This window comes from Cupressus sempervirens, chromosome 4 (genome assembly GCF_028749045.1).
Source record: "Cupressus sempervirens isolate cs-2001-9-10 chromosome 4, ASM2874904v1, whole genome shotgun sequence".
Lineage (NCBI taxonomy): Eukaryota > Viridiplantae > Streptophyta > Pinopsida > Cupressales > Cupressaceae > Cupressus > Cupressus sempervirens.
In genome coordinates, this window is record NC_143121.1 from 678,094,128 (window position 1) to 678,382,485 (window position 288,358).

Here is a 288,358-nt window from a genome sequence, read left to right on the forward strand (position 1 = left end):
TGTCTTGAAAGAATTCTCAATTTTAGGTACACTATTATCAAACTTACTTAACTCAAATGCAATAAATCTACTGACTAGGGTATCAAGAGTAAGAAAATCACCAGGCATAGTTCTAAGTTTCTAAATAGTAGATACTCTAGTAGCATAAATAGGAAATAAGGTGATCAATACTTTACTTGCAACTTTTTCATCAATAATTACTACTTCAACATGTTTGATGAAACTAAAAATTTCCTTGATTCGATTATTGTATTGAACAACCTTTAGCATCATCATCTTGTCCCACATCTCTTCAGCAGTATCATAGTCTTTGAAATCATCAAATTCAATATCATTTAGTGAAGAATCATTCTCTATCATCAAGTTGTTATGATCTTTCTTCTATTTTATCTCCTAAACTGTCATAGGAGGGTTTAGAGGTGTGTACTAGTTGTCTAGATAGTATAATGCAAACTCTCCAATTCCTAATAGTTGCAACCTCATTCTTCTTTTCCATGAAGAAAATTTCTACTTGTTTAGCTTAGGTACCTCTCTCTTACACATCTTCAGATCTTTAGCTTAAGTTCCTTCAAACTTTCTCCTTCAAGAACTCCAATTGTTAGATAACTAAGAGAAGGGTGAACCAATTATAACTAGTTATCATACATGACTTTAAACATTTTACACAAACTTAAAAACTTTAAACTTTCATATCACTATCTTGGTAACCATATCAAATGTTCAACTCATTCTTCCAATAAACTATTAACTTCATATATCGAGTAACAGAGTAAACTTTCAAGTTATACCAAGTTGTAATAATATATAGTAAATATAAAATAACATGCAACACAATAACCATCCACACAATTTGACACAAGTATTTAATGTGGAAACCCTGTTAAGGGAAAAACCAGTTGGGACCTCCAACTCAAAAATTTCACTCTTATGAAGTGAGCTCTATTAGGATCCAACCCTGTTAAAGGTTACAAACACATTGTTAATGTGATGTTAAGAGATTTTTCGCTACAATTATTAGAGAGTAAAAATGAAATGATATATTAACTTTAGCAATACCTTTTCTTGTTTTGATCTCTATGTAACTTTATCTATTTCCTTTGTTCATCTTATTTCTTACTTCTTCTCTCTTTTGGCTGATCCACTCACTTACACATCAACTTAGCACTTCTCTTGCTTGATCTTCACAATGCATTTATACTCAATTATCCTTTGGCTATCAATTTTCTTCTTCAATTTGATCAATAATGATGAAAATCGTGTCCATCCCCAAATTTTTAATTTTTTTTTTTTCCGCTTCACTATATTCTTCCATGTTTTGTCACTTAATCACAATCATCTTATCTTCATCCATCTTAGATTTATTGAATCTAGACACTTGGGTAACTCACCTTCACCTTGAACTTTGTGCTTCAATTCAAATTATCAAATATCCTTTATCAAATCTTCTTTGAATTTCTCCAACCATTGATCTCATAACCAACTCCATTCTTATCTTTGAAACTTCTCAAAAAATATTTATTTTTATCAAATTTCAGCTTTGGATTAAATATTTTCCAAATTGTTCTTCATTTCCATTCTTAGGTTAACATTACATCTTTCTTGGTCAATACTAGGCTCAGTTAACACTATAATTGTTCAGTTAATACTATACATCCTTCACTTCTTTACTAGGTGTTCGGTGACAAATGTAGTATCTCACTTAATACTAGGACTCTTCTTTCACTGACTAAACTATCTTTCTTATACAATGTCTCAATGCTTAATCAAATCATGTAAAACAATCCAAACACCATTATACTGTCAAATTCTAACTCATTCAAGTGCCTATTGAATACCACACGTTTATCAACACTTACATCATCATTATACATTCTTCAAATCCTCTTCATCAATCAAATGATGTGGTACTCTACTGAATTAGCATAATGTCTCACCAATTAAGGCTTGATATCAATGACAACATACAATTTATATGATTCTTTCACATACATTAACAATATTATCAGTTGGGGCTAAAAAAATTAGTTGGAATATTCTTATTTTTTGATATAGTATGAACTTCTTTTCAAAGGTGTACACATGTGTACCCCTAAATGTTCCACTAGTAGAAATATTATAAAGGAAAAGCATAGTGGATCTATGGGGGGACATTTTGGTCTAGAAAAAATACTTGAATTAGTGAAAAGACACTAATTTTGGCCCAAACTCCAAATAGATGTTAGAAAGTTTGTAGACTTTTGTATGGTTTGTGAAAACTATAAAGGAACCACAACCAATGTCACACTTTTCTAACTCCTGCCTATTCCATCAAGGCCTTGGGAAAGTGTGATCTTAGATTTTGTGATTTATTTATAGATAGGTTCACTAAGATGACATACTTCTTTCCATACATGTAGAATAAAGACTATGGTAATTAGAGAGAAGAGAAGAAGTTCGAAGAAGAAAAGAACTCCTTCACCTCAGATCCTTGAGACTACTCTAGAGGTTGAATAGGAAGGGGAACAAAATGATGAGATTGAAAATATCTCTTTTAATAAAAGGGCATGTTCAACCACAACCACCAAAGATGAAAGGAGGAGAATCTTAACATAGACACCCCCACTTACATAAGAACAACCTATCTAGATTGAGGAATCCATAGATTAGGAGAAGGAAGGATGGACTATATCCATAATAGAGGAAGGGTCATTCAATGTGTTTGATTTCACTGATGTTGACTTCATGCCTATGGGAACTCATATGGAGGATGGAGTAATAAGGGATATGTCATGCCAGGAGCCATTAGAAAATGATTGGAATACACTTCCCCCACTCCCACATGGTCCAATAGGGATACCTTCTCCACCTCTAGGAAGGCCAAAAATACCACCTCTACCTTTGGCAAAACAAGATACCATACCAATGCTTCCTCCAATTGTAGAGGAATGAAGTCAAGCTACAACCAAGGAATAGGCATACGTAGTGCATATAGAAGAAGTTCTAAAAGAAGGATAGGTTGCTACAATAGAAGAACAAGATTCTCCTTTAGTGCAATCACTTTCCTCCCCTCTAATTACAATAATGGCCACCCCTGTGGTGGAACAATCAAGAGTGTAATATACCTCTAAGAGGATAAATAAAGGAAAGGGACTACCATCAATTATGACTTCCTCACCTAGTCAGTATGTCTCTGATGGGTACTACTCCAACATGGATAAAACAAGCAATAGAGATCTGACATAGGAGGTATATAAAGACTCATGAGGAAGGATTGGTGATTTTGATAGAGATTGTGAAGCCAAAGGTACTCGCTCTAGAGAATCCATATCAAATGGGTTTTATCATGAAGAATAAGCATAAGGATTTGGTTGCACATACAACCATTCCTTCACCCCATGTAGATCTAGAGACCATAACCTCTCAGGACTACCAGGAGCAAGTGATTATGTTGGGGAAGGCTTCCAAGGATACATCCAAAGTTTTGATGACCATGGATCTTCAACATGTGTTTCAACAGTTAGATTAGGGTGAAGAGAAAATCAACATTTTGAGGAAATATAATGAAATTCTGTGGGAGTTTTTAAAGAGGTAGCAGGTCCCATTGACCCAAATCACCTTGAGATTGCTTTGATGATTTCCCTCAAGAAGTGAGCTTTGGCCCCTACACTAGGTGACTCATTTTTGAACACTTTTAAGAGATGACATCTTAGCTTTGAAGAAAAGGGAGAAGAGATTATAGAGGAAAATATGCATTTGTTACATAACACATAGATGAATGCAAATAAGTTAGCAACTATGATTAGTCAAGACTTTGAGTTAGTGGAAAAAGTGTCTAGATGGACGAAGTGTCCGATGGACTAATGAACTAGATGCATTACGAACAATAAAGGGGTAGACATACAAAATACTACTAGATGTTTACACACAAGAAGAACTAGAGAAGATCAATGATTGGATTGAGAAGATATAGGCTGGTATCAAGGTCATGTTATCTATGTATGAAGATAACTAGGATACATAGGGAAGAACATAGATCTAGTTATTAGAAGAAGATAAATACTATAGAGCAGATAGTCTAGATATTTTTCATGATGAATCCAAAGAACAATTATGCTCGATGCAAATAGTTGTATAACATTTCTGAGAATATTTTGAAGTAGTTTTTGTCGAGGATGATGTTTGACGTGCATATTCAAGGCTGAAGAGACATTGAAGGAGTTGAATTCCAAAATAGATGATTTTGTCGAAGTACAACAACAGGTTCATGATTTTAATAGGGAAGTAAGGGCCAAGTACAAAGATTTATATTTTCTAGACCCACAAGAAATCACTTAGGCTATATAAATGTTCAAGGTAGCTCATCCATACATCATTTTAGTTGAAAATCAACTAGGCCCAGGTGCTGGAAATTGATATTTTGGACTGATCCTTAGATCTCTAAAGGTGTGTAGGTGCACAACTATGTAGGTACATAATTTTGCATTGTGAAGATTTGGTGAAGGAAAATTTTTTGTCTCTAAAGGTATGCATATGCGCAATTTGACAATTCCACAGTTGTGATAATTTCAGAAGACCTACAACTACGCTAATAGTAAATTTCCACTTTCTATTTTTGAGCATTTTCATGCACCAAAAGCACATTTTTTGAAGTGTTGCAGTTGTTAACTAGTACTTAAGCATGAAGGAAGATGAGTTTCTATTTTTGGAAGTTCCCTAAGCTCTATCTTCCACTCGAAGATGTCTATCTTCTATCTTCTTCTTCTTGTATTGTTTTAAGTGATGTAAAGGCTCATGCACCCATTAATTAATAAAAACAAGTGTGCAAGCCCACTTAGCACCATATTAGGAGTCAGTTTCCATATATATTTTCTTTATTTTATTAGTTTTAGCATGCTCTTTACATGAGAAAAACCCTAGCTCCTAAATTCATATGAAGGTGATGGATCACTATAAATACATGGTTTTAATATGTATTCAAGGCCAATGTTTTATGCAATCAATTACACTATGTTTGTTCTCATTCTATGTATAGTGATTCTTGCTGAAATGTATGTTATCTTTGTGAATTAATAGTTAATAAATAACAAATGAGAGTACAAGCTTATTATATGTGAATGATCATGTGATTTTAGTATTTTAGAAGTTTTTCACAAATGGTCGTATAATACCTCTGATGTGAGTAATTGGAGAAGATGATTTCTTATGTGTGTTCATAGAAAATTGTCTCATGTGTGTACACTTTTTGTAGCTGCACGATATGATGAGTTGTGGAAAATTATATTATCTTTCAAAGTTCCATTGACAATTGCATTAGGGAGATTCTGGTTGCACTTCTTTGAATTTTGTTGGTTTTCTACCATCTCCTTCGAAGATTTAATTTGCAAACACATTGTCACTATGGCTTTTGTTTGTTTAGATTTCCCTTTTCAACAGGTTTTTTATCTTTCCTTTTACCTTATCTTCATAATTTTATTTTTCATAAAATGGTTAAGTTAGGAATTCATGTTAAATTAGACTTGCATGCATCATCATAAATTTTAGAAAATAACAAAAATATTATTTTTCGCTAAATATTTTCTAAGTGTAAAAAATTTATAGATCAAAATTCATCAAACTAGCAAAGGCCACCTTGTCAAATAGAAACATTTATCTTCAATTGAGATACTCATTCTGTTGGGAAAAAGTCTCTAGAAAACTTGGAGTTGATATTTTATTGACTTTTCAAGAGATAGATTCTCACAAATTTATGTTGTTGTCATCGTGCAAACATGATGCTCTACAATAACCCACTTTTCCTTCATAGATATCTTTAGTTCAAATTAACCTTGGATGTGGTTGCATGATATTTTCTATTTGAATATTAAGAAAAAGAGTCTACAAGTCATTAACAATGGGTTAGGGAATTATTTGTATGTTTTAGATAAAACAATCTATTAATTGTGTTTAGCTAGTGGTTGCATTTGTGTGGATATAGATCTATCCAATGGTTTCTTTATGAAGATCATTTTCAAGGTGGGAAAGAGAAAGTAGTGGGATCCATTTGACTATGAATGGTCCACCTTCGAACATAGGTCTTTTCTATATAGATCATTTCACCTAGCTTTGCCCAAAGACAAAAACTATGTAAAAAGGAGAAATGCCTAATAATCCAACTTGGTGAATTGGTGCTAAATTATTCACTATATTGTTCACCCATAGTCTCATACAAAATTGATTTATTCAACAACTCTAATAAAAAATCTTAGTTCTTGCCAGTCTCCTTAGAACAAGGTTTTTGATCCCATTTAAGAGGATCCACAAAGATATTTTGAAAGGACTACATAGATTGATTAGAAATATCCAAGATCCAAGCCTAGAGATATTTTTGCTACACCTTCGATGTTGGTGGGTGACACTTAGATATTTGGGCCTGATAAAAAAGATGAAAATTCAATTGAAATCTTTGAGCTAAACATGCATATTGCATCGTAGTTAGAATAAATAAAATTCAAGAGAAAAAATTCTCTTTCGACAAGACCCATGCGCCAAAAGTTTCTTCGATCTTTAAAGAAATAAGACTAGCACTTGCACCTGAAGGAGCAAGGGTATGCTGATAGTGGTAAAGGGTGGAAGTCTATATAATATGATTGCCCATGTATATTTCAAAATTACAATATTTGGAAATCACCCATTGATTCAATTGTCAGAATAAAAAAAACCTTTAGTTGTTTTAGTAGAATTTTTTAGTATTACTTGGTCAAATTTCGCATGTTCACGATTTTGTTTTAAATAATTGAAAAACTAAAATAAATTATAATACAATTATTTTCCTTTCTTTAATAATTAATGATTCAGATGAATGGTGGTTGGTGCATAGATATTGCACAAAGTTTACATATTTCAGTATTAAGGTTCTTTCTAATCTTTTAACTAGGCACACATAGTGGGTACATTTCTCTAACTCATATTTTAAGGGTAGCATGTATGGTTGATGCATTTATGTTGAATGTCGCAATTTGTGCAGGAGCAACATGATGGAGTGGGTTATTTTTTTTAGATGATAAAATCAAAAGTGCAAGTCTGTTAGTAGTAAGAACTACATACTACCCAAGGTTGTTTAAAAGGGAAAACTTGCAAGATGTTGATGCATGGCCTTATGCGGTATACCCCTAGCTAGTGAGGAAATATGCAAAAAAGGATGTTAGAAGAGCCAACAACAAATATTACAAAATTAAGTGCCTACTATATCCAATTCAAGAAATTCACCTATTTAAGGGTAGTGAGTACAATTGTAAATCCAAAGAAGCTCCCTAGGTATCTGTGTGATAGACTCATATTGCTAGAGATTGCATGACAACTCTCTTTTGCATATGACAGATTAAGGAAGAAGTATAAGAAGACCTAGGTATGGCCCATCACTAAAGGTTCATTTGGTGTCAAGTAGAAGTAGGATATCACAAATTTTGAGTCAAAATGGGATCAATATCCCTTGGAGGATTATGATTCCCCTTGTCTATGTTTTGATAACATTGGCAAAGTTCAATACTTGGTAGGAAAATAGTTCAAACACAAAGATGCCATAAAGGATCATTGGATGAATGTAGTAGATGAGTACAAGATCCAAATAAGAGATTATTGTAGAATGACTCTTTATTTGGTAGGCAGTGCCTTGAAAATGAAGGTCTCATTAAAAATTGTGCATCAAGACACTGAAGAGGTCTTAGATCCATTATATAATTGAGATAAGATATATGATCAACCTATCATGAATTCAAAGATTGATAGAGAAGAAAAAGTAGATATCAATCATAGGGCAAGGCATGTCATCTAGTTAACCAAGGAAATGGATTAAGAGACCATTCAAGTTGGATTTGATTCCACAAACAATAGTTTACCAAGCTACAACCCACCCATTGGAAGGTAGAGGAGCAAAAGTGATAGTGCCAACATTCATAGCCTAATCTCCAATAAGGCCAAAAATAGTGCATCAACTTGATAGAGAAGTTGGATACTTTAGGGCACAGAAGGGTAAGAATAGAAGGAAAAGAGCTTCCCCTCAACAAGCTAGTCCTGAAGAGGAGGCAATTCAAGCACCTAAGAACCAAGGGGTAGAAAACGTAGAAGTCATTTAGATTCAAGATAATTTTCTATTGCCACCACCAGAACAATGGAAAGAAGACGAAGAAGAAGCACATGAAGTGTCTTCCACTACCCAAGAAGAAGAAGCCTCTTCATTAGCTCCAAAGAAGAAAAAGATGAAAACTCCAGTTAAAAGGACAAGGAGACAAAAGGTGATAAGAAAGGTTATTACTTTTCCATCAGTTCCAAAAGTTATTTTAGAAGAAGACGAAAAGGATGACAAAGAAGAAGAGGATAACCTTCCCTTGAGTCAAAGGACTCATCCTACTAGGGAAAGGTAGAACGGAGAAGGAGCTCCACTATAATGCCACCATCCATTCCTGCATAAACTATTCATGTTACAACTTCAAAGGATAAGTTACAACAATAGATTAACGAGCAAGAGGATTATGGGACTAATGTCTTTAAGATGCCAGATTTTGATTTCATGCTTGTAGGCACTAAACTTGTAGGTGATCAAATAAGGGATACATTGACAAATCAACCTCCATAAGAGGATTGGAGTCAATTTCTGCCCCATCCACAAGGACCTATAATTGATCCACCATCACCAAGCCAATATTTATCTTGCTTGGATAAAGGTTCAATTAATCCTCTCCCTCTGGATAATAAAAAATAGGTACAAGTTGAACAGGTACAAGAGCCACAACAAAGATCCACCAATGAAGTATCAAAGGAGGAGAAAATAGATGATGAACCTCAAAAAACTTCCCAAGATACATAGGTAAGGATTGTGGACTCAATAGACATAGAGATGCCTGATGTAGATCTCTCACAAAAGGAGAAGACTTCAAAGAGGAGTGATAAGGGAAAGGGCCTAGTAGTAAAAGCCCCCTCTTTGTCTAAGAATAAGTCTTCGATGGAAGATACTCCAAGATGGTTGAGAAAAGAGGTGATGGTTAGGTAGAAAAGACAAATGTATTATACCAAGGAAGAAGGAATGAGATACTTAATTGAAGCTCTCAAGAAACCTGAGCCACCTATGGGTGATGCACAAACATTGGCCTTCATCATGAGCAACCAAAATCAAGACTTGTTAGCTCATGTTGCTATCGTTCCTCCACATGCAAATATTGAGGAGTTGGCCCCAAAAGATTATCAGCTTAAAGAGGTCTTGCTTGGAAAACCAATTGTGGATATTACCAAACTAATGGTCACTACGAGAATCAAAGAAGTGTTTAAGAACTTAAAACAGGATGAGTCTAAAGTGTTAAAGCTTCAAAAGTACAATGAACTCATAAGAGGTTATTTAAACGAAGTAGTTGGTTCGTTGGATCCTGAAAAATCTTGAGGAGACTCTAGATGTGGCACTCGATAAGAGGGATAAGGAGAATGTACAATTAGATCCATTTTTGAAGGCTTGTCAATAATGGAAGGAAAGTTTTGAATCTTAAGTTATTGCACCATATGCAAGATAGTGCAGACAAGTTGGTTTCTATATTGAACCAGGATTTTGGGTTGATGGATGAGATAACTACCTGGGATAAAAACTTGCAAGCGTTACAATCAATAAAGGTTTAGAGATACCAAATGTTGATGGATGTATATACAAAAGATGAGTTAGATAAGATAGATGATTGGATTGAGAAGATTGTGAATGGTAATAAAGTAATGGAAACATTACATGCAAATATTCATAAGCTCAAGCATCAAGCCCAAGAGTAGATTTTGGAATCAGAGAGACATTACAAAAATGCTTTCCTTGACATTTTTGAGGATGATTCAAGGGATAGACTCATGACTATGCAAGCAGTTGTTGAAAAATTTTAGAAGACTTTTGCAAAAGCTTCCACTAATGAGGATATTAGACAAGCATTTAAGACCAAAGAGGCATTGCTAAAATTGGATGTGAAATTGGGAGATTTTGTAGAGACTCGCATAGAGGTGGGCAACTATCAACAAAAAATGAAGGATAAATATGATGCTTTAGATTTTCCAGATGCAACCCAAGTGATGAAGATTATAGAGAAATTCAAGAACAAATACCCAGAAATAGCTCTGGTATGAAACAGAACAAAAACCAAAAGTTATAATTTTAGTTTTGACACTTCATAAAATTTTGCATTTTTTGAACCCTATCTTCTAAGATGCACTTCTCCCAGGGTGTGCAAGGTGCACTTCTCTAAAGGTGCACCAGAAGTTTTTGAAGAAGTTAGAGGTACACTGACAGTTAACTACCAATTCCAAATTTAGAGTTTTTCATGCATTGAAAATGCATTGTGACGACAGTTTGACTCCTACAATCATCCAGAGAAGGTTGAACTTCTATTTTTAAGAATCTCCAGAGACTTCTACATCACCTAATCATTTTCATCATCTTATTTTCTCATGCTTTCATTGTTTTTAGAAATGTAAAGGTTCATGCACCTACTAAATGATATAAACAATGGTGGAGTCCTACTTAGCACCAGTTAGAGAGTTGATTTGTACATAAATAAACTTGTTTTATTAGTTTTAAGCATATATTTGCATGAAGGAATCTCTCACTCTCAACGCAAATTGATGAGAAGATTTCCTATAAATTGGGGAATTAAATATGTATTCCAGGTTGTTGTTTTGATGCAATAATATATGCTATTGGTGCTCTCATTCAGAGTGTAGTTATTCTTTCCTGATGTGTTATATTTTGTGAATGTATATTCATGGAGTGTAATGGAGCCAATAGTTTTATTGTGTTATTTTTATTGAGTGATCTTTTAATTCTAGTGTTTTCCACGTGTTCACAAATTTTGCTAATGTACTTAGTTGGAGAAGAGATCACCCTATTTTTCTTGCATAGCTTTTTGTCTCGTATGAGCGCACTTTTCATGGCCTTGCAATATGATGAAAAGTGAAACATCTTACATTTACTAAATTCCCATCAAAAATTGCATCAATGGAATTAAGGAAGCACTGCTCCTATTTTCATTGGTTACCTACCGATCTTTTTGAAGACTTAACTCGCAGACATGTTGTTTCTGTGCCTTATGTCCATTAGTGATTTACTTTTCAAGTCATTTTCTTAAACTTCTTGTTACCTTATCTTCATTATTTTCTTTTACAAACACTTGGTTAATTTAGGAATTCATATAGTTGCATAGTTAAAATTGCATTCATTATAAAATAGGAAAATAGAAAAATATATTTCTTTTTGTGTGGTTACTTGTTTTGAGATAGCAAGAAAATTCAACATTTTATCCAAAGTTGGTTAGAACTAGCAAAGACCTCCTCATGGACACTCACATTTAGCTTCTCCTAAGTGGATTCCAGTAGGTCACAAGATTGCTTGGAACCTTAGAGTTGATCCTAGATCAACTTTTCAAGAGAGGATTTTGAAAGGATTCCTATCATTAAGCATCATGCAAAATGATAGCTCAACAAGTATTAGAGCCATACAAGTATTCATTTGTGGACCATTGGAGAGATTTATTGTCTCATATTTTGGAGGACTACAATTCAGACATGAGATTAGAATTTTTGTGGGAGTATTTTGAGAAAAAATGGACCTCTCCATTGTGTTTCGGTGGTTGTTCCAACAAATTTTGACTATAAATTTGTCTCCCTTGGGAATAAGTCAAATATGAAGCAATTTTTTTGTTGCATATCAACATTGACATATGAGTATCCCTAAAAAAAAATTAATAACTAAACTAGCATCTGATTAAGCAACAAGAGTACTTTGCATCAAACATCTCATCCAATCTAACATATGATCAACTAGAAAAGGTGTCCATTTTTTGGGAAATGCATTGGGCATTCAAGCTCTTCGAGAACTAAGCTACTTAGCTGAGAAGACTTCCCACATTGTAGGCCCTATTTGAGCAATCCCCTTGTACCTTCTACATACATTAAACAAACATTGCAAAAGTGACAATCCGAAAAAGATGCAATCTTGAGCAAACTGGTGATGATATTGTTGCATTCATTAGCAATCTATGTTTGCACATGAGACTCCCATCATTGATAAGCTTCCTAGATTTGAAATTAGGTACCCTTGAGTAGATCTTGTCCCGATTGCATACAAGTGGACAATTTAAACATCACACACTAAGGCTTGATCCCTAGCCTAAAAGTGTTAAATAGTCAAAGTTGACTTATTTTTCCAAGCTTAATTTCTTCCTTAGTGTGTGATGTTTAAGGGTGGTTGCATCAAAGCATATTCAAATCCAATTAAGATTTTTCCAATTGAACTCATGAGTCCAATTTATCCACAATTTGTCTTTATCACTTGGCCTTTTCTTGGAAAAATTGGGACAATATAGAGACGCCATATTACTGATGTCACTAGTGACAACATCTTCTAGTCAATAGTCCAATCATTCATTGACTGACCTTTTTTTTGCCACAAGTTCCAACTTGCTACCATAAAATTAACACCCATCAAGATGTCAAACAAGGGTATGAGGAAGTTTGGTATGACGAGCATTTGACCATCCAATTTGGTCTCACTAATTGTTGACATAATCACTAGTTTGACTTTTCTAGACCTCACCATTTGCATTTTTAATTTGGTAGTCTACCTTTTTAGGGCCATAACTCAGTCATTTAGACTCTGACTTCAGTGCAATGTTTTTTTATTTTAGCCTAAATTTCTTAAAATTTTTAGTGGTGCAACTATTTTATGATTTTGGTGGATAAATTTTGGTGACTGTACTTGTCTAATCCTTGATTTTATGACTTTAGAGGCTTCATTTGGTCTCATAGGGAAACATTTTAAGGTGCCATTATTTTTTAAAGTGCAAGTTTTTAAAAAAGAAATCCATATTTGCTATCATAGAATAGGCTTCTTTGAATGAATTTTTTTACTTTTAACATTTGGTCTATTTTGGCATATTGGGTATTTGTACTTTGTTGATCCTTTAGAGATCGTTTGTCCTAATTGTATTGAGTTTGTTATTGTTTCATATTATTTGTTGTAATTATCAAAATTAGAAGTCCACTTTGGCCAATTGAGCTTGTGGAAATTGTACTTGCGCTATTTATAAAGTGCCAAAATCATCTCTTTAGGGGGGGGGGGGTTTTCTTTAATTCATTTCTTTTTTAGGGTACTTTATTGATGTAATCATGGAACCACATCTTGTTGTCATAAAATTAACTAGAAAAAACTATTCATTATGGTAAAAAGAGATCATCACACATTGTAGATGGCTTAATATCTTTCCCAATCTTTATGGACTCATTCTTGAGCCAAAGAAATATGCGAAGCAATCAACTTGGTTGAGTAAAAATGAACATTTTTCTTTATAATTCATAGGAGTCTCTCTTCTTGGAGATATCATATAGTCTATCATATGACCTAGGATAATGATTTCCGTCTCCTAGTTTGGAATCTTAAATGGAAATATTTTAGAGATCCAAAAATTTCTCTAGTACCAATTGATCCTATTGTAGATTGTCTCATTCTACTTGATGATGCAGATAATGTTCCCTATGATGGTGAAACATTAGAGTTTACCACAAAAATTTCATACAAAGAGAGTATTGATAATCGAAAGCCATATGTTGCATCACCTACACCTCCAGTTGAGATCACATCTACTTTTGATGCTGATGATACTTGCATGGATTTAGGAAATTCGATGCAACAAAGCATTCATTTTCTTCTAGTTATAGCTCCTTGAAATGACTTCTTGTAGACATTGCATCTTATATTGAGGATTTAGGAGACTACATTGATGAAAATCGTCTTCTCTTTATTGAGGATGATCCTTCTTTAGTTATTGCAAGGGGACACTTTGAACCTCATAATTATTCACTTGACCATTCCTTTGAGTTTGACATGATTATAAGTCCTTTGATACAATAGTTACAAGAGTTCTATTTCACTTTAGAGAAGATAATTGAGCCTTTAGAAATTGGTGTTCATGAGTCTCAAACTTCATGTGAGATGTCACATTGCATAGTTATTCATACTCATGTGTTGGATATTCCTATTTAGTTTCTTGAGACATCATACATTTTAAGGCTTATGCCTATTGAATTGGGAGGATTCTTGGACACACATATGGTGTCATTCATTCCTAAAAGGAAGAACATCAATCAATTTTCTCGGTGCATCTTCTATATTTATCAAGGAGCGTCTTTCATGGGTATAGATTCTACTTTGAGGGGGGGCTTCTTTTATTCTCTTCCTTCTTAATATTTTGAGGAGACATCCTTTTCTTTAGAGTTTGAACCATATTCTTACATGGATAAGTAAGCATTGGTTCCTTTCTTGTCACCCTCTGTTGGGTTTGATGTTGATTGGTTTGTTATCTTTATTAATCAAGGACATGGCAACACATCATCAGACTTTAGAGGCATCATACTTCATACGGATTTCCCTTCCTTCTTCCTATCTGGAATGAGAAACATTTGTGTACTTGTATTTGGTGTATCTTCTTCCTAAGGGGAGAAATGTTGTTTGTAGACATTGGACATCTTTTGTCTTTAAGCACTCACCATATTTGCAAGACATTATCCACTATGGGGGGATATCATGTCTCCTTATTTTCTCCCTATGGGAGGATACTCTATTGTATATGCATGATGTATGTCATAATAGGTGGTTCTTGATTAGTCCGTACTACATGCATGCATCTTTCTTTTATTTTCTGTCTCTCTTTTTTGGGGAGGGTTTTTCCCATGAGGTTTTCCCTCTTTCTCTGCTCTATGAGAAATTGTATTGCATATCTTTTTCATTTGCATATTGTACATAGGTATCTAACATGGACTAGTATCCAATACCCATCATGCATTTTTATCTATCTTTTGTAAGTTTAAGTGTATTCCCCTAAGTTGCATGTAAGGGGGGTGTTGGTGTAGTTAAATATTAAAACTTACACTTTACTTAAATTTACTTAGGAAAATGTATTTTTATATTAATTTTCATGTAGACACATAGGAGTTTTCACTCTATTTGAGCACATGTTGTCTACTACCTCTCTTGTGAGATACACCTTTATATCCTTATCCTCTCATTATTGCACATACTTTCATGCACAGTGGAGGATAATCCACTCTTGGTGGACATGTCCTTAATGTTATTCTTATCTCTTGTATGACTCCAAATCATCTTGATTGCCTTTATCTTCATGCACTTCTATGATGTATTCATTCATTGTCATTTGATCATTATTAAGATTCCTATTTGATCATCTCTTGAGCTTCTAGATCTTGGCATTATATTCATTGTCTTATGAAAATTATTGCATGGTATCAGAGCTTGAGGAAAATTATCACATGGTAGTAGAGATTGAGTTAGATTCTTATAGGGACCATGTATTCTCCCCCTTAATATAGGAAAATGAGTACTTATTTTGACATCCTAAGGAAGTGATGAAGAAGCATAAAGAAATTTCAGCATCAAGATAGTATCTACAATTAACACCCAGTTCAAACCAAAGAGGTCACTATTCTTATGAGGTCATAGAAGGGTGGAATGTGATGAGACACCATGCAAGAAGTGAAAAAATAAATCCTTGGAAAGGAGAAGATGCTATTATGATTCTCCAAGATAAGTGACCTATCTAACATGAAAAGCCACTTGAAAATAATACAAGATTGGATATGACATGATAAACAAATAATACACAATGTAAGAAAATAGTGGATTCTTGAGAGAATGAGAAAGATAGACAAGGTTCCCTTTCTCCCCAAGTGAGAAACAAAGGGAAAATAGGACCTGTTATGCTACTTCCAAAGTGGACCATGTAGGACAATGAGTTCATAAGAGATCGGATAACAATTTTACTTGGTGTGGAACAACATATAGGAAGCTAGATGTTGTTTAGAAAATTGGGATTAAAATAGAGCTCATCATTAGGAGTAATATGAATAACCTCATACTAATGACTTGTTGAATCTTTTAATGTAAAGCTTGACAATCATCAGTAGAGTGATAATGATAATGTGATACATGCAAAATAAAATATTTAGAAGTTTTCTACTATGTTTCTTTCTATTTTTAGGTCTAGTAATCATCTTAGAATAAAGAAGCGTAGGAAAAATAAGTTCTTGATTAGTAGAAGATGATAAAGAAGAGCATGTGGATAAAGAATCAATTTATTGCACACATCCTAATATATGAGACAAAATGGTGTTTAAAGAATGCTAATGCCACTCATTTCCTAAGCTCATACAATTTTCAACACTAGGTTTGATAGATTCATCATCACTATAAGTAGCAACAAAGTTAGTAGAGGAAATTTTTTGTTGAGGTTTCATGAATGAAAATTCATTATTTCTACACTCAAATAAAAATTTGGATTAAAATCTAAATTACCTCAATCATCTTTGGATAAAGAAGAAGGAGAAGGTTCTTATTTAGCTTTAGGTTCACACACTTCTTGTGGAGGAGGAGAAACCTGAGCATATTTTGCATTTAAACAAGGATTAAGCACATCATCAACATGAAGAGTATACATATTATTGTATAAATAAAATTAACCTTGTAGTTAAGAGTAGAAGGAACAACATACATATAATGTAACCAAGCTCTTCCTAAGAGAATGTTATAATTAAGGGGTCCAATCAAAACATGTATAGGAGTATCTAATATCACTAGACCAACTTTCATAGGTAGCATTATAATTCCTAAATTTTTCTCAGCAATATTATCAAATCCTTGAATACAAATGTAATAAGGTTGAATAGATGAGATATCAAAATCCATAGCCTCTAACATATCCATACTATAGACATTCAAACCAGATCCACTATCAATATAAGTATGTTGTAAGGTAAATTTATTAATAGACAATTTTTTTTATAAGAGGGTCATAATGATCTTGAATCTCTCTAGGAGGCAAATCATCACGAGTAAAAACAATTGGAGGTGGGAAAGGGGTAGCATGAATGAATTGTATAAAGCCATTGATGTTATCTTTATTAAAAGGTACAATTTGAAGAGTAGATAAATCTCTTTTCAAGGCTTTATGGTATGTAGGAGATGTTTGAAGAAGTTCCCAAAGATAAATCTTGGTGGGGGTATTACGTAATCTAATACCAAATCATAATATAACCCAAGAGTTTGAGAAATATGGGGTGGAGGAGGAAGAATAGGTTGGGAAGGTGGGAGAGAAGTAGTAGGTTGAGGATTATTCCTTGTATGATAGGTTTGAGACACTGTAGGATCACTAGATTTTCCCTTAATAGCTATTTGAGGACAACTTTTAATGGTGAGAAGAGGGTGATTTGAAGAAGGGTAACCCTTAATAGTAAGGATAAGTTGAGAAACATTAACTTGATTAAGATCTTGTGTCTCCATAGACCCATCACTAGAATGGGGAATATTAAGGAGATTACCATTATCATATTTTCCTAAGGAATCCTTAGAATAGGGATTGTGGGTGTCCATTAATGATTCCACTCTAATAGGAGCATAAAATGAAGGCAAGTTTATATTAATGAAGGTATGCATGATGTCTTCTTCTTTCTCTAAAATATCAATAATAGGAGAAAAAGAATCATCAAGATCATGATGTTGAAAAGAAAAGGTATGAATCATCATGTTAGCTTTTTCACAAGGAAGAGTATAGTCAAGATACTTGTCTAGAGGTTCATTACAAATAGTTACATTGTCAATGAAAGGAACATCTCTATCAATAAAGAACATAAAAGAAGAGGAATAATCATGAGTTAAAGGAAGTTCCATAAAGGTGGGAGGATCGCAAGAATATATAAGGTCACCTTTAACTAATGTATTCTCATGGGAAATACCTAAATTAGGAGAATAGACAATATAAATTTTCCACGCATCTCCATAAAGAGGAGAATCACATGGTAAGACTAATTTGATAGGAGGATGGTGTTTTATGTAAAAGGTAAGGGAATGATGTTGAAGAATGTTTTAAATAACTTGTGCATTATAAGAAAAATAAAATAGTAGATACAAGTAATTATTATTTTATTGAAATATATGTAAGATCCAATAAACACGTGAATAATAAAGCATGAAAAAGAGATCTAGATAAGAAGATTAAATGCTAATAATTCAAACAAGAGTAGATCTAGATGCAGACAAAAGACAAGAAACAAATCTAATTTCACAAGATAGAAAAATGTAACTTGAAAATGCAAGAAAGAGTTGTGGAAAGAGGGTTCACCAAAATTTACAAGGTGAACACATAGTAGCATGCAAGGAGGAATCTAACACCAAAAAAGAAAGAGTTGTCGCAATTGGGTTCACGAAAATATATAAGGTGAAATGTGAAGCAATTGGAATAGGTCTCAACTACTTCACATTGTGGGGGTTTGACAACCATGTACCTCAAAGGAAAGTTAAGGATATTGATTCTTTTAATTCCAACTCAAAGGTAACTAGATGCATGAAGATTAGTGCCAACAAAATGATGAAGGAACACTAATGCATAGAGTGATCTAATGGTTATAAGATTGGAGAAAGAATGCAAAAGTCCTTAAAAGCCTAGTGTAGCAAGAGGTATAAAGAGAAATTATGTAGAAGTGCAATGTAAGAGTTAAATGTAAGGAAATGGAAATGTGTATTAACATAGGGAAGGAAAGGAAACTCACCTTAAAAATTTAAAACTTGTAAACGGTCTGTCAAATGATTCCTGAAACTATTGATTCCTGTGTAATAGATCACAATTTGCAAGATCTACAAAACCCAAAAATTATTTGGCTATCTAACATAGTTAACTTTCTAAACAAGGTCAATTTTTCCCTAAGCAGGGTCAACTTTTCTGGCTAGAGGTGACTTTTATGAGCATTGTTGACTTGGTAGAGACATTGTGTTAGATTGTGGTCATTAAACAGGAAAGTATTGTATATACTACATACTCCATACTACACATTCAATTGCAGTACCATTTCATTCAGTCAGTTTTGGATGATGGATAGTTAAATCTAGACAAGATACACACCGGGGAAAATCCAACGAATATGTTCACAAAGGTAGTGACAAGGGAGAAGCTCAACTCCTCTTTAGCTTTGATTGGTCTTCTAGACTGAACTGAATTTAAAAAAAATTGAGTCTAAGGTGGTTTGATCTAGTGGGAGCCTCATGGAGTAGTGGCATAGCTACATGATCAGTCTCCAAGTGGGAGATTGTTGTTTAGTGTGGAGCTTGATCAGTCCCCAAGTGGGAGATTGTTAGATTGTGGTGACTAATGAGGGAAGTACTATACATACTCCATAATTAAAAAATAATTTGGGGTTGTTTTATTGGCATTTTACAGCTGACATGTTGTAATTAATTTTAACCATAAAGTGAAAAAATACTTGTATAAAAGGGCTTAGGGTTAGGGATTATTTTATAATGTGTGATGTAAAAATTTCTTCTTGCGACGATATTGTGCTGTAAGGGATTATGGGTTGTAATCACTGGATCATAATAATATTGGACTCATTATTTGGTGGATGTAGCCTAGGGTGGCTTGTGTTCTCTTATGTGTGATTCAATATTTTATGATATTGTTTATATTTGCATATAATTGTTATTTATGTCTATAGTTTTATCCTAACACATTGTGCATCCTACTCAATAGTGTTTGAATATGAAATAGTTTTTAGATCTCTAAAATTTTGCAAAAAGGGTATCCAAATATGCAACCTATTCTATATTTTGAGATTAGTAATCTACAAAAAAAATGGTTTTCTTTTATTGATGGGGGGGGGTGGGTTCCTTGGTCAAATCCCAATTCAAGAATTAACCTTTAAATTGAAGTAATTGAAATGCTAAAATGTAAAGTAAATGCACAAATTCACCTTAAAATAGTAGGATTTTTCAAATTGTATGTAATATGCCCACTTCACCAATTGAATGGATCAAGAGGACATGAATGTAGAGATCTCCTCTCTAATGGATTGCAAAAGGATCTCCTTCAATGCACTTGAAGATGGCTTGAATGCTTGAAGACTTGAATTCTTGAGCATGAATGTTTGGTAAGACTTGTGGATCATTTGAGCTTGTGTGTGATGGATGCAAAATGGAGTGTATGGATGGGTTTATAAAGGGCTCATAATAACTCTCCTATAGGCTGATTGTAGTATGAATTTTCACCTTGGATAATCTCAAACTCAGGAATTAAAAAGAGAACCCAAAATAGGTTCCAAGGAGTGACACATTGCCTCCCTAAGTGATCAAGAAAGGACTCATTGTATTCCTAATTAAATGAGGATGCACTGATTCCCTGATGTTGAAGTTATAGCTTCTGTCAGATTGATGTTTTCAGTATATATATATACATACATACATACATATATACATACATACATACATACATACATACATATATATATATATATATGTATGTATGTATGTATGTATGTATGTATCTACATACATACATACATATATATATATATATATATATATATATATATATATACATATATATATATATATATATACATACATACATATATATACATATACATATACATATACATATATATATATACATATATATGTACATACATACATACATACATACATACATACATACATACATATATATATATATATATATATATATATATATATATATATATATATATATATATATATATGTATACATATATATGTATATATATATGTATATATATACATATATATATGTATATGTATATGTATATATATATACATATATATATGTATATGTATATGTATATGTGTATGTGTAACATACACACACATTTTTTATTATGCCTTATTAATACATGTGATTCATAAAAGAGAAATGTTAACTTTTTGTATTTCACTTAGAAGATTGCATACCATATTGTGCATGACATTGCACTCAATCCTACCATGTTTAATCGAGGCTCATTATATACCATTGTGTATCGCGTAACTTGCGATCTTGAAATACTTCAAATATCATGACTAATAATAAGTCACTAAACAAATGAATGGTTAAGTCATGGCCTTTCGTGGGTCATATCACGTAAGGGTCATGTCCTTACGTACACATGACTATTCAACACAATATATATTTGATGAGTATTGATGGAGAAAGGAATCAATAACAATAAAAATTCCGCAATGCAAGTTTTATTTGTTTTTGGGAAAAAATAATATACATCATAGTCAAGGTTATTATATATATATATAAACTTAGTCAAGTATATATATACTTTTGAGAAATAAAATGTTGCATTCATCAGTCTTATTACATATACTTCTAGAAGAGTTGTACAAATCAAAAGAAATATATAATTGCTTTCTATCTTAGATCTCATATTCTTTAACATGGTATCAAAGCATAGTTGGTAGATAGAGGTTAAAAAAAATTGTGAAAATATTTTAAAAAGTTCTTGAATTATTTAATCTATTCAAAAGAGCAATTATGATGAACAGAGTCAAGTTAGAAGACAAACTTGATGGAGCATCAAACTTCATATCTTGGAGAATACGAATCATGATCATTCTTAGATAACTCAAATTACATCAATACATGGAAGAGAACAACACTATGCCCGAAAATGAGCCTTATTAAACTGTATAGAAAATACATAATAATAAGGCTAAAAAAACTATAAATGATTTTGTAAAAGATCACATTCTTCCAATTATAGAAAAATATTCTACCGCATATGAGATGCTTATGAATATTCAAAACTCATATGAAATCAATAATACAAGCAAATTGCTTACCCTCAAAAAATAACTCCTTCATATTAAGATGAATAAAGGAGAAACTACCACATCATATTTCATGAGAATATTTGAATTAAGAGATCAACTTTTTATGCTTAGAAATATTGTTGATGATCAAGAATGATCATTGATAACTCTTAAAGGATTTCCAACTTCATGGGAATCCTTCATTCAAGGGGTTAGTGCTCGTCCCATTCTAACAAAATCTGATCAACTCAAGAATGATTGTACTCAAGAAGAATCACGATTGATTACAAGAGGAATTTCAAGAGGAAGTTCAAGCCTTTCATGTGAACTCACACAATAAAAGGAAGAGACACTTTAAGAAAAGAGGAAAGAAAAATCAAAACTTTAAGAAAAAGGGAGATGTCAAAAGTTCAATGCTACAAATTTGACATTTCAGACATACATGTATTGTCCAGAAAGAAAGAAAGCCCTTACGAACATATCTAAAGTCAAAGAGCTTGAAAACTCACTATTCTTCCTTGCCTTGTCAAATGATCTGAACTCTAACAATAATGCCCAGATAATTGATAGTGAATCATCTAGACATATAACTGGATTTAGAGACCAATTTGAAACCTTTGATGGACACTCAACCAAAGAAGTCACAATAGGAGATAACTCCACTTATCCTGTGAAAAGAATTGGGACCTATTTAGTTCAACTAAAAATTGGAGTTACTTTACAACTAAAAGATGTTCTATTTATATTAGGTATCAAGAGAAATCTAGTCACTATCTTAGGCCTAGTAGATCAAGGGTAACATCACCTTCTAAGAAGATAAGGTCCCATCTTGGCCTAAAAATTCAAATATTAAGAATACAATATCTATTGGATTTAGAGATGGAAGTCTATATAAATTGTGTAACATTAAAAATCTAACCTTAAATCATGAAGTTATATATAACAATGAGATCCGGCACATAATACTAGCTCATCTACATTTTTTTGCTCTACCCTCCATAAAGAAGATTGTGAAAGGCATACAAACATAAAATCTGAACATGAAGGAACATGTAAAAGTTGTGCATTAGGAAAGAACTCCAAGACATCTTTCCCTCATAGTGAACATAAATTTAAGATTGTACTTGAACTCATTCATACTAACTTATGTGGAACAATGTCAGTTTCTTCCCTAGGAGGATACTTGTATTATATCATCTTTGTCAATGAATATTCTAGGAAAACCTAGATCTACTTCCTGAAACTAAAATAGTCAATCAAAGTTCTATCTAAATTCAAAGAGTTTAAATCCTTAGTTGAAAATCAAATAGAGAAGAAAATTAGGATTCTAAGATCTGATAATGGAGGAGAATACATTTATGAAATCTTCAAAGAATTATGTATATTTGTTGGGATTAAGAGGGATTTTACACTACCATATAATCATCAACATAATGGAGTAACTGAAAAAAAGAACATAACCATTTTTGGAGTAGCTAAGGACAAGATGCATGATCAAAATCTTCACATAACATTTAGGGCCAAAGCTTCCAATACAATAGTATACATTCAAAACAAATGTCCTCATGCATTTCTAGAAAATGTAACCCTTGAAGAAGTCTTTTCACAGATCAAACTTGATCTAAGTCACCTAAGAATCTTTGGGTGCCCCATATACATTCATATACCTAAAGAGAAAAAGACTAAACTAGATCCCTCATGAAAGAAAGGCATATTTTTTGGGTATAGTGAATCTTCCAAAGCTTATAGAGTATATATACTAGGGTCAAGGACAATTTAAATCAATAAAGAGGTTAAGTTTGAAGAAGATGTTGCATGTAAACATTCTAAAAATATAAAAGACTCAAATGATGCCCCCATCCTAGAGTTAGATGAAAGTTCTATGGTTGAGAAGAGAGTTGTACAAAAGATAATGGAACCAAAACCCTAATCCTAAGCATGACTCAAATCCAGTCAACAAGAAAAGACATTTATGGGCAAAGAAAATGATTGAATAATGTGACTCTTGTTCAAAAATTTAGAGAAAAGCAGAAGACAAGAAGTCACTCATAGAAATGAGCTCACTCAATTAGAACCCTCTAACAATGAAGAAGCCTTGAAATCACAAGCCTAGAAAAATACCATGCTTGATGAATATCAATCCATATAAAAGAATGATGTTTCAGATATTGTAAGAAGACCTAAAGACAAAAACATTGTTTCCTCAAAATGGCTATCTAAAATAAAATAGCCACTTGATGGGAGTATTGAAAACGATAAAGCCAGATTTGTGGCCAAATGGTTCTCCAAGAACTCTGGAATTAATTATGGAGAAACATTTTCCCCTGTTGCTCAATATACATTTTTCAAGACCAACATTGCAATTGTTGCATCCAAAGGGTGGAAGATATATTAGATGGATGTAAAGACAACATTCCTAAATAGTGTAATTGATGAAGAAGTATACCTAGAACAACCAGGAGGGTTTGTTAGCCATGATAGGAACACACATGTATGTAAACTAAAGAAAGATCTTTATGATCTTAAAGAAGTCCCCAGGGCATGGTATGAAAGAATTTCTAGTTACCTTATCAAATTGCAATACTCACGAAATGAAGTCAATCTTAATATATACTTCAAAGAATCATAAGATTATATGCCAATACTTGTTCTCTATGTTGATGATCTTCTAATAACAAGGGAATATCACCTTATTAAAGCGTAAACAAGATCTTACATCTAAATTTGAAATGAAATATTTAGGACTCTTACACTATTTTTTTGGGATTAGAAGTATGGATGAAGGAATACTGTATCTTCCTGAACCAAGGCAAGTATATTATTGACATATAAAAAAAATGGCATGATGAATTGCAAACCATTGTCCACACCAATGGAGACAAATCTTCTTAAGCTCAAACACAAAGCATCTAAATTTGAAAACACAAATCCTACACATTATAGATAGATAATTGGGTCTCTAATGTACTTGGTGAATACTCAACCTAATATTTGTTATGCTACAAATACATTAAGTCAATTTATGTGTGAACCTAAAAAAGATCCATCTCATGGAAGCCAAGCACATTTTGAGATACATACGAGGCACTATTGGACTTGGTCTAAAATATGATCATGTTGAGTTACAACTTCGAGGATTTTTAGATTCTGACTAGGTCGACAATTCTACTAATCGAAAGAGCACTATAGGATGTTGTTTTGGTCTTGGATTCGCTATGGTATCCTTGATTAGTAGAAAATAATCTAGAGTTGCTTAGATTTCTATCGAAGCTAAATACATAGCAACACCTATGGGATCTCGAGAAGCAATCTGGTTACAAAATTTATTGGTGGGTGTATATCAACACTAAAAAGAAGACTGTCGACATATTTACCAAACCTCTTGCAAACTTAAAAGTGGAATATTTCAAAGGTAAACTTGGTATGACTAAGATGTAAATGCAACTCCTCAAATTATATTTATATATATATATATATATATATATATATATATATATATATATATATATATATATATATATATATATATATATATATATATATATATGTCTATGGGATCTTGAGAAGTAGTGTGGTTACAAAATTTATTGGTGGGGTGTATATCAACACTGAAAAGAAGACTGCCGACATATTTACCAAACCTTTTGCAAAATTAAAAGTGGAATATTTCAAAGGTAAACTTGGTACATGACTAAGATGTAAATGCAACTCCTCAAATCATATATGTGTGTGTGTGTGTGTGTGTGTGATTCATAAAAGATAAATGTTAACTTCTTGTATTTTCCAAAATAGATTGCATACCATATTGTGTATGATATTGCACTTAATAGTGTCATGTTTGATCAGGGCTCGCTATATATCATTGTGTATCATGTAACTCACAAGCTTGAAATACTTCAAATATTGTGACTAATAGTAAGTCACTAAACATATGATTAGTTAAGTCATGACCATGTAAGGTCATGACCCTTCATGGGGCACACCACCTAAGGGTCATGTCCTTATGTAGACATGACTATTCAACACAATATATATTTGATGAGTATCGATGGAGAATGGAATCAATAACGATGACAATTCCTCTTCTGTATTTGATACTTGATCAATCCAAGTATTATTTATTTCTCGCAAAAAGAATTTACATCACAATCAAGGTTTGTGCGTGCGTGTGTGCGTGCGTGCGTGTGAAAATATCTATAAGGTTAGTCAAGTGTATATCTAGCTCTAAGCAATCAGAATGTGCATTCATTGATCTTATTATATATACTTCTTCTAGAAGATTTGTTCAAATAAGAAGAAATATATAGTTGTCCTCTATCTTAGATCCCATATTCCTTAACACTCAAGTTCCCTCGAGGTCCCAAAATAGGTCTCGATTGTTAGATATTAGGTTATTTTTTTAAAAGTTGATTTTAGTGTAGAAAGTAGATTCTCAATGATTGGATGAAGGAAAGGGACGACCTAAGTGATTAGATCCTACCTTGAGCTTTATGCCATGAAAATAGGAGCATTAAAGAGGATCTATTTGGTCCTACCCTAATCGTACTTAGGAGAAATGAGAAGAAAGGGGAAGAAAGGAGGAGAGATGCAAATAAATGATAAGGAAGCTAGAAAGTTAAGCTTTCTTGATTGTAGGAAAATTACTACATAGATATGTCCTCAATGATGGGTAAAAACACTCCTAAATATGTTATGCCAGAACAAGTGAGAGGTACAAAATACAAAAAATAATTACAGAGCATACTTGTTTCCAATAGGTGGAGTGATATGCTCATAAGATCTTTTAGTTTTTACACCCTTTATCATTGATGTCAAATCGAGAGAGAAAAACATACAATGGAGAGAAAATGCATATGCTTTGTCATTGGTATTGTTAATGAAAAAGGAGATATAACATTATGTGTTTAGTATTGTCATTTATATCAACATGTTGTGGGCATTAATGTCAACATGAAACACGTAAGTACAAAAGAAGTATGAGAAGTCAACCTGGCCCAAAGGAGTGCAAAAGAACTATGAGAATATTTGAAGTTCAATATGCAAGAAAGAACATTTGAAGTTTGATTAGAAGGAAAGGGTATTTGAAGTATTGTATTCTAATCTCACACAATTAATCTAATTATTGGTGGTGAAAACAATATTGTATGAGGTGTATCCCAAATATGGAGTATGGGATGTAATATGCAAGAAATAAAATGTGAAGTCCTTATGGGAGAATTCTTTATATTCCTCCACATAAGAAGTTGACGACTTGTAGTATTGGTACTTTAATGCACGGTCAATGAATATTGCTCTATCATTTTTTCAAATCCACAATATTTCAAAATAAGATGTGTTTTTTTTGTTTACAGACACATAGGTGGCTATGGGTTAGGACATGTTTAGATGCTACTTAGCATTAACATATTTAGTTGCACGATTTGGTGTACATGTCTCTAACATTTGTGTAGTGTTTTAGTTAAGATGTTTTATGTTGGTTTTCTTTGCAAGTAAAGATATGTTGTTTAAAGTATGATATTGTTTTCTATGTCTAATTTTGATGATCTGATTAAAACTTATTGGTCTAGATGTCCATTGGAGGAATGTTTAAGAGATTGAAATAGGTCTTGTCACGATGTTTTGATATTTGCATGACATCATATCCATTCGATAGTGTTTTAGGGCCAAACTGCAAATGTACTTTAATGCTTCTCTACATAGTTTATTTGGGTTTGATCTTAAAGGTCGTTATGGTGATTACCTTTTAGTGAATTCATTTATGGACAACTTTTTATGATATAATTGGGTCCACTTCATCTACTTGGGTGAACCACAATAAATATTTGTGCCCATGGTGGCCAACCTTGTACAAACATTGCTTATTTTTTTGTGACCAACCATGTTGAAGTTTTTATGTTCAATCTTGAATATATGTATGTGAAATGATGAATTGAACATGAAATTGGTGAGAATAAAATATGGATCAAATGTGAAGAAATTATAATGCAAATGAAGAGTAGAGAGTGAAGTGTAGTAACAAACTTTGAAATTTTCTTTTCATCATTTTCCTATATCTGCTGGAAGATTATGTTCTCTTTTGGTAGCTTGTGCAAATTTGTATTTTGTAATAAATTAGTGTGCTTTGCCTTGCAAGTTATACATGAGGAACAATGTGATTCCATAGAAATGCGCCTAAAATAAATATTGTAAACAATTAGACACACACACCCACACACACACACACACATCCACACACACACACATACACATGCGCCCACACACACAATATATTTCTAGAAGATTCACACTTTGCTTTTTCTTTTCTCTTTTGGTTTTACGTGTAAATTTTGTGTAAATTGCAATACCTTTCATTGATGGTGGGTTTAAAGCTAATTACCAAGGGTGCATGACCACACATGTTAAGTTTCTTTGTGTATGCCAATTCACTTTCCCTCAAAACATAATGCGCGAGCATCCAGTGGTGTAAGGGCAATCTTGTATCACCCAAAAATATGCTTAGTATTAGTTTCTATTTTAAGTATTTTCATTTCTAGATACTCATTTGGGTCAAATAAAGATTCCAACTCTAATAGTTCCACTATTGGTTTTCTCAGTTAGAGTTTTTGAGCACCTTGGGATACGTGCCAATGCAGAAAATAGATTATTTTGTAATTGAGCCATAATTATAATGAGTTAGAGGGTGTAAGTTGGAGGGATGATGATACTTGTAATTTAAATAAGTCTAGAAAAAGAATTAGGTCAAAAGCCTTTATAGTTTGAAAATTATTGCAATTTTAAGTTGCTTGGAGACCTCTTAAGAGCACTTTAAAGTCAGATTTGAGGCACTAAACGGCCTCGTAAGGGCCCGATAAATGGGGGACAAGCATAGCTGGTCCATAGAGCTATAGAGCGCTTGGAGAGCTTTTTGAAAATGTAAATGGTTCGTCAATCAAAGTCCCAGATCAAAAGTTATGCCTCCCGAAAGTTGGACTACCATTTTCCGATTCTTCTAATTTTACACAGTCTTCTAACGTGTTTTCTAGAACCTTTTGTTTTGGCAGTGGATGCCAAATGACATACTCTAAAATGTATTCTTAACCCTAAAACTAATTTGGTTTTAGTTAAGGACATTTCTAGCATTGTAAAGGCAGTTTTTGGTGGGGTTTGGGAGATGGTACTGTGAGAAGGGTTTTTTCCACAATTTGATAACATTGTGAGCCCATAGGGTATGTCGTGGAGTCTATTTTCATTGTACTAAATGTAGTAATGGATCACTTCTGATAATAATATTCCCCTTTTCTTGTTGCGTTCATCTTTGTCTTGGGTTGTGTCCCCATCACAACATCTAAAAGTATTCAATACTTTCATCAAAGGAAAATAATTGTTCTAATGATCAAGCTTCTTCCATTTAAAATAGATCAAAGGGGATATCTCAGAATCAAGACCCTAATTCCACACACCAAAATTTAAATTGATAGAAATTTGGGAAGGGGGAATAATTTCACCATCAATGTAGACTCAATTTAGAATAGATAAGTTTTCTATATATAGTTATGTAAGTTTGTTTGCGAACAAATTTGTATTTTTTAAATAATCAACAACTTGACTTAGTTTAGCCTAGGTATAAAGACAAATTGCTATTAATAGTTGGGGGAATCACTATTGAGTTAGTGTTTGTCCTCTAAATTTTAAAATCCTTGTTACCTCGTATGATATAACCTAACTTTTTGGGAAGGTATGCCTTTAAGTTTTTAAATGGAAAGCAAAAAATGAAACTAAGATATGCTCATTACATGACATGAATTTTTTTGTGACTTAAGAATCAAAGGAAAAGAAAGATAAATGACACATATAATCCACTTAGAACCAAAACAATAATTCGGAGAAAATTAGGTGGTCTTTTTTCAATAATATGATAAATTATGACTCACACATAACTTGATGAATATATCCATGATATGATATAAGAGGGAAAACATCAAATAACAATTACAAAGAAACAAATGACAATGACAATGACAATTAAAGGGGACATAGATCAACACGAATTCATAAGTATTTTGTCATGCCCAAAACACACACACACACACACACACAAAACACAACAACAAATTTTTTTCCTAACAAGTTCAAAATTAGGTTAAGTGTTCACATAACTAGATTGAGTTATCATTGCACCGATAATCAAGTTGAATGCTTAAGAGAATTGTGTTAAGGTTTTGGTTTTCTATTGTCGGAGTTCACTACTTATAAGTTCCAATTTCCAGTTGTTTGAAATCATGTTTGTGTTTTAATTCATTAAAAAGTCACTTCAAGAATTTGTTGTTCGTCAAAGTTCCCAAAAAAATCTCATATATTATGTTTCAAAGTTATTCTGCTTGGCCACATAAGCCATTAGAAATTATATATAAATATATTATAATAATATTAATATCTTAAATCATATATGTATAAGTAATTAAATAGAAAAGATACAAAAGATTGTAATTAAAAAGGGAATTACATGATTAATCCTCCTTTAGAACAAAATTTAAATGTCTTTTTTTACCAAATATCACTCCTATGTCAAAACATAAGGATGATAGAAAAATTGGGCATTTTATATCTTACAAACTTTACAATAAATGGCCAATGGGATGATTTGCAATTTGAGATCAGGCACCTGTGGGGGAGAATTGTTAATTCTCTTCAGGAAACACTCCTTGCTAAATGTGACATCGATGGGGGTTTGGATCCTATTGATGCTGGTATTTACTCTCGCATCTCCTTTCCTCTTTAGGGTTGCTCTCCCTCGATCCCCCACACCTGCTCTGGGAATAGAGCTAAGCAACACTCTCAATGAGTTAATCGTCAAGGACGTTGGTCTCCTCCTGAAGTGGGCACTCTTAAAATCAACACTGATGGTTCTTCTCGGGAAAATCCTGGTCTGGCAAGTATTGGGGGAGTTGGGTATGATAGTTCTGGTGATATCCAATTTTTGTTTTCTATATACAAGGGTTACCATACTAATAACCTTATGGAAGCCCTGGCTATCTTGGTTGTCGTGGAACAATGTTGTCTACGTGGCTGGAAAAAAATCATCTGTGAGATTGACTCTCAGGTGGTTGTGAACTTATTGCATAATAGGAACCTTGTGCATGTGGATTGGCATTTGGCTTTGATTATTCAACAAATCATTCAGTTATGCAATTCTCTGGATTCTGTGTCCGTTATGCATATCCCTCGTTAGTGGAACAGTGTGGTTGATTGTCTGGCTAAATGGGCCTCTGAGCAGGGGCTGTCTTGGAACATTCTTGATCCTCGAATGCTTCCCCTTGATTTATCTCAGATGTTGGATCAACTTGTGGACCAGGATAAAGCTATGTAGTTATCTTTGTTTCTTGTGTTGTTCAGCTCTCTTTGATATTCAATAAAAATTTTACACCTCTTTTAGTTCAAAGGTAATGAGGCCAAAATAATTGCTTGTATAATCCTTCATCAACCAAAAGTGGAATTGGTGATTTATGTTTTCCAATAATCTCGTTAGTAGTTTCATAAGTTTTGGAAACTTTACATTTCACCAATATAGTACCTTTCTCTTTTCTTTTGAAGCTCGTGTATTTTTCCATTTATCAATGGATTGGCTTCTTCTTTGAACTTATTGATAATTTTGATCAATTTTACAAACCTTCTTTGTTGCCAATGATGTTTTGTTCCAAGCTTCAATTCAACTCTTTGCCAGTAGAATGACATTGCCCAGTAACGTGTTTGGTGGTTATATTAGTTATGCAAACATCCCAATTCATTTGACATGGTACATTTCTTTAACACCTTTGAACATTTTCTCTTTATTGGAGCATTGTCCCTCATTGCAGATTTTTTCACCAAATCCAATAGCTTTGCAAACTTTAGATTTTAGTGATAGAACTTTACTCAGAGTCTTTGAATCATTTATTTGTTGTCAAAATATAGGCCTCTTTTGTTAACTTCATTCGGAGTCAACTTAGTTCTAAGAACACTTTGCCTTACCAATACAGCATATTTCACTTCAATTTTCTTTTACAATTTGAAACTTATTGATACTTTAACAAGTTGAAAAAATTTCTTTGTTTTGATGCTTATATTCCCTCAAAAAAATTGATTCATGAATTTCATCAATATTTTGCAAAGTTTCAAGAAGTCCACTTCCAAAATTATGCTATCTTTTAAAATCATCAACGAAGTGCCCATCAAGATTAGCTATATAGAAGGTTTGCAAAGTTTGTGAAACCACTGACATTAGCAATTTTTAAAAAATATTTTAATTAATGGAAAAAGTCTATTCATCAAAAAAATATTTTAATAATTAGTGAAGGATTTTAGTGATCCAAAGAGTTTTTAAAACCTCCAAAGTTGTTGAAATGATGAAAAAAACACAAAGTAAACTTATAATGAACCTAATCTGTAAACATTTGAAGAATAAATTTGACATTCAGGCTTAAGACATTGATAAAAGGATACAATATGTGACTTTGGTAAAAAAGATAGATAGCAAAACCTCATCAGTTTTCACATGGTCTCAAAAACTTGCAAAAGTGCTGACATGCATGGGGACTTTTTGACAGGTCCAATAATTGAACTATGACATTCAAATGTTTTAAACAATATTTTTGTCAACATGGGATGAAATTATAGGGTCGTGAAAAAATTATGATAATAACTAGCTCTAACTAGGCACAAAGATTGCAAAGGGCAAAACAAACAATCGAGGATCTCACGTATAGCACAGTGCTTAATCCATGGACAACAAAGTCGGAAAATATAACGTAAAGATGAGGCATTGCTTGGCAGAAGGTTGGATGAAAAAAAGGAAAAAGGCAAAGCCGAAATTGGGAGAGATCTAAAAAGAACCCAAAATAAGAGTACACCCAAAAAAAAAAAATTAACGTGTACCAGGCAGGGAGAACCTACCTCAGTAAGTGTTGCAAAGCTACTAAATTTAATCCCTTGGTTGCATGAGATACCCATGAAGCACTTGCACATTTAAAGTTTGCATGGCAACCCGAAGGAGACCTGTTCGCGTAGAAGAAAACCTGATGTAGAAATTCACAACAATACCACTACTTTTTATCATGTATCTCCATGACCTCTTGAATACATTCTTGCATATTACTAGCTATGCTTTCATGCATTTCTTCAAAAAAGGTGGAATCTTGGACAAATCCATCAACCATTTGAATACAGAATTTAGGCTTGAATCAGTTGTCTTGAATGCCAATCTAGGCTTTGAAACGATTCTCATTTAAAAAGAATTAGAAATGTGATCTTCACTCTCAAAATCATTATTAGTGGAAATAAGCACAGGGTCTTTTGCAAAAACTAATTGATTCATAGTATGATCATGCAATATCAAATCAACGCTTTCGTTATTATTGAATCAGAATTTTTCTTGTAGTGAAGGCAAAAACAAATTTTCATATAAAACAGTATCCTTTGTTTGTGAAAATTTCTTGTCCGAATGTTCATTTCATCTTCATTCCCTTGTTCATGGATAACGACACTTCTAAATTTATTTTCAAGAATGAGCTCATCTAGTTCAACATTATCATGGAAGGTAGAAACTACTAGAAAGGAATGAAGTCACACTATTTGGCTCAAAGGAATGAGAGCATTTAAAGAGAGAATTATCTCCAACCTATGAAACATTCACTGGAGCTTATTGGCCAGTATGAACTATTGAACCTGTTTAGTTCGTACACATGCTCTTATCTAGAAATTTTCTTGGTTGTTCCTCATTTCTCACTGATTCATCAATATCTATAAAAGTGGATGTTTCTACTTCTGGTTGTGACAAGAATGCATTTTTATTTCTTTTTTGCTTATTGTGAGCAATATCATCCAATGTCTGCCTCTCATTTTCAAAGTTCCTAGTTGCTCTGTTACTATTCTGGCAGATGTAAAATCTTCTACCAGTTCGCCATTATCTTCGAAGGTGCAAGCTTTCAAATCTATGGTTTTAGAGGAAGTAATTTATCTTCTTTATTTGTTGTATTATCAGATGATTGCCTGATGTTTTCACTTGCCAAAGCAAAAGACATCAATAGATTTCTTTGTGCGTTAGAACCATCTTCTCCATCACTCAAATTGTCAGAATCATCTGAATCTTCTTCAGAGTTAAAACGATAAATTGGTCACATGAATCTTGATATCTAGGTTGCTTGCTTCATGATTTTGAAGATGTTTTGGACCTAGAATTGTAAGAAAAAGCCAAAGATCCACAATGTGTTCCCCATTACTATGGTGAATCAAAGGCATAATGTAAAATTGGAATTCTTCTACGAAGGAGCTCTTTTGTGTAAGCTCCAATATATAGAGTTGCCAAACCCCATCCTTGGGTAGGCACTTTCAGATTTCTAAGGAAATAAGGCACCAACACTTCGTTCCTTAGCAAAGTTGCCAGAAATATGTCAGCGGATAAATTTGTCTTTTCAAAATAATCAACATCTTGACTCAGTCTAGCCTAGGTATAACGGAAAATTACAACTAATAGTTGGAGAAATCACTATTGAAATTAGTGATTTTCTTCTGACCTTGTATGATATAATCTAACTTTTTCCCTGGATTATGCTTCTAACTAGAAAGCAGAAAATGAAAACTAACACTTGCTCATTGCCATGAAATAGATGTGATCGTGACTTCAGAATCAAAGGGAAATGAACATAAATTACACAAAGATCATCCACTCAGAACCGAAAATATAATTAAGAAAGAAGATTGATCCTTTTGAATTTTCTAATAATATGATACATAATGGCCCACAGATTACTTGATGAACATATCAATAATCTAATATAAGATGGAAAACATCAACGAGTAATTGCAAAGACACAAGAAAATAACAACAAAAAAGGGACATGGATGAGCACAAAGATTCAAAAATATCTCCTTTGTTACCTTAAAAACAGAGCGCACAATTCCTGTAAGCCAGATACAAAAAATTATGTTTGATGAGGGAAATACCATGTACAATCCTCCTTCGCACTGAAAAAAATGGGAGACTACATCTATTATCCCTCAACCACTTTTACTATTTATTTTGAATTATCTATCATAGTTTCATGCATACATATAATTGAGATTTTTTATTGTAAAACTAGAAGAAACAAATTTTGACACAACTAGATACATTATATATACTGAATCGATCGTAGCAACAAAATTAATAGACCATAAAGTAATCCAAGCACATTAGTCTATACACAGTATTCCAAAGTATTTAAAGATGCATATTTTGATTTCTGTTAGTGATAATAACATTCTTGCAAGCTAGAATCGATATTTGTAAACGATTTATACATGAGATTGCACTGTACATGTGAAAAATATTCGAGAAGATTTCTTTCATATGAAAATCCATGCCTAATCTTCGTTATGCTTGCTTATGAGAAGCTCACTAAATCGTATTCACCTTCACAACTCAAAGAGAATGAATATCACCGGTTAGAAACATTGATTGCAAAGCTAAAAATAAAATGCTTGCATAACACACAGACAAATGAAATATGGGAATATATTAATCAGTTTTCATGTTGGATTGAATCATTTTAGTACTTCAAACCTTGCTGCATTGAATAGAGTGCTCTTCCTGGCTTGGATACTCAATGCCTCACTTGATGATGAAACATTCCTTAAATTAACTTGAAAGATGAGACAGACTACACATAAATAGGCCGTTAGCACATCGAATTCATCAATATCATGGTTATAGATCAGTGAAAATAACTTCAACATTGAACTTTTAAAAAAATTGATTGCATGTATGCATCTATACATACATTTTATAATAATATATTTAAAAATGATTTGATATAAATGTATGTCCAACATACAACACATTACAAGTAAATATAAAAATAGCTATAATATAATATATCTACTGCATGCAACATTGGTCGTGATTCTGGTAAGGATATAGTACATACTAAATAGACAAAAAAAAATATAAACAATAATGCAAAACTTATTGTTAGTGAGATCAATGATAAATAAGTAATCACTGTGATTTATGTACCATGCAATATGTAACAATGTTAATCTTGATGCTCCACATCATGATTTCTATTTAGTTTTAGAAAATAAACAAAGGATATACAAAGAAAGCGTCCATATAGAGGTGTAATGTCCCCCATTTCTAAGGCTGAATTTAATAAATAATACCAATTAAAATATTAATATATAAATAAACAGATATTGTAATTTATTATTAAATATATTTATCAAATTGATATAATATAATATTATATCAATTGAACATATAATTATTAAATAATACCAATTAAAATATTAATATATAAATACACAGATATTGTAATTTATTATTAAATATATTTATCAAATTGATATAATATAATATTATATCAATTGAACATATAATGATACTATGACAATAGTATAATATAATATAACTAATTGTATTGGTAAAATAATATTGAAGAATTCTTAAATAAATATCTTATTCACAATAATAAATATATTATTATTATATTCTGACTATTATAAACATATTAATATGTAATATAATGCATAACATATACATTTAATAATAAATCTTATTAGTCTATCTTAAATATAATATATATTATAATTAAAATATAAATATTTACTAACCAAACATTTTAATATAAACAAAACCAATATCCAATATGCTAAATGTAGACTTATGAATAGTCACGACATTTAGCCCAGACTTAAATATTAGAGAGGAAGATTACACAGAATAGGGAGGATCCTATTATCAAGTACGAAGGAGATATAAGAAGGAATAAAATATCCTTATTTTAGATTCAACGTCAGAGGCTACAGGTTAGCATTTTATCTATCAGAACATAGCTCTCTCTTCTATATCAGGATTGACATTAACATCTGTTATTTCGCATGAAATGAAGAGGTCCTCATCGAATCACACATAACCATGGACTTAGAAAATAATTGTATAACTCAGCAAGTAATTATGGGGGCGCTTGTAGTTGGAATATTAATCGTCACTCTTATAGAAGAAGGAATATTGACTCAAAATTCGTATTGAGGAACTCCACTCTCAAAAAGACAGACTTATAGAGGCCAATCAAGGGAGTGGAAATTGAAATCACAAATACAGTAATGAGATTTTATACACAGTCTGAACACAGAGAAGTAATTATACAACCTTCACAATAAACAACGAGCAACCTGCGACTAAGGGGAAGAGCATGGAGATGTATCTTCATTCGGACAGAGAAACCAGTTCACATAAGTATATAATATCATTATTGGAGAATCATAAAATTAGGAATATAAGAGGTTAGGGATAAAATTTTAAATTCAGAAGACAAAAAAGAAATGAAGGAAAGATGACAGATATATGTTCATAAGTTAATCGATTCAATTCAATAGCAGTAGAAATATGTAACTAGTTATTCAGAAAGAATATCCAATCAATGAGAGGATATTTGTACCAATAATACATTATCGTTATCAGAAATCTTCATTTCAGATATCAATCAGTTTTTGACAAATATACATTTGGAGAGGGTATAAATTAAGCAGTATCAACTCGAGCATGGAAGACCAAACAAAAAGAGGATCTATTGCTAAGAGAATATTAAATATAATGAACATATAAGAAAGGAGTTGCAGCATATATAAGATGATTATAATGGAATATATATAAATATATATGTATGTATGCATGTATGGGGAAAATCACATTGAATATAGGTAGATGGAATTGCATATAGCACACCAATATTGGGCACAATCTCTCAAACCAAATTCAATTCAAAAAGATTAGGAAGATAGAAAAAATTGAAGAATTTTGGAGTATTCTTATCTGGGGACATTACAGTGGTATCTGAGTATGATCCTGCCATTCTGTAAGGTGAAGCTTAAATAACAATCGACCTATAAGAACAAAAAAATTGTTATCAAAAGTAAAGTACTTGAAAAATTGTACCATCCATTGATTGAAAAGTCAAATTCATTTAATCAAGAGACACCGTCAGTCTTGACATAATGGATCAGAATTTTCTCCATTATATACCATCAACAAAAAAATAAAATATTACGTCACTGATAAGTAAGTAATCAGCATGATTTATATATCATGCAATATGCAACAATGTTAACCTTGATGCTCCACATCATGATTTGTATTTAGTTTTAGAAAATAAACAAAGGATATACTAAGAAAGCGCTGATATAGAGGCTTCTCACGAGAAGTTGGAGCTGGCAAGAAAAGTCATGTTTTTCATGCGAGATGCTTAGAAGAGAAGTTTGAAACTACTTGGTGATAAATTCGTGATAAATTAGAACTTCTCATGGGCTTTGCCAGTGAAACTGGGGCGCCCAACAAGAAGCAAAAACATAAATCATTTGCAGTCTTGGGCATTTTGGAGAGTGGAGAAGGATTTGGGAGGAGGAAAAATTGTTTGACAGCACTCTAGAGTGACTACATCAGCAATCCATATGAGGATGCGATTTTGTTACCTATTGCATTTATATATATCTAGATCAACTTGTTTGGTTTGTTTATTCATTTACTGACTTATTACATGTGTCTACTTATTGAATTTTTTTGTAAATGTGATTTTTATTAAATTTAAGTCATCTTTAAAATTCACGATATTTTCCCCAGAAGTTGCCGATTTCTCTTGTATATTTGCCGAGAATTTTTTTTTGCCTTGCCGATAAATGACAGAGAACAAGATTTTGAAGTATGCTTACACCCATCAACCTTATTCCTTACAAACCAAAGGAAAGGTTAGCCCAATTCATCATCTGACAATGCTATGTTGGGTTCAAGCGGTTTATTCTCAACAGCCCTTGAGAAAATTATAGAAAATTATGTTTTTATGGAGCGTGTTAAGAAAGCATTACTGTTGTAAGCATAGTCTTTGTTCTCTATGAAGGATAGTTTTTCACTTTGATACTTCCCTATTGTAGCAATATAACTTTGGTTTGGTCAGTTGTGAGCATTAATATAAATTTTGTTTATTTCTTCATATGACCACAACAAACAATTTCTCAATTTCAGAGCTTTGGTGGAATATAAAATACAAGCTCCTGATTATAGAGCTCCATAATCAGCAACTTACTAGGTTAAAATCATCATCTTAAATTAGGAGACCTTGCCAAAGTTGCACTGCTAAGTTTTACTTTCATCATTAAATTCCTGCCAACGATCTTAGGAATATTATAGAAAGCTTGCAAATTACTCTTAGAAAACACTCCTACAGGTCTTGCATTAAAAAACCTGGAGCATTCGTCCCAATTTCTAGTCAAAGTGAATGTTAAAAGACTTTTATTCTTGGCTTTAAAAGGCACTTTCATTCTATTATTTTCCTGTCATTGTAGGAATAAAGCATGCTTTAAATAGGTAAATGGAGATGCAATAAAAGTGAGACTGTAATTTAAAGCTCAGATCCTTATGGGTCACTACATTATATTTTTCTCCTGTCATTATAAGAATAAAGCATCCTTTGAATAGTTAAATGGAGATACAAGAAAAGTGAGATTGTAATCAAAGCTCAGACAACAAAAACTCAGCAAGTCTAAAGTTTGACTCAGACTTGAAAACCAAACATATTACTAGTATTCATCAAGGTTGCACGGGTACGTGGGTACGGGTACGGGAACGGGTATGGGTACACATATTTTTCAAAATAGGGGACGGGGGTACGTGTGTATGCCTAATTTTTTCCATATAATTAATATTTTATAGAAAATATAAAAATCAAAATATCTCTCATGAGTCATGACATTGAGCATTCAAAACAAGAAATTTTAAAATATGAGCCATAAGTCAAATAGATATATATATATGCTATTGCTGAATGTTTAAACTTAAACTGTAGAAGGTAGATGCTTAACAGAGAAGACAAACTTTAAATATGAACAATAAGATCATAAATCATATAATGACATATTGCAAATGATAAACTTCTAGTTCTAACTTGAACAGTGAAAATCAGTATATAGTTTACTGTTAATCAGTATTGTACCAAAGTTTTAAACTGATTACATGCTGAATTAAACTTGATAAACAGCAAGCTGATATGCAAATGAAAAACAAAAACAAAAATCAGATATCTCAATCTATTGTCTAGTCTTCTATGCCTTGATCATCCATATCAAGGTCCTCAAATATGATGCTGTCCAAATAGTCATCACTCTCGAGCTTAGGTTCCTTTGTTGGTAGAATAATAGTAGGCAAGTCAATAAGGCCATCTACTTCAACCTCTCCATCCACGAGGGCAGCAAGTTCTCCATTAGGTGGGATTTGATCCCATTTTGATGAAGGACCGTTGTTGTATCCAAGATCTAGGCAAGAGAGGAGACGAAGTGAGCTATGAATGTACACCAATTTCTCTGCTTTCTTAGACCCTAAATGGTTCCTCAGTAGTGAATGAATGAACCCGTAAGTGCTCCAATTTCTCTTACAAGATGAAGAGCTAGCTACTTGTGAGAGCAATCTAATTGTAAATGATTAAAATTTAGGAGCCTCACCTCTATGGTTCCACCACCACTCTATAGGGTCTATCTTTAATTTCATATCATATAAAGCTTCCATAGAACCAAATTGGCCTTGCCTACGTGAAAACTTATTCCATTGACTTCTCAAAATTGAAGCATCCTCACCTCGGCCATAAATCTTTTTTATTGCAGCCCAAAATCCTTTCATTACCTCTCTATCCTGATGTGGAGCCCTCTTCTAAGTCACTTGTATATCATGCCATTTAGGATTAAGAGCATATGCAGCACAATGAAGAAGTGTGTTAAGCTTATTCCATCTTCCATGTAACTTCTCCTCTATCAAAGGATATAGAGAAGGATCTTTTGAATCAGTTATTATCTTGACTTTTTCACACATGGAATCCATTGCTTCATAGATTTCTCCCAAACATGCCTTATTTGAATTTGCAAATCTTAATAGCTCACATATGGGCTTAATAAACTCCATGACAAATTTCACATCAGCCCAAAAATGCTCATCAAGAATCACACCTCTCACCTCAACTACAATATCTGATGTAGATTTCTCCAAGTTGTCCATGCATCACTAACAACTGTAGAACACAAAGCTCCTTTGACTTCACAAAGGTGGTCAAGAAGAATGAAGTAAGAAGCAAAACGTGTATCAGCGTGTTTGAGTAGCTCCACCTTGGCAAATTTATGATAGATGGCTTGTGTGTGGTGGTGATTGCATATAAACATTTGTATTTGCCTCCCCTTCTCAATGAGATCTATAATCCATTGAAACTTGCCAATGTCTTTGAGTGCATTATTCAAGGACTGCACACAACAGGGTGTCCAAAATATATGCTTGTACTTTTTTTGCACCAACATACCTGCTGCTTTACAAACAGGGGCAGCATCAATAACAACTTGGACCACATGTGTAGCCCCCACTTCTTCAATGCCCTCACATAGCTGGGTATGTAGAAATTCAGCATTCTTTTCTTGCCCTGAACAATCTATTGCCTTCAAAAAATAAGGCCCTTTGCTGCATGTTACTATGATATTAAGTAGTGGACAATTTCTAGCATCTGTCCACCCATCCTTCACAATACCGCAACCCTCTGTAGCCCACACTCTTTTCATTGGTGTAGTTTGTTCATCTAATCGAGTTTTTTTTTTTATCAAGTAAAGTAGTGCAAAGCTTTTCATATCCAGGTGGTTTATACCCTGCTGGTGCATTATGGATAGCTTGGACCATCTCGGTGTAGAAAGGGGAGCGAGCAACATTAAATGCTATTCCATTTGCATAAAAGAATCGTGCAATTGCTGCATCAACATCATCTCAACCTTGCACATCAAACAATCTTCCAATGGGGTTTGAGCTGCCAATGTGTGGTCTCTTGCAAACATGTTCTATTGTTACATCTGTAGATGAGACATCCACATCTGAATCTCTATGATGACTCTGTATAGGCTCTGTTGATGAAGCGTGAGAGCTCTTTGTAATGTCCCCACTTTAGCAGTTGTTCGATTGTGTGACAGATAACCTTTTATTTTATTTTATTTATCCCACATTGCTTGTGAAAAGTGGTTTACCCTATGAAGTAGGAATAAAAGGAGAGCTTGTGGCTATTGTTAGGCTGGTTGAATATGAGAAGAAATTGGATGTGTGAGTTACAGATCTGTTCTTGGCATTAGAGGACGTATATTCTCTCTTGTGACACTCTAGACGTCATTCCCTTGGGGTTTGGCCTTTGGAATTCATTGCTATTAGCTTCATTAACAAGCAGCTTGGACGCATTTCCGGCTACAGGCGGATTGGGTGTTTGCTCATACCATTGTCATTCCTTGTCCGATACTTAGGCCATTGTGGAGGAATGTTTTTATGAGGGTCTTGGACTGATTGAAGGTAGTTTTTACTGTACCAGCACTGTAGTGCAGCAATATTCATATTACTGTAGCAGCAAGTTGGGAAATCATGACTGGAATAACATGTTATAATGTTGGAGTAATTAGTGAGTTGTAAAGTTTGCTATGTATTTGATTTTATTAGCTTGAAAACTAATATTATTTCAATTGTAGTTCAATCTTTAGTTTTGTAGAAATTCCTTCTTGTTCATGTTATGTGGTATCAAATCTATGTAAAAAAATTAAAATCACTATCAGTAGTTGGTTCAGTTTTTGGGCATTTCTAGGGTTCCCATTACAGTGGTATCAAAGCTATAAGTCTTGCCATCCTATGGAGGTCTTATAGGGAATTTGGGACAGCCGGATAAAGGGAAAAGTGTTTGACAAAATGTCAAAACACTAAAATCAGAAATTAAAAGGGCTAAGCATTTATGTTTGAGCATGCGACAGGGGCTTTATAATTTTTGCAATACCAGAGTAAGTTAAAGTAGGAGTTTAGACTTGCAGAGTGAACACTCTAGTTCATCCGTGCAAAGGGACATACAATCCAGTCATACAGACACAAAGGAGATATTCTTTGAACAAGATAACAGTATGGGTGACCGAGATGACAGGGATACAGGACAAGGTGGAGGCAGGAATACCAGTCCAGATCAGGAGGAGGTAATGTTCAAACAGTTACTAGGTACACTAGAGGAGGGGCAATGTATGCAACAGGAGCAGAATAGGCAAATGGATATGATGTTGCAGCTTATGGCTAGACAGATGGGTGTCAATATTAATCTAAGTGATGCCAACAATGAAAACAATAACAATAGGGGCAATGATAATAATGGAGGCTGAGGCAACAACAGTGGTCCTGAGAATAACATTAATAATAATAATGGACATGGCAACAATGGGAATGAGGCTAATAACTTTCAAGCTCGAGACCTTCTACCCACCTTTCCACCCAGAAATCTGGTTCAACCAGTTAATGAACCGCAAATTACTGAGTTATAGGATCAGTTCAGGAGGGACTGGGAGGCTAGTGGACTGGAGTTTCAAGCGGATATTTCCCTCAGAGATTATATGGACTTGAAGATGAGGCACATGCCCAGATCAGGAGGAAGAAATCAAAACTTTGAGATGAGAAAGAAAGTTGGGATACTTTCTTTACCTTATTATGATGCTTCAGGGAAGATAACTGCACGAGCTTGGGTGCAAAAGGTAGATACATACTTCTAGCTGAATCCTATGCTTGAGGAGGAGGCTATCAAGTATGCGACTATTCATTTGGATGGTCCAGTGCATAAGTGGTGGCACCATGGCATGGTAACCCTAGGACATAATCGGATCATATCTTACGAGGAGTTCATTGAGAGACTCATAGAGAGATTTGACACCAAAGATCTCGAGTTATAGTTCAAGAAATTGGCACAACTCAAGCAATAGGGATCAATTGAGATGTATATCAGTGAATTTCAAAGGTTAGCTGTATTGGTCATAGATATTTCAGAGAGGTTAGTAGTGTTGTTTATGGATGGACTTTCAGATCCCTTGAGGGGTTGGGTTAAGGGGCATGACCTAGCTATATTACAGGAGGCTACTAAGAAGGCTTGTGACTTAGCACCTTCTTCTTTTAGGAGCAGATTTCAGCATAGGGATTCATATATGAAAAAGGACAAGGAGAAGGACAAAAAATCTTTTCACAAGGATGCTCAGCCAAAAAGGGATAATAAGTTGGATAATGATACCCTAAATGAGTTGAGGAAGAAGCTATGTTTTCATTGTAGAGAGCCTTGGGACTTATCTTATAAGTGTTCTCTCAAGGCTAAGGCAAATCAAATGGAGTATTTCTTAGCAGAGGAGTCATAGTCAGAGAGGGAGGATCAGCACTCTGACTTAGATGAGGATAGCACTACAGAGGAGAGCAGCATTCCTGAGGATGAGAAGTCATTGGCATGATTAACGAGGGCTCCAAAGGCAGTCACATTTAAGGTTAGGGGTACTATCTACGGGCAGAAAGTAATCTCACTCATTGATACTGGGGCTACACATAATTTCATAGTTGCACGATTGGTAGCCAAGAGAGGTTTACAGACCGAGGAGCACACCGGGTTTAGAGTCATGGTCGCTAATGGTGACAAATTATTATGCACTCGGAAGATATCTAATCTTCACATCAAGTTTGGAGATGGCTATGAGTTGGAGGATGAGTTCTATGTAGTAGACATGGGAGACTATGATGTCATCCTTGACATGACATGGATGGCCTCACTAGTTGAGTTCACACTCAACCTAGCAAAATTGGAGATGAGGTTTCAGCATGAGGGCATAACTATTATACTTAGAGGATTTTCAGATGGGAGTTGTAGAGTAATCTCCTTGAGGAGAATGCAGAGACTATTTCAGCATGATGATGTAGAGTGGGTGACAGAATGTTTTACTATGCCAGCCTCACAAGAACCACAGGTGAAGAGTCATCCAGTAGATATCCAGGAGATACTTGATAGGCATGCTAAATTTTTTGGTGAGATTCTACATAGGGTTCCTCTTGATAGAGGATGGAGCATGTTATTGAACTAGAGGAGGGAGCCAAACCAGTTATGATTACTCCCTATCGTCATCCTAAGAAACACAAGGATGAGATAGAAAAGGCGATTAAGGATTTGTTGGAGATGGGGCATATCAGGTCAAGTAAGAGTCCCTTTGCTTCAGCAGTAGTATTGGTAAAGAAGAAGGATGGGATGATGCGCATATGCATTGATTACAAGGCATTAAATAAGACTATTAAGAACAAATATCCCATCCCACGGATAGATGAGCTGATTGATGTGCTGCATGGTGCATTTTTTTTGCGAAGATCGATTTACGGTCAGGGTATCATTAGATCAGGATGAGGGTGGAGGACATTGAGAAGACAACTTTTTGGTGTCACTATGGCCACTTCGAGTTTTTGGTTATGCCATTTGGGCTAACCAATGTCCCTGCTATGTTTCAGAGTTGCATGAATCAAGTATTCAGGGGGTAGCTTAGGAGATTTGTATTGATTTTCTTTGATGACATTTTGCTCTTCAGTACAACTCGGGAAGAGCATTTACAACATCTTGAGATGGTGTTGTCTATTTTGGAGAAAGAGTCACTAAATGCCAAGGAATCTAAGTGCAATTTTGGGTTGACTGAGTTACTATACCTTGGGCATATCATCAACGTAGATGGAGTTCAGGTAGATCCCAAAAAAGTAGAGCTATTGTTGATTGGCCTACTCCTACAAACCTTACACAGTTTAAGGGGTTCTTTGGTCTCTGAGAGTTTTATAGGAGATTTATTAAGGAATTTTCATAGACCATTGCACCCTTGACAGACCTTACCAGGAAAGGGGCCTTCGCATGGACGTGGGCAACTCAGAGATGCTTCGATCATTTCAAGAAGGTGATGCCATCATGTCCAATATTAGCTCTATCAAACTTCAGGAAGCCATCTGAGCTTCATTGTGATGCGTCAGGTGATGGGATTGGGGTAGTCTTGATGCAGTAGAAGCATCCCATTGCTTTTGAGAGTAGGAAGCTCCGTGGAGTGGAGAGGAGCTATTCCATCTATGATCGGGAGATGTTGGCTATTATGCATGCATTGGCCAAGTTTCGGTCCTACCTAGTTGGGGGGAAGTTTGTTATCAAGACTGATCACAACAACATCAAATACTTCATGAGTTAGCATGATTTGAATGATAGACAACAGAAGTGGATTACGAAGTTGTAGATTTATGACTTTGACATTGAGTTTGTCAAAGGTAAGAAGAATGTGGTGGCAGATGCTTTATCTAGGAGACCTCATATTTTTGCTCTAGCTGAGATTATAGGAGATTGGAGAAATAAGATTACAACAGAGTATGCGAGGGACACTTGGGCTTCTAGAGTGATTGCAAGCACCATACATGATGATCGTTATGTGGTGATGGACGGATTGATCAAGTTCCAGGGTAGGATATATTTGATTCCTTCGTCATAGTTTAAGGAGGTAATACTGAAGGCATTTCATGATGCACTTACAGATGGACATCCAGGGGTCTTTAAGACCTATAGGCAGATCTGTGAGTGGTTCACATGGAAAGGGCTCAAGGATGATGTTCAAAAGCATGTTGGGGAGTGTATAGTTTGTCAACAGAATAAGGGAGAACAAACATATCTTGTAGGATTGTTACAGCCTTTCCCCATTCCGGATAGGAAATGGGAAAGTATTTCTATAGACTTCGTCACTGGGTTACCACGAGTACAGGGGAGAGATTGCATCTATGTGGTAGTTGACCGGTTGACGAAGTTTGCTCACTTCTTTGCTATTCCATCTACCTACATAGTAGTACAAGTGGCTGATTTTTTCTTCAGAGAGATATTCGGGTTACATGGGCTACCTAGTTTCATTGTCAGTGATCGGGACAGTAAAATTATGAGTGCTTTTTGGCAGGAATTGTTTGGGTTGTGTGGTACAAATCTTACACCTAGCACTAGTTATCATCCGCAGACAGATGGGTAGACAGAGATTGTGAATAAATGGGTGGAAGGATATTTGAGGAACTATGTGACTGCACAACAGAGGGCTTGGGTCAAATGGCTACATATGGGAGAGTACTATTATAACACCACTTATCATATGTCCATCAAGATGACTCCATTCATGACACTACATGGTTATGAAGAACCTAGTTTCATGGATTTGGTTTTGGGGGATAGTAGAGTGCCCAAAGCAAAAAACTTCTTGCAGGATAGTCAGGATATTTTGAGGGTGCTCAAGGAGAATATACAGCAAGCCCAAAATCAGCATAAATTGTATGCTGACCAACATCGGATAGAGCATACCTTTGAGGCTGGGGATATGGTTTACTTGAGGCTACAACCATACAGACAGTCATCACTCAAGAAGAGCAGAGCAGAGAAATTAAGCCTAGGTTTTATGGCCCCTAGAGAGTGATTCGTAGGGTGGGCAAGGTTGCTTACGAGATTGAGCTTCCAGAGGGCAGTCAGGTGCATAACGTGTTTCATGTGTCAAGGCTCAAGAAAGCCATTGGTCAGAGAGTTGTGCCTTTTGAAGATTTGCCATCATTAGATGAGGAGGGGAAGCTCGTATTGATTCCTGAGACTATTCTGGATACTAGGGAGAGGACTCTGCGGAATGGGATGATTAAAGAATATTTAGTCAGATGGAAAGACCTACCAGAGGAAGATGCTACTTGGGAGAGTGTGCAGGTGTTATAGAAAACAAGACGAAGATTGCTTGTGGACAAGCAATTTCAAGGGGGGCGGACTATAATGTCCCCACTTTAGCAGTTGTCTAGTTGTGTGACAGATAGCCTTTTATTTTATTTTATTTTATTTTATTTATCTCACATTGCTTGTGAAAAGTGGTCGACCCTATGAAGTAGGAATAAAAGGAGAGCTTGTGGCTATTGTTAGGCAGGTTGAATACAAGAAGAAATTGGATGTGTGAGTTATGGATCTGTTCTTGGCATTAGAGGACATCTATCCTCTTTTGTGACATTCTAGACATCATTCCCTTGGGGTTTGGCTTTTGGAATTCATTGCTATTAGCTTCATTAACAGGCAGCTTGGGTGCATTTCCAGCTACAAGCGGATTGGGTGTTTGCTCATGCCATTCTCATTCCTTGTCCGATACTTATGCCATTGTGGAGGAATATTTTTATGAGGCTCTTGGACTAATTGAAGGCAGTTTTTACTGTACCAGCACTGTAGCACGGCACTATTCATATTATTGTAGCAGCAAGTTGGGAAATCATGACTGAAATAACATGTTATAATGCTGGAGTAATTAGTGAGTTGGAAAGTTTGCTGTGTATTTGATTTTATTAGCTTGATAAGTAATATTATTTCAATAGTAGTTCAATCTTCAGTTTTGCATAAATTCCTTCTTGTTCATGTTATGTGGTTTCAAATCTATGCAAAGACATTAAAATCACTATCAGCAATTAGTTCAGATTTTGGGCATTTCTAGGGTGCCCATTACACTCTTATTAGCAACTTTCCCCTCAGCCCTTTCTTGTCCTTTGATCATACCATTCCACCTCATTTATACAAGGATCAACACCTACCCCAGCTATGTGAAGGAAGTGAGCCTTCACTCTGTGTAAGAACGCTTCCATTTCAAAGGACAAAGCTTGCATTTGACCTCAGCTGATCCACCTGAACCCTTCGGCCCTACAACACGATCAACATACTTCCACAAAGGATACGACGCTTGCTTTCCTCTGCCTAACATTCTACACAGAAATAAAAAAATTTAAAATATTAGTCTGTTAGTATCAAATTGCTAAACATTTTCATTTTGTCTTAAATTTAAAAATTAAATAAAAATACATTTGTTAGTTTCAGATTCTCTGTCAAATTTTAATTATTAAAAAAAAAAATTGAATTTATTTAACTATCTTTTAATAATTTTAAGTTTTTAATATTTATTAATTTATATTTCAGTTTCTATTGTTTAATGTTTAGTCTAAATTTTACAACTTTACTGTTTTAGTTTCTTTTACTTTATAAATTAATTTAAATATAAACTTTTATTATTAAATAATAAAATATAATAAATTAATAATAGTCATTTATATTTTAAAGTTAAACTAGAAATAGTAAACATACTAAACAATAATTTATAGAGTATACGTTCTATAATTATCTTAATTCAAATTAATTAAAAATTCAAATGTTAACGAGTTCATTTAAATCTTTAAAGTTTTAAACTTTTAATATATAAATAATAAATATTAAAGTTTAATAAATTAAAAGTTTTACAAGCATCGGCAAGTCTATTTTAAAATTTGTTAAAGTTCAAACTCTAAACTATACAACTAGGCTATTAAAATAAATAAAATAATGCTTACCTCTGCTCGTCAATGTAGGATGCCGGATAAATAAAACAAATGTTACTATTGATGTCGTTCGTAATGAGTATCATCTTGCAGAATCAATGCCGTTTGAGTAGATGTCTAAATTGATGCAGTTAGAAATGAGTGTCGTCTAAAACAATTTAGGTCGATGCTGCTTAAAACAGTCTAGAATGATGTCGTCGATAGCTGAATATCAGAGGAAACACGTCGTTTTTGGTTTAGTCATTGATCAAATGAATATGCAGGTATTAGGTCTTGCGCTTTCCCACTTTAAAGCAACCACGTTAGGTTTTTCATTACAGGAATATTGGCTTTTAAAGTTTTAGGTCTTGTGTTTTCCCTTGTAAAGTCACCGCATCCAGTAATAAATTTTTATCTTGTGTCCGGATTCTATTTTTGCTTGTCCACATTTGTTGACTTTTGTAGCTGTTACTGCGTTAGACCTTTTTGTTGCATTTTCTACCAACATGGCAGTCGGTGTTAACTTTTAGCAAAGAAAAATTTGATAGGAGTTTGAGATGGCGTTTCTAGCTGCAAGAAACGTACCTAGACAAGTATCAGGTATAGGAAACATGTACAAGGGGTCTGGGTACGAGTACTCGTGCAACCTTGGTATTCATTGCTCAATATTTAATCAAGAAAAACTTAGGAAATTAAGAACCATTGAAATATATCTAAAAACAAAGAAACTTTTTATTTTTGTGTTCGAGTCAAATAAGGGGGGAAAATGTTGCTTTTCCTCTAGTAAAGCCCAAAGCAAAACTTTTTTTTTCCTTTTTAAGCTATATTTGGGTTTGAGGCTAGCAGTCCCGAGCACGGTCAAAAGGCAACCTTTAAGTATGTTCCTATCGGAATGAGGACATGGTCATGAGATGAAGCCCACACTGCCAAGCCCAAAATAACATGTTTGAGGTTAGAAGTACTTTCAAGTACATGTGCTTCTTCATAATACAAGAGCTTTTAACAAACTACCAATAAATCAATATAATGTTGTCAAAGATTCAAAGTCAAATTAATGTAAATGATAAAACAACAAAACATGAGAGTTTTGTGTGTTCTCTATCTGCTACCTATTTTTATTCTGTTGTCCTACATTTTGTCATCACAAAATGTTCGTAATAGCACGAAACTTTTTCAAGCTTGTTTCGCATTTCTCTAAGCTTGAATTTGATTTTTAATTGTTTAATGTTGATCGATTGATCCATTTCAATGCAAATATCAAATTGTTTTATTGAAGGCCTTTGTCAAGTCTTTTTCATTTTTCTTTCTATCAAGCCTTTGCTTGATTTTTGAAGCCTTCATCATTTGTTCTTTGCTTTTGAGTTTGTGTTTTCTTGTTTTTAGTCCTTTGGTTTTGCTCATGTCATGCCTTTCGTTTTTCCCTTCGATTTGGTCTAACCTAGAGGTCAATCGAAGTTGCCAGTCAAGAGTTATGCCCATTTTAGTGCCTCAAAAATGGACATTTTACGTGCAACAACACGAATTAAAAATATGATGTTATATTTTCAATTTGACATTCACTTTTTGAAAAATATAACATTATATTCATTTTTTGTTATGTTTTTAAGTTACTTTTACTTTAAATTTATAACTTAAAGTGACTATAGTGCACTTTATGTTATAATTTTAAGTTGAGTTACTTTTTAATTTTTCACTTAAAATAACTATATAACTATATAATTTCATTTTAATTTTTGGTTTTAAAAATCAAATGTTTATTTAAATGTTACTTAAAAATGATGTTTATGTATTCTATTTCATAATATGATAAATAAATATTGTTTATGACCCTTTTTGTAATATTTTTATAATTTTAAGTGAATTAAATAACTTAGTCTTCATAAGTGGACATTTATATGCAATAACATGTAAAATCCATCAAAAGTGGACTTTTTACATGCCATTGCATATAAAGTTTACTTCGGTGGACATTTTTGATATCATTACATCAAAATTTTATCATCAGTGGACCTTTTTGATGCAACGACATGAAAAATGAAGTTTTTATGTCTAAACATCTAAAATGTAAGTTGCATTGTAAAATATGCATTGTCCTCCAAAAAGTGTGATTTCACTTGGATGCATATTTTAAAACATGCTATGCACCCAAAAAGGTCCGATTTTGATCAAAAGCATGTTTTAAAAGGTGTTGTGCCCTCTAAAAAGTCTGATTTTGAAAGTATGCATGCATTTGCTCCCCAAGAACCCGATTTTGCTCATTGTTAGAGATTTACTTGGTGGATTTGCATGGAATCTTCTCCATTGAAAGTGTTTTTACTTGGCAATGAGTTTCCTTGCATCAAGAATAGATTTAACATGTTGAAAATTGTTTTTGGGAGCTCAATCCTAGGGCACGTTTTTGAAGAAAACTCCAAATACCTCCATTTTTTATCAACGTTTTTGCATGAGGATGAATCAATTTGGTATTATTTGGTGATTACATTGCATATGGGTTAACATTTTGGTGTTTAAACACTAAATCGATTTACTTATGCTCCTCGGTGAAACACATTTTTCACCAAAAACGTCCCATGAGTTTCCATTTGCAAAAACGTTGGATCTTGGAGCGTTTTTAGGGCACCTTTTGGCATCTCCCAACAACTTCTCCTTGTTTGCTGTCCTCTGCCATTCGAATTTGTTGACTTGGAAAAAGTCTTTGGGAAGAATTTTTCAAACATTGGAGCATCTTTTCCCTTCATTTTTGGCACCTGTAAATAGACTTTCTTTCTTGCTTTTAATTCATGTTTATCTTGCCGATTTTATGCATGAAATTACTTGGTGGTTGCCATTTGTGAAAATCTTTGCCATGGAAAGTGCATTTTTCCTTTATATATGAGGTTTTTATTCATTTTGATGTTTTTGGTTCTTTCCCAAATCCCAATTTCGAATTTGAGTTTTGAAGTGCATTGCATCTTGACATGTTTGATTTATTTTCCGAAGGGTACGTTGTTTCTTTTGTGTTGTGTTTTGTGCTTGCTTGCTAGTTTTCTCCACTTGGAGAAATTACAAGTTCTTTCCCACGAACTTGTTTTTGCTTCATTACATGCGAAAGCATCGTCATATTCCACATTCTGTTTCCATGTCAGAACACTCATCTCTCACTCAACGAAATGCGATTACATGTTTTTCATCTCATTCGCCATCCACATATGCATGTAATCCTATTTTTCACTTCCACTTTCACCCATCTCACTTTTCGCTTCCATTCGCACAACATGATTACATGAAATGTCTTACGTGTAATTGCATCAAAAGGTCCGATTTTGATTAAAAGTCACATTTTGAAAAGTCAAAAAGATGTCATTTTCACCTCCCATGTACTTTGATTTCTCGTTTTTATGTAAAGTGACTATAAAATTCATTATCTTACTTCCATTTTCCATTTCCATCCCTTCATATGCATTTGTGCTTTCGTGAGCAAATACATGTTTCCGCATCTTTCCATGTTTTCCATCTTGATCTTTATTCGTACATACATGTGAAGTGTATTCTTCACCTGCATTCGCATCTCATTTTACCCTCTACCTCCCATTACATGTTGCATTTACATGTACTCGTTTTTAATGCAATAATGCCTTAAAAACGCTAAGTCATTTGCACACATTCCTATGCATTTCACCTTCATGCATTCTCATTTCATTTCATCTTCCATTTTCTCACTTTCATTATGCTTGCCGTTTATTCCATTCTGCTTTCTGTTACATCGCACATACATATGTTTTCTCTTTGAAGTCATTTTGACGGATTTGTGAAGTGTCCAATCCATTTTCGAATCTTTACTGCTGATCCGGAATTCACTTGTATGGAGATCCCTTCTGATGATGTATTTATGTTTTGGGATTTTTGTGTTGCAGCGTAAGCACAAGACATGTCCTCACCATCCAAATCCAAAAGCAAAATGAAATATCAATACCATAAAGAATTGGCTCATGTAACTCCCTTCTTCAATCATATCTATTTTGGATAACGTATTGGACACAAAGATTGGTCATGTGGATGTGGCTGATTTTCTACAAAGAGTTGAAGCTCCAGCTAGTCATGAAATGAAGTGCATTAGGAGAAGCAACATTCATTTGGTATCTATGTTTCCTACGACAGCTATAGAACTTGACTTCGTTTATGGATGTGCACGGCAGTTTACTCCCAAGACGACAACTATCAAAGATGCTGACGACAAGGTTATCATTACTCTAGATTCTGAGGTTATAGAACAAATCTTCAAAGTTTTGCATGAATTAGAATGTGCTGATTTGACTAAAGAATCATCATTGGCCAGTTGGAATGAGCATACGAGTAATTATCAGAAGTATGTCAACCTTTACTGGTTAGACAATAAAAGAAGCAATTTCTCCAGATAGCCAAAGACCGTTCATCAGTCAAATTTCAAACAAGAGTATAAGGATCTCATCATCTTTATCAGTCGGATTTGTGGCCTTAAAGATTCTATTGATTTTGAACCATGGATGTATAAGTTCATGTTTCAAATTATGGAAAATAAAGAACACATCTTTTGGGGAGAACTTATCAATAGTACGTTTTGCATGCAAATATGTAATGTAAGAACATCAATACCTTTCTACATGAATTCTTATCTAGTTTACATCACTGCTGCCATGGGATCTTTCTCTGGTCTTTCTACCAAAGGAGATCATCTTCAAGTTCCTATTTGGGATTACTATGACTGAATCACTTTGGTATATAGTAAATTCCACTACAGAAGAGTCTAGGATGCCTTCTTCGGGCATTTCCAATGCTTGTTTGATAAGCAATTGTCTATCAAAAGAGTATTTGATGCAACATGGGAGAAGGTGAACCAATACGGCTGTATTTTTCTTCAGTTTCCCACTTTCACATACTTGAGAGTTGGATATTTCAAAGGAGAGTCGTATACCTTACCTAGGTATGCTACAAATCGAATCATCCTGATGGAGCTAGCTAGACAATTCATGGACGTGCAAAGTGATCAACATGCTTTACATAGGCCTCATTTTGGCATTACCTCGGCTAAGCCTTTGGCTATTGACAATTATTTAATCATTTCTATGCCTAAAACAAAGAACATGGAGGCGAAATTGCAATTGATTACCTTGAAGAAGTTCAAGGCCAAATTTGATTTTGACTATTGAGAGATGAATTCTCAGATGAAAAGAGCCTACACTCATGTTCATCGCATCAAAGACTTTTAGATAGATATGAGGACAGAACTTGACATCATGAAGATGGATTATTGCAGATTAACCTGCAGCAAGTAATTGATCTTAACATGTTGAAAATCCCTTCAGATTTCCAAGTTGAAGATGATGGCAACATTCTTGATCTGGTGTTTCATCAAGCCGACTTTGATAAAAAATGCCCTTTTCCTATCCAATAGCAACAAAAGGAAGGTACATCTATCATGGACAGATTTCAATCCATCCTAGTAAACAATAACAAATGGTTGAAAAGGAAAGGCCTTAAAAGAGTAAATCCTAAGATGGGGTTGGATTGTGGAAGTTTTGGTCCTCCTAGCAGGAAATCACAACTGGAGATTACAGGGAAAGATGGTGCCTCATCTTTTGATGCCAAGAGTTTCCTCAAATTCAAATTGAAGGGCAGAAAAGGAACAAAATCCTCTCAAGTTCCTGAGCCAATTCAAGAATCAATAGCAAAATCAGAAGAAGAATTGGAAACAGAATCTGATAAGGGAGATTCAAATGAAAAAGGAGAAATCACGATCATATCTCCTCCAAAGCCTATGCAAGCCTGTACGTCTTCTATACATGAAGAACCCTTTTTGCATGAGGTTGATGATGATGTGGATTCATTTTCCACTGTTTTCACTCCTTCCATTCCAATCTCGGAGGTTAATATCATGGCTCTTCCTATTTCTTATGCTGCTCCTCGCATCTCTGCACATGAACAATATGATCACTTAGCAAATGTATTTGAAGATTTTCCGACTCTTACCAATGGTCAAGTTTCTCAACTTCATACATCTTTGACAGGATTTGAACTTTTCATGATGGAGTCTTCTCAACATGTTCCTATACCTTCAGCGGTATAGACTAAATCTTGCTCAGTCACTATGGATGTACAATCTAGATAAATGCCAATAGTCTCCACTATGCCTACTTTTACAAATGAAAGTTTCAGCCTGCTGCATGGTTGAGTAAAATAACAAAGAGAAGGAAAGTTGTTGTTCCTCCTGACAATCTTCTTGTTAAGAAGACTAAATCCAAATCTTTGAAAGATAAGATCGTTTCTAGAATTTTGGTTGGTTCTAATAAAACCAAATTTGTTGAGGTTACTAAGCCCTTGGTAGATAAACTTGTTGAGGAAGTTACTCGTTCTGACTACAAGTTTACTAAGGTTGAAGTTGGAAAGCAATCACGTTTAGGTTGTTTGCAAGATGCTCAAGATGCATTGGCCAATGTATCACAAATCAATCATGAGCTTTGGGAAAAGAAGAATCGGCTGAAACAGGAGATCTCTCGTTTGAATGAAGTTATCCAAAAACAATCTTCTCAAAGTGTTGTTGTTATGTCTCAAATGTCTAAATAGAGAAGGTTGATTGAAGCTGCTAAGTCTTGGATATAGGAAATCAATTCTGAAGGAGTTCGAGCCATCACAGAGATATTTATAGTTCTTAGGTGTGTCAAAGAGATGAATGAAAATGGAGCAAAACTTAATATCTTCTTTGACTCAAGAAGCAGATAACTTAAAAGAAATCCTTGATGATTGGGATGAAATGGTGAAATTTGATTTGGATGCCTTGGTTTCATGTGACATTCTACCGTCATGTGAAATGTTATTCAGATTTCAAGGGCTCATTGGTTACAAGGAGAAGACATTAAGGAAGCTAATCACAAAATTGCAAGTGGCCTTTGGAGATTGTCAAGTAGTCGAAATAAATGTTACTTGTGATTTGGAACAGATGGGATATCATGTTACTAATGAATCCGGTAATCTCAGTGCAGCAGAGATAGTGAATTCAGAATATACCAACAGGATCAATGCTGATGTAGATTCTGAAGATTTTGGTTCCCATACGATGAACAAGTTTGTTTTGTATAAATCCTTGACAAAACAGTTGTTAGATAATACAACAGCAAATTCCAAAGTTGTGCAATCAGCGTATGCAAATGCAGTGCGAGTTGATGCAATATCGAAGACTATGGAAATTGCTGATCTTCCCACAGTGCGGGAGATCATTGTCAAATTCAAGGCACTGAGAAACAATCTATAAGATTGTTGTTTTTTTTTTTAATTTCATGTTAGTAGTTGTAAATAACACATTACATGAAAAAGCATAATTACATGTAATGTGAGTTACATGTATGTAAAAGGATGTAATGCGAGTTGCATGTAACCCTTTATTTTCTTCTGTAGTTAGACTAGGTCAAAGTTGGTTGAGTTGCTCCCACTTTTTCCTCCACCTTTTTCTCAACTCCTGTGCCTATATAAATGAGCGCCCCCTCATTGTAAAATCGTCATTTTCTTTATGCAAGAGAGCTCTGGAGAAATTGTGTCAATAGAACTTTGTTGTGTAAGCACTATTTTGAGAAAAAGTGAATACAAAGGAGCATTTGAGACTTAACTTTGATTAAGTGAGATTGTTATTTGTGTGAATTGTAAGCTTTGTCTATAATTCATGCAAGTTGTCTTTGATTCATGTTATCTTGTGTTATTGGTAATTGTATCTCGTGAATTGAACAGAAAAGAGTTAAGAAGCAATTGAACCCAGAGCTTTGACCAGGAGAAATTGTGAAAGTGTATAGCTTGAAGCTCTGCCTATAGCTTATATTTTCTTCTTAATTCGCAAAATAGCTAAGTATTCTTACTTTTAGGAGTCTTTGTACTCTAATTGTAAAGATTTCCCATATAGAAGTACGACCGGACTTAGAGCCAAACCGGTACATTTTTAGCTGACCTTTGAGTTAGTAAAGGTTTATCGGTATCACTGTTTCCAACTCTTGATAAAAGCGTAGTTAGAGATTCACCCTGCCCATTATTCACTCCACGAGTAAGTGGATTCTTTTTTGAAATTTAAGAAGAAAGGATATTGGTAATACCTATTTTATAAAATTTCTCGACTTTTTGCTTACCTTGAGTTGATCCAAAGAACGGTGAGAAAAAGGAGCCGTCCCTTTAAGGTAGGAGAGACCCTATCTCACACATTGTGGCTCGTCATCCTATTTTGCAACTGGATTCTTACCCAAAACTGTCGGTTGCAAAATATCCACCCAACATATTCCAACCTCCAACAAAGTTTTGATAGGGACTTGTAATTAGTCTTGAATTTTCAGGAAAGTACTTGCCCAAAACTTATTAGCAAGTTTTTTGTGACGTACTACACCTTACTGATTTGAAATTTTCTTAGTAACTTGCTGAGTTTTTCTGCTGTCTGACACAATATCATTCTCTATAAACTAATATCACCCACCCCATGGTCATACTCTTGCACTATGGAGGGAAGCTACTCTTCAAGCTTTGAGAGATTTATATTCTCCCTTTCTCACAAACAAACTGATGAGGTTAATCATTGTGAAGTTTGCATACTATTTGCATAATGCGAAAAAAATAGTATTGGTTAAAATCTATTGTGAGTCAAATTCAACATAGAGAGCTACCTGTTGCGATCAAATTAACTAATTAAGTGGTCCCAAAATTTAAAAATAAAACTGTAGAGGACCTTTAATTAATTAATTTAATAATAAATAAATAGACCTAAATAATAAATTAATTAATTAAATAATGTTGGCATGAGACCTATTCTAATCTCCGAGACGCTTGAAGGCCTTTATAAGGAGATTATTGGGCAATGTATATCATCATGGAATATATTTGACTATGCTTTTCCAGAAGCTGGTGACTAAAGAAGTTTGTGTGCAATTTCAGATGTGAAGGATTCTCCCTAGCCTTCCTTCGAGGTTTCGGTAGCTCACTGCCACTACCACCGTAGTCTGCCATTGGAAATATTGTTCCAATATTTCATGTTGTGCACCAAACCTATTGAACATCTTCATTTGGAGACTATCTTAAATTGCTCAACTCTTGTCCAAAGCTGATGTAAGTTGAAGTGTTATCCTTATTTGAATATGATATTCCATTTGAGTCATTGGCATTTCCACAACTAACAATGTGTTCCCTCTCGTACCTATTTCACTAACACTATTTTTGTGCACTCACTTGTGTGCATCATATCACCTCATTGTATTTCAACAAGAAGCCAATATTATCTACAAAGGTAATAATAACAATCTTCCTATAACGCCATCAAAATGACCATACAATAGACACAGGTCACAAGGAATTAATTTTGTTTGAGTTGCCAGTACTCGACGAGTGATAATTGGTTGTGCTGATGCAGAAGCATCCTGGGTTGCCTTGTTATCCTGCTCATTTTGTTCATTCTGCATGTTGATGCTGAGTTACTATAGCTCTGTATGCCAAGTGACTCTTCATTCGCTGAGTTACCCAATGTATGCCAAGTGACTCTTCATTCGCCGAGTTACCTAGTGTATGCCAAGTGACTCTTCATTCGCCAAGTTACCCAGTGTATGCCAAGTGACTCTTCATTCACTGAGTTACCTAGTGTATGCCAAGTGACTCTTCATGTGCCGATTTACCCAGTGTATGCTGAGTGTCAGCATTTGGACGTGATTTCTGCAAGCCGACTTGTGGGATTTATTTTGATCGCGACATTTATGTTAAGAACTTTTCTTGGGATGCGTCTAGACCATTGTTGGGTCGGCCTTCCTCTGATGTAATGTTCTAGAATAATCTGTAAGCCATTTTGGCAGATATATATAGAGTGTTTAGGCTTAGAGTTAGGTAAGTTTTTGGGAAAGAAGATTGGGGAGTAGAACTGAAAGTGCGAATTTGCAATTGGATCTTTAAATGCGAATGTATTTGTAATTGGCCATAATTTAGAAGGCCTTACAGCTGGGCATGTATGAAGATATTTTGATGAATCAATAAAAGTATTCCACTCTTCTTCCTCCTTTGGTTGTTCTTCTTTGTGTTTGCTTCTGTTGTGTTAACTCTTGCAGGGTAGTTTGGATAGTTGGGTGAGCTTTTGGACCTAGTTATTCATCCTTGGCTTGCGTCAGTTCATATCAGAGCTTGGGGTTCGTCCTTGTGGAGATTGGATCGTGTAGAACACTGATTTGGATTTGGTTGTAGGGTGGAAAATCTGCGGATTTGACCTATAACTTGCAAAGGGTTACGATCTTGCAGGAACCTGATTTGTAAAGATGGTTCGTGGTAGAGGGAATAATGTTGATAATGCTATATTGGATTAGTTGAGACAAATTACAGCCAGATTAGATGCTGTGGAGACAACCCAAAGGAGAGGAGCACATATTGATGATGTAAGTGATGATGAAGCAACAACACCAAACCATAATCCAGAACTTGAAGAAGATCAAGATGAGGAAAGATTGTTGCAAATATTGTCTAGGCAAAATTCAAAGCCTGCTGTATGATGGACACCAAAGTTTTGATTTCCATTTATGATATTGAGAGCTTTAGAAGAGTTATGGTCATAGAGGTCTAGAGCAGTATATGTTGGAGATTATAATTGATATGCATGATCTTGGCTGAAGGAGGATGTTGAAAATGCAAATGTGGTTCACTGTATAAATGGCATGACAAGAACAGAGCTTATGAGATCAAGTTTTCTGATTTTACTCATGTTTTACCCAACTACGGTAGAGTCAATATCAATATAATCTCTGGCATACTCTTGTGTGGAATCTAGGACTGGAAAGCATTACTAGCAAAAGTAGTTGCTGCCAAGGAAAATGCACCTTCTGTTGTCTGCAGTGGAAGTTATCAGTTTTGGCAGCAACCTAGAGATGATCAGATTATCATATTTCCTTCCAGCAGCTTTCAATTAAACTAATCATTCAATCATTATAGCATTTAGAGGATGTCGCAGGCCATCATCAACTATTCATAAGGAGGAATGAATAGAACATACAGGCTAAGCCAGCCTAGAGAATAGCAGATGGGCAGCATTTAGATCACAGTAATTTTTAACTACTGTTGTTCTTTTCAGATTATCTTATCTGTGCCCCATATATTTGTGCACTGGCAGCATGTCAAATACCCACAAGATCTGACAAACATACTAGAGGTGTATTCCTAAGGTCTGACCAACAATGAAACTACTGGTATCAGTGTCCAAACTTATCAGGGACCTCATCATAGGTCATAATCAGTGTGTGTGCTCCTTGCTTGATTCAGCATTCTCTTCAGCAATAAAGTTTGAAACCTCTTGATTAAATGCTCACAATTTGTAAGTGAAAACAATAAGCTCTAGCGAAGAAAGTGATGGACGTATGAGAACAATATATGATGAACAGTTTCAATCACAGATAATCCAGGTCATGAGGATTTTCAGAATGGAATATATTCAATATTATGGTTTGACAATAAAGGATGATAGGAGAAATTTAATATAACGAGAAAAGATTGGAAACATTTTGGGTAATCAGGTGTCTCTATCAGCAAGTGAGGAGTAAATCCAGATCGCATCCTCAGACCCTATTTTGTCACCGTCAAACAAGCAATTGATAAATAAAGAAAGCCACGTGCAGCATACACCCAGGCAGCAGCCAGTAGACTAAATACTGGAGCAATATACATAAAATGTATTCAGTACAGAAGATTAGAAGAAATAGCATGAAAGTTTTGAATAAGAGTGAGTTTCCATGTTTCAGTGGTCTGAGGCTCTCACCGAAATATGTAATATTCGCAATGTAAAGGATGCCGTGGATTGGAGATTTTAGTACCCATTCTTCGCAAGAATCCCTGAACGGTGAAATTATATTGTTTATTATTTCTCGCTGTGTTCAATATCTAATGTTAGTTTATATGTTTTGCAGGCCTGGAGCGTGGAACGTGCGACCACAATTTGGAGGAAAGAGTATTAGAATCCAGCGTTGGGCGTTTTAAGGAGATTTGAAATATACATTAGAAGAAGAAGATAGTCGTGCCCTTACCAAGTTTGGGTGTTATCATCACTCGCATGATACATCGTGAATACAGGGTTTTAGCGCATATAAAATTATTTATGGAGGTCCCTGTGCACGAATATGCAGAAAGAGATGCTCAGGGGAATGATGGTGGTCGGTGAGAGAACAAGAGCAAGCGAAAGTGCAGATAAAACGCCGTCGTGAGTAAGGGAGGGAGCAATATTTTGCCCAGTAAAATTGTTCGCGGGATTCATGAAGACCACTGCTTACAGATATCATCATATATGGTCGCTTGCGCACGGGATGTTGATTAAATTGGTTGGCACGACATGTGATTTTCCCACTGAAGGATATATGCAGAAGTAATGGGGGCATCGAAGAGTTTAATTTCTTCATCAAAATATTAAACAAAGCCACTCATCGATTAACAACTATATTTCAGTTTTTGTTAAATTGTGATTAGGTATGATGAAAAGGTGTGATGTTTAATTTGAGCAACTGACACCTTTTCAAATATTTATAAATATAAGAAAATATCTGATTGCCGGAAATTGCCTGACCCATTCGTCAGTATCTGTGATTCCATTTGCTCACCAGATCGTTTCGCATGTCTCACAATGTCGGATGGGGTCGGCTGCACCATCGCCTTCAAATTTCGGCAGCTTCTCTTTGGGTCCCACCATCACAACACTGGAGGTCTGCACTGTCACACTGGAGGTCTGCACTCCTACACCGGCGATCGGCACTCCCACAGTCGGCGCTCCCACACCGACAGTCTGAACTCCCACACCAGCGGTCGGCACTCCCACACTGGCGGAAATTGCCGGAAATTGCCTGACCCATTCGTGCAAATGAATGGCAAGAAAATATCTGATTGTCATAGTTTTATGAGTCATGCTTTATCTCAATTAAAGATTACTGTGCCTCTAATGGATATGATGAAATTTTCTAATTACAGGCAGGAAACTGTGAAGATATTGTCTAGTGTGCAAGATATTGACAATAAGGATGATGTTAAAAATAATGAAGAAACACCTATTGTATATCTAGGAACAACATCAAATAAGAGGACAAATCAAGTAGACCCGTTCTATTTAACATTGTTGATAAACAATAAATTGGTAAAAAATTGTATGATTGATTCTGGTGCAGCAGTCAATATTATGTCTGCTGATGTAATGAAGGAAATAGGACTTAAAGTTGATACTCCTTATGGAAAGTGTTATGCCATGGATAATAGATCTGTACCTGTAGTTGGAATAATTAAAAATGTTGAATTTTGTTTCCCATCATTTCCGCATATATCATACAGAACTGACATTACAGTAGTTGAAATATCAGCAAGTTATGGTATGTTGTTATCTAGGCAGTGGTCAAATTTGGTTGGAGGTCATGTGCAGTTAGATATGTCTTATGCTACTATTACTGTGGGAGGCAAGGAAATACGAATCGAAAGGGAACCTCAGTCATACTATTTGGTTGAAGATTACATTTCGGATCCCGAGGTTAATTTTTGCCATTCGGACATGAACAACTTCCAAGTAAGCATAACCAAACCTACTTCTAAGATTGTTGATCCAATTTCAATCTATGTAAAAGAAAATTGTAATGATATTTGGCAAATGTTTTTTGATGGCGCATGTAGTAAGGAAGGAAATGGGGCTGGCATTATCTTTGTTTCATCGTCAGGTAAAACTTTTAAATTTTCTTTCTTACTAAATTTTGAATGCACTAATAATATTGCTGAATATGAGGCGTTAATCATTGGTCTTGATATTGCAAAAGCGTATAGAATTAAAATGCTCGCTGTTTTAGGAGATTCAGATTTAATTGTTTCACAAATTAGGCATAAATTTTCAACTAGGAACCCGAGATTAAAACAATATCGAAACTATGTATGGGATTTGATAGAATCTTTGATGCCTTTTCAATCAAATGGGTCGATAGATCAAACAATTACCTAGCTGATATAATGGCTAATCTAGCTATTAGGTAAATAGATATCCCATTTGATGAAGTTATTCAGGTTAAAGTGAAAAACAGACCTTCTATACCAGACAATGTTCAAAACCGGCAAGTTTTTGAGGACGATAATGATATCATTAAATTTTTGACTTGCCAAGAAAATTATGAAAATCAATTCATTGATTGGAATGGGTACATAGAAGAAGAAGACGGTAAGGAAACATCGTTTGGAAAGGAAATAATGCAATTAAAAACTAATAAAATACCAAAATGTCTAGTTGCTTTAGAGAAAATCTTTGACGAAAAGGAAAGTCCAAAAAATAGCAAATCTACCAAGATCCAAAATGAAATTGAAGAAATAAATTTGGGAAGTGAAAGTTCTCCCAAAAGGGTTTACATAGGGAGGAAATTGTCATAAAAAATAAGGGCTGACCTAGTTGCTTTATTAAGAAAATACAGACACGTTTTCGCTTGGAGTTATGATGAGCTTAAAGCATATAGGGAAGATTTGTTTCAGCATGAAATACCTTTGAAACCCGATGCCAAACCATTTAGACAAAGACAATGTCCAATAAATCCAACATTAGCTCCAAAAATGAAAGATGAACTCATCAAATTAAGAGACACCGGAATTATAAAGCCTATAAGGCATTCTACATGGGTTTCGAATTTAGTCCCAGTTAGAAAGAAGAATGGAGATATACGGTTATGTATAGATTTTAGAAATTTGAATATATCTTCCCTTAAGGACAATTATGCATTACCTAACATGGAGATTTTATTACAAAAGGTAATTGGTAATGAATTACTATCTATGATGGATGGATTCTCAGGTTATAATCAAGTCAAAGTAAAAGAATCCGAACAATATAAGACTGCTTTTACCACACCTTGGGGTACCTATGTCTATGCTAGGATGCCTTTTGGGTTAACAAATGCAGGGGCTACCTTTCAAAGGGCAATGGATGTTGCTTTCAATGGATTGATTGACTTGATCATGGTTGTCTACCAAGATGACCTTACTGCTTATTCAAAGAAAGCAGAAGACCATTGTAAGCATTTAGAAAGGATCTTCATAAGGATCCTTGAATTTGGAATCTCTTTGAACCCTAAAAAATGTCAATTCGGGGTAACTAAAGGAAAATTGTTAGGTCATATTGTCTCCAAGGAAGGGGTTAGAATTGATCCTGAACGGGTAGCAGCCATCGATAATATTCAAATACCTAAAACGACTAAGGGAATCCAATCTTTCTTTGGGCAAATAAATTTTGTGAGAAGGTTCGTCTCTAATTTTGTTGAAATTGTTAAACCTATTGCTAAGATGCTTAAGAAGGGTGCTAAAATTGCTTGGGATAGTGAGGCTATAGGGGCATTCTCTAAGATAAAGCAAGCTATAAAAGAAGCCCCGGTTCTAAGATCTCCTGATTTTAAGAAGCCGTTCCAGTTATTTTCTTTTGCCTCTTACCATACCATAGCCGCAGTCATGCTACAAAAGAACGATGAAGGCTATGAACAACCAATTGCATTCTTTAGCAAGAGTTTACAAGCCGCTGAATTGAATTATGATATAAATGAGAAACAGGCTTATGCTTTGGTTAAAGCAATTAAATCTTTTTGACCTTACTTAGTAGGGGCTAAAGTTATCGCCTATGTGCCAAATGCTGCCATTAAAGACATATTTAGACAATCTGAAACCATTGGAAGACGATGTCGTTGGATAAATCAAATCCAAGAGTTCAATATAGATATTCAGATTACTAAATTAGTCAGAGGGCAAGGTCTAGCTAAGCTCATGGCGGAGTCAAATTTAGAGGCTGTGCAAGTCAACCAAATTAGTGATGAACATGCTAAAGTTAGTATTGGGAGATGCCCTTGGTATGCAGATATAGTGTATTATTTGCAGCATACTAAATGTAGAGATAGTTTAAATGAGAATCAGAAAATGACCATAAAGTTACAAGCTGCAAAATATGTTTTAATCCAGGGTGATTTGTATTGGAAAAATCAGGATGGGATTCTATTGTTCTGTTTAGATATTGCGCAATTAGAGGTTATTCTCAACGAAATGCATGAAGGGGTTTGTGGGGGTCATTTCTCGACAAGGACTACAGCACATAAGATATTGCGAGCAGGGTACTATTGGCCTCAGCTCTTCAAGGATTGCCATGCCTATATTCGAAAATGCAAAGCTTGTCAGAAATTCTCCAGTAAATTAAAATATGATGGCGCTCTCCCATTAAGGACAATCCAGGCGGAAGAACCATTCCAAATGTGGGGAATTGATTTTATAGGAGAAATCAGTGAGAAGTCAAGTGGCGGACATAGCTGGATTTTAGTAGCCACCGATTACTTTACCAAATGGGTGGAAGCTATACCTACTCGGCAGTCAACAAATAAAGTGGTTATTAAATTTCTTATGGAGAATATCTTGACTAGATTTGGAGTCCCGCAAAAAATCATAGCAGATAATGGTATGTGCTTTAGGTCTAACGAGTTTGTTGAGTTTTGCAGGAAGTATGGTATTGCAGTTTCATATTCGTCTCCATATCACCCCCAGGGTAATGGACAAGCGGAATCCAGCAACAAAAACATTCAGAAGATAATCAAAAGAATGCTAGATAATAACAAACGCGCCTGGGATTCAAAGCTAAATTTGGCATTATGGGCGGACAGAATCACGGTAAAGAAATCAATAGGTTTCTCTCCTTTTAACTTAGTGTATGGCAAAGAGGCCAAGCTTCCCTTAAATAACTTGTTACCTATTTACAAATTTGTTACCAAAGAGCAATTAGAAGATGTCAATTTTATGGAAAATAGGTTAAATGCTTTGATTGAGCTGGATGAGGTAAGAAGGGTAGCACAGGAGCAAAATATAAATAAGCAACAGCAGGTCAAATTCATCCATGATAAAAAATCTTCTAACCGATCTTTTAAGGTAGGAGATTGGGTTTTAAAATGGAATGCTAGGGATCAGGACAAAGGTAAGCATGGCAAGTTTGAAGCCTTATGGCTCGGGCCATTTATTATATCTGATAAAGCAGGAGAACAATCTTATCTTTTGCAGAATACAGATGGTCATATTCAGGATTTCCCGGTTCATGGACAGTACCTCAAGCCATTCTTCCAATAAGCGCGAAAGGGAAGTTATTATGCCTTTTCTTTAGTTCCTTTTTATTTCATTATTCTGTTTTCCTTTATTTTTATTTGTTTGTTTGTTTAGATCTTTATGTATAAGTATCCATACTGATTTTACATAGTGGCAGGTCTGCTCTTTCAGAGATAGCTGAGATCTCGCTATGCTCACAAGGAGCATACGTCCCCAGAGAGAGCAACTGATGGACACCAAAGTTTTGATTTCCATTTATGATATTGAGAGCTTCAGAAGAGTTATGGTCATAGAGGTCTAGAGCAGTATATGTTGGAGATTATAATTGATATGCATGATCTTGGCTGAAGGAGGATGTTGAAAATGCAAATGTGGTTCACTGCATAAATGGCATGACAAGAACAGAGCTTATGAGATCAAGTTTTCTGATTTTACTCATGTTTTACCCAACTACGGTAGAGTCAATATCAATATAATCTCTAGCATACTCTTGTGTGGAATCTAGGACTGGAAAGCATTACTAGCAAAAGTAGTTGCTGCCAAGGAAAATGCACCTTCTGTTGTCTGCAGTGGAAGTTATCAGTTTTGACAGCAACCTAGAGATGATCAGATTATCCTATTTCCTTCCAGCAGCTTTCAATTAAACTAATCATTCAGTCATTATAGCATTTAGAGGATGTCGCAGGCCATCATCAACTATTCATAAGGAGGAATGAATAGAACATACAGGCTAAGCCAGCGTAGAGAATGGCAGATGGGCAGCATTTAGATCACAGTAATTTTTAACTACTGTTGTTCTTTTCAAATTATCTTATCTGTGCCCCATATATTTGTGCACTGGCAGCATGTCAAATACCCACAAGATCTGACAGACATAGTAGAGGTGTATTCCTAAGGTCTGACCAACAATGAAACTACTGGTAGCAGTGTCCAAACTTATCAGGGACCTCATCATAGGTCATAATCAGTGTGTGTGCTCCTTGCTTGATTTGGCATTCTCTTCAGCAGTAAAGTTTGAAACCTATTGATTAAATGCTCACAGTTTGTAAGTGAAAACAATAAACTCTAGCGAAGAAAGTGATGGACGTACGAGAACAATATATGATGAACAGTTTCAATCATAGATAATCCAAGTTATGAGGATTTTCAGAATGGAATATATTCAATATTATGGTTTGACAATAAAGGATGACAGGAGAAATTTAATATAAAGAGAAAAGATTGGAAACATTTTGTGTAATCAGGTGTCTCTATCAGCGAGTGAGGAGTAAATCCAGATCGCATCCTCAAACCCTATTTTGTCACCATCAAACAAGCAATTGATAAATAAAGAAAGCCACGGGCAGCATACACCTAGGCAGCAGCCAGTAGACTAAATACTGGAGCAATATAGATAAAATGTATTCAGTACAGAAGATTAGAAGAAATAGTATGAAAGTTTTGAATAAGAGTGAGTTTCCATGTTTCAGTGGTCTGAGGCTCTCACCGAAATATGTAATATTCGCAATGTAAAGGATGCCGTGGATTGGAGATTTTAGTACCCATTTCTTCGCAAGAATCCCTGAACGGTGAAATTATATTGTTTATTATTTCTCGATGTGTTCAATATCTAATGTTAGTTTATATGTTCTGCAGGCCTGGAGCGTGGAACGTGCGACCACAATTTGGAGGAAAGAGTATTAGAATCTAGCGTTGGGCGTTTTAAGGAGATTTGAAATATACATTAGAAGAAGAAGACAGTCGTGCCCTTACCAAGTTTGGGTGTTATCATCACTCGCATGATACATCGTGAATACAGGGTTTTAGCGCATATAAAATTATTTATGGAGGTCGCTGTGCATGAATATGCAGAAAGAGATGCTCAGGGGAATGATGGTGGTCGGTGAGAGAACAAGAGCAAGCGAAAGTGCAGATAAAACGCCGTCGTAAGGGAGGGAGTGATATTTTGCCCAGTAAAACTGTTCGCGGGATTCATGAAGACCACTGCTTACAGATATCATCATATATGGTCGCTTGCGCACAGGATGTTGATTAAATTGGTTGGCACGACATGTGATTTTCCCACTGAAGGATATATGCGGAAGTAATGGGGGCATCGAAGAGTTTAATTTCTTCATCAAAATATTAAACAAAGCCACTCATCGATTAACAACTATATTTCAGTTTTTGTTAAATTGTGATTAGGTATGATGAAAAGGTGTGATGTTTAATTTGAGCAACTGACACCTTTTCAAATATTTATAAATATAAGATGTAAAAGAGACAATGAGGTGGAAGATATTATTAAGATTTTCTCTCATACGTTGAGCACACACATTCTTCAAGCTCTTCAATAAGAAAGGGTTGAAATATTGAGCAAAGCGGATAAAGGCTGAGCCCTAATTGAACTTAATTTTTTTAGATTGGCTGTGGTTGGTTTTTATTGGATAGTACTCCGACAAGTTCTGAGAGTCTTCAATACGAATAACTGCTGCATCATATCAGTAAGAAATTTATTTTGCTTTAGAGTTGGAGAGTATATGATTTGTCCTTTATGATTTTGATGACTGTATATTTCTAATTTGATATTTCAATTAGTGCATTGAATTGTTCGACTATTCAGATTTGATCAATACAAATATTGGGGGTTATGTAATCTTTCCTCTATTTGTAGCTGTTTTATCCAATTAAGGTTAAATTATTACAGACTGATCTGAATATGCATGAGTGAATCAATTCATGGCATTGCAATAAACAAGTTATCGACATATATAGTATCATTAATATCATTAAGTTGTATGTAAAGCATGTACGTTTGACTCTATTACCCATTAAGATTTGGCACTGATCATTAATCTGTTCTTGAGTTCTTAGACTTATACGCTGGCAATCTTTTAACTCTTTTCTTTTGAAGAAAATTAAATCATATTCATAATAGTAACTTGTTTTAAATCTTTTTCTTTTCAGTAACATATAACATTTTAAGTAAAGTAATTGCAGTTTGAGGATATATAATTCAAAACATTTCCTTAATACTGGCCAATTGAGGAATTCATTGGATTGCTTTAGTCTACTACAAATCATCTTGGAATTAAGTTTTGCCATCCAGGATTTAGGTAAACAGGCCTTGGTCCAACAGAACCTAAAGTGCAGAGGATTTAATCCTGTCACGTTGGCCAAAATCAGTTAGATACCTAGCATCGAGCAGGCAAGGCTCATAGGTTTCTAACCTGTGATTTTGATAACCAACACTACAGAAGTTGTTCCTTATAATGGAAAATTGGATACCAATGCTATGTTGGATTGGATCTCTGATATGGAGAAGTTCTTTGAGTATGAAAACACTCCTCATAATAGACAGGTGAAGATTGCAGTCACTAAGTTGAAAGGTCATGCATCACTATGGTGGGAGCATTTGCAAACTGATAGACAAAGGAGAGGAAAGGAGAAGATCAAAACTTGGCCAAAGATGGTGAACAAGGTAAAGAACAAATTCCTTCTTGCTGATTAATTAAGTTAGCTTGTTGAGAAAGATGCAAAATTTGAAACAAAAGGACATGACTGTGAAAGAATATACCGAGGAATTCTATAGATTGGACATCTGATTTGGACATGTGGATGATGATGTTGAGAAAATTGCAAGGTACATTAATGGATTGAGATCTGGAATTCAGGATGAAATAAGTTTTGTGAAGTTGGAAAGTGTAGAAGAAGCATATCAATATGCCTTGAAAGCTGAGGATCTGATTCCTGGAGCTAGTTTGCCAAACAAAGCACCATATAAATTGACACCTGCAGATAATGAAGTACTTCATAGACAAGTGCATGAGTTGTTGCAGAAAGGTTTGATCAGAGAAAGCTTGAGTCCATGTGTTGTACCTGCTATATTAGAACCTAAAAAGAATGGAGAATGGAGAATGTGTATTGATTCCAGAGCTATCAACAAAATCACAGTGAAATATAGGTTTCCTATGTCGAGGATGGATGACATAATGGATTGTTTGAGTGGAGCAAAGTATTTTACCAAAATTAATTTGAAGAATGGTTATCATCAAATCAGAATTAGGGAAGGTGATGAATGGAAGACTACTTTCAAGACAAAAGATGGTTCGTATGAATGGTTGGTTATGCCTTTTGGTTTGACTAATGCACCTAGTACTTTCATAGGTTGATGAATGAAGTTTTGAAAAGATTCTTGGGTAAGTTTGTGATTGTTTATTTGGATGATATTTTGATATTCAGCGAGACTAAGAAAGAACATCTTCAGCATATTAGACAAGTATTGCAGAGGTTGAAAGAGGAAAAGTTGCTGATTAATCTGAAAATGTGTTATTTGATGCAAGAGGAGATTGTGTATTTGGGATTTGTGATTTCAGCAGATGGTTTGAAGATAGATACTGAGAAAGTTAAAGCAATTTTGGAATGGCCTACACCCGAGAATGTGAGTGAGGTAAGATCATTTCATGGTTTGACTAGTTTTTACAAAAAGTTTATAAAGAATTTCAGTGCTGTTTGTAATGCTATGACTGCAATGATGAGGGGAGATAAAAAGCAATTCAAGTGGACACATGGAGCTAATAAGAGTTTTGAGACTTTCAAACAAAAAGTTGTTGAATTACCTGTATTGGCTTTACCTGATTTCAACAAAGTATTTCAAATTGAATGTGATGCAATTGGTAATGCAATAGGAGCTGTATTAAGTCAAGAAGGTAAGCCTGTTGCTTTCTTTAGTGAAAAGTTGAATGATGCTAAAAGAAAGTATTTTGTGTATGATCAAGAATTTTATGCCATTGTTCAAGCATTGAAGAAGTGGAGACATTATTTGATTCCTAAGGAGTTTGTGTTGTATACTGATCATAAAGCTTTACAATACTTGGGAAGTCAACATAAATTGAATCAGAGACATATGAAGTGGGTTGAGTACTTGCAGAGTTTTACATTTGTGATCAAGCATAAGAGTGGAGTTACTAACAGAGTTGTTGATGCATTGAGTAGAAGACGTTCTTTGTTGACTAAAATGAAGGTTGAAGTTCTTGGTTTTGATGAAATGAAAGAGTTGTATGATGCTGATCCTGATTTTTTTGAGGCGTGGAGAGAGTGCAGAGCACCCAATCTAACAGACAACATAAGTAAGTATGATGAATATTTCATTCAAGAAGGTATGTTGTTCAAAGGTATTCAATTGTGTGTTCCTACAAATCCTATGAGGTTGAATCTGATTAAGGAAAAGTATAGTGGTGGATTAGTTGGAGATTTTGGAATTGATAAGACATTGAGTTTGCTAAAAGAGAAGTATTATTGGCCACAAATGTATAAGGATGTTCAAAAATTTGTAAAGAGTTGTGGAGTTTGTCAAGTTGCAAAAAGGGTGAGTCAAAATACTGGTTTGTATACAGCTATTACTATTCTTGAGAAACCTTGGACTGACATCAGTATGGATTTTGTTCTTGGATTGCCTAAGACAATGAAGGGGTATGATTTTATATTTTTTGTAGTAGACAGATTTTCTAAGATGGCTCATTTTATACTATGTAAGAAGACATCAAATGTTGAGCATGTTGCTGAATTTTTCTTTAAAGAGAATGTGAGATTGCATGGATTACCAAGAAGTATTATTTCAGACAGAGACAGTAAGTTTGTTAGTTATTTTTGGAAGACTTTGTGGAAAAAGATGGGTACTGAGTTGAAGTTCAGTTCTACATTTTATCAACAAATAGATGGACAGACAGAGGTTGTGAATAGAAGCTTGGGCAATTTGCTAAGATGTTTAGGTGGGAATAAGCCAAGTAATTGGGAGATGATATTGGCACAAGCTGAATTTGCATATAACAATTCTGTGAATAGGAGTACAGGGAAGACACCTTTTGAGATTGTTACTGGAATGCATCCTAGAGGTATATGAGATTCGAGAGATGTTGCTGGTGAAGAAAAAAAAGTGTTGTAGGAGAAAAATTTGCTGATTTTATGGAGTCTTTGCATAAGGAAGTGAAGTTGAGGTTGGAACAAAGTAATCAGAAGTATAAGGAGAATGTTGACCAGTTTAGAAGACACCATGATTTTCAAGTTGGTGTTGAGGTGATGGTTCATTTAAAGAAAGGAAAATTCCTAGTTGGAACATACAGTAAGTTGAAGATGAAGAAATTTGGACTTTGTAAGATCTTGAAGAAGTTTGACAGTAGTAATGCTTATGAAGTTGAGTTATCTAATGACATGGATATATCTCCTATATTCAATATTGCTGATTTGTATAAGTATCATGAGTCAGATGATGAAGTTGTTGTATTAGAAGATTATCCTAAGAAGTAGATTAAAGAAGTTGAACAGATATTGGATCAGAGAGTTGGCAAGAGCACAAGAGGCAAAGATTACTATGAATATTTGGTGAAGTGGAAAAATAGGCCTATTGAAGATGCTTCATGGATTTCTCAATCTGAGTTGGATTCCACTTAGATTGTGACATCTCAATGATTCGAGAGAATCATTTCTTTCAACCCCGGTTGTCTAATGTAGGAGCATCCTAGGTTGCCTTGTTATCTTGCTCATTTTGTTCATTCTGCATGTTGATGCTGAGTTACTATAGCTCTAGTGTATACCGAGTGACTCTTCATTCGCCAAGTTACCCAGTGTATGCCAAGTGACTCTTCATTCGCCGAGTTACCCAGTGTATGCCAAGTGACTCTTCATGTGCCGAGTTACCTAGTGTATGTCGAGTGTTAGCATTTGGAAGTGATTTTTCCGAGCCGACTTGCAAAATTTATTTTGATTGCTACCATTATGTTAAGATCTTTTCTTGGGATGCATCCAAACCGTTGTTGGGTCGACCTTCCTCTTATGTAATGTTCTAGAATAATCTGTAAGCCATTTTGGCAAGTATGTATAGAGTGTTTAGGCTTAGACTTAGGTGATTTTTTGGGAAAGAAGATTAGGGAGAAGAACTGAAAGTGTGAATTTGCAGTTGGATCTTTGAATGTGAATGTATTTGTAATTGGCCGTCACCCAGAAGGCCTTACAACTAGGCATGTATGAAGATCTTTTGATGAATCAATAAAAGTATTTCACTCTTCTTCCTCCTTTGGTTGTTGTTCTTTGTGTTTGCTTCCGTTGTGTTAACTCTTGCAGGGTGGTTTGGATAGCTGGGTGAGCTTTTGGCACTAGTTATTCATCCTTGGCTTATGTCATGTGCTGACTTGTACCAATTCAACATCTGAAATACTCGTCATCACATAACACCTTATGCTCAATAACAAATGACATGATCATAATCTGACCATAAGGATGAAGGATGGCAAGCAGATCTGAGGTGTACAACAAAGAAGTAGGGAATGTACAGTGAGAACATGAGTTGCACATTGAGACATAGAGGTTGTACGGTGACAACTTTGACATCTAGAGCATAGGACCATACAGCTAAACCATCACATGCCCACCCTGTAGAGTTGATTGAGGGTAATTGTCACAATTGGAAGGGAAAAAGCAACCGTACGACTAACTTCCGTACACCTAGCCATGGTCATATGAGAAACAAGGGTGTGGCACGGTCCTCTACCTCACATGCATCATCATTAGCCATGTTTGATGCATCTGTAAAGGGGATATTGCAGCATCTGCCATCCAATTAAAGGGTTAAATTTGTGAAGTATTCTAGGAATAAGGATAATTGTTCTACCCAAACACATCTTTCATACACTATATGGTGCAAATTGCCCAAAAGTCATATGCTAAAGTGAGATATTGCAGAGGTGTTAGAGCTTGTGATCTTGCTAGCCTGTTGGAAACGTAGATCAAATCATGATGCCCACTGACAAACAATGGTGGTTGAATGTACTACAGAAGATTGGCAAGGAGCTCAGTGATGGTGTTCCATTAGATTATTGGAAGCTTGCTTGTGTAAGATGGACCAATTGTCTTCAACATCTATACAGAGGATCTTTGCTCCAATTAAGATTGCCTTAAGTCAACCAAGTTATTAAGGCACCATGATAAGGACATTAGCTAGTAGCTACAACATAGAAGTGAAGTTTTGAGAATCTTGGGTCCTTAAGTACTGTATGATGACAACACCATGATAGAGATGTTGCACTTGATCGTTGACAACTTTCAAAGACTTGATGCCATCAATGGTGATCCATTTGGTAGGAGATTTACGATATCGGAGAATTGTGCAAATATCAAAGTAAGATATCTTATATATAGTATTAGGGCATATTTAGTTTGTATTAGTGTATATATATATATATATTAGTAGCTTCTTTTTTTAATATATTTTTAAAAAATTTCTTGTTTTTTGGAGTTGTATTTTATATTCCTTTCCCTTTTATTTATTTATTTATTTTGTTTTATTCATGTTCTTTCTTATTTATATTTATATATATATTTATTTATATTTTTTCATTTCTTTATATCTTATATTATATTTTAGCATTTTTTTGTATATATCTATATATATACGTATATAGAACATTATTATATATTTATATATTTCACTCAATATATACCTATATGGAGGATTTTTTTTGTGTGTATATATATATACAGAAATACATATCATGTACATACATACATACACACATATAAATATATACATATATATTACTCATTGCATAGATATATTCTTAATATACATCATATTTTATTATATTTTGCTATGTTATTATATTTATATATCATTTATTCCTGTTATATATTTTATTTATAGGTTTTTGTTTTTTCATGCTTTCATCTTGGTCCTTTTGGGTTGCTCTTCTCTTTTTTATTTTGCTTTTTTCGCTATCCTTTTACCTTTCTTGATCTGATTAGCTTGACTATTCTTTCTCTTGTTTTGTGTGCTCCCCTGTCTAAGCCTCTTCTTATATTTCTTGACTGCGCTCTAGTCTGCAACTTATTATTTTTCTCTCTAGCACTCTCCTTCATCCTGATGATCGACAAGTGTGTTTGATCCAAAACGATGATAAAAAAATTTACACAATCAAACTCTAGAAAATCATTTTGCACTTCTAATGGATTGTGGAAATCTGATTACTTTAAGTAACATCCTCTTAGATCTTGAATTGCAAGTTTTGATCCACGATATGTTTCATCACTTCCTAGTTACAATCAAGGAATATCATGATACCAAGGTTTTCGTAGCTATGGAGAGCCTTATGATTTCGTGAATTGAACAAATGGAGGAAATATCCCAACTAACATATCTATGCTATGGGCTATTGAGATTGTATATGGTTTGCATCCTAAGGGAGTTATGGAGTTAAGGGATTCGCATGAGGTAAATAGGAGTGCACAAGGGGAAGATTTTTGCAACAACCATGAAAGACATACATGATCGAGTCAAGGACACAATGTTAAAAAGTGTTGAGGAGTACAAGAATAGGAAAGATGAAAGAAAGAGGGATGTTCAGCTCCAAGTGTGAGACTTGGTAATGGCATAGTTGAAGAAGGAAAGACTTCCTAAGGGGCAGCCTACTAAACCGTTGATGAGGAAGATTAGCCCTTGCAAGATTATCCATAATTTTGGATGGACTATTTGTGAGGTTGATCTACCACCAAGACTAGCTATATCACCAATTTGTAATGTGTGTGATTTGTTTCCCTTTAAAGGTTTTGTCGATCTAGCTGTAGCAGATACTGAAGATGAGAAGTGGATCAAAGGACTTCCACCCAACAAACCATTGAAGTTGGAGACGATCTTGGATACTAAGGGCTTGAAGAAGACTAGGAACAAAACCTACAGAGAGTATCTTGTCAAATTGGGTTCCTTATCTGATGAAGATGCTATGTGGATGATAGAGGAAGACATTGTCAAGCATAACAATACTATTGAAGCACTACTCACTCAAGGGACATGATTTTTTTTCACCAGGGAAGTATGGTGCAGTAGCACCTTGGTTTGGTCCTAATGAAGACAGGATAGTGCCCATATTGTATTCTCGTATTGTAATTAGATCTTTAAGGCCTTTGGTCATTTGTAGAAATGTTCAAACTTGTAATAAGGTTTCCAGTTGCTATTTCACAAGGGTATAGGCTACTTGCGAAATAGCAAAAGTTTTGTTATTTCACAAATCTACTTGTTTGAACCTCATGAAATTGCAGAATTTCGTTGTTCGTATATTGACCAATTTGTACCTTGTGAAACTGCATAATTTCACACTTTCGCAGGTCTATTAGTTTGAAATTTGTAGAACTGCAAAGTTTAGTTTTTCCAACAATCATTTCTTTCAAAAGTTTGTTGTGTGTGTTGGAGTTGGAAGCAAAATAATATCCCACGCCTACATGGGCATTCAAAAGTAATTTCCAATGAGAGAGGAATGATTAGGAATTGAACAATAAAAGGAATTTTTTGTGCCATTGTTAATTCTTCCTATGTATATTCATCATTGTAGAGATTTGTATGAACTTTTATTAATTGGGAAAGTAATAAGTTTCATTCTGATGTGTAGAACAAAGAAATAATCTTCTTATGGTTTTGTTTTGAAGTTCTAATTTAGTGTACAAAGGAAGACCTATATAATTTTGTGATAGTAGATTCTTGAATCCTCACACCTAGGGTTCCGGTGATAAATGGGCAATTCCTCTTAATTCCACCATGGCAAAACCTCATTCTCTATGGAATGGAGGATTGTCTTATGTATTTTATGTTTCTATTGGCTGTCAGCATGACACACAAAGATTCTATGGTGTTTGGAAGGAATTGATGGCTAGGTATCCTCATGTGACTATATGCTAGAAGAGGGAAATGGTGTGAACAGGGAAGATCTTGAAAGCTAAGGGAAAGAGTGTTTGGTTGAACCTAGATTGTGAAGTCTAGAAGAGTGAGTGTCAAGACTCACCTTGTGAAGGTTGTGTTGTCTTGGAAGGGTTCATTGAAAGGGACAATAAACAAGGCCATTCTTGGATTTTATCTAGTGTAAAGGTGTGGTGATTGGAGTTCACGAGGGATCCTATAGGTTGGTTGAAAATCTAGGTTGCGTGTTTGGGTCAAACACCTTACTCTTTGCATCACAAAGTACCAGAAAGAAATTAGTGAGAAACTACTCACCAATGTTGGAATGGAACATTAGAGTAGGCAAAGCGCAAGCCATGCTGGGACAGTTCACAAGAGAGCATGGATAATGTTCTAGACTCACATAAATAGAGTCATGGTCCTCGAACACATGTTCCAAGATGTGGAGAAAGTGTAGACCTTGTACCGTCTTAAAATGGACACACTTCATTATGGGACCTTTTAGCCCTCTTTAGTATGGTTTTGGTTTCTCTTTATCCTCCTCTAATTCATCTCACACTTCTATATCATCTCTTGCCTTTTGATGTGGTCCTCTAAGTGTTGCATTGCCACCTTTTTGGTCATATCTTCCAGCGGGCCCATTATTTTCAAATTTTGTCTACACTTCCTTTTAAACTTCTAGAGGCCCTTCCTCTCCCCTTCTCGGGGAACAGGTTGACTTCTTCCCCATTGATTGTGGGGCACATGGTCTGAAATGTCTTGGGTTTTCAATTATTAATTATATGCTTCTCAGTGGGCTTGTATTGTTTTCCCGTTTGAAAACTAGTATACAAGGAGGCTCGAGGGTTTCATTTTAACATCATACATTTGGAAGACATCAAGCATTCAAGGTGTTCAAGAGATCAAGGTGTTTAAACAAGCAAGCATCTTTACTCATCTATCGAGTCCAAACATTTCACCTTTGCATCAAGCTTCTTCCTTCAAAGTGGTAGTGGAGTTTTCCTTCAAAGGAGATTTATCATTCCAATTTCTTCAAGTTCTTCTATCATTCATCTATGGCATATCACATACATTCGTATTCATAAGGTTTTGGCTTCTTTGATTTCTATTTGGTTTCTTCGAGTCAAGGATATTGCATTTGCATACTTGATCACATATCAAATTAAATTGCATCTACAAAGGTAATTATATCTTTAATTTGGTGTATTCAATCCTACTACATGCTAGAATTTCATTTATCATTACATTTACATTTCAATGACTTTGTAGAAGAGCATTTGGAAGGATTTCCACCAAGTCAACCTATTCTCTAAGCCTCAGCCAGAAAAACAGTTTATGGGTTTTCTATTGTGTTCAAAGATCTACAGTCAAATTTTTAGTTATAGTTTTGGATCCCCACTTTTCAAAGCAAAAACACACTTCCCTTTGCATATTTCAATGAGAGTTTTTTGTCTTTCATTTCAATTCATAATTGTACCATAATTATGTACATCTTAATTGGGCTGATTGTATACATTTGACATCTAGATTTACATTACTTAGTCAATTAGTTCAATTTTGCATGCACATTATCACATACAGGACAGAGTATTTCTAAATTCAAGTTCAGCATTGGCATCTCTTCTTTATCTAGGTCTTGCTAATCTAATTTGGATCAAGGAATCATACTTTTAAATCCTCCTTTTCCCACACACATATTTGAGTGCTTTAGTCCCTGAAAAGTGGAAGCCTGCATCTTACTTAAAGCGCTTCCATTTTTCCACTAAACAGATCTTATTGATGGTCCTTTGTAGGAACAATTGCTACAAATGTTTGATTTTGGTGGTTTCTCTCTAGTTGTGTGTGAAAGCTACCTAATTACAATTTCTTCATGTGAAGGGCTTCCTTGTAGAAACAACAAGATCTACGTGTGTGATGGTGAGTATGATAGCATGAAGGCTTTGGATTTGAGCATCGATATGGACTATGATTGGCTTCAATGGGATCCTGGTGACTCCAAACATGACAATGTAGTGCAACGTAAGTTTGATTACAACATTAATATCAAAGTGGTGCAACGAAAGTTTGGTGAAAATGTGGGGCAAAGGAAGATTGATGGAAATTCACAAAACCCACCTACGCATCTGGTTTGGGATCTTGGAGCTGAATGCATTCGATTTGAAGACAAATTGCTTGAGGGCAAGCAATATTTAGGTGGAAAAGATTTGTGATGTCCCCAAATTTTAAAAACTTAATTAAATTAACTAAGTGGTACCAAAAATTAAAAATAAATTATAAAGGAATTTTAATTAATTAATTAAATTAATAAATATAGGGCCCATATAATAAATTATTGTCGGCCTAATACCTGTTGTGATCTTTGATATGCTTGGAGGCCTTTATAAGGAGATTGTTGGGTATTGTAAATCATCATGGAATATATTTGACTCTTCTTCGTATTTCTAGAAGTTAGAGCTTAAAGGAGTTTGCGTGCAGTTTTGGAGGTTAACGATCCTCCCTAGTCTTCCTTCATAATTTTGGTGGCTCACTGCCACCCTAGTCTGCCATTAGAAGAATTGTTCCAGTATTTCACATTGTGCATGAAACTTGTTTAATGTCTTTATTTGGAGACTAATCTGTAATTGCCCAGCTTTGCCCGAAGCCGTTGTAATCTTAAGTGTTATCGTTATTTGAATCTAATATTCCATTTGCGTCATTGGCATTTTTGTGACCAACAACAATGTGTGTTGCTTCCTATACCTATTTCTCTAAGACTATTTGTTGTGCACTCACGTTTGAGCTTCATATCTCACCTTATTATATTCCGGTGACAATCCAATATAATTTACAAAGGTATTAATAGCAATCTTCCTACGACACCATCAACATAACCATACAAAAAAATAGGCTGCAAGAAATTAAATTTGCTCGAGTTGCCAATACTTGGTGAGTGACAATTGGGTGTGTAGACCTTCACCAATTTTAACATCTCAAATACTCTTCATCGCTTAAAAACTTATGCTTGATACGAAATGACATGATCCATAGTTTGACTGTATAGACGAAGTATGGCAAATAGATCTAGGGTATACTGTAACAAGCTATTTTTCCTAACCTTAATTAATATTTAATGAAACATTGATTTTCGTTACTATCCATGTTCATATGCATGAGAGTTAGTTATAACAGTTACTTTATACATTCATAAGAAAGAGGGTTAACGACTATAACAAAATAACTGAATTTTTTTTAACTAACAAATGAAAGAGTAGTCATGAGTAATCATTACTTGATGGAAAAAGAGATTATTTAATGCTATCTAAATATGAAAAAATACTTGCAATAATTAACTGAACTTGATTTAGTACATGAAAGAATAATACTTGATAAATTTGAAGTGTTAAGAAGTAGATTCTAACTTTGTCTTGTCCAAGTCTTGGAATTTGGTGGAGAGGAAAAGCATTGGTAGAGGCTTAACCTCCCGACCATGGACCCTAAGTATCCCCACACAATCTCAACCTGAGAAAGGCCCTTCCTACGTGGGATTAGGCATGGGACACAACTTTTCCTACTACCTGAGCATCTTGGTGTTAGAGTTCCAGCTATATAGGTGCCTAGGCTATCGAGTCCTTCCCATCAGCCCATCTATCCATCTATAAGCTATTTTGATCTCCAATGATCATAGAAGCAAGTATTGCCACTTACCTACCTTGGCCAAGGATTTGTGTGGGCAATTTGTACTCGATCACCCACCGTTGGACTTGACAAACAAGACTTATACTTATTAACCACCATTAGCTAACTCATTTTAATATGTTTTGCTTATGTTCATTTACTGTTTAGTTTGTTACTAAAATCCATCTCTTTTCTTGCAAGTATTACCCACAATTCAATTGTCATCAGCCCACACCCTTCATCTCGACCTTGCTGGTCAACCTTGATGAATCACAGTGTGGCTGTCTATAAACTTTGGATGATCTCTATTACCACAGTCAAACTCTTTGCCCGACCTAGGCCTTAAAAAATATTATAAACTAGTTCATGGCATCTCCTAAACAATATCATTAACTCTTTGATGGTGCCTTTTCTTATCTTAGAGGCATATGGATGATACCCTTGTATAAGTATTGCACAAAGCTAGTATTCTTCCTCGATTATTTTATGTTCTAAAAGAAAGGTCATGAAAGTATACAACAAATAAATCAAACCAATTGCATATAGTTAAGCAATCAAACCTATGTAAACAAATCATTCAATTTCGGGCCCTAGTTTGTCTAGCTCTATTTATATTATTAAATTTTATTCATACCACGAGTTTGAATCTCAAAGCCTTCAATCAAATAAACGAGAAAAGAGAATTGCAAAAGAGACACAGGACCTAGTTTATAAATCAGAGGTAATGCCACCATCAACTGCTTGGTAGAAACTTGCTAATGCTTGGCACGACTCCCTAACTGTATAAATCAGAATTTCCAGCTGGGCTATGAGCGCTGGTATAAAGAAAAAGAGACTTGGAATGACCTGCAATTGATAGTAATATATATCACAGGTGTAGAAGAGAAAAATAATAGAGCTGTGGGGCCTGCTCTTGCTCAAAAGGACATAAATCACATGTAAAGAGCGAATCACAAGTAATACAAGCAATCACAGATATGAAAACAAAACACAAAAATTGAAGCAATTCGTAGATATCAAACGGCTAACTAATCTTCTGTGCCTTGTGTGATGCCCAATTCACAAATTAGACTCTCAAAATGGAGTTACAAGCAAGATCGAAAGGTGGCAAACATAAGTTATGTTCTTGATTTGAATAATCAAAAGCCACAAATGAAGGCCGATGGAATAATGATAATAACTTTACTCTTCATGTTTTAATATAATGGTGCCTATTATAGTTACATATATTCATGTGTATGTACACATATACATATATAGACATAATATTCTAAATATGCATATTTTGTGTATACATTATATTTTAAGATTACATGTACATACATGTGCGTTATATTTGAATATACGCATATATATATATATATATACACACACACACACAATGGGTAGCATTATACTAGAACATGTCTGATATGCAAAAAGGATTGACTTGTTCGTTAATGGTAACAATTGTTCTTAGTTTGTTCATTTTATTATTTTAATAAGTGTGTTGACCCAGTTAGCTCATGGTGGTCACTTGGTACATCCTTGCTTGCTAGTACTTTTCCTTGGTCACAATGGTTAGGACTCATAGATGTTGGCTGTAATAACCCTATTCATTTATTGTTTGACAAATACCTCCTTTTCATAACTAATCATTTTTAGTATTTTGTCAAACACTTGGCACGTAAGTAACCAACTCTGATGTAACGAACTAAATTCTAACTCTATACTGATTATATTTAATATTTAATGATATCCTTGGAATGATTTAGAATTTTTGGCAAGACATTTAATTTTATCTTTCAAAACTCCAATTCACAGTACCATAGATGGTAAGGAAATGTATAGCCTTACAAAGAACATTAACTCACAATTTCATATCTGCATTTTATTTAATCAAGACTCAGGAAAGTTACATTTCAGAACCTAGTTTAGAGGCAAAGATGAATTCTCTAGGTAAAATTGCTCTTTTGTATAGAAAGATGCTTCTCCCTTTCCCAACATGAGCTTGCAACTTAAACACAGGCCTTAAATACATGAATGCAGACCTCCATAGTTTGAACGGAGGTCTATAATTATGTTTGCAGATTTCAAAATGGCGCCCAGCCCTCGCTAATATAATGAACAACAGCAATAATTAAAACCTATCAAATTGACACTCACACCCAACTAGATTGTGAAGATGATAACGCCCATAAGTTCTTGAACCACTATCACCAACTCCAACCTCTAATAATCTATCTTGGGTGTGTGAATACTACAAGTGGTCTAACTTGCAAGTGTCAATCCCATTTGCAAAAGATGGTGCTAACCCATTCCATAATGAATGGTATGAAAATGGAGCCAACCACACTGATATAAAACCCAATCCTCTACTTGTGGTTCAAGAGAGAAGTGATGAGCACTCCTCATAGTGTAATGCCAATAAAAACCCCCAATCTCTATCAGGGTTCATCAATATCAAACTGGGAATTAGGAGATTGCATCCATCTCTGACTCCGAACTACTAGTTGGGCAGGATCCTAGGCGACCCTCTCACAAAACTCAAACACAAAATCCCTATTAGCATTGTAGCCAAGGTCTCTACAATCTTCCCCACCAATTGCCATATAGCACAAGAGTCCCAAATGAGAGTACCCTCAGATACTCTGCATGAATCCTCCCACAAATCCAAACTCTCAAGAAAATACTCCATGAACGATTTGATGCAGTAGAAATTTGTAATGTTCCCACTTGGATCTCCTGAGACTGTTCACCATCATGTCAATTGTGACAAACTTCTTCCTATTAAACCCTTTGAAAAGGCAAGTTGATTCCTTGTTTACTGATATGTTGAAGGATTATATTGGTAATGCAATATCATTCTTTAGGCACACAATATGACTTAACCATTCTATCTAAAATTTATACTGTTCTTGACTCCACAATTATACTGATGTCCACACCTTGATCAATTGTAAGTCTCAGCTATCTGAGACTAAAATTTAAATTCTTGACTCTTGTTCTGAAACACTCCTAATCTGCAAGGTATAGATAGTGGTAGTATCATTTCCAAAACATTTGTATATCTTAGATTCCTTATAGACTTGTTGCTGTTTAGATATCTTATTGCACAATGCTGTCTCTGACTGAGCAACTTGATCTATATGTTGAATTGATCTTATAACATGTATGCTAAGAATGGCCCATGATGAAGTGATTACGACTCCTGGAGATCCAACTAGGTACACTGTAGTGAGTCAACAGTTACCTCAAGCTCATGTGTGAGCTCAACCACCTCTTCTTCCTTACCTAATAATGTCTCATAACAGGTTCTACCCTACTCCAGAAGGTAATCCTTGTAAGCAACTAACTATGAATAATCATGCCTCAAGATTCTGACAGCTTCTCAAAGCACATGAATGTCTGCTAGGGAAAAACTACTATCACTATGCTCAACTAGCATAGAAGCACCCCAACCATAGGAAGACTACTATCACTTACCTTCAGTTCACTAGTTACATGATGTCTCTGTAATCCCTAACTCCTATGCAAGCTCTCTGTCTCACTAATTGTATTGTGATAGGAGACTGAATCAGAACTGCTCACCACAAGATCGCTCATCGCATGTGTGCTACCATCCTCGCACACATCTGCAAAAGAGATACAACTACTTGGTACCTCAACCAACACCTCAAAGTCATCACCTGATACATGGCAAGGGATATCATACCTAGTGCAGCTCATAGCATCATCCAACAAATCATCAAAGCTGTCCATACTCTCTATATCCATATCTCCTAATAGATGCTCAATTGCCATCACTTGACTCTACACACATGACTCAACGTCACGTGTGAATCAGTAATGCTAGAGTATGATCCAACATCAACTTTCTCGTAACACCTAGATCACCAATATCACAATTGGGTGACTCCATATATGTATTGACCCCTCTCGAGGAAAATGTTGTCTCCTGCCCTAGTGCAAAACATTACGACAGCTGACATATAAATCTCCAATAATAATCCCCTCCTCAAGAAAGCAAAGTGAAACAAGCAAAATAGGGTCGACCAAAATCCTTTCGGAACTGCAATAGCCAAATGAGGAGTCTTTCACTTCCAAATGGCGCAACAAGCAAAACTCCCAATGGAATTTGCAGAACAATAACAATAATTCAAGTCACATACCTACAACAATCCAACCCGACCAACATATATCCCCCATCGGAGGAAAAATCTTGGGGGAGAAACAACATACCGACACATGACACGACAAACATCTACAAAAATATTAAAATAGAAATGGGCCTCGGGAAATACTAAATCGATTGGTCCCACAAAAAATAAATTAATATCTAAGTTGCCGATTCGGGTTCGGGGACGGGTTCGGGTTCGGGGTTCGGTTCGTGGGTTCGGGCAATTTTTTTTTCCCATTTGGGTTCGTGGGTGGGTTCGTTAGTATATATATATATATATATATATGCAAAAAAAATTATAAACTCATATAGTTGTAAAAGTAAAACTAAGTCATTCCATAGTATGAATATATCAATGTTACTTGATTATTGATCAATGCCAAATGTCAAAGATAAACATTAAATACTCACTCATTAATCTATGCTAATGTTGTAAATAAAATCATACATTGAATTACTAAAATGCAAAATGGAATTTCAAAACATAGACTACTTCATCAGATTGATAGATAATAAATTATGACTTAATAAAGTTTGAAACTGTGAAACATAGTGATGAATCATAAATGACTCAATGAGTCAATGACAAATGTTTAAACATAGTTTATCAAAGATGCAAATGCCCTTCAAGGGTCAAATGGGTCATCAAAATATGAGGGATCAATGGCTTCATCCTCATCTATATCATTGACATTTTCCACATCAATGGAACCCAAACCAGTTCCACTAGCCCCAGATGCAGCCACATCCTCCTCCTCGTCCTCCTCAACATCTAGCAAGGCAATTCTAGATATATCTTGGACAGTCATATCCAAGTTAGAAGTCTCAGGTAGTACATCCCACAACTTCTCTGGTCCCTTCTTATATCCTGGATCCTTGCGTGATAAGAGGCGCCAGTTGTTGTGAATAAATACCAAGTCCTCTGCTTTCTTTGAACCCAACTGGTTACGCTTCACTGAGTGGATAAAGGAGTATGTACTCCAATTCCGCTCAGCAGTAGAAGAGCTTGCAACCTAGAGAGACAACCAACAAATTTTAAAAAATTAGCTAAGTAATTTTACAATACAATAGGAATTTAAGAGTGCTAATTCGACAAACTAAGTGGCCATAAGAAAAGAAAAAAAAACTTAAATACATACTTGTGACAAGATCTTAATGGCAAGAGGTTGGAGGTACATGTAACTTTCCCCATGTAAGTACCACCATCCAATGGCATCCAATTTACTTTGGTCATTGATTGCATCAGGCTCTGCATTTTTGCTTGAGACAAAATCAACAAACTCTCTCCTAACATTTGATGCCACATTAGGATCACTAAAGAGCCTGTTAAGTGCCCTCTTATACCCAGCAGCAACTTCAGGATCTCTATATGGTGCCACTCTACCAGGAATAGCAAGTATCTCACTGCTATGATATCTAGGAGAAAGTGCATATGCCAAGAGGTGTAAAGGTGTAGTCATCTTGTTCCAACGATGTAGAACAATTTTCTCCACCTTAGTGTACAAGGTATCAGGATCCTGCTCTCTCCTTTGAATGACCTGGGATGTCAAATGATGTACATGTAAGTTATCTTGATCTAGTGTTAATAACTTAATTAAAATCAAAAATCAAAATCTCTCAATAAACAAGGATAAAGTATTGTATAAAAATTTAAACTTACTGATTTCATTCTTTCTAGCATAGAGTCCATGGCATCATATATGTTCCCCAAACAAGGCTCATCCGTGTCGGCATACCGAAGCATAGACATGATGGGCTCGGTGAGTTCTAATGCATATTCCACCCTATTCCAAAAATTATCACTCAAGATCAAATCCTTTACAGTTTTGGCCTTTTCTGTATCAGCTTGCTTCCATCCACCCCATTTGTTGCTAATAACTATTTGACCCAATGCCTCTTTCACCCTCACAAGTCGTCTAAGGACGATTGTGTGTGAAGCAAACCTTGTTTCAACAACCTATTACCATGTTAATTCAAATTGTAAGTTAATATGATAAGTTGATAACACAAAAATTTAAGAATATGTATTAAATTTTGTAAAGTATGACACAAAAATTAATATGATAAATGAAGCTAAATAAAGTTTAAAATTTACCTTCAATAATTCCAAGCGGGAGAAAGTTCTGAAAATTGCTTGTGACATATGGGGGTTTGTCACAAACATTTGGATCTGCTCACCCTTCTCATACACATTTTTCATCCATTAAATTTGGCTGCCCATTGTTTTCATCACCAAGTTCAAGGTGTGGACAGTGCATGGTGTCCAAAAGATATGCTCATATCGTGCTTCTACCAAAGCACCTGCAACCTTACAAACTTTAGCATTGTCCGTTATTACTTGGACAACATTGTCAACTCCCACGGACTCTATGGATTCAATGAGAAGTTGGGCAATAAAATTTGCATCCTTTACTTGCCCTTCACAATCAACCGCCTTCAAAAACATTGCCCCCTTGGGGCAAACAACAATCACATTTATTAATGGACAGTTTTTGCAATCTTTCCATCCATCAGAGACAATGCTCACCCCCGTTTGGATCCAAGAATCTCTTATTGGTTTGAGGAGGTTTTCTACATTCTTTCTCTCCTTATGCAATATGGTGGTTCTCAACTTTTCATATCCAAGGGATTGGTAACCATGAGGTGCATCATTTATTGCTTTCACCATCTCTCTCCAATAAGGGGATCTCACTAGATTGAATGAAACACCATTTGTAATGAGGCAACGCCCAACCTTTATGTCAGCAATTTCTCTCTTGTCATTTTCAAATGCCGTATCTAATGGGCCTCTCTTGCGGGATGCGGGTGTTTCTATTTCATCTTCATCCATAGATGGGGTAGGTAGGAAAGGATGTGGTTTACTAATTGTTTGAAAGGGTGGTGTTGGTGGTATTTGCTTTGACTTATCTTTTTTTGCCTTTGACACTAACCTATCAGCCTCTTCTTGTTCTTTTAACATGCCTGCTATTTGAGGAGCCGACAACTCTTTTTTACCTCCTTCTGGGGGGCCCTCACACATGGAAATCCCTTGACCTGGTGGACCTATCAAATGATGTTTAGCCTGGAAATAGGAGCTTCTATATTGGTTTTGGCAAAAATTGCATTTCCATATATACCCTCCCCCACCAGCACATTGCTCAATTCTTGTTGTATACTTTCACAAAGGAGAGCCTTTATCAATTTTAAATCTTTGGGATCCCACCCCACCCACTGAACCCTGACTACTCATTCTTGGATTCTTGCAATCTATAAAAACAAATTTAAAAAAATATTTCAAAACTTATACAAAACTTGATAAAAATTTAGAACAATAAATATAAAAAATTTAAAAAACTAAAAACAAACTATGAAAGAAGCAAAAGGAAGGATCAAATGCATACCTGGAACACTCAACACTGATTATTTGAAGGGTTTGAGACTCCACAAACAATCTCTACAACCTTCTCTTCAAACTTGCAAAATGGCCACACCAAAATGAGAGAGAAAAATGACAAAGCAAATGAGAGATTAGATGAATGAAATGCATCTAATAGGCCTTACTTTAGGGTTTGGCAAAAAAAATAATGGAAAAAACATAATTTTATTGCTTTTTTGGGCCACTTTTTGGCCCCACCTGCCGCGGGTCCGCCCAGATTCACCCGGGTCCGCGACCGGTCCAAGCAGGGTCCGCATTTTGGCCTACAGGTCCTCCCGGGTCCGTGAATTCATTTTGAAGGGTTTTCAATCTTGTTGGGATCCATTTATATTGATTGTTCTCAAATAGTATTATAGGTGCCCATTTGCCTTAATTTTGTAAACCTATGGATGAGTAGTGCTCATCTCTTTTTATGTGTTTGTTGTTTCTTGAGTAATGAGGCCCTAACATGTATTATAACATGATCTAACAAAAATGCAGAGAAAAGGTTGCTAAGATGGCAATGTTTGAGGGCAAGAATGCTTAAGAAAGTGCATGAAAGTTAAGGGTAGGTTAGTGGATCTAAAGATCTGTCCAAATGAGGGCATGGTTTTATGATGGATTATATTAGTACATGAACAATGCATGCTGAAACAATTTTGTTTTAAGTCAAGTAAGTGTTTGGAGATGTATTTTTGAGAAAGCCTAGTATTTAAGGGTCAATTGGTGCAGATTTGTTTGTTAGCCTATGAAACGGCTATGACTTACGCAAATGAGTGCAAGAATCCTTTGTTTGGGACCAAAATAGAAGAATGCCACTTGGGTTGGGGTTTTCGTAAGGTGTTTTGCTAGTAGTTGCTTTAGAAAATAGGGCTAATCAGGCCTATTTGAGGGTTGGTAGGTATAGTTCACCCAGGTGGTCCAAAGGAGTAATATTTGATTTTGACATATATTTTGTATCTCAATAAAGGGTATCTGAAACTACAATTGGTTTATCAAGTGTTTCAGTATGTTTCAGAGAAAACTTTGAAAAACAGGTTTGAAAGGGCTACAAAGTGCCTAGTATGAGCCCGGATAAAGGTAAGTTGTCTAATCAATGAATGTGATTTCTTTGTCCGTTAGGACATGTTGGATAGGGTATGTAGAGCCCTTGGAAGGTGTTGGATCAAGCCTTTAAGGTTAGCGTTTGAGATTGTGAGTTTGGAGCAAGCCTTGTAAAGAGGGATAACTTGGTGTTTTGAAGCCTTTGATCGAAAAGACAAACTATATTTTGGGTTTAGCTTTGGAGTAAACATACCTCTACATCAACAAATCTTGAAGGTGACTGATCCACCCTACCCAAACAAACTCCCAATATGTCTAATGGAAGATCAACAACATTGGTGAGCTCTCTGACAATTTTTTGTAGTGCCTTCAACCACCACTGTCCATCTCTATTGGGTGCCATACTGTGATCCAAATCCAAAAATCTTTCCACCAGGCTAGCAATATCACCAACTCTGATACCATTGTAATGTACCCAACCCACACGCGCAACATAGGCGAATGGCCATATGAAAGAAGTAACCTAGATTCGCTCTCCAAATTTGATGCACAGACAAGAATGCTCGACACATGCATACATATTACAAATCCACTTGAGATGGTGTATGGATATGAATTTGGTAATCAACAAAATACCCACATAGTTAAAGTCGTATAGTAAGGACTTGCTATGACCATATGGCACCCTGAGAATTAGTCGTACGGATGATGTTGAATAGCCTCCTTGAGAGTGTCATACGAATATCATTGTTCCAATATCATTTAGTCCGCGTACAGTGCATTATGTTGCTAAAGGTGAAGGGGATGTTTCCATATGGTGTATGGACTGACATGTTAGTGCCAACTTGGCATGGAGTTAGAGTTCGTAAGGTGTTAGGACATATGGTTCTCAAATGTAAGCCAATTTGGTAGTGATATGAGGTCCAACAAGTGAATTATGCCATAAAGAATAAAAATAATTATAAGGAGTTGTATTACAAGTTAAGAATATCAATCGTCACCTGAATGCAATAAGTCAATTGCATATGCATAGATGATAAAAGTTTGGATCACATGAGGGAGCATAAAGGGATTGTCACCAAAGCTAACAATGCAAATGTATTTATCTTCAGACAATGAAGTACTCAAATTATAATAGCTTCAGACAAGAGCTAAACAATTATAGATTTGTCTCCAAATAAAGACATTTAATAGATTTGGCACACAAGTGAAATATCTGAATGATATTTCCAACAGTAGACTAGAGCGGCAATGAACCATCGAAACTATAGATGTAAACTAGGGAGCATCTTTCACCTTTGAGACTGCATGCAAACTCCATCAACCTCCAGCTTCCGGAAATACAAATAAGATTCAAATCTAATCCCTAATGATTTACAACATCCAACCAACTTCATATATAAGCTTGTAAGTGTTGGAAAGTTACAACATAACGCAGCCAACAATATTATATTAATCTATTATTTGGCCCCTCTTTATTTATTAATTAAACTAATTAATTAAAGGTCCTTTATAATTTTATTTTTAAATTCTAGGATCACTTTATTACTGAATTTAATTTGATTATCTTATTAAAATTTAGTGACATCACAAAGTCTTCTTGTCCAAATGTCTGACCTGAATTTTCAGATTCATAATACTCATAGAATGCCTATAGAACATGATTAGCCTTAATCTTAGGCCTTAATGGATAGTCATGGTAATCATTACCCTATAGGATGGCAAGAAATTGCTCTAATACCACTGTAATGTCCCTTGCAAATTTAGATCAATTTTCTAAATTGCCCAAAAATGATCCTCAATCCATGTGTGCATCATATTATGATGACATAATGATGACAATAATGAAGAAACCCTCTTTGATAAATCCTTTCAATTAAACCAAACTCATCAACTTCATTGTTGTCATTGGAACTAGGTGCACTTTTTAAATAAGAGCCTTCTAATGTTATCCGTCCTCTTTTGCCTTGCTATGTTCATGAAATTGACCTTTCCTTTGACTTCTTGATGCATTGGCAACCACTAATTTAGCATTTTTAGCTTTTTGCAACCATTTTTCATTCATTTCTTTAAACCTATTTACCTTTTTAATGCCAAAGTATGTCAAACTAGCTCTAATATGCTTGATATCTTTGTGTTTACCAATAGGTGTAGGGCTGCCATCAATGGATGATATCATAGTGTTGGCATTCGCATTATCACAAGCTTCTATCTCATGAGAATCATGATGCATAACACAATTGTCCTCAAACAAATCAATATTAACATCGTGCCATTGTAAAGTATTACCTTCATCACGTGCAATCAAAACACTAAAGGCTGCTCCACTAAGTAGAGGATCAACTTTCATATCCACCTTAAGTTGCTCAATCAAATGATGATGAATTTGTAGCTGCCCATTCCAAAACAAGCTCTGTGACTCAAATTTTGCATTGTGAAATGAGTCTGAATTAGAAGCATTATGTGTGCTATCATCCATGCACACATCAACATCCAAGGTACTACTTCTATGTACCTCAACAAACAATTCAATTACATTTTGGTCTAACTCATGATCCTAGAACTCCATGCCAACAATTGAATCTTCAAACTCATTTTCTAAGGTCTGATTGGAAAAATCAGACTCATCATGACCTGAATCTGCATCAAACATTGCATCATCAGTACCCAATTCTTGAGTACTACCATGTGAAAACTCAAGGATATTGTTCTACATGAATGTAGACATTACCCACCCTTGTGGATGCTAGGTTTCATAACTGCTGTCATCAAAATCAGAAGTGTTCATGCAATTTCCATTCATGGCACTAGTATCTTGAATGTCAATATCTAGGGTCACTCCCATAATCTCTTGTGAAACCCCTTGTTAGGATGATGTCTATCAAATTCATGATATGAATATTTACATACCTGGTTGGAATTTGAAAACATAAAATCATTCTCATGCAGAGCTATGTCAACCATAACTGTAGATGATCTTGTAGACAGCCCCATTGAAAGTGAATATTTTAAACTTAGCAATTCACATTGTCATGATGATCCTTTTCACTGTCCAACCAAATATTGAATCTAAACTAACTTGTGCACAAATTATTTTCACACCAAGTGCAATCATAATTCATTAGCCAACAAGATGGCAGGAAACTGCTCTAATATCACAGTAATATTCCTTACAATTATGAAATTCGGGAAGATGAAGAGAAGCTCAAATGGGTTTGATTAGAGTGAGTGTTATGAGGATTTCGAAGACGTGGCATTATGGGCTCTGTGTTGTGTTTTAGGTATCTGCAAGGGTTATCAATTGCAATTTGAGCATGATTACAATAAGAAGATAAAAAAGGAATGGGTAAACTGAAATTGGCAATTGAGGCTTACCAAGAGATGGAAGGAAGACCGGGTCCGATATCCCAGTTTGTCACCCAAGATGCCGCAAGTCCTTCAATGTCATGAGGTGCAGGGTTAAACCATTTCTCTTAGGTGTGGGGTTTTGAAAGAAATCTAAAATGGTCATTTTGTTGAAGGAAGAGGGAGTTTTTGTTGAAGAAAGAGCAGTTGAACCCTAATTTTGTGCAGGTGTAAATTCTATGTAATGGATGAAAAGGGAGGGGAATCAATGCAATTTCTTTGGGAATGGCACGAGTTTGTAGAAGAAGGGAGCGCAAAAAGGTAAATGACAACAAATAGCTTAAGGTGGGGATGCACGAGGGTGATAGAACTAGTTTTTGAAGGCATGATGCATGACACCATGCTAGATAACGGCAAGCTAGTAGAACTATAGAGGTGTCATTGTTGAGGCTTACCAGGAGATGGGAGGAAGACTGGGTCCAATATCCCAGTTTGTCACCCAAGATGCCGCAAGTCCTTCAATGCGATGAGGTGTAGGGTTAAACCATTTCTCTTAGGTGTGGGGTTTTGAAAGAAATCTAAAATGGTCATTTTGTTGAAGGAAGCAGGAGTTTTTGTTGAAGTGTAGTTGAACCCTAATTTTGTGCAGGTGTAAATTCTGTGTAATGGATGAAAAGGGAGGGGAATCAATGCAGTTTCTTTGGGAATGGCACGAGTTTGTAGAAGGAGAGAGCCCAAAAAGGTAAATGACAACAAATAGCTTAAGGTGGAGATGCGCGAGGGTGATTGATGCAGGAGCATCCAGAGGTATAAGGGCAATCCTATGTCACCCAAAAAAATGTACTTAAATTTAGTTTTTGTTTCATGTGTTTTCATTTTTGGACACCCATTTCGGTCAAATAAAGGTTCCAACTCTCACAGTTCCACTATCAGTGTGCTAGAAAATCCCGAAAAAATAGGAGCATGTAATTGGGCCATCATTTTGGTAAACTAGAAGGTGTGAATTGGCCAGATGAATGTAATTGTGATTTAGAGCATTCCAGAAAAAAAATTAGGTCAAAAGGCCCCATGGTTTGAAAGTTATTGCAGTTTTTCGGGTTTTGGAGACCTCCTAAGAATGCTTCAAAGTCAGGTTAGGGGCATTAAATGACCTCGAAAAGGGCCGAAAAATGGGGGACGAGCAAAGCTTGTCCATAGGGCTATAGAGCACTTCGAGAGCTTTCCAGAAATGTAAACAGTTCGTCAATCGGAGCTACGGTTCAAAAGTTATGCCTCCCAAAAGTTCGGTTACCATTTCTGGATTCTTCTAGATTTGCGCCGACTTCTAACGCAGCTTCTGGAACCTTCTATTTGGTCGGTGGATACCTACTAGCACTTTCTAGAATGTACTCCTAGTCCTTAACCCTCTGGGGTCTATTTAAGGAGATTTCTGGCATTGTAAAAGGCAGTTCGGAGTGGAGTTTGAGAGGAGGTACTGAAAGGAGAAATTATCTCCACATTTATGCTATTGTAAGCCCTTAGGGCATGTTTTGAAGTTTATTTTCTCTGTACTGAATGTACTAGCTTATTTTTCAGTTAATACAATTTCCCTTTTCTGTTGTGTCCATTCTGTTCTTGGGTTGTGTCCCCATCAGTGATAGAACTAGTTTTTGAAGGCATGATGCACGACACCATGCTAGGTAATGGCAAGCTAGTAGAACTATAGAGGTGTCATTGTCAGTTTATGTTAAATTTCTAATAGGAATATATCGATATGTATAGATTGGTACTAGTGTTTTGCTAAAGTCACCATGCATATTGATGTAATTGAGACTATCAGTAGTTAAAATAGATTTTATGTTTAGGTAGTGAAAGTGAATATTTACAGTTAATAGTGATGGATGTAAACTCCTTTTATATTATTAATAAAACACTCTATTACCAACCCCCGAAAAAAGGAATCTATTGCTAATCTGAATTCCAATTCTTTCTAAATGCCTAACTTCAATCGATAACAATAGATACACTTGCAAAAACTCCAAAATATCTAACAACAAAGATGCAAATGCTTTTTCGTTTTTCCAGGTGTATAAGCATTGGTTAAAGATGAAAAAATATGAATCTACAATATTATGACATTAGGACAAACACTTGCCATGCAAACTTGAATAATATTCAAATCCTGTTAAAATGACATGTAATGTCCCCATTTTTACTAAAATATTTTAATCAATTATGGTCCCACAATTTAAATAATATTATAAATAAACCTTAATTAATTAATAAAGGGGGCCCATTTTTTTTTTAATTGCTCATAGGTGTTATTCATGTCGGCACTTTTTGTAAACCCTCGGTAGTGTGTCCAAAAAAGGGGTATTTATGACCGACATATAGGAAGTTGTTGGTATGTGATTTGGAATATTTTATTTGTATTGCGAATTCCAAATAGAGTTCCTATCTTCCATTTTGAAGGTGAAAGATCCTCTCTATTTGGTCTCTAGCAATTTCGGTGGAGTAATTCCTCAACCTACTCTACTTTTCTCTTCATCTGAAACTATGGTAATCTGGAGTACTATTATTATTCATCTAAACATCTCCTACATGTGCATTTTGTTGTGTTGATTTTGTTGTTATTTTGCATTAGTGATTTTGGCCTATATACGATGGGCAATTATTTGTTTGTGCGAATAGGATTGTATGTTGAAAGCAAGACACTTTAGCAAAATGTCATAGCTACAGTACAAAGGTATTATGGGTGTATCAAGCCACCTCTAAAGGCAATGCAGTCCTTTGGGTTATTCCAGTAGTATAAAAGTTGGTGATTTTGCCAATATATTGGGATATTGAGAGATTTTGGGATTTGAATCACACTATGGTGCCCAACAACAATGATTAGTGGTGGTTGAATGCTCTATAAATGATTGGCAAAGAGCTCAACAATGGAATTGAACATTCATTATATGTATTGGGATGCTTGTTTGTGTAGGGTTGACCAGTCACCTTCAAGATTATACAAAGGATCCTTGCTCCAATCAAGGTCGCCTTAAGACAACCCAGTTTGTTGAGACACACCGACAAGGAAATCGAGTTGACAACTACGTGTCCAAGTGAGATTTTGACAATCTCAGCTCCTCAAATACCATATGATAATGATACCTTGACATAGATATTGCACTTGATTATTGACAAATTACAAAGCCTTGATGGCATTATTATCGATCCTTTTGGTAGGAGAGTTACAATATTGGAAATTTGTGCAAATATCAAAGTAACCTCCTCTTAGATCTTGAGTTGCAAGATTTGATCTTGGTATGCTTCATCACTTCTTGGTCACAATCAAGGAATGTCATGATACTATGGTTTCGGTTGCTATGAAGAGCCTCATGATGTCTTGCATTGAAGAAATGGAGAAAATGTTCCAACAAATTCCCTCCAAATTCTAGCCGAGATCGGCTGCTAGATAACAAATTCTTCCAAATTCGCTCCAAATTTTTCTCAAGTTCCTCTGACAAAATTTGTAGCAAGTTTGTTGCAATGCACGCGAATTTGACAAGGACAACTTTTTGTACAGAGTCCAAGTAGACTTTCAGGATTGCTAGAGAGAATTTGGTAACTTAGGTTTGCGGTAAATGATGATTGGATAATCCTGCAACTGTTATGAGATGAGAGGAATTGATAGAGCATGCATTGTAGAAGCATTAGCAAATTTCAGCCATTGCATAATAGGAGGATTGAAAGAAAATGGTAATAGCTCCATAGGAGAGACATCATGAGCACTCCCCATATGTGTATTCCATCAAATATCGACACCTTTATATGGTTATAAGACTATCAAAAAATTAAGCAGTTTGGAAGAAATTAGCGAAATATCAATACAATACTAAGTAACGTGCCAACAACTAGTTACAAATCAAATAACCGTTGTCCCTAAAGCTGCAATAGAAGAAGATATCGACAATTGTTATTTGGAATGAACTCGGTACAAATCATCAACCACACATATCAGATGTTATTGTCTGTAACAATAAATAAGAAAAAAAAATCCAGAATTAGAAGGGGTTACAATGATAAACTGATTATAATCATCAAAGTATCAATGAAATATATATATATATATATATATATATATATATATATATATATATATATATATATATCAAATATGTGGTGGGGAATTATATCTAAAAATGACAGTGATTAAGAAAACCATTTAAAGAAAATGAAAAATGATTTGTCTATATGAAGAGGCATATGGAAAGACAAATAAATTGCAAAGAATATGTTCACTCCCAATAGTTGCAAGTAAATGTTACCATAAGATATTTAGTAAGGATCAAATAGAAAGAACAAGGGCGTCAGTCAGAGAATATACATACTTCAGATTTAAAGAAATTCTAAGATAAATATCACTAACCAGCACTTTCATATTCTTGTAAGAACTCATATCAAACCAGTACTCAAAACCGATTTCCTAAAATTCACTTCAGACTTGGGTTGATAGTAATATCATCAATTAGATTCTAACTTCTTCTATGAATCTATAAGATGCTCAACCATCAAGTCGGTTGTTAATCAGTTCAATGTTTGAATATAACAAAAAGTGACACAACAAGTTTCTATAACCATTGATACTATTAATACAATCCCTAAAATCCTTTAGTGTAAGGGTTCGTTTGGTTGCAAGAATTCTGGTATGCTGCATTCTGGATACAATCCCTAAAATCCTTTAGTGTAAGGGTTCGTTTGGTTGCAAGAATTCCGGTATGCTGCATTCTGGTATGCTAGAATTAGCTCTTTTTTGGAATTTGCAAATTTCAAAAATAGTTTTTGGAATATGACTTGGACCTGTTTGGTTGACTTGGAAGCTGAGTGGGAATTGGAATAAGTTTTTTTTTGATCTATTTGGTTGACCTATTTCAAGCTTTCTCAATTGAAAATCTTCACAGGTATTCTGATAATTTTACTCAAGCTCTCCTTCAATGCAAGGAAAGACTGTTTTCCAAAAAGCTTTTCATGAATAGTTGGAGCTCTTCCATGGAGAAATATCACCACTCATTCATGAAATCACCTGTAGAAGGCATGCAATCAAGAACGATCTTGATGCTGCAGTACTTGATTTTGGTCTATTTGTTGTTTCCAGAAGTGTGCAACACAATTTCAAAACCTCTATGCTGTTACAGAAATAATCGGAGACTAGGTTGTTTATTTTTGGCATATGTCCGAGTTGGAGAATCACTTTTTAATGGATTCCTCGTCAGGTTTAATGTTGATTAAGATTTAGTTATTCGAAAACATTTCTTCTCAAGGCAAAAATACCTGATAAATATGTACCAAAAATGTTCAATGCGAATGATGTCTCTTCAATCTAGGAAGGCAAGCAGACCCGACAACAGATCAAATTAAGTTTAGAAAAAAGTGGAATTGGAATAACTTTTCCAAATCAACTTTTTTGGAGGGAAGAGTGTGATGGAACCTGAATTTTCATCAGAATCTTTAGTCCTAAACACCATGGAAAAGAAAAAATTTTCAGATCTTATCCATTTATTATATTCAAATAATATGTTTCAAGCTACTACAAGCCATGATTAGGATAATGTGGAAAAGAAAGTTGGTTCGTATGTACATTTCCTTTAAGACTAGGCTCCTACATTGGTGTTTTATCACGAGGGAAATACATAAGTATTTGTTTTCAGAATACATGGATCAGATGTATTAATTATAGATCAGCAAAGTATGGTCTCACATCACAAGCAACCAGTAAATATGCAATCTGAAGCAGATGACTACTATTATACCACATCTAATGAAGCATCAAGTGTATATATTCAAGACATTTGGAATATATGCAAAGACTTGTGCTAGGTTTAGGATGTACCTGAAGGTGACAGAGGAGAACTGAAGGAGTAGTCACGCTTGACATATATTTCTTCAGCAATTACAATAATCCTCAGATGGACTGTGAGCATCTGAATTAAAGCTTCTTATTTCTTGGGATTTTTCTAGCCAAGTATACTTAAGTAGCAACAGGCATATTAGATTCTGCACAGCGAAAAAGGCATCTCCACCACACATTCAGAGCATCAAGTTGATCATATCAGATATTTACAGGCATCATATGGCAAGTCAAGGTGTTGCATATTGATGGAAGAAGTACAGGAGGCTTCCTAATTTATGCAGTTTTAAATGTAAGACCAGTTTTATTTTAAACAGTTATGGCAGGAATGCCTTTGGTGGATGCTGTAACAACAGTGTTACATCCCAGCATCCAATTGACAGCTTCTGATTGCGAAGAGTGGGGTAAAAGTTCTATTTTTACATAAAGTTTTATTCTCCAATTAGCAATACTCAGTCTACGAAGGAGAGATTTTGAAAGGTTTGAGAGAATACTTTGGAGCAAGTCCTGGTCTCAGTCTCCAAGCATTACCTGTAACAGCCAAAAGAACGCTCAAAGGGTTTTCAGAAGCAAGGTTGGACTTCCTGAATTTGAAATAGAAGAAGAGTTTTATGATGCAATTGCCGCTCAGGGCCCATTGGATGGTGAAGATTGTGACGAGGATGAGGATGAACAAAGGGTGGTTTGCATAGGTTGAGGAACATTTCATGGGCTGTACTTAGCATATCATTGATGGGTCCGCCAGGTCGTGAATCAAACACTGAACTACTATTAAGTGCTCCTACAATTTAAGTAGACATAAATCAACTTAAAGGCTCCTTACAACCTGAAAAGGATGGAATTCATTTAAACTGCTGGGCTGAACCTGGTGGCACCAGCTTCATGGTTAGGAGCAAGACTTATTTAAAGAATTATTCAAAGGTCCCAGGAGGAGATCCTCTTTTGAAGCTCTTGGGAGTTGATTGGTTCAAGTCAAAAGATAGGATTGATAAAGTGGCAGTGCATCCTAGATGTGTTGTTCAGGAGCAGCGACTGGGCTCTAAGGCTTCTTCTCAAGGACTATTATCACCAAACAATGCCAGATTAAAACATGGAGCTACAAATTCTCATTACACATGGGAATGAAGACAAGGGATTTGCGTTGCTTATTATCGATCTTTTTAGTTAGTATCTAATACTATCATGTGTTCATTGCAGGAGTCACCAGGCGTAAAGGAGCCGAAGACATCAGAATGTTTCACGTGATAGAAAGGAACCCGCATCCACAAAGCTTCCACTATCACTACTCAGTGTCATCCACAATATCAAGCACCTGTGCGGAATAAAAGGAAAAATGATGAATGGGCTTGCTGGAAAAGAGCAGTCTCCTAGAGCCCAAATGGAATGGTGTGCATAGGTATAGAAAAATCTGCCATCTCCGTGAATCATGTTCGAGTCACGTAGAAGAGGAAACTCAGATACAGATCACATTCGTGAGGAAGAGGGAAATTGGCATTAACGGAGAGATGCAAGAAAAATTTAATTATCCGACTATAGTCTTGAATGGAGTTTGAGAGAAAATTATTTATTTAACAACCGATTATTTTAGTCAGAATTTTAATTTTTGGTGGTTATTTGTTATGAATGGGTGTGATGTTTTATAAACACCCTTTCAAAACTTATAAATATATGATGTAAAATACACCGGAGTGAGATTTATTATTCATATTTTTAATTTTTGCCTAGCCTACGCTTCATGATGTATTATATTCTTTTAATTGGTGGAGAAATAAATTTTTGAACTAAGCTTGTGGATAGTGGATTTTCAATTGAATTCTTGTGCGAGTCTGGAGTCGAGTTGTATTGGATGGATCATCCGTAAGGAGTGTCTCCAATACGATTTTATTTCCGGATCAGTAAGAAGTATTTATTTAATTTAATTATATTAGATTTTTAATTTTTTATTAAGTTGTGTCCTTTATAAGTGTTTTTTATTATTTTCTATAAATATTTTAATATTCGGATAAGTGGATTGGATCATTATTGCATTTTAAATTTGATAAACATAGATATTGTGAAATATTTTATTGTTTCCATATTTATCTCTAATTTGTATCTGTAGGAGTTAAAGTGCATTTTAGATTAATTTAACGTGCGTTCATATAATTGATCCGTCGCGTCTAAATTATTGAAATTGTTTATAGTTTAATATATTGAACTTTATAAAGTTGTACGTTTCAACTAATAGTTTGACTCTATTGCCCATTTAATTAAGCACTGGTCTTTTATTCTTAATTCATAATCCATATGCTAGCAAATGTTTCATTTCTCGCCTTAGAGGAATTAATATATTCATCTGTTGCATTAATCTATATTTATTCTTTATTTAAACATTACTTCAATCATTTACTTTTGTTCTTAGTTCATAAATTGCAAGTTTAAAGTTTTCCTATATTTCTTGCCATTTGGAAAACTTTTATTGTATTCGTGTTCTAATCGATCTGCTTTAAGCATCTTGGACTTTAAGTGTTTTGTCCAAGATCAAGTACACCCGCCTCGGTCTTGCAGAGCCGGAAGTGCAGGGGATTTAAATCACATTGATCGATCCCGTCGAGTTGGCCTTAATCGGTTGGATATCCCAGCATCGAGCAGGCAAGGCTCGTAGGATTCCAATCTGCGGTTTTGGGAACCAACAGATTGGTGACTCTGCTGGGGAAGAGTTGCAACACAAACCCTAAGAGTTTTTGATTTTGAGATTAGTAGGAGTTAGATTTTATTTAATTTGTTAAAACATTTTGATATATTTGAAATTTTGGTTTAATAAGTTTTTTACATTTAATATTATGCATTTTAATTTCCTTGAAAATTTCAATCTCTCGTAATTATTTGATAAATGTTAAAAGTGCTTTATGAAGATTTGATCTTGTAGAAGCAGTGTATGTTTTTCTTTAAGCTTTTTGTGCAAATTCGATCTTTGGGGAAATAATACTCTGCTGGAAGGAAGAACTCAGATTCTTGAAGATTATTGATTTCCTCCATTTGGAGGTGGCGACTCTATTGTTTTTGGATTGGTACTTTAACAAAAGGAGTGCCCGGATCATTAGTGACTTTGCTGAGGGAGTAGACTCAGAAGGAATTTGTAGATGGTTTTTCAAATGCATCGATCATTTTAGAGAAAGCCTTTTGTTCCAAATGGCATCAGGCCATTGGATTTCAGCAATTTTGATTATGAATCTAGCAAGTTATCTCCAAGGCTTTCACAGTTGGTACCAAAGTTCCATGGAGAATGGGATGAATCGACAACTCGACATTTGGATGCATTCTATACATTTAAAGAAGATTATGATATTTGTGTGGAAGATCAAGTGATGAAGTTGTTTGCCAGAACTTTAAAGGACAATGCAAGACAAGCATATGAATCACTACCCACACAATGCATCTCATCCTAGAAGCAATTTGAACAATGGTTCCTATCTGAATTTGATGATGCAAGCCATAAGTAGAGATGTATTATGAACAATATGAAGACCAAAGCTGCAACATGGAAGGGGATCTTGATATGTCTTTACTTGATGCATTCTTCAATATAGAAAGATATGAGGGTGAGACTTCAGCCCATTTGTTTTTAAGGATGCTAAATACTTATCATGAGATTCCCTCAAACATAAAACCTCCTTACATGGAATTTCTGAACAGAATTGTCAAGTTGAGAATCTCTCCACAGAACCCTGATGTAAAACTTCTTCTTCAGATATGGGATCAAGGTATTAAAGATGAAGCAAAAGATACTAAAGTAAAACAAGAACATAATGTTTCAGATTCAAATATAGAGGAAATTGAAGAAGAATCTGACCATGATGAGATTGATAAAGAATTAGACTGTGAAGAATTTGGAAATAAGGAGGAAGATTCTCTCAGTGTGGATGAGATTTCGATCTTGTTGGATATAGAATATCAAAAGTATGTTGAGAAAGGAGGTCAAATTTTTCCTCTAATACATAAAGAAAAGCATACTAGTGATGCAACAAAAATGTCCTTTGAAACATTTAATGAACAAGAAAATCTGATTTCTACAAAAGCATATCATTTTCATGAGGGGGAAATCAACGAACTAGAAGAAGCATATAGTTCTGAAAAGGATGACATGTTTGCTGACGATGAGTATTGTAGTCTAAGTACAGAAAATGATCAATTTGGATACAATTTTGGACCCTACCAGCAGAAGGGAATGAAGAATATAGCCCTTCTACATTTTTAGATTTTGAAGAAAATGTGAGCATACATAAAGAAGAAGATACATCTAGGAAGGATTACAAAATCATTTCAGATCTTTTATACAATGAAACAATAGGGAATCCGGACATAATATTTTGTGAAAGTGAAGTAGGACAGCATGAAGAAGTTTCAGGTGAAGGTTCTTTTGAGGATATTCTTGAGGTTGCCTTCTTGAGTCCATTGTTGGAAGAAGAGGTTTTAGATCAAATATATCAGCACAATGATGATATGCCTAAGGATGATTCTAAAAATAATGAAAATCATAGCATATGTGGAGCAATATATTCCGAGGAAGAGCCATTTTCTAATCCATTTTACGATCAATATTTGCATTAAGAATGTGAGAATGAGATGCAATTGAATAAGGAGGACGTGTTGCAAATTAGTCCTGAAAGGTTTTCAAATATCTCGATTGATCAGATTTTTGACAAAACAGAAGTAATAATGCTTAATTGTGGATTGTATTTAAAATCTTCTTGTGAAGAGAATTGTTTGGAATGTGGGGCAGCTTGTGTGCAAAAGGAAAGTCAAACAAAGGTGACTCATTCTAATACAAGTATGACTGATTACATACCTACAAACCTTCCAATTAACAAAGATTACAATACACTTAACGATTTCTCAAAGGCTAAACAAAAGTTAGATGCAAAGGACTGTATTCATGGAGCAGAGACAGTGGGTATTACTCATTAGGATGATAAATTTGATACAGGTATGAAATATATGCGGCATACCGAGGTAAGTATCCTTGAATACCCTGTGGTAATGCTTAAAGAATTGCTTTCAAATCTTCATCATTCTTCTTTTGAGGATTTTTCTTTTATGTATATTAATCAAATCAATGAAGTAAAAAATCACATGCTTGAATTAAATAATCAAATTGATTTCTTTTTAAAAGATCCTATTGATAAGGAAAATATTAATCTAGAACAAGAAAAACACATGTCATATGATGCTTGTTTGTTATTTACTGAAAAATCAGATTTTATTATGGAACAATATGATATTATATTTAGCAGGTTCAAAGTATTGCAAGATCAGAATCGGGTATTTGATCGAGGAAAGAAGTGATGTTTATTTTTGGGGGGCCGGGGTGCCATCCGATTTCATGTGCATCATGCTAAGCATGGGTGCACGATCTACTCCTCCAGAGATAGCTGGAATCTCGCTATGCTCACAAGGAGCATACGTCCCTAGAAAGAGCCACTGATGGAACCTGAATTTTCATCAGAGTTTTTAGTCCTAAGCACCATGGAAAAGACAAAATTTTCAGATCTTATCCATTTATTATATTCAAATAATATGTTTCAAGCTACTACAAGCCATGATTAGGATAATGTGGAAAAGAAAGTTGGTTCGTATGTACATTTCCTTTAAGACTAGGCTCCTACATCGGTGTTTTACCATGAGGGAAATACATAAGTATTTGTTTTAAGAATACATGGATCAGATGTATTAATTATAGATCAGCAAAGCATGGTCTCACATCACAAACAACCAGCAAATATGCAATCTGAAGCAGATGACTACTATTATACCACATCTAACGAAGCATCAAGTGTATATATTCAAGACATTTGGAATATATGCAAAGACTTGTGCTAGGTTTAGGATGTACCTGAAGGTGACAGAGGAGAACTGAAGGAGTAGTCACGCTTGACATATATTTCTTCAGCAAGTACAATAATCCTCAAATGGACTGTGAGCATCTGAATTAAAGCTTCTTATTTCTTGGGATTTTTCTGGCCAAGTATACTTAAGTAGCAACAGGCATATTAGATTTTGCACAGTCAAAAAGGCATCTCCACCACACATTCAGAGCATCAAGTTGATCATATCAGATATTTACAGGCATCATATGGCAAGTCAAGGTGTTGCATATTGATGGAAGAAGTACAGGAGGCTTCCTAATTGATGCAGTTTTAAATGTAAGACCAGTTTTATTTTAAACAGTTATGGCAGGAATGCCTTTGGTGGATGCTGTAACAACAATGTTACATCCCAGCATCCAATTGACAGCTTCTGATTGCGAAGAGTGGGGTAAAAGTTCTATTTTTAAATAATTTTTTATTCTCCAATTAGCAATACTCAGTCTACGAAGGAGTGATTTTGAAAGGTTTGAGAGAATACTTTGGAGCAAATCCTGGTCTCAGTCTCCAGGCATTACCTGTAACAGCCAAAAGAAAGCTCAAAGGGTTTTCAGACATCAAGGTTGGACTTCCTGAATTTGAAACAGAAGAAGAGTTTTATGATGCAATTGCCGCTCAGGGCCCAATGGATGGTGAAGATTGTAACGAGGATGAGGATGATCAAAGGGTGGTTCGCATAGGTTGAGGAACATTTCATGGGCTGTACTTAGCATGTCATTGATGGGTCCGCCAAGTCGTGAATCAAACACTGAACTACTATTAAGTGCTCCTACAATTTAAGTAGACATAAATCAACTTAAAGGCTCCTTACAACCTGAAAAGGATGGAATTCATTTAAACTGCTGGGCTGAACCTGGTGGCACCAGCTTCATGGTTAGGAGCAAGACTTATTTAAAGAATTATTCAAAGGTCCCAGGAGGAGATCCTCTTTTGAAGCTCTTGGGAGTTGATTGGTTCAAGTCAAAAGATAGGATTGATAAAGTGGTAGTGCATCCTAGATGTGTTGTTCAGGAGCAGCGACTGGGCTCTAAGGCTTCTTCTCAAGGACTATTATCACCAAACAATGCCAGATTAAAACATGGAGCTACAAATTCTCATTACACATGGGAATGAAGACAAGGGATTTGCATTGCTTATTATCGATCTTTTTAGTTAGTATCTAATACTGTCGTGTGTTCATTGTAGGAGTCACCAGGCGTGAAGCAGCCGAAGACATCAGAATGTTTCACGTGATAGAAAGGAACCCACGTCCAGAAAGCTTCCACTATCACTACTCGGTGTCATCCACAATATCAAACACCTGCACTTTGATGTTGTGCAGAATAAAAGACAGAAGGATGAATGGGCTTGCTGGAAAAGAGCAGTCTCTTGGAGCCCAGATGGAATGGTGTGCGTAGGTATAGAAAAATCTGCCATGTCCGTGAATCATGTTCGAGTTGGGCAAAAGAGGAAATTCAGATGCAGATCACGTTCGTGAGGAAGAGGGAAATTGGCATTAACGGAGAGATACAAGAAAAAATTAATTATCCGACTATAGTCTTGAATGGAGTTTTAGAGCAAATTATTTATTTAACTACCGATTATTTAAGTCAGAATTTTAATTTTTGGTGGTTATTTGTTATGAATGGGTGTGATGTTTTATAAACGCCCTTTCAAAACTTATAAATATATGATGTAAAATACACCGGAGTGAGATTCATTATTCATATTTTTAATTTTTGCCTAGCCTACGCTTCATGATGTATTATATTCTTTTAATTGGTGGAGAAATAAATTTTTGAACTAAGCCTGTGGATGGTGGATTTTCGATTGAATTCTTGTGCGAGTCTCGACTCGAGTTGTATTGGATGGATCATCTGTAAGGAGTGTCTCCAATACAATTTTATTTCCGGATTAGTAAGAAGTATTTATTTAATTTATTTATATTAGAGTTTTAATTTTTTATTAAGTTGTGTCCTTTATAAGTGTTTTTTATTAATTTCTATAAATATTTTAATATTCGGATAAGTAGACTGGATCATTATTGCATTTTAAATTTGATAAACATAGATATTGTGAAATATTTTATTGTTTCCGTATTTATGTCTAATTTGTCTCTGCAGGAGTTAAAGTGCATTTTAGATTAATTTAAATTGCGTTCACATAATTGATCCGTCGCATCTGAATTATTAAAATTGTTTATAGTTTAATATATTGAACTTTATAAAGTTGTACGTTTCAACTAAAAGTTTGACTTTATTGCCCATTTAACTAAGCACTGGCCTTTTATTCTTAATTCATAATCCATATGCTGGCAAATGTTTCATTTCTCACCTTAGAGGAATTAATATATTCACCTGTTGCATTAATCTATATTTATTCTTTATTTAAACATTACTTCAATCATTTACTTTTGTTCTCAGTTCATAAATTGCAAGTTTAAAGTTTTCCTATATTTCTTGCCATTTGGAAAACTTTTATTGTATTCGTGTTCTAATCGATCTACTTTAAGCATCTTTGACTTTAAGTGTTTCGTCCAAGATCAAGTACACTCGCCTCGGTCTTGCAGAGCCGGAAGTGTAGGGGATTTAGATCACATTGATCGATCTCGTCAAGTTAGCCTTAATTGGTTGGATATCCCAACATTGAGCAAGCAAGGCTCGTAGGATTCCAATCTACGGTTTTGGGAACCAACAGTGGTATCCCATTTTGGGCTGAAATTAGCATACCGGAATTCTAATTTTACTTTTACATTTGACAAACAAATGTCGAGTTACATAATGTGGGTATTTGGACTTTCCAATTCCCGCTCAATTCTTGCTACCAAATGACCCCTAGGGGAATTTAAGTTGTCCTATAAAAAAATTGCATATCTAGACTCATAGCCTACTTTATAAATTGATTATCAAATAGTCCAATAAGCTCATTATCAATAGTGCATTAGTTCATATCATAATAGAATCGAGTAATTTGGTGAAATAATTTGACTTGGTCTTATCAATCCAACCATTTGACAAAGTAAGAAGTTGGAATAAGGTGAAAGTTTTTAATTCTCGAATCAAAAAAATAGGGGACATTACAATGGTATCAGAGCATAATCCTGTCATCTTGTGAGTAGAAGCTTATGCAAGCTTAGTTTAGAAGAACAAGGAAAACCACAATGAACGGTTTAGACAATGACATGAGATCCTATATGGGAAAAACAAACCAAACTTTAATAAGTCAAATGGAAAAATCAAATCAAGCCCTTCTCCAAGCATTGCAATATATGGGAAATTCAATCAATAATTTGAAAGGTCATCCTAACCATTCAAGAGTCACTAGCTCAAACCACTTTAGAAAATAATAATGTATATTCCATGGTTGGGATAGCCCAACCCCCACTCTTACTCAAATGAGAGAGACCAAGACAAGAGGAAGGAATAGAACAATCGATGACCAAAACTGAAGGCATTGCAAGAACTTGTGCAACTCTAGAACCTTACATTAGAGAGGTTGTATCATTCAAAGAATTTTGTGAAGAAAAATGACGAGAGGAACCTTAAAGGCACATTAACAAAGAGCTCAAACAAAAAGTAAACAAAGTAACCCTTTGGATCAGGAAAAATTATAGCTCATGCATGGTTCCAAAAACTAAATACCTTCAAGCCCCACCACAGAAGAAGACACTCCAGTTTGCAATACTCTATTTGGAAGGAGCAGTACATGAGTGGTGGCATCATGGATTTATTTCCCTAGGTCACCAGGATGTAAACTCCTATGTTGAATTTCCCCAAAGACTTATTAATAGATTTGAGAAAAAGGGGCCCCAAATGGTACTTCCAAGAACTCATCTAGCTCAAACGAATGGGAGCCATGGAAGAATTCGCCCACAAGTTCCAAGGGTTATCTGTTATGGTCCCAAACTATTGAAGATAAGGTAGTTGTGGTCAGTCAACCCACCTTATTATCTAAGATGACCAAGATATCAAGTATTCCTTCATTTACACATGATTGAGATACAAATCAATCTAAAGTTAAATTGCTAAGAATTAGTTAGTTAGTATTCACTAATTAACCACATCCTTAATGGATCTGTTTAGTTAGCAAATACTAACTGATCTAATAAAAGTGCAAACCATTTGTAATGAAGGGACATGACCATTCTAATTGGTCTATGAGATGATATGTATGTACCAAACAATTATGGAGTATAGACATCATAATTGATAAATGTTCTATAACTTCCTATTTCAAAGACCATCATATATGTAGAATAATATTTATCCTATCAGAAAACTTTCAACATTAACATGGTATCAGAGCAGGCGAACCCCAGGACTGTTCATACTGAAAATATTGACCAAGCATGTGGATTAAACTGTCTTCTTTGTGCCCAAAATTTTGGAGAAGCCCGAATAGGGATCAAAAGACAAGGATAGCTAACAAAGAATCCTATTTGGAATAGAAGCAGACAAAACCAATATGGAAACCTGTGGGGGTATAAAGGAAGGTCATTATAAAGAACATAATTTGCAATGCTATAGAATGGTTCAAGTTTGTTCTTGAAGTAAGTAACAAATTACAGATTGGAATGGATGCTCAATATCGAGTGTATATGACCTTCGAATGCCTGTGAATATGACCTCTATATACACTAATATAGAAGTAGGATAGACAGAGGAATAGTGATAAATATGTGTTCTCCAGTTGCGATATGTTATAGTTGACTAGGTGGTTTGATGGCTCTAGCAAATGTAATTAATCCACCACAGAGGCTAACAATAAAATCACAATGTCTACATCATCTTCTTCATCAATAGTTTTGTAATCTTATCATCAAGAGTATGCTGGTTGTCGTGTTTGTGTTCGTCGCTAAATGGAATATAAAGCCATCAATCTGTGTGTTGGACTTTATCCCACCTTGGAGGAAGAACTGTTTATGGATTAGATCAACGATGATGACTTAGCTGTGGCATTTTATGTTGATTGTGAGGACCATAAGCAGTATATACGGTGTATCATACTGGAAGAAATCTTGTGTCCAATGTCTCATCATATCTTATTTTCATATCAGCTTGTCTCTATCAAATTCATTGGATTTAATTCAGTCACTCCCAACTTCGGACAAAAAAAAGAATTGTATTGGATAAGATTTTCTTTCTCGACTATAGCTCCTTCATGTCATACAAAAAAAATGCATGTAGGGGGGTGATATATTTGTGAGGGGCTTATTCTCAAGAAGTTTGTCTTCTCTCTTAACCTGTTTATGTGTCCATATATGATAACATCAAATTGCTTTTGGAAATTAGGGGCTTTCAATTTGTTAGAAATGCATTAAACAAGTAACGTGCAATTCTGAGATCTTGGTTGGTTAACTAGATCAAGGACTTTGAGATCCGCCATTTGTGTGTAATGCGCTTTGTGGCCCACAAAGTCTATTTTTTCATCGTGCGATTGTTCAAGACAAAGAAACTATTGACGTATATTTCCTTCCTTTGCCACTGAAGTCATCTGGAGACTTCATGCATGGGTAGGTTCTATATAGATGGGCCTCTCATGAAAGGGTCTTATGTAGGTGGACTCACCAAGAAACGAGACTTGGATGTCTCGTTATACTGCACTCGAAAATAAGGAAAATAAGGAATATTGCTTGTGACATCATCTCAAGGTTGTTGAAATAGAAGCCATGGTGCACTGACCCGGTGATACTTGGAAAGAAGTGTTCGTTGTGCTGAGTAAAACCTTCGATGATATGCCTGCAAAATACTGCACTATATTCATACTTCTCGCTGTATATATGTTGGTCAATATGTCTCTCAACAAAGTTATCAAGTGGATGGAAATAAAATGCATTTAAATAAAAAAATTGATGATTTTTGAGCAATTATGTAAGGCAGCATCCCTTAGAGGACTATGATTTCAGGAAGATTTGTGGAATATCTTTTCTTCATCTATGGCTGTGCACAAAGCCATTCTTCACAGAGTCCTTGAAATGGTGTGAAATCATTCTTTTCAAGGGAGGATCATGGGCATATGAGGTGCAGCTTGTGGTGGCAATATTGTAGTCTTCTTGTTATTGCTATTGTGTTTTGAGAGCTAGGGATAACACCTAGCAATCACATCTTTGATTATTTTAAGAGAAATACAAAGAGCCAGACCATATTCAATTCACAATTAATATTAAACTATGATGCAATTAATATTCTCTCGTTAGAAGTTTGGAAATTCTAAAGTTACAGATTTAAAGTGCAATCAAATGCAAAAAATGACAAATCTATTTTAAATTCCAACTAATATTTCTACGCAATACATTGTTGTCGTTTCAGATCAGACTATTTCTAGATTGCTGCGAGTAATTATCTACAAATGTGGTGTCCAAATCAAATGTATTGGCTCTATTCATTCATATGATTCAAGAAGATAATTGTGCCATGAGCTTTGCTTTCCCAAGTTGCTATTCATTTCACAAGTTTGAAGCTGATGAATGTTTGAGGAATTAGATATAGTGTATCATCTCTGGGGCTAAGCAGTGCAAAATTAAAGACTCTGTCTTATCAGTTAGCATCAACAATGTTGTACAACATTCTAGGGGAAATAAAGCGATAACAAAGATGGAAATTGAAGGAAGCTCTCATTATGCTACCCTATTAAAGAGTCAGAACCTTAGTAGTCTGTGGTGTAACCCACTATATACTGACTGGACACTGATGGAGATGGAATTTGATCCTTGCATGAAACCTCGTGCAATCTGTGATAGACTAAGTTTTTGAGATCTATCAAACAGAAAGAAGTAATGCAAAATTGTTCAAAGATATAAGAGTGGGAACCTTACATTGTGGGGGAATAATAACCAATGTTGGATTCCAATTGTTTGACAAATATGGAGATGTCTCCTGATTTATGTGCAGATAGGTATTCATTAGCTTTTGAGTATTACATTTATTTGGTTATTGTAGTCTCTAGTCTATATGTATAATAAGAGACATTTGCCTTGTGATCTTTCTTTTTATGCATGTTGTTGCAGGAAAAGAAGAACTGTGCATCAGACATGTTGTCAAGGCATAGCACTCAATCTGAAAACAGCAGCTCCGAAAGTGCTTTGGGTCTAGCACTTTGAAGATTGAGACTACATGAGCAGTGTATCCTTTTGTGGCAGATGGAGCATCTTTAGGATTTTTCTTAAGTTGAATATCAAGGTATGCTCCCATAACAAAGGGAGCAGATAAGGAATATCCAAGGACCATGTCAAAATGAGTTCCCTATTAACTATGAAACTGCAGCAGTCAGAGGACTATGATTCATATGATGAAGTTCTATGTTGAAGAATGAAGAAAATAACTTGCTGCCATGGGGCTTAGTTGGTTGAACTTCTTTGGAAAGGAATAATTAACATTCACAGAGAGTGTAAAATCCATCACAAGAAACCTTGTATAAGGAGGTTAGAAGGTTGATATTAGATCCAGAGGGAGTTTTGACAATTCATTACAAGTAACCTTGGATGAGGAGGTCAAAAGGGTTAGTGTATGCTTCATTAGATCTTCTTCGTGAAGGAGAAATTCTATGTGTAATCCCTCGAAATGCATTCTTCTCCATGAAAGAGAAGTTTGAAGTGAAAGTTCTTATTCTACCCTCTAGAAGTGGCCATGATGGAGCCACCCTATAATATGGTGGATGTCATGAGTGTGAAACCATGACAACACCACGTGAGAGAATCCGTGGTGACTTCGTGTAAAACATTTTGATGTCATGTGTGTGACTACATGACTTTCATGGGCCTGCCCCTTGTGTACATTATAGAATGGTGACAATCTTTCTGATAATATACACCTGTATTCAGCATTGTAAGGTGACAACTTTACAATGCTTACTATCATGACGAATATCATGTTGACTTGATAATCCTAGAAATGTCTTGATAGTTAATATCTCATGGACTTATTGATAGATATCATGCTAACTTGATATGTTCTTTATGAGATAATCATGGTGGATATTATGTGATCTAATATCCGTGGATGTGCCATGATGAGTTATGGTAGACATCATGTGACGTGATGTTAGTGCACATACCATAACCGGGATATATGAATATCATGCTGACTTGAAGTTCAATATATTCCTTGATATCATGAGTGAGGTGATATCTAAATATGTCATACTTAGTATCTCTTGAGCATATTTGATGGATATCATGAAACATGATACCTATTGTAGATTATTATGTTCTTTATGAGATAATCATGGCAAGACGCCATGATGTGTTATGGTAAGACATCATGCATCTTGATGTCTATACACACACCATAACCGGGATCTTTAAAATATCATGCTGACTTGATATTTATTATACTCCTTGATTCATGAGTAATGTGGTATCTAAATTGGTTCATACTTAATTAATCTTCCCTCGCTAAGAGGGAGTGTTGAAGATAAGGTAAAAGTGGTCAGATCAACCCGACTTATTATCTAAGATGAAAAAGATATCGAGTATTCCTTCATTTACAAATGATTGAGATACAAATAAATCTAAAGTTAAATTGCTAAGAATTAGTTAGTTAGTATTCACTAACTAACCACATCCTTAATGGGTTCGTTCAGTTAGTAAATACTAACTGATCTAATAAAAGTGCAAATCATTTGTAATGAAAGGATGTGACCATTCTAATCGGTCTATGAGATGATATATATGTACCAAACAATGATGGAGTATAGAAATTGAAATTGATAAATGTTCAAAGAACATCATATCTGCAGAATAATATTTATCCTATTAGAAAACTTTCAATAGTAACACAGTTCTTTCCCAAAAGAAGCTCATTGATATGTTTCTAGGACTTGAAGATTCACGAAAAACTTTGTAAAACCATTTGAACCTCAAAAATTGGAAGAAGCCATTAGAAAAGCAAGGAAGGTTGAATCAAATCATTCAAATGAAAGATCTAAGAAATTTTAAACTAAGACAAAATACAAGCCTGAAGACTCGAGAAAAGATTATAGACAAAAAGAATGTTTTTCTACAAAGGACAACGGAGCAAGGGACATCAATGTCAAAGCAAGGAATTCCTAAAACAGAAAGAGGGTGTATTGAAGAAAGGTGTATGTTTCAGATGCATAGGCCCTTGGGAACCAGGACATAAGTGTGAGAAGAGTACATAGATTAGAAGCAACACCTGAAACAAAACAGGAACTCCACATAAGAGACCAAAATGTGATCAAGGAAGTCTTAACAACATCTAATCAAAGGAGGGGCAAATAGGCAATTATTGGAGCTTCAATGTAATGTCCTTGTTTTTGGCAAGTCTATGCAGTTGATGGAGTTGGCTCATCATAGTGACCCTCGTGAGCTGACAGGGTGTTTTGGGGGTCCCAGTTGTGAACTTGCTATTTTTAGTAGGTTTATTTTTGGCAATTGCTATTTTTGGCAGTGCAATGAGTGGCTCTGGCAGTTGGTCGTCACCTACAACTGATCAGGTTAATAATTACATGAGCTCTTATTTAGTTATTTTTCATTGAGTTGCATTATTATAATAATGTTTATATTATTATAATAAAGACTTTAAAAGATATTTCTAAGAAGTGTGTTGGAAAGTTTCTAGTGTTGAGTTCTTTTGGGAAACTTCCACAATTTCTGAAGTGGAGTTTTTTAGGAAACTTTGGCCAACAAAAGGTTATAAATGAGAGCTCATTTCATTGGGAAAAATAGCACGCTTGAATATTTATTTGCTTTTGTGCCTTTGTGGCTTTTTCCTGATTTCTAAATTGTGAGCCTTTGCTGAAGTATAAGGGTCCCGGCTGAAGAAGTTTTGGGTAATTGTGTTGAAGTATACAATTGGCCAACATTCTCCTACTATATCTTCTATGGCCAAGGAGAATAATCTTGATTTAAAGTTATGAGAAGTCTTGGGTAATTCACAACTGAGGTATTGTAAATTCCATTCCTGAAGATTGTTTATAGTCACTGCTGAGATTCAAGATAATTCTGGAAATTGTATGCAAACACTACATTAGCTTCTCATTTTTATTTTTGTGTTTGAGAAGCTATTCCAAGCAAGGGATCTATATGCATTTTAGGCATTGGAGAAATTGTATGTGGAGAAGTTCTGAAATCTGAAGTGCTAGCTGGCATATACAAGTTTGATCGTCTGGGTGGTTGCATTTGAACTTGAGTTCTAGTTTATATCTAGTTTTTGGAGATGCCAAATCTTTTGTTCCTGGGTGTTGTTTTCCCCTGCATATTCATATTGAATCGGGTGCCCAAATCTCTGTTCATAGGTGATAATTGGATTGCATTCGATCAGTGCATGGTTGTGTGAAAGTGACACCATAATGACCTTCTGAAATTTGGCGTGATAGGAGACTCTGCTGGTTTGAACATTAACACCCATCCTATGTATTTCCATGTCTCATTGGGCAGCGTCTAAATCCAATCAGGTGCCTTCTCGTAAGCTATTGTCGGATGTCTATTGCAGATTAATTTTCAACGCCCTAGCAGTGAGAAATACAAGAGGGATCAGGTCTGTGGAATCTGCGACTTGTGTTTTGAGGCTAAATACTATTGTGAAGTCTGCATTGTTGGGAGTTGTGATTACTCTCAAAGTGAGGAGATTGAATGGTTGGCTAGCCAAATACTTCCATTTCTAGGTGCCATTAAAAAATAATTTGTTCTTTGATTGATGTTTGTTCAAATAAAGTGCGAAGTATATCTTTTTTGTTACAGTCTAATTTCCTATATTTCCAATTTAAATGTCTTGAGGTTGTTGATTTACGTCTGCAAAGGGAGAAATACAGAAAACTACAAAACTTTTAAAAGAATTGCAAAAACATTAAGTAGTGTAAATTGGAAGCCAGGTTGGGGATTTTACATTCAAGGAGGTGACCATAGCTCTACACCAATCAATAATATAACAAATATTAAACAATATATTTATGTAGATAATTGTTATGATTATCAATAGGTATTTAATACACAATTTAGATGAAAGGAAAGAATGTCAATTAAGGGAGAATCATGAGGGGATCCTATTGTAGTAGCATTAAGGAAAAGTCATTATAAGGGCAATCTACTGCATGGTAATTTAGGGGGAACCGCTAAGGGCACCCTATTGCTAGCACCTTCCCAAGGCTGCAATTAAGGGAGAACCACTAGGGCACCCTGATGGAGCCTCAAAAATTTTGAGGCCTCCATTTGTGAAATGATCCATGACATGGGTATTATGATGCAAATATTATCAGAAATGTCAAAAAGATTCCATGTTTCACCATCATCAATGTCAAAGGTGGACATATTTAGAGATGTAGTTTTCATGATTCAATTCATTGATGAAACACAAAGTCAAGGTTTTGAGATAACGAACCTAAATATTTGAGGAGGTTTAGGAATTGATTATACAGGTGCAGTTCTTCCTACCCCTATGGATCTCACTACTATAGTAAGAAAGTGTTATTTAGAAATCTTACCCTCACAATTAAGCCTAGAAGATCTCTTGTTACAAATTTTTGTGCTCTTGTAAATTAAGTAGTTGGAGTCAAAACAAATGGTTACAAAAATTTCATTGAGTTGATACACATACTAGAGATTATTCATCCCAGGCTGTATGGAGCTTACCAACATAGTGAGCTAATTGCTCCATTTTCATAAAATGTTGAAATCTCAATTTTCAATATCGTTAGACTTGTTTGTGAGTCTGCAAAATTTTCAAACAAAAGACAAAGGATATATTCAGATGTAGCAATGAATCCATTGAGTATGTTTCATGCTATTCATTACCAAAAATAAAAGACACACAGTACTAAAGTGGTAGAATTGAAAAATTTACATCGACATCTTGAAAGCCCATCAACAACTTGTTCTACAGCTATGAATAACATTGAATCTTCTGGTACATGCTTCTCAGTGCAGGTCTTCTCATTGTTTATATCCAAACCATCATCAAGTGAAAGGATTTATCCGTCATGGGAGCAGTGATTTCCAAACGTTTTCCTCTGCCTTCAGTTGATTCTTCGAATCTGCATGTGCTCAATAATTGCTCTTTCTTTGGATTTCCCGATGACTTGAAAATCGTGATCCATTTAGTATCTACCCAAGAAGATGCATAGGAAATATGTGGCACTTGGATAAATGGTTCATAGCAGATGAATTTTTGACACAGACACTGGCATCAAGTGCATACAAAAGCATTATTAAAACAACAAATGAGCTTGATAATCCTCCAGAATATCTATCAGATGGTAATATTGAGTTGTTGAACAGTGAGGAAAGACATCAAATACGATACCAATAAATCTATGAAGTGGTAATACGTATTGAAGGAGGTCTGAGTGCCAGGATGGAATTCACATGATAGCTATGAGGGCGCAACAACCAGACAAGATGCTAGGAAGAACGATGCCAAAGGAAGCATAGGAGTTTGTAGAAACTTAAGACATTCATGCAAGATGGATACTGGTGCGACACAATTCATATTGAATGCCAACGCAACATAAGGGATTTCATTTGTGAGATGAATCTCGATCATTGCCTAGAATATCATTGTATGATTTAAGCAAACTTTAACGTTATAGAAATTAATCAAGAGTATTTAGGAGGCTGTAATGTCCCTTCTTTGGTGACATTAGAATTATTAAGGGGGAACAAATTTATAGTATTAAATTTGACTATGTAAGCTAGAGATTTATTATTAGAGGTCAAATTAATATTCTTTGTGGTCACAAAAGGATGAGGAGAGATAAGACAAAACCCAAAAAGGAAGTCGAAGGGTCATCGTTGCAAGAATAAAAAGAGAAGAGGCTCCTTCCTTTTGCATGCTTGATTTTACTATGCAGTTTAGTTTTCTCTCTTGGAGAGTTTCAGAAAGCTTCAGCTTTCAGCCCGTGTGAGGACGTAGTCCCTTGTGCAGGCAGGCAGTGGACGCAAACCCATTGCCTATGGAGATATCATCACAGGTGTCTCATTGAGCTTACAGGTTCTTCTCTTGTTTTCCAATCTGACTATAACATCTATGTATAAGATTGTATTTGTGGTTGGATGGTTATTGTATTGCTGTTGTATAGTACAATAACGTTTTAGAAGTCATTTGGAAGTTGCTGATTATTATACTATTGATGAATAAGACAGTAACACGCTTCCGGGTTGGTTGGAAGGTTGTTAGTTTAGTACTTTGATTTGTACTAAATTTTCCTTATGCTTGAGTCTTTAATATCATTTTGAAAAGACTGATTTATTGGAGAGAGTTTCGAGTTTACTTGCTGTTCGTATTTTTATCTGCATGTGGATGTATTGCTGAGTGTGTTATTTAAGAGTGAGTTTGAGTAAATACTTATCTTGAATTTCATCTGTTATTCATATTGTTGGTTATTTGTTAATGAATCTGTACTCTGAGACTTACATTTAAAAGGGAAAGCAGAAAAATTAGATTCAGGACAGTACAGTGTTGTTGGGTTTATTATAGTACGGGTTTGGGTCACTACAGTGGTATCAGAGCTGGTTTTCCTGCCAGCCTATGAAGCTATAATAGAGCCTAGTTACTTTGCCAATCTGAAGGGTTACATTAAAACAATAATAGGATATAGGACGTCAACCTAGTATTCAAGTATAGATGGAAAGAAATTTGTTGCAGACATTCCAGGTGCCACTTTACTCTGTTTAAATTTTCTCCTCCTCCAAGAGCATTGACAAAGAAAGTCTATTTGAAGGATTTGCAGAAGTGGCAAGCAAAGTATAAAGATGTTTTAAAAGAGAATGCAAAAGGCATCAAATTATCAAGAAACATATTTCTTTCTTTGCTATCTTTACAATCATGGCTCTCCTTCATGCGCTACTGGCTAAGAGCAAAGATTACGGTTTTTGAAGAAGGTGTGATAAACGTATACAATGGCGACAATTATGCGCGCAAAATACTCTGACGATGGACTGTACTAAGCTTGCTTTTTACGCAGCAGCTTCTAAGCTTCCGAGATCTTTTGTTACAGTGATGATCTCTGAGCACACGTATTTCTTGTGTACAGAGTGCATTGCATTATCGCGGACTCTCACGGCATAAATGTCAAAGATTTCCTGAGGCCCTGATGTCCAAAGAAGTCCTGGAGTTTCGTGAAGAAGAAGTCCAGAGAATCTGTGAGGTCATGTAGAGTTATTATGAAGTAGTCCTGTAGCAGAATTGTGAAGATCTACATAGAAAATGTGAAATCCTGTTCAGACAAAGTGTGGCAAAATTTTGAAGTTCTGTAGAATATTGTGAAGAAGTCCTGTGGAAGAACTATGAAGCTTTGCAGAGAATTTGTGAATTCCTGTGGAGAAAAGTCCTTTAACGTTGTAAAGTTGTGCAAAAGATTGTGGAGATTTGCAGAGAAATTGTGAAGAGAAAAGTCCTGGAAATTTGTGAAGTCAAGGATATTGTAAAGGCTGAGCGGATTACAGGTATCCATTGTTGTGGGTGTATAGGAGCCGGGTCGAGAGGGAAGTGTACCTGAGACATCAAGTATTGAAGGAACCAGTTAGCGCAATCAAAACCGACATACGGGTTTGAGACGACTAAGACTGGTGGTACACACACGGACAGGAGGAAGCTTTTAAAGATTACTTCACAGCAATATATTGGCCCAAGCGTGAATAATCCCAAATATAGAACGGAAGTCGACGGCTCTGCACACAGGCTTTCTATTTCATATGGAAACCACCATCCCTAGTGCAGGTCGGAAGGAGTTTAGCAGCGTCAAGTAACAGCACAGGTCGTGAGGCTGAGAACGGTGTGAATTTATGTAGGAAGGCGGATGTAACCATGGCACATAGATCAGTTCCTTCCCTCCACCGGTCATGTCTAGATCACACGGGCTAACGCCAAAGAAGGTAAAAGATAAGTGTAATGTTACATGTAACGAATCCAATGGAGGAAACCATTGCAACTTGTAACGCCAGGAAAGACGTGGAGTCACTTGCGATTTGAACAAAATATTAATCATCTTGTAGAACACCTGTTTAGGTAACCGATGACGAAATTGCGGTTGTATCATGTATTAACCCCTCTGAATATTAGCGACAAGTGTCAAGACAGAGATGATGCAGGATAATCGGCATGCTATATTCTAAAAGTAGAGGGTCGCGTTGTTTCTATATGTGCGACTGTCAGAGGCAGTGAGAAAGTAACGACACTATGCATTAACCACATGGTTGGAAAGATATTTTTAAGAAGCATCTATTGAGGGTGTTCGAGTGGCATGGAGCATGCTATCCAATAAGATTGGGAAACCGTAACGTGGATATTACCCATGATTTTTAGGCCATGTTAAGAGTTATGTTTTGGGCATGGTGGAAAAGTCTCTTTCAAAACAAGTGCGAACAAGTCATAGACGAATGCATGTTGTGCGATTAGAGATAAACTCGGCACCTTGACTGGAGCTATTATTGGCGACAATCTGGTGCGTAGTGATTTGGCTGTTGTTGGATTATGAAAAGAAACTTCGACTGATGTACCAAACAAGCTTGAAGAATTGCCTGTAAGAGAGGAATTACCTGAATAGGATTCGTCGAATGTATCAAAATAGTTTGAGGTTTTCTCTGAAGGAGAAATTCTGGAAGAAGATCCATCTGATGTAACTGAGCAGTTCGATAACACTCTCAATGACTAAAAAAGGAAATTTGATTCAATTGAGAACAAACCAATAGTATTAATCTACGGAAGTGCTACTGTGGTGGCTTTATTGGTCACAGCAACTGTTGTTGATACAATCGAATCCGTTCCTTGTTCCCAAAAGCTATGGATGTTCGTTGGTTTTGGCTACACAGTTTGGTTTGTGTACCGTTATCTACTATTTAAGAAGAGCAAAGAGGAACTAGCAGCTACAATTCAGGAGCTCAAACAAAAATTACAGGGTGACAAAAAAGGTTTATTATCTAATGTTCGAACTTAATGTTATTTTCATCGCTATGTACCATGGTTTTGTGTTGTGTTCTTGTATGAATACTTAGGAGTTCTGTTGTTGCCACTATTGTGTGTAAATATATTCGTTATACATTGATGGCATGGAGAGTTATAATATTTTAAGGAGGGTTGAAAATTAAATTATCAAAGCCTATTTGCATACTTCCGATTCTGGATATTTGAAATTACGGATTCAGGGGTTCATTTATCGTTTGTTTTTTAGGATGTATTTGGGAACTCCTAGCTGTGTGCATACTTGGTGGAGACTATTGAATAGCTACTCATAGCTGAGGTGTGGCTATTTATCATTTGCAAGTGTTGTAGCTTCTGATACATGCATTTCTGAACATCATTGGGACATTTGCACATGGGTTTCACTTATTAAGTTTAACCTTGATTTCAGATTACTATCACGTACAGACTGAGTGCAACTAACAGAATCAATGATGGTTAAGCAGAGATAGTACTACTTGAGCAATTCTAGGAATCAATAAGGGACGTCATGTCAAGGGGAATACATAAGCTATTAAAATTTTCAAAACGGATTATTGCCAAAATAAACTAGTTAAGGATTTGCTAACAAACTGGTGTTATCATCAACACATTCTGTGTTACATACCAATGGACAGAAGTTACTGATTGCAGATTGGTAAAGGCTTGAAGGCCAACAAAAGTTTGATAACTGTTGGAGAACTAATTATTGCTCGAGGAGACACTTAGTAGAAGCTGCGCTTGAAGATATTATTGTCACAAATTTCCACATTCATATTTTCACTAAAGAACTGCTCGATACAGGTGGTAAAGGATTTGGATAAATTAGGAAAGATACAATGAAGCCACAAGCACAGTTAGCTCATGATTTTGAAGCTAATGTGAGGGCAGAAATACTCGACATTTATGGAGAGTATAATGAATTTCCTATCCGAATTCAAAATGAATTATCTTTCAATGACTACTTGGAATTTTATCTCGAGCAACTAAATATGACTGATATGGCAAAACGAAAATATCTGGAGTTGGCCCAGGATCTTTTTGCAAATGAACAACACACAGGGGTGTACGAAGAAGTTCGAATAGACCAAAATTATCATTTGGATGATTTTGAAACAGAAGAGCAGACAACTACCAAAGATGGGAAGCCTTCTCGCAATCACATAGATGATGTTACATGAGGAACGAGTTATTATGTTGGTGAAATGGAGGTAAGTGTTGACAAACAGGTGGATGAGGGCAATTGTGCTCAAGATTATTGCTAGGTGGGATCTTTGCATGATGAAACTTTTAATTTTGATGTCCATGACATTAAATTAGAAGAACATATCAAGAAGACTCTGCAAAATGATGAACCACTACGAAATAACAATCATGAAATGCTCACTTTAAGGAGTCAGTTGAAGGTTGATGAAGATAGTATTTGATTTCTTTGATACGGTATGACAACACGCATAAATTGGTGCAAGATCTATACAAAAAAGTTCAAAATAGAGTGGAGGGAGATGGGCTTGTTGCTGATTTGCAGGTGATCGTGACAGCTCTTGAAACAATGAAATCAGATTATTTGCATTTGCTTTCCGACAAGGATTATTTCCTTAAGATTGCTGAGATATATGCTGAACAATCAAATAGAGGGAAGGATGAGATTGACGAACTTAACAAGGAGTTGAAGCATATTCGTGAGGCATTGGATGAGGCTCGATTCTCTCTTCAAGGAGCAGAAAATCAGATCAAGGTCATGAATCAATCTCGAGAACATGAGGATAGAATGAGACAAGAATTTTTCCTAGAAGTCATCGATGAACTTGAGAGCATTCAACAAACTTATGACTTGGATAGCTGTCCCAAACAATTAAGTAGCAAAACTTTAGATCACTTTCAGCTGATAGATAACCCCTTGTTTGAAGTGGCTGCTGACTGGACGTCCGATAACCCACTTTTTATGATAGATAAGGGAGTCTCTCTTATTTGCCTTGAGGAGGAAGAAATTGATTTCAGACCCTGAATACTGATTTAGATTCTAATAGTGATTCGGGAACTCAGCTCGAGAATGATGAAACAACTTCTGTTGCTTATCAATTGATCAACCCCAACATATTTTCCGATTTCAACCCTCTTAGGAGTTGGGTGATTTTCCTTCTCAACTGCTAAGTAATTCTTGGTGGAGTAGCTATGTGAGGAATGTGGTTATATTTCCAGCATCTTCCATATTCATAGCACCTATGTACTAGGGAGTTCTCCAGGTTGATGGCGATGGTGTTGGTTTTGATGTTTTTGAGATAGTGGTTTTAGCTTATGAGCAGCTCATTTCCTACATCACCCATTTAGGACAGGTTTTCACACTCTATTGGGTTACATATGGACCTTTGATATGCTTCTAACTCATCATAGCAGGGAACGACATAACAGAGTTTGGGACCCAGGTGTTAGCAGATTACATCTATGGTTGGACGAGGATTTTATTGTGGTCCGGGTGTTGGCCAATGTTGAACAGTTTATAGGTGTAGGCGCTAAGTTCTTTTAGAGAGTTATATGGGATCTAGGGATCCAGTTGAAAGACTTATTGCAAAGTGACAATTGGCTATGCAGTATGGTTGAAATTGTTCTCAGTTTGGATTTCAGGGCTGCCTGCAGACTCGTATGGGATCCTGGTACTGATTGCTTGGGGGCAAGCAATCTCGAGGAGGGGAGATTTGTAATGTCCCTTCTTTGGGGACATTAGAATTATTAAGGGGGAACGAATTTATAGTATTAAATTTGACTATGTCAACCAAAGATTTATTATTAGAGGTCAAATTAATATTCTTTGTGGTCACAAAAGGACGAGGAGAGATAAGACGAAACCTAGAAAGGAAGTCGAAGGGTCATCGTTACGAGAATAAAAAGAGAAGAGGCTCCTTCCTTTTGCATGCTTGATTTTACTATACAGTTCAGTTTTCTCTCTTGGAGAGTTTCAGGAAGCTTCATCTTTCAGCCCATGTGAGGACATAGCCCTTCGTGCAGGCAGGCAGGGGACGCAAACCCATTGCCCGTGGAGATATCATCATAGGTGTCTCATTGAGCTTACAGGTTCTTCTCTTGTTTTCCAATCTGACTATAACATCTGTGTATAAGATTAGATTTGTGGTTGGATGGTTATTGTATTGTTGTTGTATAGTACAATAACGTTTTAGAAGTCGTTTGGAAGTTGCTAGTTATTATACTGCTGATGAATAAGACAGTAACATGCTTTCGGGTTGGTTGGAAGGTTGTTGGTTTAGTACTTTGATTTGTACTGCATTTTCCTTATGCTTGAGTCTTTAATATCATTTTGAAAAGACTGATTTATTGGAGAGAGTTTCAGGTTTACTTGTTGTTCGTATTTTCATCTACGTGGATGTATTGCTGAGTGTGTTATTTAAGAGTGAGTTTAAGTAAATGCCTATCTTGAATTTCATCTGTTATTCATATTGTTGGTTATTTGTCAATGAATCTGTACTCTGAGACTTACATTTAAAAGGGAAAGTGGAAAAATTAGATTCAAGACAGTACAGTGTTGTTGGGTTTATTACAGTACGGGTTTGGGTCACTACAGAGGCATTGATATTGTTGATTAGATAATAACAATTAGATAAATAACAATAATCATTACTAATGATTAATCGTTTATTAAGTAATAATTTACTTTCAAAGACTGTGACTTAACTTTTGAAAAAGAACAACTCTTCATTTGAAAGGTTGCGTTTACTATTATCAAATATAAATAAGTGAATGACTACAAACAGGATATATTCAAACATTGAAAAACATATTCTCAAGGTGTAATGTCCCTGTCTCTTGCAAAAAATTAAGTTAATAATTGCATGAGCTCTTATTTATTCATTAATTATTATATTGCATTATTATAATAATGTTTATATTATTATTATAATAATGACATTAAGTGATATTTCTAAAAAGTGTGTTGGAAAGTTTCTAGTGTTGAGTTCTTTTGGGAAACTTCCACAATTTCTGAAGTGGAGTTTTTTAAGAAACTTTGGGCCAACGAAAGATTATAAATGAGAGCTCGTTTCATGGGGAAAAGCAAGCTTGAGAATTAATTTGTTTTTGTTGCCTTTGTGGCTTTTTCCTAAGTTCTAAATTGTGTGCCCTTGCTGAAGTAGAAGTGTTTAAGTCTGAGAAGTTCTTGGCAATTGTGCTGATGTATACAATTTGCCAACATCTCCTATTGTATTTGTTGTAGCTAAGAAGAATAATCTTGATCATATATTAAATTTCTTGTGCATCCTGCTGAAGGGTTTTACTGAGTTTGAGGTTGTGATCTGTGAATTGCATTGGCAATTGTGCTGAAGTAGACAATTAACCAATTCTCCTTACTATACATACTATTTCTATGGAGGAGTTAGTTTCTCATTGAAAGATTTGGAAGAATTGTTTGCTGATGATTTATTGTGGAGATCTATGTTCATTTCCAAAGCAATCATTGAGAGTTAAGAAGCAAATCGATTTATCTTCCAGGAAGCGATTTATCTATACATAGGTGATTTGCATTGTGGCATCTGTTTGTGTTATTGTTGGGGTTGAAATTATATCTGCAGATGGTAATTGTGTAGCTGTGTTTCATATCGAGGGTTACTGAGCTTGTATTGGAGGCCACGTGTAAACCTGAGATTCTGGGACTGCATGGGAAGTGGAACACTTTAATCATCCCATTGTTTTAATCGTCTGCGAGTCACGTCTTAGGGGCTGCAAGCTACAGAAGGACCCGCATTTTTCAATTTAGAGGCCAGAGATCACAAAGGGGGTTGTGTTTGGCATGCTGAAGTGTACAATACAGAATTACACATGCACAGACCTCTACTACAGGCTGCGGGTGGGTTTTGGGTGGCTCACGACACCAACATTGTTGATTTCAAATTGCATCCAGGTTTCTCTAAATCAGAGCAATCATATTTCTTTATTAATCATATGTAATTGCTGATAAGAAAAGAATAAGTTGGTAGCAGTCGTGGATTGTAATAAGGAGATTAAGATTTCTCTACTAATTCAAGACAATAATTGTTAAATGAAGTTTGTCAAAACAGCATTACTATATTGAAAATACTTGAGGTCTGATTGTAATTCATAGGTGCATGGATTAAACAGATATAGAAATCAGAACTAGTGAATTCATTATTTTGTAAAACTTCCTGGCATCTTCATCCATGATTTATATTTATATTTCTTGTGAATTTTAAACAAGGAAATGAAGTTACTCAGATCATCCTAGTAATAGTGGTTATGAGGGTGCTAGACAAGTGTTTGACAAAATGTCTAACCACTAAATATTAAGGAAATTAGTGTTATTTGAAGCTATAACCACACAGGGTTATTACACAAGGAGCATTTTGTATTTATTTGTAAGGAGGGATAAGGAGTCTCAATATGACTTTGTAATATGAATTCAATTATTTTATTATTATTCATTTATTTTATTTTAATAATAGTATAAAATGTCCTTTGTTTATTATTAAAGGCATGGAGATTTAAACTGCAGATGAATCGTCCCTTGTAATCTTCTTTTGGAATTTTGTGTACAATTTAAATATCAAATAACTGGACACGGTCATTTAGCATCTTAAACTTGATCATCACAAAGATTCTGAAATATCAAATTGTTTTTGTATCTATGTCTAGTTTGTCTCCCTACCAGAGGAGTTAAAATTCAATTTGAACTAATTTAAGATTGCATATATATATTTGATCTGTCACATCTTGAATAGTTAATTGTTGGAAGTATAAGTGCATAAAACATTATGAAGTTGTATGTGAAAATCTTCACTGAAGTTGACTCTGCTGCCCAAACAAGTTAAAGCACTGGTCTATTGGATTTATATTTGAAGTTAGAAAATCTAAAACTTTCTTCTTACAAACCTCAAATCCATTGTCATAAACCTTATACAAAACATTCAATTATTTCAAGTACTCAGCATTTAGTTTCATTTTAATTGAGTTCCAGGACCTTGCCAGCCAAAGAACTCTCCAAAGCTTAAATTCGCTTTAGAAAAGCTCTGAACCAAGTGATTAGGTTCAAGTAGAAGGTATACCTGCCTAGGTGTAGCAGAGCCTGAAGTGTAGGGGAATCAAGGTGATTCTCGTTTGTTGGCTAGAACTGATTGCCAAATCCTATCAAAGAAGTGGCAGGCTCTTGGATTTCCAATCTGCGCTTTTGGGAACCAACAGATTGGCAACTTAGGGAACTATACATTAGATATTTTGGGAGTTTACCCACTTCGATTCACAACAAAAAAATTTTTAAGTCAAGTGTAACGCATTTCATCATAAGAGGATTTAGGGCCAATCACTTGGAATTAATGCGTAGGTCTATACAAAGAAAAACTATGGTAAATGTAAAATCAAATTCTGTCATTGATGCTAGCTCCTCAAATGCGCTCAAAAGGAGTTGTTCCAATGTAGTCAACATCCATCATCGCATATTTGGGCACATATTTTGGTCTGAATGATTCCACCCGATCTTCATACATGACGTAGAAGCAAAAGTAAATATATTGTAAGGATGCTAGTCTAAATACCTGCACTTGAGACGGGCCATGACAGTGCTTATCCAAATGATATATTAAAGAATATATGAGCTAAAGATACAATGAATATTGAAGTTGCCTTCAATAATTAATAAAATATCAACGACTACTCAAGATGACAAAAACAAAGGAGGGAACTAATTAAAATGAAAAGGTCCAATATGAAATCTGGAAAACAATTTGTATAGCATGCTAAATCTAATCCAAAAGTGGTGTTAAAATAATAACTTAGTGCAATTAGAGTCAAGAGGTTCCATTTATTTTTCAAAGACGTGATTTTTGAATAAATAAAGTCATATCTCCTTATATTTAAGATATAGAAGGATGTCCAAATTGAACAACAAGACATATACCAAAAAACACATATTCGGAAAAGAAAATATTTTATATTATTTGTATGGAGGAATAAGGGCTTAAATATGACTTGCAATATAAATTCAATTATTTTATTTTAATAATAAAATAAAACGTCCTTTGTTTATTTTTAAATGGCATGGAGATCTAAACTACAGAAGATTCATCCTTTGTAATTATTTTGTGGAATTCTGTGTACAATTTAAATGTCAGATAACTGGACATGGTCATTTAGCATCTTAAACTCAATCATCACTCATATTGTGAAATATCAAATTGTTTCCGTATCTGTGTCTAGTTTGTCTCCCTACCAGAGGAGTTAAAGTTCAATCTCGACTAATTTAAGATTGCATATACATTTGATTTGTCGCATCTTGATTATTTAATTGTTGGCAGTATAACTACGTAGAACATTATAAAGTTGTACGTGAAAATCTTCACTAAAGTTGACTCTATTGCCCAAATGAGCAAAGGCACTGGTCTTTTTATTATTGAAGTCAAAAAATCTATAACTTCCTACAAGCGTCAAATCCATTATTGACAAATATTTTACAAAACATTCAACCATTTTAAACATCAACATTCAATTCTATTTTGATGAAGTTTGAAGACCTTGCCATCCGGAGAACTCCAAAGTTTAAGTTCGCTTTAGAAAAACTCTAAACCAAGTCATTAAGTTTGAGGTGGTCTACCCGCCTAGGTGTAGCAGAGCCTGAAGTGCAGGGGAATCAAGGTGATTCTCATTCGTTGGGCAAAACTTATTGCGGAATCCTATTGGAGAAGTGGCAGGCTCTTGGATTTCCAATATGCACTTTTGGGAACCAACACACCCTGTTGCAATAACATGGTAGGGAGAACCGCTACAAGTTCACCCTACAACTCTATGATTAAGGGAGAAACGCTAGGGCACCCTATTGCAGAAGAGACCAAAGTTGTGATTAAGGGAGAATTGTGAAGTGCAACCTATTATAGTGGCAATTAAAGGAGCATTGTTGTAAGGGAACCAAGGTATTTTTTAGTGACTAATATTCACCAATTGGCTAGTTTTAGAAATTTTTGGCTAGTAATTTGGCTAATATTTTAAGATTTAATACAACCTAAATCGCCACTTTTTTATAAAATTTAGTTCTAAAATATTTAAAATAGTTCAATCATTTATTTTATTAAAAAATTTAAACTCAAAATTCGCCACAATATTCAATACATGATTAGATTTGATTCACCTAAACATTACATATTATTAGAGAAATAATAATTAATTCACCAAACATTATTATAATTATTAGCTACTTTAGTGATATATCATCAATATTTAATTTTCATTATTGATTTAAAATATAATGTAATGGTCCTCATAATATTCTGAGGTAAATAATGTTCTCTTTTCATTTGTAATATTTGATGGTGATAAATAAACTTCCTAAAGATTTGCCAACATTTTCTACACAAAACTATGATTCTAAAATAATTGCCAATATAAATAATATTTAAAATAAAAAATTTGAGAGGTTTGCCAATAGAAATAAAAAAATAAAGATTCGCCAAAATTTTATATCTTTTTCTACGGGGGGGTTTCGTAAAGTTTACCCTAAAGGAAACCCTACTACACTATAAATAAGGGAGAACTACTAAGGGCACCCTATTGCAGTAGTTGAGGCAAAACCGCTAGTAGGGCACCCTATTACACTGTGATTATGGGAGAACTACTAGGGCACCCTATTACACTGTGATTACGAGAGAACTACTAGGGCACCCTACTACAAGGCAAAGATTATATCTCTGAAAGGCAAGGAGAGATAGGTCTATCATCTAGGAAAAATGGATACGCCAAATTTTGGATATACATAAAGCCTTGGGAGGAGACAGTCATAATGAGATGGTGGCATAGTTTGAGGACCATTCTAGAATAACTATATGGTAGCTAGAGCCCCAAGGGGTCTTCCCCAAAGAGCTTGGGACCTGATTATGAAATCTCCCTAAGGATTATTCAACAAGGCTCGTCATGGAACAAGTGAGAAGGGAAGAATTAAAGTGCATCAAAATAAGTTCTCTTTGAACTATCCTTAGTAATTTAAATTGAATCTTGCAATCTTTAGATTTGACAAATTTATGTTTGCAATATATATACATATATATATGACCATTTGATCTCAAATTGAGATTGTTGTTTCAAGACAAAATAAAGGTACACCAATAGAATCATTAGAAGAAAATATCTCATTCCTTGAGGACAAGCAATTTTGGGAAGGCCGGACTTTGATGCCCCATTTCTTAAATAAGATATACTAATGAATAATAAACAAAACATAATTTATTTATTAAATAACTATGCTATCATACATACATACATACATACATACATAAATATATATATATATATTGTTAAAGTAGATTAGATTTATTGTTGAGTTGAAATATAGATATCTTTTTTAATTTGAACATCTCTTGAATGATGCTCTTACTAATTTATGACTCTTTGCAGGTTGCTGCTAGAATAATGAGACAATGATATTTCACAAGAAATGTAGAAAATTTTGATATTGATAATGTTTCAAGTATTTCTGAATTTCAATCACAAATTTCTAAGTATAAGAAAGAGAGATCCAACTCCAAATGACCTGCACTTATAAATTTCTATACTTTTCAATTATTGATCTGATTTGATATCATAGTAACAAGAATCACGGCAATTCACGCGATTCGGCGATTCGATTCAAGCCAAACGAATTTTTGTGAATTGCTGAATCGAATCAGTGATAAAGGGTTTATGAAATAAGTTACTCACTAAATTTCAAGGGTTTTTTTAATTTGCTGATTCGTGGCTGATTCATGTCGATTCGCAATTTGATTCAACCTTGCTGATTCCAATCCGATTCCAATTCTCGTTACTTTGTTTGATATAGATAGATAGATAGATAGATAGATAGATATTTTCTTGATGATACATGTCAATGGATAGACATCTAATAATACCGTCTCATAATTAGTATCTTACTCAAACTAATATCGACCAATTGTTATCGGTAATATAACTAATGCAATCAGCTACAAATCTGATATATAATCTATGCAATTTATCTTTATCAATACATCGTATCAATGGCAGTAATCATGTTCAATATCTATTAACTCAAAATGCATTTAAAAGTCAACAATAATGATACTCAGTATCGACTATATGTAGACCAAGAAATACAATTTTTTACTTGAAAGAAATAACAGTAATGATAATGATTCATCTAGTCGATTAACATGAATGGTAATTTAATTCTCATATAATCAATATAATGATTTATGATTTAATATTTAATTATGTATGTATATCAATATACTCAATGTATATTGGTATACAGACATGCATATCATAGATCATTTAATTGAAAATTATTGTTCATGTTTATCTGACTTAGGATCGGGCTTAGGATGTTCTTAAGTCCAGCCATCCGAGCTACCCGGTGGTTTTAGTGTCCCATCAGTTATTCCTAAATAACTAAAGCTTATGGACAAACAAAAAGATCTCATGATTGGCACATCTGCCTATATCTACCTTGGCCAAGGATTTCAAATTAGGTTCGTAAACCCGATCTCCACCACTCGACTTGACAACAAGTTCCATAATCACGACTTGCATGAGCTATTTATTTATTTATTCCAATCTAATTTCTTGATTTTGTTTGGAGGTTAAATTTTACACCTCTTCACCATTCATTGGCCTTTCTGCCAAGTGAGTTCCTCGGTGTCCTCATGATTCTGATTTGATTTCGCACCTCTTCACCATTAGTATAGCTTCACTACCAAGTGAATTCCTCAGTGTCAATATATTCTAATTCCATGCCTGGTAATATGTTTAAGCATTGCAAACATATGGATTCATTCCAATATTCATGATTATCTCAGTTTCAATGGTCATATAATTGGTGTGAACTCAAGGTCATTTTATTAATTGAAAATCATAAACACTTCAAATATCAACAGATGACATAATGGATTATCTCTATTAATTCAGTCTTAAACGACTAAGGAGAATATGTCGATTTAGATTGAGAAAGAAGAAATAAAATAATGGATGGGAGATGCATGTGCATAGATATTGATTCATACTACTTAATCGAAATCTCTATCTTCCATATTCAGAATTTAAATATTCGTGATAAATCAAATGTAAAAAAAGAACATGACATTGGACTGTTTGTAAACCAATTGTGGTTATGAAATACAATTTCGACTATATTTTCTATTCATTGTTCTGCTCAATATTATTAACAGCAACAAGGTTTCTTAATGGTAATTGAAAATTTTATAGAGGCATTGATAGTATTCAGATTGAATCAATATGAAAGCCGACTAAAAAACAAAGAATCACACAACTTGATTTCCAATTCGGATTTCTCCCTCCGCCAACTGGTATTCTTGATCTCCACTGTATATTGCCTTGTTCCGGATTTTATCACTGTTGGTTTTTTAGAGAAATCAGAGGAATGATTTCAGATTGCAGGGCTACGAAGGATTATCAATGAGGACGGGGTTCACAAGATTGGTAAAAAGCGTAGCAGATTTTGAAAGGGGAGTAGATAATGCAAAAAGGAGGAGGATGCTCCCAATCGATCTCATAATGGACTTTTAATGGTCAGCCATGACCTTTAGGCTACCATCGGTTATCAAGAAAGCTTTTCGATTGAATTCAAATTTTGAAAAGAAAAAACAAGGAGGGAAAAAGAATTAAAAGTTGGAAGGGTTTAATCTTTATTTTGTTATTGTTATAAGCCCTTATGTACATTTATATATGTATATCGATGAGATGACATCAATAGATAATAATGATTAAATAAGAAATTTTTGAAAATAAATCTTCAAAGGTACGAATTATATTTAATTTAGATTATTTTAAGTTTTTATTATATTGTTTTCCTAATAGCTCATGCGGTCCCATAATGTAACCTATGGTCGAATCTCCGTATCCTTTCCAAGGTAGTCTTAGGTCATACCTGTCGACCCTAATGACTAAACCAATCAACCATCCCCTTCCGATGATCCCGTTTAGCAATGCTTCCCCTCTTCTTCAGTCTTCTTCCTGCAATCACTCAAGCAAAACATTCTTGCCAAGACATTAACTCAAAAATATTGATCATTAATTCTAATCAAATATTTTTCAACCATCTAATGATAGTTATAGGTTACTTGATTATTTTCATCAACGTCTATAAAAACTAACACATTTCACATGATCATGAAAGATATAATTCATTATCAGTTGGTACAATGTATATAATCAACTAACTCACTTCACATGGTAAGGAAAGAAATAAATTGACGTCTATAATTAACTAACTTGTTTCACATGGTCAGGAAAAGAAATAATTTGTTAAACCAACAACTATGATCAAAGTTAAAACTTAGGGGAAATTTTGGGATGTAACATACCCACCCCCTTAGAGTTTTCATCATCCTCGATGAACATAATAACAAACTTAAATAATACTTAGTCAGTTCAAAAAGAAGTATTTAGTTTTTCAGTTTCCAGAGAAAAGATGGGAGTATCTTTGAAAAATGTCATGATAATCCTCCCAAGTGGCATTATCCTCAGCATACTGGTCCCATTGAACCTTGCACTGAGTTACTTCCCGATTTCGTAAGCATAGCTTACGTACCTCAAGTATTCTTAGTGGTATTACCTCTACCACCCCTAGTTCTCGTACCCACAATAATTTCCAATCAATCATATGTTCATGGCGAGTAATATACTTTTTAAGATATGACACATAGAAGACGTCATGCATCCTGGCAAAGGCTGGTGGTAAAGCAATCCTGTAAGCTACTGGGTTCACAACTTCCAAAACTTCAAAGGGTCCCACATATCTCAAGGCTAACTTAGCATTTTTGCCAAACTTGATAGTACTTTTCTGAGGTTTAATTCTTAGTAATACCTTGTCCCCTACTGAGAATTCTTTAGGTGTTCTTTTGGCATCAGCATAACTCTTCTGTTTGTCATTCACTTCCTTTAACCTTTGACGAATCTGGGTTACTTGCTCCTCCATCTCTTGAAGCATTTCAGGCCCAACAATGATTCTATCTTCCAACCGATTCCAACTTACTAGAGTTTTGCACTTACGACCATACAAGGCCTCAAAAGGAGTCATTCTAATGGTGGACTGATAGGAGTTATTATAGGCAAATTCTACCAAGGGTAAGTATGTTTCCCATTGATACTGTCGGTCCATACAGTATACTCTTAGGAGATCTTCTAATACCTAATTTACCCGTTCTGTTTGACCATCTGTATCTGGATGATAAGCTAAATTGATGTTTAATTTAGTACCCAAGGCTGTAAATAATGTTTGCCAAAATCTGGAAGTTATCCAAGCATCCCTATCCGAAATGATTTTCTCTGAAATCCCATGCAACTTGAAAATCTCTTTCATAAATTTATGGGCAATCTCTGGTCCTCCGTCAGTTAAATTTCCTGGTATGAAATGAGCAACTTTTGTCAATCTATCAACCATGACCAAAATAGTGTTGTGTCAATTCCATGTCATAGGTAATCCCTGTACGAAATCCATCGATATTACCTGCCATTTCCACTCGGGTACTTCATTTGGGTGTAACAAACCTGCTAGGTACCAATGTTTTGCTTTTACTCTCTAGCATTCCAAACATTCTGCGACAAACTCGATTATCTCCCTTTTCATCCCTTTCTAGAAATATAGAGGTTTTATATCAGATAGCATTTTTGTTACTCCTGGATGTCCTGAATATGGGGCTGAATGAAATTCACCTAAGATCAGTCTTCGGAGTTCAAAATTGTTGGGCACATAGATTCTGTGGTGATATCTTAATAATCCATCCTTTTCTAAGCTAAACTCTGAATACTTAGGATTTTGCGGGTCTCTAATAAGAGCTAGGCTGATTTTTGCATAAAACCCATCATGCTCCAAGCGTCATAAAATCTAAATCCCTTAACCTGAAGTTTACAGTAGTTATCGCTGAGATGTGTCTTCTCCAACTTAGGGCATCTAACATCCTGTTTTCTTTACCTTTAATATAACTTATGTCAAACTCATAATCTGCTAAAAATTCCAGCCACCTCCTCTGTCTAGCATTAAGATTCGGTTGGCTGAAAATATAATTCAAACCATGATGATTGGTTCTAAGCTCAAAAAGTTTTCCGATTAGGTAATGTCTCCACATTTCCAAGGCATGCACAATTGTTGCTAATTCAAGATCATGGGGTGCGTAATTCTGTTCATAGTTTTCCAGTTTCCTAGATTCATAAGCAATGACATGTTCATCCTGCATTAGCACTCCTCCTAATCCTTCTCCAAATGCATCTATTGTTACAACGAACTGCTTTTGTGGGTCAAGTACCCTTAAAATAGGTGTTGTAGTCAATTTTTCTTTCAAAAACTCAAAGATTGTGTGACACTTCTCTGTCCAGACAAATTTCTTTCTCTTTCTCTAAAGTGAGGTGATCGGATAGGCTATCCTTGAGAAATCTCTAACAAACTTTCTATGGAATCCTGCTAATCCCATAAAGCTCCTTACTTCGGATACATTCCTAGGTATGGGCCATTCCTTAATTGCTTTTATCTTTGATGAATCCACTACTATACCCTGAGTTGATATAATGTGCCCTAGATACTGAATTTATTTTTGGTAGAATGCGCACTTAGATAATTTCCCATATAGTTTATGTTTTCTTAATCTTTGTAGAACTACTTCTAAATGCCTTTGATGTTCTTCCTCGTTTTTAGACCATATTAAGATACCATCTATAAAGACCAATATAAACTTATCCAAACAATCTTGAAATATGTTGTTCATTAAATTCATAAAAGTTGTTGGGGCATTGGTTAATCCAAATGGCAATACTATAAACTCGTAATGTCCATACCTGGTTCTGAATGCAGTTTTATGCATATCCTCATCCTTTATTCAAAGTTGATGGTATCCTGACCTCAAGTCAATTTTTGAAAACACTATCACACCCCTCATTTGATCAAAAAAATCATCTATCCTCGGCAAAGGGTACTGGTTTTTGATGGTGATTTTATTGAGCATTCTGTAATCTATGCATAATTTCATGGTTCCATCTTTCTTCCTCACAAACAGCATTGGGGCTCCCCATGGTGAGACACTGCGCCAGATCAATTTCTTATCTAGCATATCCTGAAGTTGAATCTATAATTCCATTAATTTTGTAGTTGTCATCCTATATGGTGCCCGAGATATGGGTTCTGCTCCTGGTATCAAATCTATGGTGAAATCAAAAGCTCGGGAAGGGGGTAATCCAGGAAGTCCTTCAGGGAACACGTCTAATAAATTCTTCAAATAAGGTATTTTTCCTCGAAGCTCTTTTAACTTTTGTTTGATTTCCCCATCTTCATAACTGTAGTCATCTCCATAAGTGGTGGTTTTGGGTCCCTTGTGTCTTCAATCTTAACAACAAAAATCTCACAGCCCTTTCTTCCATACCTTTTAAGTTGCATTGCAAAAATTTGTTTCGATCTGATTTTATGCCTAATCCATGTAATGCTTGTGGGTCTACCCCAATCATCCACACAGCTTACTGTTTTGGCAAGGCAATCTACTATGGCCTTATGTTCACTAAGCATATTAATTCCTATAATAATATCATATGACCCAAGGGGTGCTACATATAAGTTCAGTTTCACTGAAAAATTCGGGAAGTCAACTAGAACTTCAAATAGGCATTTCTCTACCTTAGCCCTTGACTGGTTCGCATGTTCGACTGTCCATGGTTTTGCCATAAAACTAGATCTTTTTGGAAACCTACTTAGCAGTCTAGGTGATATAAAACAATTAGATGCTCCAGTATCAATTAATATGGACACAAGGTTTCTGTAGATCTTACCTGGAGTTTTAATGGGGCCTATCTATTGTTCTGCCTATCTATTATCCAAAGCTGCGTGAATCCTCTGTTGAAAGAATTGCTATTGTTGCGGTAAAGGTGGTCGTTGTGGCTAGCTGACGTTGGGTTTACTAGGGCACCGGTTTACATAATGATCTCCTCCACAGTTAAAACATCCTCCTAGTGATTCTTTCTTTTCATTATTCCTGTTGTTTTTACTCGTATTATAATTGCTTTTGGCATCCTTAGCTCCATTGCCTTTTAACTCTAGTTTGTTGTATTTGTAGTCCTTAAATTGCTTTTTCTAAGGCCCAGAATCAGCACCCTCTGAACTCCAGGTTGTCTTCCTTTTGTTGTCTCAGATGGAATCATCCTTTCTGATCTCATGTTCTTGTCGAACAGCCTTCTCTAGGGCCTCTTCCATGGTTCGGGGAGCGAGAACATCAATAGCTCCTATCCTATTGTTCAATCCTATGATGAATTTCCTCACCTTTAAATTGGTATCTTGTTGATATGGTGGCACATATTTTAATAATCGCATGAACTTCTCCCAGTACTTATGTACTATCATGTCTCCTTGTTTTAAGTTTTGGAAGTCTAAAAGCTTCTGATCATAAAAGGTTTAAGGCAACCAACGGTTTCGGAAAATGTTCACAAACTTTTCCCAGGTGATCTTAGTGGTTCTTATGTTCTGTTCAACCTTGGTATTTCCCCACTAGGTTGCAGCTTCTCCAATAAAATGATAAATTCCCCAAACTACTTTTGAGGTTTCAAAGAAATTTCTAATCTCAAAACAATGTTCCATCTCAGTTAACCAAGCTTCTGTTTCCTCCCCGGACTCAGAACCGGAAAACTTAGGTGGCTTTATTTTTTTAATGTCTACTGACAAGTCAACCACTATCTCTTTCTTTTGTTTTTCTAATTGCTTGGGAGAGGGGGTTTTGTTATGCTTAGAGACTTCTGTCTCTGCTCTAGGAGGTGATGAGGTTTGAGTTTCCTCGCGGTTCTGCCCTATCTGGGCTGTCATTTTACTCATTCTTTTTTCCATGGTCTCTAACTTTAGTTGTGTTTCTTGCAAGATTTGGGGTAGCAATTCATTAGAAGATTGAGGGTTCTCACGTATTATGTCTTGATTTACAATGTTCTCGTTGCTATTCATTTTTATGTTTGTGGTTCCCACCTATTAATTTACAATTGTGTCAATTATGTGGAAAAAGAAAAGATTTTCAAAGAAAATAAAAGTCTTGCAAACACATGATTTTCAAATAACTTATTTTAACTTATTACTTTGTTGCTTCACTTTGAGCAACCTTATTTACAAAATTTTCCTCTATTAAGGATGTTTACATCAACATAACATTTAATATTGCTTTTCAGCACTTAGTTTTTGGTTCAGATTGGTACATATCCCGCACCATCCAGGATCTATGGAACTGTAGAAGAGGATTCCTCTGCCGAGTGTTCCAGCTTTGAATCAGCTTGTTTCTATATGTTGCTTTGTTAGCAAGAGTCCACTTGAATCTTTCTTTCTTCATCCGCTAAATTGTCTGATTCAGAGTTTCGTTGTCTTGGGGTATAGAACAACAGGTGTAGTCATATTTAGTCATGTTTTTAATTCTATAGGGAAAGATGGGGTGCCGAATCTTCTTACGGGGTGTTTTACGTACTTGCATCCTATAGTCAGTCTGGAATCTTTTAGGTTTCAAGAAAGTAGGGTGCCCTGGGTTCAATGTCGAACCCAGCGCTCTGATACCATATGTAACATACGATTTTTTCCTAACCAATTTAAAACACATAATTAACTAATAACTAATCCCATTCACATGACAATGACTTCCATTAACTAATTATAACTAGAAAGAAGTAACTGCTTCCTAATCTATTTGCAAATTTAATTCAAGGAAATAAATAAATGATTGCATTGCTAACATTTAAATCATTCTAACATGTTCAACTGAAAGTAAAGTAGCAACTATCATCTTAAACATCTAATGCTTTTATATCTAAACTATGTAGTTATGCTTCCATGATTCTAAAGGTAAAAGTGCAAAAGAAACATATAGAAATAATGGAGAAATCCCTTTGTCATTTTGTTCAAGCCTCGGCATTGGTGAGAGGAGAAGTATTGACATAGGCTTAACCTCCCAACCGCGGACCATACTTATCCCCAAACATCTTAACTTAATAGAACGGTCCTCCCTACCTAAGGATCGGGCTTGGGATATTCTTAAGTCTAGCCATCCGAGCTACCCGGTAGTTTGAGTGTCCCATTAGTTATTCCTAAATAACTGAAGCTTATGGACACATAAAAAGATCTCGTGATCAGCACATCTGCCTATATCTACCTTGGCCAAGGATTTCAAATTGGGCTCATAAACCCGATCTCCACCACTCGACTTGAGAACAGGTTCCATAATCACGACTTGCATGAGCTATTTATTTATTTATTCCAATCTGATTCCTTGATTTTGTTTGCAAGTTAAATTTTACACCTCTTCACCATTCATTGGCCTTTCTGCCAGGTGAATTTCTTAGTGTCCTCATGATTCTGATTTGATTTCATAACTCTTCACCATTACTATGGCTTCACAGCTAGGTGAATTCCTCGGTGTCAATATATTCTAATTCCATGCCTGGTAATATGTTTAAGCATTGCAAACATATGGATTCATTCCAATATTCATGATTATCTCAGTTTCAATGGCCATATAATTAGTGTGAACTCAGGGCCATTTTAATAATTGAATATCATAAACACTTCAGATATCAACAGATGGCATAATGGATTATCTCTATTAATTCAATCTTAACCGACTGAGGAGAATATGTCGATTCAAATTGAGAAAGAAGAAATAAAATAATGGATGGGAGATGCATGTGTATAGATATTGATTCATACTACTTAATCGAAATCTTTGTCTTCCATATTCAGAATTTAAATATTCGTGATTAATCAAATGTAAAACAAGAACATGACATTGGACTGTTTGTAAACCGATTGTGGTAATGAAATACAATTTAGACTATATTTTCTATTCATTGTTCTGCTCAATATTAAAGACAGCAACAAGGTTTCTTAATGGTAATTGCAAATTCTATAGAGGCATTGATAGTATTCAGATTGAATGATTATGAAAGCCGATTGAAAAACAAAGAATCACATGACCTGATTTCCAGTTTGGATTTCTCCCTCCGCCAACTGGTATTCTTGATCTTCGTTGTATATTGCCTTGTTTCGGATTTTATCACTGTTGGTTTTTAGAGAATTCAGAGGAATGATTTCAGATAAAAGGGCTAGAAAGGATTATCAATGAGAACGGGGTTCACATGATTGGTAAAAAGCATAGCAGATTTTGGAAGGGGAGTAGATAATGCAGAAAGGAGGAGGATGCTCCCAATCAATCTCATAATGGACTTTGGTCAGTCGTGACCTTTAGGCTACCATCGGTTATCAAGAAAGCTTTTCGATTGAATTCAAATTTTGAAAAGAAGAAACAAGGAGGGAAAAAGAATTAAAAGTTGGAAGGGTTTAATCTTTATTTTGCTATTGTTATAAGCCCTTATGTACATTTATATATGTATATTGATGAGATGACATCAATAGATTATATAATTATAATTTATTGGTGCCACTTCATCTTTATATATATATATATATATATATATATATATATATATATATATATATTCATATTTAAGAGTTAATAATAATGATTAAATAACAAATTTTCAAAAATAAATCTTCAAAAGTACGAATTATATTTAATTTAGATTATTTTAAGTTTTTATTATATTTTTTTCCTAATAGCTCATGCGGTCCCATAATGTAACTTGTGGTCAAATCTTCGTATCCTTTCCAAGGTAGTCTTAGGTCATACCTGTCGATCCTGATGGCTGAACCAATCGACCATCCCCTTCCGATGATCTCATTTAGCAATGCTTCCCCTCTTCTTCAGTCTTCTTCCTACAATCACTCAAGCAAAACATTCTCGCCAAGACATTAACTCAAAAATATTGATCGTTAATTTTAATCAAATATCTGTCAGCCATCTAATGACAATTATAGGTTACTTGATTATTTTCATCAACGTCTATAATAACTAACTCATTTCACATGATCATGAAAGATATAATTCGTTATCAGTTGGTACAACGTATATAATTAACTAACTCACTTCACATGGTCAGGAAAAAAAAAAATTGATACAACGTCTATAATTAACTAACTTGTTTCACATGATCAAGAAAAGAAATAATTCATTAAACCAACGGCTATGATCAAAGTTAAAACTTAGGGCAAAATTTGGGATGTAACACACATTAAATATCTTTAGAGATTAGTACAAATAAAGAACAATTGAGACTCAATCTCAAATTTGATTTCTATTTTCAACCATAGCAAGTTTATCCTAAAAGTGTTCAACTTTTACCCTACAGAGAGGCTTGGAAAGAATGTCTGCTATTTGATCGCTTGTACTAATATACTCCAACTGAATCACATTCCTTTCGACCATGTCTCTAGCATAGTAATAAGAAATCTCAAAGTGTTTTGATCGATCATGCAACACTATATTCACTAAAAGCCTGATGCAACTCTGATTATCACAATGAATAATAGTAGGATTCAAGGACTCAACAAATAGCCCTACGAGCAATGCCCTAAGTGGCACTACTTCCCTTACTCCCATGGATGTTGCAATGTTCTCATCTTTTGTAGAGCTTTGTGCAACAGAGGATTGTTTCCTACTAATCCATGAGATCATTGTCGATCCTAAACTGAAGCAACATCCTTATGTGCTATTTTTGTCAACCACACTTCCAACACAATCTGAGTTGGTGTATGCATGTACATCTAGGTCTACATGTTTGTATTTGAGACCTTAACCAATTGTACCTTGAAGGTATCTCAGAATATGTTTTTTTGCAACAAGATGTATCTCCTTTGGTTCACACATAAATTAGCTAAAAGCATTCACTGCATAACAAATATCAAGTCTTTTGTTGACCAAATACATCAAGGATCCAATTATCTATCTGTCAAGAGTGGAGTTTGCAAATTCTATGTTAATCTTTGTTTCCATTAATTTGTGCAAATTTGTGTCCATGGGTGTAGACATGGGTCTACACTAAATCATTCAAACTTCTTCAGAATGTCAATACTATACTTTCCCTAATTAAGAGTGATGCCATCTTCCTACTGTCAAACTTCTAGTCCAAGGAAATACTATAGGATACCCAAATCCTTCATATCAAATTCTAAAGCTAAATCCCTTTTACACTGAAAGATTAGGTCTCTTCTCCTATGATTAACAAATCATCAACATATAAGATAAGAATTAACATGTCACCGTCAATTATCTTAGAATATAGGTTTGGATTTGCATCATTCTTGGAAAACCCTAATCCCACAAGATAGTCATCAATCCTTTCATACCAAGATCCAGGGATCTGTTTAAGTCCATACAAAGCCTTCTTCGACCTGCAAACATGTGATTCAACATATGTATGACAAAACCTTTGGGTTGCTCTAAATATAATTCTTCAATCGTGCCATTCAGGAATGCAGACTTCACATCCATTTGTGGATCTTCCATCCCTTTGATGGTGCGAGAGCAATTATGGCTCTGACTAAAGTGCAGCTGGCAAAAGGGGCAAAAGTCTCTTCATAATCGATTCCCTCTTTCTATAAGAAACCTAACAAAAAACAGGACTTTGTGTTTCTCAATGTTACCAGCTGAAAAATGTTTGATCCTGAAGAGCTATTTTGATGATACGACAAATTTTCCTTTGGATCTTGGCACAATGTCACATACATCATTTTTTACAATGGACTGATACTTTCTTCTAACATAGCATCTTTCCATACTTGATGATTAAGAGCTTCTTCTGTAATGTCCCCGTTTTTGGCAGGTCTACGCAATTGATGGAGTTAGCTCATCATAGCGACCCTTGTGAGCTAACAAGGTGTTTTGGGGGTCCTAGCTGTAAACTTGCTATTTTTAGTAAGTCTATTATGGGCAGTTGTTATTTTCGGCAGTGCAATGAGTGGTTTGGCAGTTGGTCGTCACTTGTAGTTAATCAAGTGAATAATTGCGTGAACTCTTATTTATTTATTAATCATTGAGTTGCATTATTATACTAATGTTTATATTATTATAATGACTTTAAGAGATATCTCTAAAAAGCATGGTGGAAACTTTCCAGTGTTGAGTTCTTTTGGGAAACTTCCACAATTTGTGAAGTGGAGTTTTAAGGAAGCTTTGGCCAAGGGAAGCTTATAAATGAGAGCTCATTTCATTGGGAAAAGCACGCTTGAATATTTATTTTCTTTTGTTGCCTTTGTGGCTTTCTGAGTTCCGTTTTGTGTGCCCTTGCTGAAGTAAAAGGGTTTGAAGTTGATTGTTCTTCCGAGGTATTGTGGATTTCTGAGAATTTGCTTGTCATCCTACTATTCTTACTATTGCTCTGGAAGAAGCTTTGGCTAAGAATTGTAGTGAGTTCAATTCTGACAATTGTAAGTTTGAAAATTAGAGGAGTCTTCCTACTGTACAATCTGTTATTGGGAGACGCCATTGTTTGGAATCTAGTTGCATTATTATTGAAGGTTGATCTGCATTTGTGTGGACTGCTGAGAGAGTCTTTCATTTCTATAATTGTCTAATTTGAAGAGACTGGAGGCTGTGATTATATCCTACAGACCTATGATTCGGATTATGGAAAATCAATGTGCATTGTGGTGTTGTTGTTCCATCCTATAGCAGTGTTAGAACATTCTCAAGGCCTGCATTTCTTTTTCCAGGTTTGCATTACCTTTATGAAGGCCTGTGCTTTCTTATTTAGGGTCTGCTTTTGATACATTAGGCGTCTAAAGGAAGATTCACGACCAGTAAATAATCACCTTGACCTGCAATTATTATCAAGAGGGTTGGGCCTGATGTCAAAAGAATTATGCATATAATGTTGGGTCAGCATTGGGCGTTTTGACTGATTATTATTGATGAAGGTAGTATCCAACTTGGAGAAAATCTATGGTCTATCCGCCCAATTATGGAGCTGCACATTGAGCTTGCAGGAAGGAATCATATGCTTCATTAGCCGCCTGGGAGTTTTGATATATTTACCAGGTTCCATTTCCTTGCTTGTAATTTTCACTTACATTTGCAATCAAAATAAAGAGTTCCATCTAGCTTTAGAAACTAGTGTATGTTTCAATATTTTATTTCAGTATTTCATTGTGGCGAACCAAACTATGATGGAAGTGAAGGGTCATATCCAATTATAAATCTTTTGTCATAATTAGAGCATAACTTTAGAATTACAGCAATCCTATTGTTACAGAATTAAATATCAGTTTTTCAAAGGCTGGATGTTCAGAGATTTGATTGACTACATCGTTAATTGGGCAAAATCTATTTGCACGGTGCTCAAGACTTTAGCATTATCTATAGTGATAATTAGCTTTGCCTGCCAAGTGTTTGTTAAAATGACAACCTTATGAATGGGTTAGGGAATTGATGTTGATAAAATGAATTCCGTTAAGCCATAACTAGACTAGGATTTTTACATCTTCGACGTAGGATGGTTTTGATTTTATGATCTCCCTCATTAAGGCAGCATAACTAGAGAATCTGCTAGGTCTCTTGCTCTCTCTGAAGGTTCCCTTTGATGTTGCATACTAGTCTGCTTCCTAAATCATCTTCCTAAGCCAAAGTGGTCACTTTCGATTATTGTTGGGTTCGTCTAAGGGAGTAGTTTGACTTTCATCTTCAATTTCTTTGGGAGTCTCCCTCTGAGCCTTGGGAACATGATCCTTTTCCATATCTTTGGGAGGATCTTGATCTTCTATCTCATGAGAGCTTCTATCTCACGAGAGCTTTTGGATTTTCTAAAAGCAATGTCCTCTTCAAAAATGACATCTCTATTGAGTTCAATTAATTTTTGTCTAGGTATGTAAATCATGTAGACTTTAGATGTTTCACTATATCCTACAAATACTCCTTTCCTACATAAGAATTCTAACTTAGACCTCTTCTCTTTAGGCACATGATTGTAGACAGGACAACCAAATATTTTTAGATGACTTCTACCAAGCTGATACCGGTGAATGCTTCTTCAAGGGTGTTATTATCTAGGAGTGAATGAGGACATCTATTTTTTATGTAGAAAGTTGTCCTAGAGGCTTCAACCCAAAATGAAGTTTCTATGCTTTGATCATACAACATAGCTCTAGCAACTTCTACTATGGTCTCGTTCTTTCTTTCTGCTAACCCATTTTGTTGGGCATTATAAGGTACAGTAAACTCCCTCTTATTTCCACCATTCACACAAAACTCTTTAAACATGTTTTAAGTATATTCCCTACCATTCTCTATCCTTAATATTTAGATTTTCTTTCCTAAGATGTTTTCTACAAGAACTTTGAATTCCTTGAACCTTGTAATGTCCCTTTTTTAGCATTTATAGCATGATGTTGTTGTTAGCCTATTTCCCCACGGTCCCATAGGCTAACTAAGACATTAAAGGGACTTAGAGGCCATTTGGCCTAGATAGTTTCAGCTGCAGGTCTTTCTGTGGGGTTTTGAGGCAACTTTGGGCATACTTACTATTTATAATAAGTCATCTTGGATATGGTCGGACATCCAGTGGCAGCGGTATGTCGATGGTAATTGTTTAAAATCGACAAGAAGACTTATTTATCATTGATAAGATTTGTTATGCATTGATAAAGTTATTTTATAAAGTTAAATTTAAATATTTAACTTTATTAATGCATAGACTATAGTTTGTGAGAAATATTTAAATTAAAAGAGTCCCCTTTATTTTATAACACATTGGAGACATAAGTTACATAAAGGGAGTGATGTTTTATCCCACATGGAGAAAACGAAGGATTGAGCTCTTCTAAGAACACTATAAAAGAAAGGGAAGAGCTTCTTTTTAGTATGCTTGGAAATATCAAAGAAATTGCGAAATTTTCTGGAGATTATGTCTCAATAGTTTGAAGGACGAAATCCCTTCAAGCCGGAAATCTTGACACCATTGAAAGATATGGTCTTGAAATTTAACATGGTAGCAGTCCGAAAAAGCAGATACGAAAAAGCAATCCGAAAAAACTGAACCAAAAAAAAGGCTGAAAAAGCAGTCCGTAAAAGCAGTTCAAAAAGCAGATCCGAAAAAGCAAATCGGAAAAGCAAAGCAGAAGGGGCAGCATTGAAGGAAATTATTACAGCCATCTACAACCAGGTTCCCTTGTTAGTATTGTTTTTAGGGCATTATAAGTTTCAGCTGTAAGTGTGCATTATACCAGCATTATCATTTTGTAATCCATGTAAATGCCAAAAGTCTTGGCCATATTTCATGAGCATTGTATTAGAAATTTCATTGCAATTAAGAAGATAATAGTTGCTAGTGTCATCTAAGCAATTCAATATCATTATTTATCAGCTAGTTAGTTTGCATACCAACTGTTTGTAAAAATGCTAGTTGGCTGTAGGTATTCATTTCTCATGCTTAGATCATATATATGCACTGATAATTGTCAAAATTAGTAACACACTCATGTTAGGTCATTGTGTAGTCCATTTGGAGTCTTCTAGCACAAGATTCTCATTGATGCAAATTGAAGAAAGAGTCATTTAAAGCCCGCTAAAATACTATATCAGTCATACGTCCCTTGCATGTGAATTGTTTGATGAAATTCCTTGAGCTTTCATCAGCATTTTTGAGAGCAGATTTGAAGAGGGTCATTACAAACCTCATAAAGATTTCTTCAGACTATTTACATTTAAGAAAGTATATTTAGGTTCTTAGATAAATTGTTTACAAAAATTATACAGTACAAGAATTCTCCTATAGAGGATATAGACATTAGTCCACATAAACTGAAATGAATTAGTTTTAATGTATTTTTAGATTTGCTAACACTATTTTGGAAAGTTCCTTTGTGTTCTTACCTAGGGCACAACCCTTGCATGTTCCTTCATGAGTTTGATTTACTTTGCGTAAATCAAACACCATTTTTTCTATCGAAGATAGAGCAAGAAAATGGAAATGACCTAAGATTCTGTGCCAAATCTTGTTTGAGGTTGAAGTCTCATGAAATAGGGCTTGAGTAGGACTAGTGCATGGATTGAACTTTGTAAAGATATCCTTGTCTAAATCCTATAGTATAAGCCTAGATACAAGGTGAAATGTGTAGTAAATATAAAAGGGCTTAATTACTCCACATTTCATTGGGTTGATTAACCTTATACCTCAAAGGGAAGTTAAGGAGATTGATACTTTCAATTTCAACACTAAACTAATTAGATCTCAGACGACTAGTACAACCGAAATGATAAAGAAGCACTAATGCAAACAAAGATCTAATGATTATAGAATTAGAGAAAGAATGCAAAACCCTTAAAACCTTAAATTAGTAAGAGCTATGAAATGCAATTAAGATAATAGCTACAAAAAGTAAATATGTCGAAATGAAGAAAGCAATTAAATGAGTTACCTTGACAATTGAGGTGGAATATTGGATCTGGTTTTTCTAGCTTTTGTACAACTTGAAACAACGAACAAATCTAGTTCCAAACCTGAAACACGAGATCTCCAAAATCTATAAATCACTCAACTCTCAATTAGGGTTGATCTAGAAGGTCAAGGTCAATCAAGAGGAAGGTCAGGATCGCACTACACCCCTAACGCTCTGTGTCTAAATGAAAAACAATTTTCGAATCTTTGAAGCTCTACAAAAAGGGTATCTAACAAGAAAAATTGTTTTGTTTCTTAATGGGGGGTTTGCATTGGTGAAACCCCAGTTTAAGAATTAACCTTGAAATTGAAATAATTGAAATGTTGGAAAAGTAAAATAAATGCACAAATTAACCTTACAATAGTAGAATTTCTCAAATTGAATATAATGAACCCACTTTACCAATTGAATGGATCAAGAGGATGCGAATTTAGAAGGATGAATGTAGAAGCCCTCTCTTGATGACAAACTCCACCATCATCAATGAAGGAAGCTAGATCTTGAAAGGTTGTGGGATGAACATGAAGGATATGATGAAGCTCCCAAATGAACTCCTTGAAGCTCCTTGAAAGCAGCTTGAATGTAATGGATCTCATCTCTAATGGCCTGCAAAAGGATCTCCTTGAATGTACTTGAAGATGGCTTGAATGTTTGAATGCTTGAGTATGGGAATGATGGATTGTGAGTATGACTTGTGGATGGATAAAATGAGGCAAATTAATGTGCTTATAAAAGATTCAAATAATCTTTCTCCCATATCTAGTCCAAGTATGAAATTAATCCCTCAGAACAAGCTTGACACATGGCCGAGAAGTGGACCCAAAAAATGGGTCCCAAATTCCCAATCAAGGGTGCACTACATCGTGGACAACGCGTTGCATCATCAATGACGCACTATGTCCCTAACTTTGTCCCTTACTCCTATGCACAGAAACCTTGGGATTCCCTCGAGCTCTTAAAAAAAGTCCTAGTTTCAAGAAAGTGGGTGGAGCTCTTGAGAAAACCCTGTTTCGGTGTGGAAAAGAGATTCTAAATGATTGGAGGAAGGCAAGGGAGATCCAAGTGGATAGGTCCTACCTTGAGCTTTGTGTCGTGAAATAGTAATACCAAGGAGAATCTATTAGGTCCTATCCTAATTCTGTCTAGAAGGAATAAAGAGAGATGAAGAAAAATGGGACAATGCAAATTAAATGCAAGCCTTGCATTAAATTTCACTAAGCAGGTATTAAGCCATCATTAAATTGAAGTGCTTCCAATTTAAGATGATACAGAGCCTTCTTGTTGGTGGAGTTCTTTGGCCACGCCAGAACTTTGCCTTCTATAAAGGTTATTCTATGCGCTCTATCTTCAAGTGCAGAAATGGAGACTAGATTTATTTTTATTCTTAACACAAATAATACTCCTATGAGTTGAAGAAATATGCTTGATTTCAAATTTATGGAAAAGGTTCCAATCCCTTCGACTGGGTAGCTAGAATCATCCCCAATAGTTACATCCTCATCAAAATTCTTTACTAGAGTGTTTAGGTGTTCTCTGAATCCAGTGATATGACATGAGGTTCCACTATCAATCAACCGGGTATTGAATATGTTTGAAACTTGGCTTTATAAGGCTGAACAGAAAACAAGTTTCTCTGAATCATTTTCCATGCTAGTTTTTCCAACTTCAACAAAGGAGGCTTGTTGTCTAGTCCTATTAAGACACTTCATGGCATAATGTCCATACTTATCACATCTAAAACGTTTTACTTGGTATATGTTCCTCTTCTTCTTAGAAGAGCCTTTCCCACAGGTGTTTTTCTCCTCCTTTCTTTTCTTATGAGAGTTTGAGTTCAACACATGAATGTTCTCATTGATGGTATTTTTGTTAATTCCCTAGTGATCAATCTAGATTCTTCTTGAATACAATCCGTTTTTAATCAATTGAACTTAGGGAATTTTGGATGTGCACTTCTTCCTTGAATAAATGATTCCCACAATGATGGGAGTCCATCTAGAGCCATCAATGTTAACTCCTTATTGTCAATTTGATGACCAATTATAGAAAGTTGGTCTCTCAATTCAGTGATCCTTGTTAAGTATGATGTGAAAGTTTCTTCCTTATTCATCTTCACATGATGGAATTGTCTTTTCAATGTGAGAAATCAGCTACTATTGTTTAGTTCATACATATCTTCAAGTGATTTGAACATGTTGTATGTTGTGTTACATTTTGATATAATTGGAACTATATGGTCCCTAACAGCATCGATGATCACTTTCAAAGCCTTTTCATTGTTCTTGTTCCATTGAGTTTCTCAGCATCATTGTTTGGTTCAGGTATGCTTACTTTTAAAAATGAATCTACTTCATTTTCCTTCAAGATAATCATAACCCTGAACTCCCATGATGCTAAGTTTCACGCTCCTTCAAGACAATCTTCGAATCTGATTTTGCTTGTCATTATGAAGAATGCAATGTGATTTCTCCTTTAAGAGCAAGTTGGTAGTCTAAATAATCTGCTAACTCAAATCTAATCGGATCTTCCTACAATTGTGCTTTGATACCGTGTTAAAGTAGATTAGATTTATTGTTGAGTAGAAATACAGATATTTTTTTAATTTTATCATCTCTTAAATGATGCTTTTACTAACTTATGATCCTTTGCAAGTTGCTGCTAGAATAATGAGAATGATATTTCACAAGAAATGTAGATAATTTTTTATATTGATAGTACTTCAATTATTTCTGAATTTGAATCACAAATTTCTGAGTATAAGAAAGAGCGATCGAACTCCAAATGACTTGTACTAATAAATTTGTGTACCTTTCATTTATCGATCTGATTTGAGATATATATATTTGCTTGATGAGACATGTCGATGGATGTCATGTCCCCTTTATAATGACATAATTTAAAACAGAGAATTTGCCTATCATCGACTCTCGTAGGCAAATGATTATGGAAAGAGGGTCATTTTTGTCTTCCGATGATTACATTTTTGCTCTCGGAGAATAATAATTCAGTAAGTGGGCCTACTCGTTCTAATATTAAATTAAGGTTGTACTCTAACTTTATAAAGTTATTTATTTAATTTTATAAAGTTTAATAATTAAAGTACATCATAAAAGATGATTTCGGAAAACTTCCAGTAACTTCTCAGCGAAGTGAATAAATAGAGGATATAAGGCACCCATTTGGACAAGCGATTTTGTGGATTCGTTTTCTATTTCAATTAAGGCAATTTGTAGTCATTGATCTGCAAATTCCCATTAGGTCTTTGGGAATGAGAACTCCCTTGGATCCGCATAACTGAGGAGGTGAAATATTCCCCCGAAGGGTTGCACATTGGAGATGGTCTTCAGCCATTTCATGTTGAAATAATTTGCATATTCGGATTACTGGTAGGGTGATGTTTTGGAGTCTTGAGGATTGGCGGATCTGAAACTAGAAGAAAACCCTCATTATAGTTGACAACAGCAGCTCAGAGTATTTACAGCTTGAACTCTCCACTCCTAGAGACAGATCGCAGGAGCTAATACCATTAGAAGATTGCACCAAGAGTAGATTAATATTTCGTCTGGGACACCCGACTTCAAAAACAGGATCGCATTGGGCGGGGAAGCATTTGGTCTTACACAAGGATTCAACTCCCTTCGCAATCCGCCAATTCGGTATTCTCCTTGGGCGCCCTTAATCGCGGTTTAGAAAGGACAATTCCAGATCGAAACTCGACCTGAATTTCCTCACCATTTGCTGCCGAATCACTGAGAATGTGGAGGACGCGGAATGTTGACCTGAAGAGCCAGTAACGACATAGGCAATGGGACAATCTGGACACGAGCTGGTGGAGATTGTGAATCGACTCCGTTTAGAAGAAAAAGACAAAATAATAAGAAACGGGTGCTAGTTGAGTACCGACTCAGGATCCATTCGGGCACCACTGAGACAACAACACATACCCAGACTCTGTTGCGTATAGCGATTCATGGTAACATCAGTTGTCAGGATTCTTCTTGATATTGTAAGTGAACGATCTCAGTTATTCAGACTGTTTTTGGCTACACCATAATATCTGCAATAAAATTATTTTCTTGAAATTGTTGTTACTTATCCACTGCCTTTAGCTACCACTTGATTGGGTGAAATAGACATATCATGGATTAATTATGTTTCATGCCAAGTGTTAGACAAATTGCCATAATTCGGTATCGATATTTTAAAAACTCATATAGTGAGGGTCATCATAGTAATTGCTGAGTTTGCTGCAAACTGTTTGAAGAAACGTTAATTCCTCGAAATATTAAGATTTTGGTGTTCAAGGTGGCAATAACCTATTGGCGTTATTTCAATGGATAGACATGATGTGACATATGTGGAGATATGTCTCTCCACCAACATGTGTATATATCATTTCGTAATCGGTATTTTACTCAAACTAATATCAACCGATTGTTATCGGTAATATAACAAATGTAATCAAATGCGAATTTGATATATAATCGATGCAATTTATCTTTATCAATACATAGTATTGATGGAAGTAATAATGTTCAATATTGATTAACTCGATACTTATTTAAATGTCAATGATAATGATACTCAGTATCGACTTAATGCACATCAATAAATACAGATTTATACTTGGAAGAAATAACAAGAATAATGATCATTCATCAAGTCGATTAACATGAATGGTAATTTAATTCTCGTAAAATCAATATAATGATTTATGATTTAATATTTAATTATGTATTGTATGTATATCGATATGCTCAATGTATATTGATATACATACATGAAATCATAGATCATTCTATTGATAACTATCATTCATGTTTATCTGACCTAAGCTATAATTATTAACTATTTTTTATTATAATATACCAATTGGTATACTATTAATATGATAATAAATAACAATTAAGAAAGAATTAAATAAACAAACAATTTAAATGGGAAACCTCAATACTATAAGCATTGACTAAGAAGGTTTCAATTCCAAGAAGACAACGAACATGACTGGTGCAAACTATAGTTTTGTATCAGCATTAGCATATGATTGCAACATCCAACACAAATTATGGTCGCTAAGACTATATCTCGTAGCAGTTAGACAATACATGGGATCCTTGACAATCTAATAAGCATAGACAGAAAAGTTTGTATGCAACATGTACTAATCCTTTAGACTTAATCTACATGTTCTTATAATAACATGGTTAAAGTCATCAAATAATAGTTTGCAGCTAAGTTGTCAATTCGAATTCGGGTTCAAAGTCAAGTTCAAGATTTGGTTTCAAAATTCGATCATTTTTTTTTGGCATAGGTTCGGATGCATTTTGGCTTCATCCGTACAAAAATACTTTTTTTTAAATTATGTATGTATATGCAACAACAAATTAGTCCATACAATATTATGCTAATAGTAAACCAACACAGCAAAATACACCACCATACCTATGTTTTAGTTCAATAGGATTAATTACATCATTTAGCCATACATATAACATGATACACTTGCTTGGTTACATATAACATATTTCCATATCAAGGGATAGTTTGAGAATGAAAGGAATCATCAAAAGATAATACAATTATTAAAATTGTTATTTTGTATTGGTTAGAGGATTTCTAACCAAGTTAGACCAAAACTTAATATTCAAAGTTTAAGCCCTAGATTCAAAGATATCATAGCCTATTAAAGGAAATTCTTCTATAATCGTCAATTTGGATTTCACCTATTGTCAATTTGGATTCCCTATATAAACAACTTTCTTTTTCATTCACAAATGCACAAATGACATATAAACCATCCTTTTGGCCTTTTTAGTGGTCACTTTTAGGGTTTTGAGGGTTGAATAGACCAAATTAGGCAAACTAACACTTTAAAAAAGTCAAAAAAATAGTTTTGAGATCAAGTTCAGCCCATGTTCGGCTGCTAGGCAGCAAATTCACTCCAAATTATGCCTAGGTTCCTCTGATAGACTTTAGAACGTACTTATGGCTCTGCACATGAATTTAGGGCAAATCTGTTACATCCCCTATTTTGTTAATTTTAAATATTCTATATAGTCGTTGAGACTTCAAGCAAATTGGAAATGGTTAGTTAAACTAGTTATTCATTTTGATTTCATGTGATCTGGAAATATTGGTTATTCATTCGTTTCATGTGAAATAGAAAATATTGGTTAAACCATTAACCATTATGTTATTACTTGAATTGGAAATTGTTAGTTAATATGGTAATTAGTTATGAAAACTAAATTGTATTTGAATGATTCGGAAATATGCTTTCACCATGTTATTTTCTTCTTGCGGGAGCGTGGCAAAGGGGGAAGCATTGGTGAAGATGGAAAGGGCATGAGTACCCACTTACCACTGAGTTATCAAGTAATTCTTTAAAACCACCTTGATCAGGGAAAAGCAGACTAGGACAGATTAGATAATGCCAAGTGTCCACCATGAGCTGACTAGGTAGTTGTTGATGCGAGTTTTGTATCACTTACATAACATATTAGGATTTGAATATTCGATATGGGATATCAAACATGCAACTCCTCTCTTGAAAAGTTAATGCTCATGAGACATGAGTATAACTCCAACGTTCCTTACACCGTTGGATACTCGCTCAGTTTTATCGATGTGATTTGCTGGTAATCACGTAGGCGGCCTTACGCAATATTGTTGAGGATGACTTGGACTTTAGTGGGATGAAGGTGATGGTGGCTCAGTTTGTGAAATGAGCGGATGGCAGATAATGTTGATAGTAGTGATGATGGAGGGTGTGTCTTTCGATGATGATGTTGATGGAAAGCAGTGGTGGTCGAAGGTGAATGGATGAGTTCTATCACTTAACTTACTTCTCTAAGCTTCGACTACCTAGCTACTCACTATTCTACTCCTATTCCTATGAATGGAAGGTTAGCAAATGGACGGGGATTGAACCTAATGAGAGCTGACCAGCAGCCTCACTTCCACAAGTGCAATGATTCGAAGGAATAATAAACTAGTTTACCACACAAGGCTTCCCAACTAGTCGCTAGGATGCTAGTGGTCTAGTATTGATCCCTATCAAACATTTACCAATGCTACCATACAACTATCCATCTACTTCACTCCTACTTAGCAACTTGAAATGAAATTTACTTCAACAACTTGAAAAGAAATATAACTATGTGGAAGTAGAAAACATGCAATAATACCCAATGTTCTTAATCAACATGCAAATCATAACAATGAAAAAGAGAGCAATTTTGGTATTATCTTTGCAACAATTTCTCCAACACTTTACAAATGAAAGCAAATGGCCTTATATAGGGGCCAAAAATACAATGGACGGTGGAGATCAAAACAAGATCAACGATCCAGATTGGATCCTCAAAACCCTAGTTAGGGTTTCCACCCCATCGGCCAATGAGAAGATGCCACCTCATCAATGGACCAATGAAAAAAGTGCAAAAAGTGGTAACCAATGAGAAGGCACCAAAATGGTGGCCAATCAAAAATAGACACTTGCCTTATTCTAGAAGAAAGGGAAATTTGCCACTTGGGCTTACATCAAATGATCTTCTAATATAAATCTACTCTTTTCTTTCATTTTCTTAGCTAAGGCAATGAACTTAGCTAGCCTTTCGTTAACTTCTTCCATAGGAGGACAAGGTGTGTGTTTTGCCTTGAGTTTCACTAACTTCACCATGCTACTTGCTGCTTGTAGTATCTTTTTGTGATCCTTCTCATATTCTTTCGCAAATCCAATAAAAGCACTGAGAGAGGAAAGGGTGCCCAAATGCTTTTTCTTGATAGCAACCTTTCCCAACTCATCCAACCTCAATCCAAAATCTTTCTCATTAACATCCTCTTCTCTGATATCTTCAAAATCAAGGGTTGCTCCGTTGTCGCTCATCATGGTTGTAATGGAAGTGTCGATGCCTGCGCTATGATGTGCAACTGCCTTTTGTATATCATTTTTATTGTACCGCCATTGGTATCAGTTATTCGCCTCATTTTCGAGAAGAAGGGTGTTTTGGGCATCATATCCTCTTTGTCTTTCTTAGTGTTTATCCCCTTAGGATTCTTGCTTGTACTAATATTCTCCATCTCGTCGCCCTACTACAGGATGGTAAAGTGGTGGACAATTAGACTAGCAGAACCAAGGGAAGCAATCCTTAGACTAGAACGAAAGAAGGATCTCAGCTTAAGGACCCCTTGCAACTCTAAATGATTTGAAATTACCTCTACCTATAGCCAAGGGGGATTGTCCTTCCTTTAGTCTGTCCTTCATCCGTATCATATCCACTGTACCGATATTGGTGTCAGTTATTCTATTTATTTTCGAGAAGAAGGGTGTTTTGGGCATCATATCCTCTTTGTCTTTCTTAGTGTTTGTCCACTTGGGATTCTTACTTGCACTAACATCCTCCATACTCGTCGCCCTATTACGAGATGGTAGAGTGGTGGACCAGAAGGAAAGTAGAACCAAGAGAAGCAATCCTTAGACTAGAACAAAAGAAGGATGTTAGCTTAAGGACCCCTTACAACTCTAAATGATGAAAATTACATTTACCAATAGCCAAGGGGGGATTGTCCTTTTAGTCTGTCCTTTATCTGTATCATGTCCACTGTAGCGGTATTGGTGTTGGTTATTCTCTTCATTTTCGAGAAGAAGGGTGTTTTGGGCATCATATCCTCTTTGTCTTTCTTAGTGTTTGTCTGCTTCGGATTCTTGCACTAACATCCTCCATGCTCGTCGCCTTATTACAGGATGGTAGAGTGGTGGACCAGAAGGCAAGTAGAACTAAGGGAAGCAATCCTTAGACTAGAACAAAAGAAGGATGTCAACTTAAGGACCCCTTGCAACTTTAAATGACAAAAATTCACCCTAACCAATAATCATATAGCGACTTTTTGGAATTAGGACTAGACCTCGAGAACTTCAAACCCACTTGCAAATCAAAAATTTATCATGCAATTCACCTCCAAATAAAATTACCCAACCTAGGGCAAAAATCGCAACCTCTTGAAAAAATCAGAATTTTATCTTCCACAAATTTCGCCCTCCACAAATTTCGCCAAGCAAGAAGAGTGCAAATCTGCTCTTGCAAAATCGCCAACACCTTGAGAAGGATAAGTGAGAAGTGAGGAAAAAATGGGAGAGAGGCCTCCTCTTATACCCAACTTTCTTACTCCCCCCAAGCTAGCCGACTTGGACCCTAGGAGCAAGAAAAACAATAATTAATGCAAAATTATGGCCCACAATTAAATACTTAGGTAAATATTAATTTTGCCAAAATGAAAATTGCCTTTTAAAATTGCCAATCAATTCTAAATTGCAAAAGGAAATTAAATGGTGCCTTGGAGATGTTAAATATTTCCATTTAATGAGGATTTAGTAATTAATACATCATTAAAATTGGATTTTGGCTAACCAAAAGCCATTTTTCAATATTAAATTACCAATTTCATTAAAGGCAAAAAGTTTTCAAGGCAATTTTAATCTATTAAAGCCAATTTTTTGCAATTTTTACCCAAATCGATTTTGCTATGCCAATAAAAAAAATTTGACAAAAATAGAATAAAATTTCTTCTAGAGCCAAAAATCAATTTTTGCAATTTAGCCTCATTTCAACAAAATTAAAATTTTCACCAAAGAAAAATTTGAGATTTTCCAAAACTTAAGTCTAACAAAAAATTTTCCTTTTGAAAGGCTATTCAAATTTACACAATTATATCCGAATTTTCAAAGGAAAATGTCTAAGTACAAATTTACAATTTTTTCCTGCCAAATATTGCTCTTTAAAATTTTGTTCAGCCTAAGGATGAAATTGGTTGCTCTGAAAAATCAAGTTGAAACCGGGTGAAAATAAGGTAAGCCTCCCCACATTTGTCCTGAAGGTGCCAAGGCATGAAATTTTCAAAACTCAAAAATTTTGGACAACCCAAAAATTTGCCGAGGCGATCAATAAAAAGGGGGTCCCCAAAAAATTTTGGCGCAATGGTGTGAAAACCTCACAACAGTAGTCTAATCTAAAAAGATACATATAAATATATTCATGTGAACACTAGGCAAAACAAAAATTGTCACCTTTAATTTGGATCGGGATGCTCAGCATTTTTCTTGTGACGTCAGACATGAATTATTATATCAATAATACCCATAATACTTATGTACAATTTTACATGTTACATATATGTATGTATGCATATATTCAAATATAACGTACATGTATGTATACATGATATTGAAAATACAATGTATATGTGTATCTACGTATATTTGAAATATGACGAATATGTATGTATAAATATACGTAAATAATATGAGTGTTATTTATATAATTATTTAAAGGCAATAATCCTTTTTCTTTTCTTTTCCGCAAAAAGTCTAGCAGCCTCTTATGTACCATTTAATATTTTGGCCCTTGTCATTTTAACATATTTTGTTTGCCAAGGTTGTAACTAGCAATGCATGCCTTGCCACCTTGTTATTTTGCATGCAATGTAACTCTCTTTGACCTTACGCTAGCCAAGCTTGTATCTATAATTCCTTGCGTATGCAAAGGATGTGGAGTTCACGCACACATAGTAATTGATAAAGTGTCATTTACCTTGCAAGTATTTGAACCATGCTTCTCTCCATATCCTTTTACTCAACCAAAAAAACACAAACCAATGCTACCATTATTTCAATCATTGATAATCTTAGCTATCGAAGTTCATCACATAGTTTTTGCTATTCCATACATTCTTCCATTAATTGCCAATTTGAAGCTATTGAATTATTATACATACAATTATTAGCTTACTAGCATTTGCTGGTTAGAGTCTCCTAATGTGTATCATTGGAGCTCATAGCTTGGACAACAGAAGAAGGACAAGTGCTATATAATTGCATCACAGCTTTCTTACCAAGACGTTTTCTCTTAAAATTTATCTATGTTATGTCTTGCTTAATCGTTATTAGAGCTTAGTGCAAAGATTGTCCATGTTGGTCCGGGCAGACCTTGTCAAGTAAATGCAAGACAATTCAACTGGAATCAGACTTTTATAACAGTCATACAAGGAGCCTGTGGGGCTTATAGTGGATCTCTGTCTTTCTATATTTTTTTTTGCTTCTAAATGCTTATGCAACATAATGAGATGAATGTTGGGTATATGCCATGATCTTTCCAATACAAAGGCATTGACCTCATATGTTTCTGAGATTGAGAAGCCTAGCTATGGCTGAAAGGGTTTGGCTATAGCTCTTATCTTCCTTTTTAAAATTTCTTAAGGGAAAAAGATGTTACCTTAAATCATTTATCAACATAATGAAAGCTGCAAAGTACACTAGAATTCATCTGGGATAGCCAAGAATGGAAAAGATGAAAGGTGTAGTCCATATAAAATGGACATCATGAATGGCCTGTAGAAAACAAAGAAATATATCAAAACTGAAAATGATAATCTAGTCAGCTCATAGTGGGGAAAAGGTTGTTGTCTGGTCTATCAAGTCGAGCGGTGGATGATCGGGCACAAAGTGTAACATACCATTTTTATTACACTGAAATTAAAGTACATATTCTAAAATTATGACTAAAAATCATAACGGAATAACATGAAGTAATTTAGAAACAATACATCATACAAAGATTAAACTATATCTGAATTGATTATACAAGCTATAAAATCAATTTTAAATAACGACTATATCCATTTCATATGAAAGACAACTAAGTTAACTTCCATAACTGACTTCTACAGTTAATTTTGAAAGGAACAAACCGATTTATGCATTTTACATCTATACATTTCAAAGTAAAATAAAAGTACATACAATTAAAAGATTTAGAATCCATACATGAACTGAAATAACTGTCGATGAGTTGTGCAAGTCTCGGCATTTGATGAAGAGGAGAAGCATTGACATAGGCTTAACCTCCCAACTATGGACCTTAACATATCCCCACACAATCTCTTACGAAAAAAGGCCCTCCCTACCCCGGGTTAGGCTTGGGACACCATAGTCCTACCATCCAAAGCATACCAGTGTTAGAGTGTCAGCTAAGCAGTAGACAAGGCTGAGGAATTCCTCCATCAACCTTCCCTCTGTCAGCTAGCACTCCCAACCTCTAGTGATCATATGTGGCAAGCATGCCTCTAATCTACCTTGGCCAAGGATTTAGGTGGGCATTGAACAACACGATCACCACAGCTCGACTTGACAACCAATTATATCTTAGACAATCATGAGCTGACTTGGACTTGAGAAACTTCTTTCTTTAAGTGTTCATACAATTAAGACATTGATTAATAGTTTATCTTTCTTGTAGGAATACCTCTCCTCTTCACCCATTTACACTTGGCTCTACCGGCCTTGGGTACATCCTAGGAGACTGCTGGTAATTATGAGATTATTATCAATCTGATTTGTTTGTGAATACCATTCTAATTATAACCACAGCTGGTATATAACAAGTACTAGAGAAATCAGAAAGTACTTCAAGCCAAAGATGCAGCAAACCTTATTCAACATAAAAATATTATTCAATAACAATTGTTGAGCATTCCTTTCCAAGGGGATTATAGCAGTTTCGTCCCTACGGGCATACATTCAATGTACATAGATAAGGACTTGTCATACATAAAGAAAAGAGCAGGGTTGATGCTTCTCAAATTCACAATCGTGCTTATGATCATGATACTACAACATTTGGAAATGATAAATATAAAAAGAGAAGTTTTGCATTGGACAAGCATAGCATGAAATGAGAATAAATTGTGAAACGTTTCATGACCTGAGGAAAGAAAACAAAACAATCGTTGGCGCGATTCCTTGGCAACAACTTTTCATGCTATGGCTTCCACCCATGCAACTCAATACAGCAGATTTAGTGTGGTATTACACTCCAAAATACAGGCAGAAAGGTGAGATAGTACTTGGTTTAGAGAGCAATCGCATACAAGAATGAGACAAAAAATGAAAATGATCCTTCAACTGCGGAGAAGGGATAGCCTCCCACTTCCGGTTACAAGAAGGAGCTCGATACTGGTTACAAGAACTCCATAATTCAAATTTAAAAGCTGATGTTAATAAGAAGGTGGCAACACTCATCATTTTGGAGTCATAATAAAACATAACAATTATATTTTTTTCTCATAATTTAAAACAAATATATATATATATATATAGATGTTATGTCATCATGTTATTGAATTCTACCTATAATTGTACCTACATATACATATATCTATACACGTGTGTAATTTGAGAGTACGTATAATTACTTCTAATCATTATATTCTCTCTAGGTATGCACGCATATATGTATATATACATGTAAGTGCAATTCATAGATATTATCAGAGTATCATGGTGGCATCATATATGTATGTAGAGTTATAATGTTGACCACTTCCACAGTCTCAAAATAAAAGAGAGGTAATAGTTCTTGTTATAATATTAAATGTTTAATATTTCCCTTGTTATGAAAAAATTGACCAAGTAGCTCATGACTATCCAAGGTATACTCCATTGCCTAGTCATTAAATCCTTCATCAAGGTAGTTAGATCCCATACCTGATGGTTTGACAATAGACTAAATTGATGCCCCATTCCTTGAACACTGTTTAGCAATGCTTCCCCCCCTTCATCTGCTCCTGTACCAAAAATGCATATTCCACAATAATAACATATTCCTCCATTTAAATTAAAATATCAAGGAAAACACAACAACTGATAACTGTCACAATGGCTAACCACCGCTAACATTTATCTTAAATATAAGCATTCATTTTTAGTCAAAATAATAGAAACCAACTAACAAGTCATTTACACATGAATCAATTTGGTTAATCATAACTTCCATTTCACAAGATCATGATATCCAAAAGTATCTAACTAACCATTACAACGGCTATAATATTATTTTAAAAGATAAAAAAATTGGGATGTAACACAAAGTGCCTTGAAATCCTTGGCCAGGGTAAGTTTAGTGGCGAATGATGCTGCTATGATCACTAGAGATCGGGATAACTCACAATTGGATGGATAGTCTATTAGGAGAGTTCCGCAGTCTAGTCATTTGTGTAGTTGACACTCTTAACACCAGGATGCTCAAGTGGCAGGACGAGATGGTGTACACGTGCCTTATCTCATGTAAGGTAGGCCATTCTCAATTAAGAATAAGTGGGGATACATTAGATCCATGGTTGGGAGGTTAAGCCTCTAGCAATGCTTCTCCTCTCCTCCAATGCCAAGGCTTGTGCAAGACAGATCGGTTCTATTTCACTTAGCATGGTGTGAGCTGAATCCTACTAATAACTATGTTTGTTATTTTATTTTGTATCTTACTTTAGTTTCAGCTACATACATATACTATGCAGCTAATTCTTACTTACATGAAATGGTAGTTAAAATATTCCAATGAGATAGCATTCACTTATCTTATGTAATTTATTTGGTTAACTTAAATTGGTATTTAAGGCCTATCATGAGAATGTCGTTAATCAATTATAATCCTTGATGCTTTGTCATGTGACTAGGAAGCTAGATTACTTTATTTATTAAAGTAAAGAGTAAATAAGCATTAGAAAAATTTTGGTTTTTATATATGGTATCAAAGCTCTAGGTTGGACACTGAATCATGGGCTCACCTATTATGGAAGTAATTGGTAAAATACTTGCTTGTTATTAACAAAGACCGAAAGATCAATTTATACAAAAGAATAAAGCGATGTTTCCTTAGGAAACAATCATAAAGAATAGAAACATTATATTCTAATAGAGAAAGCTAAAAAACGAAAGCAACTAAAGCTAACTAGATATTTACAATAGATAACTATTAACTAATCATAGACAACTTATCTATTATTGTAATACCCTCCCTTAATGGTTAATCTATCTAGAACACCAAGTTGTCCTCTAAATTTGACAAACTTATCAGGACGAAGAGGCTTGGTGAGAATGTCTATAGTTTGATCTGTAGTAGGAACATACTACAAATCTATAGTCTCATCTTCAACTAGTTGTCGTATGTAATGACAATGAACAATTCGTTCATGGAAGACTGGATTTCGTGCTAACTCAATAATGCCTTCGTTATCAAAAAACAGAGTGGTTGGTCCTAGTGGTGACATTTGCATATCCCCAAGCATCCGACAAAGCCAAACAGCTTCACATCCTACCTTAACAGTCCCTCTATATTCGGCCTCTGTAGAGAAGAGAGAAATTGTCTGCTACTTCTTACTGGTCCATGTGACTGCACCAGATCTCAAACTGAACACATCCAAAAGTTGACTTTTTATCATCAACAGAGCCTACGAATCTGTGAACCCATTGAGTTTAGGATTAGAACTTCAAGAGTACAAAAGTCCATAATCTGAAGTGCCCTTCACATAACGAAGCACACGCTTTGTTTTCATCCAATGATCAGCCTTAGGAGTTGTCATAAAACGTGAAATATTGCTAACTAAGAAGCTACTATTAAGGCTAGTAGCAGAGAGGTGGATGAGGCTGCCTACTAGTTGCCTGTATGTAGTATTATCAATAGAAGAAGAATCAGACTTTGCAGATAACTTGAGACCTTTTTCCATAGGTGTAGATGCGGGCTTGCAGTCCTACATACGGAATTTGTCTAACAGGGTCTTGCCATATTTGGATTGAGAGATAAATATACCAGAAGACTATTGCCAAACTTCAACACCTAGGCAATAATGCATGAGCCCAAGGTCAATCATATCAAAAGAATGGCATAAGTTTTGTTTGATTCCCTAAATCAAAGATGTTGAGCTGCCTATGATGATCAAATCATCCACATAAATAACTAGAAGGATGTTGTCGCTATCAGTAATCTTGATGTACACATTTGAGTCTAAAGAACTCCTCTTGAAGCCTTGATCACTGAGGTACTTATCAATTTTTATGTACCATGCCCGAGGGGCCTGCTTCAAGCCATAGAGAGCTTTTACCAATCTAAGAACCTGATGGTCTTTACCAGCGACCTTGAAACCAGGAGGCTACGTCATGTAGACCTCTTCATAGAGATCAACATTCAGGAAAACACTCTTGATGTCCATCTAATGGACCTTCCAGCCAAACTATGCTGCCATGACTAGGACTAATCTGAGTTGCCAGGCTCAGACCCTGGCGCTCGGGTCCGAGTCCGGATTCAAGCCTAGGTCCACTTTGGGTCCAGGCAAGGTCCGTGTTTGGGCCTGTGGATCTGCCTAAGCGCGGATCCAAGTGGGCCCACAAGCCCAAACACGGACCCTACTTGGACCCGCGGCATGTGGGGCCATAAAGTGATCGTAAAAACATTTTAAATGAGTTTATTTATTGTTTTTTTTCAAACCCTAAAGGAAGGCATATTAGATATTTTTCATTCATCTAATCTCTCACTTGCTTTCTCATTTTGCTATCTCATTTTGATGTGGCCATTTTACAAGTTTGAAGAGAAAGTTGTAAGGATTGTTTGTGGAGTCTCAAATCCTTCAAATAATCACTACTGAGTGTTCCAGGTATGCATTTGATACTTCCTTTTGCTTCTTTCATAGTTTGTTTTTAGTTTTTTTATTATTCTAATTTTTTAACAAGTTTTGTATAGGTTTTGAAAAAAAAAATTTATAGATTACAAGAATCATAGAATGAGTAGTCAGGATTCAATGGGTGGGGAGGGATCCCAAAGATTTAAAATTGATAAAAGCTCTCCCTTGTGGAAGTATACAACAAGAATTGAAAAATGTGTGTGGGTGTGTGTGTGTGTGGGTGGGGGGGGTGTATATATGGAAATGCAATTTTTGCCAAAACCAATATAGAAGCTCATATTACCGAGTTAAACATCATTTGACCCACCAAGTCAAGAGATTAGCATGTGTGCGGGGCCCCTAGAGGGAGGTAAAAAGGGGTTGTCGGCTACTCAAATAGCAAGCATGTTAAAAGAACAACAAGAGGCTGATAGCTTAGTGTCAAAGGAGGAAAAAGATAAATCAAAGCAAAAACCACCAACACCACCCTCTCAAACAACCACTAGACCACATCCCTTCCTACTTACCCCATTTGTAGATGAAGATGAAATAGAAACACCCCCATCCCACAAGAGAGGCCCATTAGAAAAGGTATTTGAAAATGAAAAGAGAGAAATTGTTGACATAAAGATTGGGCGTTGCCTCATTACAAATGGTGTTTCATTCAATCTAGTGAGATCACCTTATTGGAGAGAAATGGTGCAAGCAATAAATGAAGCACCTCATGGCTACCGAGCCCTTGGATATGAAAAGTTGAGAACCATCATATTGCATAGTGAAAGAAAGAATGTAGAAAACCTCCTCAAACTGATAAGAGATTCCTGGATCCAAACGGGGTTGAGCATTGTCTCTGATGGATGGAAAGATTGCAAAAACCATCCATTAATAAATGTGATTGTTTTTTGCCCCAAGGGGGCAATGTTTTTGAGGGCAGCTGATTGTGAAGGGCAAGTAAAGAATGCAAATTTTATTGCCGAACTTCTCATTGAATCCATAGAGTCCGTGGGAGTTGACAATGTTGTCCAAGTAATAACGGACAATGCTAAAGTTTGTAAGGCTGCAACTGTTTTGGTAGAAGCACAATATGAGCATATCTTTTGGACACCATGCACTATCCACTCCTTGAACTTGGTGATGAAAGCAATTGGCACCCAAATTGAATGGGTGAAAAAAGTGTATGAGGAGGGTGAGTAAATCCAAATGTTTGTGAAAAACCACCATATGTCACAAGCAATTTTCAGAACTTTCTCCCACTTGGAATTATTGAAGGTAAATTTTAAACTTTATTTGGCTTCATTTATCATTTTAATTTTTGTATCATCCTTTACATAATTGAATACATTTTTTTTGTGTTGTTAACATATTTGATATTTGAAATGTGTTATTATATTAACTTACAATTGGAATTAACATGGTAATAGGTTGTTGAAACAAGGTTTGCTTCACACACAATCGTCTTTAGACAACTTGTGAGAGTGAAAGAAGCATTGTGTCAAATGGTTACTAACAACAAATGGGGTGGATGGAAGCAAGCCAATATAGAAAGGGCTAAAACTGTAAAGGATATGATCTTGAGTGATGATTTTTGGAATAGGGTGGAATATGCATTAGAACTCACCAAGCCCATCATGTCTATGCTTCAGTATGCCGACACCGATGAGCTTTGTTTGGGGGTCATATATGATGCCATGGACTCCATGCTAGAAAGAATGAAACCGGTAAGTTTAAATTTTTATACAATATTTTATCCTTGTTTATTGAGAGATTTTTATTTTTCATTTTAATTAAGTTATTAACACTACATCAAGATAACTTACATGTACATCATTTGACATCCCAGGTCATTCAGAGGAGAGAGCAAGATCCTAAGGATACCTTGTACAATAAGGTGAAGAAAATTGTTCTACATCGCTGGAACAAGATGATTACACATTTATACCTCCTAGCATATGCACTTTCTCTCAGATATTATAGCGGTGAGATTCTTTCTATTCCTAGTAGAGTGGCACCATACAGAGATCCTGAAGTTGCTACTAGGTATAAGAGGGCATTTAGCAGGCTCTTTAGTGATCCTGATGTGGCATCGAATGTTAGGAGATAATTTGTTGATTTTGTCTTAGGCAAAAATGTAGACCCTGATGCAATCAATGACCAAAGTAGAATGAATGTCATTGGATGGTGGTACTTACATGAGCAAAGTTACATGTACCTCCAACATCTTGCAATTAAGGTCTTGTCACAAGTATGTATTTAAGTTTTTTTTCCTTTTCTTATGGCCACTTAGCTTGTCAAATTAGCACCCTTAAATTCCTATTGTATTGTAAAATTACAATTTTTATTTTATTTAAATTGCATTGGTTGTCTCTCTAGGTTGCGAGCTCTTCTTCTGCTGAACGGAATTGGAGTACATACTCCTTTATCCACTCAGTGAAGCGTAACTAGTTGGGTTCGAAGAAAGCAGAGGACTTGGTATTTATTCACGACAACTGGTGCCTCTTATCACGCAAAGATCCAGGATATAAGAAGGGACCAAAGAAGTTGTGGGATATACTACCCGAGACTTCTGACTTGGATATGACTATTCAGGATATATCTAAAATTGCTTTGCTAAATGTTGAGGAGGACAAGGAGGAGGATGTGGTTGCATCTGGGGCTAGTGGAACCGGTTTGGGTTCCAATGATGAGGAAAATGATATAGATGAGGATGAAGCCATTGATGCCTCATATTTTGATGACCCATTTGACCCTTTAAGGGCATTTGCATCTTTGATACTGTGAGTCTATGATCATCGATAAACTATGTTTAAACATTTGTCATTGACTCATTTATGATTTATCACCATGTTTCAAACTTTATTAAATTATAATTTATTAGCTATCAATCTGATGAAGTAGTCTATATTTTGAAATTCCATTTTGCATTTTTGTAATTCAATGTATGATTTTATTTACAACATTAACATAGATTAATGAGTGAGCATTTAATGTTTATCTTTGACATTTGGAATTGATCAATAATCAAGTAACATTGATATATTCAAATTTCACGCTATGAAATGACTTAGTAAGTTAGTTTTACAACTATGTAAGTTTCTTTTTTTTTGCATATATATATATATATATATATATATATATATATATATATATACTCATGAACCCACCCATGAACCCAAATGGGGAAAAAAATTGCCCGAACCCATGAACTCGAACCCAAACCCGAATCTGTCCCCTAACCCGAATCGACAACTTAGAGACTAATCTAATGGTGCTCATCTTTGCAATAGGAGCAAAGGTCTCCTCATAATCAATGCTCTAACACTGAGAAAAGCCCTTCGCCACTAAACAAGCTTTGTACTTGTCCAAAGTACCATCCGATTTGCATTTGATTTTGTAAACCCATTTGCAACCAATGGGTTTCTTCCCTGGCAGAAGATCAGAAAGGACCCAAGTGTTGTTCTTCAACAGGCTCTGGTGTTCATATTGCATGGCCTGTTCCCACTCTGGAATTCCTTTAGCCTCGGAGTATGTTTAAGGTTCAAACACACTGTGAATGTTGGTCATGAGAGTAAAGTTAATAGAATCTGTAGTTTTGCTCTTTTTCTGAGCAATTTTCCCATCAATGAGCTCATCATCACAAAGATCGACAAGTGTCTTAGTCCACCACTTAGGCCGGATAGGAGAATGACCAACATGAGTATCAGGAGATGCTTGATCAACAGGTTCCTCATCAGAAGAATCTGGACCAAACTCAAGTGAAGCATCTTCAAACAAGGTGATCCTGCAGGAGGAGTCGAAGGTGTCTATACAGGTATCACTGGTATAACTGGAATTGTAGGAGTTACTGGAACCCTCCCATCAGGTGGACCTAATGGAAGTCGAACTCCCAAATCATGAGCCTTTGTAGGCTAGTCTGGTGGATTAGGAACAGGAGAAATAGGCATGAAAGGTCCTCTTTGCTCATCAAAGACTACATCACGACTGTAGATGAGACGAGATGTCTCAACATCGATCAAATGGTAGACTTTGTAAAGACTGCTATATCCAACAAGCATGAGTTTCTGACTCTTAGCATCCAACTGGGTGCGTGACGCATCAGGAATCCAAATAAAAGCAAGGTAGCCAAAAACCTTCAAGTGACTGATTTTGGGTTTGCGACCTGACCAAGCCTCTTCCGAAGTTTTACCTTTGACCGCCACTGTGGGTGACCGGTTCAATAGATAAATTGCAGTTTTAACTGCTTCTGCCCAAAACTTCTTCGAAACATGTCTGTGTTCGAGCATGGATCGAGCCATCTCGGTGATTCTCTTGTTCCAACATTCAACTACACTATTTTTTTGTACTGTGTAGGGTGTGGTTAACTGGTGTTTGATGCCATGTGTATCCAAGAAGCTGGAGAAAACATTAGAACAAAATTCCCCCCCATTGTCTCATCTAGGAGTAATAATAGATTTCCTAGACTCTTTTTCAACTAAAGGTTTAAACTTCTAAAATACAGGAAACACATATGATTTCTTTTTAAGGAAATACACCCACATTTTTCTACTGAAATCATCAACAAACAACAGAAAATACCTGGACCCAAGAACAGGAGGAGTGGCCATAGGGCCGCAAATATTGGCATGAACAAGCTGAAGTACCTGAGAAGCTCTGTAACAACCAATTTTCTTGAGTCTTAATTAAAAACTAACATGCTCAAAGAAATACAGTTATTACTTCAATTTCATAGGAAGACAATTAAAGCAGTTTCGTACATATGAAAGAGATTGACGGTTAAAATCAGTTAAACAAAATTTTTTAACTAAGAACTTAAAACACCATCAATGAATTTACTATAGAAATCAAATCCACATACCATGGAATTTGAACCGAAAATTCAATGTAAGGATGCTTCTGCAATCACTGTAATGTCCCCTCTTTAGTTCGACATGGCATTGATCATGGATTTGCCTATTCCAGACTCTCGTAGGCAAATGGTGTGGAGAGAGAGTCAATTCTACGGATCAGATGGTCATATCTTGCTCTTGAAGAAGTGTTAAGAGGTTATATTTTATTATTATGTGTTATTGGGGCCTACATGTTATAATTTTAAGTTGAGTTGCACTTTTTATTTTATAAAATTACTTTATTATAAAAAGTGCATTATAATGAGATTTTATAAAGGATGTTTCTAGAAGTTCTAGCAACTTCTTAGAAAAGTGAATAAATAGAGGGCTGGGCCTCTCATTTGGACATGCTTGGATTTGAGATTTCTTCTACTTCTTCCATTGTGGAGCAAATTTGTAGTCTCTTGGGTCTGCAAATTATTATTTGATCTTTGGGAACGAATCATTCCCTTGGATTGGCGACTTTGACGGTGTGAAATATCACCTGAACTGTTGCATTTGAGGAGTTGGTAATGCAGCCATCTCATTTGGACTTCATTGAGATTCAGTTATAAGGGTTTACTTTGGTTGGAATAAGGGTTTCAGTTGTGCCCTAGCATTTGTGGATTGATTAACAGGGTTTGAAGACACAGTTGTGCATTATTTTCAGATTGCCAGTCCAGGGTTTGGACCCACGTTTTTGCTCATAACTCCTAATTGGCTTGACGGATGAATTTCATATTTTAGGGGGTTATTCAGCAACCCTAGGCGCCCAGATTTATTGCTTTTGGAGTGACAAAAAATGCTGCAATATTTTTATCTAGCAGCCGTACCAGGCCGTACCTGTACGGCCCTGTCAGTTGGGCAGCAGCAGCAATTTTGTGAGTCAGTTTGGGGCAGATTGTGAGGTCTTCGTGTGGCATTAATCCAGCATTCATATCTGGCAAAATTGGAGCTATTCCAGTTTGAGGGTTTCAGTGGCCTTTATAGTAAGGGTCTTTACAGTGGTATCAGAGCTATAAGTCCTGCCATCCTGTGGAGGTCTTATAGGGAATTTGGAACAGCTGGATAGAAGGGAAAGTGTTTGACGAAATGTCAAAACACTAAAATCAGAACATTTATGAGCATGCGACAGAGGCTTTATAATTTCCGCAATACCAAAGCAAGACACGATAGGATTTCAGACCTGCAGAGCGAACAGTCTAGCTCATCTGTACAGGTGGACATAGAATCCAGTCATACAGACACAGGGGAGGTATTCTTTGATCAAGACTACGACTACAATATGGATAGAGGCGGGAATGCCGGTCCAGATCAGCAAGAGGAAAGATTTTTACAGTTATTAGACACCTTGGCACAGGGACAGCGATTAGCCGAACAAAGAGCCCAGGAACAGAATCAGAGAATGGAGCTTATGATGCAGATGATGGCTCGTCAAATGGGGTTGAACGCTAACATAGGTGGAGGAAATAATCAGAATGGTAACTATCAGAATGGGAATAATCAGGATGGGATACATAATGGAGGCGAACAAATTGGGAACAATTTCGGTCATGCACCCCAGCAAGCTAGGACAGTGAGTTCGAGACCTATGTTTCCCACGTTCCTTCCTAGAGCTCCAGAGCAGCCAGTACCAGAACCCCAGATCACTGGCATACAGGATCAGCTGAGGAGAGATTGGGAAGCAGGAGGTCTAGATTTTACAGCTGCAATCACCTTTAGAGAGTATATGGATGTGCGGATGAAGCATATGCCCCGTGGACATGACAAGACTCAGAGCTATGAGCTACGAAAGAAAGTAGGAAAATTTCAATTACCATATTTTGATGGCTCGGGGAAGTCTACAGCAAGAGCTTGGGTTCAAAAACTTGACACATACTTTCAATTGAACCCTATGTCTGAGGAAGAAGCTATTAAGTATGCAGCAATTCACCTGGATGGGTTAGCACACGAGTGGTGGCATCATGGTATGATCACTATGGGTCATGCACACATTACCTCATATGTGGAGTTTACGGAGAGACTGATTGAACATTTTGATAAGAAGGATCCAGAACTCCATTTCAAGGAGTTAGCTCAGCTTAAACAATGGGGATCATTGGAAACATACATTTCAGAGTTTCAGAAACTTGCAGTGTTAGTAACAGATGTATCTGAACGGAGGCTATTGGTTTTATTTATGGATGGGCTAGTTGATTCGTTGAGAGGGTGGATTAAAGCTCTCAACCCTCCCACTTTGCAGGAAGCCATTAAGAAAGCTCGTGACATGGATTCCTCTTCAGCTTCTAAAAATAAATTCCAGGCAAAGAGTTTCCCTTCAGGAAAAGATAGGGACAGGAAACCCTTTCATAGAGAGGCACAGCTACCTAAGGAGGAAAGTAAGAGGTTGGACAAGGAGACACTTAATGACTTGCGTAGGAAGAAGCTATGCTTCTATTGCAAAGGCCCGTATGAGTATGGCCATGACTGTCCTATGAGGCCAAAAGGGAAGGCCAATCGAGCAATGTGGGCTTATTACGAAGGCTCAGATTCAGATAGTTCAGAACATCATGATGAGGATCCTGATGAAGCAGAGGGAGAGCAGGAGATAGACAGTGCAGGGCAACAGCAGGGAACAGAGCTACATTTACAAGAAGCACGACTGTCTAGTATCCAAAGAGAGGGATCTTTCAGACTTCGGGGAGTTTTGGCTGGGCAGAGGGTTATTACATTATTGGACACAGGTGCCACACATAATTTCATTGATGCACGATTCGTGGAGAAGCGTGGACTCATTACTGAGGAGTTTGTGGGACTAAGAGTCAAGGTAGCTGATGGATACACTCTTCGTTGTGACAGGATGGTACGAGACCTACCTTTGCGCCTGAACAACTATGAGTTTAAGGCGGACTATCATGTGGTCAACATGGGTGACATGGATATAGTACTTGGAATGCAGTGGCTTCATTCATTGAAGGTGGTTACCCTGAGACTAGAGGATATGGAGATACAATTCGAAGTGAATGGTAGGACTCATGTGCTTAAGGCTATCCGTAATGGAGACATCAGGACTATCTCATTTAGGCGGCTAGAGAGATTAACTAGGCATAATGATATAGAGTGGGCAGCAGTTTGTACTTTGACACCTACACAGGAGAAGCAACATAAGATGGAATATCATCCTGATATTCAGAAATTGAGGATTAAGTACGAAAAGGTATTCAGTGAGATTACACCAGGCAGGCCACCGGACAGAGGCATTGAGCATGTTATTGAGTTGGAGAAAGGTGCTAAGCCTATCATGATCACACCATATCGACACCCAAAGCGACTCAAGGATGAGATCGAAAGGACCATCAAGGAGTTGCTAGCTATGGGGCACATCCGACCAAGTAAGTCACCTTTTGCATCTTCTGTTGTTTTGGTAAAAAAGAAGGATGGAACTCTTCGGATGTGTGTTGATTACAGGGAATTAAATAAGAGAACCATTAAGAACAGGTATCCCATTCCTCGCATTGATGAGTTGATAGATGAATTGCATGGGGCTTGTTATTTCACGAAAATTGATTTGAGAACAGGATATCACCAGATCAGAGTCCGTGAACAGGATATTGAGAAAACTGCTTTCAGATGTCATTGTTGGCACTTTGAGTTTGTAGTCATGTCTTTCGGTCTGACCAATGCACCTGCCACTTTCCAGTCCACTATGAACAGAGTTTTCCACCATCAGTTGAGAAAATTCGTGCTGGTGTTTTTTGATGACATTTTGATCTATAGCCGATCATGGCAAGAGCATCTAGAGCATTTGGAGACAGTGTTGAGCATTTTATAGAAGGAGTCCTTGTATGCAAAAGAGTCCAAATGTGACTTAGGGATGACCGAGCTGTTATATTTGGGACACATTATTAGTGCAGATGGAGTGCGGATGGATCCTGAAAAGATTCGCGCTATTGTTGATTGGCCTCCACCAGAGAACCTTACACAGTTGAGGGGGTTCCTTGGTTTATGTGGTTTCTATCGCAGGTTTGTCAGTGGCTACTCACGACATGCAGCTCCCATGACAGATCTACTGAAAAAAGGGGAATTTGTGTGGACTCAGAAGGCACAGGACTGTTTTATGAGATTTAAGGAGATAATGACTACGTGCCCAGTTCTAGCATTACCTGATTTCACGAAGCCATTTGAGCTTCAATGTGATGCATCTGGAGAGGGAGTAGGTGTTGTACTTATGCAGAATAAGCACCCCATAGCTTATGAGAGCAGGAAGCCCAGAGGCCCCGAGTGTTCATTCAGTATATATGATAAGGAGATGTTGGCCATCATGCATGCTTTGGCCAAATTCAGACAATATCTTGTGGTTAGCAAGTTTTGTATTAAAACTGATCATAACAGTTTGACGCATTTCTTGGGACAGCGGGACCTGAATGATCGCCAGCAAAAGTGGGTAAGTAAGTTGCAGGCATATGATTTTGACATCTCATATGTCAAGGGAACTCAGAATGTTGTTGCAGATGCTCTATCTCGAAGGCCACACCTCACTCTTATGGTTCAGATATCAGAGGATTGGCGACACTTGATTATAGCAGAGTATGCCAGGGATACATGGGCCTTCGATATAGTGGAGGGAACAGTGATTGATACCAGATACACACTTGTAGATGATTTAATCATTTACAAGAACAAGATTTACCTAGTCCCGGGATCGAAGGTTAAGCAACTGATTTTGAGAGCATTTCACGACTCACCGACAGCAGGCCATCCCGGGTACTTCAAGACTTACAGGACAGTTCGAGAGCGGTTCACTTGGAAGGGGCTGAAAGCTGATGTTTTGCAGTACGTTCGAGAGTGTCTTGTTTGCTAGCAAAACAAACAAGAACACACCTATCCGGCAGGGTTCCTACAGCCACTTCCGATCCTTGACAGGAAGTGGGAGTGCATCTCCATGGACTTTATCACAGGTTTGCCCAAGGTGCAAGGACGGGATTGTATTTATGTGGTGGTAGATAGATTAACAAAATATGCTCATTTCTTTCCTATCACCACTACCCACTCAGCAGCTCAGGTGGCAAAGGTTTTCTTTCGGGAGGTTTTCAGATTGCACGGATTGCCTCGGAACATTGTGAGTGACAGGGATAACCGTTTCATGAGTCATTTTTGGCAGGAGGTATTCCGATTATGTGGCACGGAGCTTACACCCAGCACTAGCTATCACCCACAATATTTTTATCTAGCAGCCGTACCAGGCCGTACCTGTACGGCCCTGTCAGTTGGGCAGCAGCAGCAATTTTGTGAGTCGGTTTGGGGCAGATTGTGAGGTCTTCGTGTGGCATTAATCCAGCATTCATATCCGGCAAAATTGGAGCTATTCCAGGTGCACAAAATATTGATTGCCAAAATATTGCATGTTAAGGATTAGAACAGTCAGCACTGTCATTGCATAAATAGTTATTTCCAGTCATTAATAACTGTTGTAAAAGTTTCGTCATTTGCATTCCAAATCTGAACTGGGTTATTGTTCATGTCATAACATTGCATTGTCAAGAGCTTGATGTATTAGAAGTGCATAGTTGTGACAGTCTCTCATTGTAATCAGTTCTATTTGCTGTCATAAAATCAGAATTGCATTGGACTTCATATTTGAGTTTCATATTGTCATCTATCTCTTAGATTGGTAGTGTTATAATCTGGAATTGTTGTTCATACATTATTGGCATCATATATTGAGGTTTCGTTGTACAACAATTAGTAATATTGCAGCCTTATTCGGTTACATGCCAACTGTTTGACAAAATTCCTAAGTCCAGTTTGAGGGTTTCAGTGGCCTTTATAGTAAGGGTCATTACAATCACCCAGATTAGTCCACAAATACCACTATAACAATATCATATAACGACTTCCATCCAATACTACTATATCAAAAATCAAATGACAATTACCATTAAATACCACTATATAAAATTAGGGCATTGCATACTACTGTATCAATTAGGGCATCAATTACCATTGGATCATTTAGGGCACCAAATACCACTATACCATGTAGGGCTTCAATTACCATTGGATCATTTAGGGCATCAAATACCACTATATCAATTAGGGCTTCAGATACCACTAAATCAATTAGGGCTTCAGATACCACTATATCATTTAGGGTTCCAGATACCACTGTATCATTCCTTTTCTTCTGATTGCTTGACTGTGGCAATAACATAAAATTAGAAGATATGCTCATATTTATTATTCTTATAAATGAAAGATTGATATAACAATCCATCAGATAAATCTATTTCTCGCAACTATTTGTAAAATAATTGTAACGATGATATAACTCAATTAAGCTTACCTTAGTCTTGCAAATACATCATAAAAGTAAAAATACATGTTTCCGCAAACAATTGAATGTATAGCTTATCTTTGTCTGTTGTACACCCAACAACTTAGGGAGAGGCGAAACATTGTCAAGGGCTTAACCACCCAACCTCAGACCTTAACTTATTCCCCACACAATCTCCACCGAGATAGGTCCTCCCTACCCAAAATTGGACTTGGAACATCTATCATCTACTGAGCATCCTAGTATCTAACCACACCTCTAAACTTGACAACAGGAGTTACAATAACAGGATCATGCATGAGCTATTAAATGATATTATTCTAGATTTAATATATCATATCTGACTTTTATTTTCCAAGTCATTGCAGACTCCATCTCACCTCTTCACCCTTTTCCATGGCTATATAGCCGATGAATCCTAAGTGTTCGGATCTCAAAGCAATCAACTCTATCTGTTGATTCCCAACAATTCATAAATAACATATATGTTCTAACTTATCACAATTTGTGATTTGAAAAATATATTCTTAAAGATTGCAAAATTTATTGATTAATTAATTAATTTAATCATATCTAATTTCTCTTCTATGTTCTTGCAGATTCATTCCACCTCTTCACCTTACATGGCTATACAGTCGGTGAATCCCAGGTGTTTGGAAATTCTGAGCAATCTGCTCCTTGCATAAGTTCTAAAAGGATTCATTGATTAGTATATCTTATCACGAACTGTGACTAAAAAGAAATATGTTCTTGAGACCAATTGAAAATATTATTGAATTCTGATTTTCAAACAAAATAATTCATCTAGGTTTTATTGCACTTAGAAAGCTCTCTCTTAAGAGATACTATTCAAATTTTTCTATGATGATTCTAGATGTTATGATAGTTAAGAAGAAAAATCAATAACAATGTCATGGAATATTCAGCAAGCTTATAACTTATTCTTGGAAAGGAAAGAAGTCTCTAAGCCTAGCCGACTACTAGGGAAAATTGATTTTAAAACATTGGAATATCACAATCTGGAAAGATTATATATGACCTGATATAAATTTTGGATTTTTCTGAAGTTGGTAAATCAATTGAATCAGCCTTCCTCCAATTGCTTGAAACGTCACTTCAATGCATATAATCTCTGATTCTCAACCGGAATACTTGTACGGCAAGGTGCACAAAACATATTGCTTGAACAAAGCTTTTGAAATGTTATTTCAGGGAATTCATCACAAAAGAAATATGAAATCGGAAATAATAAAGGCAGAAGAAGATGTTGGTAAGATGTAAGTCGCTGCATATAGGAGTTTAGGTGTTAATATATGATCCCCTCTATCCTCACCGCTTCCATTTTTAAATAATAATTGGTGGTTTCTTGACTCCCGCCGGTTAAAGATTATTGCTGTGACTAATAAGAGGAAGTCGGGTTCTTAAAAATGAATACTCTCAACTCCCCTTCTCAATTTCTTATAAAATAATAACATAAGAATTATCTTGGCAATTAAAAATGCCAAGTGTTTAAATCAATTTCAAAAAGAAAGGAAAATAAAAAGGTTGGAAGAAAGAGTTGGAAAGATTATAATTTGATTACTGTCAATTTATCCTGCCAAGTGTTAATCGGTTAAAAACAAAGAATATTAAAATGGAAAAATAAAGTTGGAAGATTATAGTCCAAATATTATTATAATTCAAATGTTATTATATCTTGAATATTATTATTATGATATATACTTGCATACGTTCATGTAAGTATATCAATGGGGTGACATTATTATATTAAGTTATTATAATATAATGGTGTCGTTTTCATTTTTATATTTATATGCACGTATATAAATATTTATTATAATAATATGATGAAAGATCAATTAAAATCCTTTGAGGTACGTTTTATATTTTAATTCAATTATTTATTTATCTCAAATTATTTATTTACATAGCTCATGCGGGCCCCACAGATGTATCTTGTTTCAAGTCACTAGGTCCTCAACCCATCTACCTAGTGATGGTGATGCTCCTATGCCTAATTCTTTTCTGACAATGCTTCCACCCCTTCGATGTGTTTCCTACAAAGAAATTCTCCACAATTAAATTATATTATCATAATAAATTATGTAATCATAAATAATCATAACGGTTAACCATCTTCTCAATTCCATGAATTTGTGATTAATGATCATCTAGCTTGTTATCTTGTCTTAAAATTATAACGGCTAACCATTTTATCATTTCACAAGATATAACCAATTTAACTGTCAACTGACTTCATGTGAACCTCAACGGCTATATTTCAAATTAGGTCAAAAATTGAGATGTAACAAACCCACCATGAATCGCCACTGGTGAAAGGTGTGCGACGTTGCTTCCCAGCCTGGCACGCGTCACAAACTCCAAGTTGTTGAGTCTGAATCTCTGGCAATCCAAGAACAAGCTCATCTTGAGCAAGCTATAAGAGATAATGCACAATTAAGTGCCCATATCGCTAATGCCAAAGTGTGTTGACAGAAGACCATCGAGCAGCCATAGCTAAGTCCTGAGAATCACCAGAATCAGTAAGTCTGAAAAGACCATGGTCTTCAAGACCCACTACAACAGTAGACTTAGTCACTCGATCAATGATGGTGCACTGATGTGAATTGAAGGTGACTGCGAAGTGTGGAGAATGTCACAGCAACTAACTGACTGAATGTAGATTTAATTCCATCCTTGGAACATAGTACACATCAAGGCATATGAGATTCCTCCCAACAAACTGACTCTAAATGTTGCCTTTGCCGACAACCGTGTACTCTTCTCCACCACCAAAAATAAGAGTTTGAATAAGGCTAGTAGTCAGTAAAACAATCTCTACGGTGAATGAAATGATGAGACACCTAAATCAATGTACTAGGCAAATGACTTGACATAATCTGCAAGTCTTTTAGCCATGAAGGCGTAAAAGGCAGATTCCGCCTACTCAGTGTGCTCTACACTATTGACTTTGGGCTGCAAACCCGATTGCTTAGACTGGGCAGCTAAGCATTTCTGACATTCAACCTTCATGTGTCCAAACTTGTGGCAATAGTTGCATTGAATGTTCTTCTTTTGGGAACCATCTGATGTTGGAGCAGAAGACTTATGCTGAGATAGTTGTTGAAACTTGTCTTTATCCTTCTGAAAGAATTTCGCAGCAAAGGCTTGCTCTCTGGAGGTGGAACTGGAGCTGCTACTGAACTGTTGTTTTCATTGATCTTGCTGAAGCAGCAAGGTGCAAAAATCAATGAACTTGAAATCAATACCACAAGATGTGATGTTGAGAGTCCCGATAAAATGCTCGCAGGACTTTGGTAAACTCCAAAGAGTGATAACCACAATATCCTCTTCCTCCATCTTGTGACTGATGGCAAGTAACTGATCACGGATTTCCTAAATCTGATTCAGGTGTGCCTAGAGCGAGGTGCGCTCATCTATGACAATAGAAAACAGAGTGTTTTTCAGAAAGAAGGCTCTACTTTTGTCAGAAGTCTCATGAAGACCTTTGAGATGTGCCCAGATCTTGGCAGCTATCTTGCCGGATGGAATTTGAGAAAGTTGATCATCAACCACAGATAATTTGAGAAGCATCACTACCTCCCAATTATTCAAATCCCATGTATCTTGATCAGAACCAGGAGTAGTCGAACATTTTGTAACACCCAAAACAAGTTGATTAGTGTTCCAATATTAAAAAATTGTGATGATTCGCTACTTACAAGTGCCATAATTTCGACCATTGAATTTGGAGTTGTGCTCGAGTAGAATGTTTGTCAGAGATGCCATGGCACGTTTTCCAATGAAAATTTGTGAGGGCACATTCTTCGAAGCAACAAAATGGAAGACCTAGAAAAATGGAGAGTGGCCCAAAAGAGAGCTCAAAAAACCCAGAAGGAATATGTCGTCATTTTCTAGATTCGTTAGCAAGCACAAAAATCGAGGCACCCAATTGAGGTTTCGAAAAACCCACCAAAAATCTATGATCAAAAAATTCCGAACCCAAAAATTAGGGTTTCAAGCAAAACCCTAGCCGGCTACTAAAAATCCAAGTAATGGCGGTTTTGAGCAAAATTGATATTGAAAACGGGTCGAAAAAATGCAGTATGTATAGACAACCAGTGCTAGAAGGAGGTTACAGCAATATGGAGAAGGAAGATTGTTGCCCAGAAGTCACACGATCAAAAGAAAAAAAATGGTACCTTTTGTTCTAAAAAACGACCTACGTTTTTTGTTTCTTCGATTTACAGAGCAATGATTCGAAGATAACTGCCAAACTCGTCACTGGACCTTGCAAAAAACACGTGGAGAAGACACCGAGTTCCTCAGCCAATGAAAACGAGAGTAGAAAAAAATGTGAGTTCATGAAAATCACAATTTTGAGGGCAGATTGCTCCGCGAAAATATTCAAATCACATGGGATGCAAATTTGTTTGCAATATGTATAGATGACAAGTGCTAGAAGGAGGTTACAGCAATATGGAGAAGGAAGATTGTTGCCCAAAAGTCACACAATCAGAAGGAAAAAAAGGCACCTTTTGTTCTAAAAAGCGACCTACGTTTTTTGTTTCTTCGATTTGCAGAGCAGTGATTCGAAGATAACCACCAAACTCGTCACTGGACCTTGCAAAAAACACGTGGAGAAGACACCGAGTTCCTCAGCCAATGAAAACGAGAGCAGGGAAAATGTGAGTTCATGAAAATCAAATTTTGAGGGCAGATTGCTACACGAAAATATTAAAATCGCACGGGATGCAAATTTGTTTGCAGTCGTTAATTCAAGATCCTTCAATCTTCAAACAAATTCAATGATTTGTTGTTGAGGACTCCAAAAATCCGAACAAAAAGCCTAGCTGGGTTTTTTTTCAAACATGAAAACTCTAAAATTATTTCAAAAAATTTTAACAAATAATTTCAAAAAGAAATTATAATTTTTTTTAAAGAATTTTAAGTATTGCCTCTGATACCATATTATGGAAGTAATTGGTAAAATACTTGCTTGTTATTAACAAAGACCGAAAGATCAATTTATACAAAAGAATAAAACGATGTTTCCTTAGGAAACAATCGTAAAGAATAGAAGCATTTTATTCTAATAGAGAAAGCTAAAAAATGAAAGAAAACTAAAGCTAACTAGATATTTACAATAGATAACCATTAACTAATAATAGACGACTTATCTATTATTGTAATATCACCACTAATTTCAATCTAAAAAAGAATTTGGCAAGGACCAATTTTTGTACAGAGTCCAATTGGACATTGAGGATTGCTAGAGAGAATTTTTGGTAAATTAGGTTTGCGAGAAATGATGATTAGATAATCCTACAATTGCTATTAGATGAGACAAATCAATAGAGTGTGCACTATAGAAGCATTAGCAAAGTTCAGCCATTGCATAATAGGAGGATTGAAAGAAAATGGTAATTGCTCCATACCCTACTCCAATTCAGCATAGAAGCATTAGCAAAGTTCAGCCTCTACAGTTTCCGTAGGAGTAACTCCTCACCCTAGTTCATCTGGGACTATTGTAATCTAGAGTACTATCATTATTAATTTGAACATCTCCTACATTTGCATTTTGTATTGTTGATTTTCTTGCTATCTGGCATTAGTGTTTTTTAAGTATATACATTGGATGATTATTTGTTTGTGTGAATAGGATCGTGTGTCGAAACCAAGACACTTCAATAGACTTTCGTAACTATTGTGCAAGCCTAGTACAAAGCTCTTCCGGAACTAGTACGAGTATATCAAGTTGTCATTGAAGATGAAGGAATCGTACAAAGTTGGAATTGGTTGTTATACGACTGAGGATGCAAATGCTTTTGTATTTTTCCAAGTGTATAAGCATCGGTTAAAGATTAAAAAATATACATCTACAACGATATGACATTAGGAGAAACACTTTCAATGCAAATTTCAATGATATTTGAACCCCTTTAAAATGACAGCTTGCTAGGTTGCTGATATAAAATCATACTACAATGCTTCCGCAACTAATTATGAAGTCCCTACAAATGCCTTAAAGTATCCAGATCTAGCCTCAAAACAATGCAAAATATAAGTGGATGGGAACCTAGAAACTACCCAAATTATATGAGTGTCATTGTAGTGGCGGTATTGTAGCAGTAACACTATAGCGATGGCACTGTGGCAATGATACTATTCACCTTCAATTGTAGGAAAGTCTTCCAAACCGTTATATAATCATTTCCAAATATCCCAACACCACTACAATTTATTTCAAATTAATCACACTCATTTCTTCAATCTTTCTTCGCAAATCTAACCTTAGGCTACTAACTTGGCACAATGAAAATTAATCCAAAAAAACTTGGCAAAATGAAAAGACTAGTTTTTCTTTTCCAATAGCTGCAACCCTTCAAAGGATCTTTCACCACCTCAATTATGCAAATCAATAGGAGTTTTTGTTCCCAATGACCAATGTAACAAACTCTAGAAGCCCTTGGTTCCACAAATTATCAAGCAAAGTAGATAGGAACACATTCACTATCAAACAATAAGGCTTTCCTCCCTATGTATTCTTTATCTCCAAGATGTTAGCCTCCTTCTAGAAGAAATAAAATAATATTTAATGCAATTTCTAGAAGTTTCATCTTTTTTCATAATAATACTTAATTGCAGTAAAAAGTAAAGTAATATTAAAATATAATTATTATAGAGAACAAATACTATCATAGGCTACAGCAAGTCCATGGCTGCAGGAAGCCTATAGCCGTAGGAAGTTTGCGGCTGCAAGAAGATTGTGGCTACAATATGAAACTATCCACACGACTTTCTCCTCAACATCTTGTCCTACAAGGGTCCGATGATATGCCAAACTCCATTAAACCCAAGCACTAGGGAGAAAGGGACATTACATTAGCTACAAACAAAATGAGATGAAAAATGAATGAATGGCCTTTGTAATTTCCCCTAATAATGGAATCTACTATTAAATCATAATCAACATTCCTATTTGTATTTGGTTATATTGGATACGTGGAATGATTAACTGATTACTAGTCAACAAAGTAATTATATAAAGAATATGTCAATATTAAATAATTAAATAATACTAACTAATATTATTAATTAATAAAAATTATTAAACAGGTAGATAAATAAAAAACAAAGTGCTTTGAACATATATTTATAAATTAATCTAAGCAAATAAGTCATCAAGTATTTTACCTTAATTGCATGTCTATGCCAACATCGGAAAATATGCTAGTTAAGGGTCACGACCCCTTTTTGATAGGTGGAGAGGTATGTAAGTCCACCACCACGTGAAATTAGGGCATCACATAGGAACTAAGAAAAAATGCAGAATAAACGAGGATGAACAAGATATAATTCCACCAATAGAGGACACAAACACATAATGTAGAAATAGCGGGGGAAGAAAAAGAACACATGGGAGAGAATAATACAAGATAACATGAAGCATGGAGTATGGTAATAATACAAGATAACAACCAATTACATACGTGACATCAATCGATGCAGTCAGTATAAATAATAAGAGAGAACTATTAAAAGTGACCTTGGTGGGGGTTACCAAGTATGCACATTCAAATATAATTATGAACATCAAATGAATCTTCCATTTAAATATATGTTGGTATTTATAATATATATATTGAAAATAGAATTAATAACATTAAATCATTATGTTATTATTTTGATTAAAAAGTCAATATTATTAATCAAATATAATTATCACTATTATTATAAACAATTATCTATGCCTGCTATATTATTATTTCAAGTTAAGAGGGAAGTCTAATTTGTAATCAAGGAGAGGCTCGAGTGAATTCCAACCAATGGTTGTATCCCAATAGAGGGTGGGGGACAGTGTTCCATAAATCTTCATGAAACAAACTTGGACCCCTATTAACTTTGACAGAACACCTACTAAGGTTTGGTGTCTAAGTGACTTGATTACACTTGAAGTCTCCTTCCTAGATCAAAAAGTAATCTCCCACAATATCATTATCTGACTTATCAATTATATAAGTATAAAGCACAACTATCCCAAAATGAGGTCATTACAAACACCTTGTCCTATGAGGGTTCAATGATAGGCCAAACTCCATCAAATCTGAGCACTAGGGAGAAGGGGACATTACCTACAAACAAGATGAGATTAAAAATTAATCAATGGCTTCTTTGAGGGTCATTTTAGGGTTTAGCAGCAAAAAAGAATAAAATATGTTACTATGCACATGTTTTAATGCTCTTTACGTTGTATTTTGGCTTTGAATCGCATTTTTCCCAAACTTGGCCAATGGATGCTAGTGGAGGTGCCCAAGTGCCCAATGGATGATACCCAAAAGTGCATCTGAGTGCCCAAGATGTGCTTCCAGGGAGTATCCACGGGGTACACGGATCAGAATCCACATCTCTGCACTTCCACTTCTACCTCCACCTTGCCAGGGTGTGCATTGGTATGTAAGAGTCAAAGATATATTTCTTGTGTTCCTAGTGATCACTCTAGAATGTTGTACTCTCACTCCATTATCTTCACCTAGGTGTTTCTTATCCAATAGAATAGTGAATAATGCATTTATGCAAGACTTCAAAACTCCTTCAGTCCATTCTTCTACATTCAGTAGTGTTTGTTACAAAACATTCATTCTTTCATGGAACATTGTAGATTGTAACAAATTTACAATACAGAACAGTACATTTAGCTTTCTGCAGAAGCACATGGTAGACACAACAAGACAAAAATACCAACACTTGTATTTTGAGAAAATTTACCTGAAATATAAAACTGTGAACAAAATCTAAAAACTCTGAAAATAAATACTCTTGCAACTTTTAAGGAGGTAGAAAGTCAGAATGTTTTGAGTTCACCTTTTCAATCTGTGCTTTGTACTTGTCAGCATCCTCCTCCAAATACTATAAAGCCATAAAATAAAAATTGTAAATCTGCTGAATATTAGCAAAGAAAGTGGCATATAATTTTAAACATGGTAAAGCAGAAACCATACAGTATGGTTTTTCCAAGAATGGAATATTCATAACATAGATTAGAAAATTACATGTATGTGATGAAAATTTTCTTTACTTATCAAATTAAAAAATTAATGGGCTTCCATGAGAAACTGTATATAAACTAGCATGTCATCCACATCCAGTTGATACGCCTCTTCACATTGTTGCATGCTTAATGCCATTTAATGTGTTAGAATCTCTCATTTTAGTTTATATTAATTTAACACTTTGTAGTTTTCATGTTACTTTCTCTCACTTTATATTAATTCAGCACTCTGTAGTTTTTGTGTCACTTTCTCTCACTTTACTTTGTCAGTTCAGCACTTAATAGTTTTTTGTGAAAAATAATTGCCCAGTCAGGTGCTACAGTATAAATGAAACACAACCAAAAGAGAACGAAATGTTCCATCACATTTCATACAAGAAATGATGTTTATCTTATGACTTCCATGCTAGCAGTTCAAGCTTTAGTCCATTTCCTCTAAAAGTTTCAATTTGCAGAAATTGGACAAAGAAGATCCTATTTAGTAAAAGAAATAATCAAACTGCACATTATAAGCTTTGGAATAAAGGGCAGTCAATTTACCTGTCCAGTAACAGTATAAAGCCTGTTGTACCAATCACCGAACATTATACCAATTGCAGAGAATAGATGGATTTTACTTTGACCAGGTTTTTGGAATGAATATTCCACATAATATATACCTGTAGAAAATGGTTTTTGTAATTCTTTGATTAAACATATAATGGTGATTATTAATAAGTGCTTAAAAGAGGAATGCATCGCATACATGGAATCAATTAGATTGTCTTTTAAATTGCAGTCAACCAGTATACAAAAGAATAAATGGAAAAGTTCACTCAACATTAGCAGACAGCCATTTTGTTAGAAGAAGACAAGCTTAAAATAAATGCCTAATGTTTTAAATAAGCCAATTTATGTTTCAAACCATATTTCAAGGGTTTTCTGGGTTTCTTGATTGTTTTTTTGTCGTTGTAAGTCATATCAGACATTGGATCTACTGCTTTGGATTTTTTCAGCCTACCTCTTGCATCCTAGCATCATCACATGGTTGTTAGCTTGCTGATACTGACACTGATAATAAGGGTTTAGATCTGCAAAAACTTTCACATCATTGCTGCTCTATTTCCATAAATTTTTGAGTCGACTACTGTAGCTGCTGATTCTAAAAGGGTTTTAAGATATATTTGTGCTATTGGAAAAGTTGAATTGCCATTTTCTATCATATGTTATTGATTGTTAGCTCCTAATAGCTATTAAGCAAAAATACTGATATTTTCATGTGCTAGTTTGTAGATCTTTACAAGTGATGGTAGGGGTTATTGCTACTGATGAAAGTGACTAATTTCAAATTTTGTGAGTTTCCATTTATCATAGTAATCAGATCTATTACATATGATTGAACGTATAAGGGTTTTAGAGTTATAGCATGCTACAGATAAGTCAAATTTCCTGTAATAACTGATCATTTTGCATTTTAGGGTTTTTTTTTTACCAAACTTCATGTCAGCTGGTGGGATTTGAACCCAATGTTTGGAGTTCGGTATTTTGATTCCCAACAGTTTGCGAATTGAATTACAGTTGATCAAATTTGATCTCTGTATGATCTGGCAGACTGGCACCTATATTTGGCATTGATTAATTATTTTAACTTAAAATCACATATTTCCTAAAATTGTCCAATTAAGCACATTAAAGTGGTATTAGAGCTTTGATCTTGCCAACCTACAGGGTTTGATCTAATTTTTTATTCAAAAGAATGATAAATCAAAGAGGAAGATCTACAGATTCACCTTAGGATTTCCCAATCACTTTCTCGAGAAAATGGACAAGGATTTAGAAAGTTGTTTTGAAATTCTTCAGGTGCAAATGCTTAGATGACTGGACCAATTTGCAGAAAAAAGGAAACGTGAACTATAAAAAAAATCATGTCCCCACCTCAAAAAGTACCGTTATCACAAAAACAAAGGACAAAAGTGATCAAGGATAAGAAGCAGAAATTCTATACAACGACAGCAAGTAATATCCCTGCACACAACACATGTGAATATGCAGAAATTGTTCCTTGGAGGTCAGCAATTAAGTGACAATAATTCCCATTAAATAAGAAGCATTAATTAGTTTAAAGGAGAAAGCATCATTAGCAATCAATGACTAACAGAGATTAAGGAACTTAACTAGAAGAGATGTCTCTAAGAAGGGTGTGACCCACCTAAGGGGATAGCAATCTCCAAGAGTTTCCTCTCTCCAAGAGTTTCCTCTCTCCAAGAAATATGGAGCTATAAAGGAGAAGAGAAAAACGGGATTCGAGGGGATTATTGAACAGAAAGAAGAAAAATATCCGTAAGATAGAAGGTGTCAATCCGAAGGAGAAATAATCAAGCAATCAAATAGACCAGCACAAGCTAGAATGTGACATAAGGAATGGTGGAAAAACAAGAAGAATATTGATAAGGACTAAAAAAACTAATCAAAACAACAAAAACATTCATAATTGGTCATCTTGCTATATCTACTCATTGGTGGAACTTCAATATAGGGGCATTGTAGTGGTATCAGACCTTCATTCCTGCCAGCCTAAGGGACGGATAGTAGTTGATGCAACCTAGTTGAAGGGCTTTAAGGACTCTTGAAAGGGAAAAGAAGAAGATTGCAAGCTGAGACAACACAAGAAACAAACAAATGAATCAAGAATTCAGGGAACAAACAGCCCAAGCCTTGATAAACATCACTTCTACCATAAATACTCTTAGACCCAACCCAGCGAACGAAAAGGATACCACCCAAAGTCACTCTAAAATTCATAATAGAGATACAACAGGATCAACAAAAGAAACAACCCAGCCTACTTTTTAACCCAAAAGAGATGAGGGAACTAGCACAGCTAACCCAAACTTAAATGAACTACAGAATATGCAAAAATTGATCCGGAAGTTGAGAAAAGCATACCTTTGACAATGACCTGTAAGGCTGGAACAAAGGGTATTCATAAAAGTGGAAGAACAAAATTAATCGAGATTTGCAACATGTGGTGGGCAAGATGACAACTCCCTCACTTTGATGGATTGGGAAAAATCACAACCTATTTATGGATCCAAAACCTAAAGAATTTTGTATCTCTCAACCTGATGTTAAATGAGGACATCACTAAATTTTGTAAGAACCCCTACTAATTCTGCCCTGTTTTCTCAGTCTTGGTTGTTTGAAATTTTGTCAAACACTTCGAAGGCAAGGTCTGATTTTTTTCTTTTGAGTTCCGGAAGAAAGACTGGAAGCCCAACTGCTAGTACATGGTACGGTTGCCTCAAAGGATAGCCATAATGGCTGATGACAAGAGAAAATGTCTTCTAAAGTTTTGATGCAAATCACTGTCCTTCCCTAGCTGTACCTTTTTAAACCCTTCCAAAATATGTAAACCCTTGTGCCAAAATATCATAAAATATTACTTGCCCTATATGGTTTTTCTTTTTAAACCAGCAAAGAACAAACCCTGACAACTCTAGACCTGCACATAAATGATATTTCCAGCTCCTCAATGCTAAATACCTACAATAAGCTCAATGTGAATTCTAAAATGAATGTGTTTTCATCCACACAACTGAGAAACTCCAAGGGTTTTCATCCTCATATTTCTTGTAAATGAAGACCAAATCTCTCAAGCTTCTTAAAGAAAAATTAAACAATTTCAAAAGTACAAAACGACTTCCTCAAATCCCCATTTATAATCCTCTTATTTAGTTTCCAAAACTCTATTTATAATTCCCACTTTTTTATAATTTCATATTTAACTTGCATATGGGGAATAATAGTAAAGTGACACCTTCATATTGTTACATCCCAATTTTTGACCTAGCTTGAAATATAGACGTTGAGGTTCACATGAAGTCAACTGGCAGTTTAATTTGATATAATCTGGCGAAATGGTAAGATAGTTAGACGTTATGATTTCAAGTGAAGATGACATGCTAGTTATTTGTTAATCGCGAATTCATTGAATTAAGATGAAAGGTTAACTAATATGATTATTTATAATTTATAATTTAATTACAGAGAAATTCCTTGCAGGGAGCTTGTCGAAGGGGTGGAAGCATTGTCAAAAAAGAATTAGGCAGGGCATCACCATCACTAGTAAACAGGTAAAGGACCTAGCGATTTGAAACAGGATACATCTGTGGAATTGCATGAGTTATTTAAATAAAATAATTGAGTTAAAATATAAAACGTATCTTAAGGACTTTAATTTTTAAAAAGATTTTAATTTATCTTTCATTATATTGTTTTTAATAAATATTTATTAAACATATATTTAAATATAAAATCATTTAGCACCATTATAATTTAATAATCAATTAAGTGATGTTTATAAGTGCATGTAAGATTTTAATAGTATTCGAATTATTATAACTTATTCCCTTTCAATTTAATATTCTTTGCTCTTAAATGATAACACTTGGCTTAGCAAATCAATTTAATATTTGGCAATTTGAATTTTATAATCGTTCAACTTTTCTAATCTTTTAATTATTTCCCTTCTTTTTATAAATTGATTGATTGGTATTCAGATGGTTTTTTTGTAACCGATGGAAGTTGTATAGAGAAGCTCACGTCTATATTATTAGAATTTCAAACGTAACTTGGCACCTTGTCCTTTTCCAAGCCTTGGCTTTCATTATTGTTTTCAGCCTTGAGAACCATATTTTCGTTTTGAAACCTTCAACCAAGCATCCAAAATCAGTCACTGAGGAAGCAGCAAGTAAATAAGGAGCATACAGCTAGGATATTGCTGCTGGATGAAGAGTTGTCTCAAGAACCCATGCCACATCATCACAGAATTAAGTCACATAAGACAGCATTAGGATTCCACAAAAGAAACAATTACTTTTCCTTTTCTTATTGAATTAAAATATGCAGTTATCTCTGTAGGTAGACGTACAGGATTTCATATACGTCTTGGCAATTATTTTTGTCTTTTTGCATCATCAAACTGTACATAAACCCATCGCATTTCATTACCAATTAGTCTTTTCATTTCCAGCTTGTCCTTTCATTGCTAGATTGACTTGTTTTCTTGCTATAAAACCAGAATAATGAAGTCCATATTAAATCTTTCAAAAATCATTATAAACTGATGAAGATCAGTCAAACACTTTAGTCTTAATTGCTATTCAGATCAAATAATTGGATTGATAACCGAATGGACAATCACCCTGAATTTTTCTTAAGGAGGAGTTAATTTCTTGATAGCATTTACTATGAAATATGGAACTAATGATCAAACAGAGATGAGATATTGTTTAAATCAGTAAATAGAGCCATACGTAATTCTTTCAGTCTGCCTTTATACTTATAATTGATGCATGATTATTGGATGAAACCGACTGTAGTCTTTCAAGATTATCTTAATCTTTCAAGTTTAATTGATTGCCATAATATTGTTTAGATATAAGACTGTTATCATCATAATAACAGAACATGACCTTCTATGATAAAAGTTATAATACAGTATGGAATATTGTTTAAATCTGAATTGAATATCAAAAACAGAGTACCAAGGAAATTCACCACGCTGAGAGCCAGACTAAGGTGAATAAGGTACAAGACATAACAGTAAGGATAATTGTTCAGGCACCAAGGAGTCACCGGCCTGATGGCCTCATTATGGTGAGGAGGTGTAGATGAACCTGTTAAAAAGAATTATAAGAATGTTGACATTTTGAGAACTCTTAAGAACATAATCATAGAATATGAAATGATGGATGAATAAATGAAGGAGCCGTTGGCTCTAAAAATTCCGGATACCTGGGACTCACCGGGTTGTGTAGCTGAGAAGATGGGTGATGAAGTGTGAGAAAGGAATCCTTAATAGTATGAATCAATATCAATTATGACATTTCAATAATTACCATTTAAAATGAATTTAATTAATAGCTCATGCATATTCCTATTATGGTGATCTCCTACTACCAATTTGTATGGCGTGTTATATATCATGATGCCCAGTGGATGGAATGATGTTCCCTGTCAATTCCGGGTAGAGAGGGCCTTTCTCGTTAGAGATTGTGTGGGGATATATTGTGGTCTGAGGTTGGGTGATTAAGCCCCTGACAATGTTTCACCTCTCTCAAGATGTCGGATATGCGTCAGACAGAGATAAGCCAAGCAATCAATTGTTTATCAAAAACAGGTAATATCATTTTTATTTATGAAGAGGTAAGATTAAATTGAAGTATTTCATTGTTATCATCATTTTACTTTTATATATATGAATAACGAATATAAGTATACTTTCTAATCCTAAGATAATGTCACAATTAAGTAATCAGAGGAAAAGGAATCTGAAGCCCTAAATGATTTGAGAGATGACTGGAACTCTAAATGATTCAGTGGTATCGGAACCCTAATTGAATCCGTGGTATTGGAAGCCCTATTTGAATCAGTGGTATCGAAAGCCCTAATTGAATCCATGGTATCGAAAGCCCTAGATGAATCCGTGGTAGTGGAAGCCCTGAGTGAGATAACGGTATCAGAAGCCCTAAATGAACCGAAGGTAAAAGATGCCCTAATTGATACAGTGGTATGTGATGCCCTAATTTATAATATGGTGGTATTTATTTAAAATTTATTATTTGAGTTTTAAGATAGTAGTTTGTAGATGATAGCCATCCTATGAAATTGTTATAGTGTATTTGTGGACTAACCCGGGTGGTTGCAGAAACATCCCTAGTTTAATTCGAACTCAGTATTCCAAGGTATGTGGTTTTCAATTTCTATAGTAATTTCATTTGATGGTGATTCAAGTTTTTAGTTATGAAATTTTGTATAACTATTTTTTACGGTAAATCTTATTCACATGAAAATGAAAGATATAACTGTCTTCTTATGAAATCGAAATTATAACTGTATTCTTTGAGTATGGTATTTGTTAATTTAGACCCAGGAAATCTGGTTGTTACACATATAGTTTCTTTAATAATATAAAGTCACTTTAAATTCCTTATAGCTCCATAAGCTCACACCCCATTGGGCATAATGATTAAATACTTTATGACATTCCCATATTGAATTCAGTCGACCCCTTATATCCTCTTTAATCATAAAGATATTTAATTAATTAGATTAAAGTCAATGCTAGGTTAGACTTCAATTAATTAAATTAAATCATTAAACACCATTAAATGCCAAATATCCAACCAACAATAAATCCTACCAGCTTTTGGATATAACTGCGATGTCATCTAACCATCGAAATGACTAACCATAAATGGTATGGACCCAAACATCCAAGTGACTTACTAAAAATAGTGTGTATAAAGTTTAAATAGAGCTTGAAAGACCTATAGAAGGAAAAATGCAAATAAACTAATGCACTAAGATGGAAAGTATTGAAATAGAAGTCCAAATTGTTAGCTGGATAACCCGGAATCGCCCTAAAAGGGCCCCCTAATCACTACATTAGCCTACAAGGACCACTAATAATAGGCTGACCTCTTAAAATAACTGATATTTAGGAAGGTGCAAAAATAGGGACATTACAATTTTGATATACTACATTTAGAAGGGATATCATATGAATGGTGGCACCACAACATAATTACCCAAGATCACCAAAACATAGAAACTTATGATGCCTTCCTAAAAAAGATTATTGAAATGTTTGACCAAAAAACCCCCAAAAAAACTTAAGAGAATTAACAAGAATAAGGCAAATAGGAACCCTCAAAGATTACGTAACGAAGTTATGGAGACTAGCAATTATGACTCCCAGAATATCCAAGGAAAGACTGATCTATATATTTGTAGAGTATTTATCAAGTACCATTTGTGGCCTCATAAGTGCACTTGACCCTTCCTCACTCCAAGAAGCAATCAAAAAGGCCACATGTCTTGATGTTGCCCAAACAACTAAGGGGGAATTCCAAACACATGACATCAAAGGAGGGAAAAAATTACAATTAAGGACATAAAAAGAACATCTATCTTTATAGATGATCGTGAGGACTTAAGCAGCAAGAGCTTATGCTCCTAATATAAAGAAAAATGAAGACTTGGACATCTTTGTCAGCCAGATAAGGGTAAAGAGAAAAAGGTATGCAACAAATGCAATGATTAATGAAGGCACAAAACATTTGTGATCCACATGATGAATTAGTTACCCCTAGGGATGGATCTAGTCTTGGTTGGACATTCCTACCTCATGTGCGCTAAATGATAAATTCATTACCCCAAGAGATGGACCTAGTCCTGATTAGACATTCCTACCTCTTGTGGGCTAAATGATGAAATAATTACCACAAGGGATGGATCTAAATCCTAGCTGAACATTCCTACCTCTTGTGGGCTAAATGATGAAATAATTACCACAAGGGATGGATCTAAATCCTAGCTGAACATTCCTACCTCTTGTGGGATAAGTGATGAGTTAGTTAGCCCAAGAGATGAATCTGCTCCTATTTGGACATTCTTGCCCCTTGTTGGCTAAATAATGAAATGATTACCTCAAGAGACGAATCTGGTATTGGTAGGACATTCCTACTCCTTGTATGTTAAGCATGTGTACATATGTCATATATTCATGCGCATGCTCTATGTTATGTTCATACGTGATGTGTTTCTCGTATGTCTACTCCATCAATGTCTATGATTACTGTAAACATGCTCCTATCATCCTAGGAATTCTGTTTATGGTTGACAACAAGAGTCAACCAAAAAGGCGATACAAAATTATAGATGTGTCATGCTACTAATCCTCTTCTCAATATGCAGGAAGTTCATTCTTGTTTTGTCTCAAGGAGATACCCATAATAGTTCTTATGATTACAATTGATGAGAGGAAACTTTTTCGCAATGAAACCTTGCCACATTCCAACTTCTTGTTATAACTCTATTTCAAATAGAAGTAAGAACTAGTAGTTGCACGCTTTTGTGCTTGCAACGATAAGCCGATAGGTGCTTGATAATATTATAAATAATTTTCAATTTAAGTAAAATAATATTTTTTCAAAGAATTCTTTCAAATACAAATAAATATTATTTATTTATATTCAATTTATCATATATTAAATAAATGATCATTTAAAAAAAAATCTATTGTGAACAATAGGAGAAATACAAAAAAGAAAATATGATTAGAAAAATAGAAATCAAACAAGTTGCATCCTCCCACAAATATCTTATTGGCTAAATAAAGTATAAAAACTTAAAATCAATAGTTAAACTGAAAAACCAAAGTAATCTAAAAAATTAATTTTAATTATTAGAAAACTAAAACCTAAATCAATTTTGAAAATCAAACTAAAATTAGAAAACAAAATCATAGATCATATTAAAATATATTGGATTTAAGATTCACTTGCTATTTCTAATTTCAAAAATTAATTGTTAATTCTAAAAAATAGGAAAAATCATACTTGAAAAAGAAAGTTATCGGGAAGAAGACTAACAACTTTTCCACTAAGAAAAATTCATTTCAGGGAACAAAGTTCCCACAAAAAACCTATCGACTTAAACATATAGATCTTAATCCAATCCACAACTTATCATGATATCAAAGTTGCACAATGTAATAGCCACCCCTTTTTTGTTTTTTCGAGGAGACTTGTAGACTACTAAGTATTATCAATTAGAGTGCTATTTTCAACATGGCATTTTGACAAACACTTATCAAACATACAACAATAAATACACAAAGTCTAGAACCTCCTTATTTGCTGATAAAATATTGATTTTGCAATAGAAATGTTTACATAAAATTGCCTTATAGGCTGCAACAAATATTCAGACTAGTATTTAACAATTACAATGCCAAAAATGAACAGTATGATGGAAGGAACCTAGAAGTAGATGCTGTAGTGATATTCAGATGAAATGACAGCGTCCCAATCTTTAACGGGCGAGAGTGGACAAGAAACTCAATGCAACACTATTCGTGCACTATAGCAGCACTATTCACGACACTGTAGCAATTTCACTATTGACGACATTGTAGCAATTTCACTATTCACGGCCTTGTAGCAGAATCACTATTTACAGTACTGTAGCAAAAACACTATTCACGGTACTATAGCAAAAACACTATTCACGTACACTATAGCAAGAACACTATTCACATGCACGATAGCAAACACTATTCATGGCTGCATGACCTGAACTTCAGAGCTCTTAAATTATGTGTAAAATCACCAATAAATCCCACTGCATTTCCTAAATGAAAACACCCGATAATCCTCCTAACTATGTCTTTCAACAATGAAGAGAATGCTAACAAAGAGGGATTTCGTCTTCCAAGCTCAACAATTAGATTTCCTAGAAATCCAATAGCATAATAGTAATATCATCCAAGCATACCCCAACGCATTCCAACCAAGAGAATATAAAGTCCTCGAAGAAGTCGACTTCATTTGCATAAGCAATGTGGGATAAATGGGAGACGCCTTTTTAAAACAACTTTATAATAAAGTGACTTGATAGATAAGTTTTTTATTTAACTATCACTTTATAATAAAGTAAATTAACTTTGGTATTAAAATCATATAAGAGTCGAACTCAGAATACCATGTATGATAGCTTGTCGGAAAGAGGTCAACCAAATCCACCAAGCCAAACACTAGAAATTTCCATATCAATTGACTCCCACTGACTTACTAAAAATAGTAACTCCTAAAAATATTGCCAAATGAGCTCCCTAATCACTTCATTAGCCTACGGAAGCTCTTGTCATAAGCTAATCTATTGACCCTAATGGTCACATTAAGTAGGGGACATTACACACAACAAAAGCTAAATATATCACAAAGAGGTTGCAAGGAGTAGTTCAAGGATCCTCACATTGAAAAAGATTTGGTTGGAAACTAGTAATGCTTGAGAATAGACAATGATGGGAAGGGCAAACTATAATGTCTCCACCTCAAAAGAAACCATATAATGTCCCCATTTTTACTCACCTTGGATTGCAATTGGGTTTATCCTATCACTAGGTCCTTGTAGGCTACTATTGGTGATTAGAGGACCCGGTGTGTTTTGGCTCCATTTTGAGAGACTTACTATTTATAGTAAGTCAATGGATGATTCCAATGAGCTCAAATGATTTAGAGGAGTTATATGATGCTTTCATATGTTATTTCTGACTTCTGGATTGGGCTCCAAGATTCTTGGAGGGGAACGTGTGTTTTAAAAAAGTCACCCAATTTAGATCATTAATCATATTTCATCATTACAATCACTCCTGTGCGATTAGGTTTCACTTCCGCTGTGGTTGGGTCATTTTCGACAAGTTTATTAATGGGCACTAAGGTTATTATTTAAACCAGGATGAGAAGTTTTATATCATGAGAACATGAAACAAGGACCTTGTGTGTTAGAATATCATTATATTAATGAAAAGGTCATTTTTTGAGAAATGTGGGAGTTTGAATTAATAAAGTGTCTTTATTATATGTCAACTTTAAAAAATTTAAATTATAACTTAAACTTGCTCTTGGAGGGAAAAATAATAAATATTATATTTCAAACTCTGCAACCAAAGAGGCACATATGTAAGCTATGTGAGGTGTGTGCTGGAGGATTCAAGTTAAATTTGCATTTGAGAATTATAAATGCATTTGATGCAAAACAAAAAGAACACATTTGAATGTGCATTTGATATGGTGGATTTGTCGAGGAGTTCATGCATAGGGTTTGTGTAATTGAAAGATGGAAGAATTGGGTATTCCTTTAGGTATCTTGCACTTTGAGTTGGTTATTCTCTGGTGAACTGTGCAAGTGATCGTCTCATTCAAAGATTACCATTGTACTTAATTTGGTGACCAAATTGTGAAGAAGATTCAGCATCTCATATCAAATATAATTTACAAGAATGGAGACTATTTATTAATTGTCAAATGCATGATTATGGAGCTGCGATTGAATATAGAGGTTGTTGCTGCCATAGTTTGAGGGATGGTTTATTGTTTATTGCCTGTGTTTTTCTATAGAAGCCTAAGATTGGTTCCTTAGCATCTGTAGTTGATCATCTAAGGCAGAAAATATATCATTAGTAGCTGTGATATCATCTTTGGATGGAAGCATTTACTCCAAGTATAGCTGCGTTACAACTTTGGCTCATACTGAAGGTTATTTGGATGCACATTCAATCTCCAAGTTCACAAAATTTCATAGTTGAATATTTGCATTTAGATAATTGCATTCTTAGAGTTCACAAGTATTTAAATAAATTTGTTGAAGGCATTGTTGCAAACTAGAATTCAGAATTTTTGCACTACGTTGTTCATTTCATTTATTATTCCAGGGATTCTTTATACAATGATATCAAAGCTCACAAAGGTATAATGAATCTCAAAATCCAAGCAAAATATCTTCATCATTTAACATTATTTGATCAAAGAGCCAATAGGGTTCTTTACAGTGCTATCAAAGCTAGCAAGGCTTGTTATAGTGGTATCAGAGCAATTTCTTGTGATCCTCTGGGGAATTAGATTCATTCATACAGCCACAAAGATTTATTCCAATGATTCATCAAACCCAAACAGGTGGAGCCTCGCCACTAGATGAAGGCAAACAGGGCATTCACTATGGTACTATGGGTGATAAGAACATTGGTAACACATGTATTGATGAAGAAAGAGAAGCTAGAGAATTATTCAAGAACACTGCAGTTGGTCAACCCCAAGTGGCTAATGTACTACAACAACTTTCTGACACCCTACAACACATTACCTTACCCAAGGGTTGTAGCAGAGACAAGAGTAATATGAGTGTTTCAGTAAGTACACATAGGTCTAGAGCTGGTTATAGATCCCACAGGTACACATGACAGGTCTTTGCATCCTACTTTCCTAAGGCCTGAGTTGGATGAGGCTAGTATTGAGACTGAGGCAGCACCCTTTGCTAATGATGTAGTGGCTTTATATGCAAAGTGGGATGCTTTACCGCAAGGGCTGAAACAGAACTTGAACTTTGACAAGTTTATGACCTAGAAGAGAGAGCAATCCAGAGGTAGACCTAATGGGCCATAAAGGCCTAGACACAATGATTTGAAACAAGCGATCAAGGAGTTGACTTTGACTCATTTTGATGGGAGTGGTAACACAATAGCTAGAGCTTGGGTTCACAAGCTTGACACATGTCCCTCATTACATCCTATGTCTAAGGAGGACATTATCCAATTTGATAGGTTGCACTTGGATGGTATAGCCCATTAATGGTTGCACCATGGGCTGGTCACTTTACATCATGATCAAATTACATCCCACCAGGAGTTTGTGGATAGAATGGTAGAGAGATTTAATCAAAAAAGATCCAAAAACTTATTTTCGGGACCTCGTTCAACTCAGGCATACAAACAACCTAGAGTCTTTCATTAGTGAGCTTTTGAGAATCTCTAACATGGCTCCTAATCTGACAGAGAAGCGCTTAGTTACGCTATTTACAGAGGGGTTATATGAGCCACTCAAAGGGTGGTTTAAGGCATTTGATTCTTCTTTCCTGCAATGAGTCATCAAGAAGGCCAAGAACATAGAGCTTTCAACTCCTACGAGGCAAGCACAACCTAAACCTACCACTTCACCTACAGATAAGGTACACCCATAGGTTAGTGATGAAAAAATAATATCAGTTGTTAAACATGATGAGACAACTTGTGAGGATTTGAGGAGGAGAACATTATGACAGAGAACACTCTTGCCCTTTGAGGCCTAAGGGAAGGGCACACCATGCTATGTGGGTGTACCATGATGAAGTTGAGGTTGAATCTTCACAAAAGCCAGTTGATTTAGATGTTGATGATGCTCCTATTGAGTTTGGTCTTGATGCCAAGATATCACCTATAGTATTGTCTACTGTTATAGGTTCCCTCCACTTTCAAAATGTGAGGATTAGATGGACTGTTGCATTTCCATATTAGACATATGGGTCACACATAATTTCATACATGAGGCTTTTGCTAGCCACTATGGCCTTTAGGTGGAGGACATTGTTGTATTTTGAGTTAGGGTAACAGATGACTATAACCTTACCTGTACCAAGCACATACGACATCTCTCTTTATTCCTCAATGATTATGAGATTCGGACAGATTTTTATGTGATCATCTTGGGAGGGATGGATGTTCTACTAGGGATGCAAGATATTAAGGGTTTTTTCCTTAGCATGTGCATGCTGGAGATGAATTTTGAGTACCGAGGCAAGAAGTAAATGTTGGAGGGTATCACTAAGGGGAGTTTACATACTATATCTCTTTTTGCAATACACAATAGGAATTTACAGAGGCATGGTACAATTTAGGTGGAACAGGTTACACTCGATGTCTCCCATAGTTCATAATTACCTAGTTCAGATCAACATATGGGTGTAGTTCACGTTGTGAACAAACCCTTGTTTGACTTTGATGTTACTTTGTCATATGATAATCCACTATTTGAGGTTGGTGTTGGTCTCTCTCAAGTGATGAGTGAGAATGATTTTGGGATTTCGTCAATATACTAGCACGTCAGTTAATTCTTACAGGTTTCTAGGCGAGTCTTACTGAGAAATTCACAGAGGTGTATACAGTAAGGAGTACATACAAGTTCATATTTGATCCTCACGTACAAGATAATTACCGGGTGCAAACTTTGTTTGTGCATGAGTTTGATGTTTTGTATGATAAATAAATAAATGTCTAGCTTGTGTACCCAAGTTGATGCACTCGAATCACAAGTGCCATCATAAGTAGCCAATGAAATCTTCCCAGTAGCTCTACTAAGATCATTGTTCTGTTGTGACCTATTGCCTCTGTCTCCTCTGAACCTGGTAGTATCCCTGCGCTGTGAACAATACTAGGGAAGAGGGAAAACATCCCTAACCTTTGGGAGTAGAGCTCTCCGCTCAACTATGGCTGCCATGATGGATTCTTGGAATCCCATCTCAGGTGGATCAACCTGTGTTGGCCGCTCACCAGGTAAAAACTATGGAAGCAAGAGTCTATCCGTAGCAGGTATATGAGGTCGTTCCTATCTTTGGGAATGAAGGGAGCTCCCAACCAACGCACGGGATCTATGACTTCCAACAACTGACACAAATCTATTGCATCCCTGGCTGCCTCTTCACCTATCCAACTCCATCCGCTCCAAATTTCCATGTAACCTCTCAAGCGTCTGGACTATTATAGGTTGAGTATTGATGAGAATCTTCATCAATTCTCTTCCATCCTCATCAATGGTGTTCTGTCTATTCCTCTCTGTTCATCTGCTATAGTATTTCCCTGTTCAATTTCAAAACCTTGCTCAAGTTGAGCTCTCCTATGCGCGTAAAATCTATGTATCTTAGCTCTTGGATGCATAGGTTCGTAATCAAATCCACAGGCTGGCAAGATCTAGGCTCTAATACCATTGAAATATCCCAAATGCAAGGTAAAATTTAAGAAACCCCCCTCCTAAATAAGATAAAATTAATGGAAAATCTTTCTTTATTTTGAAAAACCAAATTATTTTTATTGACAAATCTCTCAATTTTTTTTATTTTAAATATTATTTACATTGGCAATTATTTTGGACTCAAAATTTTTTAGTAGAAAATATTGGCGAAAATATTTGCAAATCTCAATAGTAATAGGAAGTTCGCTAATCGTCATGGAATATTACAAATCAAAATTGAACATGTTTTATCTCATGGAAATTATGAAGATAATCACATTGTATTTTAAATCAATAGTTAAAACTAAATATTGGAAATAATCCCTAAAGTAACTAATAATTATGATAATTATTGGTGAAATAATTTTAATTTCTTCGATAATATATAATATTTAGGTGAATCAAATCTAATCATGTATCAAATATTTTGGCGAATCTTTGAGTTTAAATTTTTTAATAAAATAATTTATTGAGCGATTTAAATATTTTAGAACTAAATTTAATTAAAATGTGGTGATTTAGGTTGCATTAAATCTTAAATTATTAACTAAATTACTAGCAAAAAAATTCTAAAATTAGCAAAATTACAAATATTCACCACTAAAAAACACCCTACCCAAATGGATATTTGCTCTATTGCTGCTATAATGTTAAATTATATTTTCCTGTAGATTTTTCTTTGATATTATAGAGCTAGACAGAAGTTGCAAAAGAATGTTGTTTCTTTTTTGTATTTTTCAAAATATAGGAATTACAATGAATAAATAACAGTAACTGATATAATAGAAGGGATAGAAATCATATGCAGCAATACATACTAATCTGGAAATGATTCTAAAACCATATCAGTAGAATTTGATTTATTTCAGAATAGTACCAATACAGATGTGCTTCAAACAAGGTTGATGCGAATTGAAAATGGGATCCAAGTGAGCTACTATAAAGAAACGCTAGGCTGAACCAAAGTGGCTGCCTTCCCTAAAATCCCACTACCTACAAAGTGTGACTGCAATACTAGAAATCGATCCACTGCCTTGATCAAACTGTATGCATAAGAACCTTCGAATCTAATCTTGTTGAGGGCTATGTCCCAACAAATCTACTCTCAGCACTAGGGTTTGCGTCCTATGTGAGGAATGCTCTTCCAGAGCAATGGCATCCAAAAAATGTTGACAAAATGATAAAAGATACTCACTTTTAGGTTACCATCTCCTTATATCCCCTCTCCAAGGAAAATCGAACCCTAAAAGAACCCTAAAGTGGATTTCATTTGAATTTTATAATATAACATTATTTCCCCAATAAAGGCGTCCAAATAGAGAGAAATCATTACTTAATTAATGACAATTAGCTCCAAGGATCAAATAAGTCCCGCTAAGTGATAATCAAATAGTAGAGACTGAGCTCTTTCCAATGAGCTATCACACATAGGCAAATTGATCCAAATGGAGCCAAAAAAGCCCTTATAACTCCAAAATGGCTAAACACTTAGCCTTGTTTAAATTATTAAAATGCTAACTTAGGAGAATATTTAAATATATTAAAATATTTCCCAAGTAGCCAAGGAACAACCCAAACACCTCCAAAACATGAAACTGAGTTTGTCACCTGCCTGTGACTGATGTTGGACAACTTGGGCCAACTGGTAATCTCACCCTCAAATCTAGGGATACTCCTAAAAAATAGGAACACATCCAAATCTCCTGAAATTGAGATAAGGGGTGATCTCATAGAACCCCAACTATGGAAAACATCACAACATCCTAAAAGGTAGGAATCTCCTAAAATCAAGGAACTACCTCCTAAAATCAAGGAACTGCTCTCAATTGATATACTACTACCTGAAATACCAAATCCAGACACTGAAAATCCTAACTGAGTCCCTGATCACCACTGCCAACCTACCAAACTCCATAATAGGCTAACTCTCATGTCACTGCTAGACAAAGCTAAAGAGGGGACATGACATGGATTTTGCTACATCAGCGAATATTGAAACATCATATGAAGGTACTAATATTTATTATGATTCAATACATGAATATAATATTCTCCTACCATCAATTCAAAACAATTGGAATTCAAAATCTAGAGTGGTAGAACCTAGAATGTGCCAATGAGGAAGGAAAGAAACCAATAGTGTTTCTGCCAAGCACAAAAGACATAGTGAAGAACCTGGAGAGGTATGACAAGTGGCTAAAGAGTGCCAACGAAGCTAATTTCATCCAGAAGCAATCTTTTTGTAAAGATCTGCAGATTCTAATAACAGATCAGACTTCAAATCTAAAGACTAGATAGGCACAAGAATAACCTTCAGCAAAAACACCTATATTCAGTTTTAATATATCCTGGTACAAGTACGAACTGGAGTATTAAGAGTTGCAGATGAACTTGTGAGCATATGCAGACTTGGAGATCAAACTGTTTGTTTTCCATATGTCCCAATACTGTCTTCACAGCCCGTATATATATCCATTCAGAGGGTATGTCCCTTAAGGGACATAACCCTCAGCATCTAATTAGTAATTACTTTGCTCTAAGTCGGCATCTATATAACAATTGTTAGTCTGTCCTAACTAACGATTAGTTAAGATACAAAACTAAAATTATTATGCCCAGATCGCCGGCACCCATAGGACTAATATAAGTAATTACACAATGCCATTTTCAATGGAATATATGACAAGAAGAGTAATACGTAGACCTGTGGATTATCCAGGTTATTTTCTTAACACTTTTGATCCAATGTTGTTAATATGGTTTTCTATATATCTCTCACACATATAAAAATTAAGTTAAAAGGAGATACTGTGAAAAAGGATTATAATCAGAAAATGTAGTTGTCAACTTACCTCATGATCATAAATTTTTAGTAAGTGGAAGTCAATACCATTTTTGGACTTTGCATTTAGAAGTTTTGCCGCTTGCCCAGGTGGTCTTTTCCAGCTTCTATCCAGACTGTTAACCTGTTGGACCTTTCAAGTTGTTAGTAATAAAAGTAGGAATGCAACACAAGATAGTATGTTTTATATTAGATTTTAATGATGATAACCAAATTCTTCCTTTCTATGATTATACTGTAAATAGTAAAATCTAACCAGTGTCTCCGCAAATGCATCAACATTTCCAAATGACTCCATTCTCGTGTAATCAGCCCCAACCCCTGTTATTACAACATTTACTGCAGTAGTCCAAAGACTGATGTCTTAGGTTGGATTCTAAATACAGAAATTACTCAAAAATAGGAAAAATGATGAAACAAGCATACCATTGGACACTTCATCATCTTTTGGGAAAAAAGCAGTCACCACTCTCTGTTCATCTGCCTTTCCCTTCCCCTTTACCCAATCTGCAGGTGAGTATAATATCAGTCCTCCCTATATTTTCTGTGTATTACATCTCATCTTGATTTTACAAAACATGTTCAACTATTTGTAAAAACATGCATTTTGAGGAAACTCAAGATGTGCTTCAAAGTTTCAATGTAGTATAATACAATAAATCCTAATCACATGTTTGATTGAATGAAAAATACAGCTTGCAAGACAGCTTTTAAAGCTTTCTGAATTTCAGAAATCTGTCAAAATAGCCTAACAAGTAGAAACTAATTTACTTTGTACAAGCTAAATTTCATATTATCCTTAATAGTTTCCAAAATAACTATCATAAATTTCCATTTAATCAACAGCACTACCCCTCCATCTCATTGGAGCCTTTGTCATGAAATATTTTTTTAGGATAACAATGAACACCACATGCTTGTAATTGGGGACTTCATACAAATCATATTGCAAAATAATGTTAAATTAGTATTCCCAACGAACCGGCTACAGTTTTACTTATTGATCCTTGTTCAGTGTCATTAAGTGGAAGCAGGCTTCTAGCAAGGTCAAGGGACTGCAGCCCTGTAAAGAAAAATCATCCCTAACTGCAAAGAGCCCTGCTGGCTCTCACTCAAAACTGTGCTGAAGAGCTGATTGTTTTTGGAATTTTGAAAGTTCCGTAATTTTTTTGAATTTTTGCAATATATGATGTTTTGGTTTTTTGAGAATATATAAATGCCAATGCTTTAGAATGCAAAGAAAATGTCCACAATTCAATACCACTTTATTTGCTAAAACGAACTTGCAAATATTTACAATTCCAAATGCAATATGCAATAATCTTATTAATTAAAAGAACCTAACAAATAAAAATGTTCAATGTTGGATCCTTGATGGCAGATGAAATAAACTTTGCCCCTTATCAACAAGTTGCAAAGAATGTATGCTCAAACGCTGCCCCTAAAATACTGATCGCAGCCTAGTATGATGAAACGCTGCTTCACTAAGGAAAACGCAGCTGGGAATAATTCAACGCAGCCCCTGTTTTCCACACGCCACTGCCCAAATTTGTATTCAATGACATCAAACAAAGACTTTAATTGCAGAACTAACCACCACCTCCCCCCCCCCCCCCACACCTTCTCATAGCCGTCCATACTAATATCAATTTGCAGCAAATGATAAATTATTATTCAACAAAAACAAGTCTTTCAAATCCCAGGTCAAATGGCAATCCAGTAATCAGATTATGTGCACAATCTATTGGCAACATTAGTCCAATTCAAAGTGCCGAAGATTGAAGAGAATTCACAATTTCCTCATCCACCTCCAAACCCTTGGAAGTTCTCAATTCACAAACAAAAATGCATAAAGAGATAATTTGATCCTTGCAAGGCAATTGAATTTATAAGTTTTGAGCTCCAAAAGCTTCTCCTTGACACTAAACGCATTGAATTTTCTTTAGCACATTTTTCACTAAAGACCCTTCTTCAACACACCATTCAATTAGAACAATGAACTCATAAATTTATTTAATTAAGTCAAACTTAATAAATAACCTCCATTATGTATCTTATTATCAAAGCTCAATGTAATACTGAGATAGCACGGACTCAAGGCATCACCACTGTGCACTGCTAAAAATAGAAACCCACTGTCCTAACTTACTATAAATAGTAAGTCGAACAAATAGAGACCCTCAAATCCTTGGAAGTTCTCAATCACCTCCAAAACTTTGGAAGTTCTCAATTCACAAACAAAAATGCATAAAGAGATAATTCGATCCTTGCAAGGCAATTGAATTTATAAGTTTTGAGCTCCAAAAGCTTCTCCTTGACACTAAACGCATTGAATTTTCTTGAGCACATTTTTCACTAAAGACCCTTCTTCAACACACCATTCAATTAGAACAATGAACTCTTAAATTTTAAGTCAAAGTTAATAAATAACCTCCATTATGCATCTTATTATCAAAGCTCAATGTAATACTGAGATAGCACAAACTCAAGGCGTCACCACTGTGCACTGCTAAAAATAGAAACCCACTGTCCTAACTTACTATAAATAGTAAGTCGAACAAATAGAGACCCTCAAATCCAAGTGTCAGCTCATGAGGGTTGAGGTTATGAGTTTACATACCCATGCTCCTAGAACCTACTAAAATGGGGGCATCACATTAATTAAGATCATTAGTTGTGAACCTTTTAATGTAGCAGGAACTATTTTAGTAAATGGGCCCAATCGGATCAGTAGTCTGGGTCCACTACAAAAGTAGGATTTTAGTTTCGCCCTTCATTGGAAATATGACCCAGTTTGTGGGTCTATTTGGTTTTTGATCTATTAAATGTGTTGTTTTGTATGAAAACTAATTCGTTTATATGTTTTTCTAAGCTTTTTTGGCTTTTGATCTATTAAACATGTTGTTTTGTATGAAAATTAATTAGTTTATAGGTCTTTCCATGTGGCTTTTCAAGCCCAGTAAACATCAGAAAAGTTGCCTCACACCAGAAAATATTAGTAAATGTTTGGAGTTCTCATTTTCTGGAAAACATTCTTCTTAATACAGCAAAGAACTTCAAATTAGTATGTGTCCATAGTCACTATTGCACAATGCATGCATCCCTTCAAGCTGTAGGTACAAGTTATCTCATGTGCAAAAGGAAACCAAAAAAATCCAAGAAATTGTTATAACTGGGATCTTAGAAGGTGAATTAAATAAAGTTTTGAAAATAAGGTCTTGTATGAAGGTTGAATCACAATGTTCGACCAAGAAAAAACAATAGTGTCCTGGATTTCACCTGGACTCCCATCCACGCTCGCTTGAAGGTTTTCTTACTTCAAGTAATGTTCATCTATAATTCATAATGATGTAGCTCTCTTGTCATTCCAAATTGGAAAAATTGATTTGAATTTTCCAGCAGCTAAAAAAGGAGTTATATTTCAACAGTTGAATAATATTGTTCTACCAAAGCCTTGCACCTGCTTTGGAGAAAATTCAAAATTTTAATGGTTTTAGACTTGCATCAATTTCATTTTTCATCGGTACACTTTAAGCAGTTTCAAATTGTGCTTAAGAGGTGATCAGTTAGGAGTGTAATAGTTTGCAACCAACATATTTGTCACCAAAAACCACACCAACATGCACACCTATTACTTTCGCAAGACAGACATGTTGGACAGCTCTTTGGTAAAATGAAACAATGTGAGTTAAAACCTTTCTTCAAATTACAAGAGGAAACCCCCTAAAATCCAAGTAAGTATGAACTAAACAAACCCTACTTTATTTTGCTTTCATTCGATCAATGGAATCCTGATATGGAACTGAATGAATCAGAACTCCAGCCTTTGCCAATGATAGTGGAACCAAGTAGATAGCTAATGGCTCCTACCTTTGCTTCTCTCACCTCTTATAGTTTTTGCTTGTTTCGAGCTGGACCCTGACTTTCAGGATTCCAAATTAGGCCTATATCCGTAGATAATGATTTGGAAATTATTTCTTTAGCATCATGACCACCAAAAATATCTAGAAGATGGTCCTCCATACCCAAAGCAAATGTGTTATAAACTAGATCAGCTATTTGATTAGTACTACCCCACCACCCCTTTTATAGCTAGAATAGACTTGGGAGGTGGGAGGTAACCATGAAAAAGGAAGTGAATATGCCAAACGAGAATATGGCTTGGTCAATTCCTACATAGTTGTTCCAGTTCCGACAATCATTTTCACTGTCCATAAAAATCCAGCCAGCCCTTTCTCTTCTTCGCCTTGTTCTTCCATCATAAGATAAGCCTTGTTCTTCTCTTCAATGCCTTTTTCTCTATTCTTTTGATTATCCTCTCCTTTACTAAGAGACATACGAGGAGCATTATTAGGAGCAAAGGCATTACCATACCAAGATCTAAGCTTTACCAGGAGCATTGCATAGAGGAGATAGAACTAGATAAGGATCTTCAGCCTGACACAATAGTAGGGGCTGGTGAATGTGTGGATAATCTGATGGTGCTACCCCTACCTCTCCTATCTCGGATGGCTATCTTACTGACTCGGTTACTAATGCTAATGCTTCTAGGGAAACTGTTAATTCAACCTAGTTTATGTGCCTTGATTATCAAAACCCAAAGCTCTATGGCTAACTTATGCTTGGCTAGCCCAAGCATATAATCGACCTTGCAATTGATTACTATTTATTGTCAAAGCATTTGTATAAGGATTTGACATTTCTCATGGAATTAGTAGGCGATCTAGCTCCATCAACAATCAAGGTAGTGTCTCAATTATTACTATTGTTAATCAAGATTGTGCCTATAGCAAGATGTAGAATCTAGCTATCCTGTTGAAACATGGAAACTCTCTCGGGTGGTGGGTTGTCCTAAAACGAGAGATGAATCTCCGAAAGCTAAGCCGGTTCTTAAATAGTGATCACCTAAACCCCAAATTGTATACGAGAAAAGGGATAAGAAGTGAATGGCAAATGATGAATACTAACCTAAATGAGGTGATACACTGATGATTTGTATGTAAATTCAATTTATTTAACACCAATTACCCAAGATACATATGATTCACAATACTCAGACAAACATGCAACTACAAAAGTGATTCTATGCAAGGACCCGAAATCTTCTGCTTTGAAAGGAAAACCTAGGCTTTACCAATTTTCTACAAAAACAATAAGGACACAAACAAAGATCTGCAATCACACGTATCAAAATTCTAACATGCAATAAAGAATATAACTTTAATGAAAGACAAACACAACATAAAAGTAAAGAATCCACAATTTTGCACGAGAATCAATGAGAAGGAACCGCTGAATCTGTATAACTAATGCTGAAAAACCTCTGATACAAAGTGCTCTTACAATCAACTCAAATTTTGCAATGTGCAAAAAATTTGAGTCCGAAAGAAGATGATCTCTCATAATGAGGTGAATATACAATAAATAGAGCTCAAAACCCTAATTCAGATATCAGAAATATGCATGGAAAAAATGAGTCAAAACTAATCCAAACTGTGAAGTAACCACTGAAAACTGCTCTCAACCACCTATCCAACTGATAGTTAACTGGACAACTGCCTCTTAACTCCTAAAAATCATGCATAAAACCCTAACTCGGATTTCAAAATCAACCCAAAACATAGCATGTGAAACTCATCAAAAATATGTAAAATATGCGTAAAACAGGCTCCCATAATGAACTGCATGCAAAACTAGCCTTAACTGCCCCATATTTCATCAAAAATAGCACTAAAGGGTTCCATCATTGCATGAAAAACTCAAACTGCCCCTTAACCAAGAATGAACTTCATGTAACGTCCTGTTGATTAAAAAGTCTTCCTCTACTAAAAATAGAACTCCTGAACGAACTCAAAATTACCTCACATTCTCAATCATATCCCTTTCATCTTGCATTTTAAAATAATTAATAAATGTCAAGTATTTTATAAATTTAACACTTGATATTATCAATTTTACAATCGTATTATGCAAGGAATTGATTATTATTATTATTTTACTAATATTAATCTATTTAATATACATTGAATAATGATGAATCATTTAATCTCTATTAAGTATATTAATATTAATAAATTAAAAATAATAATAAAATTAAAATAGCAATGAAAGTTATATGTGATATAGTACTATCCCATACATGGACCCGAAAATATATCAAACTACGTTTAATTTTTCTTAAAAAGCACAAGGTGAGGTGAAAGTCATTATTTCATTTCATTCATAGGTTGATTCATGCAAGCAGGAAGGAGAAGAAGGGTTTTGAGAACCCTAGCCACGATTTTTTGGACGCCATTATTCTTCCTTGCTTTGGCTGTGTGCATGGTCGCCATGAGTGTTGGTTATTCTCCTTTCTTTCCCTCCATCTCATGGTTGAGGCATTGGCTGCCGTGGGCAATTTTCTTTCTTCTAGCCATCATGGAGAAACTCTTCACGAGTTTTGGTCTTTGTTCTTTATGGTGTGGCTTTCATGCTGCTTGTCGTGAGCTTTATTGGGTTTCTTCATTCATTCTCTGAGATATTGGTTGTCGTATTTGTTGTGATGGATGCCATGAGTTGGGTTCTTGCATTTCATGGCTCCTCTTCTATTTCATGGGGTTTTTGTTGTTGATGTTGTGACTCCATGGTTACTCACAATTACAGCCATGAATTCTTCCTCATGCTATTTCCTAAATTGCACTTGGACTATTTTTTTTTCACTTCATTATTTCTTCTACTGTAAATTATCTGCCGTAGCATTGTTTTGTTGGTATTTCTTTTCAATGAGCTATTTGTTATAGATGAATGTTTATGTATTTGATATCGTGAGCTTCTTCCTCTCTAACTCATGGCTCCTCCATTTTTTAATACTTATCTGCTAGTTGCCTGGAGGGTATATTCGATAGTTCTGTTGTTTTAGTATCAGACTGGTATGATCTTCATTTTCTGCTATATTTGAGGGTTTGTTGTAGTTGTTGTTTGCTCCCTTACTAGATTAGATTTGTAGTTCCTTTAATATGGATTACATTACTTGTATTTTACAGTTGCTTACACAGAACCACTCCTCTATTCTGGCTTGTTTTACCGTGATTTGGCTCAAAACCTCATTCCATGAACTACAATAAGATATGCATCACAGAAGACTCCAACAAGCTCTATATTCCGTAGGGTTTCCTCCTTTTGGGAAGCTTACTATCCTCCACTAGCTCCCAATATCTTTTTATAACAGACCCATCCCCTGCTCTTTGGTAGCCTGGACCCCTCCTACGTCGTCTTTCATGAAGTGACAAGGAGAGACTCTGCTGCATCGATTGATTCTTGATGAACCAATTCTAATATTGCCAACAAATCATGACGCCCACTTGAATTCAAGGCTTGGTACACAACATTAGTTTCCTTAAAAGCATCAACTTCTACTACCATAACATATTTTGCTGTATTCGACAAGAAACAAGTGTTCATTATATCTTTAATTGCAATATTCTTTTGGTATCTCATGCACACATATGTTGTTATCTTTCATTGTTTTGATTGTTAAAAATCAATGCTCTTCGAAAACTTCTTCTGTAGATACTAAATTTACTAGTATCCCGTAGCATCTTGCATTTCAAACTCTGAAAATCGTGTTTACCCTGAAGTTCTTGTTAATTGCATAATAACAAAACCTATAACTGATACTCCTTGTTGTTTGAACAATCAGAATTGAATCTAGAAATTACTGATTCTACATTTTGATTTCAACTTGCAAAATAATGATTACAAAATAGTTATGCACAATATCTTTCTTGCTTGAATGTAATAAATTCCAGTCTATATCTGCTACTAAATCAACTCTCATGACTTCATGAATGAACATTTATTTGAGCATCTTCCTTGCTGGTTTAGCTTGTGGCTTTACTTAGTTTCATTACATATTCTGATCAGCAGATCTATATGGTTTAATATATCCTTTTTTCTAATTTTCTTTGTCTTAAAATCTGAGATTTGACACATCTTTTACTTTTTATGCAATAAAGACATTCTTTTACAAACGTTTTTTTAACTTTGACTAGCTGATTTCTCTATTCACTGTCTGCTTTTTTCCCTCAGTTTGTAGACTAAGAATTCCATATGCCCTCCATGATTCAACTGAAAGGTTTCATACCTGTAATTTATGTATGTCCCTTTGACAATCTCCTCATGTCTTCAATCTTCTGCTATGGTTCAACTAGAAGATCCCATACTTGTAATTTATGTATGCCCCCTTAACAATCTTTCAATGTCTTAAGTCTTCACCTCTATATGATTTGACCAGAAGGTTTCACACACTTGTAGCTTATGCATGTCCCTTCGATAGTCTCCTCAGTCTTTTAGTCTTGGCCTCTACAAATCTCAGTTGAAAGGCTTCATGCGTGTAACTTATGCAAGATCCTTCAACAACCTCAAACTTCATACCTGTATCTGTACATGAAACAAATGTATTAGCATAAAACATGCTTTTCTTTCAAATATCTCTGTTGCCTTCACATCTGTTAATGCAGTTATCTGAATAATTACGATGTAGGAACACTAAGTAGTGTAGAGATAACTGGAATGGTTTCCATTGCTCAATTCGTATGAACTAACCCTCCTCTTTTACATTTTGCAGGTCTATTCCCAGATGGAGATGCAGGCTCAAACCTTCTTCAACATTCAAATCAATGATCCTTCCATTCAGGCAATGGAGACCTTTCCCCTTATCTTTTCAGTACTTTTTCGTTTATGCAATGCATTTATTCAAATATTATATTAAGAGTTGAGAATGCTTGTGTAGTATCTGAATGCATTGTATTAAATACTATTTAAAATTTGAACACTTTGTACCTTATCAAAATAGTTTTCAATATCTCAATAAAATGTACTATTTTGGTACTTGTATCTTGAATAAAAAATGATCAATTTTTCTTGTTTATTGATTTTTGTACTTTACTTTTTGCATCCAAACCATTTTGTAATATGTGTGATCAGCAACTTAAAACACCTAGCACAGTATATAGGCAAGCATAACATAGCAACTTAGGAGGTAGGCTAAATTGGTAACAATTACGAATGAAGTAACTAGTCAGAAGCTTCATTCAACTATCCAACACACTGTCATAGTAGGGCATTCCAATTACTAACTTACCCTAAAATGTGTTGGGCTATGGCGCCTATTGCCATGGTAGGCTGACACGCAAGTAAGGCAGGCCCCAACAATGACATTGTGCATGTAGAGGACCTTTGCATGCACTTGAAGGGGGTGCGTAGCCTAAACGCACTACTATTCTAAGGTCATAGAAATTATACACCCTCATTTGAATGCTCGACCCCTACCATTTTAAGGGCTAAGCCCAATGACACACACACTAAAATAAGCAATGAACAAGGTTCCTCTACTTATGCTATTGGTGAAAATGCTACTACCTAAACTATTGATTCAAATGCTACTGCTATTTAAATTTTTGGATCGACTACCCATGGATATATAGGGCAATGATTTAATAAACAATGTCAGGCTACTAGGTCTTCACCGTCTATAAGTGATTAATATCTGGTAGAGCTAAAGAAAGGCAATAGGGGCCGTTATGGAAAGTTATGGAGTTATGCCTACCCTGTTGCCCCGACTATAGTAGAAGAGAAAGCAGACGATTGGGCCCTTACCATATAATAGTAGGGCTATGCATGCAAGGGAAGCCCCACCTGAGCCCTACAAACCATATACTTCTGCATCGAAAGGAAGCCCTTTGCACACACGCACGACCAATATGTTCGGCAAGGGGATTGAGGATGGCAAGTAACATGTTACGTATAGAATCATCATGTTCCCCTTGTAATAGTAGGGAATAGGTGAGCAACAAATTTTCCTTTCTTGCTCTTACTCCAAGATGTTGTATAGCTAGAAATATCTTCATCAAATTATATGATGATCTGTTTTTTTCCAATTAATCGAGTATTTAAAAAATAGAAAAGTAATGGTAATGCTATTAACATTACAACTTTTATTATGGCCTATTTTCTGGCAAAGCTAAAGATCCATCTCTTCCGCTGCATCAAGGTCCGCCCTACGACAGGTGAACAATAAATAAAGAGAGGGCGACAATAACTGCAAAATAGGTTAAGATCGATCTCAGTAATGGCTAAAGTTGTTTAGTTTTTTAGCTGGTTTGAACAGTAGGAAGGGGCAGTCGTTACAACCCTACAATTCTAAAGGGATAGCCCCCTACTATTCTAAAGGGAATTGTTACAAAAGCAAGTTGTACGGCCCGGCTAGATAACGCTATCTGTAGACTTCACTTGGCTAGATAATGCTATATGTAGACTTCACTCGGCTACCTTAGTATAGTTGGGGCCCACCCAACCAAGTCACTCATGTTACATAGGGGTAGGAAGGTGCTAGGTAGGGACCAGTTTACACTTACTCTAATTGTAAGATGGTTGGTTGAGGCCTTCTCATCATAAATGTCCTATAGTCCCTTAGGTCATTTATTTAGTTGTCGAGGTGGGTGAAAAGGGCAGCTAATAAGGTAAGCTCTCCTTTTAATTAGGCAACGAGATACACACCTATGGGAGTTTCCTTGCTTATGTGGAGATAGCGGTGCTCTTGATCGCAGTCCTAGCCCTAGAGAAGACAAGGTTCTACCTTCCTTCGTAAATGCCCCTACATACATACCCCCTACTATTGAAAGGGTTGTGGGCATAACTCCACTATCTCACTCATGAATTGTTATCTACAAACGATTGAAACTTTATCTCTCAAAAGGAAATCAGAAATCCAAATCTGCTACTGAACCAACTGTATAACCATATGAGTAAAACTCATAATTAATCGAATAAACCGCATTATCCCCATATAGATAGAGGGTTGGATCTACTATTGTCTATATTACTAGGTCTGGTGCTGATGTTGGAGGCTTTGGAACTACTTATTTCTTCGCAAGGTAAACGAAATCAACCTGTGAAATAACTGGTTTTGCCTTCGTTGTTGGTGAATCCGTGTATGGCACATGATCTTGATATTCAAACAATTCATGTTCATCAACTGGATGCCCTTATATATGGAGTAGGACAAATGGTGTTGTCACCCCTACTCTTGAAATAATTGGTGTAGCTTTCTTTGTTGTGGTGTGGGCTTGGCTTTTGTCTCTGGTCTTACCTTTTACTCTACTGCCGAAAAAAAAGTTCCTACCTTTGAAAAATCTAGCTACCTCTGTTACTGATGACCCTGGAATAAGATGGGCGGCTAAAACTAGATACGCTTCTAGAATCGAATCCAAATCCTCTCAATCAAGCCCCAATTAGGCTAGAGTGGGACTCTATCGAATCAATCGCTTCGTATCACGTCTATAATTTATTCAATCATATCATGCAATGGATTGGATCATTCATGTGAATAGTTTGGATTCACGATAAGTTATGGTCTTTGTCATGACTGCGTTGTGGTGGGTGCAACCGATAGCTTGGACCGAATGGTTCATGTTACATGGACCTGATTCATCACGATGTGGTGGGTGCATCATGGAGTAAGCCATTAGCCCTATCTACATATGGGTGTAATGACCCTTACTCAAAGGTCACTAAAAACTACTAACACTGAACTATGCAATTACGTCAAACATTTGGCATGTAGTCTGAACTGTGCAATGTAACATACTAAATATGTGCTAAGCAATTTCATCAAACACTTGGCAAGCAATCAACTACATTGCTGAGATATAAAATGCTGAAAGAAATATTTGTTAAATTATAACTCCACCCTACTCCATGATACCCAAACAGTGCCTATATATATATATATATATATATATATATATATATATATATATATATATATATACGCATTCAATTAAGATGTTGCTGCTGTTACAATCAATTACAACTTCAGATTACCAGTAATTTATGGTCTTCTACTAAATTAACAGTGCACTGTCATGACTGATTACAAAGGATTAAACATGCTTTTTGTGTCACTATCCAAGATATACCAATGTCCTATGCAGCTGGGTACAAACAGAGACAAAATTCATAGTCTTTCTTGTCACATGAACAACAATTGACATTTAGAAATGCATCTCGCATATACGGCAGTGACTTTATCCATTAAACTCTCATATACAACATATATTCAGATAATTGTAATTAAAAGAAGAACCTGGGAATGATGCAACAATGTTGTCTATATGTTGAAGATACAGTGATCAGGCTGCAACCTTAATCTGTCCCAAATCCAGCAACTGTACGATTTGCAAGTACAGCCGTACCTGTATGGCCCTATTTGATTTTAGTATAAATTGTTTCCTTCTCCAAATGGTGCTAAATCAAGCATAGTCTAAATCGCCCAGGTCTTAGGAATGCAAAGAAATTGGCAACTTGAATTTCAAACCAAGTATGATGAATTTATGACTCCAAATATGCTCCCAATCTGATCTTTGAAAATGACCAGTTCTACATCAGATTTGTGCATAAATATTGTCCCAGACTTCACAAAACCCTTCTAACAAATATGATGCAATCTTTTCACCAAAATGACTCCAGAGATGTTCACTTTCAACCCTAGTCTGAAAACTCAATGAAGCTCAACTTGAAATGCTTTTTCGAATTGCTTTTTCGGATCTGTTTTTTCGTATCTACTTTTTCGAGCTACTTTTTCGGACTGCTTTTTCAATTCTGCGCTTTTCTACTTGCTTTTTTTTCGGATTTTCTTTTTCGCTTTGCTTTTTCGGCCTGCTTTTTTTTTCAGTTCTGCTTTTTTCGAAGAAATCAAACCCTCAGGTAGTCTGAGTATACAAATTAAGCTCAACTTGAAATGGCTGAATACCACTTCCAAAGTGCAACCCTTCAGAAAGTCTTTCACTTCCTCAGTTATGCAATCTCTTGAGAGGTATCGTTCTCAAGGATTATGCTGAATATTTGCAGACCTGGATGGTGCCACAAATGCTCAAAGAGAATGTAGTTGAAGTATCAAATCTCGTCCATGCAAATGAGAGGCCAAGCCCTCTATTTATTCACTTTTCTAAGAAGTTACTAAAAACTTCTAGAAGCATCCATTATAAAAACTCATTATAATGCACTTTTATAATTAAATAACTTTATAAAATAAAAAGTGCAACTCAACTTAAAATTATAACATGTAGGCCACGTATAAAAAAGTAATGATAAAATAATATCTCCAAGAGCATAATAAGCCATCCAATCCTCAAATAAACACCAGAATGACCCTCTCATCACAACCACCAGTCTATGAGAGTCCGTGATAGACTAATTCGGCACGCAAAACGATGTCAACCAAAACGGGGACATTACAATGGGTCAGCAAAGTTCTCCCTAAGGAATATAGGCAATCAGAGTGCTCTCAATCAATCAATATGGAGTGAGATGCTATGCTACCTCACTAATTCAACTATAGCTTGATTGGAGAGGGCAGAGTAGAGGCAAACGTAGCAAAGAGCAAGCCCTATAGGGAACTGGCCTATAGATAGTAGGGGGCCCCCACCCGACACTTTAGCCCCCCAATGGCCACCTAAGTACCAAGGGAATTGATTGAAAGAAAGCAGACTTCCCATAGAATTGTAGGGGCCCACCCAACCCAAAGGCCAAGGAGATAGTAGATACAATAGAGCACTTCACTGTCTTCCCCCCCTTGCCAACCTACTCCTCTATCCCTCAATTGCAGTCTCGACTTGATGGAAAAGAGGGAACTATTTATAGCAGGTGGAATCAATCAAATGTATCCTATCCCTCTAAAAGGTTCAACTATGCCCTACAATAACAAACATGGGGGTGGGCAACTATGGGTGGGTAGGCACCTACTATTCTATAGGCTAGTTGTAGCAAGCCGATAACTATTCTATGAGCCATTTGATTGTGAATTGCATTGGTGTTGCTTGAGGACGAGCAATCTTTAAAAAGGGCCAAATGTAATGTGTTCGTTCCAGCAAGAGTTCTATAAGTTTTTCATTAGCCTATTTCTTCATGGTCTCTAACCACAACATTGAAGAGACTTTGAGGACATTTGGCCTAAGCATTTCTCATTCAAAGCAATCTGAGGTGTCTAGAAGTAGTATTGGGCATACTTATAATTTATAGTAAGTCATTTGAACATGATCAGGATCTCCAGCGATGATGACATGTTGAAGATAAATGCCTAATATCGACAAAAGAAATATTAATAAAGCTAGTTTAAAAAGTTGAAAATATATATATTTAACTTTTATTAATGCTAGTGTATAGTTAGATGGGAGACATTTAAAGTCACATTATTTTATAATACATTGGAGACATGAAATGTTTGGAGACTTAAGTTGAAGGGAAAGTATTTGAAATGGCATAAGACATATTAAAGAAAAAACAATAGCAATAAAATTGTGGGGGGGAAGCAATTGTGAGAAAATAGAGGAAAAGCAAAAACTCGAAAAAAATAGGAAATGGCAAAAACTAATTTTGTTTATCCAAAATTGGCAAGGTGAGTGAATGAGCTAATTTGAGAGTGTTGTAAAAGAGGTTAAAGAGCTCTCTTTCAGCACGCTGGATTGAATACAAAATTTATGAAATAGTTCTTCTTCAAGGGTTTGTTATGACGTAATCCCTCATAAATGCCATTCTCGTCTCTGTTGAAAGACTTGGTCAGGAGGATCGTTAGGAGTTTTACGAAGTAAATCATATTTTTGAGATATCTATTAAATCATTGGCAATATTCAGATGCCAGAAAAGGGTTTGAAGGGTATTGTGTTTGTGATTATCTGCTATGATCAATCTGTTGCTGCTGGAGATAATTTACAGCAGTTAGGAAAGTTAATACATGCTATTCAAGTCTGAGATAGGCCAAGATTGAACTGCATCAGTTGAGAGGAATTTTCAAAGACCATACAAGTCTGAAATACATTCACAGGGCCATTACATTCTGCAACACATCAGCATCACACCACAGCAGTCTGAAAATGTATGAGACAGCGGCATACACGTTAAGGAAGGAAGAAAGGGTGTCATACTGGACTGCAGCTATTCCACACATGCTAAACATTATTGGGAGCCGAACCAGGTGTGAAACTGAGATTTGGGCAGCAATATTGGTAGGCAACCTCATTGTTATCATTGTTGGAGCATTAATATGCACTGTGGATGTATTATTGACTAAGCCTTCATACATACAATTGGCATCATCTTCCAGTACTGAAATATAAGTTAAATCTGAATATTGTTGCTGAGAGCATCAAAATGCATTAGAATTATTCTATACCTGATTGTTCTCACTGTTATTAGTTGCTAGATGTAATTGTAATTATCCCCAACTGGTTATAGCTCAGATAACAATAAATTCCTCTTGCTAGATGTAATTGTAATTATCCCCAACTGGTTATAGCTCAGATAACAATAAATTCCTCTTCAAATCAGTGGTTTGACATTTAGTCAAACACTTGGTGAGTAAAATCTAATGCACCTGTGAAAACTCCAGCTGGTTTTAACTGAGTGTGTTAAGTGATATGAACCGATTTTGGAAATTTGTGTTACAAATGCTTAGATTTCTGATTTTGAAATATGTATTAATATCCTCTAAATATATTGAATGCAGAGAATAAGCAATTAAACCCACAAATTTGAAATGCAGAGAGCTGGAAATCTCAAACAATTAATATATTTGTATGTCATTCAAATAATTAGTTTCAGGAAATGATAATTACAATTCGTAACTTAAAGAACCTGGTAGCCTCTCCCACTTCAGTAGCGCAGATTCAAATCGCAAACCAAAATTGTTATTTGCTGTAGCTCAACGATGAGTACCTACTAATGCCTCCGAGGTGTATAAAGTTATAAACGCTGCCTGTTGTCAGGATATGTAACAGCCCCATGAGCCACACCTAACTGTAATGTAATCACTCTACTCCAGAGCATAAATGCAGGCCTCTAGGGTGAATTGCAACCTCATCATTGGTAATTGCAGTTCCACCAAAATGGTTACAACCCATAGAAATAGAGATTGTTGCTCCCACAATTCAGTCGCAGCATGCAAGGAATGATTGCAGCCTTCCCTTGACTCAACAAAAGCTCTTAGTACGCATCGCAGCCTTCTCTAAATTGATCGCAGGCCTTAGTCTTTCTAACGCAGGCCCTACAACAGGTTGGCGTTGTCTAATAAACTCCAACGCCAACAATATATAAGACGGCAGCTCCTCAAATGCTCACCAAAATCGCCCAGAATATGAAATGCCAACCTTAAATCAGTCCTTCAAGCTCAGTAGGTACAGAAATGAAAGACGCTTATGCAACCCTCAGATACCAGCCTGAACTTCTTCAAATGGAGCTATAATTTGCATTCAAACATCAGAATTTAATCACCAAATTCTTCAACATACAACTACTTCTCCCAACTCAACAATGGTAGCACTAATCAGAAATCAGCCCCTTATACCTCAGCAAGAGGAATGAAAACAAACTTAGAAAACTGAGAAACCCTTCACAAGAACAATAAAAAGCAAATAGATAATCAAATGATTTTTCCTTCACAATGAGCTCATATTTATAATCTCCAAATGGCCCTTTTGTTTCCAAAATGTAACTTCACTTATGAAGCTTCTCCAACTGTAATGTCCCCAATTTTGTCAGCATCTGAGTTTTAGGGATTAGCCTATTATTGTGATCCTCATAGGGTAATTATTGTGGATAGAGTGTTTTCTGTGGTAGAGGTTTGGCTTGGGTGGGTCTTATCTTCTCCACATTTTAGTAAGCTACAGGTTGGCCTTCGTTTGGCTCAGATCGGACTTCGTTTGGGCTTAGTTTTGTGTACTTACTATTTTTGGTAAGTTGGCATTGATCGAGATGGACCCTTTCTATTTTGGAAAGTGCATTTGGTCACATGGAGAAATAATAGGTATGACTCCTATTTCAAACGGCATATTTAAATGATGAGTATTGTGGGAGTTATTATATTTTTAATGGCCAAATTATTATTAATTATTAAATGGCTTATTATAAAGTTATAATTTAACTTTATAATTTCGCTTAAGTTGGGAATTGAGTTATCATTGGAAAGTGTCATTTATTAATTAGCTAAGCCAAGTCAAGTGAGAGAATTTAAGAGAAAGCTTCTAATTAATGTTGTGTGGTGAAGCTTCTTGAGTGAAGTTACATTTTGGAAACAAAAGGGAATTGGGAGATAATAAATACAAGCCCATTTATTGAGAAAAGCATGCTTGGATAATTATTTGTTTTTGTTGCCTTTGTGGCTTTTTCTCTAAGTTTTCTGATTTTAGTGCCCTTGCTGAGGTATAAGGGTTTGATACTGAGAAGTGTGTTTGCCTACCTATAGCTGTGAATTTGTGGTTGGTGAGGCTTCATTACTACTGTAGCTGATTGTTGCATGTCAACAGTTGAGAAACTTCCCTACTGTTCATACTGTGGCTAGGGAGACTTTAGTTTCTATTGGAGAATCAATTTGGTGCTGCAATGAATTGGGTCTTCATTATTTCTGAGAATTTGGTGATTGAGAAATATGTTCAACCATGCCAATCATCTTTGTTGTTGGACGCAATTTCAATCTGCCAATTGGTGAGAAAGAATGATACATTGCTGAATGTTTGTCATTGCATTCTGTGAGAAATTATATCAGCTCATTTGGGCGCATGGTCACTGATTTGTGAGCATCTGAAATATTGATTTTTGGGTGGTATTTTAACTCCTAATGTGGGTCTGATATATTGCCTAGTTGGGCAATCATTTCACATATAGCACACCAATTTTGGTGCTTCATCTATTGGCGTGTGTTTTCTGCACCATAAGACGTCATTTCCCCTTGTACTTGAGTGTCTATTCTTATGGCTGCTGGGTGTATCTATTTGGGTTATATTTCTGCAATTTTTGGGTAGTGTTGAGTGGGAATGGTTTTGCAAATTAGACATCATCTCTGAGATTAACAGGCTCCATCATTTATTTGTAAGTTTGATGAATTGTTTTGATTAAGTAAAAACAGGTTTTAAAGGACCTGAAACCTTTTACAAGAAATCTAGAGAGAAACAAAGAAGAAAGCTACAAAGAGAGCTATCCAGAGCAAACATGAAACAAACCTCCAAAAAATACATCCAAGAGGTCACTCAAAGGATTGCTGAAAAAGACAGCAAAAAGACAATAAAAGAAACAACAAAAAGCCAACTAAAAAGACTTGATCAAGTCAAGCACCTGGTTTGCAAGGATGTGCATATTTTCAGCCACGGCCTTGACCTCATCCGTTTTGCTCATGTCCTCAGTCTTCTTTGAGTGAGCCCTGGTACGCTTGCTCGGACCCTGAATCTCAACAACCTTAGGGGAGTCCTGACCTTTCTCATTCTCCACTTTCTTCAACAGAGTGCTCACATTCTCAGCAATCTGTTTAAACAGTTTTTCCAAATTGCTCATCTTGGCTTCCAGTTTTGAGATCTTCCCCTGGTTGGCATTAAACTCTTTGTCCATCGCCCTGTTCTTTGCCTCTAGCTACAGGATCTTCTGCATGAGGTTTTTGACTTGTTTTGCGTTCTTAATCACCTCCAATAGTCTATCAATATGTTGTCCAAGTGTGCGTTCACCACGAGCCACTTTGCTAGCTTGCCCTACCTCTTTGCAAAGTGCTTGCATATCCCTTCCGAACACCTGCATTTGTTTTTTTATGGCCCCAATCTCCTTTAGTATTATGCCAGGGTTACCATACAACCCTTTAGTAGACCCTAGAAAACCTTCAAACTTATCAACCAAATCAGGATGTAGCCTCTGTTCATCAAACTCCTCATTATCCACCTTCCCATTATGCCTAAATTTCTTCTCCTAACGTCTTGAGGGATATCTCTTCCTCTCCATCCTATGAGCCAAGGGTTCATCATCCGAAGAGGAAGAAGCCCTCACAGCAGTAATGCCCTTAATCCTCTTACCCTTACTCCCACTTTTCTTTTTATAATCCCTCACCAAATCCTCGATAAAATCACTTTCCTTGTCGGAATCAAAGTCAACAATCACTTTTTTCTTCTTCTTTGAACTACCCCCAAAGCCCTTGTTCAAATTCTCCTCACCCCCCTTAGCTTCATCCTGGGTTTCAGAATCATAACCCTTCTCTGGAATACTACCTTCCGTATCATAATCAGCAGCCTTCAGAGAGCCTCTAGGCTTCACAATCTTCTTAGACTTTAGGACATTCATGATGAGAACCATAAGACCCTCGTGGCAGACATGTTTGATGAATTGTTGCAGCATATTATGTAAATGAACAAACTTAGAAATTGTTGTGAGCCACTCATTATTTTAGAATTGAATGTATGGCAGAATTATATATCAGGGTTGATGTTTATTTTTAGCATTCATGCATCTATCCATCTAGATTTCATATGCTTTGAAGATTAAGGTTGTTAGCCAAGTGTTTGACAAAATGCTAATCTTCTAATTAATGAGGAAATTGATGTTTGTTTGAGCTATAATTGGCTAGGGGTTATTACACCAACACAGCATCACTTCAAAACATTTAATACTTGGCTTAGGCTTATAATTAATTAAATAAATGGCCCCTTCCAATGATGACTCAACCCTCAACTTAAGTGAAATTATTAAGTTAAATTATAACTTTATAATAAACCATTTAATGAGTTACTAATAATTTCGCCACCAAAACGATAATAACTCCCAAAATACTTATCCTTTAAATATTACGTTAGGAACAGGAGTCGCTCCTATTATTTCCCCATGTGACCAAATGCACTTTCCAAAAATAGAAAGGGTCCCTCTCATTCATCACCCGACTAGCCATAAATAGCAAGTGCATGAAACTAAGCCCAAACGAAATCCAATATGAGTCAAACAAAGACAAAATTGGAACATACTGAATTGCAAAAAAGACAAGACCCTCCCATAACCAAGCCAAGCCTCAGAAGACCCTCTATACAAAATAATTAGCCTATGAGGATCACAATAATAGGCTAATCTTTGAAACTTTGATGCTGACAAAAATGGGGACATTACAGTCCGCCCTACCTAAGATTGCTTATCCTCAAGCAATCTCAAAAAAAAATAACACATTAGTCTACCTAGGTCCCAAATGAAGAAGTATGTGACGTTTCTATTGACACTAAACCAACTATATATAACCATCATCAAAACCAACAACATTACCTGTAGCATAGCACCCAAAACTTGTGTTGATGATGTGGAAGTCAAGATATCACCAAACGACAACTCCAGATAAGATCTCAGCATCGTCTTCTTCCATGTATCCACCCACATAATATATACTAGACTCGAATCTTGATCATCACCAATGATCCCTAGAGAAGGCATAGCTACAGGAGAACCATATGTATTCATCCCAACTGTATCAACAATAGGTGTAGCCATGTCAAAATCTGTGGACTTAGGAACATCACCATTGCTGCAACAAAAAACCAAACTGATCTGCAGATGGTGAAAACTGAGCCCAGCTCCACTTAGGTGAGCGATCAACATCAATCTAAAAAAATGGATTATCATAAGACAATGCCGAATCTATCTCAAACATAGGATTGTCCATAAAGTGAATCTCAAGATTGAGTTGATCTATAGCATAATACGACTCTGTCTCAGCACCACTCACCTCATAATTATCAACATGTGTGCTATCATCAGAACACACATCAACAACCGCATGCATATTGCTAAACTCCTCAATAGATAGCTCAATTGGCACAGAAGTAGTTGTCGATATGACTGTATTATCACAAGTTCATACTCCCACTATCTTTGCATCACCATCAAATGCATGTTCCTCGAAACTCATGCCAACAACTGCATTATCTGACTCAACCTGACATGAATTCTCATCACACTCCATATCCACTATGTCCAACTCATGCGGTGTCTCACAGGAAATGTCCCGCACATCTGTAGCCACCACTGTATCATCACATTTCTCTCTTCGAAAAAGCGATATCACGTTCTACACATCTCGGATTTGAAATCAGTTGGGTCATCCGGTTGTGATTTTAATTCAACTCATTTATTAACACATCCAATTGTTTTCAGAATATCAAACTGTATCACAAGTTCTTCATCGCTAGGTGGTGAAGTACGCCCTCTACGAGTATAATGTCTACCCGAAATGTGTAAAAACCCTTTGCCAACTATAACACCAATTTCTTTTACTGAATTATTTATTCAGCATTTCCCAAGTTTGATATGTAGTAGAAATTACAAGAATTTTGAAATGAAGATGTAAAATCAAATTATAATTGTAAGAAAATTCTTGTATTTTATTTACCTCAAATCAGAATTAACATATATAAGTATTGGCACTTGGATTGCAATTAAATGTGCCTAGCCATGCCACCAAATGTCCTCCCTCTACTGCTAGTCCCTATCGTAAGTAACGCACACCCTTGCCATCAACAATGTGCAAATTGTTGGGCATGTGTAAGAGCGTGCTGCTGTGACATGACTCCCTTATTGCTTCAAAACGGCTGCCTCTATGAAACGTAAGCTTCAGCAGATGAGACGTGGCCTCCCACAATTGTTTCAAGGCAAAACGAAGGGAGGAGAATAAAAAGTAACTGTCGTACAGTCTCTTCCTTAGCCACAACTACCAATATTGCAGATTTCCAAGACAATTTCGACCACCACTGTAACCTTCCAACAAGGTCACACAACCTCTACAATTCAGTAAAGAAAACTCTCAAATGTCTCCAAGCCACAGTAGACACTATGAGTATTCGATAATTGTTGACCTCGGCACAATTATCAAAGATGATCTCAAAAGTTCTTCAAACCCTCAGCCAAATGATATATAATTCAAGATTATTATCCTGAGCTATAGGAATACAGTAGGAGAATATTGGCCAATTGTATTCTTTAGCACAATTGCCAAGAACTTTCTCAAACGAGACCCTTATACTTCAGCAAGGGCTCACAAGTTAGAAATCAGAAAAAGCCACAAAGGCACAAAAAACAAATCTGTTTTTCAAGCATGCCTTTCCCAATGAAATGAGATCTCATTTATAATCTTTCGTTGGTCAAAGTTTCCTAAAAAACTCCACTTCAGAAATTATAGAAGTTTTCCAAAAGAACTCAACACTTGAAATTTTCGAACATACTTTTTAAAAATATCTCTTAATGTTATTATTATAATAATATAAATATCATTATAATAATGCAACTTGATAATCACTGAATAAATAAAGAGCTCATGCAATTATTAACCTTATTTACTACAGGTGACGACCAAATGCCAAAGTTACCCATTGCACTGCCAAAAATAGCAACTGCCAAAATTAGACTTACTAAAAATAGTAAATCCACAACTGGGAACCCCAAAACACCCTATTAGCTCACAAAGGTTGCTATGATGAGCTAACTCCATCCACTGCATGGCTTTGCCAAAAACAGGGACATTACAGAATGAATCTCCTGTCGCCATCTATAACTACTGAATGGCAAACCAAACAAATGGCTATCAAGTCTTGAACAAATCACTGATCAAATAATTCTAAGCCCAATTCCTGCAGGCTAGCAAGAAACCACTCTAATAACCCCCAACTGGTTATAGCCCAAATAACATTAAATTTCTCTTCAAATCAGTAGTTTGGCATTTTGTCAAACACTTGGCGAACAAACTCTAATGCCCTTCTAAAAACTCCAGCCTATTATAACTGATAGTGTTAAATGATATGAACCGACTTTGGAAATTTGTGCAATGCTAGATTTCTAATTTCGAAATATATATTAATATCCTCTAAATATATTGAATGCAGAGAGTAAGCAATTAAACCCACAAATTTGAAATGCAGAGAGTTGGAAGTCTCAAACAATTAATACATTTGTATGTCATTCAAATAATTAGTTTCAGAAAATGATAATTACAATTTGTAACTTAAAGAACCTAGTAGCCTCTCCAAGTTCTGTAGCCGTCTATTCAAATTCCCAAACCAAAATTGTTGTTTGTTGTTGCTCAACACTGAGGTACCTACTAATGTCTCCTAGGTGTATAAACGCTACTTGTTGTCAGGATATGTAATAGCCCCACAAGCCATACCTAACTGTAATGTAATCACTCTACTCCAAAGCATAAACGTAGGCCTCTAAGGTGAATTGCAGCCTCATCATTGGTAATCACAGTTCCACCAAAATGGTTACAACCCACAGATGTAGAGATTGCTGCTCCCGAACTTCAGTCGCAGCATGCAAGGAATGATTGCAGCCTTCCCTTAACTCAATGAAAGCTCTCAGTATGTGTCACAGCCTTCTCTAATTGATCGCAGGCCTTGGTCTTTCCAATGCAGGCCCTACAACTTCAAACACAGGCGTCCAATAGGTTAGCATTGTCTAATAAACTCCAACACCAACAATATATAAGATGGCAGCTCCTCAAATGCTCACTAAAATTGCCCAGAATATGAAATGTCAACCTTAAATCAGGTCTTTCAAGCACAGCACGTACAGAAATGAAAGACACTTATGCAACCCTCAGATATGTAGTCTAAACTTCTTCAATTGCAGAAATAATTTGCATTCAATTATCAGAATTTAATCACGAAATTCTTCAACACACAACTTCTCCCCCCAGCTCAATAGTGGAAGCATCAACCAGAAATCATCCCCTTAGACCTCAGCAATGAAAACAAATTCTGAAAAAGTTAGAAACCCTTCACAAGAACAATAAAAAGCAAATAGATAATCGGATGATTTTTCCTTTACAATGAGTTCGTATTTATAATCTCCAAATGGCCCTTTTGTTTCCAAAATGTTTCACTTACAAAGTCCCTTTATAACATTTAATACTTGGATTAGGGTTATAATTAGTTAAATACATGACCCATTCCAATGATGACTAAACCCTCAACTTAAGTGAAATTATAAAGTTCAATTATAACTTTATAATAAGTCATTTAATGATTTAATAATAATTTGGCAACCAAAATTATAATGACTCCCAAAATACTTATCCTTTAAATATGCAGTTTAAATAGAAGTCACTCCTATTATTTCCCCATGTGACCAAATGCACTTTTCAAAAATAGAAAGGTTCCCTCTCAATCATCACCCAACTTGCCATAAATAGCAAGTGCATGAAACTAAGCCCAAACAAAGTCCAATCTAAGTCAAACAAAGTCCAATTTGAGTCACAAAGACCAAACTGGAACATACTGAGTTGCGAAGAAGACAAGACCCTCCCATAGCCAAGTCTTTGCCTAAGAAGACCCTCTATACACAATAATTAGCCTACGAGGATCACAATAATAGGCTAATCTCTAAAGCTCCGATGCTGCCAAAAATGGGGACATTAGAATAATACATTATTTCATTTTTGGATTGGTTTGAGCTCTCTCTCTCTCTCTCTCTCTCTCTCTCTCTCTCTCTCTCTCTCTCTCTATATATATATATATATACACACACACAAACACACAACTTCAAAAACTTCAAAAAAAAGAGTGGGACAATCTAGGGCAAACCCTTACACTTTCTTCAAAAATTAACAAAGGATTCAACATTATAATAAAAAGGTGGAAATTCTACGTACATGGATCCATCCTCTCCTTCACCTTGATGGGTTGAATTATAACCAATGTTACCTGAGTGCATGCACCCGCCCTAAAACCCCCTGCACCGGGTGTGCATACGTCCCAGGTGCAGGTACATTGCGCATTCAAGTACCGCAATCATGACCAAAACATCGCCACATCACGGCCGCATTAGTCAGCACATCGGGGCAAGATGTGGGGATGTAGGTGTGTCCCAGATGCAAGAGTGCGGAGGTGCACTCTTAGAGGCGCGCGGGATGCGTCTAGCGACTAGCTGAAAAAGTCAAAAATAAATAAAGTTTTTTATCTTCTTTTTTATGGTTTTTTAAAGCTTGGGAACCCTAATTGGGTGTGGGTCCCATGAGGTTTATTTCAAGGCTTAATAAGGCCAATACACCTTATTTTCATTTCGCATTTCCATTTCACTATTTTGGTGCAGCAAGGAGCAAAGTGAGCAAAAGAGGTAGGAGTTTGTGAGAGCTTAGTAAGTGATTTTGCAAGGGATTGCAAGATCGAGAGAAGCAAGAAGATTTGATTTTGCAAGTGCTTCATAAGTTCAAGGTAGGTTTTTTTATTTTACAGTATTTTTTTTGTTTTAGAAATCAGATTTGCATTTAAAATATTCGAATGTTTCATTCTTGAATCTTGTTGATACTAGATAGTTGATAATTCTAAACTTCAATGTTATTGTATTGTTTTTTATTTTTTATTTTATTATCAATATTGTTCTATGATTTTTATATTGATTTTTTATTATTAAACTAGGTTGTAACATATTTAGCTTACTACTTTTTAGATTTCTAAAGTTTTAAGTAGGCTAAGACTAGTTTGTTTTAATGTTTTTTTAAATAATTATTAATTACTTGGGCTGAAATGTTTCATGATTCATAATCAATTTTGTTTTGTGAAATGCAGTTTTCTAAATAGCATCCAGGTCCAGTCAAAGTGTAGAAGGCATGGAAGTTAATGAGGGAAGTGCATTTGAATATGAGCTTGAGCATGAGGGAAGTGCATTTGAATATGAGCTTGAGCCTGAGGGAAGTGATCATGGGGCTAAAATAGATGCCCAATCTGAGGAAGAGCCTCCTTATGTTGCACTAGGGGTGCCTTCTATTGATTGCCCTTCAAATATTTTGACAGAGTTTGCTAGGGGTCCTTATGATCCAAAGTCCCCTCTAAAACAATTTGCCATGAAAATTACACGCTCTACACCTACAAATGATAGCACATGGAAATGGAAGTGTAATGTGTGGTGCAGAATGATTTGGCAGCATTACGAGAGTTAATATACACTTTTTTTGGATTGCTTATGGTGTGAGCTCATGCATATTCTTGGCAAATCCTAAGAATGTGACATACAGAATTGAAGTGAACAAAGTATGGGGCATTTTTAATGTTACTACAATCCCAATGCCTAAATCTTTGGCTGCTAGGTAACAAGTACAGAATATACAGCAGTTACAAAGGCAGCGAGATACTTCTACATGTATCTTGCATTAGAGAGCAGGGACTATGTCATCTACACCATCCTTATCCTCACCCACACACAATTTAGTAGGGGATAGCAACAGGAGGAAAAGGAAAGCCAGTACAAGTTGTAGTGGTAGTAACCCCATTACTCAGTTATTTAATATGCACACAAGGGAGCAGTTAGATGATGTTGTTGGTGATTTCTTCTTTGCCAATGGTATCCCTACGCATGTGGCTTGATCTCCCTATTTTGTAAGGATGATGTCCATGGCAGTGAAAGAGGGAGAGCCATCATATTTGCCAACAGGTGACCAAAAGTTGAGGACCATAGTGGTGAATAGGACCTATGACAAGGTTGGGATCTCGATGGAGCAGATGAAGGCATGTTGGATGGAGTCAGGTTGCAGCATTATCATGGATGGGTGGATAGACATTAGTCATCGTCCACTCATCAACATTATGGTCACATGCACCAAGAACCCATACTTTTTAAGGGCAGTTGATTGTCCAAGGCATCGTAAAGATGTTGATTTTCAGTTTCATGTGTTTAGGGATGCCATTGAAGAAGTTGGGCCACAAAATGTGGTCCAAGTTGTGACAGATGCAGCACATGTGTGCAAAATTGCAAGGAGGCTTGTCGAGGCAGCCTATAGGCATATTTGGTGGACTCCATGTTGTGTGCATGCCATGAACAATGCACTAAAAGACATGGAGCAAATTGACTGGATTAGACGGGTGGTTAATGATGGGAGAGAGGTGCAGATGTTTATCTGCAATAACCATACATCACATGCACTTTTCAGGGGCTTCGCAAAGAAGCAGTTCACGGAACCAATTGAGGCCAGATAGGCCTCATATTATATTCTCTTGGAGAGAATGATTGAGTTGCAAGAGTCATTGCAACTCGTGGTTATGACACAAGAATGGAATCAATGACCTCAGTCCAGAACAGAGCACGGGAAGAGGGTGAAGGAGACAGTAAAGAGTGATTAGTTTTGGAGTGATGCAAAATACATAGTCTCTATCATTACTCCAGTGTTTCAGGTGATTCGATATGGAGATGCAGATTCACCTAACCTTGGAGAGGTTTATGAGTGCATTGATTCCATGCTTAGGTAGATGAGGGTTGTTGTGCGTGAGAGAGACCCCACTCTAGCATTCTATACGGAGCACATTGAGCCTCTCATTCACCGTAGGTGGGAGAAGCTAAACACTCCTTTACACATGGCTGCCTATGCATTGAACCCGAAGTGGTACATGCCTAGGCCTGGTAGAGTCACACCACTTCAAGATGATGAGGTGAAGAATGGGTTCTTTCGGTGCATTGCTAGGATGTATGATACTAAGATTGTTAATGAGACTTGCACTGAGTGGTCGGAATATGTTAGTCTTACAGGTAATCCTTAGTTCTTGTAATAACCCCAATAAGTTATAACTTCTTCAAACACCAAAAATCTTTATACTTCAGTTGTTTGACATTTCGTCAAACACTTTGCAAGCAAGCTTTGATACCACTGTAATGACCCTCCTCAAATCTACTCTCAAAAAAATGCTGATGAAAGCTCAAGGAATTTCATCAAACAATTCACATGCAAGGGACATATAACTGATATAGTATTTCAGCTGGCTTTAAATGACTCTTTTTCAATTTGCATCAATAAGAATCTTGTGTTAGAAGACTCCAAATGGACTACACAATGGCCTAACATGAGTGTGCTACTAATTTTGACAATATTCAGTGCATATATATGATCTAAGCATGAGAAATGAACACCTACAGCCAACTGGCATTTTTACAAACAGTTGGTGTGCAAACTAACTCGCTGATAAATAATGATATTGAATTGCTTAAATGACACCAGCAACTATTATCTTCTTAATTTGCAATGAAATTTCTAATACAATGCTCATGAAATATGGCCAAGACTTTTGGCATTTACATGGATTACAAAATGATAATGCTGGTATCATGCACACTTACAGCTGAAACTTATAACACCCCTAAAAACAATACTAATAAAGGAACCTGGTTGTAGATGGCTGTAATAATTTTCTTCAATGCTGCCCCTTCTGCTTTGCTTTCCCGATTTGCTTTTTCGAACTGCTTTTTCGGCCTGCTTTTTCAGTTCCGCTTTTTTCGGACTGCTTTTTCGGCCTACTTTTTCGGTTCCGCTTTTTCGGACCGCTTTTTCGTATCTGCTTTTTCAGACTGCTACCCTTTTGAATCTCAAGACCATATCTTTCAATGGCGTCAAAATTTCCAACTTGAAGGGATTTCGTCCTTCAAACTATTGAGACATAATCTCCAGAAAATTTTTCAATTTTTTTGATATTTCCAACCATGCTTAAAAGAAGCTCTTTCCATTTCTTTTATAGTGTTCTCACAAGAGCTCCGTCCTTCGTTTTCTCAATGTGGGATAAAACATAACTCCCTTTATGTAACTTATGACTCCAATGTGTTATAAAATAAAGGGGACTCTTTTAATTTAAATATTTTCCACAAACTATAGTCTATGCATTAATAAAGTTAAATATTTAAATTTAACTTTATAAAATAGCTTTATCAATGCATAACAAATCTTATCAATGATAAACAAGTCTTCTTGTCGATTCTAAACAATTACCATCGACATACCGCTGCCCCTGGATGTCCGACCATGTCCAAGATGACTTACTATAAATAGTAAGTATGCCCAAAGTTGCCTCAAAACCCCTCAGAAAGACCTGCAACTGAAACTATCTAGGCCAAATGGCCTCTAAGTCCCTTTAATGTCTTAGTTAGCCTACGGGACCATGGGGAAATAGGCTAATGATAACATCATGCTATGAATGCTAAAAAGGGGACATTATAGTTCTTGATTCAGTGTTCTAAGCTCTTTATAATTATAAGTTCTTTTGATTATTACTTATTACTTATTTTAATATTATGTTGTAAACTTGTAACTTGTAGGATACTAAGATATTGCAAAGGTGAATCTCTAAACTATGGCACAAAAGAATCCCATTTTGTGATGGAAATGTCATCGGTTACAAAAGTCAAAGATCACCTCACTAGCCATCTGACTGCTTTCTCAGATTTGTAGTTCCACCTTTTTATAATCTTAAATTTAAGAGTTTTACTTTACTGATTTATGATTCATTTATTTATTATTTATCATTTGCCACAAATTGTATGAATGTTTGTTTGTAAGTTGTAACTTACAATTTTTTTATCTCAAGTTTCTAGCTCCTCAACTGTAGAGAGGAACTAGTCCACCTATAACTTCATCCACTCTGTTAAGAGGAACAGACTTACCTCTAAGAGAGCGGAGAAGTTTGTTGGTGTACATGGTTTCTTGCAACTCAAAGATTGCAAGCCACGTGAGTACAAGGAGATCCCAACAACACGATGAGATGTAAAGCCAGGGGATTCAGTTCAGATTGCTGAGGATGACGAGGCAAAAGAAGCCAATGTAAGGCCAGTTGGTGTTCCTTTGGAGGATCAGGATCTTACCCATGAGAAGCCTAGTAGTCCTAGTGATGAGGACTTAGGTATAGGGGATGATTAGAGAGCTACCACCCTTACATTCTCATTATTGACATTTTGTTGATTGTACTCACTTTGATATGGCCATGATACATTATTTCTTTTTATTGTTTCATGCTACTCAGCTCATTGTCATCACGAGCATCTTTATGATATATGATAATCATATTTGAACAATGAATTTTGAATCTTTTATCTCTGTCATTTGATAAATTGATAGTCAACGATTGACTTACATGCATGGTACTGTGTATGGTTTATATTTTTTGTTTATCATTATCATTATTATGTTTAAAAGTTTTAGTATTTTACTATGAGTATGTTACTAAGTTCAATGGTCATTGGTAATGGTTATGAAATTTCAAATTTCAAATTTGAACTTATGGTTCGTGAATCGCATTTGATATTAAACTATTTTTGGTATATTGTATTGAAGTATCATTTCATAATTAGCATTTTCAGTCATAAATGTATACTATGCAACCTCACACCCCCTCCCCTCCCCCCTCTGCACCCCACAGTCCCCAAATTGAGGCCCCCTTTTTTTCCCCGCACCCGAAACTCATCCCAACGTCACACCGCACCCCCACACCGGTGTAACACTAATTATAACATGAACTGAATCGATAGAGTTGGGGTGATAATTCATATACCCAATAGGTGAAGTAATCACTGTAAAGAGGAAGGAAAGTTTTACAGGTTATATCATGTTTCACATGATAGTATGATACTATTCTTGATACTGGTAAGATATTTTCACTCTTACAAGGGAAAATGGCTTTATCCTAATAGCATATACAAGCTCAAATTGTCACAAAGCACCTCTATCACATATTTTATTGCTAACAGTTTTTTGAGCCTTTCATCTAATCATAAGTTCCAATCCCCAAAGTTTATGCAAAATTATCCCATATTAATATGTGCTTCTGAACTTATGTTTTATGTATGAAAACAGGAATGATATGAAAAATAAATTCACACATCTATGCTATCACTAAAGTTCCAGCTGGAATTTCAGTCAGTCTATCTTAATGATTAGAATTCGCTCTCTTTTAAACAGAGAATCTGCCTGAGCATGAGTTAAGTTGGGTTAACACCCAAACATCGCCCTGCAGTTACTCCCTGCCATTAAGTTATTATTGCAGATATGCCATACTCTCATTTCTTTGTTATGCTAGTATAAAGCTTCTAAAAAGTTCTCTATTAAAAAGGTCTCCGTCAATGTATATGGAACTTGTTACCATCTAATACATGAAGACAAAGAAAGTGAATTGCTGAAAAATAGATCATCTTTCAAATAATAAAATCAACAGAAACGCTGTTGTTTTACTCTAAAATGAAAAGTATGTAAGGAGATTAAATAAATGGCAGTTTTACTAATAGCATACTTTACATTCCATATATTTTCATGCCTTTTCACCCAGATAAGCATGGAGATCCCTGTTCCTTGGTGATAAGTAGGGTATGGTTATTAAGTATATTCCACACTGTAGTTAAAGCCTATGTAAAAAAAGTTCAAGTACTTGGGAAGTGTGTGCACCGTTGAATTTTCATAGTCAGAATCTTAAATGCAATACAAAGGCTAGAGACATGAACCAGGAAGAAGCTACTCACCGTGGGGAACAAGCAGTGAAAACTTATCTGCCTCATCCTTATACAACTCATAATCACCTTCAACCCCTGCAAAAAAAATATTTATCTCCTCAGATACCTGCCGATACATGAAATACAACTGACTAAATCAAGAGATAATCACAGTTACAAATTCCAATTAAATTAATGCAATACGCGTAAGTCATTGCTGCTTTGAAACACTGGTCTAGGACAGGATCCTTCATCCCTATCTTCTAGTGCCTTTATCGACTTACTCCCATACCGTATTTCAAAATGTCCTTCCTGTATCAATACCCCCATATCTCCAGCTGTTTGTGATTTGTAAATAGTTACCAGGTTTGAAAAATTCAATTCATTGCTGAGCTCAAAAAGTTTCAGAAACAAAATTTCCACAGAAATTGTAGTCTGATCCAAATCAGACAAATCCGGTCGGCCCATAAAATCCTGATCCGACAAGACCTAATAACTGTGGGTGTGTATGCATACTATACAATTATTATAGATGCACTACAATGTGTGGCTTCTCCATTTCTTGAATCTGGCAATTCTGAGAGTACTCATTGCCTAGTAGCATGCCCTTTGTTCCATATTTAACAAACTCATTTCTGCTGCAATATTTCAAAAATTTATTCGAACAAACCCCACGCACACTAGGCATAATTTTAAAGCCCTGCCTATAGTCCATAAACCAAAACAGAATGAAATGATTTAACAATACAATGGTAAGCAATAATAACCTGATTCTGCTGCCCCTGCTGTTGGGCTAACACAAGTAAATGCCGCGAACAACGAAATAATCTGGCACACAGTCTGCCTTCTTCCATTTGTTGAAAAGTGATGAGATGTCATACTAAAACCCAAAGGCAATATTTAATCAATGAAAACTAGCATAATTACTCAACCCACTTGCTAAATAATTAGAGAGCCATTATTGATGTATTGACTTACTTGTTGTGTGTCTGCAAACAGCTTATAAATTGCTTCTTTCCATACTTGAGATTTTTTAAATTGCCTGCAGAAGAGATCAAATGCATTCTCAATTTTGGCTTGGCTTTAATTGGTTTAAAAATGTGATCAACTTTATTTCTTTAACGGGCATTTGATTATTCGAATTGCTTATAAATTGAAGACAATGTTCATATTTGAATTTGTTACAAGAGTAAGAAAATTAAAAAGCAGAATGGGGATTTGATGTTAGCTGACGTGGAGTAAATGAGAAGAGTTTTGGCGATGACGAAAGAGAAAGTGCGCTCATAACTTCCATTTTCTTCCAAATTTTTTAGGACGTGAACTGTGAATTTTGCTTCTCTTTGAATCTCTATAATTAAAGTGGATAAGGCTTGCAGTAGTGCCCAAGTGGATAATCAACACCGCACGACTTAAATTTATACTTCGTTTATTTCAGACATTGTTAGTCCATGACTATCTAGACTTAGATTTATGTTTACAATTAATTTTTCCAATCAAAATTAATGAGTTTCTAAGATTTAAATTATTTTATTTTTAATTAATTTTTCATTAGTAATTTCTAATTTTTTATTGTGTTGTCGAATTTTAGTTGTTCCTTTGACAAGTTCAAGTGATTGGTATTTAAATGAGTCTCTATCCAAAGTTAATGTCTAAGTATCATTTAGGTTACTTATGTCTCATCTTTCCCAAGTATATCATTTCTTCTTTTTTCGGGTCTTCCTTGCATCACCTTTACCTAATTTTTCCATGCGAGTTTTATGTTTTTCTAATGCATTCAAGGTCTAGGTGACTTAGGTGTGATTGGGATGTGCTTGGGCGTCTTCCCAATGAGAAGTAAGTTTTACATGTTTCTATGTCTATTGTATTACCCTGGCATTCTATTCCCTACGGATTCCAGGCAATCGAGCTAGTTTTCCTCTTTGGCAAACTTCGTCAAGTGCGTTTTCGAAGAGCGAAGTCATGGTAATGATTAATAAGTCGTGCAACTAATTATGTCATGATAGAAAGATCCATGAAGCTGCAAATCAAAGCCAGGAAGAATTCCATTCAAGTTGTAGAAGTAAAATCTACTTTCATGAGGAAGAACGAGTCTATGGGTTTTCTATTGCACACTAATGGAAGCAAGGATGTTTTGTTCTGCTTCGGAAGTTGTGATGACTTATGTCAAAACTAAGTTGTTATGTACAAACAGTATGAGCACAATGTTGAATGAACTATTTTCGGCTCATAATCAATAAGGCATGCTCGAGATCTAACCTTGTAACCATCAGTTTGAGGTTAAAGGATAAAGTGTTGGTGGTTATTACTTCATCTCGAAAAATGTTACTCAAAGAGAGGTTTTCCGTTCCCAAGAAATGAAAAATGTCACTTTTCTAGAGGCTTTGAAAATGGAAGGACAAGTGATTTTAAAGTGCAAATATTCTCCAGAAATGCTTAGAAGATACTTCCAGAAAAGTGAGTGGTGAAGATGCGACCGCGACCTAATGGAAAGCAAGTGTTAAATGCATAGGGTGAAAAGTGCAAGAATGAAATGCACAAACTATTAAAGGATTAGCCCCCACGATGCCATTATGAATCTAAGGAAAGTGGGCTTATGGAAAAGTTGAGTTTCTCTCTCTCTTCCTACATATGTTAAGTCGTCGAATATATCTGTATTCCAGAGTTTGAAGGGAAACAAGTCACTTTCCATGAAACTAAAGCATTTGTTTCGGTAAGTGACTTTTAGTAATAAGACTTTACTTAAAGTAAAGTGAAAAGGCTTCCGGGGTTATGAGTTTTTATGTGCAAGAAAACAGAAAGTTTAAATAGCTGTTGATTGTGAAATTTAATGCAAATCCTGCCATTATAATCATTGGCCAGACTTAATTTCGTTCATGTGGCGCCAACGTTCGGATTCCTATACCTATTTCATTGGAATTACTTGAAATTTGTTTCCCCAAGTATTTTTAAATGGCTATTTATCGAGAACTGCATTATGTGCAATCATAGAAAATGGCAATCAGAGTTGTGGATTAAGATAAGTTAATAGGCCTGGAGAGTCAATTGAACGAGTTAATAGATATGTCATTCAAATTTTATGATTTGGGTGATCTCCATAAAAGACTAAATTCTTAGCTTATTCACCTAATCACTCAAAGGCTAAAAGAGAGTGGATTGGTAGAAGCAGTTGGTTTTGCAATGGCAGTACATGCACCAAAGCTCGTAAGGGAATGTATCAAGAGATACAACCCAAAGACAAAGAAGGTTGTGTTCCCTGATCAATCCATCCTCATTTCAATCAATAAAGCTCTAATGCAATCTGTGTTTGGCATCTGTGTAAAAGAGGAGTATTGTGATATTGACTTTGGCTCTTCCATGTCAATGTTTAATGAAAAGAAGACCCTCAGAAGGGAAGACATGTAGAGACATGGTCTCAAACTCCTCGCTTGAAAAAGAGCAAAATGCCCAAGACCCTGTTCAACACTAATTTGAAGAGGGAGATTGTAGATATCCTCCCTCTACTACTCAGACTAAAGAGAAAAGAGGAGATCCTCGAGTTCATCGAGCACCATTTCTTCCTGGTGCAAGCAATCTGTGCCGAAGGTATGCAAATTGACTGGGCACATATTATTTCTAATGAGCTTGCCTCATGGATGAATTTGGCCACAAGATTTAAACACTTTTACATGTCCTCCTATCTAATTTATTCCTTGACTACTCACCACTTGTGGCCCGCCCTTTCTAACATGCAGAATTATGATGAGCGTATGAAGGTCTATGAGTTCTACCCACATCTATAGCTGCAAAGAAGCTTCGAGAAGTATGTGGCAGTAAATGATGCCTTCATAATGAGGTTATGTCAAGAATCGCAAGGATGCCCAGAGAGGAGATTTTCACAAAAGGAACTTTCAATTATCACTTAGTTTGAATGCTCATTCATCCAATTTTTGAGCTTCCCTTACCTGCAAATAGGTGCCTTTGATTGTTTTCCCAAGAGACTGTTTAGGTACCCGAAGGACAAGGTGTTTCTAGTCAAATTATGTCGATAAATTATTGAAGTGAACACCTTGTGTTAAATGTGAAGAAAATAGATGGGATTTCATTCCCCATAGTGGTTGGACCCTATTCATGCGCTTCTAGAACCAATGCTCAAAATCTAGTGAAGACTTTTGAGAGCAAAATCAAATTGGTTGATTATCAGGTACTCAAGCCTCAATATGATCTAGTGAACGTCGTAAGAGACCACTTAAAGCTAGGATATACCTACAGACATGTTCTACATATCAAAGATTAATGGACCAAGTGTCTGAAGGAATACTAAACTCGGAAGAATTTTTGGTCCGAATTAACTATTGAGGAAATTAAGTTACTTAATGATTCTATTGATGTTTCTGACCTTGCAAAAGATGGCGCTTACATGCATCCCTCATCTTATGAGAAGATTAAGAGCACTCCTATTGTGTCTACCCCACCTAAAGGTCATGTCATAGACAAGATGGATATTCTTGTGCATGGAATAATCAAGAGAACAGACAAATGGGTAGAATAGACCCAAGAAAGGAAGAAGAGGACGGGGAGCACTAGTTCAACTGGTAGAGTATCTTCTAGAGCTGCCCATCAACTGTTACAGCCACCAACATGGCTACTACTTCAACATTTGCAGGTCCATCACAATCTATTGGTCAAGGTGGAGACCAACCTCCAAAGAAGAATGTGCCAATCACTCTTACTTGCAGAGGTGGCTCTCTTCCAGACACCGAAAAAGTTGGAGAGAAAGAAGGGGACAAGGACAAAGAAAAGGAGAAGGAACAAGAGAAGTCAGTTGCCAAGCCTGCCTCCCCTAGTCAAATCATTAACCTGGATGGTGACACAAACCCTATGGATGGACAAGACACATCTCAACAAGGGAATACCTTGGCCCTCTTAATGACTATGGTCATTGCCTTCCCTGTTGCTTCCCAGAGCAAGCAAACTCCCCTAGTACCTAAGAAGTTGTTTGATCCTACTGCCCTATAGTTTGCTATCAATGTACTTTCTACTAAATCATGGCTCGAGGAGACCATTGATAGAAAGAAAAAAGATATGAATAAGTCACTCCATCAAAAATATTTGATCACACAAGCCACTTCTTCTCAGGCACTCTCTAAGAAGACGAAGAAGCGAAAATCAATTGCAGCATTGGCCATTGATCTATCTACTGGCCACATGTTGGTAAAGATTGCAGAGCCACAAAAGGAAGGAAAATTCTATGAACTTTCCATGGATGACTTCCAGATCAGAATGGTGGATCTTGGTATCCTTTTTCATGACTCCATGGTGAATATATGGAAGTCCACCAACGAAAAGATTGAGGATAGACTAGAGGAGCTAAGAGTGGAGAAGGAGGTCATAAAGGCCTTAAACAAAGAGTTGATGGAATATATTAGATCTGCACTCAAGAGAACCTCAACCAACCAATTTGACCCAAATAGAGGAGAACAAAAATCTACTTCTAAAGTTGCAACAAGAGAGGCAATTCGAGAAAATCGGTCGAACATGGGTAGATCAAATGAAGGCTCAAGGTCGCCCACTAATTGAAAACTTGGGAGGTCTTATGTTGGATGTTGATAAGTTGAGGGAGGCCACCTCAAGCCATCAATTGACCATGCAGAAGGCAGCAAATAGCTTGACAGAGCAGATGGCTATGTTGTTGCAAGAGGTCATCGACATGAAGACCAACGTTTCCATCTCTGATGGGATCCTCAAAATGGGCAAACAACTGTTGTTTCATTGGAAACAATCCTTGGAATTCATAATGGAAAGCTCTATGAGGTCCGTGAATGAGCTAGAGGACATACATGACCTAGTGCAGAAGATCATTGAAAAGTTATTTGAATATCTGAAAGTGCTACATATAGAGTCTTATGTGTCTGCTAATGGAAAACTTGTGGATGTTGAGAGGATGAAGTCAAAGTTTTTGGCATTTGTTGATGAAGCTGCTAATCCACTAAATTTCCAAATGCCAAGGATTCAAGAGCTCTCATTAGCAAATTTGATCATAAGAAAGGCATCGTAGTAGAAGTTTAAGTCAAAAGTTCCCAAAATAGATAAGCTAATAGAAGTGCACGACTACTGAATGATTCGAGTTGACAATATCATCATCACAGATGTTAAAGAGTTCAACAAAATAGCTAACATGATAAAATCTTATAGAGTTAAGACAGTTACTCCTAAGAAGGCATGATGCTCTGACATTTGTCATTCCCTCTCTCTCCTTCTTTTTGTAGCCATTTATGGCATTCTGTCAGTCTCTGTAATGGACAATGATTCAATCATTTCCTATTTTTAGTTTATTTTGTTCAGAGATGCTTTGTGATACAATCATCTGGCCATTTTGAGAAGGCTTGTATATGTAACTTTGTGAGAAGTTAATAAGATCGTCAAAATTTACTTTTTGGCAAACCCATGTAGTTGGGACTACTGTGTGTGACTTCGAGTCCATTTTTTATTATGTTGTTCATTTAGTTTCAGTGTAGTATGTGGAATGAAAGTGCTATTTTTGAAAATTGAATGAATGCAAACGAACTTGATTTTATTTCCTTCGTTCAGTAGATTGTATGCCTCACTTTCTTTAGCATAAGTATCTTTTTTTTATTTATGCTATATGTCGTAGTTCATGTGTGTAGTGTAGTTCATTGCATGAGAGGGTCAGAATCTAACTAATGGAGTAGCTGAAAGATAGATAATCTGGGTATTGTCAAAATATTATTTAAATTTGTAACATGGGGATTACCCATTATGTCATGCTTCCTACTCTCTTTATGTCATAGTTAGTCATGAATGTTTCCATATCTTGCATTTAAATCTGAATAGATTGCATTTCATGAGTTATTCACCATTTGCATTTGCCTAGGTTGTTTGAAGTGTTGAGCAATCTGGTATTTTCCTCTTTTGCTCTTTGGTTAAGAGCATACCCCCAAAATCCAAAAAACAAAATTCATTACAAATCTTGCATTCAAGAGGGAGTTGTGCCTTTCAATTCAAGGGTCATTGATAGATTGCTACATTGCCCATTATGTTGTTAACTTCTTCATCCTCCCTGAGCTAAAGGGCAGTTTAAGAGTCAAGGTATAAACCAAAAATATAAGGGATTGTTAACCAACATATTTATTAGAAGTAATTTTACTAGACGTGAAAATAATTTTTTGACATCCAAATAGGAGGAAAAATACATTCTACAATGTTCTTTCAAAAATGTCAAAGAAATATCAAAAAAAAAAACATTTCCCACATCTTCTAGAACCTTCTACAATCTTTCATTGGTTGAAAGAAAATATGTGCACGAATAGTATGTGTACCCTTGTAACCACAAAAAAAATCTTTGCAAAATCACCATTAATTATGTCCTAAGAAAACCGTAACCCTTGTTCCACTTGAGGAGCACAATTTGTCATCAAACAGAGCAAACACCACCACTTGAAAATAAAAAAATGAAAACCCTTTAAATTTTATTCTACAAGCATGGAAGAATAAATTGATTAATTTCTTCAATAGCGATATTTATAAATAAGTAACCTCCATGGTTTATGAGCTCCTTAATTATGTTGATCAAGAAAAGATAACCTTACATGTCAAGACAACCAAGATCTCCACAAACCCTGTGTCATTGAAGCTCTCACTTTCTGGCAGAAGCCATATATCAAGAACCTCCACAATGACATCTTCTCCAACATAGACTATGATAAAAATATGATGTTTGAGCTCATGCCTAAAAGATTGGCATGTGGATTTGCACAAACACCTTTACGGTTTTTTACAAGAACTTTTCATGATTAAAAAAAATCAAATAGATTAATTATGTATCCAATGTGTTCACATTAAGGTCCCGTTTGGTTTGTGGAATTTGACTAAAATTGGTGTATGGAAAATTTGGATATGTCAAATTTGGGGTTTGTGTCCAAAATAGCAAAGTGGAATTAGAATTTCAGAATTCTAATTTTGTCTCAAAATTAGGTTACTTCTCTTCTGTCTAGATACCTAGAATTTGGAATTGACTTCCAATTTCACTTTTTGAGGATTGAAAAAAAATTAGAAACAATTCTTTGTTTAAGTTTGGTGAGGACTTAACCTCCTTTTTTACCATTGTAACTATGAACGTGCTTTGCAAGTTTACCATTCTACATATGTGCATTCAAAGTTCTTGGGAAATTTTTGTAACAAGAGCAGGTAACATTATGTTACAGTTTTCATTTGTTCTTAGCAACTTTATTTTTATAACATTACGTAGGTCTAAGACATAGCATCTCTCCTATACAAGTGTTTGGCATTTCCCCTTGATAACAACAAGTTTCCTTCTCTTTCAACATTTCTACTCAAGGTGTATTGTCATCTCTTCTAAGTTGCAATGTTAATGTTTTTGGGTATATTGTTGTGTTACGAGATGGTTGCTTCTTTTCATTTCATCTTTTTAGTTGCAACTTTGCATTATGGTTTAAAGCAACTTGGCATTGTGGTTTAAGTGGAATACCTAAAACTCTTGGTTGTAGGTGAGTCAGGACTTGTTACAGTACTTGTGTAAATTGTATAAATGCAAAGTAGGTTGATTCACTATTCATCATTTAATTCCATTTTTAATAAAATACAAATTTAATAACTCTAATTCCACTTGTTAAAAAATTTAAATTTAAAAAATTTAAAAAATCCAATTCCAATTCCAATTTCAAGAACCAAACGCAGAAGATGTATCTTCCCACTCATTTTTCAGGTGAACCAAATGAGACCAACTATTTTACCAAAACTCAATTTCGAAATACAAATCTAGATTTCAAGGCAAATTCTTGATATGAAACAAAACCCAATTTTGCTAATTCCACGAACTAAATAGGCCCTAAAGGAGTAAGTTGGTTTCAAATTTTTATATTATAATAATAATTAGTTGCTATATGTTAGGTTAATAAAAACATAAATCAATCAAATTGTGACATTAAGATTCATATGCTTTGAACTATGATATTATTAGGACATTATTAAGGAATATTGTTACTAAAATATTATGTATTTGTAAAAAAGATGACAAAGTTAGAATGTGTTTAAGGTTAGTTTTTTTTGTCATTTTTCAAACAAGTTGTCATTTAATGTGTCTCATTGTTAAGTTTCAATAATCTATAAACAGACCTGAATATCAATTTATTTAGGTTCAAAAAATTATAAATAAATAATAATATACAATAATTTATATAGAAACTTTTTTCTAAGCAAAAAATTAAATTAGAAAATAATTATAAACTAATAATACATGCAAAAGTCTAAAATTAATGATAAAAATTTCACTTTTGTACAGTTTGTTTTTTTTAATTAATTAATATAAATATATGAAAAATAAATTAGAAACATTACATTACATACTAATATTATAAATTAGTGATACATACAAAAATAATATATACTATATACTAATATAATAATTATTAATAATAGCAAGTTCTAAATTCAAATTCAAATATTTTAAAATTTAGAAACATTCATATTTATCACTTTAAAATAGATAAATTAACAAAGTAATAGTATATATTTATATTATTAAGTAATAAACTATATAGTATATAATAAATCTTTGTGTATTTCAAAGTGTAGTGACAATTTTATAAAAATATAACATGACAATCTATACAGTCTAAAAATAATTTAGACTACCATATACAGTTCAAAAGTTTTAAAACAACCATTACGACCATCAATTTTCATGCATGTTTGCAAACATATAATCAAATTTTTATGTTAGGACACACATTTTTAAAATAAGAAAATAATTTCTACAAAGTTTTTTTTTATCAGTAAATGAACGAAACCTTGTATATCATATAAAAATAAGTTACAAATGTTTTCGTTCAAACGGGCACTGGTAGGAAAGAACGGAGAAGAAAACCTCCAGTCTTGCCCAACACCTTAGTGCTTTACAATGTACATAAATAAAAGGGATATTCCCCAATTTTAGAATTTGATTATCAAATTACATCATTCTCTGCTTCTTTGATATATGATGTTTTGAAGGCAACATCTTCCTTTTCATTTTTATTAAGCACTTTTAGAAAGTTTGTCGGTATCTTTGATCACAACCAAGATCACCTTATTTAATATCGATAAGATTTGTGCTTTGATGATGGTGTATTTATACTGCTGCTCTGCAATCACAAAACCACTTCAAGATTTTTTTCTAATTTTAGTGCTATCTGTCAGTAAAGTTGACCTTCATCTTAATATAAGACTTTTTAGAAACCTAATTAAATTACATTAGACTATGATCTATTTTCTTATTTTCTAAAACAACAAGAGGTTGAGTTGACATACATTAATAATTTGTCCTTTAATTAGTTCTTCGCTTCTTGCTAAATTATAATATATGCTAACTATCTTAATTCATTCTACTAAATTCAAAGTGTAAGTATTTAAAATTTCCATTCTGAAATCATTGTCTTAATATTCATATATACCTACTGATTTTTATTGTGGTTTGTATTTGTTTTAATTTTTGTAAAATCTATTATGATTCATATTCCTTTAATTTCAGTTAAATTTTTAAATGGTAAAAGCACAAACCTGTGTTATCTTTCTATAAAGAAACAAGATATCAAAATGTGACAGTTCAACTTTAATGACAAAAAAATGGCATTTGTGTTTAGACTTTGAAGATGATGTAAACTGATGAAATGTGTAGAATTGGATGAATTTTATGCCTATAATTTTTATAATTTTTTTGAGTAAGAATTTATTCATTTTTAAAAAATTTGAAGTACCTTTTTTAACTATAAAAAATATAGGGTATAGTTCCCATCAAACAAGTATATGCAAATCATCTTTTTCTATTATGGTTTTAAAATGTCTTATACATGACATGTATAGCTAGGCAACAAAAAAAAAAAAAATTGTTTTTTATGTATATTTTCTTTGTTATAAGTACCCAAGGTCGACCTTATCAGAATCCAACAATTTTTTTCCTCCTATCAAAACTTCCCTATCAAATCTACACCTTTTTGAAAAAAATTACATATTCATGAAGATGACTCGCTCCTCTGAAGATAAATATAATTTTTAAAATTTTTTGATATGATTTAGTATTTCTTTTCCTTTTTTGAGGGAGCATCTTCTGAAATGTTGAAATATCAACTTATAATAGTTTGAAATTATAACATATTATAACTAATCAAAACACTCAGAAATTTATATAATGATGATATTAAATCTAGTATCTATAAAAGGGTATTTTTAGTTTTTGAAAAAAAAAAAATTTTGATAGAGAAATGAGATTTGACCAAAACAAGTTTTAGTATCCTAAAAGGTGACAAGGATATGTGTTTTTTAATGTTTAATTATAATTTATAATCTCCCACTCTGTTTATATATTAATTGGTAGAGATCTTGATAACATGTGTTCTACTAATATTGAATAATTGGGTATCCTAATAAATTAAAAGTTCATATGTGATCATCCTTATATTGCCATAATGACAAATGGCCCTATTTTGGTATCATAAATCTATCTTCCCTAATTTTGATCTCACATTTTTTCATATTCTTGAAGATATTATTGCTCCTAATCATTGAAACTATGGTTTTAAAACTTAAGCATTCCAATAGGCAATGACTTCCAAGACTGCACCTTAAACAGATTGATAATTAAAATTAATCTTAATCTTCTATATTTACCTAATCTTTGAATTTGATAGGCCAAAGTTATATGCTGGGGTCCGGAAGATCAAAAATCCCTAAATTCTTAATCATTTTAATTTGCTTTCCATTCATTTGAATATAAAGGTAGACAGCTCTAGAGATCCAAGGTCAGAATTTGGATTAATTGTGATCAGTTCTACTTTAATTGTTAATAACCTACCCCATTGATAATAATGTTATAATATTCCTACCCCATCACTTGTAATGCTAATGTTAGCAACCCTTATAGCTAATTGCTAATCAATAATGCAATATAGATAAAATACAGGTAATAATGTTGATCAAAGAGCAACAAAGAACCAAAACACCGAAAAAACAAAACCAGATAAAAAATAAAGAGAAGAGCCCAAACCATAAGACAACATGAAATGCTTAAAATTAATAGTAAGATATGTACAAGAGTGTCCATAAGCATAACATATGGTACCACTAAACAAAGAAACTACGTCCATGCCAAGATAGAGACCAAGACACCATGCTAAGAGAAAATAAAAACAACAGAGACAAAAAATAAACACAAACCCTAGTAAGGGCCCAAGCTAGTCAATAAAAGAAAAAAACCTACACCTAGATCATGGAGAGCTAATCTTCCTCATCTTTCTTCCAACACACCATGATAATATCTATAGCTTTATCCAAGTCGTCTGCCTTAGAACCTGGGCGAAACACGTATGGCAATTGCTCTTTGCTAGATTTAAACATATTAGGCAATATGAATTCCAGATTGTCCAAATCATCAAAAGCCACACCTGGTTCAATGTAGGCCTCAAACATTTGAAGGAAGTAGACTATATTTAGATCTTCTATGATTCCCCTCTAGTGAAGCAAAAAATTAATGCTTGCTTTCATTTTTGGCCATACCAAGAAGAATTAGATGTTATCTCGAATGAAAAGTGAAGGTCTCTGAGCAACGAAGGCCAACTCTAGGCTACCTGGAGCATGTGCCATAAGAAATTTAGGGAGCATAATTTTAAGCTTATGATCTATACTGAGGACAACATTCTCTGAGCCTTCTAGCTAGGTGGGATCAAAAATGTTATGGCAAAGTCAGATGATCCCCCCACTTCCTATATTTGCACTGGCTAGACAACCTATGAAGGAGCCTATAACAAAGCTATTTGTTCATCAAGTAAAATCATACTATAAGGCCTTCTCTCCTATAGCCCAACTAACAACAAACCTATATAAGTCATCAATAGGGTTTAAAATCCTATTCCATCTCTCAGGCTTAACAGACCCCCGAAACACCATAGTTCTAACCTCCCTCAAATGATTTAATAGAGATATTGTTGGCTCCATTGTAATGCATAGGGATGATTATCCTAAGACAAAGACACTAGGGTAATAGTGCCTCTAAAAAGCTAGAATTAATAGACAACCCAATCCGAGGAAGGATCTAGAATGTCACAGGGGGGACGACTAAAACACGATACCTAAGAAGTAATCATAACCTAATGAGCTAAAATACTTTATCACAACATGATTACATCTTCATTGGCTGCATAATATTTTAATACTCGAAGTTATGGAGCTCTTAAACTTGATGAATAATCTCATTAATTAAATGTGATAGGGGTTATAAAAACCAAAATAAATGGAAGGAGATAGAAGGCTAAATTTATTTTTTTTAAACACCACAAATAATAAAACTAAGTCTTATGTTATTGATTGGAGAATAAAATCCTCACCTTTAACTCCTTTATTTTCTTAAAAAATTGCTTTAGTATTGTCTTTCAGATATATATGTTGAAACCTAGTTTCTTCGAACTGGTTAATTAATCTAAGAATGTTTTCAAGTTTTTAGTTCATTACCCAATTTGGATTTTAAGGTTTTCTAATGACATTAATAATGATTTGGGAATCTCCTTCTATAATTAGTCTTTTTATCTTCTTTTTAAAAGCAATTTCTAATCCTTCCCTAAGGGCTTCTAATTCCACTATGTTGTTTGAAGAGATACCTAGCGGTTTGGCTCTTTTAATGATCCATTCTCCAATTTTTGTCCTTATAATACAACCTATTCCTACTTTCCCTAGATTGCCTCTTGATGCTTCGTCAAAGTTTAGTTTCATCCAACCTTTTGGTGGTGATTCCCATTTGCATTACTTCCTTGTTTTTTGGTCTTTTTCCTCATAGACTAATGGTGGATTGATCAAGAAGGCCCACTACCTTTTCATTCGCTTGTCCCATTTTGCGAATGTCCCTTCAATTTTAACATATTTCCTTAAATGATTGTTCATTGCTTCAGTAATACTAGCTTCAACCTTGTTTATAAGAGAGTTCCTACTCAGTTCTGTGTTGCTAAAAATGTGCTTATTCCCTTCTTTCCATATTTCCCACATTAGTATGGTTGGGGATATATTCCAAAGTTTACCATATATGCTAGATTTAATTTTTGTTTGCCAACCTAAGAGATGATTGTTAAGGTCCTCAGGAAGAGGAGAAGTCCAACAAAGTTTTTGACAAAGCCAATGCCAACTTTCTTGAGCAAAGGAGCAGTTGTAAAGAAGGTGCTCCACTGTCTCATAGCTTTTCTTACAAAGGCAACATCTCGACGGGCCTTCAAATCCCATCTTTATGAATTTGTCTGCTGTTAGAATTTTGTTTAGTATTAAACTAATTTCCACAAAATTATTGTTAATAACATATAAAGTATATTTTAGTACCCTCAATTTATTATTGAACAACAAATATATATATATATATGTATGTATGTATGTATGTGTATGTATGTATATATATATATGTATGTGTATATATATATGTATGTATATATATATATATATGTATGTATATATATGTATATATATGTATGTATACATGTATGTATATATGTATATATACATATATGTATGTATATATATATATATGTACAATATATATACATACATATATGTATCTAAATGTATATATACATACATGTATGTATATATATATGTATGTGTATATATATACATGTATGTATGTGTATATATACATGTATGTATGTATACACATACATACATGTATATATACATGCATGTATATATATATATATACATACATGTATTATCTATACATACATGTATATATCTATATATGCATATATATACATATACATATGCATATACATATACATATACACATATACATATATGTATATATGTATGTATGTATATATATATATGTGTGTGTGTGTGTGTGTGTGTGTGTGTGTGTGTGTGTGTGTGTGTGTGTGTGTGTGTGTATGCATACACACACACACACACACACACACACACATATATATGTATATATGTATATATATTATATATATGTATATGTGTATATATATTATATATATGTATATGTGTATGCATATACATATACACATACATACATACATATATATATGTATATGTGTATGCATATACATATTCACATACATATATACATATATATGTATGTATGTATGTGTATATGTATATGCATACACATATATATGTATATATGTATATATATTATATATATGTATATGTGTATGCATATACATATACACATACATACATACATATATATATGTATATGTGTATGCATATACATATTCACATACATATATACATATATATGTATGTATGTGTATATGTATCTGTGTGTGTGTGTATATGTATATGTATATGTATATATATATCTATATATATGTATATGTATGTGTGTGTGTGTGTGTGTGTGTGTGTGTGTGTGTGTGTAAACAAATTTTAAGATTGAATGTTAGGTTTATTAATTACTATGTTCTAGAAAAATTCAATAATTCACAAGACATAAATCAATCAATTATGACATAATTTAAAATTTTAAAATTTTGTTTTAAATGTAATTGTTAATAAAATATCAAATATGAATTTTAAAAGGATATGAAATTAATTTATGTTCTAAAGTTTAAAATTATTTTACTTTTAATTTCAAAATTTAATATTAGGTTTAAGAAATAAATTTAAATACTAATATTGTATGGTATTAAAGCATAGTTTAAACTTTCATAGTGTCGTATACATATTTGTATGGTATTAAAGCATACCTTAAACTTTCATAGTGTCGTATACATATTTGTAAGGTATTAAAGCATAGTTCAAACTTTCAAGTTTCTTCAGGTCATCATCCTTCACCAAATCAATTAAAGAATATGGACGATCTCTACCATTTATTAAATATATATTTTCCTTCATTTCTAATTAGCTTCTCAATATTTTCTAAAATAGTATTATATCTCAAACAAAATAAAAATTAAGAGGAAGAAATCAAGATTTGATTATAATTAAGGAAAAAACCTATGACGTAGTGGTAAATTGTGAACCTTTTATCTCAAAGATCTTGGATTCGAATTTACTCGAACACTTAATTGTTAATTATAAATAATTATATATATAAACATTTTTTTATTTAATATGTTCTTCTTATTAATCAAAAAATAAATTAAAATTTTTAAATTTCAAAAAAAATTAATTTAAATATTTAATTATATATTTACTCAAATAAAAAATATATTAAAATAAAACATAAAACATTTATAATTTATAATATAGCATTTAAAACTTATATTTTTTATAAAGTTATTTAAAGTAATATCATGTTTTTAAAAATTAAAAAAATTAGTTAACTCTACCTAATTAAGTTATTACAACGTACTCCAAAGGCTAGAGACATTAGACTTGTTCTATGTAAAAAGTTAATTGAACATATACACGTGCATTATGGATTTCAAATATTTTCTTTAATTAAAGATATTTAATTAGTAATGGAAGTTTGGCTTAAATATTCAAATGTTTAGAAGAAGTTTTATAGAGTTGTAGTAAAAAGAAAAGATATAATTGTATTTTTAAGAAAATAGAAAGTTAATTATTATTGTAAGAAGAATAAATGTTTTTATAGAGAATTCATAATTATCAATAGTTACTATAATATTTAGAGTAGAGATAATAAGGAATTCTAAGATTATAAACTAAATTCGTATAGATTTTTCTAGTAATAGTTGGACTTTTGGAAAATGTGGAAACTTCAAATTATTTTATTTATTCTATAGTTTGGGCGATTTTTTCTATTGAACTCAAATTTGAAGTTTTTTTTTGTGCTTCTTTATTGGCTGTATGTTTTTTTCCCGATACTATTTTATTTTTCATTGAAAAATTAGTTAAAAAATTACATTACATACTAGAAACATGGAAACATACTCTTCAAATCTCCACAATTGGCATTCTATATGAAATTCACGTGGTTTCTCTATATTGCCACATTTTGCATACATGTGCATCAGGTCAGTTGCATGAGAGAATAATAATAGTAATAACTAAGAAAATAGAAAGTCACCATACTTATTAGACAAACAAATTATAGGTTTCATATTTATAACTTCTGCAAATCATTTGATAGGTTGGGAGTTCAAATTCACCCTCAAATATGAAGGAAACTGTTAGCCATTTTTTCCCTTCCGCCAAAATTTGAGTTTTACCTATCAAGCATGGCCAATGGTCATATCTTTTCAAATTTTCAAACATTCTAATATTATAAGGATACACATAAACCTTGGGTTATCTTTATATCCTAAGTCTTCAAGCTTTTTAACGTTATAAATGCCTCAGTAGGCCCACATCTTCTCAACCATCTGATCTTCCAAGATCAATGAGTGTTGCATTGTCACTATGGAAAGTTGCACAATCATTTTCCATAGCGACATAACAAAAATGTGTTATGCATCCCAGTGGGCCACTTCCTTTTGCATCTTGTAAGGATGTTTAGAGGAGATGACATGTGTTCCTGTTTAATTGGTTGTTCTGCAACTAAATCAAGTTCTTGAAATATTTAACCACTGTCGTCGATCAAATCTGAGATCAATGGACATTGTTATGTTGCTAATGGAAATTGCACAAAGAATACTCATAGCGACATAATGATAGCATGCCACATGTCCTAGGTGGGCCCTTCTTCTTTGCAACTGGTGGAGTTCTCAGGTGAGGTAATAGTTGTCAAAATTGTATTCATTACCTTTTGAAGTGGGATAATTTCTTTATGTACCCTTGTCCAACATTGATTTGGAGATTATCTACGATTGTCATTTTGTCGCTATGAAATGTTTCCAGATCTTTAGTCATAGTGACATAACGATAATTTAACACACAAAGATGGTAGGACTAGCCCATTCGAGGAGTTGCCAAAGGTTTTCTATTGTAAATGAAGCTCCAGCTGTTAGGTTTCTATTTGTTGCAGATATATCATAAAGAGAGGGTATTTTTTCATGGTCTTTCGATCTTCCAAGATCAACGATTGTTGCTTTATCATTATCAAAAGTTGCACGATGAAAATTCATAGCGACATAGTGACGATGCAACAAGTGTCCTTGCAAGCCCATTATAGTTCATAAGGTGTTGTATCTTCTCCACTATCAAATTGAAGACAAATCAAGGGTTGTCATTATGTCACTATAAAAAACTGATTGATCTTTATTCATAGCGACACAATGATAGGTTGACATGCGTCCTCATGGGCCCAGGTGGTAAAGTTAGAACAGAGGAAAGCAAATCAAATGTCACCACGTGGCATGCTCCAAGAAGGTTGAAAAGTCAATAGGAAATGGTAAGCTTAACTCGAAGAAAAAAGGTGGTGAATGTTAGAAATAGGGATTACTGAGAGGGTGGGTGAATTACAGTAGTCTACAAACTTTAGTTGCCAACTGGATATTATTACTTACTTTTAACCATACATAACTAAGTAATGAAGTAATGTTAAATAGTAACAGTAACCATTCACAAAGATAACTCATAACACCATATTTTGTTAAATAGGGAAACCCTGGCCAAGGGAAAACCTTGGTGCCCACTAGATAATATACTAGTATATAAATTCCTTGTTAGAGAATTGACCTTGTTAAGAGTCAATGAGCAAATTCAATATAAGAAGTCCCTGTTAGGAGACTTTGAATCCCTATTAGGAGATTCCAACCCTTTTAGGAGTTGTAGTACAGTACATGCAAGATGAGCCCATTGCCCAAACATGCACTTCCAATTACAAGAAGAGTTCACTACCCAAACAAGTAATCAGACTTCTGGAACTACATATTGTAACTTCTTCTTTGACTAATTTTTGATCTTCAACTCGATCTCGGATCACAAAATAGCTTTCACAAAACTTCAAATATATCGCTTTCACAGTAAGTTCGCATATCACAATATTCACACAACTATATCACAATTACAACTTTTTCACTTCTTTATCGCAAAATGTCCTTTGCATAAATACCATGCCTTTACAAAATTGTTGCTAGGTTGGCTAAGTAAACATCTAGGATGTTAGACCTAATTGGACAAGTAATTATTTTGTAAATAAAATAATCCTTTCCTTCAATTTTGTTGTCCTGTTTTGCTTAAACATGATTATCTCTTTTTTGTACAATCCATATTGACTTCTGAGGTTATACACTCATCATTAACATGTATACAATCTCCATCTAACTTCACTAGTCATAACATGAAATCAACAACAAGTTATCAATAAAACAATACACAATTGTATACCAAATTCATACTTAGACAATTTTCTGAGTACGAAAAGCTAAGTATATTTATTTCTGAGGTTTCATGTAAGCATGTACATCATGTGTTGCCATAAATGACAACAATTACATATCTCCATTAGCCAATTTTCAACAATGAACAATTAGACAATCAACAAGTCAACATGAGGTTAGAAAGCCAAACAGGATGGCAAAATATTCAAACGACATTGGGCCACGTGGCAGCATTAGATGGTCAAATCCAATTGACTTGTTGATTTACTTGATTTGGCGTGTCGACAATAAAGAAAAAAACTCTTTAATGGAAAATTTGATCTTCTTGATAGTCTGTAACCACTTACAAACGTTCTCTATGCCTAATACATGTAAAGGGATACTCCATCACTGCCTAGTTATCCATTTACTTGGTTAAAACATTAATGGCCATCATTTTTTATCTTCTCAAGGCTTCATTTGATGAATGATATGATTTTCCTACATATGGATGTGTACCAAGATTACATCTTTCCCACATTTGCAATGATTGTTCTCTACAACCTTAAATATAGTTGTTATGCTTTGCCTTAGGGTAGAAGCTATATGAGTTTTGCTTGAACTATAAAAGCAAATTTTGTAACCCTTCTTAGGGTTTGCCTTTTTCTGATTCATTGGTATTGCATTTTATGCTCTACTACTATAATTATTCTTTTTTCTATGCATGAATGTATTATCTATCTTACCTCATTCTCCCATTAATATAAGTGTAGAACTTCCTTGCCTTTGTTGATGTTTTATCTTTCATCCTTCAATTTGCATAACATTATCTATTTTGCCTTGAATTTTATAGAGTGAAGTTCCTTCCTTGTAGCATTTCATTTGGTTTCTAATCTATTTGTGGCTTTTGGATTGAAACAAAGGTTGAATCGGTGTATCTTTGGAATATGTTGATGAATAGTGAATTGTTAGGTAGAAACAAGTTTGAACAAACTATTTTGGTGTATCACCCCCTTTTGATTAGATTAGGTAGTTTGCTTGCATGCATTCCTTCTCCCTTTTCCTCTCAAAGAGTAATTAGGTGCACCCTAATAGTAAGGAAGTCGACCTTCTCTAGAGACTCAATCTCATAGTTCAAGTCCCACAACTTGGAGATTGTTTCCATGTTTCATAAGGTTGCCTTTAGGTAAAAACTTTAGGCAAGGGTGCAAGCTTTTATGACAATAGTTTTTGGCATGCTCAGTGGGACTAACATATTGAAGCATTCTAAGTCTATTGGTTCACTGGTGTCAAAGGAGAAAACTTCAAATATATGATGCAAAGATAGTGCTTCTCTTAGTATTTTCAGGCCTTCAAGAGGCTCATTTTGAAGTACTTGGCGACTCCAACACTACATTCTAGTTTCTTGACCAAAGCTATTGTGATTCATTCCCAAGGCTCATACAGAGAATATTCTAGATGTAATTTTCAATACGCTGAGCTTTCACTTTCAAACCCTAGGAGAAAGAAAAATAAATTATCTCTATCACCAGTTAGGAGTGCAACAGTAGCATATACACCTGCAAGATCTCTCTCCACTCCTTCTGCTAATAGATCATAGCCTAGGTTGCCATATTTTCAATTAAATAGGTCATTATTCCATATGATACAACCTAGAGCACATGCATTTGCCACCTTTAATGGTGGGAGTCCTCTCTTATTGGCTGAAAGACATGATATCCCAGTGTTAGCTCTCAAAAGTATACGTAATTTCACTAGTGAAACTTCTATCTCCCCTATAGAACATATTCAAAAGATTTCAAATGTTTGTAATATACATGGTATTATAGAGGATGATGTTGTTGTTAGGCTTCTAGCTTTGTCCTTGATTGGTATGGGTTAGGAGCAGGGCTTTGTAAGCATTTTGAGGACAAAGGTGATCACCTATCACTTTTAGAGTAGTTAACAACTATCAAGAAAGCACCCCATGAATATATGACTAATTTTAATTATAGATTTCAAAAGACATGGGATAGAATACATACTACAGTAAAGCCCACCCCTAGTAATGCCTTCTTACATTACTTCAGAGCCATTAACAGTGACATAGCTACCATAGTGCAATCTATGGGAGGGGATACTTTACCTAATACCTATCGAATTTCTATAAGGGTAGAAAATATCTTGATACAAGGAGGGAAGTCAGCTCCAAGGCCTTAATCATCAACCTACCCTATCCCTACTACATCTACAAGTCAATCCCTTGCTATTGTCCCTTCAGCCTCCATGTCTTCAAATGGAATACATGAAATTAAAGATATGATGTAGTGCATAATGCAAAATATAGACAAGAAGTTGCAGGGTTAGGAGAAGAAGCTAGAGGATAGCTTCTTAGTGATACAGAAGATGAGTAACAAGATGGTGACCTTAGAAAGGCAATAAGTTCAAAACAATAAGTCTCCCCAACTTCAGTACCAAGGTCCTATGCATAATTAGGCCTCCAAACCAAAATCAGGGTCATGTTCCATTTAATCAAAATAGACCTATTAGTAGTACCCCTACTACAAATACAAGCCTAAATAGGGCATTAATCCCTTAAAATAATCTTGCTCAATATCAAGACTTATGCCCTTCTTGTAACTATTCCTATAGAGATTGTATGTGTTAGAAGGAATAATCATTCCTAACACTAACTACACAAGAGCAAGTAGTAGGGTAGCAACATAATGTTAGTCAACCTACTGATGCTTCTTATCTACAACAATAGGGTGATTGTTCTTTTATGAACCATCATCTAGAGGAGCATTGTCATGCTAATCATGATGTCATAGCTCATAATACTAGAAGTAAAAGGAGAGTTGTTGGAGATGTTATTCCCCCTATCAATTGAAGCTTCAACTTGAAATGTTACTCCTCAGGTGCCAGTAATAAATGCACAATCTAATGTTGCTCCTCAACAGAGATAAGACATGAGCAACAAGAAATATACTAAACCTTAGACTTCTCAAATTCAGCCACCTATCCATGCAACTCCCAAGGTTTTAGTCAAAGTAGCTAATGCTCCTTTCAATGTGGTAGATCAAATGAGAAAGACTAATGTCAATATCTCTCTATATGGGATGTTGTTGCTACTATACCATTATAGAAGAGGTTACTGCAACAAGAGCTAGAAAGCATAGAAGTGAAGGATCAACCACCTAGAGAGGATAATGCAACAAGCTTGTTGCAGCCAATAAAAGGGAGAGAAACAAGTAAGGAAAGTAGATCTCCTCCTTTCTACGTCTCTTTAATCATAGGAGATAAACTAGTCCATAATTACATGATTGATTTAGGTGCTAGTAGCTCTGTAATGCCTAGATGTATAGCTGACCTTCTTGGTATTAAGTACGAACCAATGGTGAGGGATGTCCTTCAGTTTGATGGTAGTTCTGTCAAGACTGTACGAATCCTAAAAAATGTGGAGATGGCATTGCATGCGTGCCCTAGTTGTACTGTAACCCAAGACATATTAATAGTTGAGATTGAACCACATTTTTCCATCTATATTTCTAGGTATTTCACTACACAAATAGGAGGTCACATTGTAGTAGATTGGTCCTAGATGTTCTTTAGGACAAGCTATGGTGTGAGAGCTTCCTTAAGAGTAGAGCCTCTAACCCTTAATCACATAGAAACTTATACTCCAAGCCTATAAACATTGATTGTATAATTAGGGAGAAGGATGAAGGATTCACATATCATGAGCCTGCTACTTCCTTGGTAGAGGTGTCTGATTATCTTTTGGATGAGTGGGCCACTACTTATCAATTTAATCCAAAACATGAGGCCCTAAAGATAGACCTTGGTACATATTGCATATTAGAAAAGAATGCCCTTATTCCTAGTCTTATGAAGACACGAGAGGACACTCATGGATTATGGAGCATGTTCTTTGATGGCTCAAGAAATAAGAATGGTTCAAGGGCTGGTGTCATGCTCATCTCTCTTGATTTGGGGAAGTATTATTTTTCTTATAGGCTCTAATTCAATTGCACCAATAATGTAGCAGAGTATGAAGCTCTGATCCAAGGTCTCCACCTTGCACAAAAGAGAGGAATCAAGGCTTTAAGGGTTTGTGGATATGGTGAGTTGGTTGTTAATAAAGTAAGAGGCCAGAATGTCACAAAGAATAATATTCTCAAATCATACAAACATAGAGTGTGGGATCTGCTTGAAAGTTTTCAAGCATTCAACATCCAATGTATTCCTAGGAGAGAAAATAAACATGTTGACAAACTTGCAACCATTAGTGCTTATTATGATGTATTAGAGCATGTTGAAGATGACAGAGAACAATAGATCAAAATGGTTGTAAGGACTGTGATCCCTGACAACTACACAAATTGGCAAGTCTTTGATTCTGATGTAAAAATTGTCAACTTTTTACAAAGTGAAGCAAAATTCTCTAAGAGGAATCAATCTAGGCTACAAGGCCAATATGGTGATCAAATCATGAACCTTAGTTTAAACAAGTTGCTCAAATGCCTAATCACTTTGGAGAGCATCTTCAACCCTGATGATCAAGCAAGGGGTAGAGGCTCAAACTTGGCTACAAACAAAGAGGATCACATACCTATCACTATTGTTGATGGAAAGACTCTTAGTTTGGGAAAGGTATGCTATGAAGTTGAAAAAAAAAAATTGCTCATTTATGTCAAGAATTCAATGATGTATTTGCGTGGACATATGATGATTTAAAGGATTTTGACCCAAGTTTGTTTCAACATACCATAGATTTAAATAATGATACAAAGCCTATCAGGAAAAAACAAAGACCAGTCAACCCTAAGATTGAGCCTATGATGAGAAAGGAGCTATTCAATCTTATAGAAGCCAATGTAATTTTTCCTATGAAACATTCTTCTTGGGGAGCCAACCTTGTCTCTATTAGAAAAAAGAGTGGGGAAATTAGACTGTGTATATTTCAGAGACCTTAATAGGGCTTCTCTTAAAGATCACCATCCTCTCCCTTCCATGGAACAAATCTTGTCCAAGGTTAGTGGCTCTGCAAGATTCTCCTTCCTACATGGGTTTTTAGGTTACAACCAAGTGTTAGTCCAAGATTCTAATAGATACAAGACTGCTTTCACCACTAAATGGGGCACTTATGCCTATAACAAGATGCCTTTTGGACTAACTAATGTAGTTGCTACTTTTCAAAAGGCAATGGAGATGGCCTTCAAGAATATGATTGAGAATTTTGTTTTGGTTTACCTTGATGACATAACAGTCTACTTCAAGAATGTGGCAGATCATTTGGGCCATTTGAGGCAAGTATTTATTAAATGCAAAGAATACAATGTATCCTTGAATCTAAGCAAGTGTATATTTTCCACTAATCAAGGAAATATCTTAGGACATATTATGTCTATAGATGGGTTAACCATTGATCTAGAAAGGGTAGAGGAAATCCTTGCTCTCCCACTTCCTACTCATAAGAAAGGGCTGCAAAGCTTCCTTGGCATAATCAACTTTGTGAGAAGGTTTATCCCTAATCTTGCTACCATGGTCAAGCCTCTCATAGCCATGCTAAAGAAGAACATGATCTTTACCTAGACAAAGGAAGGGATAGCTAGTTTTGAAGAGATTAAGGCAGCAATAGCATCAACCCCCACCCTTATCAACCCCAATTTTGATAAGGACTTCATTCTCTACACCCTAGGGGGTGAGTCAAGTATATCAATTGTCTTGACACAACTGAATGATGCTAATGAAGAACAACCTATAGCCTTTTTTAGTGAAGGGATAAAGGATTATGAAGATAAGTATAGTTATGTGGAAAAATAAATCCTCTCTGTCATAAGAGCTCTAAAGAAATTCAGGAATCTTTTGTCTCACAATATAGTCCAACTCTTAGTCCCTCATGCAAGTGTGAAGGACTTCCTCCTAAACAAGGACATCAATGAAAAAAGAGTTGGATGGATCACCAAGGTTATGGAGTATGATGTTGATATCAAGATCACCAAGCTTGTAAGAGGTAAAGGACTATGTGAATAGATGATTTCATCCTAGGAGACAACTAAGGAGGTTGCTCTAGTTATAGAAAATGCAAAATCAGCAGGGGATGAAAACTTGAACAATTGGACACATGACATGACAACCTTCTTGTTAGGAGGATGATATCCACAAGGATTAAGCAGGGCCAAAAGAAGACAACTTAGATTACAAGCTATCCTTTTTCCCTAGTAGATGGGATTCTTTTCAGGAAGGATCTCAATGGAGCCTTATTAAGATGTATCAACCCTGATCAAAGAATTTCATGATGGTCCTGATGGTGGTCACTTCTCAGCTGGAACAATAGTTATGAAGATCATGAGGGTTGGTTATTAATGGCTAACTCTATTCCATGACTGTCATAAGCATGTAAGAAAATTTGAGAAGTGTGACTTCTTCTCAGGTAAACAAAAGTTAACAACTCTTCCTCTCCATCCTATTCAAGTTGATCAACCATTTGCCCGAGGGGGCTAGATTTTATTGGTCTAATAAATCCACCTTCTAGTTCTAGTCACAAGTGGATCTTAGCTGCAACTAATTATTTTACAAGGTGGAAAAAGGCAGTGGCTTTGAAGAATGCCACAGAGCCTTTAGTGGTTGAATTCCTTATGGAATTGTAACTAGATTTGGTGTTCCTTCAATAGTAATATCTGATAATGCCAAATATTTTGTTGGAGCTCATATATGCACTTGGGTAGTTGATCATGGAATATACTTGAGTACATCCTCAAATTACTACCCCCAAGGCAATGGCCTAGCTAAGTCCTCCAATAAGATCTTGAACATAATCATAAAGAAGACCATTGAGGACAACTAGAGGTGTTGTCATTCAAAATTAAGGACTGCCCTTTGGGTTGACAAAATTACACCTAAGAGAGTAGTAGGCAATTCACCTTTCATGCTAGTATATGGAAGGGAGGCCAGGATTCCTATTTCACTAGATTTCCCCTCTCTTGAATTAGCTCATCAATTGGAGCTAATTGAGGATGATGCCATGACAGTCAGGATGGCAGAATTCATGGAGTTAGAAGAAAAGAGACAATAGGTTATGCAAACACTTGAAATTAATCAACATCAGGTAAAAAAGAGCTTTATCAAGAAGGCCAAAGCTAGGGTTTTCAGAGAGGAAGACCTTGTTCTCAAGTGGGATGCAAATAAAGCCAAGCTAGCCAAGCACTCCAAATTTTATTCTATCTGGAGTGGACCTTATGTTATCACTATTTGCAAGCAAGCAAATGCTTTCCAGTTATATAGGCCTAATGGTGATGTCCTACTAAGTCCAGTAAATGGAATTTTACCTCAAACCTTTCTTCTAAAGAGGGTTAGGGTTTTCTGTATATATTAGAATAGTTTTTCAAGTTTTCCAAGAAGTGTTGAGCATGAGTTATCTCTCTGTAAGATAGCTAAGTTTCAAAATTTTGCAATTGCAAAGAAGATAGAGGCAGAGTTATGGTTTCATGAAGCACATGTCTCATTTTATGAGTCTGTCATCCAATGGATGTTTAAGGTCACTGGTCATATACTTAGTAGGCTAGTATCCCCTCTAAGTCACCAAAATTGTTAGTCATTTTTGCCCTCCCGCCAAAATTTGAGCTTTTCCTATCAAGCATGGCCAACAGTCATATCTTTTCAAATATTTAAATTTTCAAACATTCTAATGTTATAAGGATACATATAAACCTTAGATTATCTTTATATCCTAAGTCTTCAATATGTTTTACATTATAAATGCCTCGGCGGGCCCACATCTTCCCAACCATCCAATCTTCCAAGATCAGCGAGTGTCGCTTTGTCGCTCTAGAAAGCTGCACAATCATTTTACATAGAGACATAATGACAATTTTCCATGTGTCCCAATGGGCCACTTCCTTTTGCGGCTTGTAAGGATGTCAGAGAAGATGACAAGTTTTCCTTTTTAATTGGTCATTCTGCAACTAAATCAGGTTCTTGAAATATTCAACCAGCATTGTCGATCAAATCTAAGATCAATGGACATTGTTATGTTGCTAATGGAAGCTACATAAAGAATACTCATAAAAACATAACAATAGTGTGCCACATGTCCTAGGTGGGCCCTTCTTCTTTATGGTTGATGGAGTTGTCAAGTGAGGTAACAACTATCAAATTTATTCATTACCTTTTGAAATGGGCCAGCTTCTTGATGTACCCTTGTCCATTGTTGATTTGGAGATGATCTACAATTGTCATTTTGTCACTATGAAAAGTTGCTAGATCTTTAATCATAGTGACATAATGATAGTTTGATACATGGAGGTGGTGGGACCAACCCATATGAGAAGTTTCCAAAGGGTTTTTGCTGTACATAAAGCTCCAACTATTAGGTTTCTATTCACTACAAATATAATACAAAGAGAAAAGGGTATTTTTCATGATCGTCTAATCTTCCAAGATCAACGATTATTGCTTTGCTATTATCAAAAGTTGCATGATGAAAAATCATAGTGACATAACGACGATGCAACATGTGTCCTCGTAGGCCCATTATAGTTCATAAGGTTTTTGTATCTTCTCCACTGTCAGATTAAAGACAAATCAAGGGTTTTCGTTATGTCACTATAAAAAATTGATAGATTTTTATTCATAGTGACATAACGATAGGTTGACATGTGTCCTCGCAGGCCTGGGTGGTAAAGCCAAAATGAAGGAAAGCAAATCAAATATTGTCATGTGGCATGCTCCAGGAAGGTTGAAAAGTTAGCAAGAAATGGTAAGCTTAACTCAAAGAAAAAAGATTGCAAAGTCATGAACGATTAAACAGTCAACAAGTCAACATAAGGTTGGAAAGCCAAACAGGGTGGCAGAATATTCAAATGGCATTGGGCCAAGTGGTAGGATTAGACAGTCAAATCGAGTTAACTTGTTGATTTATCTGATTTGGCATGTCGAGAACAAAGAAAAACAACTCTTTAATGGAAAATTTGATCTTCTTGATCATCTACAACCACTTACAAATGTTCTCTATGCCTGATAATGTAAAGGGACACCCCATCGCCGCTTGGTTATCCATCTACTCAGTTAAAACATTAATGGTCATCATTTTCTATCTTCTCAAGGCTCCATTTGATGAATGATATAATTTTCCTGCATCTGGATGTGTACCAAGATTATATCTTTCCTAGATTTGCAATGATTGTTCTCTGCAACTTTAAATGTAGTTAGTGTGCTTTTCCTTATGGTAGAAACTATTTGAGTTATGCTTGAACTATAAAAACATATTTTGTAACCCTTCTTGGGGTCAACATTTTTCTGATTCCTTAGTATTGCATTTTATGCTCGGCTAATTTAATTTTCCTTTGGTCTATGCATGAATGTAGTCTCTGTCTTACCTTATTCTCCCATTAATATAAGTGTTGAAGTTCCTTGCCTTTGTTGATGTTTTGTTTTCTATCCTTCAATTTGCATAACAATGTCTATTTTGCCTTGGATGTTATAGAGTGAAGTTCCTTCCTTGTAGTATTTCATTTCGTTTCTAATCTATTTGTGGCTGTTGGATTGAAACAAAGGTTGAATCAATGTATCTTGGGAATATGTTGATGAATAGTGCAAAGTTAGGAAGAAACAAGGTTGAACAAACTATTTTGGTGTATCACCCCCTTTAGATTAGATTAGGTAGTTTGCTTCCATGCATTCCTTCTCCCTTTTCCTCTCAAAGAATAATTAGGTGCACCTTGATAGTAAGGAAGCTGACCTTCTCCAAAGATTCAATCTCACATTTCAAGTCCCACAACTTGGAGATTGTTTCCATGTTTCATAAGGTTTCCTTTAGGTAAAAACTTTAGGCAACAGTGCAAGCTTTTTTGACAATACAAACATTTTTTTTGATATGAATGTAGGGGAGTAAGTCTCCAAATTCAATAGCAAGGCAACAATGAAAGGTTAGGGCCAAAGTTTCATCACCCTTAAACATCAAATTCCTCTCAAGGATTTCTATGATGGCCTGCATTTTATCTTGCTCCCATTCAACTACCCTCACAAATGGACGATCAACAAAAAATTTATTAGCAACTACAACATGATGTTATCTATAGTGGAGAAATCCATAAAAGAAGCTTGTGTAGGGGGGATAACAGGGGCATTTTCTTATGCGTGCCTACATCATAGACATAGTGAAGAAAAATTTCAAACTTGGGGGGCTTCACGAGTCTACAAGAGCTCCCTCAACATTCTCAACAAAGTGTTGCAGAAGGAGGGCTCTGCTATATCCTTGGCCATGTACTTTGGAACTTGTGAATTTGGCAAGGTTGTTTTGTCCAAATGCTGGCCAAGTATTTTTATCTGTGGCAATACTACCTATTGCATGGGTGATGGGTAATTTTTAGATATATGGGTGAACTTTTGGGTATTGCTTCCACGATACTTTCTTAATTGCCACAATCAAGTGACATGTTTCTTTTGTTCAATAGTGTATATTTTAAATTGGAAAGGTGTTCCATTCTCTTCAACTATGAAGAACTAAATAATCAAGATTTATTTCCTCTATCTACATCATCAAATAATTCAATTCCTTATAAACTTTCTTGCTATAAAGAAAATGGTAAGATTTTTTTAACAAAAGTATGTAGATGAGAATTGCATTTTGTACTTGTTTTGTGTGCATTAGAAAATCATCCCAATCTTGCATCAAAAACCTTGTATAAATTCTCTATTTTTTTTCTAGATATGTACTCTATAAACTTAATTAAAATTTGAGTCAGTGGATAAAATTTAAAAACCAGTTCATTTTTCTTTACTAGAATCATTCTCTCCTATTTATTATTCCCAATGAAAATATCTAATTAATAGCTGCATGCTTTTATACATGGAACAGTGAGCTGGCAGAAATTTTGATTTTTTAAATATTCAAATAAATAAAAATATATTAAAAAAATTCCAATCCTGAAGTTTTCCATTTACAAGTACAACGAAATTTATTTAATTCAAAATTCATATTATTGCATCAAAATATAGAAGACCATTGTAAACTATCATAACAAAATTAATAAAAAGAAATCTCATTTTTTGATTTTGAAATAATTTAGTAAAAACTATGGACAACACTTTTTCTAATTCAATTATTTTAGATTGTAAAAATTATGGTTAACACTCATTTTTATTGAGTGATTTTCGATGAATAAAATTTTGAACATCATTAATTTTAATTTAAAAAGTATTACTTTTTTAAAAAAATTGGTAAAAGGTCGTAACCATATTATTTATATAAATTAAAATTAAAATTTACATTGTCTCCGTTCAAACGGGCACTGGTAGGAAAGAATGGAGAAGAAAGCCTCCAATCTTGCCCGGGACATTTGTCCTATACACTTTTGCATTATAAAAGGGGCATACCCCAATTTACAAATTTTTAGAATTATCATTATTTTACAATGATTTACTTGTATTCATTTATGCACAAATTCTTAGATTACATTTTCAACTTGGAAGGTTTTTCTTTCTTTATTCTTCCATCTTTTCTTCTTAAGGAAATTTGAACTCTTGATTAGTTACTGTTTGACTAGGAGCCCCTTACATCTAAATTCATTAAGCTTTGATATAGTTTCTATCTTCATAGCCTCTGTATTTTGCTACAACATTCACACTCATTTCAACTATTAGTCTTAATCAGAAAAATCATTGAAATGATTAAACCTTACTATGCCTAGTAATTGGGGAGAATTTAGCAAAGGGACTACAAATATAATGGCTATAGTCACAATCAATATGGAGATAAAAAAATAAAGAAATCTCAAATATAACAAAGTGAAAGAAACTCTTCAATGCCAAACTAATTGCTCTAAGTAAAGAAATTAGGGCCAAAATACAACCAAATATATTAAAGTAAACACCATATGAAAAATGGAAAGCAAAGGGACAAGGGACATCATTCCAAGATATCCAACAAAATTAATATAATTATGTTAATTATTGCTATAATTAGAAGATTTCGACTAGATCTTGATCACTCTTGCTTGGCTTTTCTTCTTAATTTCGATTGAAAGTTTGTTCATTGATTGAATTTAAATTAATTCTCCAAAAAAAATTATTGGATTTATGAATTTTGCATTCTTATTAGGTTATTATACTTATATATCTATTTTGTCTGCTTGAATTTTAATCTATCAAGATGTTACTTTATTCTTTTGACTCTTAACCCCTGTCACAGCTTCTATTATTTTTTAAATTTTATATTATAAATCATTCATTTCTAAATTGAGATATAGAAGTGTTAACAAGACCATCACTATGTTCTAAAACTATAATTGGACATAATTCTAGATTTGACCTCCTCTTCCTATTGTATTCTGATCACAAACAATTTCCTTTATAATGTGCATAACTTTCTAGGACAATTCCTAATTTAGAGTCAATATGAACCAAGAGTGATAAATTTAGAACAATATTCTATTACTATTAGGATGTTATGATACAAAATTGAGAGAGTTGTATATAATTGAGAAAGAAGATTACTACAAATAGCTAAGAAGACAAGTATAATATATTTAACAATGATACTATTGATAATCAAAAACTCTCTACAAGAAACCAAGGGATCCCCATGGCAACCCGAACAATAGTCATGAAACATGGGACCCTATGAAGCAAGAAAGCCTACCCCTAGATCATACTATTTATCTAGGGTAAGCCCTAAAACACCATGAGAATAAAATCATGAGAGGGACAAAAGACAAAAAAAACCCTACCCAACAGACAAAAAGATGCATCTTAACGAGACTAAAGAACCAAAACTAAGGGTACTTGTAGGTAAGAGAAAAACTCAAAAAGAAGGCAGAGAACATTATTTAATTTCCTCAATATTCTAGTAGACCATGATCATGTCATATACTTCCTCCAAAGCTACTACCATGGTGCTTGGAGTCAAGACCCATGCCATCTTCTCCCCACTAGATTTGAACAAGTTTGGCAGAGAGAAGTTGAGCTTGCTCAAGTTATCAAAAAATTCTCCAAGCTCGATGTATGTGTCAAAAATGTGAAGATAATGTAGCAACCACCCTTTTTCCTAAGCCTCAATTATACCCCTCCAATGCAATAGAAAGAGTAAACTAGCCTCTATCTTTAGCCAGATCAGGTTGAAGTGGTTGACATCTTTGAGATACATGACCGAATGCCTGATTACATATGATTGTTCCAAACTTGTAGGAGGGTCTACAAAAGGAATTTCCAAGTGCCTATTGACCCCCATGACTGCTTCTTCAAGCCCTACTAATCAAATGTGATAAAAAATATTATAACAGAGTTGAATGATCTCCCATTGACTAATATGAGCTCTAAACAGGAAAGCTATAAAGGACCCTATAATATCACTATTCGTACACTAGGTAAAGCTATAATCAAAGGACCTTTCCCCTACAACCATACTAATAGAAATGCTAGTCACATAATCAACATGATTAAGTAGTTTGTTCCAACACTCTAGTTTTACAGAGCCCATGAATGCCATAGTCCTAGCCTTTGTTGTGTGATAGAGAGAAATGGTAGACTCCATATTATCTACTGAGAAATGGACAAACAATAATGATAGATGAGTGAACAAGATAACTTGAATAGACCTAAGAATTAAGTCATCCTTTGATAAGGGCCTAGATGGTTCTAGAAAAGTGATCATAAATACATCGCGATACTCATGACCATATTGTACCATGAAGGTGCTCTAGTAAAGGAATAAATGGATTACACTAATATTAATACTAATTCATCTTTTCATACAAAAACCTTAAATCTACATTTTATAATAAATTGGGACACATAAGTAAGATACGAATAGTTGATAATACTCTTAAAAGGATATGTAGAAAAAAGAAAAAATATAGCAATTTTTTTTGGTTTGCTAAGCTTCTATAGAGTAGACTGCGATCTAATGAAACTATGTGTTTTCTGAAGCCAAAATAGATATATCCTCACCGTTTCACGCCCCTGTTCACTAAGTGATCAAATTTTTTGTTTCCTTCTCTATAAATATGAAGAAATCTTGTTTCTTCAAACTTATCTACAATATTTAAAATTGTTACTGATTTAGAGTTAATAATCCAATTTGGTGTCATCCTTTTTCTTAGTGCATTAATGATAATTTGAGAGTCCCTTCTATGATTAGTCTTCTTATTCCTAATATTAGGCTTTGATTGAGTCCTTCCTAAAGTGCTTCTAATTTTGCTATATTATTCATTGCCATCCCTATTTGTTTAGCTCTCTTGAGTACCCAATCTCCTTACTCTGAGCTAATGATACATCCAATCCTTGCTACTCTTGGATTTCCTTTTGATGCTCCATCAAAATTTAGTTTTTTCCGTCCAATTGGTGGTGTTTCCCATCTACGATATTTTTTGGCTTGTAGGTTTTTCTTAGGATAAGTTAAATGAGGGTTGATTAAGTTTTTCTAATTCTTTTTCATTTCAACATCCCATTCTAAAAAGGATCTTTCTTCTTTTACAACTTTTCTTAGGTGGCTATTCATTACCTTCATTATACAAGTTTCTATTTTATTGAGAAGGGAGTGGATGTTAAGTTTTGAATTTTAAAAAAAACATATGTTTCTTTCTTTCCAAATTTCCCATAGGAGGATAGAAGGAGAGATATTCCATAATTTACCATAGACCTTACTTTTTCTTTCAATAGGCCAACTATTTAAATGATCCTCTAGATTCTCTGGTAGTACAGAAGATCAATTTAACATCTTGTTGAGCCATCTCCAACAAACTTATGTGAATGGACATTGACATAGTATATGATATGTTGTTTCTAAATTTTCTTTGCAAAGTGAACATATAGATGGTCCCTCAAAGCCCATCTTCCTCAACCTGTCCACTGTTATTATCCTCTTTTGAGATGTTGTCCAAAAGAACACTCCTTCTTTTGGTAAGTATGAAGAATCCCAACAGCGCTTGAGGGGAATGTATGCTCTCTCCCATCTTTGTGGTGAGGTAAAAACTTCATATCCTCTCTTTACACTATACTTCCCATCTTTAGATACACCCCATATTAGCCTATCCTCTCTATTTTTGTGATTGATTTGTTGTTGCTTGAGAGGTTGTTCAAAGATTACTTTTTCTTCATTTATTACATCTGTTCCTTCCAAAGATCTCCATTTCCACAGATCCTCCCCATTTACCCTTTCTAATTTCTTATAACTGACTAATTGTTTACCCCATAGATTTACAAGGGAGTTTTTGATATTAATAGGTAAGTTGAGAGATTCTAGGGGAGGGTGCCCATCCTAGGAATCCTCCTAGAATAAAGCTTTGTTACCATTTCCTATATCCCAGGTTAAGAATTTGCTTATAAGCTTTCGACATTTCATCATAAAGTTCCATAACTCGGATCCTTTATGTAGATTTCTAACTCTAAATAAAGATGTTGTATCAGTATAGTTTAAATATTTATAATACAATATCTTAGCCCATTTACTTTTTCTTTCTTGGTACATTTGCCATACTAATTTTGCACCTAATGCTTCATTCTACCAATTTAGGTTCTTGATTCCTAATCCTCCCAAATATTTGGGTTTGCATATATTTTCCCATTTTATGAGCAGTAATTTATTTTTCTCTTCTAATCCTTTCGAGAATAAATTCCTAAGTTTTCCTTCAAGTTTTTTATTCACACTCTTGGGTAAAGGTAGACACAACAGTTGGTATGTTGGGATGGCTGAAAGAACCGCTTTGATTTTCAAAGTTCTTCCTGCCTTGGTTAACCATCTCCCTTTCCAATTTTCCATTTTCTTGTCCATTTTTTGTAATATGCTTTTCCATGTTTTATCACTTTTTGTATGTTTTTCTAAATATATCCCTAGATACTTACATGGGATTAAACCTTTTTTGTATCCCATTTCTCTACATATGGCATCCTCCATTTCTTGTTATGTATTGATGAAGAATATCTCTAATATTTTTGCATTTACATTTTTCCCAAATGCTTTCATGTATTTTAGTATAATTTTTTTGAAGTTATGAGCTTCTATTAATGTGCTTACCCCTAGTAGAATATTATCATCTATGAATTGTTGATGTGAGACATTTAGGAAATTTTTTGCTACCATCACTCCTTTAATTTTCCTTTTTGCCTGTGCTTTAGTTATTGCTCGACCAAATGCTTCTGCCATAATGATAAACAAAAAAGGTGATATAGGATTACCTTGCCTAATACCTCTTGAAATGTTGAAAAAAACTTCTAGAGAGCCATTAATCAGTAGTGAAATCTTTGGAGTTGATATACATTTAAAAATGATTTTTATCCATTGCTGAGAATACCCAAAAACTTATAATGTTTTACATAAGCACCGCTAATCTACCATATCATAAGCTTTTTGTATGTCTAGTTTCATTAGCATACATGCATCTTTGTTAAGTTTTTCTGAGTGTATGGTTTCTTGAATGATTGTTATTCCATCTAAAATTGATCTGCCTGGTACAAATCTTGTTTGTTCTTTTGAAATGAGCTTAGGTAGGATACTCTTAAGTCTAAGAGCTAAGGTTTTGGATAAGATTTTATATGTCGTATTACATAATACTATCGGTCTAAAATCTTTGGGTCCTTCATAATTCATTTTCATAGGTATAAGAATTAAAAAGGTATGATTAATCTCTGATAGTATTGACCCAACATTCCTTGTTTTTGATTAAGTAAAATAGGTTTTAACGAGTGCTTGAAACCCTACAGTAAACAAATAAACCAAAATTATGTCCTAAGTATGAGGCAATTCAACAAGAAATCATAGGCCATAGAAGGCAACTAGAACTTGACAAAATAAAACACAACCTTTGAAGGAGCAGGCAAGTCTAGCAAACAAAAAACCGAAAGAAAAATAGAAAAGCCAAGAGAACCAATCAGGGCACCTTATCTTTCACCAACTCTGTAGCCTTGAGCTCTAGATTTTCCATGGTCTCTACTCCTTCACTCATCAATTGTATGTCATTAGGAGAGTCATCCCTATCACTCTTCTTCTTGTTTGATCTTGTTTTATTTCAAGCTCTCCACAAGGGTGTTGACATCCTCTTTTGTTACCTTGTTGTCCTCATTTTCCATGTCATCTTTCACCCCTGTGCTAACTCCACCATAGTATGTAGTTGTTTGATATTATCATTTAAGCCTTTGATAATATTGAGGCTCTGGTTAGCAATGCTATGGAGAGAGCTCTCCATCCTTTTCATTCTTTTTTCCATCATTCCTTGTTACTTCTACTGCTTTCCAAAGATCTACTCCTATGATATCCTAGCATTTTTGAAAGAAAAATGTTTGAAATACATCAGGTCCTAGTGTTTTATCTGGACTCACACTAAATAAAGTTTGTTTTATTTCCTCTGATGTAAAGAGTTTGTTGAAAAACTAGTTGTCTGAAGCATTGACCAATTGGGGAATATTTTCTAGCATAGTTTCTTGTGCTTTCAAATTAGAGCAATCTAAGTTGTTAAGAATAGTCTTATAGTATTCTAAAAATTTCTTAGCTATCTTAGTGGGGCCATCTTCTTCATTCCCTTCACTATTTTTAATTTTATAAAAAAAAAATTACTGAACTATTACATTTGTATTTCAATTCCCTACATGTAGCCAGTTTTCTCTTGATTTTTGTTTCTAGTAAATTTCCTCTTTTGCTATTATAAATTCATGTTTTGTTAATAATCCTTTTTCTTTATAATTTTTCTCATTATCCACTCATTTTTTGACGATCTGCTCATTTAGTTTTTTTATCTCCTCTTCATTTTCTATTTTTCTTTGCAAATGTTGTTAAAATGGGTTTTGTTCCATTTTAGAATTTGTTATTTTAATAATTTAAGTTTGGAAACAAAGTAGAACATTCTTGATCCTTAAAAGTTTCCTTCTTGTCACCATCTTCTAATGTTATCCATGAAGTTGTCATCCATAAACCACATTTTTTCACATTTGAATGGGTTCCTTGTTGGTTTAACTAGCTCTAAAAGTTTTATTCTGACTAGAAAATGATCTAAGCTTGCATAGGGTAGAATGGAGGTTTGTAATGTCAGTTTGAAGTCACTAAGATCTCCTTTGACAAAAAAATATGTCTAATCTTTTCGTTATATAATAGAACCCTTTTCTTCTATCGTTCCACATGTACAACCCATTATTAGTGGGTATGTCCAATAAGTTATTGTTCTGGACCCATTCTTTGAAATTTGTTATTATCATTTATTGTTTGTATTACATTAAAATCACCACCAATTATAACACACTCATTGAAGTTATCTTCCATAAAATGACTAATATAATTCCAAATCTATTTTTTCTCTGTTGTTTGGATTGGCCCATAAACATTAATGAGAGTAAATTGTATTTTATGTCTAAATTTTTTAAATATGCTCCCCATCCAATTGTTTTTAGTGGTTATTTTGGTATATGCTACTTTCTGAGGGTTCCAGATTATTCTTATTTCTCTTGAGGCTCCATTAGATTCTATTAGATTCAATTCCAACTGCCTAATTTCTTTTCCAATTTGTTTCCTTCTTCTTTCTTATGTTTAGTTTCCTAAATTAGAATTATATTTTATTTGAATAAGGTTAAATTATGCTTTAGCAAGCATTTCTTGCTAGAGGCATTTAATCCTCTAGCAATACATGGTGTTATCCTCATTGATTTGTGGTAAGGTTCTTCCCCTTCCCTACTTTCATGATTTCACTTCTTCTTCTTTTTTCTTCTTTTTTCTTCTGATCCTTAGCTTGTTCTGTTGCAGATCTTAGTTCCTAAAGTGACTTTCTCTCCCTCTTCTTTTTTTCTTTGCCGCATTTTGATTTTTTCACACTTTCCTGATTCATTATTATTCCTAGATTTTCTAGGTGGTTTTGGTCCTTTATTAAGCTTTTAGTAGTATTAACTTCTTCTTAGTATTTTTTTTCATCTTTTATCTCCTTCCAAATTCTTTCTTCTATCTTAGTTTCAACTAGATCTTGGTCCCTATCTCTTTCTTGCCCTTGGTTTGAGTTTATTTCTAACTTATCCAGACATTGCTCTTCTATTAAAATGTCAAATTCTTCCCAAACTTGGTTGTTGACTATGTGTTCACTCTTTCCCATCCCCTGATTCTCCCATTCATTATGGTCTTCTATACTGGTAGCCTATATTTTGTCAAGGAGGGTTTCTACTTTAGTAGGCATTTGAATATGGACTCTTTTTGATTGGTTATTCTTTGCTCTTTTTTGTTTTTTGTTATTGTTGTTTACCCAGGGATCTTTTCCATTTTTTGGCATTTTTCAGAATTTGTATGATCTATTCTTTTTCTACTTCTCCAATGATTTGAAGAAGCTAGTGGAATAATAACATCCTTTAAGCATTATTCTTTGTTGTGGGCTTTCTCTAAAACATCTTCTTTGCTAGTTTTTTCTATGGCATCTTTTTGTGTTGAGTGTTCTGTTCCTATCCTTTGAATATTGGCATCTTCTATATTATCTATCTTATCTGTCTTACTTTGTTCTACTATGTCCTACTTTTCTATTAAGGCTAGTTCCTCTATCTCTAGTTGAGAATAGAGATAATTTTCCTTTGATTCTTGAACAAATATTTTGATTTTCCTCTAATCTTTTTCTGTTACAACTTGATTAAAGTCCTTATGTTCTAAATGTGTCGTCTCGCATACTTCTAGTTGATCCTTTATATCTATTTCTATTAGTAACAGATTGTGGATCATCTTTTTGTAATTTCTTAGACTAGTCTATGTTTCTTCTACTTGTGTTTGACAGAATTCACAATTCTATAAACTTCTCATTTTTTGATAACATTTAGAAATATTTGTGGCTAAGATCTATTCTACTTAATTGTTTGCATTATTTTCTATGTTTCCTTTTACTAATGTGTCTGTAAATTCTCCCTCTTTTCTTCCTCTTATTTTGGTTTCTCCTTTTTTAGTAATTAGTTCCTTTTTGGAATCATTTCTCCCTTTTTTTAATTTCCATCAATTTTTCTAGATTTGAAGTTCATTTTAGATTCTCCTATGGTTTTGTTGAATCTATGTCTTTTATTTTCTTAATTTTACCTTCATATTTTGCAAATGTCAAATTATAATTATATATATATATATATATATATATATATATATATATATATATATATATATATATATATATATATATATATATATATATATATATATATATATATATATATATATATATATATATATATATATATATTTGTTTGTTATGATCTTCTTGTTAATTTCCATAGATCCTACTTCTAGATTTAGTAAAACTTTGATGTCACTTCATAGGTGATCTCCTACTTCTAATCCTATGAGATTTTCTAGATATCTTCCTACTTGTTCTATTAGTTGAGGTTAGTTTAATTTTGGAGGCGTGGATTTGCAGCAAAGCCATGTTGGAACTATATTTTGTTTTACTTTTTTTCCATTTAGGTTTGGTTCCCAAGGAAAAAATATTAATGAATGACCTTTAAAGAACCACTGAGAATTAGAAATCATCTTGTTTCTAATGTTAATATTTCTATAATGAAAGTAAATAAATTTACTTGACATGATAGAGATACTTACTTGGTCATTGCACACTCCCTTTATCCAACTTGTTTATTTGGGGATTTTCCTTCCTGGACCACTCTAGTATCCATATATCCCAACTCTCTAACATTCATTCCAGCTTTGTTCTGAATGTTGTTTACTAATAATTTGAAGTTGAGAGTAGCCTAAATCTATGCAAGTTTACTAAATCTTTCTATTATCTACTAATTTATTGACTCTATTATTGAAAGGATTTCAGGAAGGTTTAACCATGGTTATTTTATCCTCTAAAACTCCTGCTCTAAAGGATCCAAATTTAAACTTAGTTGGTTTCTGAGAAGTGGTTTCCCTATTTTGAGTTATATATGGACCCAATTTTGTGAGAGGATTCAAGAGAGGTAAATGTAAAGGAGATATTTTAGATCCTAAAGGTACCTTATTGGTTGCCAATATATTGGAAGGTTTTAGAATTGTGACCACCTGAGAGATGTTTTGCTTCACCCTAGCTAGGCTTTGGGATCCTATTGAGGTTACTGTGATCTCCTTTGGTTCCCAAACTACATATTTTGCTTTTGCATAAAAAACATTTTGTTTATCCATCCTTATTTTTTCTTCTATGACTCTATTTGCTAATGGATCTCTTGCCATATGGCTGCCTGCCACAGTCTATTCATCTTCTAAAAGCTTTTGTTTTCTAAATTTTCTAGGATTTCATATTGTTTGCCATCCATTATCCATTGCGACTTCATTTGGATTTGTTTTGATCTTGTTTTTGTATAGTGGTGCTGCAATCCTTTGAATAGAGATCTTTGGAATCTATTGTTGTTTTTTAATTTTTGAACTGTGTTCTTCATGGAGTTTGATTAGGGCTTCAAAATTGTACTTACATACCACTATGTCATCATTTGTTGATTTCAAATTTCTATTATACACTGCCCTAGCTTTCTGTAGAGACACATTTTTTGAAGTCCTGGATCTGAACGAAATGCTTTTGTCTTCTTTGTGACTAATTTTGTGTAGGTCAGACTACTTTTTTCGCATGCCAAACTTATTTTCATCATTTTTTATTTTTTAACCATGATGGTAGTTTTATTGAAAATAATAGTTGTAAAAGCATTTCTTTTAGTACAATTATATTCACTAAATGAATTTATAGTATTTTATTCTAATTTTCGTGAAATTTTGAAAAATATTTTGATTTTAAAACATATTTTTTTTACCTTTCAACATGTTTCATAGACCAAAATCACTAATTTCAATTGAATAATTTCATATAAATATAAACTATAAACATTACTATTTTTTATGAAATTACTTTAGATGAATAAAACCATAAATATGACTTCAATATGTTTGGTAATTTAAAATAAATTATAAGAGTAATAGAAAAAACAAGTTAACATGTTATTTTTCATTTTAGAATCATTTTTTTTGGGTTAAGGTAAACATAGGTTTTGAGGGGACCCAAAACCCCAAACAAAAACAAAAGATCAATATTAAAGAGTCCACCCAGTTTTACAAGGACCAAGAACCTATAGTAACAAAATCAAAAAGCTAAGTTTTACAAAGACCTAAAACATACAAGTAGCATTCTAAAAAAAAACCAGTAGGAAGTAAAATCACAATAAAAGACAACTGGCATAGAGGTATAGAACCAAAACTAGAAACCTAGACTAGTGATCACGACCAACAAAAGAAAAATAGGAAAGCCCTATCACTGGAGCTCCTCCACAAGCTTAGTCAAGTCTTTGGTGGTATCAACAATCCTATGAAGATCCTCAATAATGGAGACAGAGGCAACTTCAATGGTCCTTTTAGTACTCTGCCTTGCTCTTCTACTAGGACCACTAGTCATTTTAGCATACACAGGAGAGATAGTTTCCTCATTACTCTTCCTACCCAAACTAATTGTTGTCACACATAAACTGGTAGTAATCATGCCCATCTGTCGTTCACTATCCTTGATCAGCTGCCTTAGGCTAGCTTCATAGGCCATCAATTTCTTAGGATTATTCTTGATTTTCCCTTCAAGCTCATTTCATTTGTTTCTTTCTATATCCAGATTCTTTTGCAACTCTTTAACATTCTTCTTTAATGAAATGATTTCATTATAGAGCCATGTATCAGCCTACAGAGTCACATCTGCCTTCATTTTAGCTTTTTCAAGAAAAAAAATCCTTCCACTAAAATTCTTCTCCCCTGTCTTCTCATTCACATTCTTTAGCTCATGATGACCACAATCAATGTAGGTCTCTTCCAATGTAGCCTCTTCCAACTTAGATTTTGTGTCCCAGCAAAATTATTTTCCTCCTTATCAATCATTTAGGTCGCATCAATAGTATTTGGCTTGTGGGTAGTAAGTATCATTTTATCATCCTTCTTGGTTTCCATTTGGCACCCCTCTTCCTTTGCATCTTTATTTGTCAGTGTTATATCTATCACATTAATATCTTTGTGCTTTGAAATCAAATTAGTGTCTAGGTTCTTAATTTCAGGGTTTAAAGAACCCACATTACTCCCTGTCCCACCTAACTTAGCCACATAATTATCTTGACTACCCAAGTACCCTTCATTATTTGAGCTTAAATCTCCACTCTTTGTTTCTCCTTCCTCTTCATTATCATTCTCTACTTCTATGGTCCCCTTTTCTTCTTTTTAGCTATCTTCTCTAACCTTGGGTTCATTCTTACTTTTGTGTTCTCCTTTAACCTTCTTGTTTTTCTTTTTCTTTGCACTTTCCTTCTCACCATCCCAGTCACTATCTGACTTGGTATCCATGTCTTTAATCTCCTCAATTTTAACATTGTGTGTTTTGAATTTTTTCACACTAGATTTATTTGGAATCTCCTTCCCAAAAATCTTCTTTCTTTTACCAGTTGACGAAGAAAGCTTCATAGCATTCTCCCTACAATATTTCTCAATAAGAAGGATCACCCCTTCATGCAGAACAAGCCTATAATTATTTTTCCTATGTGCATTGAGGTTGTTTAACAAGGAATACTTCAAGTAGAATGGAAATGAAACCCTATCCTCATATCTAAAGTGATTTATAAAAACAAAATGAAAATTATGCACTCTTTTGGCTCTCCCATCAAGGATGAAATACTCACAAATGCATGACAACACATCTTGCCATATAACTTTAATCTAGTTAAGATCAAAGAAGTCCCCTTCCTTAACAAATTTTCTTTCTTCTTCAGGGTTCTTTAAAAAAAAATTCAAAGCAGCATTTGAGATTTTAGTCTCTTTCTTGAATTTTATTCCGGCAATAGAGAGCCCAGTTATTTTCATAATAAAATCTTCCATAATATTCACAAAAACCCCATGCAAAGTCACAACATCCCTAGCCCAATTTCTAAAAAATTATTCAGTAATATGGGGTTTGTATCTATGCAATCTTTCAAGGTAATTAGTAACCTTACCTTTATGAAGAATGTTCCAAACTGTCGTTTCTCCTTCCAGTGCTTACAATTTGCAGCTCTTGCTTCCTTGGCTCACCACCCAATTTGTAACTCACTATAATCACCAAACTCCTGCGATGAAGAAAGATGTTGCAAGAACATGAAAAACAATCTTTCTCATTACATTCCTAGATCACCCACAATATGTGCCAATCTAAGAAGGTAATAATTAAGAGGTACCTCCTTGGAAAAAGGATACCACTATCATTAAAGTTATAGCTTCCTTCGATATTAGAAAAAAACTTAACAAAAGTTTACATTAAATTTAGCTTCAATTGCATTTTTCCCATCAAGTTGAATAGTCGCCTTTAAATCTACTTCCTTTCTTAGGTCATTTGTCCATGAAAGTGGTCTATCTTTACCCCCAACTTTGTTGGCAATCCAATCAATAACCCTATTACCCTGACGGTAAATATGGGTGATAATTACCTTTTCAAAATTATTAAGAAGACTTTTGATTTCTTAAATAATTATTTCAACATTCCAAGTAACTAAATAATTATTATTAACAATATTAACAATATTCAAAGAATCCCCTTCCAACCATAGTTTCCTAATACTAATTTCCATAGCCCTACGAATAGTAAACAAAGTTGCAGTTAGTTTTGCCCTGTGACTAGTAGAAATGCCAATAGGAACAACCACAACATCTACCACTCTACAGTTGTGATTTTTAAGGAGTCCTCCACACCCAACTCTCCCTAGGTTACCTTTAGCAGAGCCATCAAAATTAACTTCTCTTATCCACCCATTTGGAGGTGATTTCCATATCACTCCCTCTTTGCTAGTATTATCTTTAATCTCTTTGTATCTTATTAGATGATTAATATCAAATTGTCCAACATTTTTATTTTGATTAAGGAAGTTTTCCTTAGGAGCCCTAAGGATTTTGTGGCCAACCACCCAAGCAAGAGATTCTTTCTTTCTTTCTAGATTCCCTAACCAACATGTGGGAGAGAAAAGTTCCAAAGGGATCAAGCTAAAGAACCATTTGTAGGACATTTCCAGCAGAGAAAACAATCCACAAGGTTACTAGTTTGAACCCATTGAAGATTCTAGTACTCTAGAAGGATATTCTAGATACTATGACTATAGCTACAATGAAGGAAAAGTTGATCACTATCTTCATTAGCCTTTTTGCAAAGGATGCATCTATTAACTATATAGATACCCCTTTTATGGGGATTGTCTATAGTTAAGATTTTGTTTTGAAGAGGAATCCAAAAGAAAATTTCAATCTTAGGGATTAGACCCTTTCTCCGAACTTGTGAATAGCATTAGATTTAGATTTGAAGATAGAGGCCACTTTATACTTTCCACTTGGATCAGAACCCTAGAAAAGGGAGTCTTCCTTGTCCCCTTTAAGGCATATTGCATTGAGAGCAGTATGAATAAACAATAGGTTAGGACTAATCTCCACAAGATTCACCCCCCCATCATTCCTCCACTAGTTAGAAATATAACACCCATAGGTATGTTTGCTTCTTTTAATAGAAAAGGTATCAAAATAAACTTGATTCAATGGAATATCCAAAATCTAGATGTCCTCCCAAAACTTCACCATTCTGCCATTTCATAATTTCCATTTGCATCCTCTTTGAAGAATGTCTTTTACTCATTGAACAACATTCCATATAGCGGAAGAATTAATAAGCCCAAGATTATTCAAATACTGAGAGAGAGAGAGAGAGAGAGAGAGAGAGAGAGAGAGAGAGAGAGAGAGAGAGAGAGAGAGAGAGAGAGAGAGAGAGAGAGAGAGAGAGAGAGAGAGAGAGAGAGAGAGAGAGAGAGAGAAGGCATTTTAAAGATATGTGTACGTACATATAATACTCCATTCCTTGTCTTCCTGATAAAGTCTCCACCCTTGCTTAGCTAACAGAGCTTTATTCACACTCTTAATTTTCCTAATACCAAGTCCACCTACACATTTAGGCTGAAAAATATTATCCCACACAAATAAAGGAATTTCTTTCTTTCTTCCAATCTAGTCCATAAAAAAATCTTTTGGATCTTATCAATTGCCTCTACATATTTACCTGGAACTTTAAAGAGGCTAAGGGCATAGGTAGGAAGGCTTTGGAGAGATGAATTAAGAAGGGTAACTTTACCAGCTTGACTGAGCCTATTTCCTTTCCAACCTACCAATCTTTTATTTAACTTATTAACTAGATTCTCCCAAAAAGAATCAAGGGGTTTTTGGCCCAAAGGAAGGCTAAGATAAGTTCCTGGCAAATCACTAGTAGTACAACCCAAAATATTAGCAATCTTCCTTTTCCTGGGAAAAGGAGTATTAAGGAAGAATAAAAAACTTTTCTCTCAATTAACAATTTTCCCCAAAGCATCATAGTACACATTAAGGACCTTTTTAAAGCATATAGCCTCCTTGATAGTAGTCAATCCAAGAAAATATTATCATCAACAAATTTTTCATGAGAGTAAATTAGATGATGAGAAGAAGGATTTGTACCATGAATATCTCTCTTTTCCACAAGATCCTTGATATACCTTCCCAAACAGTCAACCATAATAGTAAAAAAAATAAAAGATATAGGATCTCCTAGCCTCTGCCCTCTAGAAGGTTTAAAAAATCTGGTGCAGACCCCATTAACCAAAACAACCACAAAAGTCATAGTCACTAATTGAGATATCAATTGCAAGCATCTATCACCAAAACCAAAAGTCTTCATAACTCTAAAAAGGAAACTCCATTCCACTTGGTCATAGGCTTTTGCAATATCCACTATAATCACAAAACCCTAGGTTTTAGAAGAGGTCATGGAGTGAATATTTTCATGTACCACAATTATAGACTTCAAAATTTGTCTTCATGTAACAAAACCATTTTGTTGTTCATATATTAGATTTGTAAGAATCTTTAAAATAGGCATAGTCAAAACTTTAGAGATAATTTTATAAATCAAATTGCAAAGGCTAATAGGTTTGAAGAACTCTGGAGCATCTACTCCCACTTTTATTGGAATCAACCATAAAAAACTAGAGTTTATCTCTTTAAGAATTTTTCTAGTTTCATAGAACTCCTTAACAACATTACATAACTTTCCAACCACCTCCCATAACAATTGGAAGAAAAATATAGGAAATCCATTTGGACCTAGGGATTTATCCCCTTCAAAAGATTGAACTACCTTGAAAATCTCTTTCTCAGAGGGAATAACAGTTAACCCATGATTCTGCTCTTTAGAAACAATTTTAGGAATAGTACCAAGCAATTCTTTCTACTTAATCCTATCAATATTTTGATCAGTAGATAGGAGAGAATAGAAAAGGGAAACTAATTCATTAGCAATCTCCTTCTCTTCAGTCACTTCATTCAGACCCACCTTAAGTTTAGTTAGTCAATTGGCAGCACTATGTTTCATTGTAGTCAAGTGAGAAAATTTGGAGTTTCTCTCTCCTACCTATAGCCATATTGCTCTAGACCTCTACCTCCAAAAGGTCTCTTCCTTTGAGACAATATTGTGAAAATTGACTAGTTTTTCATTTTCTTCAGCAAGAATGACCTCAAAATAATCATCCATCTAAATTCTATCTCGAATATCTTTTAGTTTCATTAACACATTGGTTTTTTCTATAAAGATATCTCCAAATTAACTCTTATTCCATTCCTTGACTTTCCTTTTAACATGCCTAAGTTTCTTGGCTAAATGACAGAGAGTAGTCCCTACCACCTTCAAATTCCACTAACTTTTGCATCTCTAAGTAAAACCTGGGTGTTGGGTCCACATTTTTTCAAATCTAAAAGGAAAGTTTTTTTTTTTGTTAATTGAACCTGCCACAAAAACCAGAGGGAAATGGTTAGAAGCCACCTTAGAGATATGGAACAAGGAGCAAGAAAACTCATAAGCCCAATCAAGAGAGATAAGGACCCTATCCAAATGGGCTTGAATACAATTCTCTCCCACTCTCTTATTATTCTAGGTGAAACAACTTCCTTGAAGATTCATATCCATCAACCCTTCTCCATTAATAAAGCCCATCAAATCCAATCTTCCATCAAGTTGGCTTGGATTACCTCCCATTTTTTCATGTTCAAGAGAGGAACATTGAAGTCCCCCAACATAACCTAGCTACCATTATAATTCTTACTTTTAAGATTCCAAAACTTTTTCCTCATATTCTTACTATTAGGGGCGTAAATATTAACCAAATTCTAGTTGACACCCAAATGTAAATGCTAAAACTTAACCACTAAGAAGCTCTTATTCAAATCAATAAGTTGTCTAGAAACAACAACTTGATTCCACATAATCAGAGTTCCCCTCGAAGCCCCTTCAAAACTACTAGCCAACACCTCACAGTTTTTGAAAAACCTTAACTTTTTTGCTTTTTTCTTCTCCATTTTAGTATCTTGAATGACTAAAATATCAAGTTTATGATCTCTAACTATATTTTTAACCCCCTTCATCTTATGAAGACTATTAAGACCCCTTATATCCCATGAAATAATCTTCATTTTTTTAAGGGTAAATTCTAGAATAGTATCTTGTTTTCCATCTGATATATTATGCAAACTATCCATCTCCCTCAAATTCTTAAGGGTTTTCCTTCCCTCTTTACTTGAAGATCCAACATCTGCCTTCAGTTTAGTGGAAATCTTCTTTATTTTCTTCCTCCTAGTAGAAACTCTAGAAGATGACACTGAAGGGCAACCTTCCTTATCAGATTTCTTCTTTGAATTGGTCTTTTATTTTTTTTCAACTTTAACAATTTTTTGGTCCTCTTGCTTGAGGAAATCCTTCAGGTTAGTGTCATGTACCATATCATCCACAAAAGAATCTTCAATAATAGGTTCAAACAAGAGAATATTAACATCATCAAGAAAGTTATCCATACTCATTCCCAAAGTCTCAATGGGATTCTCCTCCCAAATTTCCCCATCCTCAAATTCACCCTCCAATGGAAAGTCTTCTTTATCTTTCGACAGTATTTGGGACAAACAATCTAGTTGAGACTACTCCATAGCAAACTTTGAACCATTCATGAGAGGGGGATGAAGAGAGGAATCCTCATTTCTTATGGTCATATCATCCCGATCTTCCTTCTCAACATAGTCTACTTTCTCCTTGCCGAATATATTAGTCTCTTTGTTTGCCTTCTCAATCACATTACTATCAATTTTTTTACCGTCCTTCTCTATCTCCACCTCATTATTAGTAATGTTGATAGAATTCTTCACAAGATTCAAGGCATTTCCTTCCTTAGGTTTCTAGACCATAGTAGGGGATTTCTTCTTTTCCTGCACCACCTTAGTAGTAATTTTTGGTTTTTTGGGCAGTTTTAGCCAAATGGCCTACTTTCTTGTAGTAAAAATAAGTATTAGGTAGATCTTCAAATTCCACCTCCTAAGACCTCTTTCCTAGTTTATAAAATATGTCCACTTTATAGGTAAATCCTTAAACTGAGAAACACTCACACAAATCCTAGCATATAGAAGTCTGGTTCTAGCAGCAGTCATGTTATCAATAGCTATAAGCTCCCCAAAGGATCCAAAAATCCCTTTAAAACTATGTTCATGCTAGAATTCCAATGGGAGACCTAGAAGCCAGACCCAAAAAATGGAATAAAAAGAAGAATCATTTGTTAAAAAGAAGAATTACTTTTGAATTTCAAAATTTATATGCTAATTTCAGTCTAACTATTGACTAGGTAATTAATAATTTTTTTCCAACAATAAAAAATAAAATACTACAAATAGTTATGATATCAAAATATTTTTAAAGCAAAATGATAGTAATGCTCAAGATTTTATTTCATAAAAAATTAGATCTAGATATTTAATTATATTGCTAGCCTTTTTCAATTAAGGAGAATTTTCAAACCTTCTTTAAATCATATTCAATTTAGGAATCTAAGGGTTTGGTTCCATGAAGGGGACTTCCTAAAAAACCCTCATCAAGTACTCTAGAGATTTTTGAGGATTATTTTAAAATGGGGGGTCCCATTAATTTTGTAGAGGAGTTATTCTTAAAAAGTTTAAGCCCCATAATTTATGTAGGGAGGTGATCTCATGAATTTATTTATTTTAACATATTCATTTCACTTTCTAAATAAATAAATATGTTTTAAAAGCTTATTGATAAGGATTGAAAATTGGAATACAATTGATAAGTGGTATAAGAAAAGCCTAAGTTGATGGGGAAATTTCTAGGTCCCCACCTTTTCCACCGGCTCAAATCTACACCCTAAAAGTAGGGGTTTCTATTTTTGAGGAGAAGATTCCAATTAATCCTGTAGTAATTTTTTTTGGCTTTATTGGACCACCCACTCCACATAAATAGATCTTGCAGCCCTCCTCATGGGACCACATCCTAACTATCCTTCAAGACATGTAAAGATTTTCTTAAGCCATTAAATATAAATCAAAAGTACTAATTATCGGATGAAGTTGTGTAAATTTTTCATTTTGGTCAAAACCTAAACATTGAACATATTAGGCAGTGGAACAACCTCAATCCCCTTCCTTTTAGACTACCCAAATTCATAATAATCCTATTTGTAAATAACAGACAATTTAAACCTATGACTTTGCTCACAAATTGAGCTCCTTGGTGTGTTGCTTTTTACTAGTTGGTATGTTTAATTATAATTTAATCCTAAAAAAGATAAAATATAAGGAAATATCCACATTGAAATCAATCAGTTTAAATACAAGATATATTTCATTTCAAAAAGTAACTCACCAAGCACTGCTCATTGAATTAGATTAGAACGTATAGTTATATAAAGATTTAATTTGGTTATGTTTATCTAATTTTTAATGTGGCATCATAAAATGAAAAAGTAGAGGAATGATATTAAATATTGTATTACCAATCTAGTAGGTTCAATTGTCTATGATGTTGTTCTTGATGAAGTTACATATGTTGATCTCAAATTGGTTTTGACATATGAGTGTCTATACACTTAAGTCATTTACAAGTTATAAATTAATTCATGTCGAACAAGCAATGCATGCCGAGTATAACATGTCAGATAGTGCATGCCAAGTGAGTTACTGAATAAGTGTTGAGTAAACAGTTAGTGTTGAGTCACTCAAGTGTCAAGCAGTCAATATGTGTTGAGTAATTCAAATGTCAAGTGATAGCATTGAAGTTGCAGTTGATGTCAAGCATCAAGGACTACAGATGCCGAGTAAGATTGTTTTGACATAATTGTTTGTAATGGTACAAACTACTAAGTAAACCATCTTGGAGCCAACTTAAGAATTATTTTACGATCCTAGATGATAAGAACAAATCTTAATTGTGAATCCCTATGCAGTACATGCAGCCAATCAATTAAAGGGATGATTTGAGTGGCTAGATGGATGAATTAAAATTGTTGATTTATACCTAACCCTAAGTAACCTGGATCTTCTTAAGGAGGACAAACCCTAAACTTTGATAAAATGTGGAAGGAGAAAAGAGAGAAGTTTACATGTGCAAACAGAGTATTCACGGTGGATAAGGAGTTGTGAATTGAGATACATTGCAGAATCAGTTAGAGGAGAAAAAAGGAAAGGAGTTAGAGGACAGAAGTGTTACATCTGATCAAAGAAGGATCAAGGATACATGCAAAGAGATGATATGTTATCTAGCAGTAGAGTGTTAATTGCAAGATCATTGTTGAGACATTCTAATAGGTGAATCAGTTAAATCTCTTACCATATTAGTCTTAATAGGTCATTGTAAATCCTTTAATAGGGTGCTTACTTTATTGTAAGTTGAAGTCCTTTAACTAGGCACACTTCTAACAAGGTGTTGTAAATCCTTTAACAGGGTAAGATCTAACAATATTGTAAAGCCTTTAATAGGGGAGACCTTTCACAGGGTAGATAATGTTTCATGATCAAACATTGTAACCTTCATTGGATACACTTTACAACTAAAGTAGTGAAGATTTGTGGGTGTCATCCCCACCCCAATTTTACCTTCTCATTGGAGAGTTTCAGGGTAATCATATCTTGTGTCATATGTGTTGAATGTTATTTACTTTCCTGCTATGAATGAATATGTTTAGCTAGCTATTTTAGTTTGCATGCAAATTGTGTGATGGATGTGTGGTGAATAATTTTATGGTTGAAGTTTTGAAGTACTAATTCACAACCACCCCCCCCCCCCCGCCCTTAGATTTTACTTTCCCTATTGTATTTGCAACAATTGGTATCAGAGCCTAGTTCTCTAGAAAGAAAAGCTTTGTAGCTTTAAGGAAAGATCTTGAAGGTGGAAGTCTACAAGTTGGGAAAAAACTATTGAGAACCAGAAGATTGAAGCACAACTTACCTTACATCAGTTGAATGAAGCAAGAGTTGAGTTAAAGCAATCATTGATGAAGTGAAGGAAAGAGATAGCTATTAAAGAGAATGACACACAATACCAAGATATTGACGCTACTTGTTTGTAGATGGAAACACAAGTGAATTTGATGCAATAGTTATAGATATGACGAAAAAGAATGGAGCCCTAACTGAAGAGGTCAGAAATGTAAAGATAGAACAAGAAGTCTAATTAGTATTGCTATGTGAGGTGACCGAGTAGAAAAAGAAAGTTAAAGACAATAAAGTCATGATTGAAGATGACAAAAGATTACTAATAAACAAACTGGAAGAGAAGACATCATAGGTGAATAGGATTGCTCACATGCAATTGGAAATATTGAATCAAACAATGATTTCCAATCATGAATTAAATGGAAAAGATATTGAAATCACAATACTAAAGTTACAGTATGAACAACTAAAAAATGGTCTGAAAAGAGAAAAAGAAATTGCTAAAAGTCTCAACAGACCTAGTGAAGCTATCAAGTATTTTGAGCAATTGATGAGATCCCTAGATCTAACAGTGATACTACTGGATTGGGTTACATCAGCACTAAAGAAGGAGAATCGTCCAAAAGTGGTGAACAAAGGAGCAACAAAGGTAAGAACTACAAACCTACTTTTCATAATTGTGGAAACCTAGGACATATTGCTAATGTTTGTAGGAGCAAGACTGCAAATCAAAATCCTAAGCAAAAGTTCATGGGTCATTTCCATAAGTGCAACAAGCAAGGACATGAAGCACATGAATGCAAAACAAAGATCATGAGCACACAAAGGTTTGAAGGATATTGCTATAATTGTTAGAAGTATAGACATAGAGCATATGAGTGAAGATCCAACCCCAAGTGGTCATCAAACAAATAGACAAAGGTAAAGCACAAGGACAACTCTTATAATTGGGAGTATAATACTAGGTATAGTTGTTACTACTATCAGGAGTATGGACATGTTCATGAGAATTGCATAAGAACACATTTCAAAAGTGATTACAGTAGATGGTTAAGTCAGACTACATGTTTTAGTTGCTTAAAGACTGGTCACATAAGTAGACAGTGTCCAACAAAGTCAAAGGCGCCAAGTAGTGAGTTCAACAAAGGCAAAGGAAAGGCAGATGTTGAGGAATTTAGAGTGTAGATGAACAAAACATGGAAGAAGAATGAAGATTATGGTAATCAAGTTCAAATGGGATCAATTCACCCAATGGATCAGGTGATCAAACCACTCCTAATTAAGAAATCAAGAGGTACGTGTGGGACTAATATTTAAATGATATACCATACATCAGTTCCAAGGATTTAGTTCTAAAAATATTACATATGCATGAAGAAAGATGCAAAGTATTGTTAAGAACCTGGAAGAAATATTTTAAGTTTTGTCATTTTTCATGTTGTTGTTAAGTATGAAAAGTTTCACTCAAGCTATCGAGTGAAATCTAGTTGATGTCAAGCTATCATAGGTAACAGTATTGACCAAGCTTGAAGAAAATTACATGGAAGCTGAGTGAGTCAGAATGGCTATTATAGCCGAGCTTACAGTTGTGTAAGCACTAAGCATTAATTTCAAAGTTTTAAGGGCTATCTAGTCATTTTTTAATTCATTTGACATCATTCAAATTTGCAGAGAGCACAAAGAGCTTAAGGAGAATTGAAGAGATCATTCCAAGCATTTGTAGACCAGATTCACTGTTCAACACCATTTAGTAGATTTGTGAAGGTATTTATGGTGTGTCGAGCTACGTTGTTTGAATTCTTGCAAACCCTAGGTAATCACTATGGCATCTAGTTCTTTTGCTACTAAGGTTAAAGAGGGAAATGAAGTTTTAAATGTTCAATTAATCAGTAATGAGATAAGACAACCAAACTTTAGAGAAATTCCTAACATTGCATACAAACAAGACCTGTCTGGTGTGGTAACAATGATACCACCACAAGTTTTAATGATTGAAGATGTGGGATGTTGTTACGCATGTAAGGTGGGTAGAATAGGTGACATGGAGATCAAAGACCTATATAGAAAATTATGTGAAAATGGACTATTGAAGGAGGAATTTAAGATTGTAGAAAGAAAAGGGTTAACTCATGCCCTAGATTTCTCCAACATTTTCAAGACAGAGTGGATAAAAATTATTTTGAGCAAGATTCATGACAACTCTATGTGGTTAAAGGATGGACCTATCAAGATTACCAAGAGGATTGTGCAGAGGGTAATAGGGTATCGAACCCTAGATAGACCTAAGACCATAAGAAGTGATGCAAAAGAGGTTATTGAGAAAAATACAAGGGTAGTGTGGAATAAGAGAGGAATGAAAATTGACACCATCTCAGATCCCCTAGTTGCTTTTGTAGTGAGGATAATTGCACATAAATTCTTTCAATCCAATAGATTGAACATCGTACCTTACATTGTTGTTGACATAGGCTGCAAGATAGTCAAGAAGGATCATACTTATGACCTTGTCAAGTTACAGTTACAACAGTTATCAAAAAACTTGGGAGCCATAAGTAAAACCAAGAGTGCATAGTGCAAGTTTGGTTCAATACTTTTTTGTATATTTTTCTATGTGCTAAACACATTTCCTTCTTTTGGTAAAGTTGCATGGAAGACAAATAGATCTATTGTAGTGTAGATAGGTGAATACATTAAGCAACTTGGAGAAAATTTTGAGTCTATAATGACTAGCTACTCTAAATACTTTAGGAAGTTAATGAAATAAAGAATGAGGATACCAGTGTCACTAGTTGAGAAGCATTTCAATGATGTTTTCTTTCTAGTTGATACTGACTTCACATATGTTCAAGATGTAGTTCCAAGGGTGAGATGGCTAAAGCCTCTAGGTTGTGAGATAAATGTGGATGAGACATCTACAATAATTACTACTTTGATGACAGAAGAAGTAGATAAGAAGGCTACAACCTTTGGTAACTATGATGTAGCCAAGTCACAGGTTACTATGGACTTGAAGACAACCTTTGTAATAAGAAAGAAGAAAAAAACAGTTAAGAAGCTCAAAGAAAAATTTGGTGGAGCAAAAGAAGATGAAGAAGAAGATGACAATAGAGATGATGAAGAAGGTGAAGATGTACTAGCCCAAGCACCACTAGCCATTACTCAAGGTCAAGGAGAAGACCAAGGTGGAGAGGAAGCAAAAATTGAAGGTGTCGAGGGAGAAGAAGCCAATGAAGCACCTATAGCTAAAGAGAAGAAGAAAAGAAAAGTTAATGCTCCAATAGTTAGCAAACCCAAGAATGTTGTAAAAACTACACAACCTAAGCCTACAATTCCTACTACGAGGGCCAATACAAGAGCTACTGCTAAGAAGGTTCAAGAAGTGGAAAAGTCAAAAGGCAAGAGAACTAGAATAACTACACAAGAAGATGAGTCTGAGAAGAGAGAAAGGAGAAAATAAATTTCTCCAATCGAATCAGATGAGGAGAGGACAAAATATGATGACAAAAACCAATTCAAAGTGGTAAGTCGTAGTCCTTGTTCTTATTTGGACAACTTGTATGAGAATATAAAGAATAATGTTGACTTATCTAGATTCACACATATTGAGTTTGATAAAGTTGGAAAGATTGAGATGAACCAGGTGGAAGAGTCAATATATGCCTTGATGGCAATATTCAAGAAGACTCAAATTGAGCTTGCCAGCTCTATACCCAAGAGTCTATATGACAGAGTTGAGCAAAAATAACATTTTAGTCTCAATATAGAAAGGCAAATTAGAGAGACTACACTAGCAAGTGTGATGCCAGAATTGGATAAAGCTACAAAGAAAAAGGCCATTAAGAAAAATATAGGGAGATTTTCTCCTAAATATAGGGTATTTAGTATTTTGTAAAATGATATTGACAATCTTGTTCAAAAGTCCACTCAGATACGAAAAGGAATATATAAACTGACAACACCTAAGGCAATTGAGAAGACACCTATTAAGGTAGTTGAAGACAAAGGTGGGCAAGAATTAACCAAGGTTACTAAAGATGAAACTAAAATAGATGCACATGTGGAAGGCACTAAGAAGAATGCAGATACATAAGAAACAACTGAAGTTGAGCAACAAATAGAATAGAGCATACCAGATATACAAATGTCGAGTGCCAATCCAAAACATGTGATAAATATAGACACAAATATAATGAAGATCAAGGATGTTTCTAATACTATAGCTCAGAACATAAATCCCCTAACAAAGGAGGATATAAAGAAGATATTACTAGACACCACCACCAAGGCACAACTATGCAGTCATCCTGTATTGGTGAGTGTAGATTAAATTGAAAAGATAGAAAAGACATCTGCAGAGAAGGAAACACAAGATATATCTAAGACTCCTCAATTTATTGTGGTACAACCTACGATGCCCATCGTAGTGTACCAAAGGAAAGAGACAACAATGGAAAATATCAGCATAATGGTGTAAAATGTGTTAGTACAGGAAGTTGCTACAGAAGATAAAGATGGGACACCAATTCAAATAGGTTAGGAAGATACTTTTGTACCTACAACACAAACTCAAGGTGCAATTGAGATTGAGAAGAAAGAAAAGAATATGATTGAAGAGTCAGTATTGACTACCAAGCTTGAGGAGCAATTAGTAATACAAGCACTAGTTACTTTTCCAGAAATTTCCACCCCTCTAAGTCAAGCTCTTCATAGGCCAAGTGTAGAAGCTACACTACTACAGTCATCAAGGCCTAGTCCTAGCACATCCAAGGCAGATGTAGTTACATCATTTGGTGATGTCAACTTGGATTAGGTGATTATGTCGAGCATAACATGTCAGATAGTACATGTCAAGTGAGTTACTCAATAAGTGCCAAGTAAAGAGTTAGTG

The 288,358-nt window shown here is 35.0% G+C and overlaps 1 protein-coding gene across 7 annotated transcripts; it reads right to left on the reverse strand.

Moving 5' to 3' along the window:
* Positions 1-34,790: 34,790 nt before the first annotated feature.
* Positions 34,791-233,480, reverse strand: LOC149563071 (Photosystem II reaction center PsbP family protein). 7 transcript variants are annotated; one of them, XR_016364017.1, is made up of 12 exons: positions 233,317-233,479; positions 233,062-233,125; positions 232,851-232,963; positions 232,114-232,179; positions 201,466-201,546; positions 201,296-201,378; positions 201,088-201,163; positions 183,376-183,494; positions 182,649-182,693; positions 159,664-159,743; positions 35,199-35,295; positions 34,791-35,048 (listed from the first exon to the last, which is right to left on the reverse strand). XR_016364017.1 is itself a non-coding variant. In XM_089826486.1 (12 exons), the coding sequence occupies exons 1-12, from the start codon at positions 233,375-233,377 to the stop codon at positions 35,045-35,047; spliced, it is 849 nt and encodes a 282-aa protein (XP_089682612.1). In that variant the 5' UTR covers positions 233,378-233,480; the 3' UTR covers positions 34,791-35,044. The 7 variants fall into 7 exon arrangements, 4 of the variants coding, with proteins under 4 accessions (XP_089682612.1, XP_089682611.1, XP_089682613.1 ...); XM_089826486.1 differs by lacking the exon at positions 159,664-159,743 and adding an exon at positions 37,462-37,519 and having other exon boundaries at positions 201,296-201,360; positions 233,317-233,480; XM_089826485.1 differs by lacking the exon at positions 159,664-159,743 and adding an exon at positions 37,462-37,519.
* Positions 233,481-288,358: the final 54,878 nt, after the last annotated feature.

Bases quoted from the DNA above. Each gene is read 5' to 3' on its own strand.
- LOC149563071 (XM_089826485.1), bottom strand. From the start codon at position 233,377: ATGGAAGTTATGAGCGCACTTTCTCTTTCGTCATCGCCAAAACTCTTC. The intron at 232,180-232,850 runs GTTATTATTGCT...TTTTTTTTGCAG, and splicing joins AGCAGGGGCAGCAGAATCAG to GGGTTGAAGGTGATTATGAG. The intron at 183,495-201,087 runs GTATTGACTTCC...CATTTTCTACAG, and splicing joins AAATGCAAAGTCCAAAAATG to GTATATATTATGTGGAATAT.